Source organism: Triturus cristatus, chromosome 1_1 (assembly GCF_964204655.1).
Source record: "Triturus cristatus chromosome 1_1, aTriCri1.1, whole genome shotgun sequence".
NCBI classification, from domain to species: domain Eukaryota; kingdom Metazoa; phylum Chordata; class Amphibia; order Caudata; family Salamandridae; genus Triturus; species Triturus cristatus.
This window is the reverse complement of record NC_140579.1, coordinates 28,277,641-28,539,055: the sequence shown is the minus strand read 5'-3', so window position 1 is coordinate 28,539,055 and position 261,415 is coordinate 28,277,641. Positions and strand designations below refer to the sequence as shown.

The window sequence follows — 261,415 nt, the reverse complement described above, 5'->3', positions numbered from 1 at the left end:
CAGACCAGACACTTTGTGGTCGGGAATCATGCTCTAGAGTATTAAGCACTGTCGCTAAGTGCTGTCCTTTACTCCTAGAGGAACAGTGACCCCCCTGCAGGTCTCGCTTCTCACAAACACCAGCTGTCCAGTGACTCCCTTTAACCGGATAGCGGATGTGTCCCAGGGTCCCCGCGCCTTCCGTCCAAGGGGTTAGAGGAGGTACAGGTAAGAGGAAGATGAGAGGGGAGTGAGTAACAGCTCATACGGGGGTTACAGGTACAGCATGCTCAACTTGTGCTTGTGTCTTTACAGGTCCCTTTCCCTGCTGTTTCCTCCCTTTCCTTCCCTCGCTCACCTGTCTCCCGAGTCCGTGTGTGTAATACGTATTCCGGGCTGGGGACAGATGAGAGGTGGACCCCTATAGAGCATCAGCGCCATCCTGAGGAGAAGATCCTCGGCCTCCGTGACAAGCTGTGACAGAATCATCGGCCCACGAATTTTTGCTCCTCCTGATAGCGCTGACATAGGGGATGGCCACTTTAGAAGACGTAGTGGCGGCGTTAGCCCAGGTGCAGGTAGAGCTAGCCGCGTCTCGGCAGGAAACGGCCGCATCACACTCCCGAATAGACCGCCTCCAACGAAATCCCTTCGATGCAGGGAGCATAGGTCCCCCTCAATCACCCCAGGTGGTGGTTGAGATACCCACTCACGTCCCCTTGGCCCCTCCAGAAAGGTTTCACGGGGACACGCAGAAAGTACAGGTGTTTATGACCCAGATTATGTTGCATTTCCGTTGTAAACCTAAACTGTTTACCACCAATCAATCACGGGTGGCGTTTCTCATCTCTTACCTAACCGGAGAAGCGGCTCAATGGGCGGTCCCGATTGTCTGAAAAGACGACGCTTTGCTGTACGATTGGGACGCCTTTCGGGCTGAGATCGAGAGGACCTTTGATCGACGCGCCGACTCCTTCTCCGCGGATTGAGATCTCCTAGACCTCAAACAATGTAGCAACGACTTCATCGGATACCTCAACAATTTCCGCAGACTGGTGGCTGAAACGGATTGGCCAGAGTCAAAACAGTCCGCTATCTTCTATCGAGGGTTGACGGATGAACTGAAAGACATCATCGCCCAAATCGACCCTCAACCCCGTTCTTGTGCTGCGATGGTGGAGCTGGCTTCTCGGTTAGAGTACTGACCCTTCTTCACAGGAGCAACCACGATTTCCGGATCATGGATCCATCAAACCCGAACCCATGGAGATTGGAGCTGTGCGGGCGTCACTGACATTGAGCGAACGGGATTACCGCCGAAAACAGGGGCTCTGTCTTTACTGTGGTAAAAAGGGACACTATCTCCGAGAATGCCCCGTACGACCTAAGTATGGTCGACCTCGCGCTGGTCAGGCCGCCGCTGTGGCAAGGGACGGAGAGGCGGGAAACTCCTGTGCTTGAAGGAACAGGAGGGGACACCTTCAAGCTATCACTCCATCCCTTCTATGGAGTCTGACACGGCCAAAGAACCTGACCATTTCTTCCTTACGCTCGAAATAGTCATCAACCATACTACTCAGAGTGTTCGAGCCATGATCGACTCTGGGGCCACTGGCTGCTTTTTGGACAAAGCAGAAGCCCTGAGACTGGGAGTGCAACTCTTACCAAAACATACCCCCGAACTCGTCTACGCAGTTGACGGGAAGGAGTTGGAATCCGGGCCCATAAGGTACGTCACACCCGCCCTCTGGGTGACGATAGGGAGGACTCATGGGGAATGGCTGGCCCTGAACATCATCCAAGCTCCCCGGTGTAAACTCATCTTGGGGTTACCGTGGTTGAGGCAACACGAACCCACCATTGAGTGGTCTACGAACACGATATCCTTTTGTTCCGCTGAGTGCCAACAGCACTGCACAGTTCTCGCTTCTTCTCCGGCCATGCTCCTAGCGTCTCCTCAATACATCGCCATGGCGGAAGAAAAAGATGTGGCTCTTCCTGAGTGGTATTGCTCCTACAAAGACGTATTTGACAAAACAAAAGCCGAGGAACTCCCGCCTCATAGAGACTACGATTGTCGCATCGACTTAGAACCTCATGCCATCATCCCGTGTTGTAGAATCTACGCACTCACGGGTCCTGAAACCTGCCATCTTCGTGAGTACCTGGACACATACCTCGCATTGGGATTCTTACGTCCCTCCCGATCACCAGCAGCGTCCCCGCTCTTTTTCATCCCAAAGGCCAATGGCGAATTACGCTGCTGCATTGACTATCGCACTCTCAATTCCGTGACGATAAAGAACCAATATCCATTGCCATTGATCTCGGTGCTGCTAGATCAGGTGCGGGGAGCAGCACTGTACACCAAACTGGATCTCCGTGGGGCACACCATTTGGTTAGGATGAGAGAGGGGGACGAATGGAAGACGGCCTTCAAGACGCGGTACGGGCTGTTCGAATATTTGGTGATGCCCTTCGGGCTCTGCAACGCCCCGGCTGCGTTCCAATTCTTCCTTAACGAGGTGCTGAGAGACTTCATGGATAAGTTTGTTGTCGTATACAGTGATGACATCCTAATCTTTTCAGCCAACCCGGAAGAACACGTCATCCACGTAAGGCAGGTTTTACAAGCCCTAAGAGAACATCACTTGTACTGTAAGCTCACCAAGTGCGAGTTTCATGTGACGACAGTGGAGTTCCTGGGCGTCCTGCTAACTCCCGCTGGACAGATCATGACAGACCGCAAGGTACAAGCCATTACCAACTGGCCGCCGCCACAAACCGTCAAAGAAGTACAAAGCTTCCTGGGCTTCTCGAACTTCTACAGGCGCTTTATCCACCATTTACCGCAACTTGTAGCCCCGCTAACCAGACTGACACGTAAGGGAGTGCCGTTTTCCTGGCGCCCGGAGGCGCATAGGGCGTTCGAACAGCTCAAAACGGCCTTTACCTCTGCTCCCGTCTTGATACACGCCAATCCCGAACTTCCTTTTGTCGTGGAAGCAGACGCTTCTGATGTCGCCGTGGGAGCTGTCCTGTCACAACGACATCCCGAGACCGGGCAACTCCATCCCGTGGCATACCTATCCAGGAAGCCGAACCCGGCGGAAAGAAATTACACGATCGCCGAAAAGGAGTTGCTAGCCATCCGAGAAGCCTTCCTGGAATGGAGACACTGACTGATGGGCGCTCAACATCAGGTGACGGTCTACACCGACCATCGCAACCTCCAGTTCCTGCGATCGGCGCGACATCTCACTCCCCGACAACGGAGATTGATGCTCTTCTTCGCGGAATACCACTTCCTCGTTACCTTTCGACCAGGAACACTGAATAGGAAAGCCGACGCCTTGTCCCGTCAGAATGCATCCTGTCTCCCTTCGGCGGATCCACAACAACCCATCATATCCCCCGACAAGGTAGTGGGTAGAGTGGAAACGGAGTCGTTCATACACCGAGTGAAACAAGGCATACGAACATTTGCTTGGACATCCTGGCTTCGGAGTCACAGGGAATGGCGAATGCATCAGGGCATCCCCATGTGTGGCTCACGGGTGTTGGTCCCGACTCTCCGCCTCCGGAAAATCGTGTTCAGCTGGTGTCACGATGTTCCAAGTGCAGGCCACATGGGGGGGACAAAAACCCTAGAAAAAGTTCTGAGGCAGTTCTGGTGGCCTTCGGTTCGACCGGACGTTCTGCACTGGGTAAAAACCTGTGCCATATGTGCGCAAATGAAGACTGACCACAGCAAGAAGCAAGGCCTCCTACTTCCGCTAGCGACCCCCATGAATCCATGGGAGAAGATATCGGTCGATTTCATTGTGGGTCTGCCGAAAGATCAAAACTGTACAGCTATAGTGGTGGTCGTCGACTACCTCACGAAGATGGGGCATTTCATCGCCTGCAAACAGGTACCCACTGCGGGTACATTGGCAAAACTCCTGCTACAGAACATAGTGCGTCTACACGGACTTCCCCTTGAGATCGTGTCCGACCGCGGCTCCCAATTCACCGCCCGTTTTTGGAAAGTCTGGTGTACGGAGTTGGCTATCCAATCATCCCTCTCCACGAGTTTTCACCCCCAATCCGATGGGCAAACCGAGCGCCTCAACCAGACCCTAAAGCAGTACCTCCGATGCTACGTGGACAAGGCACACCAGAACCTGGGCTTCTGTGGGAATTCTCCAGGGCATATTATCAAGCCCATTATTGCCACTTTAACGGCAGTTTCCTGCTGCTAAAGAGGCGATAATTTTAACACTGATCTTGATAATATGGCCCAAAATTCGGAACAGCATTGTACTTGTTTTAATATGTAATGGCAACAATTGTATATTTTCCACTTATTATTCATTACAGGAAAGACAGAATTTCTGTATGTTTTAATACAGTCCTGTTTTAAGCTGACATATGAAACTGATCCTAGTATCTTTTGGGGAATATTGCTAACTGCTTTTTGGTTTATTTCACAGTGCAGAATCTGTTTTTATTCTCCATTTCTGTAATAAACATGAAAGAGCATGATGCTAGGGGTCTGATTGACTACATTATTATTTTCTTATTATGATCGTTTATGCGCAGATTTCTCCGTTCCTACTGCAGACTCTGGAGCCAAAAACCTACTATCGACCCATAGTTTGTGAATAGCAAACAATTTGCAAACTTCCAGTAAAATGTATGCTTACCTTAGTGAATCAGGCACAGAAAAAATTTAAGCAGTTTTTGGGAAGGTAATGATTGTAAGGAATAAAATACCCTCTGCTATTTATGAAAAGGATATTGCAAGTCCCCTCGGAGTTCCAGGACCATATATAGAAATCAGCCTTTGGCCTTGTTCCTCTACATGATCATGGAACTCCCCAGTGACTTGCAATATTCTTATAGGCTGCTTTATTTCAATATGTATGAGTCTCCACAAGAACAGTAACATTAACATGAACCCACTGGAGGGTTTCAGCAAGAATGAAGGTGGTATGTTGACAATAAATTGAACAAGCAGCCAGGAGTGGCGTTGTTCATAGTCAGCCCTTCCTCCATTTCCTCCTTATATACTTGTATTAGGCTCCTTAAGAATAGTAATATTAATAATAACAACCAGTAATAATTTAGCAAGCATAATGTTGGTCTGGCCAAAGCAAAATGAAATTTAGAAAAAATGGAAAAGACACATAAAGGGGCAGGGCTAGCACACTCTTTCCAAAACCTACAACCCATTTAAATAAGGAAAATGTATTTACCTTGGGTTTGCGGATCCAGCGCCAGATCTGCGGTTCACGATGAGGCCCCCATTCTATATGAAACCAGGATGGGAACCACAAATTGAGGGCAAGCTTCACAGCCTGCCAGCAAACCTAGGGAAAGCTGCACTGGACATTGTTGGACTATTATTGTATTTATAACTACAATTCAAGAACCGCAGATAGAACAAGGGTCCGTGAAGCCCGCCCTGGTTTTGTGATAGCACGCTGTGAAACTTTTTGCTTGGAATCGTCAATAAAATATTTGATCCATGAACCCTAAAATCAATTTAAAAAAATGAAAGCACGGCCTCGCCATAGCCCATGCCCTGCTAACTACTCCCGGTGTGCATGGAAGTTTGCCACCTGTGGCCGGTCGGCCACCTTTGGTGTGTTGGGCACTGCACCTTGGCCAAGCAAAGGGCCTGTGGCAAACACCCTGCTGCACACAGCCCAAGGAGTGGTGTGTGAGATGTAGTTTGTATAGCTGTTATGCAATCTGCTGATTGTGTTCTTAACCATAATGGTGATAGAAGCTGTATACTTTTGCCGATTATGGTAAAGTGTCTGCTGAAGTTTGATTTGAAGAGGCTTTTTTTTCTTCACTCATAACTTTGGCACCTTTTGACAAATCTGCACAAAATATTTCAATCAACTAGAATTAGGTCCTCATTATGATGTCGGTTGGAAAGCATTCCGACCGACTTCTTGTCAGAATCATTTCCAACCGACTTGTGTTCGGGTAGTCCGACCGACCGATTACGATGGTTCCGAACACCGTTCAGTCAGACTCCAATTGACTTCAATGGGAGCCTGTGTTCCGACCGAAAACACAGGCTCCCATTGAAGAAAAGGGTGGCTGTGGAAAACCTTGCCCCCCGTGACGGGCACCCCATGGCGCCTCCCACACTGTGCATAGTTGCAATGAAGGGTCTCATGGATTTCACCCTGGGCCCCAACTGGAGGCCTCTGGGTGAAGGGGGGGCTGCTACAGGCCCTCAAAGTCGGTTTCTGACTGTCGTTACATGTCAGACAAACCGATTAGGAAAAGTTGTCCAAATCCGATATCATAATACATCGGTCGGAAACGCGGTCCATAGAGCTGTACGATTCGGCTCAGTACGACTAGTAGTCTCTGAATGCTGGTCAAAACCAAGTCGGACAGACTGAACGGTTACCTTCCATCTTAATCGATCGTTGGAAATGTTTCTGAGTCAGTCGGAAACATGGGTTCAGGAAAATCCAAATGCCGTTCTGAACCTTAGGACCTCATCCTAATGAGGCCCTAAGTGTGTTATTTAGATTTTGAGTGAATGCAGTCTTCCACCACAAATTGGCGACTGTCTTGTCTTCCCTATTCACCTATTGAGAGTGTATAGCCAGAAATTCCTCTAAATTGTGCAAACTGGCCATCTGCCAATTTTTGGTGCTTTGTCACACATCTCCCAAACTGTAAATAGCACTTTAAGTTTTGGCATGCCGTTTTTGTGCATATTGTTGTGGGTGGCAAACAATAAAGATCAAAAGAAGGGTGTTTTCCATTTTAACTCAGATAGCAGATTTTCCTTTGTACTGCAACAAAAAAACTGAATAGGATCACAACTATGGGGCATTTAATAAATGTTTACTCAGAGTAGTACCTTCGCTTGTTTAATGCATCTGTTCAGCAGTGTTTGAGAAATTTATATTGAAATAAGGTGCATGGTGGGATTTGAATGGTTAATTTTAGTGCTATCAAGGCCTTTACTTTGCAGAACTTTTCCAGATCAAGAATCTTGAATCCTCTGATGCTGATGACAGTACACTTGAAAAATAAATAAATCAGTATAAAAGAGAGTAATTGTTTTGCTTCATGCAGTGATGCTAGATTTGAGATTCTTTGAGGGTTGAGAATCTGAGTAATCTAATTGACTGTCGGCAACTGCAAATGCTTGTTGGGGCAGCCGTTATGCAATGCCAGACACCAAAAAGCTGCAAAATAAAGTAACAAAGACTGCATAAACCGGTGGCTGGATCATAACCTGACCCTAGGGAGGGGTAGGGCTTTCCGGAGGTGTGCTTCTCCCCCTATCAAAATTATTGCCCCTGGTTTTTTATTTCTGCAGAATATGCAGACCCAATCTTAGGTCTGATGATATGTGGCTTTGCTTGCAGATCAGCAATTAAAAAAAACTAAATATCCCTGTTAGACCTGTCATCCTTAGGGTGCCCTTTCCCCAGACTTTTTAATTTGTAACTCTTGTTTTTGCTGACCTTAGGAGTCTGAGCACTTTAAGACTGCTAACCAGTGCTTAAGTGCATGAGCTTCTCCTACAAATATGATGACATTGGTGTATACCTGATTTACATATTTGTTGTACTGGTAAGTCCCTTGTAAAGTGATATACTATATACCCAGGGCCTGTACTTCAAATGCTAATAGTGGGCTGCAGCACTGGTTGTTCCACCTACACCTTTCAAACCTGTCTCTGGCCTGCCACTGCAGTGCCTGTGTGTGCAGTTTACTGCTACTTCGACTAGGCATTTAAAACTACTTGCCAAGACTCAAACACCCCTGTTATTTCATATGTCAGCCTTAAAATAGTCCCTAAGTTAGCCTAAGGGCAGGGTGCTATGCCAGTAAAAGGTATTACATGTACCTTTATGTTTTGCATGTCCTAATAGTGATAAACAGCTTTTTTTGTTACTATTGTGAGGCATAATTCTCTCCTATGCTAGCATTGGGAATTCCTTAATACACGTTTAAGCTGTAATTCCTGACCAGAAAGGAGTAGTTTTTTCATGTTTCATATGTTTGGAATGGTAACGATTAATCCTCCTTACTGGTGAAGTTGGATTTAACATTAGTTTTAGAAATGCCAGTTTTAGAAAGTAAATAACATAAAAAGGGTTTGGCCATTAATCAGTAAGGTCGGACCAATATACAAGAGAAAACCACAAGGAATGCCAGTACTCATGCTCATTCAGTCGTCCTTTCGTACCAAGATCAAAAGAGACCTAATCAATCTGATCTGCGAATGCTTTTTATTTTGATTCCTTTTAATTAATTTTGGTCTTTTCATCTTATTTTGTTGAAAAAAGATTCTATTTTTGAATTTTCTAACATAAACATTTATAAACATTTTACATACACTGAAGACACAACAACATAAGACATTATATAAAACAAAAATGTTGTCATTAAACAAACAGATCATATCACATTACAAACATACACAGTACATTTTCCGCTCTGGTTCTGCCTAATCTTTCACCATAATTTTATAAACCCACAAATACCTCTGAGAGTTTTCTATAATGATCGTCTTTCAATTAATTTCAGAGGCAAATACCAAATGGTGTCCCTACTCTGCTCACTTCATATTTTTAAAACAGTTAGAAAACAAAGTATTTGGTGAGCATGAGTGGTATCCCATCCACATGAGCACCTATTTGGTCAACAATAAACCAGTCAACGCGTTTCGAACCCACTGAAATAAGTTGTCGGGTTCTCCTCAGGACACAGAACAAAAAGAGCTCAGTCTCTTTAATTCAGGCTTCAATCTCCTTTTTCACCATCCGATGATGCTTGCCTCCAAGGGCAACATTGTGTAATGGAGATGGCGACCTCAGGCTTACCTTATCTTGTTCAAATTTCTCACTGCGTTTCCTTTGAGACTCAAGGAGATCAACGTCTCTACCCCTGCTCCTATACCTGGCTCATTGAAAGGGACCCAGATACTTGCAATGTGGATTCCGATGCATCTCCTTTTCGTGTGTAGCAGAACTAGTGCATTGACCCGATTGGGGAAGTAAAATCGGCCCATTGGGACCAGAGCTTTGCCTCCTTAGGTCGTCGCATTGGACAGTGTATCTCCACTGCTGCAGCTTTGAGAGACCGATGCATTTTCTTTACTGTGTGGCAGAATCTGGTGCATCGCTTGACGCCTCTCAAATCCAGCACCCGCATCGCCTTCACTATATGGAGAAGATCAACTCATCTCGCTGAAAGGTACTTTGCTCACTGGGGCCTGCATGAGTCCTGTAGCTGGTCGCCTCTCCATTGCAGTTGGCTCGAACTTTGATTTTTCCCTGGTTCAGCGCGATCTCTAGTAACCACTTTAGTGCTAACTTGCTCCAGGGCACTTTACTGAATTTATTCCTTTACGATTCAACATCTCAACAATTTACACATTGTCTCTTTAGATAAGCCTGCCTGCTCTGTGCCAAGTTACCAGGGGGTGAGCATAGGTTAGCGTTTAGTGTGTATCTAGCTTACCCTGACTAGAGTGGTGGCTCCTGCCTGGCCTGGGTGCATACCTGAACCAACCAGATTTACCATTTCTAACAATCCCATTTTCTTGTTTTTTGCAATTACTTAAAAAGATTTTAAAAAAAGAAAATAATTCACAATGCGGGTAGGCATGGCAAAGACCATGCACAGTTGTGCCAGAGATGGCTCAAGGCCTGGCCATAGTCCACTCCTCTCTGCCCAGAGCCCATACTGCATTCCCATAGCTGTGCATATCTAGTTCTGTGGCTCAACTGGGTCCACTGTATAGGAGATTCTGAAGGGTCTTGCTTCATGCCAGACTCTGCTCCAAGAGCCCACTCTGTATGCCTGAAGACCATGTGCAGTTTGATTTTTGGACCAGAGGCTGATGCAAAGCCCTGTGCCAGAAAGTCTGGTGCACTGCGGAAGGCCAGCCACAGATGGGTCACACTCATAGGGACTGAGGCAGAACCTCCTCCCAGGGCACACTGCATATGGCAGAGGATAATAACATTAGTTCTGCAGGGCAGCAGGTGCAAGACGTTAGGCGTAGATCCTGTGACCAAAGCCAGATGCAAACAGATTAAGGGCAGGCACAGTAAGGTTGTGCATGCAGGTGATTGGGTGCAGGACGCTGCTGAGTTATTTGCTCTGGGTTCGTCGGGTTCTTGGTGAATGTTAGAAATGGGGGTCTCAAGTTGGCAATGGCTGGCCACTGTCCAAGTAGGGACCCTTCTTCCTAAGTTAGAGTAAGCGGGCTACACCCTTTGATAACCCCTGCTCAACCCTGTGGTAACGTAGCACGAGCAGCTAGGCTTATCTCAGAGCCAGTGTGTGAAGCATTTATGACCATACACAGTAACACAGTGAAGAACACTACAAAGGGACACCACACAAGTAGTTATAAAAAATAACTATCTTTATATATAGACTTAACACAAGACAAATAACAGTAAAAAGCCACAGTACTAGAAAATAGAGTTATTCTTAAAATGCTGCAAAAGAAGTTCAAAGTGTGCAAAGAGGAGTTCAGTTCAAGGCAGTGGTCTCTGCGACACTTTTACTCACAAACTATCTGGATTCTGTAGCAAAGCAACCAAAATGTCGCTAAGGAGTTGTAGCGATGATTTTCCTCACGCGTGACCAGCGATGCGTTGAATCCTTGCCGCAAGGGAGGATGCTGCGCTGATCTGTGTGCAGGACAAAGCGACACACTTCTCCACGCTAAGCCGGCGATGCGTTGAAATCCTTGCCGCGAAGGGAGGATGATGCGCCGAGCTTGTTGCATGTGCGATCTTGTTGCGATGAAAAGAAATGGCGCCCCACGAGGGAGCGGCGATCCTGATGCGATGCGATGTCGTGAAGCGATGAACTCGATGTGATGATCTTTGGTTAGCGAGCACTTGAAGGCCCGCAAACATGTGATGCGATAATCTTCGGGTTAGCGAGCATTTGGCGGCCCGCAAACGTGTGATGCGATGATTTTCCTTACGCTCTTCAGCTGCGGCGGCTCGCTAACGGGTGTTAGCGACGATTTTCAGCACTCTCTTCTCCACAGTAGAACTAGAGGCCCTGGAACTCACAGGAGCCTCACCTGCAGATAGAAATCCTCGCTGGGAGGAAACAGGAGGCTGGTGGTGGAGTCTGATGTACCTGAGACTCCAGCAGGAGGCTAGCTCTCCTCTAGCCATTGGGTGATGCCTGTAGCAAAAATAAAAGTTCCTTCAAAGTCCTTTTCCTCTTCTTCCAAGTCCAGTAGTAACCACTGCAGGCCAGTCCAAGAAACAGCACACAAGCACAAGAACAGTCCTCTCCTGCAGATTCCTTCAGTTACACGGACAGAAGTTCTTCTTGTTGTTCAGGAGCAATACCAATTGTAGGGGTTTCAGCACAGATATTTATACCCCAAAAGTCTTTGTTCTCAGAAGCTACAAGTCACTGAACCCAGCCAGAACCAGTTGTGCCCAGCCCTGGAGCACTTTGTTTACCAGACTGCATCCTTCCTTTCAGAAAGAGGAGCTCTGCCTTCAGACGCACAGTGGGAGGTGGAGCCAGCATTCACCTTGCCAGGCACAGCCCTATTCAGGTCCAGGAGCTACCCCTCCCCATACCCCAATGCAGATCTCTCTATTCAACCCAGGTCTGACTCAGCCTGCCCTGTCCCTCCAAAACCAGACAGCCAATGCACATAACAACAGAGCACACGGGAAGGCTTAGGCAAGAAAATACCTACTTTCTAAAAGTGGTATTTTCAAACACAGAAAATAAAAATAAACTTCACTAAAATATGTATTTTAATATTCTGAGCTCAGGCATACTATATTTGTTTTTCTACCATGTTCTGTGGGTCAGTTAGGACTATAGAATGTAATAGCCAAACCTCCCATTCTGGCCTATGGAGAACAGGTAGCCTTACAGTAGTGAAAAACGAAATTGGGTGTAATTCACTACCAGGACATGCTACACACATCAGAGCATGTCCTACCTTACACATACAATGCACCCTACCATAGGGGTGGCTTACATGATGCCAAGGGAAGGTTCAGGGGCTGGGAAGTGGGTGCACTTCACAGCCAAGATGGCAGTTCTAGACTGCACAAAGACACTGCAGTGGCAGGTCTGAGACACACTTTACAAGCTGCTTCTGTGGGTGGCGCAAACCAGCGCTGCAGGCCCACTAGCAGCATTTGGTTTACCAGCCCTGGGCACACACAGGCCACGCTACTAGGGGCTAACAGGTAAACCAAATAAGCCAATCATTGATATACCATTTCACATGTCATCTTTACACAGGGAGCATTCACGCTGTGGAACTGAATGGCAGTGGCAGAGCTCCCAGAGCATCTATTACCAGCAAAAACAGAGGAGACAACAGCGAAAAATGGAAGGGAGACCCACGCCAATGGTGCTAGGTCTAACAGTGAACCTACAAGTCCTATATATCCTCACAACCAGAAAGTTCCAGCAGATGTAACAGTATATTGCTTTCAAATATCTGGCGTAATTAGAAGAAGTTACAGGTGAAAACGTTGGCACAAATGGCTGTTTTTTTCAACTCATTTCAATTTTTCCTATTTTCAACTGTTAGTTTCTATAAAGAACCCTTGAAGGATCTACATATATGACCCCTTGCTGAATTCAGAAATATGTCTACTTTTCCAAAATCTATAGCTTTCCAGGATCCATTATTGCTTTTATTCACATTTTTACCATTAACTAGAAGAAGGTTGAAGGCACAAAAACTTGAAAAATAGGCTATGTTCCAGTAAAATGCCAAAACTGTGTACAAAATGTTGGTTTTCTGACAAAAGTCTGTCAGTCCCTAAAAGCTGGGGAAATTGTGATTTCAGCCCCACAAAACCTTTGTTGATACCATTTGCAGGGAAAAAAACAGACGCTTTCATTTGCAGCACTTTTCTCCCATTTAAAAAAAAAAACAACCTAAATTTAGCTGTATTTTGGCTAATTTCTGGGTCCCCTCCAGGGGAATACACAAACCCTTTTTTGCTAACATTTGCAGGGAAATATCCAGATTTAGCTGTATTTTGGCTAATTTCTGTGTCCCCTCCAGGGGAATCCACAAACCCAGGGTACCTTTAGAATCCCCATGATGTTGGAAGAAAAGGATGCAAATTTGGCATGGATACCTTATGTCGTCAAAATGTTACAGGGGCCTAAGCTTGAACTACCCCAAATAGCCCAAAAAAGGCTTAGCACAGGGGGTGGGGGGGAGGGGGGGGTTGGGGGGGTAAGGCCTAGCAGCAAACGGGTTCAAACTGTAGGAGACACCATAGCTCCTTGTGATTGCATGTCGATTTTAAATATTAACTGGTGGTATTGACTAGTGTGTTAGAAGAATAATGTGTTAGAAGAATAATGACAATAGTTTGTATATTTGTATGGTTGCTGCGGATGATGAGTAAGGGGTGTGCGAGCCACCGCAGGTAAAGAATTACTCACTATGTAAATATGTGGTCACTGCTGACAGCACAGAACAAAGTGAGGTTGAAAATACTTCAGTTAATCTAGGCAGGTGTGCGAGTCGCTGGTAATTTGACTCGTTGGTAAAGTGGGTGAATCACTGATCCTGAATAGATGGTTCCCAATGAGAGATGCCGATAAAATGTACTGTGGCTGCACCCGAGATTGGGAAATACTTCCAAAATGGCCTCCCACATAATGTTTCTGATGTGATTTCCAAAGGCAGTGGAGCCTGTATTCTTAACGTAGTGCGCTTGAATGAGAGCGCTCTTGCAGCGTAGATTCTCGATGCAATAGGCCTTAAAATTCCAAAGCGACGCACATAAGCCTGGGCGCACGGACTCTTTAAAAATCGCTTGCGCTAATGTGCAGGTCTAGTGACGGTGCTCCTAAGTTGCACTTGCCCCTTCTCTTTGCTTCCTGTTAATTCTGGTTAGCATTTAATGCTCGCAGCAGGATTAGGACTCACCCGGTTCCAGTCGAAATAAGGTCCTACTCGCCTTGCTGTTAGCATGCCTCTGCCTACCATGTAACGATACGGTGGCTCTTTAATCGGGTTCGCAATCATCACTCGTCACAGGGATCAGCTTGCCCAGCTCGTCTGCAAATCTTGCAAGCTGGAAAATGATGTCTCACGGCAAATCAGGTACGTTGAAAGAAGGGTTTATTGATAAGACTTCCCCTGCGACATAGGTGTGACTGTCCCTCGGCCAGCCAATCTTCAACTGAACAATATGGAACACTACTACTTCAAGGGGAATGGGGAACACAAGATCAAGCAGTGTTCCACATCCCTCACAAGGAAAGTAAATGACAAAGTATAAGAATAAGAGAGAGGACTGCTCCAAGAGCTGGTTTGAAATGACCAGAGAGGAGGGATTGCTAATTTCTCTGGCCACACCCTGGGGGGGCACAGGCTCTGCACAGAGGGAAAAGTGTTCTGCAATGCTGAATTTAGGTAGAGAGGGACACTGTGGGATTGTTTGCAAAAGGCACAGAGGAGCTGCTGCAAAAGTGGGTAGGGTTACACCTTGGAACTTTTTCCGTATTGGTTAGACTCGAGTCAGGCATAAATGTGGCACCCTTGGGTACCCTCTTTAGAAAACTCTTATTTTTTGTCCTCATTCACCATCAGATAAACTCAGAGCTGTTCAATTAACTCCTGAGGTCCCCCTCTCAGATGGCGCCAACTGGAGCGCTCTGTGTCTAGATGGATATGCTTTACACAGAGCCTCTCTGCTGACTTGTTCTGTATCACACTAGGCGCCTCACAGAAACCAGAGGGGTGAAGTAAGTCAGTGTAAAGGCATAATCATTGGACTAATTCATGCTAGTAGTCAGAGAGTACCCAACCATTCCTCACATGGAGCCCAGAAATCTTTTATGTTATTTATATCTCTTTCTATTTTAACTCTGTCAAGCTTCATTGTATATTTAATGGAGATCACCCAATCTAAAAATGTTGGAGGTGTGTCCCTAATCCACATTTTGCAGATTTCTCTTTATGCAAGTAAAATCAGATATAAACATAACTTGTTTTCCCACCGAGACATGGACTCATAACCTGGAACCAACCCAAAGAACACCAAGGTTATGCTTACCTGGCTGCTTACACCAAAACCCGCATTGATCTGGCAACATTTTGGACACTTTGGCGCTGGACCTTTCGAAAATTTAGAAAGCTTTAAGGGAGACCAGTACACCCTGTGAATACAAAAGATATGGTTTCTGCTTAAATTTGCAGGTTGAACTGTAGTATACAAAATGTCATGAGATACTTGCAATAAATCTTCAATATGGACGGCAGGCAAGTTCTTTAAATGCCCCCTCAGCCTGGTCCGGCAGTAGCCAATAAAGGATCGCCACCTCATTCTTTTTTGAGATTTTCCTCCTCAGCGTCTTTTCCAATACATTGGACATGCCCACAGCTGTCCCGATGGCTTGATGCCAGCTTTTTATTTGCCAGTACTTAAATTTGGACAGCCCATTATCTGTAAGTGTATTCAGAATATCCCAAGAAAGCAAATAACCTTCCGGTATCAGTTGTTCCCAACGCAAGATTCCAGCCTTTACCAAAGGAGTTACCAAAGAGTCTTTAGTCCACCCTGGTGAGCCTGGAGCATTCCAGATGGCTGCTAATGCGCTGAAGTAACTAATCTTTAAAACTTTCTTAACTTTAAACCATGTACCAGCTAAAACTTTCAATATCTTTAAACAAACTTTCTTAAAGAATCTTGGGTCTCCATATTTATATAAGAAGACCTGATTTCCTCTCTCGAGATCTAACAGCACTTATTTTAATATTACACCAATATCTGAGCTGTCTGGTAGGTCCATCAGCATTTTCCCTGCCCTCAATATAAATACTCTTGTGTACGAAACTAGGTCTGGGAGGCATAGCCCTCCTTTGTTTTTCTTTCTACGCAGTTTCTTCCATGATATTCTGATACCTTTCAAGGCTCAAATAAAAGTATTTATTTTTGTCTGGAGTTTTTTCAGACTTTCTTCATTAAATGCCAGAGGGATGTTTTGTAATAAAAATATTTTTTTAGGTAACACCATCCTTTTTATTAGATTAACTCTACCAATTAGAGTCAAAGGTAAATAAGCCCAGCCTGTTAAAGTGTTATGTATTTCTTTTTTGATTTTCTGAAGATTCGTATTTGCAATATTATCGATATTGTGGGTGATCAGTATACCCAGATACCTCAACACTTTTTTTGTTAGATGGGCACTAGAGTCTAGAGTCTATATTCTATGCCATACATTCAGTCTTTGCTGCATTTATTTCATATCCCGAAACGAGGCCAAAGTTCTGTGCTTCCTTGTACATTATCGGAATTGCAACATTCAAGTCTGATGTAAATACAATTAAGTCATCGGCATATAGCGCCACCTTCCTTTCCCAGTTCTTAAATTTAAAAGGAGGTATACTTGAATGTTGTCTAATCTTTTCAGCTAAAGGCTCAATGTATAAGCTAAAAAGCAGTGGAGATAACGGGCAACCCTGCCTTGTACCTCTCTCAATTTTAACTGGTGCAGATAGGTTCCCATTCAATAGAATTCTAGCAATAGGGGCTTGATGTATCAAGGAAACTGTCCTACAAAATGTATTTCCTTTATTTCCTTTTTTTAATATATACTTTAAGTTGGCCCAGTTTACTCTATCAAAGGCCTTTGTAGCATCTATGGTTATTATGGCTAGGAGTGCTTTACAGAGTGTTGCTATATCAATTGCCCCAATCAGGTTATAAGTGAGATCCCGGATTCCTCTCCCTCGAACAAATCCCTATTGATCCCTGTGGAGTAGGCCCTCTATCTCTCCATTCAACCTCTCTGCCAATATTTTTGCAAAGATCTTATAATCAATATTAAACAGAGAGATAGGCCGGGACGAATCACATGGTAATTTTGAGGGTTTAAGAATCAAGGCTACTGTTGTTTCATTCCAAGAAGATGGTATATCCTTCCCCTCCTCAAAAATGTGAGAAAATAATGTCGTCATGAAAGGGATAAGTAAAAAAAAAGGGTCATTTTTCCCTGCGAAATTTAGGTGTTTCCATGTTGCGATTTGCGCCGTTTCCTGTCGCGGGGACTAGGCCGACCCACACAAGTGAGGTACGATTTTTCTTGGAAGCCTTTGGGGAACGCAGGGTGGGTGGAAATGTGTGGATCCACACAGATTCCACAACTTTCCACCACAGAAATGTGGGGAAAATGTGGTTTTTTGACAATGTTTTAGGTTTGCAAGGGATTCTGGGTAACAGAACCTGGTGGGAGGCAATTAAGTCACCCCATCCTCGATTCCCCTGGTTGTCTAGTTTTTAAAAAAGTATAGGTTTGCTAGGTTTCCCTAGGTGCCGGCAGAGCTATGGTTCACAAACTACAGCTAGGCACTTTGCAAAAAAGGGTCATTATTCACTGCGAAATTGTGGTGTGTCCACGTTGCGTTTTGCGCCGTTTCCTGTTGCGGACACTAGGCTGACCCACACAAGTGAGGTCCCATGTTTCTTGGAAGACTTTGGGGAATGCGGGGTGGGTGGAAATTCGTGAATCCACGCAGATTCCAGAACTTTCCACCACAGAAATGTGGGGAAAATTTGTTTTTTTTTACAATTGTTTAGGTTTGCAAGGGATTCTGGGTAACAGAACCTGGTGGAAGCCAGTCAAGTTACCCCATCCTGGATTTCCCTGGGTGTCTAGTTTTAGAAAATGTATAGGTTTGCTAGATTTCCCTGGGTGCCGGCAGAGCTAGGGTTCAAAATCTACAGCTCGGCACTTTGCAAAAAAAGGGTCAGTTTTCACTGTAAAAATGAAGTGTGTCCACATTGCATTTTGAGCCGTTTCCTGTCGCAGGCACTAGGCCTACTGACACAAGTGAGGTATAATTTTTATCAGGAGACTAAGGGTAACACAGAAGTGTGGAGCAACTGTTATTACCCATTGACTTTCAATGCATTTCTGCCTTCCAAATGAAAGACAATGTGTAAAATATAAGTCACTTTGAAAAATGTTCTATAATTCTCATGCTAGTATGGGTACTAACAATTTTGGAAATGTGCAAATAGCTACTGTTTGTAAACTCTAATTTTTGTTCCAATTTCAGAAATACATAGGTGTCTTTCATCCCGATTTTTCACTATATATATTTTCCAAAATTAATTGCTATATGCCGGGTACATAATAAAAAACCATTGCAAGCCGCTGCTGAGTTATGTGCTCTGGGTTCATCGGGTTCTTGGTGAATGTTAGAAATGGTGGTCTCTAGTTGGCAATGGCTGGCCACTGTCCAAGTAGGGACCCTTCTTCCTAAGTCAGAGTAAGCGGGCTACACCCTTTGATAACCCCTGCTCAACCCTGTGGTAACGTAGCACGAGCAGCTAGGCTTATCTCAGAGCCAGTGTGTGAAGCATTTATGACCATACACAGTAACACAGTGAAGAACACTACAAAGGGACACCACACAAGTAGTTATAAAAAATAACTATCTTTATATATAGACTTAACACAAGACCAATAACAGTAAAAAGCCACAGTACTAGAAAATAGAGTTACTCTTAAAATGCTGCAAAAGAAGTTCAAAGTGTGCAAAGAGGAGTTCAGTTCAAGGCAGTGGTCTCTGCGACCTTTTTACTCACAAACTATCTGGATTCTGTAGCAAAGCAACCAAAATGTCGCTAAGGAGTTGTAGCGATGATTTTCATCACGCGTGACCAGCGATGCGTTGAAACCTTGACGCAAGGGAAAATGTTGCGCTGATCTGTGTGCAGGACAAAGCGACACACTTCTCCACGCTAAGCCGGCGATGCGTTGAAATCCTTGCCGCGAAGAGAGGATGATGCGCCGAGCCTGTTGCATGTGCGATCTTGTTGCGATGAAAAGAAATGGCGACCCATGAGGGAGCGACGATCCTGATGCGATGCGATGTCGTGAAGCGATGAACTCGATGTGATGATCTTTGTTTAGCGAGCACTTGGAGGCCCGCAAACATGTGATGCGATAATCTTCGGGTTAGCGAGCATTTGGCGGCCCGCAAACGTGTGATGCAATGATTTTCCTTACGCTCTTCAGCTGCGGCGGCTCGCTAACGGGTGTTAGCGACGATTTTCAGCACTCTCTTCTCCACAGTAGAACTAGAGGCCCTGGAACTCACAGGAGCCTCACCTGCAGATAGAAATCCTCGCTGGGAGGAAACAGGAGGCTGGTGGTGGAGTCTGATGTACCTGAGACTCCAGCAGGAGGCTAGCTCTCCTCTAGCCATTGGGTGATGGCTGTAGCAAAAATAAAAGTTCCTTCAAATCCTTTTCCTCTTCTTCCAAGTCCAGTAGTAACTGTGGGAAGTTGGCCTGATATATGATGTCACTAGTTCTAGTGTACACCTTGTATCAGTCCAAACAACCCTTATGGTGATTGGTTGTAAAGTCAACCTTATAGACCAGCTATAGTAGTGGTAGCATGGACAAGAGCAGTCTTAGGCTAAACTCTGTAAGGCATGTGAAGCCAGCTGTTATACCATTTGTAATCCCTTGAATACCAAATGAAAGGACACCACAACAGATATATATAAAAATAGAATGTATTTATTCTAGTCAAAATACCCTCAGCACTCTTTATGAGATTCGAGGTAAGTACAACACAGTCTTATTTAAGCATACATAAGTCACACAGGTAAGTAATACAGTTAGGCCCTAGGGGCCACGCAAACCATATACTAAGTAAGTGGTATAAGAACCACTGTCACGAACACAGGATAGGCCTAGGGAATCGCTGGGGCTACACTATACTACCAAAGGTTAGGAAGTGGGAGGCACACGGGATTCAGGTGCAGAGTGGAAACACTCACGCGTAATGCGTAAAAGTCGATAGAATTAATAGTTATTAGAAATTAAGAGTTTTAGGACACTTCTGGAATAGCTAGGAGTTCGAGACTTGGAAACTAGACCCTAGGATAGTCAATACCCTTGTGAGCACCGGAGTACTCAAGTTACCTAGCCCACGGGCTGCGGGTGCATAGGTGTGAACTTGCGTCGGGTTTCGTCGTTGACTCCTATGGATGCCTGAAGGAAAGTTGCTGACAGGCAGTCAGTGAAGAGTGTCCGGTGGATCCCAAGGATGGAATCAAGAAGGAAGGATACCTGCAAGCAGAAGGGACAGAGTCTAGGTCACCAGCCAGGAGCCGGGAAGGAACCAGGAAAGAACCAGGCGATGTCGTGCAGATGCAGGTGAAGAGGTGAAGCTTGTCGCAGTAGCCACGGGTACCAGGAGACGTCGAGGACGACCAGGACCAGAAGGCAAGCTGCCCCACGAAGGCTCCTGCTGTCGGCGGCGTCGATGTCGAGTTAGGACCCAACAAGCCTTGGCAAGCGGAACCCACGCAGAATGGAGGTCTGGGGTGCTTCTCTTTCACAGAGGAGACAGTGCCAGTCTGGAGGAGCCGGACCAGCAAGGTGAAATCAAAGGTTCGTCGTCGCAGAGGTCACTAGCCAACGGGCCAGCAACCGGACAACACGTCGAGCAACTCAGGTGCAGAAGGGCCCCACGCAGAACACGTGAAGTGTGGGGAGCTGATCTTCTTTGCAGATGGTGCTCGGGATGGGGGCTTCTCAATTCCCCAAGCACAGCCTCGAGGAAGCCTCAGAAGTCGCGCTTGTCAGTTATTAGCCACTTTTCCCAAGTCGCCGGTCCAACGTCCCTCGCCGCCTCCACGGGTCTCAGCTTTGCTGTAGATGTGGATCTGGTTCAGAGGTGTCTGGAAGTCTCGGGGCTGGTCAGTCTCTGCAGTCGTCCCACGTAGGATCAGTCGCAAAGCAAGCAGCGGTCGCTGGATGGTGCCTGGTTGCCCAGGGTGGTCAGTCCTTGGCCACAAGGGAGATTCTCAGTCTTCTTCCTGAGGTCGAATGTCGATGGTCCAGAGTTTCTATTCAAGTTGCAGATTCAGGATAATCTAGTCCTGCAGGGCTCAGCTACCTACTGATATACTGGGCTAGTGAGCTGGGCTACCTGCAAGGTTCCTCCTATGGGTGGGACCAGGAAGGGGAATGGTTACACCCCCTTTCCTTTGTCCAGTTTCGCGCCAGAGCTGGGGCTAGAGTGCCCCAGCGCCGGTTTGAACTGGACTATGCATGGGACACCTTGTGTGCCCCAGGCAGTGTCTCATTCCTTTCAGCCCTCCCTGCCCCAATACACTGAAGTCTGTCTGGGGAGGTGCTAGCACCTCCCCCAGCAGGAAACCTATTGTCCAGGCCTCCCTGGCTGGGAGGGCTCCCAGCTGCAGGAGGTCAGACTCGTGTCTGTGGCAGCAGCATCCATTTTGTGATGCTGAGGCTTTGGTCAGAGTTAAACAGCAAAGTAGGATTTTAACATGTCTCTCCCTCTAGAAGGGAGGAATAATATCCTCATCACCAGAAATGGTATGGGAGTATTATTCCAAAGTGTTAGACACCTTACACGACATGTTTTGATAAAGCCAAACCATAGTTACCATAAACGTTTAAGATTATAAGGTACTTTAAGAGTATATGGTAGGCTATATCATAGAACAGCTATAAAGACATGGTTCCGAAAGCTGCAGACAGGCTCAGCTCATGCTAGAGCACCATCTCACATGTTACCAAGCACTCTGCCTCCAGGATTGTTAAGGCCTGGCATAGGAGTGACTGATAGGTACACATGTGTCTATATATAAGGTAGGTATAGGACTACTACACCTAAGCAAGGGGTGATTACACGACCTTGCCCCAGCTGAGAGATCAGCCAGTTGTGTCTGATTGGAAGGCCAGGCCAGGGGTGGCATAATACATGCTGCAGCCCCTGGTAGGCCTAGGGTACACCTTTGCCCTGGATACCTAGGGTACACTGTACAGGGTCCAATAAGGTGATCCTTACCAATTGGGTATGTACCTAGGGTATATGGAGTCCATTTTAAAGAGAGAGCAGACAGCCTGAGACCCTGAATGGCAGGATCTCAGGCCAACTAAGTCGAAAAACCAGCTAGACACTAGGCAAAAAGTTGGGGGTAACCATAGTCAGATATTCACCTTCCTACACAACTCCCTCCCCCCCCAAACGAAAGGAGATAAGGCTGTCCTTGACCAGGTAAGCCTATATTGCCTAAGTGGCCATATAAGGAAGAACCAGCACTGACATATGAATGGGTTGTTTCAGAGTGACGTCTCTGGCAAGCTGACTCTCGCTGATTTGTTGGCCATCTAACTGTCCCATGATCCTTTGCGTTTCCTCCTACTAGGCAGCAGCTAGTAACAATGTGTATGTGATGGCCGTCCTGCGTTTGTAATCAGTGTCCTCCTTTTCGGTTGTCTCTGGCAAGCTGACTCTCGCTGATTTGTTGGCTATCTAACTGTCCCATGATCCTTTGCGTTTCCTCCTACTAGGCAGCAGCTAGTAACAATGTGTATGTGATGGCCGTCCTGCGTTTGTAATCAGTGTCCTCCTTTTCGGTTGTCTCTGGCAAGCTGACTCTCGCTGATTTGTTGGCCATCTAACTGTCCCATGATCCTTTGCGTTTCCTCCTACTAGGCAGCAGCTAGTAACAATGTGTATGTGATGGCCGTCCTGCGTTTGTAATCAGTGTCCTACTTTTCGGTTGGCCGCGTTTTTACACCAGTTAACAGGTAGAAGATAGCCTGGGGGGACGGCCAGACCTTTATTTATTGTGCATTGGTGATATTTATCAGTTTATAAGGTGATGATGGATTCTACTACTGTTCGGAGTCTTACGTGTGATCATGACTAATGTAACTGAAGGAAGGCAAACAGGATTAGTTGTAGGGCCGACACCAGCCTTCCATTGAAAACCAGCTTTGCTCCAACCCCTGCTGATATCAGAGTTCACTTCTTCTCTGACTCGCAGCCCATCAACATTTTCCTGGTTGCTTCTAAGGGGTTATTAAGGAGAGACGAGAAGTGTACCCACATGGTGTACATGGCTCCCGCAGCAACTTATCTGTTTGTGCCACAACATGCATGAACTCTGAGAGCAGTGCCAGGGTTACCCAAAGGCAGGCTAGGGGATGTGGCTGCCTCCTCTGGCCACCCGATAAGAAACTCATGTAAGATTTCACATTGGTGGGCACAGTTTGTCTTAGAAATAATTTGGTGCCTTCTGTGTAAGCTTTTGTTTCTTTGGAAAGGCCTCACAAGCCTTGCTATAAGCATGAATGATGCCTCTGCGCCCAAAAATTCGGACAGATATGATGGTTTTGGTATCTTACACAATGACCTGTCTGTCACACCCAGGGCTCCTCCCACAGACCCAATGTCAACCTTTTACATACTCTCAAATAAAGTCACCCAATCGGGGAGTCCGTTTTCCAGAAATATGTGTAAGTGAGATGCTGGCCCAGCTGTTTGGATGTGTTGGTGCCAGCCGGCTTGTTTACAATCCACGGCAGTGACATCACTCGCAGTAAGCAGGATGTAAGCAAACCACATGGTAAATGCATCTAAACCAGATGTACATAGACTAATTCACAGCCCACTCACATCTCAAGGCAGTCTCACCTCTACTCATCTTACACAAAATAACCTTTCCCCTCGAAATGTGCGGGGTCCACGATATTCCTTTGCCTCAAGATATACGTACCCCTTCATAACTGTACAGCTCTCTGCTCACAAAGAACATATTTTTACACACAGTAACGTCCTGGCCCAGGGCTGAATTTGGAGGCCCTCAGTTGTCATAATGGCGTTCTTTCTGCCATTGTCTGAGGCCCTCAGTTGTATTAGCAGAAGTGCTTGGCCTGCCCCAATTGTACAAGGCCCTCAATTGAACTAAATAGGGGTTTAGCGTGTTGTATTGTACTGCTAGTGGGGCCTTGACCTGTGGTATTTGTCTAAAGCCATCTTTTTTTCTGCCGGTGGGGGATTAGCCTGTTGCCATTATCAGAGGCTCTCAGTTGTGCTTGTTTACTGCCGGTGGGGGATTAGCCTGTTGCCATTATCAGAGGCTCTCAGTTGTGCTTGTTTACTGCTGGTGGGGGATTAGCCTGTTGCCATCATCAGAGCCTCTCAGTTGTGCTTGTTTACTGCCGGTGGGGAATTAGCCTGTTGCCATTATCAGAGGCTCTCAGTTGTGCTTGTTTACTGCCGGTGGGGGATTAGCCTGTTGCCATCGTCAGAGGCTCTCAGTTGTGCTTGTTTACTGCCGGTGGGGGATTAGCCTGTTGCCATCGTCAGAGGCTCTCAGTTGTGCTTGTTTACTGCCGGTGGGGGATTAGCCGTTGCCATCATCAGAGGCTCTCAGTTGTGCGTGTTTACTGCCGGTGGGGGATTAGCCTATTGCCATCATCAGAGGCTCTCAGTTGTGCTTGTTTACTGCCGGTGGGGGATTAGCCTGTTGCCATCATCAGAGGCTCTCAGTTGTGCGTTTTTACTGCCGGTGGGGGATTAGCCTGTTGCCATCATCAGAGGCTCTCAGTTGTGCTTGTTTACTGCCGGTGGGGGATTAGCCTGTTGCCATCATCAGAGGCTCTCAGTTGTGCTTGTTTACTGCCAGTGGGGCCTTGACCTGTGGTATTTGTCTAAAGCCATCTTGTTTACTGCCGGTGGGGGATTAGCCTGTTGCCATCATCAGAGGCTCTCAGTTGTGCTTGTTTACTGCCGGTGGGGGATTAGCCTGTTGCCATTATCAGAGGCTCTCAGTTGTGCTTGTTTACTGCCGGTGGGGGATTAGCCTGTTGCCATCATCAGAGGCTCTCGGTTGTGCTTGTTTACTGCCGGTGGGGGATTAGCCTGTTGCCATTATCAGAGGCTCTCAGTTGTGCTTGTTTACTGCCGGTGGGGGATTAGCCTGTTGCCATCATCAGAGGCTCTCAGTTGTGCTTGTTTACTGCCGGTGGGGGATTAGCCTGTTGCCATCATCAGAGGCTCTCAGTTGTGCTTGTTTACTGCCGGTGGGGGATTAGCCTGTTGCCATCATCAGAGGCTCTCAGTTGTGCTTGTTTACTGCCGGTGGGGGATTAGCCTGTTGCCATCATCAGAGGCTCTCAGTTGTGCTTGTTTACTGCCGGTGGGGGATTAGCCTGTTGCCATTATCAGAGGCTCTCAGTTGTGCTTGTTTACTGCCGGTGGGGGATTAGCCTGTTGCCATTATCATAGGCTCTCAGTTGTGCTTGCAACGAGGTTTCAGCCCGCTGCCAGTGTCGGAGGCCCCTGTGTGATGCCTGAAGGCCTGGGCGCTATTTCTACAAAGCCAAGCACAACGTTTTTCACGATGCACACTTATCCGGATCACAGGCCAACCTATGTATTGTTTAAACATCTGTAAATGCTGCTCTATTAACACAGCCGATGTGGAGCGCCTGGCCTACGCAGCAATACAACACCAGCTTTCTATAGCAGCTTCATTTACTACTCATACTGACTTTGGAAGGATGTAAAGCACAGTTGGCACTGCTAGGATTTGACAATGTGAAATGAGCCCCCGTTGGCAGCAACCATTAAACGCCGCCTTTTGTCTAATATGGTAAGTGCTAAGTTATAAACCTGGGAAAACTCTGCTTCTGCCAAATGAACAAAAACTGCTGACCTATTTTTAGTATGACTGTTTATTGATTTTTTGTTTAAATTGCATCTGGTATGGTAGAATCTTTGATAATAGCCCCATAAATATCTCATATCATTTAATAGCGCTCTTTTTCTGTATCTCGGAAACATGAAAGGCAAAATGAGGCCGTACCCGGGTTCTCTTTCGTACATATCTGCCCTAGGTACAAAACATTATCATTTACAATACCAATAGCTCTAACTCTGATAATTGCGAGACCTATTGCATTGCAAATGCTTGCGTTCCCATGGCACGTGCATGATGCCAGTTCCCTAACTCGCTGATTCCTGACAGGCTCCTACGGAGTCCTTACATTCTCAGCACATGAAATACTATTTTTGCCCTGGACTCTCCTTCTGCTTACTGTTTCAGTTGCTCACTTTGCCACTGGATTCAAGCAAGCCTGGCTGAAGACGGCTGATAGCCAGAAACCGGTCCTAGGAAGCTTGTTTCCAGTCCAGGGAAGACATGGCTTGGCAGTTCGGGCTGGACTGTTCCCATGAGGCACAGGGTCAGACTGATTTGCATATGGCCATGTCTGAACTGGGGTGGCAGAGTGGGCTAAAGAACGGTGATGGATCAAACCCAGATCTGTTGACTGGGTGTGAGTGTTTGATTGGTTCTGATGCTCCGTCCATCACCACCCCCTTTTGTACCGCTACTGTTTCACAATGGCCATCATTTAATGGTTTTGATTTCTTTTTACCTCCAAAATGATTCCAAAATGGCTGTCTGCGTGTACGCATGTGTATGCATGCAATGCAGCCATCTTGGGGTGGTTTTTATGAAGAACTATAACAGAGAAATTAAAAGAGGGCGTCAGTATGTGCATTTGCATGTGTATGCATGTGCGGCCATCTTTCAGTGATTTTTGCAATAAACAATGGCAAAAACAAACAAGTGTTTCAAAAGCCAATATTGATACACCATGTGCTACAGGCTACACCTATTGGCTTAATCAATAATTGTTCAAGTATGCAGATAATTCTAAAATGTTCCATCATCTGGATGGGATGGGTGTTCCTTTCATCCCTGCATGGGGACCATCAGGAAGCAGGTGGGTTCCCAGTGGCTCAACCTGAAATAATAAAACTGGAGGGGAGGATGGAGGGTGATCATAATCTCTAGACATCTGTCTTCTGGCCCTCTGAAATTAATGTCTGTCTTCATTTGTAAATTAACATGTTACGATCAGGTCTTTAAATTGCTAGGTACTGCCCGCTACTGAGTACCTGCGCTTCTTTAATATGAAAGGGAGAGTGCCTGCACTTTTCAGCTCTACTGCAATACATTTAATGGGGGAGTACTTTTACTTCTCAGGAGCAAATAGACACCCTGAACAGAGTACCAGCACATTAGTATTTCTGTTTAAAACACTGGTCATGAGTGATGCAGAATGTGTGGTCAGAAGCAGTGCATGGCAGGGGTGATGGTTATAGTAAGCTTGCTAAAATAGAACTGGCGTACTTCAGTGGTTTTTAGGTCTCGCCTAGACAGCGCGCATGCACTGCTCTAGGATGGCCTTTAGCCGTTGGTCTTCACTTTTTAAGCACTGCACTCGTGCTTGTGGCGGCATCCACCTTGCGGGAGCGAGCAGCGGCGCGCCACAAGCAGGAGTGCAGTGCTTGAAAAGTGAAGACTGCTCTCCCAACTGCGCGTGCACCACTCGTGGGCTCACCTCCTGCTTCCCTCTCTCTCACAACAATTAACTTTCACGGCCGTGAAAAATCACTGACTGCTTTATGACCTATTGTTTGTACATTAGGCCCCAGAAGAGCAGACATTTATGGATATCAATACATTTTGATTCAACAATATGGTGTATAATGAAAACGGAGTACAAAGTATCATTAACGTCATATAGTACATGGTCTTGCATACTTTTAGAAAGCTGGATTTATTATATTTTTAGTTTAGAACGTTTGGTTGCGTTAATGGGAAACAGAGTCAGTAGAATGGTGTGGGCAATCGGCTAATGTCTATGGTAGATAGAAATGTTGCCCGGGCTGGGCTTTGCTTATTATCCCACTTTAACATATCACTCATTCTCTGTAACCTGCCCTAATCAAAGCGTATTTATTCTGTAACATTACCGTTCATTACCTCTGGGACATTCTTACGTACATGACATTTCTGATTATATCCGTATGTTAACAACCCTTCCACACATAATCCAGCGCAACCATGACATACTGCGCACACTGCACAGTGCACGAGGAGGCATTCCAGTCGTAAAGCACTCCAAGACCCTCGTTTTGGGCAGAAAGATGAGTTACCACCATAAAAGCGCCACAAGGCTGTTTACCATACCATATGTAATAATACTGAGCATATTTTCAAGGAAACATTCCACAACGTCATTCTGGCAAAAGTTGGTGCCAGGGCAAAGGCCTGGTATTATTAAACAAGCATTGGCATAGTCAATAGGTCTCGTCTTTGGAACCTTATAAGTGTTTAGCCATGCAACAGTTGATGTTGTTGCACCAAGGATATTGTGCTGCATAACTAAATACTTATAAGGCCCCAAAGGCGAGCCCTATTGGCTATGCCAATGCTTGTTCTTTATTTCTAGCACTCCGTGCTAAGTAACTTCCTGTTTGTTTACTGACCATCAATGTCTGCCCTCTGCCTGTTTGCTCCTGAGGCAGTACTCAATCATCACTGTCTTCTGACAGGCAGCAGAAGCCACACATCAGGGTCAAGGCTTGTTTGTTGGCAGCAGGAAGCCAGGGCCACGTGGCGTGTTGTGCTCTTATAAATATGAGCATGCGCAATGCTGCACACTGATGTCTCTCAGTCACTCAGAGCATGCACAATGAGATGTACTTCCAAGCTTCTTTCATCAGTCTACCTGAAGGTAATCCAGTGGATGCAGGAGTAGCGTAGAGTGGAGTAGCGTAGAGTGGAGTAGCGTGGAGTGGCATAGCGTGGAGTGGCGCAGCTTGGAGTGCCATAGAGTGGAGTGCCATAGAGTGGAGTGCCATAGAGTGGCATAGAGTGGAATTGAGTGGCGTACAGTGGCGTAGTGTAGAGTGGCATAGCGGAGAGTGGCATAAGGTCTAGTGGCATAATGTGGAGTGACAGAGTAGAGTGGCATAAAGGGTAGTGGAGTGGCGTAGAGTGGCATTGTGTGGAGTGAGTGGCATGGAGTGGGGTAAAGTGGCATAGACTGGGATGGAATAGAGTGGCATAAATTACATTGGTGTGGAGTGGCATAGAGCAGAATAGCGTAATGTGGCATCGAGGAGACAGCATAGAGTGTAGTAGAATGTTGTAGAGAAGAGTGGTGTAGAGTAGAGTGGTGTGGTGTACAATGGAGTGGTGTGGTGTACAATGGAGTGGTGTGGTGTAGAGTTTAGTGGTGCAGAGTGAAGTGCCGTAGAGTAGAGTGGCATTGAGTAGAGTGGGCCAGAGTGACGTAGAGTGGAGTAGAGTGGCGTAGAGTGACATTGAGTGAAGTGGACTGGAATGACCTAGAGTAGATTAATGAAGAGTGGAGTGGCGTAGAATAAGGTGGCATAGAAAGTGTGGAGTAGAGCAGAGTGGCATAGTGTGTAGTGGCATCGAACAGAGTGGTGCAGAGTGGAGTGGCATAGAGTGAGGTGAAGTAGCATGGTATGGAGTGACGCAGATATTAGAGTGGCGTAAAGTAGAGTGCCTTAATTTGGGGTGGCATACAGTGGCATAGAGTGGCGTGGAGTAGAGTGGGGTAGAATAAAGAGGAGTGGTCTAGAGTAGAGTGCCGAAGAGTGGCATTGAGTTTAGTGGCATAAAGTAGAGTGGGGCAGCAGTGGGATGGAGTAAAGTGTAGTGGTATAGAGTTGCTCAGAGTAGAGTGTCACAGAGTGGCATGGAGTAGAATGAATTGGCATAGAGTGCTGTAGATTGGCATTGTGTGTTGTGGAGAGGCATACAGTAGAGTGGCATAGAGTATAGTAAGATGGAGCAATGTAGAGTAGAGGGGCATAAAGTAGAGGTGCATAGAGAGAGGGGTGGAGTGGAATAGAGTGGCGTTGAGTAAAGTGGGGTGGAAAAGAGTGGCTTAGAGTGGAGTGGCATAGAGTAAAGTGGAGTGGTATAGAGTAGAGTAGAGTGGCATAGAGGGGCATTGTGTGGAGAGGAGTGGTGCAGAGTGTTGTAGAGTAGCATGGAGTGGTGTAGAGTGGAATGGCATAGAATAGAGTGGAGTGGCATACAGTAGGGTGGAGTGGGATAGAATAGAGCAGAGTTGCCTAGAGTGTTGTAAAGTGGATTGACATACGGTGGCGCAGAGAGGAGTGGCGTCGAGTAGACCATAGTGGTATAGAATAGAGTGGTGTAGAGTAAAGTGGATTGGCGTAGAGTGGAGTGGCATAGAGTAGAATGGCTTAGAGTAGTACAGTTGTGTGTGTAAGTAACTAAAGCATCAATAGAGATGACAGATAGGGTAAAAGCAACATAAATAAGAAGCCATAAGCCAGTGGTAAAGGTAGTAAAGCACACTGCATGTCCAGGAGAAGAATTGAAACACTTATATATAAACAATAGTGTGTTGCAAAAAAACGAGGAAGAACAAAGACAAGGAAGAACACATGTACTTGGTTCATGCTCCAGAAAGGAGCTAACACAAGAAAGGAAGGGACACTTACGGGAGCTAAGTAATTGAAAGATTGCAAATAAGAGTGAAAACAAAAACAACTAGTGGTATGCTGTGGGCAGTTCGTAAGCCCACTGAATAATAAGTCTTGCAGTACACTGGATGCACTGTGTCGGCGAGAACTAAAAAAGGACATGCGTGCGCCTACAGAATGAGGCTACAGGTTGTGTCCTGTTTATCTATACTGCACAACATCGGGTCCTCTTTACCCATATTCCTCTTCATCCATGTTGCGCAGCATCGGGTCCTCTTTAGCCATATTCCTCTTCATCCATGCTGCACAACATCGGGTCCTCTTTACCCATATTCCTCTTCATCCATGCTGCGCAGCATCGGGTCCTCTTTAGCCATATTCCTCTTCATCCATGTTGCGCAGCATCGGGTCCTCTTTAGCCATGCTGCACAGGATCACGGTTTCTGAACAGCATCGCTAAAAACCATTGGCAACGCCCAAAAGGCGAGACCTATTTGCTTTGTCAATGCTTGTTCTTTTCTTGCATTAGAGCCCCAGGCACCTAGGCTACACCACTGATTTAGTTGTCATAAAAATATCCAAATATGTTGTGGCTGAAATAGGTTTCACAGTTTCAAAGAAACAGACTCTCGAAGAAGCAAATAAGCTGGACATGTCGGGGGACTGGTTCATCCGGTTTTTTCTCTTCGTTTCAGTATGATGAGTCTCAGTCCTCTATAAATATTCCCTTTGTGCAGTTAGCGCCTTTTTGTGAGAGATTTCAATATAATTACTAAAGATCATACTGGGACATGTAGGGCAGTGCTTGTACTGTACCCGGCCTTACAGGGCTGTAAGAGGTGAAGCTGCACGTGGGAGAAGCGTCATGGCATTCAGAAAAACTCAAATTTGAACATGGATGCCAGTGAGTGGTGACCAGGGATAGCTACCCCATGCTTGCCCTATTGTACCCATTTCATTTCCCTTGTTACCTCTTGTCTGATGGGCCATGAGGGTGACTGGAGGAAAAGAAAGTGAACTCAGCCCTGAGAGCCCTGTTCTTCACCTGTTGTTTCCACTGCTTGCCATTTGCCTAATACATGTGCAGTAAAGAATAAACTGTTGAGGTGCTAAAGGTGGGACAAGGTGTCAACCTAGTGATGTCATTTCCGCTGCTCCTAGCATCCAATTCCCTTTAGGGTTGTTGCGCATGACAAGGACATCAGTAACATTTTCTAGAATTTCCAAAGAGCAATAAAAATGTATGTACAAAATACAAGAACACCAAAACACATACATTAGCACGCTTATTTTCGATTGATTGGTGGAGCAGATTCCTAATCCAGCAGAATTGTATAGTTAATATCACATCTGGAGACCTAATGTATTAGCTATTTCATCCACAGGCATAAGGAAAGTTGAAGGGCCCCACCGCCTCCCCTTCAAGGTACACAGAGGGGTCTCCACTCCGGATCTAATCCGGAACTCTCAGGCCTGAGACTGAGTACAGCGCTGTGGGGGCCCCCTGCAGCTCAGGCCCCCATGCACCGCGGGGGCTGCGGGGGGCTGTGTTACGCCCTTGCCTGGAGCAGGAATGTTTTTATGCTGAAGCTTAAAAACTATCAGTTTCAATAAATTTCTCTCAAATCAGTGATATAATCTGATATTTTAAGGGGAAACTCTTCTGTTTTCCGGATTTAAGAATTAAAATTAAAGCATTAACCACTAATGTAAAACAGACAGATGACAGAAATAGATTTCCATCTGGCTTCTAAACTCCAAATGTGAAACTATGAAACCTGGGATCAATCCCAGCGTCCCTGCTTGACCGAACTGTGTTATCCAAGGCAAATGTTTTATTTCCCCATGGTCCCTTTTCTTCATTTTTGCATATGGGATTAGTGACAGAATATTGAAAGCACAAATATCGTGTGGAAAGAATATTGTGTCAAAAATATCCATGACAAGAATATTTAGTAGGTAAGTGCCAATAGGTAAGTATAATTTACTATTTTTAACTCCAGATCTACATACCTTGAAGATATTATCAAGGTACATATATGTGGAGTTATATATAGTAAAACTTTACTTACCCATAAAAAATAACCAACACAATATTCTTGTCGTCAATATTTTTGTATGGAATTTTTGCCATGATATTTGTTTCCAATATTTTGTCCTAATACCCACATATGAGAACACCTTCAAATACGTGAATTTCAGATATGCACAGTACAAAAACCTCATGTGTTTGATTTAAGAAGCCCTAATGTAGCCCACCCCTGTAATAATATGGGGCACAAAGGACAACTGACTTGCCTCTTAGACTTCACCAATGGCATTGTTGTGTTGGAGAGGGACGGGAATGCTTTTAAATTGAAGTGTAATCCGTTTTAATAAATGCCTCATAATGCAGTGATATAATCTGACATTACATGAAAAACAGTGGGCAAAGAACTCAGCCGCCGGTGGTAGTGGATCGAGTGCACTGTACGTGTGCAGAAGTGACCTAAGAAGCGGCTTGCAGGCTCTCCGGAGTGCCCAGCTCAATAGACACTATCTAAATTACAGCGATGCGATCAGGCAGGGTGAGGAAGGCACTGGGAGAGAAAGCGGTCACGCAAAAAAAGACTCGCCAAAGGGAAAAAAGGCGACTAACCAGCAAAAGTAAATGGTGGGAGTTCCACATTGAAGAGCCTGTTAATCTCACCTATTGCGTCTATGTTTGAAAAATCAATATTAAACAGAACAACGACGCAAAACTCAAGATTTCACTTCTTAAAGGACCCTGGTTCATCTCTCTGTGCTACACTTGGAGAAACGTCAGGTCTGATGACCCCGTTGGCACCCCAAAAAATAGCACAATGGAAACATCAAGGGGGGAACGTGCTACCTGAAGAACCTACTCTAAAGCGATTAACATCAAACTCAAGTCTAAACTCCATTGAGACACGGGACCCGAGCAAACAGATGGAGAACCTAGAGACCAAGATAAGTAAAGTCTAGTCGGGGTATTTCCATCATATCGTGCCATTTTAACAACAGCAACAGTACATGCTCAAGGAAGCGACATCAGTATCAGTCTGGAACATCAACATCGCAATTTACTACCTGCCTCAAGTAATATCCACGGGGAAGCACGCCACGTAGTTCGGCTACAACGACCAGACGACCTGATTAGATCAAGCAACTATTTCTTACACACTGCTGAGCAAGGACAAGAAGTTACCCGATATGACTGGCAATCAAACATAGATGACCTAGCACACCTTTGGTCAAGTCATGGCCTATCGCTAACTGATGTGGACGACTCAAGGGCGAGTAAACAGGTGGAAGTTACACAGGAGATGAAGGTGGAAGGAAACGAGGATGGAAACGAGAATGAGGAGTTGGTCGCCTCACGGGTGAGCAAACCTGTGGAAGACACAAGAGGCAAATGCGGAGGCCCAAGGAAGGGATGAAGAGAAAAAACAGACGCTCAGTCCAAACCACGCGGGAGGAAGAGACTAAGCATCTGATCTGGGAGCCAAAGTTCATTCAAACCCAACAAATAAATCTGGAGAATTGCCAGAAAAAGGGACAAATAACATCGAAAGCAATAAAAATGGGCAATCAGAACTAATCCCATCAGTACTGCCAGCACTGCAAATGTCGACAGCAACGGTGATAATGCAGTCGGATAAATTGGATATACAGATAAACCTCATAAATATCATCGCATCATATATAGCTGGAATAAATACAAAGCTTGAAGATATAGCACATTTAATAAACAGAGTACAACCAATTTACTCACCACGGGAATCAACTTGCACATGTAGATCAATAATAGACAAACTAGGTTTTTTACCAACAATAATGGAACAGATACTTTGCTTGAATAAGCGCTTGGTTTTGCCGGCTGTTAACTTGGAGACCACTAAAATCAGAGGAAATTATAAATCAGAATCATGCACAGGCACCTTTAAAGATAAATCAAGAGAAAAAGAAAGAATTTCAAATTTCACCTGCTGAGACGGATGTTGTGTTGAGAACTAATCAGAGCATCATAACTGAACAACCTGAAAAGATGAGGTCACAATCTAGAAGGCAAAAGAAGAAGGAAAGGAAAGCAAGAAACAGGTGAGCCCTAAGGAGAATATTGTCCTGAATCAACACAGGATAGTGCCATAAGCAATGAAAACACTCCCAGTGAAGAACTCAAAGGTATAAAAAAGGAAAAAGATGAAGTCCTCAGAAATTACATTGACAATACAATTATAAAGGAAATCGAGGAGTGCTCGCTAGCATCACCCAGGTACCCCAAGAAAACGGAGTCAAAGGGTAAACATGTAGTCGCCATAGTAAAGCAAGAAGAAAGTGATAGAGCATATGAAGAATGAAACACTGCAGTAAATAGCAATAAGCCTGGAAAACATGACCTGTTCTCATCTACACAGCAACATATAAATGAAAATAAGGAGGAAGCAGGAGAAGAAAGGGTCAACTCAGAGGATAATTTAAACACTCCAAAACGACGAGTCGCAATGAAGATAGATACCTTGTCAAGCACTCAAGAACTAAGAACGGATTTAGTGGTAACCAGGGAACCTACTCATACTAATGACTGGAAATCTGCTACTGAGGCAATTACATATGCTGAGAAAGTAAACACAACTTCTTTACCTCGTCATCCAGTAAAAGAAATGGCAGTTCAAGGTACCACAGCATCACCTCAAAGTTCTATAGAAACCAAGCAGCAATGTCCCTCTTACGGTCAACTGAGCATCTGTATTCCCAACCAAGTCAAATCTCAGACTAAGAGTATAGAGGACAAAGACATAAGAAGGGGAATGACAACTAGTGCCCAGGTAACTCACCAGCTAATATGGACCCCAGAATATGAAACGCAAGGAAATTGTGACATCTTAAATAGTGGCACTATCATGAAACTCATGGCAGAAATTCAGGAACTCAAACACACACAATGGTCAGATCTGGTAGCAGTCCAATTTCTCCCAGGAGATAATAATACAACAAAAGAACGAACATTAACTACATGGCAGACACCGGAGTTAGCACAGCTAATACTAAGTAGCTCTGATCAATTTTCCACCTGGGGAATTCAATTAATAGCACCGGTAAGACCTCGTTATCCATTCCCGCTGAAAAAAACTGAAAAGAAGGACACATAAAGGATAACAAATCAAAAGGAAGTTCCCGCACAGGTTTACTCAATTCTACATAATGCAAAGGGCAGGGGTGATACAGCCCAGACCCCAGATGGATCAGTAAAAGGAGCACATGGGGAGACTGAACAAAGCCAAGATCAATGGAACTGGCTACCCAGTATACTAAACAACAAAAGGGGTGTCTGACATAAGAGAGGTATTTCTGAAACAAATGCAATACACATGCTATCTTGGAACATAGCTGGAGGCAGGCGATTACTCGACGAAGGCCTTCCACTTAAGGAGTGGGGAGATTGCGATATAATAGCCCTGTAAGAAACTTGGTCGCAGGAAGAGATTTCAATAGCCGGTTATACCAACCACACAGTAGCTGCAGAAAAATGTAAGCATTATGGTCGGGCAGAAGGAGGATTGATAGTATATGTATCCACAGCCATAAAAATAACAACGGAACAGCTGAAATCACCGTATCCCAGTATACAACTTGTAAAATTCTCAGATCAATACACAGGTACAGGTAAAACGATGCTATTAATTACTACACACAACTGACGGCTCAAATAAAAAAGGAGAAAAACTCCCTTCTAATTAAAACAATATCAAGACTGCGTTGTAGTGAGCCTACTTGGAACCTAATAGTGACAGGAGATTTAAATTCCAATCTGATATGTATGCCGGATGAAGATGATATTTTAACAACAGATAACTCGTTTTTGTGTGTTCCACAGCAACATCTTGCTGGGATTTGTCATGTGGACTGTATTGGTCAGCAATTAGTAACAGATCTTGAGTTCAAGGTATGTGGGTGCTTAATGGAAGAACGGACGAAGATCGCCCACCGGAAAAAACATATCACTATCGAGGGTGCAATCAACGTCAGATTTTCCATTGTTGCCAACATTAGCTTGCTTCTACATAGAGTACACCACCTTGAGTGATCACACAATGCAGCACGTCATCTTTAATCTAAACATACCAAGATTTCATTTCCCTAGAGGGCGAAATTACCTCAATTAATCTAAAACGTCTGAAATGCACAAACACAACCAAAACAGATTTGTTTTTAACTATAAAGGGTCTCATGGCAGAACAAACAACAGCACCCAAGAACAGAATACAAGCTTGGTTGCAATTTCTAAATAAATTAGCAAAAATAATGAAAGCCCCAGAAATAAGGGTTAAAAGATATGATCATATAAAAAAATCTACCTAATGATTTACAAATGCTAAAGAGAGAACTAAGAAAAGCACAAAAGAATTTGCGTTTAGACAAATCCAAGGGGACATGCTGGAAAACATTTCAACAACTGAAAAAACTATTCAAAAAGAGAATATGGGAATTTAAAAAAAGTGAAAGCAGAGAGTTTCTGGTCCAAACTAATTTACAATGTGAGACATTCAAATTCGAATAAATTCTGGCAGACAATAAACAACCTGTCGAGACTTCGAAACGTCTTAACATTGTACATACAAGAGCAGGAATGGGTTAATTTCCTCAGGGATAAATTTAAAGAAAAACAACTCCAAGACGTGGACGCTTGCCAATTGGTGATAGCAACGCGGACCATTGAGAATGATCAGATGTGACAGACAAAGCAATCGACTTACACAACAGAAGAAATAACAAATATAATAAAGAAAGGCAAAAGTGATGGAGCTCCTGGCCCGAATGGCATTCCAGAAGCCACTTTTAGACATGATTCGGAGTACTGGAGCTCGGGCTTAGAGAAACTTTATACTGACATAGAAATTAATCAAGTTCCAGAAAGGTGGCAGGGATCAATCATTACTCCTATTTACAAAGGAGGTGACAGATCCAATCCTAAAAATTATAGGCTAATTGCCTTACAGGACGTTGAAGCCAAGTATTTTGCCTCACTGCGGAAATGGTCAGGTGGGGTAGAGCGGAGGGGGCTGAACTACAAAGAGAAGAATACAGGGGCTTACATAAAACACCGTTATCTACGGATTGGAATGCAATGTTGGAGGAATACGCCGCGATTGACATATTATCTTATTGAGGGACCATGCTGACATCTGCCCGAGCCCCAGTCCATGGGTAGAGATCGCACAGGTCCATAACAGTAGTGGGCTTCTTAATTATACAGGAGTGCAGGGTGCACGCAGGAATACCTGTGGAGGATATGTACCATGTCCTGGGCAAGTGAATATATTGCTATTGGGAAGTTTTGGCTGGGCTTACGGGGAGGAAGAGGGTGGGTAAGTTTGATATGGTAGAATAGTTATAAATTGAGAGGACTGATTTTGTAAACCGAATAATATATATAATGACTGTTTTCTGATGAAGGCGAGTGAGTTGCAAATTTACATATTGCTTTACAGAAATGGACCTTTTTCCACAGTTTTCAAGAACTCTTGCAGTGCAATTTACGAACTTTCTCAGATCCTCAGGGATACGGTTGTGACACGCTGCAGAATTGTTGTAATTGTATATGACAGATGCTGCATACGAGAAATGTTAATGTCTCGCCTTTTACTTACAAGGATGATTGTTGTGAAAAGTCAATAAAAAGATATATAACAAAATAATAATGAGGTAATCTAATCGACTACCAAGCCCTCTACACAATTAAATTAGCATGAAGAACAAACCTTGGCAAAGCTAATATGTATCGCCTTTTGGGCTGCTTGCCAATGCTGTGCAGCAATAGCAACAAAAAAAAAAGGCGTGATGGCATGGCGCAGCCCCTATTGCTGGTCACATCATTCTGTAGGAGCGCCTATACAGGCAACATTTTCTTTTTTGTGTTTTTTATTGACAGATGGAAGATGGTGGACAGTACTTAGATTGGTAAATAAAAAAAGGAAGGAGTTAAAAAAAATATATATATATTTTGCCTCACTAATCCTTAAAGATCTAGCTGACTGGTCAAGAGAATGTAACTTAATACCAAAACATCAAACAGGATTTAGAAAGGACATCGGAACTACCTTGAATATCCTGTCAATTACACTGATTGCTGAAAAATGCAAAAGCAGAAAACAGGATCTTCACCTGTGTTATATAGACTTAAATGCTGCCTTTGACAGCATAGACCGGAAACTTATATGGTCTAAATTAAAATCTTGGAATTTACCTGAGAGAATATTGAGGGGTGAAGCTTGGAAATGGAGCTAGAATATCCAAAAAAGTGCATACCAACACAGGGCTGAAACGGGGGTGCGTGCTGGCCCTGCACCTATTTCATTTATTTATCTCAGACCTATCGAGAAAGCTTGATGGAATTAATTTGCAGTCACCGAAGTTGGGCAAACTACCATTGTTGCATCTTGCCTACGCAAATGATATAGTTCTTTTGAGCTTGACAAAGGTAGGCTTGACAAGACTACTAAATGAACTCTCTGAATTTCTGTCAGTAAATAAACTGGAACTCAACTGTTCCAAAACTAAATCAATGCTTTTTACAAACCGAACAGCCTCGAATCATAACATTAGACTTAAAGGTAATCTGTTAGAGAATGTATCATGCTACAAATATTTTGGATTTTATGTAGACGATAAATTATCATTTCAAAATCAGAAAAAAATATATGACGCAGCGAGCAGGGGCCCTAACATTTGCCCTTAAAGCACTTGCAAAGAAACTGACGGGAGCATCATTAATGCCGTTATTGATGAGTATTTGTGCTAAAGCACTGCCAACACTATCATACGCCAGGGCTGCTATGCATGGGAAGGATTTAGAAACCCTAGACAAACTAATGACGAGTATTTATAAAAAGGTTCTTCAGCTCCCGAAGACTGCCTCACCAGCACAAATGCGCTTAGAGTTCGGGCTACTGAACGAAACGATGGGCCGACTCTACACATACATAAAAGTATGGTATCAGATAAAACAAAATGTTGAAGAAAATAGTCTCAATTAATTATTATGGCAGGAAATGGAACAGGACAAATATTCACCACCCTATACATTTTTGGAACATGTGCTAAAGTTTACCTGCACTACTGATCTCTGGAATAAACATATGCCCTAGGGAATGCTAGTATTACTTTTCAGCTCTGCATTCCAATCAGTCTGGCTGTTGTCTTAGTTCATAATATGTATTCAGCTTTTCACACTTTCTCATTTGTTAAAGGTAGAGATGTTGACGTTAAAAATACCAATGGTTGCTCAGGCCACCCCGCTATGGGATGCGAAACAGCTGGGAGTGCTGCGTACTTCCAAGGGGTTTCAACAATGGGATCTGATTGGAATCTCGAGGGTCGGTGATCTCTGGCAAAAAGGTGACATAGTCACGTTTGCCCACTTGCAAGCAGAATATGACCTGGCAGGTACTGAGAGATTTCGCCATTTGCAAATCAGGCACGCACTCCGGGCGGTGGTCCCGCCTGGGACTCGGTTGGCGGAGTCCTCGCCCCTGGAGGATAGACTCCTCATGGAGCATTTGACTAAGAGGGCTTCGTCTTTGACATATCAGAAGGTGATAATAACCAACCAGATCCATTTCTATCCCTTAAGGCTAAATGGGAGACAGAACTGGGAGCATTTGACGAGACGGTCTGGCAGGCGGCACTTTCCTCCCCGAAGGAGGTGGGGATATCATCCAAACTGAAACTGGTCCAACTAAAAATTCTGCACCGCACATACTATACACGCACACTTCTATATAAACTTAAACGGACGGACTCACCGCTTTGTCTGAGGCAGTGTGGTGCGGATGGCAGTCTCTTCCATACCCTCTGGGACTGCCCCGTCATAGCCCAGTACTGGAGGGCGATCATGCGTACACTCTCCCAGGTGACAAAAGTTGCGACTCTTCCGGAACCAAGGAGGTGCCTCCTCAATGTATGGGAGCCTACAGACCTTCGCCGTGTGGCACAGCTCTGGGTGACACTGGGACTATTATTGGCAAAGCGCAACATAGCCCAAAGATGGGGATCCAGACAGCCCCCTACCCTATCCCAATGGTGTAAGGATATGGATACCACAATGGTCGTTGAAAAAACAGTCTACATACATAGAGGCTGCCCCAAAAAGTGGACCCAGGTGTGGGGAGGATGGAATAAGTACAGAGGGAACATATGCGACCCCCCACGTGAGACCTCAGAGTCGGAGTTGAGTGACTGAGAAAGTACCGTAGATAGATACGTAGATTAAGAACTGCTGTAATACTACATGATGCAACTGGAGGCCAATGCGGTGCCTCGCACCACTGCTATGTTATTGTATGGTGAAGATGCTCTCTGACTGTCTGTACACTTTCTAATGGTCGAAATGCTGATTTATTCAATGCCAATGTACGTTGATTTGTGTTGAAATTTCCAATAAAAATATTTTTTTAAAAAATAAAATACCAATGGCAATGCTGCTTTGCAAATTACTCCACTGCAAAAAAAAAAGTAAAAAACATTGTCCTTTTAAACGTCAACAGCTCTAACTTTTACAAATGCGAGACTTATTGCATTGAAAATGCTTGTGTATGATACTGTACCCCTCTAGGTCTCAACTGGGGTTACGGGTTTCTCCTGTGACTTTTAATACCTTGGGGAATACATGACATGACATGAAAGATGTAATGCTGCGGAGTGTGTGCGCTATGAAAGCTTGCCCTGGTTGCATGTGTGCTTGAGTGAAGTACAATACATGAAGTGCTGTGCAGCGCGCAGATGGTGAGTGGGTGTGTGTTTGGGAGAGTGATCCCCCAGACAGATTGTGTATTGCTGCATTCCTGTGAGATGGGTGGGACACACACTGGAAGGAAAAGGAAGCGACACCCTTCACACTTCAAAAGATGCTCTTTGATTCTGTGAGAGATCAGAAGGAAGGGGCCTGGACACATCTCAGGAAGAGAGTTAGGGCTGAAAGGGGAGTCATAAAGAGGAGGGCTGGGGTCTGGGATTAACCTTTAGATGCACATATCACTGTGGGTGACATCCAGGTGTGAAGTCTGGTCACTCCCATGAGTGGTTTTATGGGACAATCCGCTTCAAAGTCTCGCCTGCTGTGACAGACATGTGTCAGGAGGGAAGAAAAAGAGAGGTGCCCCCTTTAAAAGAAGCCGAACCCCAACATAAACCTTCAAAGACTCAGACTCTAAATCACATTTGGTGTCTGGAAAAGGACTATAAGAAGGGGAGGTTTGAGTCCTCAAATACTGGTCTTCTGCCAAGCAGCCAGACAGGCTGTGTGAGGAGGGGAAGCTCTACAAGACCTATTCCTCGGTGCAAAGGCCTTCTGGGTCCATGCTAGGTGAGGGGTCATCACCCAGGACACCAAGATTACCTCCCCTGGAGCACCATCGTCTGCCTGCTGCCAAGACTAGTGTGCCCTGTGAGGGTGAGGAGAGCGTTGGAGGGAGCGAGGTCCAGTGGGGAGCCCTGCACGTGCATTCCCTGGGTGAGGTGTGAGGCTGTGCACCGATCAGGCATTGGCCCGTATGCAATATCGCCTGTGCAACGCCAGAATGCCAAGAAAGGGGTGCCTTGTTCTGAGCCGTATCGGAAGCACGGTGCACCAGGTCACTCCGCTGCGGAGACATCGTATTCCAGTAGTTGTCACAGGTGAACTGATTTTGGGCCAGGAGTGCCGGACTTGTGACTGCCGAAATCAGCAACTCCTTATGCCAGGAGGGGCCAATGTAGTGAGGGCGATTGCATAAGGAGAGTCTGCGCCTGGATCATGATCAACATGGGGCTGCCGGTATCACTTTGGGCAAGGGTTCAGGCCTAAGCAATACTGCTGTGATCAGTGGGTCTGGCCCACATGATTAGATCTAACCTGACAGATTCCCCGAGGATCATCAAGACACTGCCGAGAACATAATACCCTCTTTGGAGCTACGGTTGGGAGCCAGAGGACCACACCAGCCCCCCCGGCCCCCTCCGCTAGGGGGAAGAGCAGCTTAGCTTTGTGTCTGCAGAGTCGGAGAAGCTCTGATCACTTGAAAGAAGTGGCAGCGCTGCTTGACAGTGAGAGACTGGGCCGCTGGGTGCTGCTGCGTACATCGGGAGCAGCACGTTCTTACCCTACACCATCCGGACTCATGAGAGCCAGAGGAGAGGGCACTCGCTTCACCAATGAACATTGCCTCACGCCAGAGCGGGTAAGACTGGAACTGGGCCTTTGTGGCCCCGGAGGACTTGCTGCTAACGCTGCTACGACACCATGGACGCTTTTGAATAATTCCTCAAATGTCAAAGGGAAAACTGTTGAGTGCGGCCTAATAGTTTGCATTACCTGGATGCAGCCACCACTAAATGTGGAATAACGCCAAACACATTACAAGAAGGCGGGTGGGAACAGAGATCTGCCTGACAACTACTAGAGCCCAGGCTTGAAGGGAGATTGCGTTATTGCTTCCAAATGTCATTTACCTTTGTATTTGTAGTGTTAGAAATAAAATGCTTCTTTTTTCTATAAAAGCGAGTATTGGACTGGAGATTGATTTATTGCTCGTACTGTTTGCACTTTGAGTTATGAGACGTGTTCATTGAACTGTATCTAAATGCCCCCAAGGGAGCCGTGAGTGCTCAACCACAGCTACCCCTGGGAGTCAAGTGCAGAAAGGATACCTGTCCCAGTTGCTCCGGACCCATAGTAGGTAGAGCCCTGGGACATCAGATGTAGAAGGCCTCAACCACCACGGTTGAGCACAGTAGCCCCTACATGCCCCTTGGCCCTCTGAAAGGGTTCTGACAAAAGGCAAGAGAAAAAGGAAAGACAGAATGAGAGAAGAAAAGAAACAGAGAAGGAAAGAAAGAAAGGAAGAAAGAAAGAGAAGGAAAGAAAGAAAGAAGGACATAAAGACAGAAAGAAAGAGAATGTAAGAAAGGAAGATAGAGAGAAGGAAAGATAAAGAAAGACAGAAGGAAGCATTTAAAGAAGAGATGAAGGAAAGCAAGGGTGATAAGGCAAGAGAAAGAAAGAAACATGGAAAGTGAAAGAAAGAAGGAAAGAGAAAGAAAGAGAAAAAGAAAGAAAGAACGAGAGAAAAATGAAGGAAGTACAGAAAAAAGGGAAAAAAGGTGAAAGAAAGTAAAAAGTAATAGAAAGAGCAAAAGAAAGAGAAAGAAAGAAACAGGGAGAAGGAAAGAGAGAAAGATAGAAGGATAGAAGGAAAGAAGATGAAAGAAAGGAGAAAGAAAGGAAGAATGAAAAAAGAGAAAAATAAATAAAGTGACAATAAAATAAATTAATACAGAACAGTTTCAAACTAACTCAACCATGTGAAATAGCAGCTGCCAGAAAAGCAAAACATTTCAAAAGGAATTTACAACAGCAATGGCAAGAGCTGGGATCTGCTAAAGATGTTATGTGCCCTGTGTTCACATCAGAACCCTCTAAACACAAAGGCAAAACTAAAGTAAGAACAAAAAATACTGCCACTGAAGGGAACTGGCTAATGTGTGGATGTGCTCCTTGTGAGTGAGCGAAATGCAGTCACTCAAAGTCACGTTAACCAGTGGCTTGAGTAGGCTGACCCTCTGCCCCATGCTACATGGTGTAGTGGGTGGAGGCAACATGTGAATGACACAACAACAGACCAATGGATGAAAAGGGGTGGCTGGAAGCCGCTATATATTAGTATATTATATATATTTTAGTACAATCAAAAGGTCTTGGTTAACGCCAGACCTAAAAATAGAATACAATAGAAACCTCACATCAGGATATTTTTAATGAATGACTGAAATGTATGGCTAAAAACCTGCATGCATATTTTTACATAATTAAATCATTCATATATGTGTCAGTAAATGTACACACGGGGATTGGCCCATCTTGGTGCAGCCTGTTTGGACAAAGTTTAGACTGGCATAAGAACAGCGGAATATGTATGTACTCTCTGGGGTATAACGTACACATCTGTGGTTATCTGCATAGTATATTAAATAATTACAGATTCTCAGGGGAGCCCTGGTACATGGTAGACGGTGAATTGTTCTGATGACACACAGGAGTGTTGCAAGCTGCAGACATGTTGTGAAGATATTTCACTCTCATGTCTTACACTGACCCTGAAGGACTTTCCATCCTTACACTATTCAAAGAATCCAGGTGAAGCCCCTCTCTCTTCTTTCAGCATCAGCCTGAAACGTCTTAAGCTGTAATAAACCACAAACAGAGGCGCGAGCACGAAGAAGGAAATGAGTGATCAATACACTTTACAGCACCAGGACGTCTGCTAAAGAAACACATACAAACAATTAAAGGTGCACACCTAAAATTCGCAGAAGTGTATATATTTCATGTTTACTTTGGATTTGGAAATAGTTAATAGTGACTACAAACTAAGCAAGACGAGGAGAGTAAAAGGGTCTTTTAATGTTTTATTCACTTTTTCAGTGTCTACCACGAGAAAGAAAACTCAGCTTTTTATTGTAATCACTGGTAGGTTCTGACCTCTGACCTTTAATGAACAGATCCTGTTTGAGTATAGAAGTAACTGATATGAGCAGTGTAAATACTGAACACACGTGAAATTCCAAGGTGTTAAATTAAAATAATGTGTAGTTATAACCAGTAAAATATTTACAAATATTTTCCGAACAAGATAGAAAGCTTGTTTTTGCACAAATGTTTTGTGATCAGAGTCAATGGAAATAATGGATTTTGCACAAGTTGAATTGGGCATGTAATTACGGCTATACCACATGTACCGCATAAAACTGTGTCTGCCTCAAACAGATGAACAATGACTAACAAGCATTTACAATGCAATGGTCTCGGCATTGTTAAAGTTAGAGCTGTTGGCATTGCTCGACATTATTTTTGTTTATGTTTTTGTTTTTAAAACATTTAAAGAAACGGCATTGTTATTTACAATGTCAATAGCTTAATCACTCTCCAATGCGAGACCTATTGCATTTGCACCCACACAGAGAGCCACCCACACAAAGCCACCCACACACAGAGCCACCCACACATAAAGTGCCACTCACATAGAGCAACCCACACAGAAATAGAGCCACCCACAGAGCCACCTACACACACACACACACACAGAGTTACCCACACACAGACAGAGCCACCACGCATAGAGCCACACACACAGAGCCTCCCACACACACACAGAGCCTCCCACAGAAACACAGAGCCTCCCCCACACACACACAGCCACACACACACAGACACACACACAGCCACACACACACACAGCCACACATACATACACAGAGTCACATACACACACAGTAAATAAAAGACTATGCCTTGGTTGAACCACGCTATCGCTGTTGTCTCTCTTTGGGAGTGGTTTCGGGGGAGGGTGGGGGAAGCCACTTGCACGTTGCGAGAGCACTATAAATTGGAAGCAATTAGCACTCTACGAAATTATTTAAAACAGGATACATGCAAACTACTCGTGTAATCAAATTCACAAAGGACTTGAAAAAGACTTGTTTCTGGTGTGAATCACACCCGGCATTAAACCAGCCATCGCTAGCCGAGACCTAAAAAGGTTTCCGGTACGACCCAGGAGTGTTCTTCAGATTTCACTCAGGAGGAAACTGGCCTATCCAGTATGAAAATGTTGGCACGCCTCGGTCCCCAGTGCCGCCCCGTCGCCGACCAGCTCCAGTCCAAGTTACAGGTCATAACGAAGCTAGACAATCATTTCCTGTTTGTGGCTTGTCGTTGCCTCATAGCAGTGGAGGGAAAACGTCTGCTTTAGAGCCAATGTTCGAAGCTGAGAATTCAAGTTAAGGAGGCCATGTGTGAATCCACACATTTTAAAAATTAACATGAGCTTTGCGAACCTCATGACCTTTGCAAAGTTGAAGTTGCGAGAACAAACTTCAGCAAGAGTGGATATTGCGGAAGGATATTGCAGCAAAAGCGCCCATGTAGTAAAAGGTTTCCGACATTTTACAACGCCCCATCAACAAGTGCTAGTTGCGCATTAAAAGAACGGTGCCGGAGCAAAGGTTAACCCGCATTTATTTCCCCTGTGCTCTCTCCGAAGTGTAATCTCACAGTTGTGTGCAGACATTGTCCCGCGCGCCGCGGAGATGCCTGTCCCTGACAGATGACACGCTCGTGTGGGTTTATGATGGTTAAACAATACCCAAGTGTATGTGGTTTCACACGGCGAAGCGCTGCTGTGTGTGCGCACGGCCTTTGCACTGGTCGCCTCATTGTGTCAATGGCCTTTTGCATCGTTACTTTCACGGTGCGCGCAGAATAAAAAGATTTTCTCAATTTGAACATAATTGCTGGGTAGATGCAGCCTTTACTGCAACTCGTGCGGACTGAGCCTTCGTGGAATTCGTCGAAAATACAGAGGTGGCAGAATATGCACTGACCATTGCACAGCAGCGCTGCTTCTGTGAGATCTTCGATAGGGGAGAAGTATCGGAGTCACTCTGCCGCACCGTTTTGACTTCGTGAGTATGTTTTGTCAAATGCTGGGGCACGCTTACCAGGCAGGACTGACACCTTTTCCCAGAAATAAATACCGATCATTTGTACACGGTTTAAGAAAGGCCGGGATATGTAGTTAAAAAAAAATACCTTTTTACAAATCGCAGGAGCACGCCGACTTGGTAACCATGTTTCTCCGAGGTCAGCCAGAAATGCCTCGGAGAAACGCAACGTCGTTTTCGGATTTGGGGGCGTGTTTTGCTGTTGTCTCCTCCCTGAGACTTTTCGCAAAAAACACGCCCCGATCCGAAAAGGACGGGGCATTATTGGAGTGACGGGACCTCTTCTCCAATGGCTGGCCAGCATTTACTAGGCCAGCCAATGGAGAACAGGGGAGAAGAGGGGCGGGTTCAAGCCCCTCTTCACCCAAGTCATTATCTCTCGCGAGCGAGACTGCGCAAGCGCAGCCATCGCTAGCCGAGACCTAAAAAGCGCCACATGTGGCAGCCCCTTTCCAAGGCTCCACTGGTCACCATTTATCTGATGAAAGTTGTAGTGAGGAGTTTAACTGCACTAATGAGGTGAAACCTCTGCTCAGACAATGATTGTGTTGGATAAAATTGCAGGATATTGAAATCATGCGGTCACAGATTGCTGTTAAGCCGCATATTTTGCCTCATCTCGCCGTATAATTTAGTCCACCCTGCGTTATAAACTGCTCCTCCCATTGCGGGTAATGCCAGTGATCCTGATAATGAATTATAAAGTGAGAAAAGCAGTTATGTTTCAGCCTTTCAAACAGCAAATGCATAAAGAAATTGTTTCATAATTATTTTCCAGATGTCATTCCAGTTCTAAAACAAACATTATATCAAACAGACGCAGAATTGCCAGGTTAAAAATAACTCAGAGGATTTTTTCGAAATCCATATTTAGGTGACCGCTCCTGGCACTTACAGAATCGGAGAAGAAAACTAAAATCGCTGGTATTTTACCGAGAAAGAAGGGAAACCTCCAGTCGGAGCACAGGCAGCAGACGATTCAGTTCTCTGCTCTGACTGTAACATGAACCCGGAAGTCCCAGCGCAGCCAGAGAGGGGCAGACGCACAGACACGCCCACTTCACAGAGAGAGAGAAATGAAACTTAACTTTACTTCCTGCATCTCTGAATCATGGCGGCGGCAGCTCAGCTCGGGGACCTAAAGGAAGAGGCCACTTGTTCCATCTGTTTGGAATATTTTAAGGATCCGGTGTTGATCGACTGTGGACACAACTTCTGCCGCGCCTGCATCACTCAGGGCTGGGAGGGAAGAGATAGAAACTTCCCCTGTCCACAGTGCAGGGAAATATCTTCTGGGAAAAGCCTCCGACCCAACAGGCAACTGGGGAACATGGTGGAGATGTTAAAACAGCTTCATCTGCCCCCCGTGAAGCCCCCGGAGGAGAATCTGTGTGAGAAACATGAAGAGAAACTAAGGCTGTTCTGTGCAGAGGATCAGAGGATGATATGCTGGGTCTGCCGGGAGTCCAAGGAGCATAAAACTCACTCAGCAAGTCCTGTAGAGGAGGCTGCAGAGGAGTACAAGGTATGTCTGTGGGCGTTCAGGGATCACAAAATCACTTGGTGAGCCACACCAAGGGGCAGTCAGAGACCACAAGCGAAGTACGCGGTGTTAACAATCACGAGTCACCCTTTTTATAGGGTGGCCAGATTGCTCCATGTCACTGGGACACCACTTTTCCATTCCTGGATTTAGCTTTTACATATCATTTTTATCTGGTGTGTTGAAGCAACAAGGTCAAGTAAAATGAACCAAGACTACAAGTCCCAGAATGACCTGATCTGTTAAATCAAAAGCCCAGAAATGGAAATCTGTCCCGGTGGCATGGAGTCATCTGGTCACCCTACTTGTGTATGCCATTAAGGAAGCTGCATAAGAGAACAGGGTATGTCTGGGGATGTTCAGGGAGTTAAAAGGCACCCGAGAGTCCTTAGAGGAGGCTGCTAAAGAGCTCTAGACGTACATGTGAATGTTTATGGATCATAGTGCACCCGTAGGCCCTTGAGGGAAGTCTGTGCAAGGAGTGAATCTGGGTGTTCGGGATTCACAAATGAAGACACTGTAAGTTACACAGAGAAAAACGCTGCAAGCTGCAGAGGAGCACAAGGTATGTGTGTTGATGTTCAGGATTCACAAGTGAAGACATTCTGTAAGATCAACATAAGGTATGTGTGTAGGTGTCCAAGATTGACAAGTGAAGACACTGTACGTTCTGCAGAGGAAGGAGCTGCAGAGGAGCACAAGGTATGTGTGTTGATGTTCAGGATTCACAAGTGAAGACATTCTGTAAGATCAACATAAGGTATGTGTGTAGGTGTTCAAGATTCACAAGTGAAGACACTGTACGTTCTGCAGAGGAAGGAGCTGCAGAGGAGCACAACGCATGTCTGTGGATGTTCACGATTCACACGTGGATGCACATGTTGCGTCTTTAAGAGGATTCAATGTATATTTTGGGGGTGTTATGTGTCCCTAGAGAAGGCTGCTGAAAATTTAAAGGTATGTCCGTTGGTCTTTAGGGATCGCAAGCGAATACACTCTCTGAGGCTTTATAAGGACCTGCAAAAGAGCACACAGTGTGTCTGTCAGAGCGCTGAGATCATAGGCCGCATACTGTGACGCACAGAGGCGGCTGCACAAGAGCAGATGGGATGTGTGTGGGTGTTCTGGGACTTTGCACTATACTCGACGGATTCAGGGTCGCAGTGCAGTGTGAGCTCTCAGTGTCTGAAGACTTGATGCGACAATGCAGGGTGTAGCACACAGGCTCACAGGGTCATCGGACATACCACAAGAGGTGCACAAACGCACGGTGTGGTATATGCGGTTACATGGTCATTGTACACAACAGAAGAAGTGCAGCAATGCAGGGTGTAGCATACATAATCACATGCTGCTTGGCACAGCAGAAGAGGTGCACCAATGCAGGGTGTGGCACATGGGCCCACTTGGACATCAAGCACAGCAGAAGAGGTGCAGCAATGCAGGATGTGGCACACGGGCTCACATGGGCTCAGACACAGCAGAAGAGGTGCAGTAATGGAGGGTGTAACACCCAGGCTCATATGGTCATCAAACACAGCAGAAGAGGTGCAGTAATGCAGGGTGTGGCACACAGGCTCACGGGCATCTGACACAGCAGAAGAGGTGCAGCAATGCAGGGTGTGGCACATGGGCCCACTTGGACATCAAGCACAGCAGAAGAGGTGCAGTAATGCGGGATGTGGCACACGGGCTAACATGGGCTCAGACACAGTAGAAGAGGTGCAGTAAAGCAGGGTGTGGCACACGGGCTCACATGGGCACAGACCTAGCAGAAGAGGTGCAGTAATGCAAGGTGAGGCACACGGGCTCACATGGGCTCGGACACAGCAGAAGAGGTGCAGTAATGGAGGGTGTAACACCCAGGCTCATATGGTCATCAAACACAGCAGAAGAGGTGCAGTAATGCAGGGTGTGGCACACAGGCTCACGGGCATCGGACACAGCAGAAGAGGTGCAGCAATGCAGGGTGTGGCACATGGGCCCACTTGGACATCAAGCACAGCAGAAGAGGTGCAGTAATGCGGGATGTGGCACACGGGCTCACATGGGCTCAGACACAGTAGAAGAGGTGCAGTAAAGCAGGGTGTGGCACACGGGCTCACATGGGCACAGACATAGCAGAAGACGTGCAGTAATGCAGGGTGTGGCACATGGGCTCACATGGTCACAGACACAGCAGAAGAGGTGCAGTAATGTAGGGTGTGGCACACGGGCTCACATGGGCACAGACACAGCAGAAGAGGTGCGGTAATGCAGGGTGTGGCACATGGGCTCACATGAACATAGCAGAAGAGGTGCAGCAATGCAGGGTGTAGCACACAGGCTCACAGGGTCATCGGACATACCACAAGAGGTGCACAAACGCACGGTGTGGTATATGCTGTTACATGGTCATTGTACACAACAGAAGAAGTGCAGCAATGCAGGGTGTGGCACACGGGCTCACATGGGCTCAGACACAGCAGAAGAGGTGCAGCAATGGAGGGTGTAACACCCAGGCTCATATGGTCATCAAACACAGCAGAAGAGGTGCGGTAATGCAGGGTGTGGCACATGGGCTCACATGGTCACAGACACAGCAGAAGAGGTGCAGTAATGTAGGGTGTGGCACATGGGCTCACATGGGCACAGACACAGCAGAAGAGGTGCAGTAATGCAGGGTGTGGCACATGGGCTCATATGGTCACAGACACAGCAGAAGAGGTGCAGTAATGTAGGGTGTGGCACACGGGCTCACATGGGCTCAGACACAGCAGAAGAGGTGCAGTAATGCAGAGTGTAACACACAGGCTCATATGGTCATCAAACACAGCAGAAGAGGTGCAGCAATGCAGGGTGTAGCACACAGGCTCACAGGGTCATCGGACATACCATAAGAGGTGCACCAACGCACGGTGTGGTATATGCGGTTACATGGTCATTGTACACAACAGAAGAAGTACAGCAATGCAGGGTGTAGCACACATACTCGCATGCTGCTTGGCACAGCAGAAGAGGTGCACCAGTGCAGGGTGTGGCACATGGGCCCACTTGAACATCAAGCACAGCAGAAGAGGTGCAGCAATGCAGGGTTTGGCACACAGGCTCACATGGGCACAGACACAGTAGAAGAGGTGCAGCAATGCAGGGTGTGGCACACAGGCTCACATGAGCACAGACACAGCAGAAGAGGTGCAGCAATGCAGGGTGTGGCACACGGGCTCACATGGGCACAGACACAGTAGAAGAGGTGCAGTAATGCAGGGTGTGGCACATGGGCTCACATGGGCACAGACACAGCAGAAGAGGTGCAGTAATGCAGTGTGTTGCACATGGGCTCACATGGGCACAGACACAGCAGAAGAGGTGCAGTAATGAAGGGTGTGGCACACGGGCTCACATGGGCACAGACACAGCAGAAGAGGTGCAGTAATGCAGGATGTGGCACACGGGCTCACATGGGCACAGACACAGCAGAAGAGGTGCAGTAATGCAGGGTGTGGCATGTGAGAAGTTGTCCTGGTATATGCTTTCCGCTAGTTATACTGGACATCTTTCACCAGTCCAAACGACCCTTATTGATGATTAGGTTAAAGACAACCTTTATTGAAAGCTATCCTAGTGGTAGCTATGGAGAGCAGCCTTCAGGCTAAGTCTCGGAGGAATGTAAAGCAGCTTGGTTTACCAGATTATAACCTCCTGAATGACCAAATGAAAGGAGAACCACACAAGGTATATATAAAATATATGTATTTATTACTTAACACTCTCTACTAACCTCTTTATGAGATTAGAGAACAAAGCACACAATATTAAATCACAAGAACGACAGTAAATAGCACAAATCACAGCGGGCCCCAGGGGGAGACCAAACTATATATTAAGAAAGAGGTATAACAACCCCGACTTGACTAGACACAGTGCCTAGAGTACGTAGAATCGCTGGGACCCCAAAGAACCACCCAAGGAAGTGACACAGGGGACTCACGGAGGACGGGTGCAGTGTGAGAACACAGACGCGAGTTCCGTACAACTATATGAGAAAGTCGCGGTGGAATTTTAAAGATTAAGGACACTTACGAGAGGACTTCAAGCAAACCCTTTCGAACATAGAAGGTTCTAAGGCCAGTACCCTTGAGAGTACCGAGTGTACCCGTGTTACCTATCGCAGAGGAGCCGGGTGCATAGGGGTCAAGTGGTGTCGGAAATGCTAGTTGATTTCAATGGCGTGATGCGAAGAAGTGCTGCTGCAGGGAAGATGAAAAGTGTCCGGTGTGATCCAAGCCTGGATTGGAGCTGTGAAGAACCTGAAAGCAGAGGGGACAGAGTCTGGGTCACTTCACAGTGACCAGAAGCATGATAGACGAATGCCTACCGATGTCGGGTGTTTCAGGTGAGTAGAGGTGAAGCTTGACTCTGCAGCCACGGGGACCAGGAGTCGTCGAAGGTGACCAAAGTCTGAAGGTGAGCTGTCCCACGAAGGATGTCGGGTGCTGGGGGGTCAGTGTCCAGATTGAACACCAACAAACCTTGGCAACTGCAACCCACACGGCCAGAGAAAAGATGCTTCGGTGAGGACCAGCAAGATCCTGGGGACTCGCCAAGCGATGGAGAGTCAGGGCACATCTGGAGCAACCAGGAAAGCCCACTGAAAGTTAGAGTTGCCTTCACAGGGACCCACAGGCCAACGGAGCAGGGATCGCGAAGGGACCTCGAGCTGAATCACAAAATACCAGCCCACGGAACACTCGTGGAGTGTAGGCCAGAAATCTTTGGTGGAATTACTGCCCGGGGTCAGGACTACAAGTAGCCCAAAGCACAGCCTCAGGGATCCCCGACAAGCATATGCTGCTGCAAATGGACACGGTGCCCAGGGGTACAGGTTGCACGGTCCCCACAAGGGATGCGGGTCTCAGGTTTGCTGAGAGAACTAGTCGACCTTGGGGACACTTGAGAACCCACTTCCTGTGTTACAGAAATCTTCGGAGTCCTCAGGAGCTTCGGAGATGCAAACCGTTCAGATGCGTTTAAGCTGCCTGCCTTGCAGGGGAGTAACTTCTTCACTCCAAGGGAGATTCTTCAGTCATTCAACGTAGTGTAGATAGTCGAAGTACTTGGTTTCTGTTGCAGAGTTTCGTCCAGGTCAATCTAAAAACCTGTAGTCAGGGGTTCCTACTTTATACCCAAGGAAAGGGTGGGACAAACTCTGGGGACCCACCTATGGGAGGGTCAGGACAGAGGGGTGGCTACACCCATGTCCTTTGTCCAGTTTTGCGCCAAAGCAGGGGCTGATGGCCCCTGCAACCGGTTTGAGCTGGACTATGCACAGGGACACCAAATGTGCCAGCAGTGCAGACATCAAAGCACTCTGAGTGCACCCACCCAGCTCCAATACACTAAAGCCTGTCTGGGAGGTGGTCACACCTCCCTGTGACCGGAAACCTATTGTCAAGCCTTCCGCTGCCGGAGTTTCATCCAGCAGCAGGAGGGCAGACTCTTGTCTGTGGCTGGCAGAATCCATTTTGTGATGCCAGGGCCAAGAAAGCTGCTACCGGGTGTACCGGTGTTGTCATATTTCTCCCTCTAGGAGGGTGGAATCATACTTCCACACCAGTAACTGGTGTGGAGGTATGATTCCAAGGTGTTTGACACCAAACACAACATGTTTCCATGCAGCCGTTTTAAATTTAGCATTTACCGTGAGGTTATAATGCACTTAAGTATATATGGTTGGCTGCATCACAAACAACCCTGGAATATAGGTTCCGAAGGCTGCAGACGGGCTCTGCTAATGCATGGGCATCCTCTCACTTAATACCCAGCACCCTGCCTTCAGTATTGATAAGGCCTGCCGTAGTGGTGACTGATAGGTTTATATGAGTGGTGATTAGGATAGATATAGTGAACCTATATCTAAGTAAGGGGTGCATGCACCACCTTACACAGGCTGCTGTAGCAGACCTGTGGTGTCAATTCAATTTGTAACTTTAATCGATCTTAAGCTGCAAGATCATAAAAGCACAGCATAATACACATGTTCATAATTAAAAGGATAAATACATCACCAACGAGACGGTTAAAACATCAACAAGTTAATTAATAACTCATAATGTGCTTTGTGCAAATACGCAAGATGCCATATAAAGTGCTAACAGTAACTTTTGTAAACGGTACCAATACATTAGACGCAATATCTCACATTATCCAATATTACATCTAAAACATATTGAGGGCCTAGGATACCTGTCTTCCCGCAGTCAGTTGTTATAAAGTGCTTTTTAGTGCAATGTTCAATAAAAACAATCTAATGCCTCGCTAACCTCCTTTTCGATAATGCCAAGCATAAATACGATGAAACACAATAATTAACATATGGATTAGGGAGCATTTGGAGGAAAAACAAATGTGGTGTCATTTTAAATGGTCTCTGAGGGGTGTCATAATACATGCTGCAGCCCCTGGGAGGCCTCTGGGGTACATATGCCCTGGGTACATAGTATACCATATACTAGGGACTTATAAGGGTCCCCCAGAATCCAATCTGGAGTGTACCTAAAGTATATGCACAACCAATTTAGGGAGAAAGCAGATAAACTGGGGTCCTGATTAGCAGGATCCCAGTCAGACTAGTCAAAAACCAGCAAAACACCAGGAAACAAGCATTGGTAGCCAATAGGTCTCGCTTTTGGGACCATATAAGTATTTAGCTATGCATCACAATATCCTTGGTGCAATAGCGTTACTGTTGCATGGCTAAAAGCGTATAAGGTCCCAAATGTGAGACCTATTGGCTATGCCAATGCTTGTTTTTAGAGGGCTGGCATGCATTTTTAAATGTAGGCTAGTAAGAAAGGTGCCAAGTTGAGGGGCAAGGACTATATAGAAATAAGTTAGTAAGAGAGGTGAGTTATAATGAGATAGCACAAATAGAAAGGTGAAGCACAGAATGACAGGTGTTTTTAACCTAAGTAGCGAGGTAGAGCCGGTGGGATTAAAATTCGAAAGTTATGAGAAGTAGAGAGAAGAGGTGAAGATGAGGTAGAGAGATTAGTGTAATACAGAGGATGGGCGAGGGAGAAGTATAGAATGTAGAATTTGGGAGAGAGAGATAGAGGTAAGTCCGATGTATTAAACGAGTGAGACGTAAGCAGTGATTGAACGGTAATAGTGAATGAGATAGGAAGAGAGATGAAAACAATGGTCGTGATAGATGGAGTGTAAGAGGTAGAGAGAGTATTGTAAAGATAAACTAATAAAATAATGAGCAAGGTGACATTAATAATAACCGAGACCTGGTAGTCCAATTGTTGTGGTAAATTGAGAGGCTAGATAGTGTCTGTGAGGTGGGGAAGATAGAGATGAGGCAGTGAGTTGAGAGGCAGAGAGAGAATTGAAAGTGAATGGTGATTTAGAAAGAGGCATGCAAGAGGTAGTTAAAGGTAATGTACAGATGTTAAAAATGATTGTAATAAATGGTAGAAAGTGTAATAGAAAGAGATGAAATTAAGAGGGAGGTGAAGTAAATGTAAGAGAAATTATGTGGGATGAGATGCAGAGAGAGAGAGGAGAGAGAGGAGAGAGTGGAGAGAGTGGAGAGAGTGGGGAGAGTGGGGAGAGTGGGGAGAGTGGGGAGAGTGGAGAGAGAGGAGAGAGAGAGAGAGGATAGAGGAGAGAGGAGATAGAGGAGAGAGAGGGGAGAGAGGAGAGAGAGGGGAGAGAGAGAGAGAGGGGAGAGAGAGAGAGGAGAGAGAGAGAGGAGAGAGAGGGGAGAGCGAGGAGAGTAAAAAAGAAGAGCGAGGGAAAGAGAGCGAGGGAAAGAGAGCGAGGGAAAGAGCGTGAGGGAAAGAGCGTGAGGGAAAGAGCGTGAGGGAAAGAGGGCGAGGGAGAGTAAAAGAGAGAGTGAATGAGAGAGAGGGAAAGAGGGAGAGATATGCAGAGTAAGAGGGAGAGTGAGAGGGAGATTTGAGGAGAAGATGGGGGCAGAGAGCTGATTGAGAGTTAGAGATCTAGAGTTAGGTTCGCAGTGAGGTTGTAAGTTGAGTTTATGAGAGGTAAGTGCAGTGGTGCACTGAGGTTTATTGAAAGAGAGGTGTGACGTACAGAGATTTTTTAAGGCTAGAGCAATAGTGTGGTAGGTACCTAGTCATGTATAAATATATTTCTAAAATTGGAGTGTTTATGTAAAGGAATGAGATATGGGACATAAAGGTGGATTAGGGTTTTAGAAAGAAATGTATTTGCTTGTATAGAGAAGCGACAGTTATTTTCAGAGTGTTGTATGTTGAGATGTAAGTTAGGTAGAAGTGCAGGGATTTTTTTTGTCTGGTCAGGTATTTTCCCCTTGTGTGTAAATACCAAAGAATTATTTTCCTAAATTAACTCTTAACCCCTTGAGTGCCCGCCCCTTTCCCCGCCCTGTGCCGGCCGTTGCATTAGCGGGCGGGGTCTATGACGAGCTGGACTCGTCATGGGCACAGCGCAACCGCGGCCCATGACGAGTCCAGCTCGTCATGGGCACTCAAGGGGTTAAATCTGCTGTAATCTATAAACTAATGCAAACACTGTACAACGCTGAGATGAGCCTATCATAGTCTCCTTAAAATTAGACCCAGCTAACAATACTGTTTAAGGTAGTTTTGTTTAAAAAGTAAACATTTTTATGGTTCCGGTTAACCCCTTCGCTGCTAGGCCTTTTCCCCTCCTGTGCTAAGCCTTTTTTGGGCTATTTGAGGTAGTGCGCGCTTAGGCCTCTGTAACTTTTTGACCACATTAGGTATCCACGCCAAATTTGCGTCCTTTTCTTCCAACATCTTGGGGATTCTAAAGGTACCCAGGGTTTGTGGATTCTCCTAGAGGGTTCCCAGAAATTAGTCAAAATACAGCAATTTTTTTTTTTTTGTGAAAAATGTGAAAAACGGGCTGCAAATGAAAGCTTCTGGGCTTTTCTCTGCAAATGGTATCAAAAAAGGGTTTGTGTGGCTGAAATCACCATTTCTCCAGCTTTTAGGGAATGACAGAATTTTGTTAGAAAACCAACATTTTTTACACAGTTTTGGCATTTTTCTGGGACATACCCTATTTTTGCTATTTTTTGTGCTTTCAACCTCCTTCCAGTTAACGGTAGAAATGGGTACAAAAACAATAATGGATCCTGGAAAGCTATACATTTTTGAAACGTAGACAAAATTCTGAATTCAGCAAGGGGTCATTTGTGTAGATCCATCAAGGTTTCTTTATAGAAATTTACAGGCAAATATAGGAAAAATTAAAAATTTGTTGAAAAAAGCAGCCTTTTGAGTCAACGTTTTCACCTGTAACTTCTTCGAATTATGACATCTCTTTGAAAGCAATGTACCGTTACATCCGGTAGACCTTCCTGGTTGTGGGGACATATAGGACTTGTAGGTTCACCAAGAGCCCAACGAACCCAGAGTAGAAAACTGAGCAGCATTTTGTAATGTTTTTTTTTTTTGGTCCGGGTATATAGCAATTATTGTGGGAAAATGTATACATGGAAAAATCGGTATGAAAGTCACCTATGTATTTCTGAAATGGGAACAAATTACAGAGTTTAGAAACAGTGCATATTTGCACATTTTCGAAATTGGGAATACTCATATTTGCATGACAATTATTGGTCATTTTTCAAAATGACTTTTTTTTTACACAATGTCTTTCATTTGGAAGGGAGAAATGCATCAAAAATCAATAGGTAATAACAGTTGCTTTACAAATCTGAACTACCCTAAGTCTCCCGATAAAAATGGTACCTCACTTGTGTGGGTAGGCATAGTGCCCACGACAGGAAGTGGCTCAAAACCTAAGGTGAACACACCACATTTTCACACTGAAAATTTACACTTTATTTGCGAAGAGTCTAGCTGTAGTTTTTGAACCCTAGCCCTGCCGGCACCTAGGGAAACCTAGCAAACCTATACATTTTTGAAAACTAGACACCCAGGGGAATCCAGGATGGGGTGACTTGACTGCCTCCCACCATGGTCTGTTACCCAGAATCCCTTGCAAACGTAAAAAATTGACAAAAAAAACACATTTTCCCCACATTTCTGTGATGGAAAGTTCTGGAATCTGCGTGGATCCACAAATTTCCACCCACCCCGCGTTCCCCAAAGTCCTACGAGAAAAATGGTACCTCACTTGTGCGGGTCGGCCTAGTGCCCGCGACAGGAAACGGCGCAAAACGCAACGTGGTTTTGCAGTGAAAAATGACCCTTTTTTTGGCAAAGTGACTAGCTGTAGATTTTGAACCCTAGCCCTGCAAGCACCTAGGGAAAACTAGCAAACCTATACATTTTTGAAAACTAGACACCCAGGGGAATCCAGGATGGGGTGACTTGACTGCCTCCCACCATGGTCTGTTACCCAGAATCCCTTGCAAACGTAAAAAATTGACAAAAAAAACACATTTTCCCCACATTTCTGTGATGGAAAGTTCTGGAATCTGCGTGGATCCACAAATTTCCACCCACCCCGCGTTCCCCAAAGTCCTACGAGAAAAATGGTACCTCACTTGTGCGGGTCGGCATAGTGCCCGCGACAGGAAACGGTGCAAAACGCAACGTGGTTTTGCAGTGAAAAATGACCCTTTTTTTGGCAAAGTGACTAGCTGTAGATTTTGAACCCTAGCCCTGCCGGCACCTAGGGAAACCTAGCAAACCTATACATTTTTGAAAACTAGACACCCAGGGGAATCCAGGATGGGGTGGCTTGACTGCCTCCCACCATGGTCTGTTACCCAGAATCCCTTGCAAACGTAAAAAATTGACAAAAAAAACACATTTTCCCCACATTTCTGTGATGGAAAGTTCTGGAATCTGCGTGGATCCACAAATTTCCACCCACCCCGCGTTCCCCAAAGTCCTACGAGAAAAATGGTACCTCACTTGTGCGGGTCGGCCTAGTGCCCGCGACAGGAAACGGCGCAAAACGCAACGCGGTTTTGAAGTGAAAAATGACCCTTTTTTTGGCAAAGTGACTAGCTGTAGATTTTGAACCCTAGCCCTGCCGGCACCTAGGGAAACCTAGCAAACCTATACATTTTTGAAAACTAGACACCCAGGGGAATCCAGGATGGGGTGACTTGACTGCCTCCCACCATGGTCTGTTACCCAGAATCCCTTGCAAACGTAAAAAATTGACAAAAAAAACACATTTTCCCCACATTTCTGTGATGGAAAGTTCTGGAATCTGCGTGGATCCACAAATTTCCACCCACCCCACGTTCCCCAAAGTCCTACGAGAAAAATGGTACCTCACTTGTGCGGCTCGGCATAGTGCCCGCGACAGGAAATGGCGCAAAACGCAACGTGGTTTTGCAGTGAAAAATGACCCTTTTTTTGGCAAAGTGACTAGCTGTAGATTTTGAACCCTAGTCCTGCAAGCACCTAGGGAAAACTAGCAAACCTATACATTTTTGAAAACTAGACACCCAGGGGAATCCAGGATGGGGTGACTTGACTGCCTCCCACCATGGTCTGTTACCCAGAATCCCTTGCAAACGTAAAAAATTGACAAAAAAAACACATTTTCCCCACATTTCTGTGATGGAAAGTTCTGGAATCTGCGTGGATCCACAAATTTCCACCCACCCCGCGTTCCCCAAAGTCCTACGAGAAAAATGGTACCTCACTTGTGCGGGTCGGCATAGTGCCCGCGACAGGAAACGGTGCAAAACGCAACGTGGTTTTGCAGTGAAAAATGACCCTTTTTTTGGCAAAGTGACTAGCTGTAGATTTTGAACCCTAGCCCTGCCGGCACCTAGGGAAACCTAGCAAACCTATACATTTTTAAAAACTAGACACCCAGGGGAATCCAGGATGGGGTGGCTTGACTGCCTCCCACCATGGTCTGTTACCCAGAATCCCTTGCAAACGTAAAAAATTGACAAAAAAAACACATTTTCCCCACATTTCTGTGATGGAAAGTTCTGGAATCTGCGTGGATCCACAAATTTCCACCCACCCCGCGTTCCCCAAAGTCCTACGAGAAAAATGGTACCTCACTTGTGCGGGTCGGCCTAGTGCCCGCGACAGGAAACGGCGCAAAACGCAACGTGGTTTTGAAGTGAAAAATGACCCTTTTTTTGGCAAAGTGACTAGCTGTAGATTTTGAACCCTAGCCCTGCCGGCACCTAGGGAAACCTAGCAAACCTATACATTTTTGAAAACTAGACACCCAGGGTAATCCAGGATGGGGTGACTTGACTGCCTCCCACCATGGTCTGTTACCCAGAATCCCTTGCAAACGTAAAAAATTGACAAAAAAAACACATTTTCCCCACATTTCTGTGATGGAAAGTTCTGGAATCTGCGTGGATCCACAAATTTCCACCCACCCCGCGTTCCCCAAAGTCCTACGAGAAAAATGGTACCTCACTTGTGCGGGTCGGCCTAGTGCCCGCGACAGGAAACGGCGCAAAACGCAACGTGGTTTTGCAGCGAAAAATGACCCTTTTTTTGGCAAAGTGACTAGCTGTAGATTTTGAACCCTAGCCCTGCCGGCACCTAGGGAAACCTAGCAAACCTATACATTTTTGAAAACTAGACACCCAGGGGAATCCAGGATGGGGTGACTTGACTGCCTCCCACCATGGTCTGTTACCCAGAATCCCTTGCAAACATAAAAAATTGACAAAAAAAACACATTTTCCCCACATATCTGTGATGGAAAGTTCTGGAATCTGCGTGGATCCACAAATTTCCACCCACCCCGCGTTCCCCAAAGTCCTACGAGAAAAATGGTACCTCACTTGTGCGGGTCAGCCTAGTGCCCGCGACAGGAAACGGCGCAAAATGCAACGTGGTTTTGCAGCGAAAAAGGACCCTTTTTTTGGCAAAGTGACTAGCTGTAGATTTTGAACCCTAGCCCTGCCGGCACCTAGGGAAACCTAGCAAACCTATACATTTTTGAAAACTAGACACCCAGGGGAATCCAGGATGGGGTGACTTGACTGCCTCCCACCATGGTCTGTTACCCAGAATCCCTTGCAAACGTAAAAAATTGACAAAAAAAACACATTTTCCCCACATTTCTGTGATGGAAAGTTCTGGAATCTGCGTGGATCCACAAATTTCCACCCACCCCGCGTTCCCCAAAGTCCTACGAGAAAAATGGTACCTCACTTGTGCGGGTCAGCCTAGTGCCCGCGACAGGAAACGGCGCAAAACGCAACGTGGTTTTGCAGCGAAAAAGGACCCTTTTTTTGGCAAAGTGACTAGCTGTAGATTTTGAACCCTAGCCCTGCCGGCACCTAGGGAAACCTAGCAAACCTATACATTTTTGAAAACTAGACACCCAGGGGAATCCAGGATGGGGTGACTTGACTGCCTCCCACCATGGTCTGTTACCCAGAATCCCTTGCAAACATAAAAAATTGACAAAAAAAACACATTTTCCCCACATATCTGTGATGGAAAGTTCTGGAATCTGCGTGGATCCACAAATTTCCACCCACCCCGCGTTCCCCAAAGTCCTACGAGAAAAATGGTACCTCACTTGTGCGGGTCAGCCTAGTGCCCGCGACAGGAAACGGCGCAAAACGCAACGTGGTTTTGCAGCGAAAAAGGACCCTTTTTTTGGCAAAGTGACTAGCTGTAGATTTTGAACCCTAGCCCTGCCGGCACCTAGGGAAACCTAGCAAACCTATACATTTTTGAAAACTAGACACCCAGGGGAATCCAGGATGGGGTGACTTGACTGCCTCCCACCATGGTCTGTTACCCAGAATCCCTTGCAAACGTAAAAAATTGACAAAAAAAACACATTTTCCCCACATTTCTGTGATGGAAAGTTCTGGAATCTGCGTGGATCCACAAATTTCCACCCACCCCGCGTTCCCCAAAGTCCTACGAGAAAAATGGTACCTCACTTGTGCGGGTCGGCATAGTGCCCGCGACAGGAAACGGCGCAAAACGCAACGTGGTTTTGCAGTGAAAAATGACCCTTTTTTTGGCAAAGTGACTAGCTGTAGATTTTGAACCCTAGCCCTGCAAGCACCTAGGGAAAACTAGCAAACCTATACATTTTTGAAAACTAGACACCCAGGGGAATCCAGGATGGGGTGACTTGACTGCCTCCCACCATGGTCTGTTACCCAGAATCCCTTGCAAACGTAAAAAATTGACAAAAAAAACACATTTTCCCCACATTTCTGTGATGGAAAGTTCTGGAATCTGCGTGGATCCACAAATTTCCACCCACCCCGCGTTCCCCAAAGTCCTACGAGAAAAATGGTACCTCACTTGTGCGGGTCGGCATAGTGCCCGCGACAGGAAACGGTGCAAAACGCAACGTGGTTTTGCAGTGAAAAATGACCCTTTTTTTGGCAAAGTGACTAGCTGTAGATTTTGAACCCTAGCCCTGCCGGCACCTAGGGAAACCTAGCAAACCTATACATTTTTGAAAACTAGACACCCAGCGGAATCCAGGATGGGGTGGCTTGACTGCCTCCCACCATGGTCTGTTACCCAGAATCCCTTGCAAACGTAAAAAATTGACAAAAAAAACACATTTTCCCCACATTTCTGTGATGGAAAGTTCTGGAATCTGCGTGGATCCACAAATTTCCACCCACCCCGCGTTCCCCAAAGTCCTACGAGAAAAATGGTACCTCACTTGTGCGGGTCGGCCTAGTGCCCGCGACAGGAAACGGCGCAAAACGCAACGTGGTTTTGCAGCGAAAAAGGACCCTTTTTTTGGCAAAGTGACTAGCTGTAGATTTTGAACCCTAGCCCTGCCGGCACCTAGGGAAACCTAGCAAACCTATACATTTTTGAAAACTAGACACCCAGGGGAATCCAGGATGGGGTGACTTGACTGCCTCCCACCATGGTCTGTTACCCAGAATCCCTTGCAAACGTAAAAAATTGACAAAAAAAACACATTTTCCCCACATTTCTGTGATGGAAAGTTCTGGAATCTGCGTGGATCCACAAATTTCCACCCACCCCGCGTTCCCCAAAGTCCTACGAGAAAAATGGTACCTCACTTGTGCGGGTCGGCATAGTGCCCGCGACAGGAAACGGCGCAAAATGCAACGTGGTTTTGCAGTGAAAAATGACCCTTTTTTTGGCAAAGTGACTAGCTGTAGATTTTGAACCCTAGCCCTGCAAGCACCTAGGGAAAACTAGCAAACCTATACATTTTTGAAAACTAGACACCCAGGGGAATCCAGGATGGGGTGACTTGACTGCCTCCCACCATGGTCTGTTACCCAGAATCCCTTGCAAACGTAAAAAATTGACAAAAAAACACATTTTCCCCACATTTCTGTGATGGAAAGTTCTGGAATCTGCGTGGATCCACAAATTTCCACCCACCCCGCGTTCCCCAAAGTCCTACGAGAAAAATGGTACCTCACTTGTGCGGGTCGGCATAGTGCCCGCGACAGGAAACGGTGCAAAACGCAACGTGGTTTTGCAGTGAAAAATGACCCTTTTTTTGGCAAAGTGACTAGCTGTAGATTTTGAACCCTAGCCCTGCCGGCACCTAGGGAAACCTAGCAAACCTATACATTTTTGAAAACTAGACACCCAGCGGAATCCAGGATGGGGTGGCTTGACTGCCTCCCACCATGGTCTGTTACCCAGAATCCCTTGCAAACGTAAAAAATTGACAAAAAAAACACATTTTCCCCACATTTCTGTGATGGAAAGTTCTGGAATCTGCGTGGATCCACAAATTTCCACCCACCCCGCGTTCCCCAAAGTCCTACGAGAAAAATGGTACCTCACTTGTGCGGGTCGGCCTAGTGCCCGCGACAGGAAACGGCGCAAAACGCAACGTGGTTTTGAAGTGAAAAATAACCCTTTTTTTGGCAAAGTGACTAGCTGTAGATTTTGAACCCTAGCCCTGCCGGCACCTAGGGAAACCTAGCAAACCTATACATTTTTGAAAACTAGACACCCAGGGGAATCCAGGATGGGGTGACTTGACTGCCTCCCACCATGGTCTGTTACCCAGAATCCCTTGCAAACGTAAAAAATTGACAAAAAAAACACATTTTCCCCACATTTCTGTGATGGAAAGTTCTGGAATCTGCGTGGATCCACAAATTTCCACCCACCCCGCGTTCCCCAAAGTCCTACGAGAAAAATGGTACCTCACTTGTGCGGGTCGGCATAGTGCCCGCGACAGGAAACGGTGCAAAACGCAACGTGGTTTTGCAGTGAAAAATGACCCTTTTTTTGGCAAAGTGACTAGCTGTAGATTTTGAACCCTAGCCCTGCCGGCACCTAGGGAAACCTAGCAAACCTATACATTTTTGAAAACTAGACACCCAGGGGAATCCAGGATGGGGTGGCTTGACTGCCTCCCACCATGGTCTGTTACCCAGAATCCCTTGCAAACGTAAAAAATTGACAAAAAAAACACATTTTCCCCACATTTCTGTGATGGAAAGTTCTGGAATCTGCGTGGATCCACAAATTTCCACCCACCCCGCGTTCCCCAAAGTCCTACGAGAAAAATGGTACCTCACTTGTGCGGGTCGGCCTAGTGCCCGCGACAGGAAACGGCGCAAAACGCAACGTGGTTTTGAAGTGAAAAATGACCCTTTTTTTGGCAAAGTGACTAGCTGTAGATTTTGAACCCTAGCCCTGCCGGCACCTAGGGAAACCTAGCAAACCTATACATTTTTGAAAACTAGACACCCAGGGGAATCCAGGATGGGGTGACTTGACTGCCTCCCACCATGGTCTGTTACCCAGAATCCCTTGCAAACGTAAAAAATTGACAAAAAAAACACATTTTCCCCACATTTCTGTGATGGAAAGTTCTGGAATCTGCGTGGATCCACAAATTTCCACCCACCCCACGTTCCCCAAGGTCCTACGAGAAAAATGGTACCTCACTTGTGCGGCTCGGCATAGTGCCCGCGACAGGAAATGGCGCAAAACGCAACGTGGTTTTGCAGTGAAAAATGACCCTTTTTTTGGCAAAGTGACTAGCTGTAGATTTTGAACCCTAGTCCTGCAAGCACCTAGGGAAAACTAGCAAACCTATACATTTTTGAAAACTAGACACCCAGGGGAATCCAGGATGGGGTGACTTGACTGCCTCCCACCATGGTCTGTTACCCAGAATCCCTTGCAAACGTAAAAAATTGACAAAAAAAACACATTTTCCCCACATTTCTGTGATGGAAAGTTCTGGAATCTGCGTGGATCCACAAATTTCCACCCACCCCGCGTTCCCCAAAGTCCTACGAGAAAAATGGTACCTCACTTGTGCGGGTCGGCATAGTGCCCGCGACAGGAAACGGTGCAAAACGCAACGTGGTTTTGCAGTGAAAAATGACCCTTTTTTTGGCAAAGTGACTAGCTGTAGATTTTGAACCCTAGCCCTGCCGGCACCTAGGGAAACCTAGCAAACCTATACATTTTTAAAAACTAGACACCCAGGGGAATCCAGGATGGGGTGGCTTGACTGCCTCCCACCATGGTCTGTTACCCAGAATCCCTTGCAAACGTAAAAAATTGACAAAAAAAACACATTTTCCCCACATTTCTGTGATGGAAAGTTCTGGAATCTGCGTGGATCCACAAATTTCCACCCACCCCGCGTTCCCCAAAGTCCTACGAGAAAAATGGTACCTCACTTGTGCGGGTCGGCCTAGTGCCCGCGACAGGAAACGGCGCAAAACGCAACGTGGTTTTGAAGTGAAAAATGACCCTTTTTTTGGCAAAGTGACTAGCTGTAGATTTTGAACCCTAGCCCTGCCGGCACCTAGGGAAACCTAGCAAACCTATACATTTTTGAAAACTAGACACCCAGGGTAATCCAGGATGGGGTGACTTGACTGCCTCCCACCATGGTCTGTTACCCAGAATCCCTTGCAAACGTAAAAAATTGACAAAAAAAACACATTTTCCCCACATTTCTGTGATGGAAAGTTCTGGAATCTGCGTGGATCCACAAATTTCCACCCACCCCGCGTTCCCCAAAGTCCTACGAGAAAAATGGTACCTCACTTGTACGGGTCGGCCTAGTGCCCGCGACAGGAAACGGCACAAAACGCAACGTGGTTTTGCAGCGAAAAATGACCCTTTTTTTGGCAAAGTGACTAGCTGTAGATTTTGAACCCTAGCCCTGCCGGCACCTAGGGAAACCTAGCAAACCTATATATTTTTGAAAACTAGACACCCAGGGGAATCCAGGATGGGGTGACTTGACTGCCTCCCACCATGGTCTGTTACCCAGAATCCCTTGCAAACGTAAAAAATTGACAAAAAAAAACACATTTTCCCCACATTTCTGTGATGGAAAGTTCTGGAATCTGCGTGGATCCACAAATTTCCACCCACCCCGCGTTCCCCAAAGTCCTACGAGCAAAATGGTACCTCACTTGTGCAGGTCGGCCTAGTGCCCGCGACAGGAAACGGCGCAAAACGCAACGTGGTTTTGCAGCGAAAAAGGACCCTTTTTTTGGCAAAGTGACTAGCTGTAGATTTTGAACCCTAGCCCTGCCGGCACCTAGGGAAACCTAGCAAACCTATACATTTTTGAAAACTAGACACCCAGGGGAATCCAGGATGGGGTGACTTGACTGCCTCCCACCATGGTCTGTTACCCAGAATCCCTTGCAAACGTAAAAAATTGACAAAAAAAACACATTTTCCCCACATTTCTGTGATGGAAAGTTCTGGAATCTGCGTGGATCCACAAATTTCCACCCACCCCGCGTTCCCCAAAGTCCTACGAGAAAAATGGTACCTCACTTGTGCGGGTCGGCATAGTGCCCGCGACAGGAAACGGCGCAAAACGCAACGTGGTTTTGCAGTGAAAAATGACCCTTTTTTTGGCAAAGTGACTAGCTGTAGATTTTGAACCCTAGCCCTGCAAGCACCTAGGGAAAACTAGCAAACCTATACATTTTTGAAAACTAGACACCCAGGGGAATCCAGGATGGGGTGACTTGACTGCCTCCCACCATGGTCTGTTACCCAGAATCCCTTGCAAACGTAAAAAATTGACAAAAAAAACACATTTTCCCCACATTTCTGTGATGGAAAGTTCTGGAATCTGCGTGGATCCACAAATTTCCACCCACCCCGCGTTCCCCAAAGTCCTACGAGAAAAATGGTACCTCACTTGTGCGGGTCGGCATAGTGCCCGCGACAGGAAACGGTGCAAAACGCAACGTGGTTTTGCAGTGAAAAATGACCCTTTTTTTGGCAAAGTGACTAGCTGTAGATTTTGAACCCTAGCCCTGCCGGCACCTAGGGAAACCTAGCAAACCTATACATTTTTGAAAACTAGACACCCAGCGGAATCCAGGATGGGGTGGCTTGACTGCCTCCCACCATGGTCTGTTACCCAGAATCCCTTGCAAACGTAAAAAATTGACAAAAAAAACACATTTTCCCCACATTTCTGTGATGGAAAGTTCTGGAATCTGCGTGGATCCACAAATTTCCACCCACCCCGCGTTCCCCAAAGTCCTACGAGAAAAATGGTACCTCACTTGTGCGGGTCGGCCTAGTGCCCGCGACAGGAAACGGCGCAAAACGCAACGTGGTTTTGCAGCGAAAAAGGACCCTTTTTTTGGCAAAGTGACTAGCTGTAGATTTTGAACCCTAGCCCTGCCGGCACCTAGGGAAACCTAGCAAACCTATACATTTTTGAAAACTAGACACCCAGGGGAATCCAGGATGGGGTGACTTGACTGCCTCCCACCATGGTCTGTTACCCAGAATCCCTTGCAAACGTAAAAAATTGACAAAAAAAACACATTTTCCCCACATTTCTGTGATGGAAAGTTCTGGAATCTGCGTGGATCCACAAATTTCCACCCACCCCGCGTTCCCCAAAGTCCTACGAGAAAAATGGTACCTCACTTGTGCGGGTCGGCATAGTGCCCGCGACAGGAAACGGCGCAAAACGCAACGTGGTTTTGCAGTGAAAAATGACCCTTTTTTTGGCAAAGTGACTAGCTGTAGATTTTGAACCCTAGCCCTGCAAGCACCTAGGGAAAACTAGCAAACCTATACATTTTTGAAAACTAGACACCCAGGGGAATCCAGGATGGGGTGACTTGACTGCCTCCCACCATGGTCTGTTACCCAGAATCCCTTGCAAACGTAAAAAATTGACAAAAAAAACACATTTTCCCCACATTTCTGTGATGGAAAGTTCTGGAATCTGCGTGGATCCACAAATTTCCACCCACCCCGCGTTCCCCAAAGTCCTACGAGAAAAATGGTACCTCACTTGTGCGGGTCGGCATAGTGCCCGCGACAGGAAACGGTGCAAAACGCAACGTGGTTTTGCAGTGAAAAATGACCCTTTTTTTGGCAAAGTGACTAGCTGTAGATTTTGAACCCTAGCCCTGCCGGCACCTAGGGAAACCTAGCAAACCTATACATTTTTGAAAACTAGACACCCAGCGGAATCCAGGATGGGGTGGCTTGACTGCCTCCCACCATGGTCTGTTACCCAGAATCCCTTGCAAACGTAAAAAATTGACAAAAAAAACACATTTTCCCCACATTTCTGTGATGGAAAGTTCTGGAATCTGCGTGGATCCACAAATTTCCACCCACCCCGCGTTCCCCAAAGTCCTACGAGAAAAATGGTACCTCACTTGTGCGGGTCGGCCTAGTGCCCGCGACAGGAAACGGCGCAAAACGCAACGTGGTTTTGAAGTGAAAAATGACCCTTTTTTTGGCAAAGTGACTAGCTGTAGATTTTGAACCCTAGCCCTGCCGGCACCTAGGGAAACCTAGCAAACCTATACATTTTTGAAAACTAGACACCCAGGGGAATCCAGGATGGGGTGACTTGACTGCCTCCCACCATGGTCTGTTACCCAGAATCCCTTGCAAACGTAAAAAATTGACAAAAAAAACACATTTTCCCCACATTTCTGTGATGGAAAGTTCTGGAATCTGCGTGGATCCACAAATTTCCACCCACCCCGCGTTCCCCAAAGTCCTACGAGAAAAATGGTACCTCACTTGTGCGGGTCGGCCTAGTGCCCGCGACAGGAAACGGCGCAAAACGCAACGTGGTTTTGCAGCGAAAAATGACCCTTTTTTTGGCAAAGTGACTAGCTGTAGATTTTGAACCCTAGCCCTGCCGGCACCTAGGGAAACCTAGCAAACCTATACATTTTTGAAAACTAGACACCCAGGGGAATCCAGGATGGGGTGACTTGACTGCCTCCCACCATGGTCTGTTACCCAGAATCCCTTGCAAACGTAAAAAATTGACAAAAAAAACACATTTTCCCCACATTTCTGTGATGGAAAGTTCTGGAATCTGCGTGGATCCACAAATTTCCACCCACCCCGCGTTCCCCAAAGTCCTACGAGAAAAATGGTACCTCACTTGTGCGGGTCGGCATAGTGCCCGCCACAGGAAACGGCGCAAAACGCAACGTGGTTTTGCAGCGAAAAATGACCCTTTTTTTGGCAAAGTGACTAGCTGTAGATTTTGAACCCTAGCCCTGCCGGCACCTAGGGAAACCTAGCAAACCTATACATTTTTGAAAACTAGACACCCAGGGGAATCCAGGATGGGGTGACTTGACTGCCTCCCACCATGGTCTGTTACCCAGAATCCCTTGCAAACGTAAAAAATTGACAAAAAAAACACATTTTCCCCACATTTCTGTGATGGAAAGTTCTGGAATCTGCGTGGATCCACAAATTTCCACCCACCCCGCGTTCCCCAAAGTCCTACGAGAAAAATGGTTCCTCACTTGTGCGGGTCGGCCTAGTGCCCGCGACAGGAAACGGCGCAAAACGCAACGTGGTTTTGCAGTGAAAAATGACCCTTTTTTTGGCAAAGTGACTAGCTGTAGATTTTGAACCCTAGCCCTGCCGGCACCTAGGGAAACCTAGCAAACCTATACATTTTTGAAAACTAGACACCCAGGGGAATCCAGGAGGGGGTGACTTGACTGCCTCCCACCATGGTCTGTTACCCAGAATCCCTTGCAAACGTAAAAAATTGACAAAAAAAACACATTTTCCCCACATTTCTGTGATGGAAAGTTCTGGAAATCTGCGTGGATCCACAAATTTCCACCCACCCCGCGTTCCCCAAAGTCCTACGAGAAAAATGGTACCTCACTTGTGCGGGTCGGCCTAGTGCCCGCGACAGGAAACGGCGCAAAACGCAACGTGGTTTTGCAGCGAAAAATGACCCTTTTTTTGGCAAAGTGACTAGCTGTAGATTTTAAACCCTAGCCCTGCCGGCACCTAGGGAAACCTAGCAAACCTATACATTTTTGAAAACTAGACACCCAGGGGAATCCAGGATGGGGTGACTTGACTGCCTCCCACCATGGTCTGTTACCCAGAATCCCTTGCAAACGTAAAAAATTGACAAAAAAACACATTTTCCCCACATTTCTGTGATGGAAAGTTCTGGAATCTGCGTGGATCCACAAATTTCCACCCACCCTGCGTTCCCCAAAGTCCTACGAGAAAAATGGTACCTCACTTGTGCGGGTCGGCCTAGTGCGCGCGACAGGAAACGGCGCAAAACGCAACGTGGGTTTGCAGTGAAAAATGATCCTTTTTTTGGCAAAGTGACTAGCTGTAGATTTTGTACCCTAGCCCTGCCGGCACCTAGGGAAACCTAGCAAACCTATACATTTTTGAAAACTAGACACCCAGGGGAATCCAGGATGGGGTGACTTGACTGCCTCCCACCATGGTCTGTTACCCAGAATCCCTTGCAAACGTAAAAAATTGACAAAAAAAACACATTTTCCCCACATTTCTGTGATGGAAAGTTCTGGAATCTGCGTGGATCCACAAATTTCCACCCACCCCGCGTTCCCCAAAGTCCTACAAGAAAAATGGTACCTCACTTGTGCGGGTCGGCCTAGTGCCCGCGGCAGGAAACGGCGCAAAACGCAACGTGGTTTTGCAGCGAAAAATGACCCTTTTTTTGGCAAAGTGACTAGCTGTAGATTTTGAACCCTAGCCCTGCCGGCACCTAGGGAAACCTAGCAAACCTATACATTTTTTAAAACTAGACACCCAGGGGAATCCAGGATGGGGTGACTTGACTGCCTCCCACCATGGTCTGTTACCCAGAATCCCTTGCAAACGTAAAAAATTGACAAAAAAAACAAATTTTCCCCACATTTCTGTGATGGAAAGTTCTGGAATCTGCGTGGATCCACAAATTTCCACCCACCCCGCGTTCCCCAAAGTCCTACGAGAAAAATGGTACCTCACTTGTGCGGGTCGGCCTAGTGCCCGCGACAGGAAACGGCGCAAAACGCAACGTGGTTTTGCAGCGAAAAATGACCCTTTTTTTGGCAAAGTGACTAGCTGTAGATTTTGAACCCTAGCCCTGCCGGCACCTAGGGAAACCTAGCAAACCTATACATTTTTGAAAACTAGACACCCGGCGGCTTCCAGGGAGGTATGGCTTGCGTGGATCCCCCAACGTTTCCTTACCCAGAATCCCCTGCAAACCTCAGTTTTTTCTCAAAAAATCACTTTTTTCACACATTTTGGGGTGGGAAAGTAGTGGCATCACCGGGCTCACACAAATTTACCACAGCCCAGCGTTCCCCCAGGTCTCCCGGTAAAAATGGTGCCTCACTTGTGTGGGAGGCCCAAGTACCCGCGGCAGGCAAGGGCCCAAAACGTAGTGATGCGACATCAAAATGGCCTATCGCCAAACCACCTGGTTTTGCAAGGGGGGTCACTTTGATAGTTGGCCCGGTGCGCGGCGGCCATCTAGGGAAACCTACCAAACCCACGCATTTCTGAAAAGTAGACACCCGGCGGCATCCAGGGAGGTATGGCTTGCGTGGATCCCCCAACGTTTCCTTACCCAGAATCCCCTGCAAACCTCATTTTTTGCTCAAAAAATCACTTTTTTCACACATTTTGGGGTGGGAAAGTAGTGGCATCACCGGGCTCACACAAATTTACCACCACCCAGCGTTCCCCCAGGTCTCCCGGTAAAAATGGTGCCTCACTTGTGTGGGAGGCCCAAGTACCCGCGGCAGGCAAGGACAACAAACGTAGTGAGGCGACATCAAAATGGCCTATCGCCAAACCACCTGGTTTTGCAAGGGGGGTCACTTTGGTTTTTGGCCCGGTGCGCGGCGGCCATCTAGGGAAACCTACCAAACCCACGCATTTCTGAAAACTAGACACCCGGCGGCTTCCAGGGAGGTATGGCTTGCGTGGATCCCCCAACGTTTCCTTACCCAGAATCCCCTGCAAACCTCATTTTTTGCTCAAAAAATCACTTTTTTCACACATTTTGGGGTGGGAAAGTAGTGGCATCACCGGGCTCACACAAATTTACCACCACCCAGCGTTCCCCGAGGTCTCCCGGTAAAAATGGTGCCTCACTTGTGTGGGAGGCCCAAGTACCCGCGGCAGGCAAGGGCCCAAAACGTAGTGAGGCGACATCAAAATGGCCTATCGCCAAACCACCTGGTTTTGCAAGGGGGGTCACTTTGGTTTTTGGCCCGGTGCGCGGCGGCCATCTAGGGAAACCTACCAAACCCAGGCATTTTTGAAAACTAGACACCCGGCGGCTTCCAGGGAGGTATGGCTTGCGTGGATCCCCCAACGTTTCCTTACCCAGAATCCCCTGCAAACCTCATTTTTTGCTCAAAAAATCACTTTTTTCACACATTTTGGGGTGGGAAAGTAGTGGCATCACCGGGCTCACACAAATTTACCACCACCCAGCGTTCCCCGAGGTCTCCCGGTAAAAATGGTGCCTCACTTGTGTGGGAGGCCCAAGTACCCGCGGCAGGCAAGGGCCCAAAACGTAGTGAGGCGACATCAAAATGGCCTATCGCCAAACCACCTGGTTTTGCAAGGGGGGTCACTTTGGTTTTTGGCCCGGTGCGCGGCGGCCATCTAGGGAAACCTACCAAACCCAGGCATTTTTGAAAACTAGACACCCGGCGGCTTCCAGGGAGGTATGGCTTGCGTGGATCCCCCAACGTTTCCTTACCCAGAATCCCCTGCAAACCTCATTTTTTGCTCAAAAAATCACTTTTTTCACACATTTTGGGGTGGGAAAGTAGTGGCATCACCGGGCTCACACAAATTTACCACCACCCAGCGTTCCCCCAGGTCTCCCGGTAAAAATGGTGCCTCACTTGTGTGGGAAGGCCAAGTACCCGTGGCAGGCAAGGACAACAAACGTAGTGAGGCGACATCAAAATGGCCTATCGCCAAACCACCTGGTTTTGCAAGGGGGGTCACTTTGGTTTTTGGCCCGGTGTGCGGCGGCCATCTAGGGAAACCTACCAAACCCACGCATTTCTGAAAACTAGACACCCGGCGGCTTCCAGGGAGGTATGGCTTGCGTGGATCCCCCAACGTTTCCTTACCCAGAATCCTCTGCAAACCTCATTTTTTGCTCAAAAAATCACTTTTTTCACACATTTTGGGGTGGGAAAGTAGTGGCATCACCGGGCTCACACAAATTTACCACCACCCAGCGTTCCCCCAGGTCTCCCGGTAAAAATGGTGCCTCACTTGTGTGGGAGGCCCAAGTCCCCTTGGCAGGCAAGGACAACAAACGTAGTGAGGCGACATCAAAATGGCCTATCGCCAAACCACCTGGTTTTGCAAGGGGGGTCACTTTGGTTTTTGGCCCGGTGCGCGGCGGCCATCTAGGGAAACCTAGCAAACCCACGCATTTCTGAAAAGTAGACACCCGGCGGCTTCCAGGGAGGTATGGCTTGCGTGGATCCCCCAACGTTTCCTTACCCAGAATCCCCTGCAAACCTCATTTTTTGCTCAAAAAATCACTTTTTTCACACATTTTGGGGTGGGAAAGTAGTGGCATCACCGGGCTCACACAAATTTACCACCACCCAGCGTTCCCCGAGGTCTCCCGGTAAAAATGGTGCCTCACTTGTGTGGGAGGCCCAAGTACCCGCGGCAGGCAAGGGCCCAAAACGTAGTGAGGCGACATCAAAATGGCCTATCGCCAAACCACCTGGTTTTGCAAGGGGGGTCACTTTGGTTTTTGGCCCGGTGCGCGGCGGCCATCTAGGGAAACCTACCAAACCCAGGCATTTTTGAAAACTAGACACCCGGCGGCTTCCAGGGAGGTATGGCTTGCGTGGATCCCCCAACGTTTCCTTACCCAGAATCCCCTGCAAACCTCATTTTTTGCTCAAAAAATCACTTTTTTCACACATTTTGGGGTGGGAAAGTAGTGGCATCACCGGGCTCACACAAATTTACCACCACCCAGCGTTCCCCCAGGTCTCCCGGTAAAAATGGTGCCTCACTTGTGTGGGAAGGCCAAGTACCCGCGGCAGGCAAGGACAACAAACGTAGTGAGGCGACATCAAAATGGCCTATCGCCAAACCACCTGGTTTTGCAAGGGGGGTCACTTTGGTTTTTGGCCCGGTGTGCGGCGGCCATCTAGGGAAACCTACCAAACCCACGCATTTCTGAAAACTAGACACCCGGCGGCTTCCAGGGAGGTATGGCTTGCGTGGATCCCCCAACGTTTCCTTACCCAGAATCCTCTGCAAACCTCATTTTTTGCTCAAAAAATCACTTTTTTCACACATTTTGGGGTGGGAAAGTAGTGGCATCACCGGGCTCACACAAATTTACCACCACCCAGCGTTCCCCCAGGTCTCCCGGTAAAAATTGTGCCTCACTTTTTGGGAGGCCCAAGTACCCGCGGCAGGCAAGGACAACAAACGTAGTGAGGCGACATCAAAATGGCCTATCGCCAAACCACCTGGTTTTGCAAGGGGGGTCACTTTGGTTTTTGGCCCGGTGCGCGGCGGCCATCTAGGGAAACCTAGCAAACCCACGCATTTCTGAAAACTAGACACCCGGCGGCTTTCAGGGAGGTATGGCTTGCGTGGATCCCCCAACGTTTCCTTACCCAGAATCCCCTGCAAACCTCAATTTTTGCTCAAAAAATCACTTTTTTCACACATTTTGGGGTGGGAAAGTAGTGGCATCACCGGGCTCACACAAATTTACCACCACCCAGCGTTCCCCCAGGTCTCCCGGTAAAAATGGTGCCTCACTTGTGTGGGAGGCCCAAGTCCCCTTGGCAGGCAAGGACAACAAACGTAGTGAGGCGACATCAAAATGGCCTATCGCCAAACCACCTGGTTTTGCAAGGGGGGTCACTTTGGTTTTTGGCCCGGTGCGCGGCGGCCATCTAGGGAAACCTAGCAAACCCACGCATTTCTGAAAAGTAGACACCCGGCGGCTTCCAGGGAGGTATGGCTTGCGTGGATCCCCCAACGTTTCCTTACCCAGAATCCCCTGCAAACCTCATTTTTTGCTCAAAAAATCACTTTTTTCACACATTTTGGGGTGGGAAAGTAGTGGCATCACCGGGCTCACACAAATTTACCACCACCCAGCGTTCCCCCAGGTCTCCCGGTAAAAATGGTGCCTCACTTGTGTGGGAGGCCCAAGTACCCGCGGCAGGCAAGGACAACAAACGTAGTGAGGCAACATCAAAATGGCCTATCGCCAAACCACCTGGTTTTGCAAGGGGGGTCACTTTGGTTTTTGGCCCGGTGCGCGGCGGCCATCTAGGGAAACCTACCAAACCCACGCATTTCTGAAAACTAGACACCCGGCGGCTTCCAGGGAGGTATGGCTTGCGTGGATCCCCCAACGTTTCCTTACCCAGAATCCCCTGCAAACCTCATTTTTTGCTCAAAAAATCACTTTTTTCACACATTTTGGGGTGGGAAAGTAGTGGCATCACCGGGCTCACACAAATTTACCACCACCCAGCGTTCCCCCAGGTCTCCCGGTAAAAATGGTGCCTCACTTGTGTGGGAGGCCCAAGTACCCGCGGCAGGCAAGGACAACAAACGTAGTGAGGCGACATCAAAATGGCCTATCGCCAAACCACCTGGTTTTGCAAGGGGGGTCACTTTGGTTTTTGGCCCGGTGCGCGGCGGCCATCTAGGGAAACCTACCAAACCCACGCATTTCTGAAAAGTAGACACCCGGCGGCTTCCAGGGAGGTATGGCTTGCGTGGATCCCCCAACGTTTCCTTACCCAGAATCCCCTGCAAACCTCATTTTTTGCTCAAAAAATCACTTTTTTCACACATTTTGGGGTGGGAAAGTAGTGGCATCACCGGGCTCACACAAATTTACCACCACCCAGCGTTCCCCCAGGTCTCCTGGTAAAAATGGTGCCTCACTTGTGTGGGAGGCCCAAGTACCCGCGGCAGGCAAGGGCCCAAAACGTAGTGAGGCGACATCAAAATGGCCTATCGCCAAACCACCTGGTTTTGCAAGGGGGGTCACTTTGGTTTTTGGCCCGGTGCGCGGCGGCCATCTAGGGAAACCTACCAAACCCAGGCATTTTTGAAAACTAGACACCCGGCGGCTTCCAGGGAGGTATGGCTTGCGTAGATCTCCCAACGTTTCCTTACCCAGAATCCCCTGCAAACCTCAATTTTTGCTCAAAAAATCACTTTTTTCACACATTTTGGGGTGGGAAAGTAGTGGCATCACCGGGCTCACACAAATTTACCACCACCCAGCGTTCCCCCAGGTCTCCCGGTAAAAATGGTGCCTCACTTGTGTGGGAGGCCCAAGTACCCGCGGCAGGCAAGGACAACAAACGTAGTGAGGCGACATCAAAATGGCCTATCGCCAAACCACCTGGTTTTGCAAGGGGGGTCACTTTGTTTTTGGCCCGGTGCGCGGCGGCCATCTAGGGAAACCTAGCAAACCCACACATTTCTGAAAACTAGACACCCGGCGGCTTTCAGGGAGGTATGGCTTGCGTGGATCCCCCAACGTTTCCTTACCCAGAATCCCCTGCAAACCTCAATTTTTGCTCAAAAAATCACTTTTTTCACACATTTTGGGGTGGGAAAGTAGTGGCATCACCGGGCTCACACAAATTTACCACCACCCAGCGTTCCCCCAGGTCTCCCGGTAAAAATGGTGCCTCACTTGTGTGGGAGGCCCAAGTCCCCTTGGCAGGCAAGGACAACAAACGTAGTGAGGCGACATCAACATGGCCTATCGCCAAACCACCTGGTTTTGCAAGGGGGGTCACTTTGGTTTTTGGCCCGGTGCGCGGCGGCCATCTAGGGAAACCTACCAAACCCACGCATTTCTGAAAACTAGACACCCGGCGACTTGCAGGGAGGTATGGCTTGCGTGGATCCCCCAACGTTTCCTTACCCAGAATCCCCTGCAAACCTCATTTTTTGCTCAAAAAATCACTTTTTTCACACATTTTGGGGTTGGAAAGTAGTGGCATCACCGGGCTCACACAAATTTACCACCACCCAGCGTTCCCCCAGGTCTCCCGGTAAAAATGGTGCCTCACTTGTGTGGGAGGCCCAAGTACCCGCGGCAGGCAAGGACAACAAACGTAGTGAGGCGACATCAAAATGGCCTATCGCCAAACCACCTGGTTTTGCAAGGGGGGTCACTTTGGTTTTTGGCCCGGTGCGCGGCGGCCATCTAGGGAAACCTACCAAACCCACGCATTTCTGAAAACTAGACACCCGGCGGCTTCCAGGGAGGTATGGCTTGCGTGGATCCCCCAACGTTTCCTTACCCAGAATCCCCTGCAAACCTCATTGTTTGCTCAAAAAATCACTTTTTTCACACATTTTGGGGTGGGAAAGTAGTGGCATCACCGGGCTCACACAAATTTACCACCACCCAGCATTCCCCCAGGTCTCCCGGTAAAAATGGTGCCTCACTTGTGTGGGAGGCCCAAGTACCCGCGGCAGGCAAGGGCCCAAAACGTAGTGAGGCGACATCAAAATGGCCTATCGCCAAACCACCTGGTTTTGCAAGGGGGGTCACTTTGGTTTTTGGCCCGGTGCGCGGCGGCCATCTAGGGAAACCTACCAAACCCAGGCATTTTTGAAAACTAGACACCCGGCGGCTTCCAGGGAGGTATGGCTTGCGTGGATCCCCCAACGTTTCCTTACCCAGAATCCCCTGCAAACCTCATTTTTTGCTCAAAAAATCCCTTTTTTCACACATTTTGGGGTGGGAAAGTAGTGGCATCACCGGGCTCACACAAATTTACCACCACCCAGCGTTCCCCCAGGTCTCCCGGTAAAAATGGTGCCTCACTTGTGTGGGAAGGCCAAGTACCCGCGGCAGGCAAGGACAACAAACGTAGTGAGGCGACATCAAAATGGCCTATCGCCAAACCACCTGGTTTTGCAAGGGGGGTCACTTTGGTTTTTGGCCCGGTGTGCGGCGGCCATCTAGGGAAACCTACCAAACCCACGCATTTCTGAAAACTAGACACCCGGCGGCTTCCAGGGAGGTATGGCTTGCGTGGATCCCCCAACGTTTCCTTACCCAGAATCCTCTGCAAACCTCATTTTTTGCTCAAAAAATCACTTTTTTCACACATTTTGGGGTGGGAAAGTAGTGGCATCACCGGGCTCACACAAATTTACCATCACCCAGCGTTCCCCCAGGTCTCCCGGTAAAAATGGTGCCTCACTTGTGTGGGAGGCCCAAGTACCCGCGGCAGGCAAGGACAACAAACGTAGTGAGGCGAAATCAAAATGGCCTATCGCCAAACCACCTGGTTTTGCAAGGGGGGTCACTTTGGTTTTTGGCCCGGTGCGCGGCGGCCATCTAGGGAAACCTACCAAACCCAGGCATTTTTGAAAACTAGACACCCGGCGGCTTCCAGGGAGGTATGGCTTGCGTAGATCCCCCAACGTTTCCTTACCCAGAATCCCCTGCAAACCTCAATTTTTGCTCAAACAATCACTTTTTTCACACATTTTGGGGTGGGAAAGTAGTGGCATCACCGGGCTCACACAAATTTACCACCACCCAGCGTTCCCCCAGGTCTCCCGGTAAAAATGGTGCCTCACTTGTGTGGGAGGCCCAAGTACCCGCGGCAGGCAAGGACAACAAACGTAGTGAGGCGACATCAAAATGGCCTATCGCCAAACCACCTGGTTTTGCAAGGGGGGTCACTTTGGTTTTTGGCCCGGTGCGCGGCGGCCATCTAGGGAAACCTAGCAAACCCACGCATTTCTGAAAACTAGACACTCGGCGGCTTTTAGGGAGGTATGGCTTGCGTGGATCCCCCAACGTTTCCTTACCCAGAATCCCCTGCAAACCTCAATTTTTGCTCAAAAAATCACTTTTTTCACACATTTTGGGGTGGGAAAGTAGTGGCATCACCGGGCTCACACAAATTTACCACCACCCAGCGTTCCCCCAGGTCTCCCGGTAAAAATGGTGCCTCACTTGTGTGGGAGGCCCAAGTACCCGCGGCAGGCAAGGACAACAAACGTAGTGAGGCGACATCAAAATGGCCTATCGCCAAACCACCTGGTTTTGCAAGGGGGGTCACTTTGGTTTTTGGCCCGGTGCGCGGCGGCCATCTAGGGAAACCTACCAAACCCACGCATTTCTGAAAACTAGACACCCGGCGGCTTCCAGGGAGGTATGGCTTGCGTGGATCCCCCAACGTTTCCTTACCCAGAATCCCCTGCAAACCTCATTTTTTGCTCAAAAAATCACTTTTTTCACACATTTTGGGGTGGGAAAGTAGTGGCATCACCGGGCTCACACAAATTTACCACCACCCAGCGTTCCCCCAGGTCTCCCGGTAAAAATGGTGCCTCACTTGTGTGGGAGGCCCAAGTACCCGCGGCAGGCAAGGACAACAAACGTAGTGGGGCGACATCAAAATGGCCTATCGCCAAACCACCTGGTTTTGCAAGGGGGGTCACTTTGGTTTTTGGCCCGGTGCGCGGCGGCCATCTAGGGAAACCTACCAAACCCAGGCATTTTTGAAAACTAGACACCCGGCGGCTTCCAGGGAGGTATGGCTTGCGTAGATCCCCCAACGTTTCCTTACCCAGAATCCCCTGCAAACCTCATTGTTTGCTCAAAAAATCACTTTTTTCACACATTTTGGGGTGGGAAAGTAGTGGCATCACCGGGCTCACACAAATTTACCACCACCCAGCATTCCCCCAGGTCTCCCGGTAAAAATGGTGCCTCACTTGTGTGGGAGGCCCAAGTACCCGCGGCAGGCAAGGGCCCAAAACGTAGTGAGGCGACATCAAAATGGCCTATCGCCAAACCACCTGGTTTTGCAAGGGGGGTCACTTTGGTTTTTGGCCCGGTGCGCGGCGGCCATCTAGGGAAACCTACCAAACCCAGGCATTTTTGAAAACTAGACACCCGGCGGCTTCCAGGGAGGTATGGCTTGCGTGGATCCCCCAACGTTTCCTTACCCAGAATCCCCTGCAAACCTCATTTTTTGCTCAAAAAATCCCTTTTTTCACACATTTTGGGGTGGGAAAGTAGTGGCATCACCGGGCTCACACAAATTTACCACCACCCAGCGTTCCCCCAGGTCTCCCGGTAAAAATGGTGCCTCACTTGTGTGGGAAGGCCAAGTACCCGCGGCAGGCAAGGACAACAAACGTAGTGAGGCGACATCAAAATGGCCTATCGCCAAACCACCTGGTTTTGCAAGGGGGGTCACTTTGGTTTTTGGCCCGGTGTGCGGCGGCCATCTAGGGAAACCTACCAAACCCACGCATTTCTGAAAACTAGACACCCGGCGGCTTCCAGGGAGGTATGGCTTGCGTGGATCCCCCAACGTTTCCTTACCCAGAATCCTCTGCAAACCTCATTTTTTGCTCAAAAAATCACTTTTTTCACACATTTTGGGGTGGGAAAGTAGTGGCATCACCGGGCTCACACAAATTTACCATCACCCAGCGTTCCCCCAGGTCTCCCGGTAAAAATGGTGCCTCACTTGTGTGGGAGGCCCAAGTACCCGCGGCAGGCAAGGACAACAAACGTAGTGAGGCGAAATCAAAATGGCCTATCGCCAAACCACCTGGTTTTGCAAGGGGGGTCACTTTGGTTTTTGGCCCGGTGCGCGGCGGCCATCTAGGGAAACCTACCAAACCCAGGCATTTTTGAAAACTAGACACCCGGCGGCTTCCAGGGAGGTATGGCTTGCGTAGATCCCCCAACGTTTCCTTACCCAGAATCCCCTGCAAACCTCAATTTTTGCTCAAACAATCACTTTTTTCACACATTTTGGGGTGGGAAAGTAGTGGCATCACCGGGCTCACACAAATTTACCACCACCCAACGTTCCCCCAGGTCTCCCGGTAAAAATGGTGCCTCACTTGTGTGGGAGGCCCAAGTACCCGCGGCAGGCAAGGACAACAAACGTAGTGAGGCGACATCAAAATGGCCTATCGCCAAACCACCTGGTTTTGCAAGGGGGGTCACTTTGGTTTTTGGCCCGGTGCGCGGCGGCCATCTAGGGAAACCTAGCAAACCCACGCATTTCTGAAAACTAGACACTCGGCGGCTTTTAGGGAGGTATGGCTTGCGTGGATCCCCCAACGTTTCCTTACCCAGAATCCCCTGCAAACCTCAATTTTTGCTCAAAAAATCACTTTTTTCACACATTTTGGGGTGGGAAAGTAGTGGCATCACCGGGCTCACACAAATTTACCACCACCCAGCGTTCCCCCAGGTCTCCCGGTAAAAATGGTGCCTCACTTGTGTGGGAGGCCCAAGTCCCCTTGGCAGGCAAGGACAACAAACGTAGTGAGGCGACATCAAAATGGCCTATCGCCAAACCACCTGGTTTTGCAAGGGGGGTCACTTTGGTTTTTGGCCCGGTGCGCGGCGGCCATCTAGGGAAACCTAGCAAACCCACGCATTTCTGAAAAGTAGACACCCGGCGGCTTCCAGGGAGGTATGGCTTGCGTGGATCCCCCAACGTTTCCTTACCCAGAATCCCCTGCAAACCTCATTTTTTGCTCAAAAAATCACTTTTTTCACACATTTTGGGGTGGGAAAGTAGTGACATCACCGGGCTCACACAAATTTACCACCACCCAGCGTTCCCCCAGGTCTCCCGGTAAAAATGGTGCCTCACTTGTGTGGGAGGCCCAAGTACCCGCGGCAGGCAAGGACAACAAACGTAGTGAGGCGACATCAAAATGGCCTATCGCCAAACCACCTGGTTTTGCAAGGGGGGTCACTTTGGTTTTTGGCCCGGTGCGCGGCGGCCATCTAGGGAAACCTACCAAACCCACGCATTTCTGAAAAGTAGACACCCGGCGGCTTCCAGGGAGGTATGGCTTGCGTGGATCCCCCAACGTTTCCTTACCCAGAATCCCCTGCAAACCTCATTTTTTGCTCAAAAAATCACTTTTTTCACACATTTTGGGGTGGGAAAGTAGTGGCATCACCGGGCTCACACAAATTTACCACCACCCAGCGTTCCCCCAGGTCTCCCGGTAAAAATGGTGCCTCACTTGTGTGGGAGGCCCAAGTACCCGCGGCAGGCAAGGACAACAAACGTAGTGAGGCGACATCAAAATGGCCTATCGCCAAACCACCTGGTTTTGCAAGGGGGGTCACTTTGGTTTTTGGCCCGGTGCGCGGCGGCCATCTAGGGAAACCTACCAAACCCACGCATTTCTGAAAACTAGACACCCGGCGGCTTCCAGGGAGGTATGGCTTGCGTGGATCCCCCAACGTTTCCTTACCCAGAATCCCCTGCAAACCTCATTTTTTGCTCAAAAAATCACTTTTTTCACACATTTTGGGGTGGGAAAGTAGTGGCATCACCGGGCTCACACAAATTTACCACCACCCAGCGTTCCCCCAGGTCTCCCGGTAAAAATGGTGCCTCACTTGTGTGGGAGGCCCAAGTACCCGCGGCAGGCAAGGACAACAAACGTAGTGGGGCGACATCAAAATGGCCTATCGCCAAACCACCTGGTTTTGCAAGGGGGGTCACTTTGGTTTTTGGCCCGGTGTGCGGCGGCCATCTAGGGAAACCTACCAAACCCACGCATTTCTGAAAACTAGACACCCGGCGGCTTCCAGGGAGGTATGGCTTGCGTGGATCCCCCAACGTTTCCTTACCCAGAATCCTCTGCAAACCTCATTTTTTGCTCAAAAAATCACTTTTTTCACACATTTTGGGGTGGGAAAGTAGTGGCATCACCGGGCTCACACAAATTTACCATCACCCAGCGTTCCCCCAGGTCTCCCGGTAAAAATGGTGCCTCACTTGTGTGGGAGGCCCAAGTACCCGCGGCAGGCAAGGACAACAAACGTAGTGAGGCGAAATCAAAATGGCCTATCGCCAAACCACCTGGTTTTGCAAGGGGGGTCACTTTGGTTTTTGGCCCGGTGCGCGGCGGCCATCTAGGGAAACCTACCAAACCCAGGCATTTTTGAAAACTAGACACCCGGCGGCTTCCAGGGAGGTATGGCTTGCGTAGATCCCCCAACGTTTCCTTACCCAGAATCCCCTGCAAACCTCAATTTTTGCTCAAAAAATCACTTTTTTCACACATTTTGGGGTGGGAAAGTAGTGGCATCACCGGGCTCACACAAATTTACCACCACCCAGCGTTCCCCCAGGTCTCCCGGTAAAAATGGTGCCTCACTTGTGTGGGAGGCCCAAGTACCCGCGGCAGGCAAGGACAACAAACGTAGTGAGGCGACATCAAAATGGCCTATCGCCAAACCACCTGGTTTTGCAAGGGGGGTCACTTTGGTTTTTGGCCCGGTGCGCGGCGGCCATCTAGGGAAACCTAGCAAACCCACGCATTTCTGAAAACTAGACACCCGGCGGCTTTCAGGGAGGTATGGCTTGCGTGGATCCCCCAACGTTTCCTTACCCAGAATCCCCTGCAAACCTCAATTTTTGCTCAAAAAATCACTTTTTTCACACATTTTGGGGTGGGAAAGTAGTGGCATCACCGGGCTCACACAAATTTACCACCACCCAGCGTTCCCCCAGGTCTCCCGGTAAAAATGGTGCCTCACTTGTGTGGGAGGCCCAAGTCCCCTTGGCAGGCAAGGACAACAAACGTAGTGAGGCGACATCAAAATGGCCTATCGCCAAACCACCTGGTTTTGCAAGGGGGGTCACTTTGGTTTTTGGCCCGGTGCGCGGCGGCCATCTAGGGAAACCTACCAAACCCACGCATTTCTGAAAAGTAGACACCCGGCGGCTTCCAGGGAGGTATGGCTTGCGTGGATCCCCCAACGTTTCCTTACCCAGAATCCCCTGCAAACCTCATTTTTTGCTCAAAAAATCACTTTTTTCACACATTTTGGGGTGGGAAAGTAGTGGCATCACCGGGCTCACACAAATTTACCACCACCCAGCGTTCCCCCAGGTCTCCCGGTAAAAATGGTGCCTCACTTGTGTGGGAGGCCCAAGTACCCGCGGCAGGCAAGGACAACAAACGTAGTGAGGCGACATCAAAATGGCCTATCGCCAAACCACCTGGTTTTGCAAGGGGGGTCACTTTGGTTTTTGGCCCGGTGCGCGGCGGCCATCTAGGGAAACCTACCAAACCCACGCATTTCTGAAAAGTAGACACCCGGCGGCTTCCAGGGAGGTATGGCTTGCGTGGATCCCCCAACGTTTCCTTACCCAGAATCCCCTGCAAACCTCATTTTTTGCTCAAAAAATCACTTTTTTCACACATTTTGGGGTGGGAAAGTAGTGGCATCACCGGGCTCACACAAATTTACCACCACCCAGCGTTCCCCCAGGTCTCCTGGTAAAAATGGTGCCTCACTTGTGTGGGAGGCCCAAGTAGCCGCGGCAGGCAAGGGCCCAAAACGTAGTGAGGCGACATCAAAATGGCCTATCGCCAAACCACCTGGTTTTGCAAGGGGGGTCACTTTGGTTTTTGGCCCGGTGCGCGGCGGCCATCTAGGGAAACCTACCAAACCCAGACATTTTTGAAAACTAGACACCCGGCGGCTTCCAGGGAGGTATGGCTTGCGTGGATCCCCCAACGTTTCCTTACCCAGAATCCCCTGCAAACCTCATTTTTTGCTCAAAAAATCACTTTTTTCACACATTTTGGGGTGGGAAAGTAGTGGCATCACCGGGCTCACACAAATTTACCATCACCCAGCGTTCCCCCAGGTCTCCCGGTAAAAATGGTGCCTCACTTGTGTGGGAGGCCCAAGTACCCGCGGCAGGCAAGGACAACAAACGTAGTGAGGCGAAATCAAAATGGCCTATCGCCAAACCACCTGGTTTTGCAAGGGGGGTCACTTTGGTTTTTGGCCCGGTGTGCGGCGGCCATCTAGGGAAACCTACCAAACCCACGCATTTCTGAAAACTAGACACCCGGCGGCTTCCAGGGAGGTATGGCTTGCGTGGATCCCCCAACGTTTCCTTACCCAGAATCCTCTGCAAACCTCATTTTTTGCTCAAAAAATCACTTTTTTCACACATTTTGGGGTGGGAAAGTAGTGGCATCACCGGGCTCACACAAATTTACCATCACCCAGCGTTCCCCCAGGTCTCCCGGTAAAAATGGTGCCTCACTTGTGTGGGAGGCCCAAGTACCCGCGGCAGGCAAGGACAACAAACGTAGTGAGGCGAAATCAAAATGGCCTATCGGCAAACCACCTGGTTTTGCAAGGGGGGTCACTTTGGTTTTTGGCCCGGTGCGCGGCGGCCATCTAGGGAAACCTACCAAACCCAGGCATTTTTTAAAACTAGACACCCGGCGGCTTCCAGGGAGGTATGGCTTGCGTAGATCCCCCAACGTTTCCTTACCCAGAATCCCCTGCAAACCTCAATTTTTGCTCAAAAAATCACTTTTTTCACACATTTTGGGGTGGGAAAGTAGTGGCATCACCGGGCTCACACAAATTTACCACCACCCAGCGTTCCCCCAGGTCTCCCGGTAAAAATGGTGCCTTACTTGTGTGGGAGGCCCAAGTACCCGCGGCAGGCAAGGACAACAAACGTAGTGAGGCGACATCAAAATGGCCTATCGCCAAACCACCTGGTTTTGCAAGGGGGGTCACTTTGGTTTTTGGCCCGGTGCGCGGCGGCCATCTAGGGAAACCTAGCAAACCCACGCATTTCTGAAAACTAGACACCCGGCGGCTTTCAGGGAGGTATGGCTTGCGTGGATCCCCCAACGTTTCCTTACCCAGAATCCCCTGCAAACCTCAATTTTTGCTCAAAAAATCACTTTTTTCACACATTTTGGGGTGGGAAAGTAGTGGCATCACCGGGCTCACACAAATTTACCACCACCCAGCGTTCCCCCAGGTCTCCCGGTAAAAATGGTGCCTCACTTGTGTGGGAGGCCCAAGTCCCCTTGGCAGGCAAGGACAACAAACGTAGTGAGGCGACATCAAAATGGCCTATCGCCAAACCACCTGGTTTTGCAAGGGGGGTCACTTTGGTTTTTGGCCCGGTGCGCGGCGGCCATCTAGGGAAACCTAGCAAACCCACGCATTTCTGAAAAGTAGACACCCGGCGGCTTCCAGGGAGGTATGGCTTGCGTGGATCCCCCAACGTTTCCTTACCCAGAATCCCCTGCAAACCTCATTTTTTGCTCAAAAAATCACTTTTTTCACACATTTTGGGGTGGGAAAGTAGTGGCATCACCGGGCTCACACAAATTTACCACCACCCAGCGTTCCCCCAGGTCTCCTGGTAAAAATGGTGCCTCACTTGTGTGGGAGGCCCAAGTAGCCGCGGCAGGCAAGGGCCCAAAACGTAGTGAGGCGACATCAAAATGGCCTATCGCCAAACCACCTGGTTTTGCAAGGGGGGTCACTTTGGTTTTTGGCCCGGTGCGCGGCGGCCATCTAGGGAAACCTACCAAACCCAGACATTTCTGAAAACTAGACACCCGGCGGCTTCCAGGGAGGTATGGCTTGCGTGGATCCCCCAACGTTTCCTTACCCAGAATCCCCTGCAAACCTCATTTTTTGCTCAAAAAATCACTTTTTTCACACATTTTGGGGTGGGAAAGTAGTGGCATCACCGGGCTCACACAAATTTACCACCACCCAGCGTTCCCCCAGGTCTCCCGGTAAAAATGGTGCCTCACTTGTGTGGGAAGGCCAAGTACCCGCGGCAGGCAAGGACAACAAACGTAGTGAGGCGACATCAAAATGGCCTATCGCCAAACCACCTGGTTTTGCAAGGGGGGTCACTTTGGTTTTTGGCCCGGTGTGCGGCGGCCATCTAGGGAAACCTACCAAACCCACGCATTTCTGAAAACTAGACACCCGGCGGCTTCCAGGGAGGTATGGCTTGCGTGGATCCCCCAACGTTTCCTTACCCAGAATCCTCTGCAAACCTCATTTTTTGCTCAAAAAATCACTTTTTGCACACATTTTGGGGTGGGAAAGTAGTGGCATCACCGGGCTCACACAAATTTACCATCACCCAGCGTTCCCCCAGGTCTCCCGGTAAAAATGGTGCCTCACTTGTGTGGGAGGCCCAAGTACCCGCGGCAGGCAAGGACAACAAACGTAGTGAGGCGAAATCAAAATGGCCTATCGCCAAACCACCTGGTTTTGCAAGGGGGGTCACTTTGGTTTTTGGCCCGGTGCGCGGCGGCCATCTAGGGAAACCTACCAAACCCAGGCATTTTTGAAAACTAGACACCCGGCGGCTTCCAGGGAGGTATGGCTTGCGTAGATCCCCCAACGTTTCCTTACCCAGAATCCCCTGCAAACCTCAGTTTTTGCTCAAAAAATCACTTTTTTCACACATTTTGGGGTGGGAAAGTAGTGGCATCACCGGGCTCACACAAATTTACCACCACCCAGCGTTCCCCCAGGTCTCCCGGTAAAAATGGTGCCTCACTTGTGTGGGAGGCCCAAGTACCCGCGGCAGGCAAGGACAACAAACGTAGTGAGGCGACATCAAAATGGCCTATCGCCAAACCACCTGGTTTTGCAAGGGGGGTCACTTTGGTTTTTGGCCCGGTGCGCGGCGGCCATCTAGGGAAACCTACCAAACCCACGCATTTCTGAAAACTAGACACCCGGCGGCTTCCAGGGAGGTATGGCTTGCGTGGATCCCCCAACGTTTCCTTACCCAGAATCCCCTGCAAACCTCAATGTTTGCTCAAAAAATCACTTTTTTCACACATTTTGGGGTGGGAAAGTAGTGACATCACCGGGCTCACACAAATTTACCACCACCCAGCGTTCCCCCAGGTCTCCCGGTAAAAATGGTGCCTCACTTGTGTGGGAGGCCCAAGTACCCGCGGCAGGCAAGGACAACAAACGTAGTGAGGCGACATTTGGAATAGGCAATGTTGATGTCGCCTCACTACGTTTGTTGTCCTTGCCTGCCGCGGGTACTTGGGCCTCCCACACAAGTGAGGCACCATTTTTACCGGGAGACCTGGGGGAACGCTGGGTGGTGGTAAATTTGTGTGAGCCCGGTGATGCCACTACTTTCCCACCCCAAAATGTGTGAAAAAAGTGATTTTTTTAGCAAAAAATGAGGTTTGCAGGGGATTCTGGGTAAGGAAACTTTTGGGGATCCACGCAAGCCATACCTCCCTGGAAGCCGCCGGGTGTCTAGTTTTCAGAAATGCGTGGGTTTGCTAGGTTTCCCTAGATGGCCGCCGCGCACCGGGCCAAAAACCAAAGTGACCCCCCTTGCAAAACCAGGTGGTTTGGCGATAGGCCATTTTGATGTCACCTCACTACGTTTGTTGTCCTTGCCTGCCGCGGGTACTTGGGCCTCCCACACAAGTGAGGCACCATTTTTACCGGGAGACCTGGGGGAACGCTGGGTGGTGGTAAATTTGTGTGAGCCCGGTGATGCCACTACTTTCCCACCCCAAAATGTGTGAAAAAAGTGATTTTTTGAGCAAAAATTGAGGTTTGCAGGGGATTCTGGGTAAGGAAACGTTGGGGGATCCACGCAAGCCATACCTCCCTGGAAGCCGCCGGGTGTCTAGTTTTCAGAAATGCATGGGTTTGGTAGGTTTCCCTAGATGGCCGCCGCGCACAGGGCCAAAAACCAAAGTGACCCCCCTTGCAAAACCAGGTGGTTTGGCGATAGGCCATTTTGATGTCGCCTCACTACGTTTGTTGTCCTTGCGTGCCGCGGGTACTTGGGCCTCCCACACAAGTGAGGCACCATTTTTACCGGGAGACCTGGGGGAACGCTGGGTGGTGGTAAATTTGTGTGAGCCCGGTGATGCCACTACTTTCCCACCCCAAAATGTGTGAAAAAAGTGATTTTTTGAGCAAAAATTGAGGTTTGCAGGGGATTCTGGGTAAGGAAATGTTGGGGGATCCACGCAAGCCATACCTCCCTGGAAGCCGCCGGGTGTCTAGTTTTCAGAAATGCGTGGGTTTGGTAGGTTTCCCTAGATGGCCGCCGCGCACCGGGCCAAAAACCAAAGTGACCCCCCTTGCAAAACCAGGTGGTTTGGCGATAGGCCATTTTGATGTCGCCTCACTACGTTTGTTGTCCTTGCGTGCCGCGGGTACTTGGGCCTCCCACACAAGTGAGGCACCATTTTTACCGGGAGACCTGGGGGAACGCTGGGTGGTGGTAAATTTGTGTGAGCCCGGTGATGCCACTACTTTCCCACCCCAAAATGTGTGAAAAAAGTGATTTTTTGAGCAAAAAATGAGGTTTGCAGGGGATTCTGGGTAAGGAAACGTTGGGGGATCCACGCAAGCCATACCTCCCTGGAAGCCGCCGGGTGTCTAGTTTTCAGAAATGCGTGGGTTTGCTAGGTTTCCCTAGATGGCCGCCACGCACCGGGCCAAAAACCAAAGTGACCCCCCTTGCAAAACCAGGTGGTTTGGCGATAGGCCATTTTGATGTCGCCTCACTACGTTTGTTGTCCTTGCCTGCCGCGGGTACTTGGGCCTCCCACACAAGTGAGGCACCATTTTTACCGGGAGACCTGGGGGAACGCTGGGTGGTGGTAAATTTGTGTGAGCCCGGTGATGCCACTACTTTCCCACCCCAAAATGTGTGAAAAAAGTGATTTTTTGAGCAAAAAATGAGGTTTGCAGGGGATTCTGGGTAAGGAAACGTTGGGGGATCCACGCAAGCCATACCTCCCTGGAAGCCGCCGGGTGTCTAGTTTTCAGAAATGCGTGGGTTTGCTAGGTTTCCCTAGATGGCCGCCGCGCACCGGGCCAAAAACCAAAGTGACCCCCCTTGCAAAACCAGGTGGTTTGGCGATAGGCCATTTTGATGTCGCCTCACTACGTTTGTTGTCCTTGCCTGCCGCGGGTACTTGGGCCTCCCACACAAGTGAGGCACCATTTTTACCGGGAGACCTGGGGGAACGCTGGGTGGTGGTAAATTTGTGTGAGCCCGGCGATGCCACTACTTTCCCACCCCAAAATGTGTGAAAAAAGTGATTTTTTGAGCAAAAAATGAGGTTTGCAGGGGATTCTGGGTAAGGAAACGTTGGGGGATCCACGCAAGCCATACCTCCCTGGAAGCCGCCGGGTGTCTAGTTTTCGGAAATGCATGGGTTTGCTAGGTTTCCCTAGATGGCCGCCGCGCACCGGGCCAAAAACCAAAGTGACCCCCCTTGCAAAACCAGGTGGTTTGGCGATAGGCCATTTTGATGTCGCCTCACTACGTTTGTTGTCCTTGCCTGCCGCAGGTACTTGGGCCTCCCACACAAGTGAGGCACCATTTTTACCGGGAGACCTGGGGGAACGCTGGGTGGTGGTAAATTTGTGTGAGCCCGGTGATGCCACTACTTTCCCACCCCAAAATGTGTGAAAAAAGTGATTTTTTGAGCAAAAAATGAGGTTTGCAGGGGATTTTGGGTAAGGAAACGTTGGGGGATCCACGCAAGCCATACCTCCCTGGAAGCCGCCGGGTGTCTAGTTTTCAGAAATGCGTGGGTTTGCTAGGTTTCCCTAGTTGGCCGCCGCGCACCGGGCCAAAAACCAAAGTGACCCCCCTTGCAAAACCAGGTGGTTTGGCTATAGGCCATTTTGATGTCGCCTCACTACGTTTTGGGCCCTTGCCTGCCGCGGGTACTTGGGCCTCCCACACAAGTGAGGCACCATTTTTACCGGGAGACCTGGGGGAACGCTGGGTGGTGGTAAATTTGTGTGAGCCCGGTGATGCCACTACTTTCCCACCCCAAAATGTGTGAAAAAAGTGATTTTTTGAGCAAAAAATGAGGTTTGCAGGGGATTCTGGGTAAGGAAACGTTGGGGGATCCACGCAAGCCATACCTCCCTGGAAGCCGCCGGGTGTCTAGTTTTCAGAAATGCGTGGGTTTGGTAGGTTTCCCTTGATGGCCGCCGCGCACCGGGCCAAAAACCAAAGTGACCCCCCTTGCAAAACCAGGTGGTTTGGCGATAGGCCATTTTGATGTCGCCTCACTACGTTTTGGGCCCTTGGCTGCCGCGGGTACTTGGGCCTCCCACACAAGTGAGGCATCATTTTTACCGGGAGACCTGGGGGAACGCTGGGTGGTGGTAAATTTGTGTGAGCCCGGTGATGCCACTACTTTCCCACCCCAAAATGTGTGAAAAAAGTGATTTTTTGAGCAAAAATTGAGGTTTGCAGGGGATTCTGGGTAAGGAAACGTTGGGGGATCCACGCAAGCCATACCTCCCTGGAAGCCGCCGGGTGTCTAGTTTTCAGAAATGCGTGGGTTTGGTAGGTTTCCCTAGATGGCCGCCGCGCACCAGGCCAAAAACCAAAGTGACCCCCCTTGCAAAACCAGGTGGTTTGGCGATAGGCCATCTTGATGTCGCCTCACTACGTTTGTTGTCCTTGCCTGCCGCGGGTACTTGGGCCTCCCACACAAGTGAGGCACCATTTTTACCGGGAGACCTGGGGGAACGCTGGGTGGTGGTAAATTTGTGTGAGCCCGGTGATGCCACTACTTTCCCACCCCAAAATGTGTGAAAAAAGTGATTTTTTGGGCAAAAATTTAGGTTTGCAGGGGATTCTGGGTAAGGAAACGTTGGGGGATCCACGCAAGCCATACCTCCCTGGAAGCCGCCGGGTGTCTAGTTTTCAGAAATGCGTGGGTTTGGAAGGTTTCCCTAGATGGCCGCCGAGCCCTGGGCAAAAAACCAAAGTAACCCCCCTTGCAAAACCAGATTAACTATTGTTACTACAGCGTGAGAATTTAGGAATAATACTGCAAAGAAAATGTGGCAGACAGTTTGAGGTTTACAGGACAATGGGGATAAAAAATATTTTTCAAATCACTAGAGAGACATCACCATGAACTCCCAAGGGTTTTCGACAATATCTACAGTTGGTGGGTTATTCTTACATGGAAAGTGTACCTTGGCAGAGAAACTAAAGAGAAAGATTCCTGCACAACCATCTATTCCTCAAACACACACACATACTGGTTGGATTTGGCACGAGGGCGAGTCATGGTTCAGTGTATTAAATTTTATTAACAAGAGATTTCACAAAAATGAAATGCACTGTCAATAATTAAATTCACAAAAAACCAAACCAATGACTCGCAGCTCGTGAGCTGTAAAGCCACGTCAAGGCACCAACCACTTTACAGGCCATTCACACACCTTTCATACGTGATACAAACAAGACTATTCGCACCACCAGGTACAAAAGCAACACAGTACAAAAATCACCAAAAAGGGACAAGGTACACCCTGCTTCAGAAAGACAAATATTACTGCACAGCCATCTAATCCGCAAGCACACACACATACTGGTTGGATTTGGCACGAGGGTGAGTGATGGTTCAGTAGATAAAATTGTATTAGCAAGTGATTTCACAAAACATGAAATGCACTGGTAATAATTGAAAGGGCGAGAAACTGAACCATTGACTCATAGCTCGTGAGCTGTAAAGCCACGACAAGGCACCAACCTCTTTACAGGCCATTCATACACCTTTCATACGTGTGAGACATACAAAACCATTCACACCGCCAGCCGCGGGCCCATCACATAACAAAACTCACACCAGCACACAGCGCCATTCAAGGGCCCATCACTTTCACACGCCCACAATCCAGACACAGCAACTACACAGGCTGAAGGATTGCGTGGAGTGGCACTCAGCTAGCAGTGTGTGTAGTGACCAGCAGAAAGTCACTACTCACACACAGCCAGCCAAGCACCAGTCGACACACACCGCTAGCCAAACGCCAGTCCACGCACACCGCTAGCCAAGCGCCAGTCCAGGCACACCGCCATCCAATCGCCAGTCCAGGCACATCGGCAGCCAATCGCCAATCCACCTACACCGCCAGCCAAGCTCCAGTCCACGGACACCACCAGCCAAGCACCAGTCAGCACACACCACCAGTCCACGCACACCGCCAGCCAAGTACCAGTCCACGCACACCGCCAGCCAAGCACCATTCCACGCACACCGCCAGCCAAGCACCATTCCACGCACACCGCCAGCCAAGCTCCAGTCCACGCACACCACCAGACAAGCTCCAGTCCACGGACACCACCAGCCAAGCTCCAGTCCACGGACACCACCAGCCAAACACCAGTCCGCACACACCACCAGTCCACACACACCGCCAGCCAAGTACCAGTCCACGCACACCGCCAGCCAAGCACCATTCCACGCACACCGCCAGCCAAGCACCATTCCACGCACACCGCCAGCAAAGCACCATTCCACGCACACCACCAGCCACGCACCAGTCCACGCACACCTCCAGTCCATGCACACCGCCAGTCCACGCACACTGTCAGCCAAGCACCATTCCACGCACACCACCAACCAAGTGCCAGTCCACTCACACCAACAGCCAAGTGCAAGCCTACACACACCGCCATCACATTTTGGATTTTTTTAGAAAAAAAAAAAATTGCAAATAGATACAAATCTTCTAACAGAAAATCAGCAACTAAATACATTGCACTAACACCAACCTTGAAACAGAATCATATTTTCCAAAGAATACAGACCAGGCAGTTCACTTTACCACTCATGAATGCTCCCAAAAATTCTTTCGCGTGTGGTACGCTCTGAAACAAGCAGGGAGACACAGTGCAGGATGAGAGGGACAATCGGGGCAGTACATACGACTCTCCTTCCGCAAACCTCTTCGCCAACAGACTCTACATCTCCTACTGGGAAAATCTTTTGCGGGTGTGGGAGGAATGTGATCTGGAAAGTGGCGTTCTTTCAATCTAGCAACATCCTCCACCAGTCCAACTCTAGGAACACTTGCCTGTTCCACTACAACAAGGCTGCCTATTACAGACTCCTGAAACTTAGCAAAAGTCATCTTTGACTCAGGGCAAGAATCCTGGAACACAACAAAAGCATTAAACATTGCCAAGTGGAAAAGATGGATAGCCAACTTCATGTACCAAATGTAAGCCTTACGAAGAGCAGCGTAAGGTTCCAACCTCTGATCTACTCTGTCAACACCACCCATGTGCCTATTATAGTCTAAAATGCACACAGGTTTGCGCACTTCAGCGACCTGACCCCAAACAGTCACAGGTGCAGTGCTTTCATCATGGATGGAAGTCAGCATGTAGACATCTCTCCTGTCTGTAAACTTCACAGCAAGAAGCTCCTGGCAACGCAACGCACTGCACTGTCCCCGCACAAGCTTTTGACAAACAAGTTCTTTTGGAAAACCTTTACGGTTACAGCGGATTGTGCCACAAGCAAAAGTGTCCACTTTGGCCAATTCCCTGAACAACCGCACACCAGTGTAGAAGTTATCTACATATAAATGGTGGCCTTTGTTAAAAAAATCCCCTACCAAGTTCCCAAACAATTTTCTCAGTCACTCCAAAAGTGGACGGACAACCAGGGAGGTTAAACCTAGATTCCTTACCGGTGTACACCCTGAAATTAGAGACATATCCAGTCCTACTGTCACACAACATATACAGCTTTATTCCATAGCGTGCCCTCTTACTAGGAATGTATTGCCTAAAAACCAAGCGGCCCTTGAACAACACCAAAGACTCATCCACTGCAATTTCTCTACCAGGGGCATAAATCTCAGAAAATCGATCAACAAAGTGATCAAGGACAGGCCTAATCTTAAAAAGACGGTCACAATCAGGGTGATCTCGTGGCAACGCTAAACCATTATCAACAAAGTGCATCATCCGAAGCAGAAGCAAATACCTGTCACGACTCATGACTGCCGGAAAAATAGACGTTGCCATCAAGGGACTGCTAGACCAATATGAAGCCAATGATGGCTTCCTTAGCAAGCCCATCAAAAAAGTTAAACCCAAGAACTTCTTCATCTCTTCAACATTTGTGGGAGTCCACCGGGTAGCTCTAGAGTGTGGCTTAAGACTGGCACTGTTGTCCCTCAAAAACTGTTCGGCATACAAATTAGTCTGCTCAACAATCTCTGCCAAAAACACATCGTCCATAAACAACTGAAAAAAATGTACAGGCAAAAAGTTCTCAGTATTCACTCTAGACCCTGGAACACCAGTAAACTCTGGAAATTCCGGCTGCACCATGCCAGGGGCAACCCAGAGGTCATCACTTTCAACGGGAAGACTTGCAGCCCCAGCCTGCAGCCCAGATGTCTCTTGCCGCACTACACCAACGGGAAGGCTTGCAGCCCCAGCCTGCAGCCCAGATGCCTCTTGCCGCACTACACCAACGGGAAGCCTTGCAGCCCCAGCCTGCAGCCCAGATGTCTCTTGCCGCACTACACCAACGGGAAGCCTTGCAGCCGCAGGCTGCAGCCCAGATGCCTCTTGCCGCACTATCGGCACATCAGTCTCCTCCTCTAACACAGGCACTTCATCCGCACTAAGAGTATCTTCATCATCCGATGACCCCATACGGAGAGAAAACTCACTGCCAGAATCGTCCCCTGCCTCCTCTCCCTCAGAAGCAGAGTCAGTCTCTGACCCAATATCAGAGGAAGACTCAAACAGCAAACCAACAACCTGCTGAGCAGTCATCCTGCGGCTAGCCATTATACTTACTAAGATAGAAGACTGCACAAACAAGTCAACAACAACCAACAATGTGCAAACCAAGTAAGTAAAGAAATGTGTACCTTTTATCACAAAGATCAATGTACTCAAAAACTATACAATCCAATTACAAGAGACAGCTGCACTCACCAGAAACAAACTCTGCAGTGACACAGCAAAGACCAACGATATCAAACTAGAAAGAAGAAAAAAAAACAAATTACTCACAAGACAACAAAATACACATCGAGCACCAATGCAAAAAGTTTTTGACACTCAAAAACCAAACATACTGCTATTATTACACCATTTGCAAAAAAAAACCAGGCAGAGAAATCAAACACATTTGCATTGTCCAAAAAAACAGTCTCTTACCAAACTACACAAACAGCAGAACCACCAGTACCAAAACGTCAACGTGAAAAGAAGAAAAGCCTTCACCTAGAACAAAAAAGTAAACAAAAAAAAACATTACAATTGGAAATCACAAAAAATATAACAATAAACATTATAACATGCCATGTCACTACCCAAATGGCCAATCGGGTTGTGTGCCAGGTGTGGCAGAAAACAGCAGGAAAAAAAAGGCTACTCAGTCCCGGGGCGGGTGAGCCAAATACATATAACAAATTGCACCCTGGAAGCGAGGGGTCACTTCTATTTCTAATTGAACTAATTCCCTGGTGTCTAGTGGGCTTTTCTGCCCCCAATGGGAGCAGAAACGGCAAAAAAATAAAACCGATCTGCCCCCAGAGGGGGCAGAAAAGTCTTCAAAAAATTTAGGGGCCCAAGGAAGCGACCCTTGCCCAAGGGGTCGCTTCCTACAATAATATTTATATCCCTGGTGTCTAGTGGGCTTTTCTGCCCCCCCCCCCCCTAGGAGCAGAAACGGACAGAAAGACGACCAATCTGCCCCCTGGGGGGGCAGAAAAGTCTTCTAAATAATTAGGCCGCAAAGGAAGCGACCGCGACCCTTGCCCAAGGGGTCGCTTCCTACATAAAGAAAAAGACATCCCTGGTGTCTAGTGGGCTTTTCTGCCCCCCCTGGGGGCAGAAACGGGCAGAAAGACGACCGATCTGCCCCCAGGGGGGGCAGAAAAGTCTTCTAATTATTTTGCCACCCTAGGAAGTGACCCTTGCCCAAGGGGTCACTTCCTACATAACATAAAAGACATCCCTGGTGTCTAGTGGGCTTTTCTGCCCCCCCTGGGGGCATAAACGGGCAGAAAGAAGACCGATATGCCCCCAGGGGGGGCAGAAAAGTCTTCGAATTATTTTGCCCCCCAAGGAAGCGACCCTTGCCCAAGGGGTCGCTTCCTACATAACGAAATAGACATCCCTGGTGTCTAGTGGGCTTTTCTGCCCCCCCTGGGGGCAGAAACGGGCAGAAAGAAGACCGATCTGCCCCCAGGGGGGGCAGAAAAGTCTTCGAATTATTGGGCCCCCCAAGGAAGCGACCCTTGCCTAAGGGGTCGCTTCCTACATAGCATAAACGACATCCCTGGTGTCTAGTGGGCTTTTCTGCCCCCCCTGGGGGCAGAAACGCGCAGAAAGCGGACCGATCTGCCCCCAGGGGGGGCAGAAAAGACTTCGAAAAATTTTGCCCCCAAGGAAGCGACCCTTGCCTAAGGGGTCGCTTCCCAAATTCAAAAAAACAAATCCCTGGTGTCTAGTGGGGCATCCCTACTCCACGATCGCGACGCTGTGCGCGATCGTGGAGCAGGAATGCCCTGTATTGAGACATCGGGGGAGAGGAAATACTCTTTCCTCTCCCCCGATGCCTCAATACAAAAGAAATCACCCCCGCGGCCCCCACCAGACAAGGGAACCTACCTGTTGCTGCCTTGGACGCGCTGGAAGAAATGGATTCCAGCGCGTCCAACGCTTCCTGATGACGCCGGCGCGCGCTGTGCGCGCTGACGTCATCAGAAAGCGTGGGGGGGCTCGGGGGTGGCAGCGGAAGCTCTTCCGCTGTCACCCCCGTAAAGGGGGGCAAGATCGATGCGCAAGGGGGGGGAGCGCCAGCGCTTCCCCCAGGGGCTGTCCTCATGACGGAACGGTTCCGTCATGAGCACAGCCCAACCGATGCTCATGACGGAACCGTTCCGTCATGAGCATCGAAGGGGTTAAGGAGGATGTCTCCGCGTGCCTTGTGCTCAGCTGGCGCCGCGGGCATGTTTATTGCGGGAACACATGGGAATGCAAAGCCATTAATCAAGCAGGATGGCTCTGTCTGCCTACACACCCAGTGGCCCTTGTTGTCTGTTTACTGCCAGAATTAAAGAGGAAAAAGACAGAGAAGGAGAGAGACATTCAGCTAGTAGACTGTGTAATGTTTAAAATATGTGACGAATGTACTATAAAAAAACTGCTTTAAAAAGTCATTCCCGTTGTATAAATTAGTAAGCAATATTCCATTGCAGAGGCCTTTTCACATCAAAATGAATGTTTATAGTTTGTTCCTGGGTGCCATCTTTTGGCTGCTCAAGAAAGTAGCATTTCACTGGATATCATGCACTGAAGCGTTTTTTCAATGACAATGTTCTGAGTAATACGGTTATGAGGGTGGCTGGCCACTTTGCAGGTTGGGAGTGATCTGTGGTTGACGAGTTTTATGATTTACAAGGGCTCATTGCGTGTCTGGTCTCAAATGATATGTGTGCGCTGGCTGAATTTAGAATTGTATTGTATGTTGATGCCCATGTCAGGCTACTACCAGAAAACAAGCAGAGCAGCACGAGTCACAGAGGTTTGGAATAAGTGTCTAGTGAGAAGTACAGGCAAAGGAAACTAACGAAAAGGGAGGGGGAGAAGGGAGGGGGGAGATGCGAGCAGAAGTGACAAGAAGGGCTGGGCGAGAAGGGAGGGGGAATGCGAGGAGCCTGAATACAAGTGATGAAAAAAGAGGAGGAGAAGGGAGGAGGGAGATGCGAGCAGAGCATCAAAGGGCTTGGTGAGAAGGGAGGGGGGAATGCAAGGAGCAGAGGAGCAGCTGTGCACGTGAACGTGCACGCCACCGTGCACGCAAGCTCTAGGCCAGCAAAACCATGTGGGTAGCACTTTTGAAAACCTACTTACAAAATGTCTGAAAGAGACAGCTTGCACTGTCTCAGCGAGACCTAAAAATGGGGGTAACCATGCAATCAGATTCCACCTTCCGAAATGGTACAAGGGCCCACATGGACATCAAACACAGAAGAAGAGGTGCAGTAATGCAGGGTTTGGCACACGGGCTCACATGGACATCAAACAGCAGAAGAGGTGCAGTAATGCAGGGTGTGACACATGGGCTCACATGGGCACAGACACAGCAGAAGAGGTGCAGTAATGTAGGGTGTGGCACACAGGCTCACAGCGTCATCAAACACAGAAGAAGAGGTGCAGTAATGCAGGGTGTGGCACATGGGCTCACATGGACATCAAATACAGCAGAAGAGGTGCAGTAATGCAGGGTGTGGCATGTGAGAAGTTGGCCTGGTATATGCTGTCCGCTAGTTATAGTGGACACCTTGCACCAGTCCAAACAACCCTTATTGATGATTTGGTTAAAGGTAACCTTTATTGGAAGCTATCCTAGTGGTAGCTGTGGAGAGCAGCCTTCAGGCTAAGTCTCGAAGAAATGTAAAGCAGCTTGGTTTACCAGATTATAACCTCTTGAATATCCACGCTCCTGGTCTGATGATGTTCCTTGAACGTGTATAGTTAGTTTGCCAGATGAGCAGAGTCTTATTGTTGAGCGCTTTATAAGTGATAAAAATGATCTTGGCCTGGAAGGGGGAGTCAGTGTAGGTCTTTTAATGTCGAGGTGATTTCTTCAAGCCCTTGATGAGCTGCGCTGCTTTGTGTGCTGCCTTTCAGGGGTGCTAGGGTGGTGTTGGAGAGACTGTTGACCAGGGCCTTGTCTCTAGCCCCATGGGCGAGGCCATGTACGTTTGTTCTGAAGTCATCTTCCAGGATAAACAACCTCCTCAAGAGAGGACATTGGAATCAAGCTTTCTTGGCATTCATTGTCGTTCATTCAGTGTGTTGCTTGATTGAGAGGTCTGTGTCGAGGGTGGGAGTAAAGACTGATACGTGTTCGTTGGAGAGCCAGGCTAAAATCTGTGTCTGTTCTGAGCTAGCGGCTTACAGGAAGAGTTCAGTCTTTGCGGCGTTTAAGTTTAATACATTAGTGGACATCCAAGACTGGATGAGATCTGGGCAGAATTTGAGGATGCGGTTGGGTGAGGATATTTAAGGTAGAGTTGCGCATCATCTGCATTCTGATGGATCTTGATGCTACTGTCTCTAAGGATGGATCCGAGAAATTCCTTGTAGAGGTTAAAGATGATGGGAGAAAGAATAGAACCCTGAGGTGCTCCGCTGGAGACAGGGAATTTCTGTGATCTTGTGGAACCTATTCGCATGAACGGATTCCAGTTGGTGATGTAGGATGTGAACTATTTAAAGACAGTGCCTTAAAATCTCACTCATTTTTTCAAGGTATTGATCAGAGCTGGATGATCGTGTGTGTCGAAGGCTACAGAGAGGTCCAGGAACAGGACCATAAGGTTGAGAGTTTTTCTTGTCGTTGACGAGGAGGGTGTTGTCGACTACTTGGAGTGTGGCTGTGTCAGGGCTGCAGCGTGGCATGAAGACAGATTGGTCCTCCTGTAGAAGATTAATCTTGCTGATGTGCTCCTGTAGAGTGTGGCAGCTGCTTTCTTGTTGATCTTCCCTACAAATGAAAGGTAGGTAATAGGTTAGACTTCTGTGAGGTCGGCAAGGCCCAGGGATGGCTTTTTTAGCAGTGGAAAGATCTTAAGAGTGTCTGAGAGTGTTCCTTGGCTGAAGGAGATGCTGACAGTGTGGTACATTTTGATGATAGATGAAGGAAGGGTCTTCTTATGATCAGAGGTTCTCTAGACTAAAGTTTAGGATATTGGGGAGACCTATGTACGAGACTGGATTGAAGAAGATCCATTGACGGGTGTGGCAATGGGGGATGGTTTGAAGTGGAGGGATGGTGGAAGTAGCAACAATGTTAGATATGATATCTTGATCTTGGTGAAAAAGGATTTAGCTGCTATGGTGAAGGATCTGCACGTCGTGTTTTTAGTAGGGTGTTTGACTTCTCCTGTTTTCACACTCCAACATCTCTGGGGGGCTGAAGTGTTCTGGCATGTTTCAGAAGACTGTTGGATGGAGTGGAGGGATATTTTTCTTCTAATTGGATGCAGCTATTAGGAGACGCTGATAGAAAGTGATCTGACGTGTTGCCTTTGTGTTGGGTTGTTGATGAGTTCTGTTATTTCCAGTGTGTTGAGTAGTGTGTAGAAGGATTCCTTCATGCATTTTGTATTGGAGTTGCCAGGGAGGTGGAAGTCTCTGAGGAATGTGAGTGACTGCATTGGATGGAGGCAGAGCTGATGTCTGAAGTTTCTTCTATTAAGTGCTTGCTTGGCCCGGGTCGTCTGTAGATCAGTTAAAAGGATGCTATTTTGGAGATTGATAGAGGGAAGTGGCAGGAGTGGAGCTTGAAAGAGTTTGGTATGGTAGAGTTACTAAGAGTGAGGGTCAGAATGTCCTGTGTGTAGCATTCTCCCCAGGCTGGGCAAATGCCTACGCCACTCACGGAGGGTAGATTTACACGCCTTTATTCATCAGTGTGTAAACGCGAACTCAACGTTCCAAACCTGTCTCCCTTTCCCTGCATTCGAACATTCATGTCTAAGTGTATGGAGTCCATCTGAAGCCAAAAGGGTCCCACCATTTCTAACTCACAAGAAAGCTCTCCCTTTGTTAAAAAACAATCTCTCTGCTCCCCATCTCCCCCTTTGTTAAAAAACAAATTGCCAAGTCTAAATGTTTCCATGCAGTTAGGCTTAAAGTATGCACAGTGGGCCCCGATACACGAAGGTAAACTTAGATGTTTGGTCTAAACTTAGTTATTTTGAACAACAACAGTCCCTCGAGAGTTCAAGATAAGAAGGCGGAATGAATATAGACTCAATCAGTACTATATTGAAGAGACTTGTCCAGCCGGACAGAGGTCAAATATTTACTTATAAGTAGATAAACAGGCATAATACCCGTTGTCCTGATGATGATCCGTGTATTCCCCCAATGGATCGAAACGCCGTCGACACTTTAATAACACCTTATACGTCCTAAATATTTTATTTGAAAGTGTAAAGGTGTTCTACGCGATTTGTTTCCTTGAAATTGTTTACTGTTTCCTCATAACAAACCATGAGCTTTGCCTGAGCCTCGTGTTGCTTTGTTTTGTCTTGCATTCCTTCCAGGTTGGTCGAACAGGACACTGGCTTGCGTCCCACTTTATGTACTAATGTTTAAATGTTTGTTTATCTACTTATAAGTAAATATTTGACCTCTGTCCGGCTGGACAAGTCTCTTCAATATAGTACTGATTGAGTCTATATTCATTCCGCCTTCTTATCTTGAACTCTCGAGGGACCGTTGTTGTTCAAAATAATTAACTTCCAGGGTCCCTGGTCGACCTTTCTTGTGTGCCCTTGTTGTATTATAATATGGTCTAAACTTAGGCCAAACGTCTACGTTTACAACTCTGGGAATTCACAAACAATCCGAGTGCGGGGTAAAAGATGGTACCTGAAAATGCCCTTTGTGAATTCCCAAAGTCATAAACTTAGACGTTTGGTCTAAGTTTGGACCTTAAGTCTAAGTTTACCTTTGTGAATCGAGCCCAGTGTCTTTATCAAGTACAAGTAAGTGCCAGTGATGAAGGTAGTTTGCATGGAACAGGATTTCAGGTCCTTTTAGGCAAGAACAGGTCCAAAGAAGTGACACCGTGGTCTGTGTCCTTGGCTGTGATACTTGGGGCTGGTGCTTACAATCCTGATATGTGCGACTGGTACTTACAATCTTGATATGTTTGGGTGGTACTCACAATATTAATGTATGACTGGCACGTACAGTCTGCGCACATGGGGCAGAAACTCTAGTGACTCTTTTCTGTAAGTAAGACCGCACTCTACAGATCTACACTTATTTCTTGTGCTCTCATCCCTGCAGGTAAAACTTCAAGAGTGGCGGCGTCTTTTGAAGAAAGAGGAAGAATATTTTCAGGAGTCTAAAGTCAAGGAAGAGGAACAATATAAAACCATGAGGGTGAGAGGCTGCAGTGAGTGCTGTGTCTCTGTGTGTCTGTATATGTCTATGCCCATGTCTTTGTAAGGACACACAGAGCCTGATGAGTGACCCTACAGACTGCGACAAGGTTTCCACCTGATAAATCTACTGACCAGAGTCACTGTGCTTGGATATTGGGGCTGAAATCGGCCAAGGGTCCATCCTAAAATAAATAAAAACAAGAATTACTTTCTGACCTTAAGATAGCACCTACATATTTACATAGTGCGTGTTAGTGTATATGTGCACAGGTGTGGCGTTATTTGGCTGTAAATATGTACCGGTGTGTGTGTGCATGTGTGCGTGTGCATGCATGCATGATCATGCTTAGGTGTTCCCGTATGGATGGTCCTGGAGTTATTCATGGGAGTGCATGCATGTCTGCACATCTCTATATTTGTGTGTTTTTGTGGCCATGGATGAGTTTTCTGTGTATGCATGTATATATTGTGAGTCATAGATGCATGTGCTCATATGGGTACATGTGTGTTTGAAGGTTGGGTATGCTTTAGTTTGGATTTATTGGTTGTGGGTTTGTACTTGCATATTTGACTGCCTGTCTAGGGGTTTTCATATTGTAAAGTCTGGTGGTATTTGTGAGTTTGTAAATGCATGTGCATCTGTATGTGTGTGTGCGTCTGTGAGCTTGTGTTTTCATAGGTTGGGAGTTATACATCATTGAGATTATGTAAGCATCTCTGTGTCAGTATGTATATATATGGGTGTGCCAATGTGAGAGTGTGAATTTGCAGGGTTTGTGTATGCACGGTCTGGAGATGTTCATCTGTGTTGTACAACGGTCTATGGATATTTGTGTGAGTGCACACATTTATGTGTGGATCTGTAGGAGTTTGTGCCTCTGTGAGTTTGTGTATGCGTGGGTCTGGAGTTATAAATCTGTGAGATTTTAAATGCATCTGCGTGTAAGTATGTGCACGCATGGGTATATCTGTGAGCCTGTGTATGAATGGAGTGAAGATTTCCCTCTGTGAGTTTGTACAAGCATTTGTATGTGAGTGTGCACCTTAATGTGTGCATCTGTATGAATGTGTACCTCTGATCGTATGTGTATGCATGGATCTGGAGTTATCCATCCACCCATCAAGCAAGCACGGTGTAAGACTCTTCCTAAACCAAGGATTTGGTAATGTAATCGTGCTCCGGTGTTGTTTATACATCATCAGCCACTGACCTTGGACATTCTCTGTTCTGCTCAATCTTCATTGCAAGGTTTTCCTGCAACAGTCTATTTAATCGGTCATATTTTATGCCTGGATCTCCAACCTCAAGACACAGGAATGCAGCCAATGCACTTCCATTGTCTTTGGAAGCTGTATCCACCCTCCATCTAAACCAGAGGGATACAAAATGGATTCCACTGGCCCCAATACTTGGACTCTCACCATACACTGTTTCTATTACCACACGTACACATCCACCGTACGTACAAGCACTGGAAATGCACACGAAAGGTTAGTGCAAGTGTCTCGAACTCTTCTAAAGCAGTACAGGAGACTGAACTCTCTTTGGACACGGAAAGAGGTCTGGACATAACTAATGATCCACAAAACTTGGGATGCTATGACCACCACATTAGGTGGCTAACTTAGGACATGAGAAGTAGTGTTATCTTGGTTATGAGTGCACGCCTGACGTGCTTCTCCAGGTCACCAAACAGGTTCTGAAACTCACATTACCAAAGATAGGCCTAGGATTCTGTGCTCGTGTTATATTAGCAGGATTACTCAGCCGCACAAAAGGCACACAGCCCTCTACCTTCAAACCAGTGACTCTGCACGAGAGCACAAACCTCTACAGGTATACTAGTAGCACATCACAGAAGAACAATCCTTCACAGATATACTAGTGGCACAGCACAGGGACGCAGCCCTCTACCTGTATAGTAGTGACAGCGCAGGAGATCAACCCTCCACCTCTATAGTAGTGACGCAGAAGAGGAGCACAACCCCCTAACTTAGTACTAGTGACACATGCAGGACAGAACCCTGTATCAATATACTAGCGACAGCACAGAAGCACAACACTCTAGCTGTATACTTGTGGCGCACCACAGGAGCGCACCCCTTTAACGGTATACTAGTGACACTGCTCAGGAGCACAACCGTCTACCGTTCTACTGGTGAAACAGCACAGGAGGCCAATCCTCTACCTTTATACCAGTGCCATAGCACAGGGGCACAACCCTCAACCTGTATACTAGTGGCACAGCACAGGAGCAGCACAAGAGCAAAACCCTCTACCTGTATACTAGTGACACTGCACAGGAGCAGCACAAGAGCAAACCCCTCTACCTGTATACTAGTGGCACAGCACAGGGGCACAACCCTCAACCTGTATACTAGTGACACAGCACTGGAGCAGCACAAGAGCAAACCCCTCTACCTGTATACTAGTGGCACAGCACAGGAGCAGCACAAGAGCAAAACCCTCTACCTGTATACTAGTGGCACAGCACAGGAGCAGCACAAGAGCAAACCCCTCTACCTGTATACTAGTGACACAGCACAGGAGCAGCACAAGAGCAAACCCCTCTACCTGTATACTAGTGACACAGCACAGGAGCAGCACAAGAGCAAACCCCTCTACCTGTATACTAGTGGCACAGCACAGGAGCAGCACAAGAGCAAAACCCTCTACCTATATACTAGTGACACTGCACAGGAGCACCACAAGAGTAAAACCCTCTACCTCTATACTAGTGACAAATGCAAAAACAACAGTTGATGGACAGAATGCAGAGCAATGTCATACATTCACCCCAGTACAGAGATCTGGGCCTAAATCCATCATTTGTTTGCTCACCATGCCTTTCCAGTTTGAATCCAGCCATATGCAAATCAGTCTGGACCCTGTGCCTCATGGGAACAGTCCAGCCTGAACTGCCAAGCCAGGTCCTCCCTGGACTGGAAACAAGCATCCTAGGACCGGTTTCAGGGTTTCACCCCACTTCAGCCAGGATAGCTTGATTTCAGTGGCATGGAGAGCACGGGACCCACGTCAGGGCACACCCGTCCCACTCGGCGTGACAAATGCAAAAACAACAGTTGATGGACAGAATACAGAACAATATCATACATTCAGCCCAGTACAGAGATCCGGGCTTAAACCCAGCCATATGCAAATCAGTCTTGACCCTGTGCCTCATGGGAACAGTCCAGCCCGAACTGCCAAGCCAGGTCCTCCCTGGATTGGAAACAAGCATCCTAGGACCAGTTTCAGGGTTTCACTCCTCTTCAGCCAGGATAGCTTGATTCCAGTGACATGGAGAGCACGGGACCCACATCTGGGCATACCCATTCCACTCGGGGTGACAAATGCAAAAACAACAGTTGATGGACAGAATGCAGAACAATGTCATACATTCAGCCCAGTACAGAGATCTGGGCCTATATCCATAGATTTTTTGCTCACCATGCCTTTCCAGTTTGAACCCAGTCATATGCAAATCAGTCTTGACCCTGTGCCTTCATGGGAACAGTCCAGCCTGAACTGCCAAGCCAGGTCCTCCCTGGACTGGAAACAAGCATCCTAGGACCAGTTTCAGGGTCTCACCCCTCTTCAGCCAGGATAGATCTTTTGACTGGGGGAGAATGTTTGCATTGTCAGCATTCCGTCCATTATTTGTTTGCTGTAACACTTTTCGCCCTAAATGGGATGGGTATGCCCAGACGTGGGTCCCTTGCTCACTGTGCCACTGGATTCAAGCTAGCCAGGCTGAAGAAGGGTGACATATGAAACCAGTCCCAGGATGCTTGTTTCTGGTCCAGGGAGGACCTGGCCTGGCAGTTCAGTCTGGACTGTTCCCATGGGGCACAGGGTCAAGACTGATTTGCATATGGCTGGGTCCAAACTGGGGTGGCGTAGTGGGCAAAAGAACAATGGATTTAACCCAGATCTTTTGACTGGGGGAGAATGTTTGCATTGTCAGCATTCCGTCCATCATGTGTTTGCTGTATACTGGTGACAGCACAGAAGCACAAACCTCTACCTATACACTAGTGACACATACAGGAGCACAACAGTCCACCTGTATACTAGTGACACAGCACAAGAGCACATCCCTCTACTCTGTATATGAGTGACACAGCACAGGAGCATAAATGTCTACCTGTATATCAGTGACACAGCACAAGAGCACAATACTATACCTGTATACTAGTGACGTAGCACAGAAGCTCAAACCTCTACCTGTATAGTAGTGAAACATGCAGGAGGAGAACTCGCTACATGTATACGAGTGGCACAGCAGAGGAGCGCGACCCTCTATCTGTATATTAGTGGCACAGCAGAGGAGCGCAACCCTCTACCTGTATATTAGTGACACAGCAGAGGAGCGCAATCCTCTACCCTTATACTAATGACACATCACAGGAGTACAACCCTATACTAGTGACCGCCAGGGAGAACAACCTTCTACCTCTATAATAGTGACACAGCACAGAAGCACAAACGTCTACCTGTAAACTAGTGACTTATACAGGAGCACAACCATCCACCTGTGTACTAGTGACATACACAGGAGCATAACCCTCAACCTGTATGCTAGTAACACAACACAACCCTCTACATGTTTACTAGTGACAGAGAACAGGAGCACAACCCTCTACTTGTATACTAATGACACATACAGGACACAACCCTCTCTCAATATACTAGTGATATGGCACAGAAGCACATCCCTCAACCTGTTTACTAGTGAGACAGCACAGGAGCACAACCTTCCACCTGTATACTAGGGACTTACAAGAGCACAACCCTCTTTCTGTATACTAGTGACAGCACAGAAACACAACACTCTACCTGTATACTAGTGGCACACCACAGAAGCACACCCCTTTAACTGTATACTAGTGGCACTGCCCAGGAGCACAACCACCTACCTTTATACTAGTGAAACAGCACAGGAGCACAACCCTCTGCGTTTATACTAGTGGCACAACACTCTACTTGTATACAAGTGACACAGCACAGGAGCAACAAAAAAAAAACAGCACAGAAGCACAAAGCTCTACCTGTATACTAGTGACACATACAGGAGCTCAACCCTCTACCTGTATATTAGTGACACAGCACAATAGCACACTATTCTTCCTGTATACTAGTGACACAGCACAGTAGCATAAACCTCTTCCTGTGTACTAGTGACACATACAGGGTCAAAACAGTCTACTTGTATATTAGTGACACAGCACAATAGCACTCTATTCTTCCTGTATACTAGTGACACAGCACAGGAGCACACACCTATACCTGTATACTAGTGGCACATACAAGAGCGCAACCCTCTACCTGTATATTAGTGGCAAAGCACAGGAGCACACTCCTCTACCCATATATTAGTGACACAGCAGAGAAGCACAACCCTCTACCTGTATACTAGTGACACATCACAGGAGCACAACCCTCTAACTGTATACTACTGACATCAAGGAAGAACAACTTTCTACCTCTATACTAGTGACACAGCACAGAAGCACAAACCTCTGCCTGTAAAGTAGTGACATATACAGGAACACGACCGTCCACCTGTATACTAGTGACATAACAAGAGTACAACCCTCTCCTGAGGCGGGAGGACATGATGGCCAGAAGCTAACGGCCGTGACGGAGCTCCTCCCTCTGTGTATGGCGTCTGCGGAGAGCTGATACTCAACTCACTGTTTTTCAATGAAGTTGTGTGATTTTGGTTTATGTGCCGGATTTCGGTAATAGTGGCACTAGACATCGTCTGACCGAGGCGGTCTTTGTGCAGCTGAGCAAGTTAGGAGAGGTAAGATAAGCCTTGGCGAGGTGGACACCCTCCCAGGTAAGGGGAGAATTAAGAAAGTGAGAGCTGGTATATCGGGAGGGGCGTCTAGCCTTCCTAAGGTCACACCGTCATTAAAATCGTAATATAAGGTCTTATCCTTTAGTGGTGTAGATCAAGGGAAAAAGATGGCAGCAACCGGCACCGCAAATACCATAAGTGCTGCGACCACTACCAGTACCGTGAGCACTGCAAGTAATACTGTAAGAGGTACCACAAGCAATATGCCTATAAGTACTATAAGTGCTAAAAACACTATGAGTGCTACAACAATGATAGGTAAAGCGGTGAGGGAGAGGGAGAGTTTCACCAGTGCCTGTTTACTTCCTATACTCCCCATTCTCAGTACATCTAATTCAATAGACCTTATAGACCCACTGCCTCACTCTACTTCTTCCCCTGTACAGGACATAGTACATCCAACAATAGTACTGTCGAATAGCTTTTCAGCTCTGGGCATTCAAGACGTGGCTCAAAATGAGGAGGCTGAGCAGGCTCAGCAGGACAGTTGGACAACTGGGGAGGATAATTTAGGTAAAGAAGACTCATCTGTAGCCATAGTAACACCTAAGGAGGACACACCTGTAGTGGCTCATACAGATAATATCCCCATAATTCCAGCTGTAATGCCTGTTCCTGGTACATTAGCGGATTTATTGTTAGGGCTAAAAGAGGACATTGGAAAACGTTTCACTATTTCGGAAGCAAATCAGAATGCGATCCAGGCTTTCTGTGAGACACTTGCCCGGAAGGTGGAGGAGGTTGCATCAAGGACGGATGCATTAGAAGTGGAGTTGCCAAAAATTAAGGAGGCGCTAGGCGCTACTACAGTGGCTTATGATAAACTTGCCCAGCAGAACCGGGAGATGCGGGATGACATTGAGAGATTGGAAAACCACACGAGAAAGAATAACTTAAAATTTCTGAATGTGCCTGAGGACATTGAAGGAACTGACATTAAGACATTTATAATAGCCCTCCTTAAAACGACGGTGCTAAAGGAATCCCCGGAAGTGGATTTGGATTTATCAGCGGATATTCAGCGGGTTCACCGTGATCCATATAGGAGGAAACCAGGCAAAGAACACCCAAGGAAGATATTGGTGAACTTTCTAACTTATGCCATTAAAGAAAAGATTCTATCATTGGCCCTTAAAACAGGTCACATAAAATCATCTTCCTTTACCAGTCCGTTTACATATATGATTCGCTCGGATGTCTCATCTATAACAGCGGCTAAACAATGGGAGTTGGGCAAGAGGGTGGCAATACTTAATTCATTGGGGGCGCGTGCTCAGCTGAAGTTTCCCGCTTCACTCCGTGTGATGTGGATAACCATATGCACATTATACGTCAGGTGGAGGAAGCAGATACCCTGATAGAGAGAATAAGGTCTGGTAGTGAAGAGGGGAAGTAGAGCATTGGTAGCAGCCAGATAGTAGTAAGATACAGGGAGCAGGTTAAGAGCTTCATCGAAACACTCGGTAGGAAACATATTATAGGTCACATATTAGTTATATTTTATTTACTTCTTAGTATGTACTTTATATGTACTGTACATCAAACACACATATCTTGGAGCACAATCACAAATTCCCTCTTTTTTTTCCCCAATCATGCACGAGGGGGGGGGCGCCGTCAAAGGGCGTACGCCCAGGAAGATAGGGAGGGTCCTCCAGGGAAGGAAGGGGGTTGGGGGGGGGGGGTTTGGGGTGTTGTTGGGTGAGGGTGGGGGTGGGGGGGGTTGGGAGGGGCAAAAAATCGAAAATTAAGTCCTCATCATACTCACCACGTTTTACCTTGGCGGAGTTCCCCATTAATCACGTCATTAAGCACGTCTGATAACCAACCTTCCCTCTAGAGTGTCCGCCAGACCTGCCCTCAAGGCCCTGCACTGGCTCCCTGTGCGCCAAAGGGTGCAGTTCAAAGCCATGTGCATGTCACATAAGCTGATCAACGGATCTGGTCCCGCGATCCTCAGCGGCATGATCACTCCCTATAAAGCACCCAGATCCTTACGATCTGAGAATGAGCACCTGGCCAGCGTTCCCAGATGTAAAAAGGCACGTACAGGAGGACGACGCTTCTCTGTCCAAGCAGCCACTGGATGGAACGCCCTACCACGCTCCCTCAGACTTGAACCCAACTATTTGGCATTTCGCAAAAAGTTGAAAACACACCTATTCCCTAATTAATCGTCCCTCCTCCCTTCCTTTCCCTCAACTGGATCATAACCTCTATAGCGCGGGGATGCCCTTGGGTCACCAGGCGCTTTATAAATCGCTATTAAATTAAAATTAAATCATACGGGGCTTTGGGCGTAGGGTAAGGGGAGTATTCAATGATTAGCAACAAAGTCTCTTATATTTCCTGGAACGTTAACGGGCTCCGTTGTCCGAGAAGAAGAAGGCTAGTCTTGAAGTACATAGAACAATCCCAGGCTAAAATAGTTCTTCTTCAAGAAACCCATTTAAGTTTTAGCGAGGGCAATGAGCTCTTTGGTAAACTGAGATGGGTAGAGGCTTTTTGTTGCTCTGGGCAGTCTGCTGTAAGTAAGGGGGTAGCAATCCTGATAAAGACTGGGATAGGCGGTATTATTAGATCAACATTAACGGATCACACAGGAAGATGGGTTATGGTTCAGTTAGATTTTAGCAGAAAACTGCAGACCATTATTTCATATTACGGGCCTAACATAGACGATCCTACCCACCTACTTAAAGTGCAATTCAATTTGGTCGAGGTTAGATCACCCATTATCATGGGGGGGGGGACTTTAATTTCCTCATTGACCCCAGACTGGATCGCTCTAACTATTGCCAGCATGTGACTGCACCACGCTCTAGGCGCGCCATGGTTAACATGATGAACGAGATCGGGCTTATTGACGCTTGGAAGGTTAAAGGACGGTCAGCCCCAGGATATACCTATTTTAGTAAAAAACATGGACACGCATCGAGATTGGATAGGCAATGTTTAGAGATCTTGGAGGATATGAGAGTTCTACCTACTATTATATCGGATCACGCACCCATTATGTTCTCGGTTTTTATTAATGGGGATTTAACCATGGTACCACCAAGATGGACTTTAAAAAGGTCTGCACTACATAGTCAAAATATAGTTACATCTGTTAGAATATCTATTGACCATTATTTTATTGATAATGTTGGCTCTACTCTCCCCGAGTATGTATGGGACGCCTGGAAAGCACACATAAGAGGTCATCTTCATAGTCTAATCTGTTCGGAAAATAGGGAGGAGGCGAGGAAGTTTAAAACTTTAGAGAATAAAATAACCTCGCTAGAGAATGCTCGACTGGGTACTCAACATTCAAATTTAACACAGTTACTAGACGAGTTGGAACTTCTCAGATTAGAATATAGAGGGTTATTAGATCAAAAAATCAAGGCTCAATGGGACGTTCATGCTATGGATAACTATGAGTACGGTGAGAGAGCCGGTGCAGTTTTGGCAAGTAAGATTAGAACGGACCGGGTGCGGAACAATATAGACAGGTTAATGGTTGATGACCAGGGGAATATACTTTACGTGGTTGGAGAGTACAGCCCTTCCTAGCTTGACAGATGAAGGCAGAACCATTCTTAATAGCCCCTTCACCGAGGAAGAGGTCAGGGATCATATTAAAAAATTAAAAAATAACAAAGCAGCGGGGCCTGATGCCCTCCCTGGCGAAATATACAAAATCTTCCAGGAGAGTTTGGTTCCAAGACTATGTGAACTATTTAACTATGAATATATTACAAAGGGTAGGATACCAGCATCCTGGAGGAAGTCTATCATTGTACTCATCTTAAAGCCAGGGAAGGACCCCCTTAGTGCAGACTCATATAGACCCATCTCCCTGCTAAACGCTGACTATAAAATCTTTACTAGTGTTTTGGCAGGGAGATTGGCTAAATTGGTTCCACAACTCATCAGTATGGACCAGAAAGGCTTTGTGCCTGGTAGATATATTCATGAGCTGAATCTACAGTTGATAGGCAGTATAGATCTAGCGGTGACACGGTCAGAGCCCTTGGCGGTGGCCGCATATGATGCGGCGAAGGCCTTCGACCGTGTCAACTGGGGATCCTGTGGAATGTACTGGGGCTAATGGGATTTGGTGAGCCCTTTATCCAAACTATGAGAGGGTGCTATGAGGGTGCCTCGGCGGAAATTTTATTGAACGGTCTTTTAACATCAAGCTTCAATATAGGGAGGGACACTAGGCAGGGGTGCCCCATCTCCCCTCTTCTTTTTGATATCTATATTGAGCCGTTGGCACAAGCACTTAGGACTGACGAGACAATTACACCCTTTAAATATAAGGATTATAGCTGTAAGCTAGCTTTATATGCTGATGATCTTTTGATCTATACTAGCAACCCCGCGGAAGTACTCCCAAGGGTAGAAATGATAATGGCGGATTTCGGCCTCCACTCGGGATATCAAATAAACAATTTGAAAACAGAAATTATGTGTTGGGGGATTGATAATTGGGAAGGTCCATGTAGCAGCCAGTTTAGATATCTGGGGATTATTATCACTCCAGATATTAATAACATAGTTCAAATCAACATAAAGAAATTATGTAAGGATATTGATCAATCTTTTTCCAGATGGCAGAATCTTCCCCTTACAATATATGGCCGAGTCAATTTGGTTAAAATGGTCATTCTGCCTAAGTTGACTTATTTGTTTAACTCAATACCCCTCTTTTTTCCAGATAAAATTTTGGAGAATATTCAGGGAAAGATTGGCAGTTTTATCTGGGCTAACATGGAAAAAGCTAAAAAGAAGACTATTAAAAGGGGGGCTAGCACTCCCAGATATAAATTGGTATGCTCTATCTTTCCAGCTGAAAAATATCAGGTGTCTTCTCTCATGCCCCGATGATTCTAACTGGGGGAGAATTTTGAACATAATGGTAGGTCTAGAGGGAGGTGAGTCCGGATTTTTATATAAATTTGGGGCAGTAAAATTTTACAAAAAAGTACGTTTAAAGGTTTTAAAATCAGCTCTCAGAGTTTGGAACAAAGTCAAAGGAAGATGGGGTATCAAATATTATTCTGAGTGTGCCCCAATCTGGGAATCTCCAGGTCAGCCCCCATGTCTAAGGGATAGCTTGTCCCTTCCCATTAGGAGAGCAGGAATAAACATATGGTCTGATTTGATAACATCAGAGGGGGTCCTTCCGTGGGAGGTACTGAAATCTAGGATAGGGGATTCACTCTCTAGGTTTAAATACATCCAACTCTGCTCCTGGTTTAAGGCCGAGAAAGAGAACATCGGAGGTAACTGGGAAATCGAGTGTGCTCTCCTTTTTTCGGGGCCTAGGAAGAAAGAAGTGGGGCTCTGGTACAGGAAAATGTTGGAAGCAGAGGAAGTGCAGTCCCCTCCACTAAATCGGGTTTGGAATTCTACGAGGCTGGAGGCTGACTCAGTTACTTTATATGATCATTCTCTCAAAATACTTTATAAATATGTTAGGACTGTTTCCCTTAAAAAGAATCATTTTTTCACTATAAACAGGTTATATTACACACCCAAAAAACTAGCGAAGTTCGTAAATCCATCCCCTTTCTGCCCAAGATGTGGGCTCATAGAAGCGGACGATATCCATATTTTCTATGATTGTTCGGCAATCGGCCCCTTCTGGGGTAGAGTGGAGAGGGCTATTGAGAGCATTTTTAAAATAAAGCTATGTTTGAACTTAGCTAGAGTTATGTTTGGTCTGGATGCAGAACTCATTGCTGAATTGAGGGAGACACAAGTCGCATTATTTTTTTGTTTTATTTTGATTGCTCGAAGAGAAATATGTAAGATCTGGAAGGATTCCAGCCCTCCACTATATGAAAACTGGCTCCGAGCTACACTCAGAATTGCACGTTTAGAATCACTTTTAACTCACAATGTAAATAGCACTGTGTGGAAACCCTTTATTGAATGGGGAATAGCAATGAGATTGTAATAACGCAAGGTCCAATGATTAACACCATGCCTTGGTATAAAAAGGCAGGCCGGGCTGGCCCCAGGCGAAAGCAAGAACTCTGTCCCGGGGCGCCCAGGATAAGATCGGGCCATAGGAGATAATTTGCATTAGTTAGTGGTGAGATGAGGATAAAAAAAAAAAAAAAAAGAGTACAACCCTCTACCTGTATGCTAGTGACACAAAGGAGGAGCACAGCCCTCTAATTGTGTACTAGTGCCACAGCACAAAAGCACAACTGTCTACCTGTGTAGTGGCACAGCAGTCCAATCCCCCACCTGAATACTAATGACACCACAGGATCGCAACCCTCCACCTGCATATTAGTGAAACGTTACAGGAACACTTACCTCCACCTGAATACTAGTGAAACATCGCATAAGTGTAAGCCTTCACCTGTGTCCTGGTGAAACACAGGAGTGTAACCCTCCACCTAGGTACTAGTGTCACATACAGGAGAAAAAATCATCCACCTGTATACTCGCGACATAGCATAGGAGCACAAACCTACACCTGTATATTAATGACACAGCACATGAGCGCAACCCTCCATCTGTACACTGGTGGCACATCACAGGAGCTCCACCCTCTACTTGTATACTAGTTGCACAGCACAGGACCAAACACCTCTCCCTCTATTCTAATTGCACATCTCAGGAACACAGCCCTTTACCTGTCTTCTAGTGAAACATCACAGGAGCACAACCTTCTACCTGTATATTAATGACACAGCACATGAGCGCAACCCTCCATCTGTACACTGGTGGCCATCACAGGAGCTCCACCCTCTACTTGTATACTAGTTGCACAGCACGGGACCAAACACCTCTACCTCTATTCTAATTGCACATCTCAGGAACACAGCCCTTTACCTGTCTTCTAGTGAAACATCACAGGAGCACAACCTTCTACCTGTATACTAGTAACACACCACAGGAGTGCAACCCTCCACCTGTAAACTAGTGGCACAACACAGAAGCAGGATCCCCTACCTGTATACTACTGACATCTATAGGAGCTCAAACTTCCACCTATATACTAGTGACATATACAGGAGCACAACCCTCTGCCTGTATTCTAGATGCACACCATAGGAGCACAACCTGTATAGTATTGACACATCACAGGAGCATGACAAAGCACATGAGCATACCTTTCTTATCTGTACACTAGTGGCACACCACAGGAGCAAAACCCGCTGCCTGTATACTAATGACACACCACAGGAGCACAAACCTCTACCTGTATACTAGTGACACAGCACTAGAGTACATCCGTCAACCTTTATAGTAGTGACATATTACAGGAGCACAACCATCTGCCTGTATACTAGTGTCACAGCACAGCAGCGCAACCCTCCACCTGTATACTAGTGACACACCACAAAAGCACAGCCCTCTACCTGCATACAAGTAACACATAGGGGAGCACAACCTTCCACCTGTATACTAGTGACACATTACAGACGTGCAGTCCTCTACCTGTATATTAGTGACACAGCATAGGAGATCTTTCACTAGTATACAGGTGGAGGGTTGTTCTCTTGTACAATGCCGCTAGTATGGAGGTGGAGGGTTGTGCTCCTGTGATCTATCACTAGTATGCAGCTAGAGGGTTGTGATCCTGTGCTGTGTCAATAGTACACTGGTAGTGTGTTGTGTTCCTCTGATATGTCATGAGTATTCAAGTAGAGGGCTGTGCTGCTGTGTCGTGTTACTAGTATACAGGTTTAGGGTTGTGCTGCTGTGCTGCATCAATACTGTACAGATAGGGGGTTGTGCTCCTGTAATGTGCTACAGTGTGACAAACCTCACCTGATAACACACAGGCTCCGGCTCTAAGCCACAGTGTGACGCACCTCACCTGATAACACACAGGCTCCTAGCTACAGTGTGACATACCTCACCTGATAACACACAGGCTCCGGCTCTAAGCCACAGTGTGACGCACCTCACCTGATAACACACAGGCCCCTAGCTACAGTGTGACATACCGCACCTGATAACACACAGGCTCCTGCTCTAGGTCACAGTGTGACGTACCTCACCTGATAACACACAGGCTCCTGCTCTAGGTCACAGTGTGACATACCTCACCTGATAACACACAGGCTCCTGCTCTAAGCTACAGTGTGACAAACCTCACCTGATAACACACAGGCTCCTATCTTGGGATAGGACAAGATTTCTAATCACCCTACTCACCCATCTTCTATAGGAATTGCTGAATTTCCGAAAGAAACTAGTGCAGTAACATTGATTTTATCTGGTAGTTCTCCATTCAATAACAGAATACACATCATTTTTTTATGATTCTGAACGGGAAATAACCACGCCAGTGATTCCCCCTCACTCTGTATGAGAGCCTTAGTAGGACACACCCTGTGCATCTCCTGGGCGAACATTTCCAGTGTCCTGGCAGGACAAGGGCAGCCTGCACACCACCTACATCCTCTCTTTCATCCCAAGGGCTCAAACTTCCTGCCCCCCCTCATTTAAATTCTACTGTGAGTCACATCCACTCACACTTGACTTCAGCCAGTCTCCACTCAGCCTGTCTCTGGGTCTTTGACTGTCTCTGCCTGTGGTGGGTTCGCTTCCTTGCACTTTCTTTATGGATGTAACTTCTCTGCAGCCTCACAAATTCTGACCTCCCCACAATTTGTGAGGTGTCTGAGGACAGGCGGAGGGCAGGAGTGGGAGAAGGATGTAAGACAGTAAAAGTGAAGGTAGTAAGAGGCTGCAGTTCAGAAATTGGGAGAAGCATGCTAGTTTTCTGATTTTTTTAAAGTAGCTATCACCCCTCGACCCTCCCCCTGAACTTTTTAATATCTAACCAGCTTTTGTGTCTTTGCTTATGACAGGACAAGTTAAGAACTGAGAAGAATAAAATTGAATCTGGGTTTGAAAAACTGCGGCAACTCCTGAAAGAACATGAGCAAATACTTTGTGAAAAACTGGAGGAGATGGAGAAGAAAATCACCATGGTAGAAAATGCAAATATCACCAAACTGTCCAATCAAATCACCTCTCTCAACGCCCTGATAACAGTAATAGAAAAGAAGTGTGAGGAGCCAGCGTGGGAACTCCTGAAGGTGAGATATCAATCAATCAATCAATCAATCAATCTACTTGGATTTGTAGAGCACGGCTAATCACCCGTGAGGGTATCCAGGCACTGGGCTCTTGCTGGGATCAGTTGAAAAGCCAGGTCTCGATTCCTTTTCTGAAATCAGGGAGAGAGGATGATGTTTGGAGGTGCAGGGGAGGTCGTTCCAGGACTTTGCAGTGAGGTAGGAGAGGGAACATCCTCCACTGTTGCTTCGGTGGATGTGGAGAGTGTGAGCGAGGGCGGTGAAGGGCAGGTGTCTGGAGGGTTGGTGGAAGTTCAGGCGTCCGTTGATGTATGCTGGCCCTTGGTTGTGGATGGCCTTATAGGCGTCGGTCACCATCTTGAATTGGCATCTTTTCTGGATGGAGAGTCAGTGGAGGTTCCTGAGTTGGGGGTGATATGGTTCCTCCCGGGGAGGTCCAGGATGAGTCTGGCAGTTGAGTTCTGTATCGTCTGGAATCCATTCAGGAGTTGGATGATGAGTCCTGCATAGAACATGTTGCCGTAGTCCAGCCAGCTGGTGACTTGAACTTGAGTGACAGCTTACCTGGTGTTGATGGGGAGCCTTCTGAAGATCTTTTGGAGCATGTGAAGAGTGAGGAATCAGACGGAGGAGACTGCATTGATCTGGTCTTTCATGGTGAGTTTGCTGTCCAGGATGTTCCGAGGTTGCATGTGTGGTCTGTCGGTGTGGGTGTGCGTCTGAGTTAGGAGGGCCATCGGGTGTCGTTCCACAGGGAGGTGTTATTCCCACAATATCAGCACTTCCGTCTTATCCATGTTGAGCTTCAGGCAGTTGGTCGTCATCCAGTTAGTGACGCTCGTCATGCAGCTGTGGGAGTTGGCCCTGGTGGTGGAAGGGTTTTCTGTGAGCGAGAGGATGAGCTGGGTATCGTCTGTGTAGGATATGAAGTTGAGGCTGTGGGTTCTGATGATGTTGGCCAAAGGCGTCATGTACGTGTTGAACAGAGTGGGGCTGATTGAGCAGCCTTGAAGGACGCCGCAGACTATGCTCTTGGGTTTCGAAGCGGAGGGTGGTTGGCAGATCTTTTGGGTTCATCCTGTGAGGAAGGATGTGATCTATTTGAGGGCGTCTCCCTGGATCCGGATGTGATTGATTCTTTTGACGAGGGTGTGGTGAGATACGTGGTTGAACGCTGCTGAGAGGTCGAGAGGGATCACGGCTGCTGTCTCCCCACGGTTGAGAAGGGACCTACTGTCATCGGTGATCAGGGCAGTCTTGGTGCTGTGGTTGGCGTGGAAGCCAGTTTGGGAGGTGTGCAGCAGATTGCTGCTCTCCAGCTGCTCGGTGAGTTGGTGATTGATCACCTTCACAAGGACTTTGGCTGGGAAGGGGAACAGAGAGATGGGGTGGTAGTTCTTGAGTTTGCTGGGGTCGGCGGAGGGTATGTCGAGGAGCGGTCTGACGTCTGCATGTTTCCATTGATCAGTAAAGGTGGCTGTGTTGATGAATGTGTTGAGAATAGAGGTGGTGGGGGCAGGGGTCTGTGGGTGCTCCAGAGTGGATGGAGTTCATGATGGCTGTGGTGCTCTGTGTGGTGAGCAGTTTCCATGTGGTGAGCGGATGGTTGGGTGTGGCATCAGTTGACATGAGGAGGCTGTAGAGGTCGTTGTTAATGCAACATACTAGGCAATTTCAGTGAAACTAATTAACATGTAAATGAAGGAGCAAATTGTAAAAAGTAGCTGAGCCAGCATCTTAGAGAATTTAAAAAAAAAAACAAATTTCTCCTTTTCTAAGAAGTTTGAAAATATTTCTGTTCTAAAGCAGTTACTTTTTTCCTGAGACAGATGGCCACTTACGTTTGCGTTCACCGATCTTTTTTTAGGGTGTACAGCTATATAACTAGGCATTTGGAATAAGTAGTGAAAAGCTCGCTGTTTTTTTTTCGCCCCAGATAAAGATTGCCACAGAAAATGCTTTAGTTTGAAGAAGAGTGACAATTTTATATCACAGGTAACCCTTGGTCATATTTCAGTGTGTGACATGAATGTCTGCAAATTGCTGCCCGGCAGCAAAAGAAATTTGATTTATAACTGGATTCTCATGAAACCGTGAAAAGCAATCAAATTCCTCACCAATTTGGCTCAGGGTGGGATTAGAGGTGTAAACCTCCTCATTGTGGTCATACGCTGTCACTTTTGACAGTGATGCTCTGCTCTAATAGGTTGATTAGTTTACAACCCGGAAGCTTCCTGAGAAATCGCTCCCTGTAAACGGCATTAGATGAGGGTGACAGAGAGCATCCAGAACATCCCACCGAGGGAGACTGAGAGCATCGCCCCCGAGGGTGATAGGGAGCATCCCTTCGAGGGCAACAGGGAGCATCCCTTCAAGGGCAACAGGGAGCATCCCTTCGAGGGCGTTAGGGAGCATCCCTTCAAGGGCAACAGAGAGCATCCCTCCGAGGGCGACAGGGAGCATCCCTCCGAGGGTGACCGAGAGCATCCAGAACATCCCACCGAGGGAGACTGAGAGCATCGCCCCCGAGGGCGTTAGGGAGCATCCCTCCAAGGGCGACAGGGAGCATCCCTCCAAGGGCGACAGGGAGCATCCCTCCGAAGGTGACAGGGAGCATCCCTCCGAAGGTGACAGGGAGCATCCCTCCGAAGGCGACAGGGAGCATCCCTCCGAGGCCGACAGGGAACATCCCTCCGAGGGCGGCAGAGATCATCCCTCTCTGGTTCCACAGCCAGTTCTGAAACAGTCTAAGTTGAAGTAGTTTATAATGACCATGACTTGTCAATGTTGCTATAAACATGTAATTTACCAGTTAATCGAAGCACATGTTCAAATGCCATTTCTGCTTTTAGGAAAATAATAGATAGTAGAGCTATGTTTCCCTGTGTGACCAATTTGGGAATCAAGCCCACCACCAATGTAGATAATGTTTGGCCCATAGTTCTCTGTCCGTGATAAGAAATGAAATGGGTCCAGTAAGACCCACAGTCCAAGGGAGGGTCATCCTTCTCACAAGAGAGGACCACTCTTGCCTCCTGCTAGAATGATGGACCCGGACCCATTGATATGACCTTGCGACTCAGTCTAGGATGCTCTCCTGTGACCTTTGATGTAGCCTCTCTTACAGATACAGGAAGATGACTCCTGACCTCGTGATGAACCTCTTGTGTCAGTCAAGGACGATGGCCCATGACCTGTTGGTGAACTCAAACGGTCCTATATGCTTGGGTTGTCTGATGATAGTGGTCCTGCGCTTGCCACTTCCCTCTAAGTCAGTAATTCTGCTATCTTAGATTTTCAATAGACCATACACAGATGTGGGGAGAAGTGCCCTACAACAGAAGGCTCCTCTATTCCATAGGCAGCCGACAGCTCCTCTATTCTATAGGCAGCCTACAGCTCCTCTATTCTACAGGCAGCCTACAGCTCCTCTATTCTATAGGCAGCCGACAGCTCCTCTATTCTATTGGCAGCCGACAGCTCCTCTATTCTATAGGCAGCCGACAGCTCCTCTATTCTGTAGGCAGCCGACAGCTCCTCTATTCTATGGGCAGCCGACAGCTCCTCTATTCTATAGGCAGCCGACAGCTCCTCTATTCTATAGGCAGCCGACAGCTCCTCTATTCTATAGGCAGCCGACAGCTCCTCTATTCTATAGGCAGCCGACAGCTCCTCTATTCTATAGGCAGCCGACAGCTCCTCTATTCTATAGGCAGCCGACAGCTCCTCTATTCTATAGGCAGCCGACAGCTCCTCTGTTCTATAGGCAGCCGACAGCTCCTCTATTCTATAGGCAGCCTATAGCTCCTCTATTCTATAGGCAGCCTACAGCTCTGATTGCAAGGGTCCTTTCCAGGTTGCCCTCACCTGTAAGGAAGCGGCAGTCAGGCATCCTAGCTCTGGACCTGGTTCAGTGTTTACAACTGTGAACCCCGTGTGCACTGTAGTTGCTATATTGATTCACAACAAATGACTTCACCTCGAGGACCAGCATTTGTGATATAATACTCTGTGACATCACAGCTTTTGGGAAGAGCTGAACATAAGACTTTCATAGTAATACATGACCATCAAAGATGTAAATGGTGTTTTAGGTTCAATATGATTCAGAATGTTTCAAAGAAAAATATCTTTCTTGTAAACATTGACTTTTTTATGCCTAAAAAACATATTGTTCCTTATTTTCATGTTTCTCTAAAATTCGACGCTATTTATCTCCAGCAGTGCTTTGTGGGTCTTGACACTGGTCAAAGAGACTCCTGGCACAGTGACCTGGGTTTCTTACTAGTATTTGTCCTAGTTTCTTTAGATGTCGATGAAAATTCAAGAGCTCGATCTCTGGAGCTGGCTTCAGGGAGTTCTGACATTTTATTAATTAGCACGGACTGGTCGGGCTAAAGTCTTTGTCACTTAATCTTGGCAGGAAGAGAGAGTGGAGCTGGGTGTGCCGTGACTGAGGAATCTGACACAAAGGCTAAGAAGAGAGGCCTTCCCTCCCGGCTGCTGCACAGAACTGCATCAACTCTTCTGGGGATGAAGAATGCAGGAAGTGAACAGCGAATGACCTTCAGAGCATCCTTTGTCTCCCTCATTCCTTTCCGTTCACAGAAGTCTGGTCCACTTCAAAGACCTGAAGAAGGTTTCCACAATCTACCTCCCTATCTGGCAGGCTCCCACCATCCTCCATCATATGTACTATTCACACACAGGGGATCCAAAATGGACTCCTGTCCCCATACATTAAATCACAATAGACACACACCATGCTCATCCAAATGTAGCACGCATGTAACATGCACTCTCTCCGTAGGTGTCTAGGGGCTATAGATTACAGCATGTAGCTAAATTGTAACAAAGATTTTAGTGTTTGAGGCTCCATTAGGACGACTCACATCACTGCAGAGGTCCAAATACCTATATTCAAAGCGCAACAAACAGAGTGTTCATGGGTAGAAACCAACTCTAGCTGTGCTCTCAGTGTGTGTGATTTCATTTGTAGGTCTTGTAAAATGTCTGCTCTACGGGTGGAACTCATTCATGATGTATAATATTATGTGAAGTTCTCCATGTGCTCGGTCATGTGACACAGATTAGAATATAACAGACAATGCAGTGTCATGTGACCCCATTCAAAATATCACACACTATGTCATGTGGCCTCATTCAGTAAATCCTACACTGCACTGCTTCATGTGATAACATTCAGAATATCACAGATTGTGTCATGTGACTTGTTTTAAGCTAGCAGACTGTGTCATGTAAAATTCATTCATATCACCCACTGCTTTGTCATGTGACCAGGGACATTGATTCTAGGAGTGGGCGGCAACTCCGCTTCTTTGGCACAGTTTTGCCACATTCCACATGCTTGGAGCATGGAGTTTGGCAAAACTCTGCCTGCTGCCGGCAGAGCAGAGTTTGACGCCCACCCTACCAACACTGCTCAGACATCAATCTTCTCCCAAGAATGCGAGTGGGAAAACTACCTGCTTACATGGGCATTGTGGGCTTTGTGCATCTCTGAAACGCCCGAAAGCTGTAAGATGCCTGCACACATCCGTGTCCACACTTTCCAGTTAGAGTCTGAATACTTTGCTCTTCAACACCCTTTTACGTCCTTCAACGTCCCCTTTAATTCTGGTGACAAAGCTGAATTCAGAATATAAAACTTCTGCTTCCACCAGTAACACTGAAGACAGTGCGGAAGTTTTTGCTGTTGCTATTGTTACAGAGTGCCATAGCTGTTGGCCCGAGACAGGTTCATCTTCTCTTAATGAATAGGTAAGTGGTCCCCGCTTCCTCCTGATGCAATGCCCCTATAGGCCGCTACTTGCTCACATTGGATACTTTGTATTTTTTGTTATTATCTGCTGGTAAACAATATGTGCAGTTTACACAGCATGTCGCAACTTGGACAATAACATCAGAGCATTGGAATTCTCTATAGGAGGGTGACACAGGCAGCGGACGTGTGCGGAATAGGTGCATGACTTTCCCTCTCGCAAATCCTGCTCGTTCTACAGTGGTAACTTTTTACTGCATGAAACTGTTGGTGCTACCAGTAATCCGTGTATACCAGGGGTCTCCAACCTTTTCTGTAGAGAGACCTACTTCTGATCAGTAAAATCATTGTGAGATACTAAAGGCTGAGCAACTGGTGCATTGCTCCCGGAGTCCCCCCCCCCCCAGTACTCCCCAAAAAGGTACCGCTCGCAAGTGGTCCTTGGGCACAAACCGGAGCCAGGAACCTATTTTAAATTTTTCTCATTATTTTATTACAATTTATAATGCTTCCAGTGAGGGTCATTAGGCGCTGTCCATAGGCCGTAGTCGATAGGAGATTAAGTCATTTGTCCAGAATCACAGGATGTCGAGCCTACGCTGAGACTCGAATCTAGAGAAAGCTTCACATCCACAGACGCTGCACTAGCAATGCAGCTGATGCACTTCTGTTTCCAGAGAAACCACAGGCGCCGCACTAGCAAAGCAGCTGATGCACTTCTGTTTCTAGAGAAAGCTTCACATCCACAGGCGCTGCACTAGCAAAGCAGCTGATGCACTTCTATTTCTAGAGAAAGCTTCATAACCACAGGCGCCGCACTAGCAATGCAACTGATGCACTTCTGTTTCTAGAGAAAGCTTCACATCCACAGGCGCCGCAATAGCAAAGCAGCTGATGCACTTCTGTTTCTAGAGAAAACTTCACACCCACAGGCGCCACACTAGCAAACCGGCTGATGCACTTCTGTTTCTAGAGAAAGCTTCACATCCACAGGCGCCGCACTAGCAAAGCAGCTGATGCACTTCTGTTTCCAGAGAAAGCTTCACATCCACAGGCGGCGCACTAGCAAAGCAGCTGGTGCACTTCTGTTTCTAGAGACAGCTTCACATCCACAGGTGCCGCACTAGCAAAGTAGCGGATGCACTTCTGTTTCTAGAGAAAGCTTCACATCCACAGGCGTCGCACTAGCAAAGCAGCTGATGCACTTCTGTTTCTAGAGAAAGCTTCACATCCACAGGCGCCGCACTAGCAAAGCAGCTGATGCACTTCTGTTTCTAGAGAAAGCTTCACATCCACAGGCGCCGCACTAGCAAAGCAGCTGAGGCACTTCTGTTTCTAGAGAAAGCTTCACATCCACAGGCGCCGTACCAGCAAAACAGCTGATGCACTTCTGTTTCTAGAGAAAGCTTCACATCCACAGGCGCCGCACTAGCAAAGCAGCTGATGCACTTCTGTTTCTAGAGAAAGCTTAACATCCACAGGCGCCGCACTAGCAAGGCAGCTGATGCACTTCTGTTTCTAGAGAAAGCTTCACATCCACAGGCGCCGCACTGGCAAAGCAGCTGATGCACTTCTGTTTCTAGAGAAAGCTTCGCACCCACAGGCGCCGCACTATCAAAGCAGCTGATGCACTTCTGTTTCTAGAGAAAGCTTCACATCCACAGGCGCCGCACTAGCAAAGCAGCTGATGCACTTCTGTTTCTAGAGAAAGCTTCACATCCACAGGCGCCGCACTAGCAAAGCAGCTGATGCACTTCTGTTTCTAGAGAAAGCTTAACATCCACAGGAGCCGCACTAGCAAAGCAGCTGATGCACTTCTGTTTCTAGAGAAAGCTTCACATCCACAGGCGCCGCACTAGCAAAGCAGCTGATGCACTTCTGTTTCTAGAGAAAGCTTCTCATCCACAGGCGCCGCACTAGCAAAGCAGCTGATGCACTTCTGTTTCTAGAGAAAGCTTCACATCCACAGGCGTCGCACTAGCAAAGCGGCTGATGCACTTCTGTTTTTAGAGAAAGCTTCGCATCCACAGGCGCCGCACTAGCAAAGCAGCTGATGCACTTCTGTTTCTAGAGAAAGCTTCACATCCACAGGCGCCGCACTAGCAATGCAGCTGATGCACTTCTGTTTCTAGAGAAAGCTTTTCATCCACAGGCACCACACCAGCAAAGCAGCTGATGCACTTCTGTTTCTAGAGAAAGCTTCACATCCACAGGCGCTGCACTAACAAAGCAGCTGATGCACTTCTGTTTCTAGAGAAAGCTTCTCATCCACAGGTGCCGCACTAGCAAAGCAGCTGATGCACTTCTGTTTCTAGAGAAAGCTTCTCATCCACAGGCTCCGCACTAGCAAAGCAGCTGATGCACTAGCTTAAAATCCACAAGTGCTGCACTAGCAAAGCAGCTGATGCACTTCTGTTTCTAGAGAAAGCTTCACACCCACAGGCGTCACACTAGCATAGCAGCTGATGCACTTCTGTTTCTAGAGAAAGCTTCACATCCACAGGCGCCGCACTAGCAAAGCAGCTGATGCACTTCTGTTTCTAGAGAAAGCTTCACATCCACAGGCGCCGCACTAGCAAAGCAGCTGATGCACTTCTGTTTCTAGAGAAAGCTTAACATCCACAGGCGCCGCACTAGCAAAGCAGCTGATGCACTTCTGTTTCTAGAGAAAGCTTCACATCCACAGGCGCCGCACTAGCAAAGCAGCTGATGCACTTCTGTTTCTAGAGAAAGCTTCTCATCCACAGGTGCCGCACTAGCAAAGCAGCTGATGCACTTCTGTTTCTAGAGAAAGCTTCACATCCACAGGCGTCGCACTAGCAAAGCGGCTGATGCACTTCTGTTTCTAGAGAAAGCTTCACATCCACAGGCGCCGCACTAGCAAAGCAGCTGATGCACTTCTGTTTCTAGAGAAAGCTTCACATCCACAGGCGCCGCACTAGCAATGCAGATGATGCACTTCTGTTTCTAGAGAAAGCTTCTCATCCACAGGCACCACACCAGCAAAGCAGCTGATGCACTTCTGTTTCTAGAGAAAGCTTCACATCCACAGGCGCCGCACTAACAAAGCAGCTGATGCACTTCTGTTTCTAGAGAAAGCTTCTCATCCACAGGTGCCGCACTAGCAAAGCAGCTGATGCACTTCTGTTTCTAGAGAAAGCTTCTCATCCACAGGCGCTGCACTAGCAAAGCAGCTGATGCACTTCTGTTTCTAGAGAAAGCTTAAAATCCACAAGTGCTGCACTAGCAAAGCAGCTGATGCACTTCTGTTTCTAGAGAAATCTTCACACTCACAGGCGCCGCACTAGCAAAGCAGCTGATGCACTTCTGTTTCTAGAGAAAGCTTCACACCCACAGGCGTCACACTAGCATAGCAGCTGATGCACTTCTGTTTCTAGAGACAGCTTCACCTCCACAGGCGCTGCTCTAGCAAAGCAGCTGATGCACTTCTGTTTCTAGAGAAAGCTTCACATCCACAGGTGCCGCACTAGCAAAGCAGCTGATGCACTTCTGTTTCCTGAGAAAGCTTCACATCCACAGGCGCCGCACTGGCAAAGCAGCTGATGCACTTCTGTTTCTAGAGAAAGCTTCGCACCCACAGGCGCCGCACTATCAAAGCAGCTGATGCACTTCTGTTTCTAGAGAAAGCTTCACATCCACAGGCGCCGAACTAGCAAAGCAGCTGATGCACTTCTGTTTCTAGAGAAAGCTTCACATCCACAGGCGCCGCACTAGCAAAGCAGCTGATGCACTTCTGTTTCTAGAGAAAGCTTCACATCCACAGGCGCCGCACTAACAAAGCAGCTGATGCACTTCTGTTTCTAGAGAAAGCTTCTCATCCACAGGTGTCGTACTAGCAAAGCAGCTGATGCACTTCTGTTTGTAGAGAAAGCTTCTCATCCACAGGCGCCGCACTAGCAAAGCAGCTGATGCACTTCTGTTTGTAGAGAAAGCTTAAAATCCACAAGTGCTGCACTAGCAAAGCAGCTGATGCACTTCTGTTTCTAGAGAAAGCTTCACACCCACAGGCGCCGCACTAGCAAAGCAGCTGATGCACTTCTGTTTCTAGAGAAAGCTTCACACCCACAGGCGTCACACTAGCATAGCAGCTGATGCACTCCTGTTTCTAGAGAAAGCTTCACATCCACAAGCACCGCACTAGCAAAGCAGCTGATGCACTTCTGTTTCTAGAGACCGCTTCACCTCCACAGGCGCTGCTTTAGCAAAGCAGCTGGTGCACTTCTGTTTCCCGAGAAAGCTTCTCATCCACAGACGCCGCACTAGCAAAGCAGCTGATGCACTTCTGTTTCTAGAGAAAGCTTCTCATCCACAGGCGCCGCACTAGCAATGCAGCTGATGCACCCCTGTTTCTAGAGAAAGCTTCACATCCACAGGCGCCGCACTAGCAAAGCAGCTGATGCACTTCTGTTTCTAGAGAAAGCTTCTCATCCACAGGCGCCGCACTAGCAAAGCAGCTGATGCACTTCTGTTTCTAGAGAAAGCTTCACATCCACAGGTCCCGCACTAGCAATGCAGCTGATGCACCCCTGTTTCTAGAGAAAGCTTCACATCCACAGGCGCCGCACTAGCAAAGCAGCTGATGCACTTCTGTTTCCTGAGAAAGCTTCTCATCCACAGGTGCCACACTAGCAATGCAGCTGATGCACCCCTGTTTCTAGAGATAGATTCACATCCACAGGCACCGCACTAGCAAAGCAGCTGATGCACTTCTGTTTCCAGAGAAAGCTTCACATCCACAGGCGCCGCACCAGCAAAGCAGCTGATGCACTTCTGTTTCTAGAGAAAGCTTCACACCCACAGGCGTCACACCAGCAAAGCAGCTGATGCACTTCTGTTTCTAGAGAAAGCTTCACATCCACAGGCGCCGCACTAGCAATGCAGCTGATGCACTTCTGTTTCTAGAGAAAGCTTCACACCCACAGGCGCCGCACTAACAAAGCAGCTGACGCACTTCTGTTTCTAGAGAAAGCTTCTCATCCACAGGTGCCGCACTAGCAAAGCAGCTGATGCACTTCTGTTTCCAGAGAAAGCTTCTCATCCACAGGCGCCGCACTAGCAAAGCAGCTGATGCACTGGTGTTTCTAGAGAAAGCTTCAAATCAACTGGCGCCGCACTAGCAAAGCAGCTGATGCACTTCTGTTTCTAGAGAAAGCTTCACACCCACAGGCGTCACACCAGCAAAGCAGCTGATGCACTTCTGTTTCTAGAGAAAGCTTCACATCCACAGGCCCCGCACTAGCAAAGCAGCTGATGCACTTCTGTTTCTTGAGAAAGCTTCTCATCCACAGGCGCCGCACTAGCAAAGCAGCTGATGCACCCCTGTTTCTAGAGAAAGCTTCACACCTACAGGCTTCACACTAGCATAGCAGCTGATGCACTCCTGTTTCTAGAGAAAGCTTCACATCCACAGGCGCCGCACTAGCAAATCAGCTGATGCACTTCTGTTTCTAGAGAAAGCTTCACATCCACAGGCGCCGCTGTTAGAAATGAGGGGGCTCTGGTTGACGCAGGTGTGAACCCACAACAAGCAGGGACCCTTTACTTCTTGTCAGGGCGAAGGATGACTCCCCAGAATAACCCCTGGTCACCCTCTAGGTGCGTGGCGCGAGCAGTCTAGGCTAAGTCTCAGGCGTACACGGTTAAGCAAATGCAATTACACATACAGTAAACCCCTTGCATGCACCACAAACGGACACCAATCAGGAAGTATATAAAAATAAGCTTTTATGTAGTTTCAGCAGAGTTAAATACAAGGCCCAGTAACGTGAACTGATGGGGCCACAATTCTTGGAAATACGGTCAAGTTCTCTTGGTTTTACGGAAAGTTCTTTAGGCGGGCACACGGTAACTGTAGGCCTCAGCGCACTTCGTGCTGAGGCAGCGCCCGGGGAGCACACAGCAGATGACAGGGAAATAAGAACGTTGCGGACCCTGGATCCGATGCGAGCTCGCGGTCGAGTTCGTAAGTACAGTACCTTATTTCTTGACGCAAAGGCGGGTGCGGGATTTCAGCGGCTCTTCGACAGAAGAGCGAGGCGGCGTCCGGGGCTCCCACACTTCACGAGGGTGTCTGATCTTCAGGCTCACGACCAGAGCGGGGTGTTGTAGGTGGCGGGTGAACAAAGCGGGGCAGCCGGGCACGCCGATGCGTCCGGGCCGTCCGAGGCTTGGAGATGCTCACAAACGCCGATTCCGGCGGGAGGGTGAAGGTGCACAGCGAGCCTCCAACGAGCGAGGTGACGGGGCAGCCCAGCACAGCGTAGGGGGAGCGGCTCCGATCGAGCGAGGCTCTTCCCAAGGCGGGGGCGGCTAAGCAGCCCTGGTCACGGCTCAAGGAGGGACTGGGGCACGAGGGTCACAGCTCCGGCGGGGGAAAGGACACCACCGTCCAGCAGCAGGCGAGTGAAGATCAGGTAGAGCCCAATGGTCCTGGGGCTCAGTTCAGGGGGCAAGCTCAGTTCCAAGCCCTTGGAGATCGTTTTGGAAAAGCACAAGTCTTGAAAGTAAAAGTAAAGTAAAAGTTTTCAGCAACAGTTTCTCTTCTCTCCTTTGGCAGCAAGGTCACCACTGCAGGCCAATCCCCCAGGATAGGGACAGTCTTCCTCCTACAGCTTTCCCGGTGCCTCCTCCTCAGGCAGAGATTCTTCTTGGTCAAAAGCGGATCTAGTTTCTTAGGAGCAGGGCTCCTCCATTTATACCACAAATCTTTTGTTCTCCTAGGCCAGGGGGGCCCTTGCCTAGTTCAGTCCGGTTTCTGAGCACTTTGTTTACGTGATGCAGGCTTCTCCTTTCAGAGTGCAGGGCAGAGTCATCAGACGCTCCACAGGGGGTGGAGCCGGCATCGAGGTAGCGGAGCACTGTCCTATTCAGAACCTAGGAGCACTCCTCCCACCCATCTACCTGTCGGTCGTCCTATTCATACCAGGCTACCTAGCCCTGCCCATCTGGGTTCCCCCAGCCCTGTCACTCACACCAGCCAGACATCAGATACACAACACGCAGAGGCGGCTGAAAGGTTTAGGCAAGCAAAGGCCAACTTTCTAAAAGCGGCATTTGCAAACCCGGAATATTAAAATAAACCTTGCGAAAAGGTGTACCTTATTATTCCGAGTTCAGGCATACTAAACTCGATCTCCTACCATGTTCCCTGGGTCGGTTAGGATCATAGGGTGTAATAATCCAGGCCGCCCATACTGGCCTATGAGAACAGGGTAGCCTTGCAGTAGTGAACAACAAGATGGCGGAAATTCACTACTAGGACATGCCACGCATCCCGGCTTGTCCTACCTCAGGCGTACAATGCACCCTGCCCGTGGGCCTACCAGAGGGGTGACTAACATGCAGCTAAGGGAAGGTTTCAGGGACCGGCAAGTGTGGGCACTTGTCGGTCGGCGTGTCAGTACCAGACTGCACGCAGGTTCTGCGATGGCAGACCTTAGACGTATTTTACCGGCCGCATCTATGGGTGGCACAACCCGTGCTGCAAGCCCACCAGCGGTGTTTGCCTTTACATGCCCTGGCGCTCCTGGCGCACGTTACTGGGGTCTGATAGTAAATCAAACAATCCAATCATGGAATCCAACCAACATATACAATTTACATAGGGAGCACTCGCACCGTGACACTGGTTGGCAGTGGCACAGCGCGCTGAGCGGCCAATACCATAAAAACACATGAGGCACAGCGACAAAAAGAGGAAGGGAGACTCACGCCAAGGTGCCAGGTCTAACAGCCGCACTAGCAAAGCAGCTGATGCACTTCTGTTTCTAGAGAAAGCTTCACCTCCACAGGCGCCGCGCTAGCAAAGCAGCTGGTGCACTTCTGTTTCTAGAGAAAGCTTCACATCCACAGGTGCCGCACTAGCAAAGCAGCGGATGCACTTCTGTTTCTAGAGAAAGCTTCACATCCACAGGCGCCGCACCAGCAAAGCAGCTGATGCACTTCTGTTTCTAGAGAAAGCTTCAATATTCACAGGCGCCGCGCTAGCTATGCAGCTGATGCACTTCTGTTTCTAGAGAAAGCTTCAATATTCACAGGCGCCGCACTAGCAAAGCAGCTGATGCACTTCTGTTTCTAGAGAAAGCTTCACATCCACAGGCGCCGCACTAGCAAAGCAGCTGAGGCACTTCTGTTTCTAGAGAAAGCTTCACATCCACAGGCGCCGCACCAGCAAAACAGCTGATGCACTTCTGTTTCTAGAGAAAGCTTCACATCCACAGGCGCCGCACTAGCAAAGCAGCTGATGCACTTCTGTTTCTAGAGAAAGCTTAACATCCACAGGCGCCGCACTAGCAAAGCAGCTGATGCACTTCTGTTTCTAGAGAAAGCTTCACATCCACAGGCGCCGCACTAGCAAAGCAGCTGATGCACTTCTGTTTCTAGAGAAAGCTTAAAATCCACAAGTGCTGCACTAGCAAAGCAGCTGATGCACTTCTGTTTCTAGAGAAAGCTTCACACTCACAGGCGCCGCACTAGCAAAGCAGCTGATGCACTTCTGTTTCTAGAGAAAGCTTCACACCCACAGGCGTCACACTAGCATAGCAGCTGATGCACTTCTGTTTCTAGAGAAAGCTTCACATCCACAGGCGCCGCACTAGCAAAGCAGCTGATGCACTTCTGTTTCTAGAGAAAGCTTAACATCCACAGGCGCCGCACTAGCAATGCAGCTGATGCACCCCTGTTTCTAGAGAAAGCTTCACATCCACAGGCGCCGCACTAGCAAAGCAGCTGATGCACTTCTGTTTCTAGAGAAAGCTTCTCATCCACAGGCGCCGCACTAGCAAAGCAGCTGATGCACTTCTGTTTCTAGAGAAAGATTCACATCCACAGGCACCGCACTAGCAAAGCAGCTGATGCACTTCTGTTTCTAGAGAAAGATTCACATCCACAGGCACCGCACTAGCAAAGCAGCTGATGCGCTTCTGTTTCCAGAGAAAGCTTCACATCCACAGGCGCCGCACCAGCAAAGCAGCTGATGCACTTCTGTTTCTAGAGAAAGCTTAACATCCACAGGCGCCGCACTAGCAATGCAGCTGATGCACCCCTGTTTCTAGAGAAAGCTTCACATCCACAGGCGCCGCACTAGCAAAGCAGCTGATGCACTTCTGTTTCTAGAGAAAGCTTCTCATCCACAGGCGCCGCACTAGCAAAGCAGCTGATGCACGTATGTTTCTAGAGAAAGATTCACATCCACAGGCACCGCACTAGCAAAGCAGCTGATGCACTTCTGTTTCTAGAGAAAGATTCACATCCACAGGCACCGCACTAGCAAAGCAGCTGATGCACTTCTGTTTCCAGAGAAAGCTTCACATCCACAGGCGCCGCACCAGCAAAGCAGCTGATGCACTTCTGTTTCTAGAGAAAGCTTCACACCCACAGGCATCACACCAGCAAAGCAGCTGATGCACTTCTGTTTCTAGAGAAAGCTTCACATCCACAGGCGCCGCAATAGCAATGCAGCTGATGCACTTCTGTTTCTAGAGAAAGCTTCACACCCACAGGCGCCGCACTAACAAAGCAGCTGATGCACTTCTGTTTCTAGAGAAAGCTTCTCATCCACAGGTGCCGCACTAGCAAAGCAGCTGATGCACTTCTGTTTCCAGAGAAAGCTTCTCATCCACAGGCGCCGCACTAGCAAAGCAGCTGATGCACTGCTGTTTCTAGAGAAAGCTTCACATCCACAGGCCCCGCACTAGCAAAGCAGCTGATGCACTTCTGTTTCTTGAGAAAGCTTCTCATCCACAGGCGCCGCACTAGCAAAGCAGCTGATGCACCCCTGTTTCTAGAGAAAGCTTCACACCCACAGGCGTCACACTAGCATAGCAGCTGATGCACTCCTGTTTCTAGAGAAAGCTTCACATCCACAGGCGCCGCACTAGCAAATCAGCTGATGCACTTCTGTTTCTAGAGAAAGCTTCACATCCACAGGCGCCGCCCTAGCAAAGCAGCTGATGCACTTCTGTTTCTAGAGAAAGCTTCTCATCCACAGGCGCCGCACTAGCAAAGCAGCTGATGCACTTCTGTTTCTAGAGAAAGCTTAAAATCCACAAGTGCTGCACTAGCAAAGCAGCTGATGCACTTCTGTTTCTAGAGAAAGCTTCACACTCACAGGCGCCGCACTAGCAAAGCAGCTGATGCACTTCTGTTTCTAGAGAAAGCTTCACACCCACAGGCGTCACACTAGCATAGCAGCTGATGCACTTCTGTTTCTAGAGACAGCTTCACCTCCACAGGCGCTGCTCTAGCAAAGCAGCTGATGCACTTCTGTTTCTAGAGAAAGCTTCACCTCCACAGGCGCCGCGCTAGCAAAGCAGCTGGTGCACTTCTGTTTCTAGAGAAAGCTTCACATCCACAGGTGCCGCACTAGCAAAGCAGCGGATGCACTTCTGTTTCTAGAGAAAGCTTCACATCCACAGGCGCCGCACCAGCAAAGCAGCTGATGCACTTCTGTTTCTAGAGAAAGCTTCAATATTCACAGGCGCCGCGCTAGCTATGCAGCTGATGCACTTCTGTTTCTAGAGAAAGCTTCAATATTCACAAGCGCCGCACTAGCAAAGCAGCTGATGCACTTCTGTTTCTAGAGAAAGCTTCACATCCACAGGCGCCGCACTAGCAAAGCAGCTGAGGCACTTCTGTTTCTAGAGAAAGCTTCACATCCACAGGCGCCGCACCAGCAAAACAGCTGATGCACTTCTGTTTCTAGAGAAAGCTTCACATCCACAGGCGCCGCACTAGCAAAGCAGCTGATGCACTTCTGTTTCTAGAGAAAGCTTAACATCCACAGGCGCCGCACTAGCAAAGCAGCTGATGCACTTCTGTTTCTAGAGAAAGCTTCACATCCACAGGCGCCGCACTAGCAAAGCAGCTGATGCACTTCTGTTTCTAGAGAAAGCTTAAAATCCACAAGTGCTGCACTAGCAAAGCAGCTGATGCACTTCTGTTTCTAGAGAAAGCTTCACACTCACAGGCGCCGCACTAGCAAAGCATCTGATGCACTTCTGTTTCTAGAGAAAGCTTCACACCCACAGGCGTCACACTAGCATAGCAGCTGATGCACTTCTGTTTCTAGAGAAAGCTTCACATCCACAGGCGCCGCACTAGCAAAGCAGCTGATGCACTTCTGTTTCTAGAGAAAGCTTAACATCCACAGGCGCCGCACTAGCAATGCAGCTGATGCACCCCTGTTTCTAGAGAAAGCTTCACATCCACAGGCGCCGCACTAGCAAAGCAGCTGATGCACTTCTGTTTCTAGAGAAAGCTTCTCATCCACAGGCGCCGCACTAGCAAAGCAGCTGATGCACTTCTGTTTCTAGAGAAAGATTCACATCCACAGGCACCGCACTAGCAAAGCAGCTGATGCACTTCTGTTTCTAGAGAAAGATTCACATCCACAGGCACCGCACTAGCAAAGCAGCTGATGCGCTTCTGTTTCCAGAGAAAGCTTCACATCCACAGGCGCCGCACCAGCAAAGCAGCTGATGCACTTCTGTTTCTAGAGAAAGCTTAACATCCACAGGCGCCGCACTAGCAATGCAGCTGATGCACCCCTGTTTCTAGAGAAAGCTTCACATCCACAGGCGCCGCACTAGCAAAGCAGCTGATGCACTTCTGTTTCTAGAGAAAGCTTCTCATCCACAGGCGCCGCACTAGCAAAGCAGCTGATGCACGTATGTTTCTAGAGAAAGATTCACATCCACAGGCACCGCACTAGCAAAGCAGCTGATGCACTTCTGTTTCTAGAGAAAGATTCACATCCACAGGCACCGCACTAGCAAAGCAGCTGATGCACTTCTGTTTCCAGAGAAAGCTTCACATCCACAGGCGCCGCACCAGCAAAGCAGCTGATGCACTTCTGTTTCTAGAGAAAGCTTCACACCCACAGGCATCACACCAGCAAAGCAGCTGATGCACTTCTGTTTCTAGAGAAAGCTTCACATCCACAGGCGCCGCAATAGCAATGCAGCTGATGCACTTCTGTTTCTAGAGAAAGCTTCACACCCACAGGCGCCGCACTAACAAAGCAGCTGATGCACTTCTGTTTCTAGAGAAAGCTTCTCATCCACAGGTGCCGCACTAGCAAAGCAGCTGATGCACTTCTGTTTCCAGAGAAAGCTTCTCATCCACAGGCGCCGCACTAGCAAAGCAGCTGATGCACTGCTGTTTCTAGAGAAAGCTTCACATCCACAGGCCCCGCACTAGCAAAGCAGCTGATGCACTTCTGTTTCTTGAGAAAGCTTCTCATCCACAGGCGCCGCACTAGCAAAGCAGCTGATGCACCCCTGTTTCTAGAGAAAGCTTCACACCCACAGGCGTCACACTAGCATAGCAGCTGATGCACTCCTGTTTCTAGAGAAAGCTTCACATCCACAGGCGCCGCACTAGCAAATCAGCTGATGCACTTCTGTTTCTAGAGAAAGCTTCACATCCACAGGCGCCGCCCTAGCAAAGCAGCTGATGCACTTCTGTTTCTAGAGAAAGCTTCTCATCCACAGGCGCCGCACTAGCAAAGCAGCTGATGCACTTCTGTTTCTAGAGAAAGCTTAAAATCCACAAGTGCTGCACTAGCAAAGCAGCTGATGCACTTCTGTTTCTAGAGAAAGCTTCACACTCACAGGCGCCGCACTAGCAAAGCAGCTGATGCACTTCTGTTTCTAGAGAAAGCTTCACACCCACAGGCGTCACACTAGCATAGCAGCTGATGCACTTCTGTTTCTAGAGACAGCTTCACCTCCACAGGCGCTGCTCTAGCAAAGCAGCTGATGCACTTCTGTTTCTAGAGAAAGCTTCACATCCACAGGCGCCGCACCACCAAAGCAGCTGATGCACTTCTGTTTCTAGAGAAAGCTTCAATATTCACAGGCGCCGCACTAGCTATGCAGCTGATGCACTTCTGTTTCTAGAGAAAGCTTCAATATTCACAGGCGCCGCACTAGCAAAGCAGCTGATGCACTTCTGTTTCTAGAGAAAGCTTCACATCCACAGGCGCCGCACTAGCAAAGCAGCTGAGGCACTTCTGTTTCTAGAGAAAGCTTCACATCCACAGGCGCCGCACCAGCAAAACAGGTCATGCACTTCTGTTTCTAGAGAAAGCTTCACATCCACAGGCGCCGCACTAGCAAAGCAGCTGATGCACTTCTGTTTCTAGAGAAAGCTTAACATCCACAGGCGCCGCACTAGCAAAGCAGCTGATGCACTTCTGTTTCTAGAGAAAGCTTCACATCCACAGGCGCCGCACTGGCAAAGCTGCTGATGCACTTCTGTTTCTAGAGAAAGCTTCGCACCCACAGGCGCCGCACTATCAAAGCAGCTGATGCACTTCTGTTTCTAGAGAAAGCTTCACATCCACAGGCGCCGCACTAGCAAAGCAGCTGATGCACTTCTGTTTCTAGAGAAAGCTTCACATCCACAGGCGCCGCACTAGCAAAGCAGCTGATGCACTTCTGTTTCTAGAGAAAGCTTAACATCCACAGGCGCCGCACTAGCAAAGCAGCTGATGCACTTCTGTTTCTAGAGAAAGCTTCACATCCACAGGCGCCGCACTAGCAAAGCAGCTGATGCACTTCTGTTTCTAGAGAAAGCTTCTCATCCACAGGTGCCGCACTAGCAAAGCAGCTGATGCACTTCTGTTTCTAGAGAAAGCTTCACATCCACAGGCGTCGCACTAGCAAAGCGGCTGATGCACTTCTGTTTCTAGAGAAAGCTTCACATCCACAGACGCTGCACTAGCAAAGCAGCTGATGCACTTCTGTTTCTAGAGAAAGCTTCACATCCACAGGCGCCGCACTAGCAATGCAGCTGATGCACTTCTGTTTCTAGAGAAAGCTTCTCATCCACAGGCACCACACCAGCAAAGCAGCTGATGCACTTCTGTTTCTAGAGAAAGCTTCACATCCACAGGCGCCGCACTAACAAAGCAGCTGATGCACTTCTGTTTCTAGAGAAAGCTTCTCATCCACAGGTGCCGCACTAGCAAAGCAGCTGATGCACTTCTGTTTCTAGAGAAAGCTTCTCATCCACAGGCGCCGCACTAGCAAAGCAGCTGATGCACTTCTGTTTCTAGAGAAAGCTTAAAATCCACAAGTGCTGCACTAGCAAAGCAGCTGATGCACTTCTGTTTCTAGAGAAAGCTTCACATCCACAGGCGCCGCACTAGCAAAGCAGCTGGTGCACTTCTGTTTCTAGAGAAAGCTTCACATCCACAGGCGTCGCACTAGCAAAGCGGCTGATGCACTTCTGTTTCTAGAGAAAGCTTCACATCCACAGGCGCCGCACTAGCAAAGCAGCTGATGCACTTCTGTTTCTAGAGAAAGCTTCACATCCACAGGCGCCGCACTAGCAATGCAGCTGATGCACTTCTGTTTCTAGAGAAAGCTTCTCATCCACAGGCACCACACCAGCAAAGCAGCTGATGCACTTCTGTTTCTAGAGAAAGCTTCACATCCACAGGCGCCGCACTAACAAAGCAGCTGATGCACTTCTGTTTCTAGAGAAAGCTCCTCATCCACAGGTGCCGCACTAGCAAAGCAGCTGATGCACTTCTGTTTCTAGAGAAAGCTTCTCATCCACAGGCGCCGCACTAGCAAAGCAGCTGATGCACTTCTGTTTCTAGAGAAAGGTTAAAATCCACAAGTGCTGCACTAGCAAAGCAGCTGATGCACTTCTGTTTCTAGAGAAAGCTTCACACTCACAGGCGCCGCACTAGCAAAGCAGCTGATGCACTTCTGTTTCTAGAGAAAGCTTCACACCCACAGGCGTCACACTAGCATAGCAGCTGATGCACTCCTGTTTCTAGAGAAAGCTTCACATCCACAAGCACCGCACTAGCAAAGCAGCTGATGCACTTCTGTTTCTAGAGACAGCTTCACCTCCACAGGCGCTGCTCTAGCAAAGCAGCTGATGCACTTCTGTTTCTAGAGAAAGCTTCTCATCCACAGACGCCGCACTAGCTAAGCAGCTGATGCACTTCTGTTTCCTGAGAAAGCTTCACATCCACAGGCGCCGCACTGGCAAAGCAGCTGATGCACTTCTGTTTCTAGAGAAAGCTTCACATCCACAGGCGCCGCACTAGCAAAGCAGCTGATGCACTTCTGTTTCTAGAGAAAGCTTAACATCCACAGGCGCCGCACTAGCAATGCAGCTGATGCACTTCTGTTTCTAGAGAAAGCTTCTCATCCACAGGCACCACACCAGCAAAGCAGCTGATGCACTTCTGTTTCTAGAGAAAGCTTCACATCCACAGGCGCCGCACTAACAAAGCAGCTGATGCACTTCTGTTTCTAGAGAAAGCTTCTCATCCACAGGTGCCGCACTAGCAAAGCAGCTGATGCACTTCTGTTTCTAGAGAAAGCTTCTCATCCACAGGCGCCGCACTAGCAAAGCAGCTGATGCACTTCTGTTTCTAGAGAAAGCTTAAAATCCACAAGTGCTGCACTAGCAAAGCAGCTGATGCACTTCTGTTTCTAGAGAAAGCTTCACATCCACAGGCGCCGCACTAGCAAAGCAGCTGGTGCACTTCTGTTTCTAGAGAAAGCTTCACATCCACAGGCGTCGCACTAGCAAAGCGGCTGATGCACTTCTGTTTCTAGAGAAAGCTTCACATCCACAGGCGCCGCACTAGCAAAGCAGCTGATGCACTTCTGTTTCTAGAGAAAGCTTCACATCCACAGGCGCCGCACTAGCAATGCAGCTGATGCACTTCTGTTTCTAGAGAAAGCTTCTCATCCACAGGCACCACACCAGCAAAGCAGCTGATGCACTTCTGTTTCTAGAGAAAGCTTCACATCCACAGGCGCCGCACTAACAAAGCAGCTGATGCACTTCTGTTTCTAGAGAAAGCTCCTCATCCACAGGTGCCGCACTAGCAAAGCAGCTGATGCACTTCTGTTTCTAGAGAAAGCTTCTCATCCACAGGCGCCGCACTAGCAAAGCAGCTGATGCACTTCTGTTTCTAGAGAAAGGTTAAAATCCACAAGTGCTGCACTAGCAAAGCAGCTGATGCACTTCTGTTTCTAGAGAAAGCTTAAAATCCACAAGTGCTGCACTAGCAAAGCAGCTGATGCACTTCTGTTTCTAGAGAAAGCTTCACATCCACAGGCGCCGCACTAGCAAAGCAGCTGGTGCACTTCTGTTTCTAGAGAAAGCTTCACATCCACAGGCGTCGCACTAGCAAAGCGGCTGATGCACTTCTGTTTCTAGAGAAAGCTTCACATCCACAGGCGCCGCACTAGCAAAGCAGCTGATGCACTTCTGTTTCTAGAGAAAGCTTCACATCCACAGGCGCCGCACTAGCAATGCAGCTGATGCACTTCTGTTTCTAGAGAAAGCTTCTCATCCACAGGCACCACACCAGCAAAGCAGCTGATGCACTTCTGTTTCTAGAGAAAGCTTCACATCCACAGGCGCCGCACTAACAAAGCAGCTGATGCACTTCTGTTTCTAGAGAAAGCTCCTCATCCACAGGTGCCGCACTAGCAAAGCAGCTGATGCACTTCTGTTTCTAGAGAAAGCTTCTCATCCACAGGCGCCGCACTAGCAAAGCAGCTGATGCACTTCTGTTTCTAGAGAAAGGTTAAAATCCACAAGTGCTGCACTAGCAAAGCAGCTGATGCACTTCTGTTTCTAGAGAAAGCTTCACACTCACAGGCGCCGCACTAGCAAAGCAGCTGATGCACTTCTGTTTCTAGAGAAAGCTTCACACCCACAGGCGTCACACTAGCATAGCAGCTGATGCACTCCTGTTTCTAGAGACAGCTTCACCTCCACAGGCGCTGCTCTAGCAAAGCAGCTGATGCACTTCTGTTTCTAGAGAAAGCTTCTCATCCACAGACGCCGCACTAGCTAAGCAGCTGATGCACTTCTGTTTCCTGAGAAAGCTTCACATCCACAGGCGCCGCACTGGCAAAGCAGCTGATGCACTTCTGTTTCTAGAGAAAGCTTCGCACCCACAGGCGCCGCACTATCAAAGCAGCTGATGCACTTCTGTTTCTAGAGAAAGCTTCACATCCACAGGCGCCGCACTAGCAAAGCAGCTGATGCACTTCTGTTTCTAGAGAAAGCTTAACATCCACAGGCGCCGCACTAGCAAAGCAGCTGATGCACTTCTGTTTCTAGAGAAAGCTTCACATCCACAGGCGCCGCACTAGCAAAGCAGCTGGTGCACTTCTGTTTCTAGAGAAAGCTTCTCATCCACAGGTGCTGCACTAGCAAAGCAGCTGATGCACTTCTGTTTCTAGAGAAAGCTTCACATCCACAGGCGTCGCACTAGCAAAGCGGCTGATGCACTTCTGTTTCTAGAGAAAGCTTCACACCCACAGGCATCACACCAGCAAAGCAGCTGATGCACTTCTGTTTCTAGAGAAAGCTTCACATCCACAGGCGCCGCACTAGCAATGCAGCTGATGCACTTCTGTTTCTAGAGAAAGCTTCACACCCACAGGCGCCGCACTAACAAAGCAGCTGATGCACTTCTGTTTCTAGAGAAAGCTTCTCATCCACAGGTGCCGCACTAGCAAAGCAGCTGATGCACTTCTGTTTCCAGAGAAAGCTTCTCATCCACAGGCGCCGCACTAGCAAAGCAGCTGATCCACTGCTGTTTCTAGAGAAAGCTTCAAATCAACTGGCGCCGCACTAGCAAAGCAGCTGATGCACTTCTGTTTCTAGAGAAAGCTTCACACCCACAGGCGTCACACCAGCAAAGCAGCTGATGCACTTCTGTTTCTAGAGAAAGCTTCACATCCACAGGCCCCGCACTAGCAAAGCAGCTGATGCACTTCTGTTTCTTGAGAAAGCTTCTCATCCACAGGCGCCGCACTAGCAAAGCAGCTGATGCACCCCTGTTTCTAGAGAAAGCTTCACACCCACAGGCGTCACACTAGCATAGCAGCTGATGCACTCCTGTTTCTAGAGAAAGCTTCACATCCACAGGCGCCGCACTAGCAAATCAGCTGATGCACTTCTGTTTCTAGAGAAAGCTTCACATCCACAGTCGCCGCCCTAGCAAAGCAGCTGATGCACTTCTGTTTCTAGAGAAAGCTTCTCATCCACAGGCGCCGCACTAGCAAAGCAGCTGATGCACTTCTGTTTCTAGAGAAAGCTTCACATCCACAGGCGCCGCACTAACAAAGCAGCTGATGCACTTCTGTTTCTAGAGAAAGCTTCTCATCCACAGGTGCCGCACTAGCAAAGCAGCTGATGCACTTCTGTTTCTAGAGAAAGCTTCTCATCCACAGGCGCCGCACTAGCAAAGCAGCTGATGCACTTCTGTTTCTAGAGAAAGCTTAAAATCCACAAGTGCTGCACTAGCAAAGCAGCTGATGCACTTCTGTTTCTAGAGAAAGCTTCACATCCACAGGCGCCGCACTAGCAAAGCAGCTGGTGCACTTCTGTTTCTAAAGAAAGCTTCACATCCACAGGCGTCGCACTAGCAAAGCGGCTGATGCACTTCTGTTTCTAGAGACAGCTTCACCTCCACAGGCGCTGCTCTAGCAAAGCAGCTGATGCACTTCTGTTTCTAGAGAAAGCTTCACATCCACAGGCGCCGCACCACCAAAGCAGCTGATGCACTTCTGTTTCTAGAGAAAGCTTCAATATTCACAGGCGCCGCACTAGCTATGCAGCTGATGCACTTCTGTTTCTAGAGAAAGCTTCAATATTCACAGGCGCCGCACTAGCAAAGCAGCTGATGCACTTCTGTTTCTAGAGAAAGCTTCACATCCACAGGCGCCGCACTAGCAAAGCAGCTGAGGCACTTCTGTTTCTAGAGAAAGCTTCACATCCACAGGCGCCGCACCAGCAAAACAGGTCATGCACTTCTGTTTCTAGAGAAAGCTTCACATCCACAGGCGCCGCACTAGCAAAGCAGCTGATGCACTTCTGTTTCTAGAGAAAGCTTAACATCCACAGGCGCCGCACTAGCAAAGCAGCTGATGCACTTCTGTTTCTAGAGAAAGCTTCACATCCACAGGCGCCGCACTGGCAAAGCTGCTGATGCACTTCTGTTTCTAGAGAAAGCTTCGCACCCACAGGCGCCGCACTATCAAAGCAGCTGATGCACTTCTGTTTCTAGAGAAAGCTTCACATCCACAGGCGCCGCACTAGCAAAGCAGCTGATGCACTTCTGTTTCTAGAGAAAGCTTCACATCCACAGGCGCCGCACTAGCAAAGCAGCTGATGCACTTCTGTTTCTAGAGAAAGCTTAACATCCACAGGCGCCGCACTAGCAAAGCAGCTGATGCACTTCTGTTTCTAGAGAAAGCTTCACATCCACAGGCGCCGCACTAGCAAAGCAGCTGATGCACTTCTGTTTCTAGAGAAAGCTTCTCATCCACAGGTGCCGCACTAGCAAAGCAGCTGATGCACTTCTGTTTCTAGAGAAAGCTTCACATCCACAGGCGTCGCACTAGCAAAGCGGCTGATGCACTTCTGTTTCTAGAGAAAGCTTCTCATCCACAGGCACCACACCAGCAAAGCAGCTGATGCACTTCTGTTTCTAGAGAAAGCTTCACATCCACAGGCGCCGCACTAGCAAAGCAGCTGATGCACTTCTGTTTCTAGAGAAAGCTTCACATCCACAGGCGCCGCACTAGCAAAGCAGCTGGTGCACTTCTGTTTCTAGAGAAAGCTTCACATCCACAGGCGTCGCACTAGCAAAGCGGCTGATGCACTTCTGTTTCTAGAGAAAGCTTCACATCCACAGGCGCCGCACTAGCAAAGCAGCTGATGCACTTCTGTTTCTAGAGAAAGCTTCACATCCACAGGCGCCGCACTAGCAATGCAGCTGATGCACTTCTGTTTCTAGAGAAAGCTTCTCATCCACAGGCACCACACCAGCAAAGCAGCTGATGCACTTCTGTTTCTAGAGAAAGCTTCACATCCACAGGCGCCGCACTAACAAAGCAGCTGATGCACTTCTGTTTCTAGAGAAAGCTCCTCATCCACAGGTGCCGCACTAGCAAAGCAGCTGATGCACTTCTGTTTCTAGAGAAAGCTTCTCATCCACAGGCGCCGCACTAGCAAAGCAGCTGATGCACTTCTGTTTCTAGAGAAAGGTTAAAATCCACAAGTGCTGCACTAGCAAAGCAGCTGATGCACTTCTGTTTCTAGAGAAAGCTTCACACCCACAGGCGTCACACTAGCATAGCAGCTGATGCACTCCTGTTTCTAGAGAAAGCTTCACATCCACAAGCACCGCACTAGCAAAGCAGCTGATGCACTTCTGTTTCTAGAGACAGCTTCACCTCCACAGGCGCTGCTCTAGCAAAGCAGCTGATGCACTTCTGTTTCTAGAGAAAGCTTCTCATCCACAGACGCCGCACTAGCTAAGCAGCTGATGCACTTCTGTTTCCTGAGAAAGCTTCACATCCACAGGCGCCGCACTGGCAAAGCAGCTGATGCACTTCTGTTTCTAGAGAAAGCTTCGCACCCACAGGCGCCGCACTATCAAAGCAGCTGATGCACTTCTGTTTCTAGAGAAAGCTTCACATCCACAGGCGCCGCACTAGCAAAGCAGCTGATGCACTTCTGTTTCTAGAGAAAGCTTAACATCCACAGGCGCCGCACTAGCAATGCAGCTGATGCACTTCTGTTTCTAGAGAAAGCTTCTCATCCACAGGCACCACACCAGCAAAGCAGCTGATGCACTTCTGTTTCTAGAGAAAGCTTCACATCCACAGGCGCTGCACTAACAAAGCAGCTGATGCACTTCTGTTTCTAGAGAAAGCTTCTCATCCACAGGTGCCGCACTAGCAAAGCAGCTGATGCACTTCTGTTTCTAGAGAAAGCTTCTCATCCACAGGCGCCGCACTAGCAAAGCAGCTGATGCACTTCTGTTTCTAGAGAAAGCTTAAAATCCACAAGTGCTGCACTAGCAAAGCAGCTGATGCACTTCTGTTTCTAGAGAAAGCTTCACATCCACAGGCGCCGCACTAGCAAAGCAGCTGGTGCACTTCTGTTTCTAGAGAAAGCTTCACATCCACAGGCGTCGCACTAGCAAAGCGGCTGATGCACTTCTGTTTCTAGAGAAAGCTTCACATCCACAGGCGCCGCACTAGCAAAGCAGCTGATGCACTTCTGTTTCTAGAGAAAGCTTCACATCCACAGGCGCCGCACTAGCAATGCAGCTGATGCACTTCTGTTTCTAGAGAAAGCTTCTCATCCACAGGCACCACACCAGCAAAGCAGCTGATGCACTTCTGTTTCTAGAGAAAGCTTCACATCCACAGGCGCCGCACTAACAAAGCAGCTGATGCACTTCTGTTTCTAGAGAAAGCTCCTCATCCACAGGTGCCGCACTAGCAAAGCAGCTGATGCACTTCTGTTTCTAGAGAAAGCTTCTCATCCACAGGCGCCGCACTAGCAAAGCAGCTGATGCACTTCTGTTTCTAGAGAAAGGTTAAAATCCACAAGTGCTGCACTAGCAAAGCAGCTGATGCACTTCTGTTTCTAGAGAAAGCTTCACACTCACAGGCGCCGCACTAGCAAAGCAGCTGATGCACTTCTGTTTCTAGAGAAAGCTTCACACCCACAGGCGTCACACTAGCATAGCAGCTGATGCACTCCTGTTTCTAGAGAAAGCTTCACATCCACAAGCACCGCACTAGCAAAGCAGCTGATGCACTTCTGTTTCTAGAGACAGCTTCACCTCCACAGGCGCTGCTCTAGCAAAGCAGCTGATGCACTTCTGTTTCTAGAGAAAGCTTCTCATCCACAGACGCCGCACTAGCTAAGCAGCTGATGCACTTCTGTTTCCTGAGAAAGCTTCACATCCACAGGCGCCGCACTGGCAAAGCAGCTGATGCACTTCTGTTTCTAGAGAAAGCTTCGCACCCACAGGCGCCGCACTATCAAAGCAGCTGATGCACTTCTGTTTCTAGAGAAAGCTTCACATCCACAGGCGCCGCACTAGCAAAGCAGCTGATGCACTTCTGTTTCTAGAGAAAGCTTAACATCCACAGGCGCCGCACTAGCAAAGCAGCTGATGCACTTCTGTTTCTAGAGAAAGCTTCACATCCACAGGCGCCGCACTAGCAAAGCAGCTGGTGCACTTCTGTTTCTAGAGAAAGCTTCTCATCCACAGGTGCTGCACTAGCAAAGCAGCTGATGCACTTCTGTTTCTAGAGAAAGCTTCACATCCACAGGCGTCGCACTAGCAAAGCGGCTGATGCACTTCTGTTTCTAGAGAAAGCTTCACATCCACAGGCGCCGCACTAGCAAAGCAGCTGATGCACTTCTGTTTCTAGAGAAAGCTTCTCATCCACAGGCACCACACCAGCAAAGCAGCTGATGCACTTCTGTTTCTAGAGAAAGCTTCACATCCACAGGCGCCGCACTAGCAAAGCAGCTGATGCACTTCTGTTTCTAGAGAAAGCTTCACATCCACAGGCGCCGCACTAGCAATGCAGCTGATGCACTTCTGTTTCTAGAGAAAGCTTCTCATCCACAGGCACCACACCAGCAAAGCAGCTGATGCACTTCTGTTTCTAGAGAAAGCTTCACATCCACAGGCGCCGCACTAGCAAAGCAGCTGATGCACTTCTGTTTCTAGAGAAAGCTTCACATTCACAGGCGCCGCACTAGCAATGCAGCTGATGCACTTCTGTTTCTAGAAAAAGCTTCTCATCCACAGGCACCACACCAGCAAAGCAGCTGATGCACTTCTGTTTCTAGAGAAAGCTTCACATCCACAGGCGCCGCACTAACAAAGCAGCTGATGCACTTCTGTTTCTAGAGAAAGCTTCTCATCCACAGGTGCCGCACTAGCAAAGCAGCTGATGCACTTCTGTTTCTAGAGAAAGCTTCTCATCCACAGGCGCCGCACTAGCAAAGCAGCTGATGCACTTCTGTTTCTAGAGAAAGCTTAAAATCCACAAGTGCTGCACTAGCAAAGCAGCTGATGCACTTCTGTTTCTAGAGAAAGCTTCACACTCACAGGCGCCGCACTAGCAAAGCAGCTGATGCACTTCTGTTTCTAGAGAAAGCTTCACACCCACAGGCGTCACACTAGCATAGCAGCTGATGCACTCCTGTTTCTAGAGAAAGCTTCACATCCACAAGCACCGCACTAGCAAAGCAGCTGATGCACTTCTGTTTCTAGAGACAGCTTCACCTCCACAGGCGCTGCTCTAGCAAAGCAGCTGATGCACTTCTGTTGCTAGAGAAAGCTTCTCATCCACAGACGCCGCACTAGCTAAGCAGCTGATGCACTTCTGTTTCCTGAGAAAGCTTCACATCCACAGGCGCCGCACTGGCAAAGCAGCTGATGCACTTCTATTTCTAAAGAAAGCTTCGCACCCACAGGCGCCGCACTATCAAAGCAGCTGATGCACTTCTGTTTCTAGAGAAAGCTTCACATCCACGGGCGCCGCACTAGCAACGCAGCTGATGCACTTCTGTTTCTAGAGAAAGCTTAACATCCACAGGCGCCGCACTAGCAAAGCAGCTGATGCACTTCTGTTTCTAGAGAAAGCTTCACATCCACAGGCGCCGCACTAGCAAAGCAGCTGGTGCACTTCTGTTTCTAGAGAAAGCTTCTCATCCACAGGTGCCGCACTAGCAAAGCAGCTGATGCACTTCTGTTTCTAGAGAAAGCTTCACATCCACAGGCATCGCACTAGCAAAGCGGCTGATGCACTTCTGTTTCTAGAGAAAGCTTCACATCCACAGGCGCCGCACTAGCAAAGCAGCTGATGCACTTCTGTTTCTAGAGAAAGCTTCACATCCACAGGCGCCGCACTAGCAATGCAGCTGATGCACTTCTGTTTCTAGAGAAAGCTTCACATCCACAGGCACCACACCAGCAAAGCAGCTGATGCACTTCTGTTTCTAGAGAAAGCTTCACATCCACAGGCGCCGCACTAACAAAGCAGCTGATGCACTTCTGTTTCTAGAGAAAGCTTCTCATCCACAGGTGCCGCACTAGCAAAGCAGCTGATGCACTTCTGTTTCTAGAGAAAGCTTCTCATCCACAGGCGCCGCACTAGCAAAGCAGCTGATGCACTTCTGTTTCTAGAGAAAGCTTCACACTCACAGGCGCCGCACTAGCAAAGCAGCTGATGCACTTCTGTTTCTAGAGAAAGCTTCACATCCACAGGCATCGCACTAGCAAAGCGGCTGATGCACTTCTGTTTCTAGAGAAAGCTTCACATCCACAGGCGCCGCACTAGCAAAGCAGCTGATGCACTTCTGTTTCTAGAGAAAGCTTCACATCCACAGGCGCCGCACTAGCAATGCAGCTGATGCACTTCTGTTTCTAGAGAAAGCTTCACATCCACAGGCGTCACACTAGCATAGCAGCTGATGCACTCCTGTTTCTAGAGAAAGCTTCACATCCACAAGCACCGCACTAGCAAAGCAGCTGATGCACTTCTGTTTCTAGAGACAGCTTCACCTCCACAGGCGCTGCTCTAGCAAAGCAGCTGGTGCACTTCTGTTTCCTGAGAAAGCTTCTCATCCACAGGCGCCGCACTAGCAAAGCAGCTGATGCACTTCTGTTTCTAGAGAAAGCTTCTCATCCACAGGCGCCGCACTAGCAATGCAGCTGATGCACCCCTGTTTCTAGAGAAAGCTTCACATCCACAGGCGCCGCACTAGCAAAGCAGCTGATGCACTTCTGTTTCTAGAGAAAGCTTCTCATCCCCAGGCGCCGCACTAGCAAAGCAGCTGATGCACTTCTGTTTCTAGAGAAAGCTTCACATCCACAGGTCCCGCACTAGCAATGCAGCTGATGCACCCCTGTTTCTAGAGAAAGCTTCACATCCGCAGGCGCCGCACTAGCAAAGCAGCTGAGGCACTTCTGTTTCTAGAGAAAGCTTCACATCCACAGGCGCCGCACCAGCAAAACAGCTGATGCACTTCTGTTTCTAGAGAAAGCTTCACATCCACAGGCGCCGCACTAGCAAAGCAGCTGATGCACTTCTGTTTCTAGAGAAAGCTTCACATCCACAGGCGTCGCACTAGCAAAGCGGCTGATGCACTTCTGTTTCTAGAGAAAGCTTCACATCCACAGGCGCCGCAGTAGCAAAACAGCTGATGCACTTCTGTTTCTAGAGAAAGCTTCACATCCACAGGCGCCGCACTAGCAATGCAGCTGATGCATTCTGTTTCTAAAGAAAGCTTCTCATCCACAGGCACCACACCAGCAAAGCAGCTGATGCACTTCTGTTTCTAGAGAAAGCTTCACATCCACAGGCGCCGCACTAACAAAGCAGCTGATGCACTTCTGTTTCTAGAGAAAGCTTCTCATCCACAGGTGCCGCACTAGCAAAGCAGCTGATGCACTTCTGTTTCTAGAGAAAGCTTCTCATCCACAGGCGCCGCACTAGCAAAGCAGCTGATGCACTTCTGTTTCTAGAGAGAGCTTAAAATCCACAAGTGCTGCACTAGCAAAGCAGCTGATGCACTTCTATTTCTAGAGAAAGCTTCACACTCACAGGCGCCGCACTAGCAAAGCAGCTGATGCACTTCTGTTTCTAGAGAAAGCTTCACACCCACAGGCGTCACACTAGCATAGCAGCTGATGCACTTCTGTTTCTAGAGAAAGCTTCACATCCACAGGCGCCGCACTAGCAAAGCAGCTGATGCACTTCTGTTTCTAGAGAAAGCTTCACATCCACAGGCGCCGCACTAGCAAAGCAGCTGATGCACTTCTGTTTCTAGAGAAAGCTTCACATCCACAGGCGCCGCACTAACAAAGCAGCTGATGCACTTCTGTTTCTAGAGAAAGCTTCTCATCCACAGGTGCCGCACTAGCAAAGCAGCTGATGCACTTCTGTTTCTAGAGAAAGCTTCTCATCCACAGGCGCCGCACTAGCAAAGCAGCTGATGCACTTCTGTTTCTAGAGAAAGCTTCACATCCACAGGTGCCGCACTAGCAAAGCAGCTGATGCACTTCTGTTTCTAGAGAAAGCTTCACATCCACAGGCGTCGCACTAGCAAAGCGGCTGATGCACTTCTGTTTCTAGAGAAAGCTTCACATCCACAGGCGCCGCACTAGCAAAACAGCTGATGCACTTCTGTTTCTAGAGAAAGCTTCACATCCACAGGCGCCGCACTAGCAATGCAGCTGATACATTCTGTTTCTAAAGAAAGCTTCTCATCCACAGGCACCACACCAGCAAAGCAGCTGATGCACTTCTGTTTCTAGAGAAAGCTTCACATCCACAGGCGCCGCACTAACAAAGCAGCTGATGCACTTCTGTTTCTAGAGAAAGCTTCTCATCCACAGGTGCCGCACTAGCAAAGCAGCTGATGCACTTCTGTTTCTAGAGAAAGCTTCTCATCCACAGGCGCCGCACTAGCAAAGCAGCTGATGCACTTCTGTTTCTAGAGAGAGCTTAAAATCCACAAGTGCTGCACTAGCAAAGCAGCTGATGCACTTCTATTTCTAGAGAAAGCTTCACACTCACAGGCGCCGCACTAGCAAAGCAGCTGATGCACTTCTGTTTCTAGAGAAAGCTTCACACCCACAGGCGTCACACTAGCATAGCAGCTGATGCACTTCTGTTTCTAGAGAAAGCTTCACATCCACAGGCGCCGCACTAGCAAAGCAGCTGATGCACTTCTGTTTCTAGAGAAAGCTTCACATCCACAGGCGCCGCACTAGCAAAGCAGCTGATGCACTTCTGTTTCTAGAGAAAGCTTAACATCCACAGGCGCCGCACTAGCAAAGCAGCTGATGCACTTCTGTTTCTAGAGAAAGCTTCACATCCACAGGCGCCGCACTAGCAAAGCAGCTGATGCACTTCTGTTTCTAGAGAAAGCTTCTCATCCACAGGTGCCGCACTAGCAAAGCAGCTGATGCACTTCTGTTTCTAGAGAAAGCTTCACATCCACAGGCGTCGCACTAGCAAAGCGGCTGATGAACTTCTGTTTCTAGAGAAAGCTTCACATCCACAGGCGCCGCACTAGCAAAGCAGCTGATGCACTTCTGTTTCTAGAGAAAGCTTCACATCCACAGGCGCCGCACCAGCAATGCAGCTGATGCACTTCTGTTTCTAGAGAAAGCTTCTCATCCACAGGCACCACACCAGCAAAGCAGCTGATGCACTTCTGTTTCTAGAGAAAGCTTCACATCCACAGGCGCCGCACTAACAAAGCAGCTGATGCACTTCTGTTTCTAGAGAAAGCTTCTCATCCACAGGTGCCTCACTAGCAAAGCAGCTGATGCACTTCTGTTTCTAGAGAAAGCTTCTCATCCACAGGCACCGCACTAGCAAAGCAGCTGATGCACTTCTGTTTCTAGAGAAAGCTTAAAATCCACAAGTGCTGCACTAGCAAAGCAGCTGATGCACTTCTGTTTCTAGAGAAAGCTTCACACTCACAGGCGCCGCACTAGCAAAGCAGCTGATGCACTTCTGTTTCTAGAGAAAGCTTCACACCCACAGGCGTCACACTAGCATAGCAGCTGATGCACTCCTGTTTCTAGAGAAAGCTTCACATCCACAAGCACCACACTAGCAAAGCAGCTGATGCACTTCTGTTTCTAGAGACAGCTTCACCTCCACAGGCGCTGCTCTAGCAAAGCAGCTGGTGCACTTCTGTTTCCTGAGAAAGCTTCACATCCACAGGCGCCGCACTGGCAAAGCAGCTGATGCACTTCTGTTTCTAGAGAAAGCTTCGCACCCACAGGCGCCGCACTATCAAAGCAGCTGATGCACTTCTGTTTCTAGAGAAAGCTTCACATCCACAGGCGCCGCACTAGCAAAGCAGCTGATGCACTTCTGTTTCTAGAGAAAGCTTAACATCCACAGGCGCCGCACTAGCAAAGCAGCTGATGCACTTCTGTTTCTAGAGAAAGCTTCACATCCACAGGCGCCGCACTAGCAAAGCAGCTGATGCACTTCTGTTTCTAGAGAAAGCTTCTCATCCACAGGTGCCGCACTAGCAAAGCAGCTGATGCACTTCTGTTTCTAGAGAAAGCTTCACATCCACAGGCGTCGCACTAGCAAAGCGGCTGATGCACTTCTGTTTCTAGAGAAAGCTTCACATCCACAGGCGCCGCACTAGCAAAGCAGCTGATGCACTTCTGTTTCTAGAGAAAGCTTCACATCCACAGGCGCCGCACTAGCAATGCAGCTGATGCACTTCTGTTTCTAGAGAAAGCTTCTCATCCACAGGCACCACACCAGCAAAGCAGCTGATGCACTTCTGTTTCTAGAGAAAGCTTCACATCCACAGGCGCCGCACTAACAAAGCAGCTGATGCACTTCTGTTTCTAGAGAAAGCTTCTCATCCACAGGTGCCGCACTAGCAAAGCAGCTGATGCACTTCTGTTTCTAGAGAAAGCTTCTCATCCACAGGCGCCGCACTAGCAAAGCAGCTGATGCACTTCTGTTTCTAGAGAAAGCTTCACATCCACAGGCGCCGCACTAGCAAAGCAGCTGATGCACTTCTGTTTCTAGAGAAAGCTTAAAATCCACAAGTGCTGCACTAGCAAAGCAGCTGATGCATTTCTGTTTCTAGAGAAAGCTTCACACTCACAGGCGCCGCACTAGCAAAGCAGCTGATGCACTTCTGTTTCTAGAGAAAGCTTCACACCCACAGGCGTCACACTAGCATAGCAGCTGATGCACTTCTGTTTCTAGAGAAAGCTTCACATCCACAAGCACCGCACTAGCAAAGCAGCTGATGCACTTCTGTTTCTAGAGACAGCTTCACCTCCACAGGTGCTGCTCTAGCAAAGCAGCTGGTGCACTTCTGTTTCCTGAGAAAGCTTCTCATCCACAGGCGCCGCACTAGCAAAGCAGCTGATGCACTTCTGTTTCTAGAGAAAGCTTCACACTCACAGGCGCCGCACTAGCAAAGCAGCTGATGCACTTCTGTTTCTAGAGAAAGCTTCACACCCACAGGCGTCACACTAGCATAGCAGCTGATGCACTTCTGTTTCTAGAGAAAGCTTCACATCCACAGGCGCCGCACTAGCAAAGCAGCTGATGCACTTCTGTTTCTAGAGAAAGCTTAACATCCACAGGCGCCGCACTAGCAATGCAGCTGATGCACCCCTGTTTCTAGAGAAAGCTTCACATCCACAGGCGCCGCACTAGCAAAGCAGCTGATGCACTTCTGTTTCTAGAGAAAGCTTCTCATCCACAGGCGCCGCACTAGCAAAGCAGCTGATGCACTTCTGTTTCTAGAGAAAGCTTCTCATCCACAGGCGCCGCACTAGCAAAGCAGCTGATGCACTTCTGTTTCTAGAGAAAGATTCACATCCACAGGCACCGCACTAGCAAAGCAGCTGATGCACTTCTGTTTCTAGAGAAAGATTCACATCCACAGGCACCGCACTAGCAAAGCAGCTGATGCGCTTCTGTTTCCAGAGAAAGCTTCACATCCACAGGCGCCGCACCAGCAAAGCAGCTGATGCACTTCTGTTTCTAGAGAAAGCTTAACATCCACAGGCGCCGCACTAGCAATGCAGCTGATGCACCCCTGTTTCTAGAGAAAGCTTCACATCCACAGGCGCCGCACTAGCAAAGCAGCTGATGCACTTCTGTTTCTAGAGAAAGCTTCTCATCCACAGGCGCCGCACTAGCAAAGCAGCTGATGCACGTATGTTTCTAGAGAAAGATTCACATCCACAGGCACCGCACTAGCAAAGCAGCTGATGCACTTCTGTTTCTAGAGAAAGATTCACATCCACAGGCACCGCACTAGCAAAGCAGCTGATGCACTTCTGTTTCCAGAGAAAGCTTCACATCCACAGGCGCCGCACCAGCAAAGCAGCTGATGCACTTCTGTTTCTAGAGAAAGCTTCACACCCACAGGCATCACACCAGCAAAGCAGCTGATGCACTTCTGTTTCTAGAGAAAGCTTCACATCCACAGGCGCCGCACTAGCAATGCAGCTGATGCACTTCTGTTTCTAGAGAAAGCTTCACACCCACAGGCGCCGCACTAACAAAGCAGCTGATGCACTTCTGTTTCTAGAGAAAGCTTCTCATCCACAGGTGCCGCACTAGCAAAGCAGCTGATGCACTTCTGTTTCCAGAGAAAGCTTCTCATCCACAGGCGCCGCACTAGCAAAGCAGCTGATGCACTGCTGTTTCTAGAGAAAGCTTCAAATCAACTGGCGCCGCACTAGCAAAGCAGCTGATGCACTTCTGTTTCTAGAGAAAGCTTCACACCCACAGGCGTCACACCAGCAAAGCAGCTGATGCACTTCTGTTTCTAGAGAAAGCTTCACATCCACAGGCCCCGCACTAGCAAAGCAGCTGATGCACTTCTGTTTCTTGAGAAAGCTTCTCATCCACAGGCGCCGCACTAGCAAAGCAGCTGATGCACCCCTGTTTCTAGAGAAAGCTTCACACCCACAGGCGTCACACTAGCATAGCAGCTGATGCACTCCTGTTTCTAGAGAAAGCTTCACATCCACAGGCGCCGCACTAGCAAATCAGCTGATGCACTTCTGTTTCTAGAGAAAGCTTCACATCCACAGGCGCCGCCCTAGCAAAGCAGCTGATGCACTTCTGTTTCTAGAGAAAGCTTCTCATCCACAGGCGCCGCACTAGCAAAGCAGCTGATGCACTTCTGTTTCTAGAGAAAGCTTAAAATCCACAAGTGCTGCACTAGCAAAGCAGCTGATGCACTTCTGTTTCTAGAGAAAGCTTCACACTCACAGGCGCCGCACTAGCAAAGCAGCTGATGCACTTCTGTTTCTAGAGAAAGCTTCACACCCACAGGCGTCACACTAGCATAGCAGCTGATGCACTTCTGTTTCTAGAGACAGCTTCACCTCCACAGGCGCTGCTCTAGCAAAGCAGCTGATGCACTTCTGTTTCTAGAGAAAGCTTCACATCCACAGGCGCCGCACCACCAAAGCAGCTGATGCACTTCTGTTTCTAGAGAAAGCTTCAATATTCACAGGCGCCGCACTAGCTATGCAGCTGATGCACTTCTGTTTCTAGAGAAAGCTTCAATATTCACAGGCGCCGCACTAGCAAAGCAGCTGATGCACTTCTGTTTCTAGAGAAAGCTTCACATCCACAGGCGCCGCACTAGCAAAGCAGCTGAGGCACTTCTGTTTCTAGAGAAAGCTTCACATCCACAGGCGCCGCACCAGCAAAACAGGTCATGCACTTCTGTTTCTAGAGAAAGCTTCACATCCACAGGCGCCGCACTAGCAAAGCAGCTGATGCACTTCTGTTTCTAGAGAAAGCTTAACATCCACAGGCGCCGCACTAGCAAAGCAGCTGATGCACTTCTGTTTCTAGAGAAAGCTTCACATCCACAGGCGCCGCACTGGCAAAGCTGCTGATGCACTTCTGTTTCTAGAGAAAGCTTCGCACCCACAGGCGCCGCACTATCAAAGCAGCTGATGCACTTCTGTTTCTAGAGAAAGCTTCACATCCTCAGGCGCCGCACTAGCAAAGCAGCTGATGCACTTCTGTTTCTAGAGAAAGCTTCACATCCACAGGCGCCGCACTAGCAAAGCAGCTGATGCACTTCTGTTTCTAGAGAAAGCTTAACATCCACAGGCGCCGCACTAGCAAAGCAGCTGATGCACTTCTGTTTCTAGAGAAAGCTTCACATCCACAGGCGCCGCACTAGCAAAGCAGCTGATGCACTTCTGTTTCTTGAAAAAGCTTCTCATCCACAGGTGCCGCACTAGCAAAGCAGCTGATGCACTTCTGTTTCTAGAGAAAGCTTCACATCCACAGGCGTCGCACTAGCAAAGCGGCTGATGCACTTCTGTTTCTAGAGAAAGCTTCACATCCACAGACGCTGCACTAGCAAAGCAGCTGATGCACTTCTGTTTCTAGAGAAAGCTTCACATCCACAGGCGCCGCACTAGCAATGCAGCTGATGCACTTCTGTTTCTAGAGAAAGCTTCTCATCCACAGGCACCACACCAGCAAAGCAGCTGATGCACTTCTGTTTCTAGAGAAAGCTTCACATCCACAGGCGCCGCACTAACAAAGCAGCTGATGCACTTCTGTTTCTAGAGAAAGCTTCTCATCCACAGGTGCCGCACTAGCAAAGCAGCTGATGCACTTCTGTTTCTAGAGAAAGCTTCTCATCCACAGGCACCGCACTAGCAAAGCAGCTGATGCACTTCTGTTTCTAGAGAAAGCTTAAAATCCACAAGTGCTGCACTAGCAAAGCAGCTGATGCACTTCTGTTTCTAGAGAAAGCTTCTCATCCACAGGCACCACACCAGCAAAGCAGCTGATGCACTTCTGTTTCTAGAGAAAGCTTCACATCCACAGGCGCCGCACTAGCAAAGCAGCTGATGCACTTCTGTTTCTAGAGAAAGCTTCACATCCACAGGCGCCGCACTAGCAATGCAGCTGATGCACTTCTGTTTCTAGAGAAAGCTTCTCATCCACAGGCACCACACCAGCAAAGCAGCTGATGCACTTCTGTTTCTAGAGAAAGCTTCACATCCACAGGCGCCGCACTAGCAAAGCAGCTGATGCACTTCTGTTTCTAGAGAAAGCTTCAAATTCACAGGCGCCGCACTAGCAATGCAGCTGATGCACTTCTGTTTCTAGAGAAAGCTTCTCATCCACAGGCACCACACCAGCAAAGCAGCTGATGCACTTCTGTTTCTAGAGAAAGCTTCACATCCACAGGCGCCGCACTAACAAAGCAGCTGATGCACTTCTGTTTCTAGAGAAAGCTTCTCATCCACAGGTGCCGCACTAGCAAAGCAGCTGATGCACTTCTGTTTCTAGAGAAAGCTTCTCATCCACAGGCGCCGCACTAGCAAAGCAGCTGATGCACTTCTGTTTCTAGAGAAAGCTTAAAATCCACAAGTGCTGCACTAGCAAAGCAGCTGATGCACTTCTGTTTCTAGAGAAAGCTTCACACTCACAGGCGCCGCACTAGCAAAGCAGCTGATGCACTTCTGTTTCTAGAGAAAGCTTCACACCCACAGGCGTCACACTAGCATAGCAGCTGATGCACTCCTGTTTCTAGAGAAAGCTTCACATCCACAAGCACCGCACTAGCAAAGCAGCTGATGCACTTCTGTTTCTAGAGACAGGTTCACCTCCACAGGCGCTGCTCTAGCAAAGCAGCTGATGCACTTCTGTTGCTAGAGAAAGCTTCTCATCCACAGACGCCGCACTAGCTAAGCAGCTGATGCACTTCTGTTTCCTGAGAAAGCTTCACATCCACAGGCGCCGCACTGGCAAAGCAGCTGATGCACTTCTGTTTCTAGAGAAAGCTTCGCACCCACAGGCGCCGCACTATCAAAGCAGCTGATGCACTTCTGTTTCTAGAGAAAGCTTCACATCCACAGGCGCCGCACTAGCAAAGCAGCTGATGCACTTCTGTTTCTAGAGAAAGCTTAACATCCACAGGCGCCGCACTAGCAAAGCAGCTGATGCACTTCTGTTTCTAGAGAAAGCTTCACATCCACAGGCGCCGCACTAGCAAAGCAGCTGGTGCACTTCTGTTTCTAGAGAAAGCTTCTCATCCACAGGTGCTGCACTAGCAAAGCAGCTGATGCACTTCTGTTTCTAGAGAAAGCTTCACATCCACAGGCGTCGCACTAGCAAAGCGGCTGATGCACTTCTGTTTCTAGAGAAAGCTTCACATCCACAGGCGCCGCACTAGCAAAGCAGCTGATGCACTTCTGTTTCTAGAGAAAGCTTCTCATCCACAGGCACCACACCAGCAAAGCAGCTGATGCACTTCTGTTTCTAGAGAAAGCTTCACATCCACAGGCGCCGCACTAGCAAAGCAGCTGATGCACTTCTGTTTCTAGAGAAAGCTTCACATCCACAGGCGCCGCACTAGCAATGCAGCTGATGCACTTCTGTTTCTAGAGAAAGCTTCTCATCCACAGGCACCACACCAGCAAAGCAGCTGATGCACTTCTGTTTCTAGAGAAAGCTTCACATCCACAGGCGCCGCACTAGCAAAGCAGCTGATGCACTTCTGTTTCTAGAGAAAGCTTCACATTCACAGGCGCCGCACTAGCAATGCAGCTGATGCACTTCTGTTTCTAGAGAAAGCTTCTCATCCACAGGCACCACACCAGCAAAGCAGCTGATGCACTTCTGTTTCTAGAGAAAGCTTCACATCCACAGGCGCCGCACTAACAAAGCAGCTGATGCACTTCTGTTTCTAGAGAAAGCTTCTCATCCACAGGTGCCGCACTAGCAAAGCAGCTGATGCACTTCTGTTTCTAGAGAAAGCTTCTCATCCACAGGCGCCGCACTAGCAAAGCAGCTGATGCACTTCTGTTTCTAGAGAAAGCTTAAAATCCACAAGTGCTGCACTAGCAAAGCAGCTGATGCACTTCTGTTTCTAGAGAAAGCTTCACACTCACAGGCGCCGCACTAGCAAAGCAGCTGATGCACTTCTGTTTCTAGAGAAAGCTTCACACCCACAGGCGTCACACTAGCATAGCAGCTGATGCACTCCTGTTTCTAGAGAAAGCTTCACATCCACAAGCACCGCACTAGCAAAGCAGCTGATGCACTTCTGTTTCTAGAGACAGGTTCACCTCCACAGGCGCTGCTCTAGCAAAGCAGCTGATGCACTTCTGTTGCTAGAGAAAGCTTCTCATCCACAGACGCCGCACTAGCTAAGCAGCTGATGCACTTCTGTTTCCTGAGAAAGCTTCACATCCACAGGCGCCGCACTGGCAAAGCAGCTGATGCACTTCTGTTTCTAGAGAAAGCTTCGCACCCACAGGCGCCGCACTATCAAAGCAGCTGATGCACTTCTGTTTCTAGAGAAAGCTTCACATCCACAGGCGCCGCACTAGCAAAGCAGCTGATGCACTTCTGTTTCTAGAGAAAGCTTAACATCCACAGGCGCCGCACTAGCAAAGCAGCTGATGCACTTCTGTTTCTAGAGAAAGCTTCACATCCACAGGCGCCGCACTAGCAAAGCAGCTGGTGCACTTCTGTTTCTAGAGAAAGCTTCTCATCCACAGGTGCCGCACTAGCAAAGCAGCTGATGCACTTCTGTTTCTAGAGAAAGCTTCACATCCACAGGCATCGCACTAGCAAAGCGGCTGATGCACTTCTGTTTCTAGAGAAAGCTTCACATCCACAGGCGCCGCACTAGCAATGCAGCTGATGCACTTCTGTTTCTAGAGAAAGCTTCACATCCACAGGCGCCGCACTAACAAAGCAGCTGATGCACTTCTGTTTCTAGAGAAAGCTTCTCATCCACAGGTGCCGCACTAGCAAAGCAGCTGATGCACTTCTGTTTCTAGAGAAAGCTTCTCATCCACAGGCGCCGCACTAGCAAAGCAGCTGATGCACTTCTGTTTCTAGAGAAAGCTTCACACTCACAGGCGCCGCACTAGCAAAGCAGCTGATGCACTTCTGTTTCTAGAGAAAGCTTCTCATCCACAGGTGCTGCACTAGCAAAGCAGCTGATGCACTTCTGTTTCTAGAGAAAGCTTCACATCCACAGGCGTCGCACTAGCAAAGCGGCTGATGCACTTCTGTTTCTAGAGAAAGCTTCACATCCACAGGCGCCGCACTAGCAAAGCAGCTGATGCACTTCTGTTTCTAGAGAAAGCTTCTCATCCACAGGCACCACACCAGCAAAGCAGCTGATGCACTTCTGTTTCTAGAGAAAGCTTCACATCCACAGGCGCCGCACTAGCAAAGCAGCTGATGCACTTCTGTTTCTAGAGAAAGCTTCACATCCACAGGCGCCGCACTAGCAATGCAGCTGATGCACTTCTGTTTCTAGAGAAAGCTTCTCATCCACAGGCACCACACCAGCAAAGCAGCTGATGCACTTCTGTTTCTAGAGAAAGCTTCACATCCACAGGCGCCGCACTAGCAAAGCAGCTGATGCACTTCTGTTTCTAGAGAAAGCTTCACATTCACAGGCGCCGCACTAGCAATGCAGCTGATGCACTTCTGTTTCTAGAGAAAGCTTCTCATCCACAGGCACCACACCAGCAAAGCAGCTGATGCACTTCTGTTTCTAGAGAAAGCTTCACATCCACAGGCGCCGCACTAACAAAGCAGCTGATGCACTTCTGTTTCTAGAGAAAGCTTCTCATCCACAGGTGCCGCACTAGCAAAGCAGCTGATGCACTTCTGTTTCTAGAGAAAGCTTCTCATCCACAGGCGCCGCACTAGCAAAGCAGCTGATGCACTTCTGTTTCTAGAGAAAGCTTAAAATCCACAAGTGCTGCACTAGCAAAGCAGCTGATGCACTTCTGTTTCTAGAGAAAGCTTCACACTCACAGGCGCCGCACTAGCAAAGCAGCTGATGCACTTCTGTTTCTAGAGAAAGCTTCACACCCACAGGCGTCACACTAGCATAGCAGCTGATGCACTCCTGTTTCTAGAGAAAGCTTCACATCCACAAGCACCGCACTAGCAAAGCAGCTGATGCACTTCTGTTTCTAGAGACAGGTTCACCTCCACAGGCGCTGCTCTAGCAAAGCAGCTGATGCACTTCTGTTGCTAGAGAAAGCTTCTCATCCACAGACGCCGCACTAGCTAAGCAGCTGATGCACTTCTGTTTCCTGAGAAAGCTTCACATCCACAGGCGCCGCACTGGCAAAGCAGCTGATGCACTTCTGTTTCTAGAGAAAGCTTCGCACCCACAGGCGCCGCACTATCAAAGCAGCTGATGCACTTCTGTTTCTAGAGAAAGCTTCACATCCACAGGCGCCGCACTAGCAAAGCAGCTGATGCACTTCTGTTTCTAGAGAAAGCTTAACATCCACAGGCGCCGCACTAGCAAAGCAGCTGATGCACTTCTGTTTCTAGAGAAAGCTTCACATCCACAGGCGCCGCACTAGCAAAGCAGCTGGTGCACTTCTGTTTCTAGAGAAAGCTTCTCATCCACAGGTGCCGCACTAGCAAAGCAGCTGATGCACTTCTGTTTCTAGAGAAAGCTTCACATCCACAGGCATCGCACTAGCAAAGCGGCTGATGCACTTCTGTTTCTAGAGAAAGCTTCACATCCACAGGCGCCGCACTAGCAAAGCAGCTGATGCACTTCTGTTTCTAGAGAAAGCTTCACATCCACAGGCGCCGCACTAGCAATGCAGCTGATGCACTTCTGTTTCTAGAGAAAGCTTCACATCCACAGGCACCACACCAGCAAAGCAGCTGATGCACTTCTGTTTCTAGAGAAAGCTTCACATCCACAGGCGCCGCACTAACAAAGCAGCTGATGCACTTCTGTTTCTAGAGAAAGCTTCTCATCCACAGGTGCCGCACTAGCAAAGCAGCTGATGCACTTCTGTTTCTAGAGAAAGCTTCTCATCCACAGGCGCCGCACTAGCAAAGCAGCTGATGCACTTCTGTTTCTAGAGAAAGCTTCACACTCACAGGCGCCGCACTAGCAAAGCAGCTGATGCACTTCTGTTTCTAGAGAAAGCTTCACATCCACAGGCATCGCACTAGCAAAGCGGCTGATGCACTTCTGTTTCTAGAGAAAGCTTCACATCCACAGGCGCCGCACTAGCAAAGCAGCTGATGCACTTCTGTTTCTAGAGAAAGCTTCACATCCACAGGCGCCGCACTAGCAATGCAGCTGATGCACTTCTGTTTCTAGAGAAAGCTTCACATCCACAGGCGTCACACTAGCATAGCAGCTGATGCACTCCTGTTTCTAGAGAAAGCTTCACATCCACAGGCGTCACACCAGCAAAGCAGCTGATGCACTTCTGTTTCTAGAGAAAGCTTCACATACACAGCCGCCGCACTAGCAAAGCAGCTGATGCACTTCTGTTTCTAGAGAAAGCTTCACATCCACAGGCGCTGCACCAGCAAAGCAGCTGATGCACTTCTGTTTCTATAGAAAGCTTCACATCCACAGGTGCCGCACTAGCAAAGCAGCTGATGCACTTCTGTTTCTAGAGAAAGCTTAACATCCACAGGCGCCACACTGGCAAACCCACATTATTCAAGTGCTGCAGACATAGTCGCAGCATGCGGGATGCTGGCAGAGGCAGTGTACGCACATCTAAGACTGCATATCTGTTGTACTCTTACATGAAGTATACACTGGTAGCCATGATGTAGGTTTTAAAGTCTTCTTTATTAGTTCCAGGTAGCATCAGTCTAGGTTTAGCCATGTACCAGCTCCTACTCCAGCCACTACTTAGGCCCTTGTTACAGCCCATATCACGGCCCCACCAGGAGCAGCCTGCCTAGCTGCTCAGCCCATCTCCAACTGTCATCACTCACCCACACAGGCACCCAGGCATTCCATTCATCACAGTCACACCAACATTCCGTTACCATCTCTCACTCTGGCTGAGCAGCTAGGAAGACCTAGGCTAATTACAATTAAGTAAAACTCAGGATATAACATTATCCCTTTCCTTTTAAAATGAAAACAAAGTTTACATTACTACAACAAAGAACTATACACAAAATAAACCGTAATGTCCATAACTCAAGGATGCAACCAAAAGAAAAACATCACTAAAACAAGAACTAAGTAAATTAAAGAGAAGAAAGGCAAAAACGACATATCATAAAAACATGCATCAACATTACCCATCCTCCCTCATGAAGAGTATTATAACAATTTACAACGCACCTAACACTGCGTAGTTTGGGGAAAACTTAACACTGTCTAACTAGCAGTGACCCCTCCTTCTTTCCCCTGAACATACAAAATACACGTAGTGAAAGGTGAACACACCACGACAAACACCCGAGGCCATAAACAGACATCAAGGGTGAACCGACACTACAAATAAACGTGTACAACAATATGGACCACATAGAGAGTACACACAGTGAGGCGCAGTACGACTTACACACGACCACAACTGAAGCGCAGGGCGACTTACACAGGACAATACGTGATGCACAAGGCGACTTACACACAACAACAACTGAAGTGCAGGGCGACTTACACAGGACAACATGTGACGCGCAGGGCGACTTACACACGACAACTGAAGCGCAGGGCGACTTACACAGGACAACATGTGAGACGCAGGGCGACTTACACACATACAACACGTGAAGCGCAGGATGACTTACACACAACACAAAGAAGTGGGGAAACCACCCACCACGACCAGAACACCAAACATGTAAGGCAGAAACTGTGGCATACCATACAATGTACCCTTGTACATACATTAGGAATAACACCCACTGGTATAAGTAAGATAATCCGTATACCTACTCCCATGTAGATCACTAACTGGGACTAAAACCCAACCGCATCCCTCTACTAAGGGATAAACTGTGATGACCACCCACTAGGAGACTAGAACCTCCCAACCAATAACTGCGTAAAACAACTGTGGCATCACAACATAAAATGAACACTGTAACACATCAGAAAACTATGCCCAACGCCGGTGAGCGACCTCTCACCCGAGTGCTAAACAAGACATAATGTTCTTGTTCCTCAGCTTTGAAATTTTCACTTGTGCTATTTTGACTCTCAAAAGCTAAGACAGATCGCACTAAAAACTAAAGAAGCAGAACACATCAATACTCCCTTGACAAACCGGCCAGTGTTACACCATAACTGCTGGACAGCTTAAGATATCACGTTTCTGCATCAACAAAGTAGCATGCCACTAAAATGTGTCTCCTGCCTTAAAAGTTTACCGGCAAATACAAAGTTCGGTGAAAATTGACAGACCTCCTTGTAGAGTCGACGTGAATTTGACCGTCCTCCAACGAACACCGATGAATCCATCACGAAAATCTCGCGTTGTCCCCAGGCGTCATAAGAAAACTTTATTGATAGTGCTTAAGAGCCACGAAGCAAATGCACTCACGAAGTGGAGCGCGTCTAACCACAAGATGGCGGCACGCTTTTGTTACGTACGCCGGGTGGCTCACAGTGCGTCAATGCACTCCTTTAGTCCAAGGCATAGCTGAACCTGCCAGGCACGTCACAACTGAAGATTCCACAATCGTGATGAAAGGACTTCACCGAAGCAACTGCACGCGAACCCCAAGTTGAAGGTAAGCGTGCTCGCGCGTTCCATTTTAAAATGCGCTGTTGCAGTTGAACTGCCATTGCTGCCTCAAACATAAGGAAACCCATAAAAAACACTAAACATTTAAGTTTAAATGTCGTAAAAAATGTGCTCCAGCCATACTTTAAATTCCAAACGAGGCACAAGAGATCCCCGTGCCTCAGAGTAGGCACGTCATTTCTGGTGATAAAATATCATAAATCAGCATTTGACTCACTTAGATAGATCCGTCCCTCTGCAGGCAACGAGACTCAATTGTATGATGAGTAAAACTTGCAGAGACACGACAGTTTTGGGTTTTTAAACCATAAGGCCACGTTGTGTAACCATTCCTTGCAGAGTAGAAGCAAGACCATTTTGTCACACACAACACCTCGATGCAGCGTAACCGCAGACAACATAGCAAATACCATTAATCTCACCTTGTTTTCTGAAGCTGCTTGTACTCTCGAAGTGCTATAAAAGTACCCATCTTAACCGAACCACACCGCTCCTGTGTGGCACCTGTGAATTTACTTCACTGAGTTGGACCACAACTCACATCTTGAACAGCCACTATTCCTTTTAGCAATAGATACATCCTTACAGCGGATTCACAAGGAAGTGGTAGGGTGACAGGCAGTCATTTCACACCCTAACATACAGACCATACCCGTGGTCAAGTCCATGGAGTAAGATCAGGCAGGACACAGGTTGGGGCCGGCTTGCCTTTTACTCCATACTGTTTCATGTACTTTTCTTTCTTTTTTCTTTGTAATTGCGCTGGTTCTCACGGTTTCTTTGTAGTTGCGCTGGTTCTCACAGTTTCTTTGTAGATCTGATCAGTCCTTGAGTACGCTTGGGTCCAGGTCCGCTCGTCGCCAAAATTATGTTGTACTCTTACATGAAGTATACACTGGTAGCCATGATGTAGGTTTTAAAGTCTTCTTTATTAGTTCCAGTTCCAGGTAGCATCAGTCTAGGTTTAGCCATGTACCAGCTCCTACTCCAGCCACTACTTAGGCCCTTGTTACAGCCCATATCACGGCCCCACCAGGAGCAGCCTGCCTAGCTGCTCAGCCCATCTCCAACTGTCATCACTCACCCACACAGGCACCCAGGCATTCCATTCATCACAGTCACACCAACATTCCGTTACCATCTCTCACTCTGGCTGAGCAGCTAGGAAGACCTAGGCTAATTACAATTAAGTAAAACTCAGGATATAACATTAACATTATTCAAGTGCTGCAGACATAGTCGCAGCACGCGGGATGCTGGCAGAGGCAGTGTACGCACATCTAAGACTGCATATCCCACCTTGTATGTCAACCAATGAGAAGCGGCCAACATGGACTGGAAGCGCACCAGTCACTGATGGTGGGCAGTCTAACACTGCTCATGCAGAACTGATGTTACTCGCTTTGCCCCACCACACCCCAGCGAAGCTCTATAGCCAATGGAAGCAGTTGGTGTGTGCGACAGCGAGCAAGAATGGATAAGAAGTCAAAAAGGCCTAAAAATAAACAAAACTGCAATGACAGAATACAAAAGTGGAGTCAGGCTGCGAGCTACTGACAGGTTGTCGGCGAGCTACCAATAGCTCGCGATCGATCGGTTGCAGACCCCTGCTTTATATGTTTGTTGATTTTCTCCCTCATCATTCTAGATAGTAATTTCATTAAACATTAGCCAACATACCACCACAGGACGCTTGCTTATTATTAAATATTTATCATCCTGAAGTCCTACTGTAATGAACCAGCATACGGCCACGCGACGCTTGCTTATTATTGAATATTTATCATCCTGAAGTCCTACTGTAATGAACCAACATACGGCCATGGGACGCTTGTTTATTACTTTAAAATGTTACCATCCTGAAGTCGTACTTTATTACCGTTTTAGTCCTGCGTGGCCTTGTTAGATCATCTCCGAGGTTTCATGGTTCACTTAAATGATGAAGTCTGCATTTTACCAATCAGAAAATGTATATTTTTGTGCCTCACTCATCTGGCTTCCCGTTGTGATTTTATTTTTCACTCCTCTGTTGTTTATTTCTCGACACCCTTTAATTCCATGGTCCGTTTTCATGATGTTTTAATACCATATTCTGAACATCTTCTCAGGTATCTCTTATGTCTGTTTACCAGGTTAATTTTCTGTCTTGTAAAACATCTTGAAAAAACATTAATCCTGTAAAATAGTTTATTACCATAACTGTTACTTACTCACAGCGCTTCTCGCCCTCGTCTTTGCTACTGCCTGTGCTGGGCATGATGATGAGGCGGTAACAGTAGAGCGACTGAAGGAAAGGCAGCAAGGGATAGAAAATGACCCATCACTTGCCTCCAGTATTCCAGCAGTAGAAGTTTTCTATGGGTCCCTCTATAAGCCACAAAGTACCTTCAGTGTGTAGGGGCCAATGGCAGACTAGCAAGCATTACATCATATTCTCACTCCCATTTACTCAGCCACACTCATTCATTCATTCTCACTTAGTCTACCTCACTCTCACTCGTTCTTACTCTGACTCTAACATACTTACTCATACTCACTTGCTCTAACTCTTTCATTCTCAAACACTCTATCACTCATTCTCTCTCCTTCATTCACACTCAATCCAACTCCTACTAACTCATACTTTTTCACTTGTGCACTCCCTCTTCTTGTCACTCATTCTGACTCTCATGCTCACTGCCACTCATTCTCACTTATTCTCACTCACTACCTTTTAGTGGCTCTCACACACTACCTGTCACTGACACTCACTTTTACTTACAAACACTCATGCTCACACGTACAAACACTCACAAACACACAACCACACTCCGATCCCCAAGCGCGTACCCTACATACATTTAAAAGCATTTATTTATTTAAGACATCTGCTGCAGAAGTTCTCATTCTAGATCCTCGTGCCCCATTTTTTACTACACTAACAGTGAATAGTGATCTATTGTTCACTATTAGTTTAATATAAAATTGGCTGAAAACAAAGGGGGAGAACAACTCCCATAAGGGCGAGCGTCCGCTGTGTTCTCCTTACTCATTTTGCTACTTCTGAAGCCAGAGGTCGCACAAGCAGTGCCAGGGGTCACAAGGGGCAAGCCAGGAGTCACAGCTGCGACCCCTGGCAATCCCTAAATGATGCCCATGCATGTGACCCTGTTGCGAACATCATACAATGTGTCAGGTGACTCCATTCAGAATATCAGAATGTGCTGTGTTTTGTGACTCCATTCAGAAGTACACTGTGCTTTGTCATTACCATTCCAAATATCAGTTTCTGTTATATCATGTGACCTCCTTGAGAATCCCTCATTCTGTGCTTAGTCATGCGATACCCCAGAATGTGCTGTGTCATGTGACCCCAGTCACTGTTTTTTAACCATAGATAGAAGTGTGTCACTCCTAAAAATACCGCCATAACTTTAAGATCTCCTGTGGAAACTGATTTCTCTGTATTTCTTTCTCTATTTTTCAGGATGTCAGAAGCACCCTAAGCAGGTAAGGCTGGTTTATTATCCTCCTGTCAGTGTGTAAGGAGCAGGTCTCACTGCTGCAGTGTGTAAATGCCACTGCTGAGCTCACACAAAGTTTCAGATCCTCATAAAATCACTCCACATTCTGAAAAATACCTTTAAGTCCTCAGACTCTCCTGAAAACGTAATTTCTCAATAAACTCCCCTGCGTCATCAGGAAACTCCTGAAATAATTGCAACAAAAATGAGTTGCTGTCCTCACAAAACCTATTTGCATCTTTAAAGCTTAACTGAAGTCCTAAGAAAAGTAACCTGAACACACAGAAAACGCAAGCACATTCTGGAAAGATCTCTTTACGTTTTACTGAAATCAGAGTTGAGCAAAAACTAAGTCATCATTTCCTAACTACACAAACACAAATGGTGGCTATGCTCACAACAATTGCAGATCCAATTTTCAGCACTATTGTTAGGGATGTTAGATCATACACATATATCTTCATGTGGGGTAGAGGTGCTACCATGGTACTGCGGACACCCTGCCACCTAGAGTGTGCACCTGCTTAGGACAATGTCCTTGGCAAAAATTACAAAAAATAATAAGTACTAGAGCACACATAGAAAGTCCATTTAATAAAGAAAGTAGTCCTAATGTGAAGTCCATCAAATTATTTGCCCTTTTTTGTGAAGTTATTTTATTCCATTTGTAGTTTCCACAATGTTTGGTTTATATACAAGCAGTAACAGCCAATATCTGGTCTATACTAGCAAAAGCAGCCGACACGTGTTTCGTCCATTGGACCATTTCAAGGCTGCAGAAAATATACATACATTGGTATGGAACATCATCTCTCATGAAATCTTTTACGTACAATTCTTACGTGTCAACCTCATATAGCAGTGATGAGGCTTTGGAAAATAGTGACATGAAATTATGTATGCCGGTCACAACGCACTGGGGATATTGTGTAAAAATGCATTGTAGCATCAGCTCACTCAAAGCCATAAAAAGCGGGACCCATGATAGGTGATGTTGACCGAAAGAAGAGAACCCATGGAGGCCACAGGGAATGCCAGTATATATTGTAATTCAAGTGAAAAACTAGACTTTGCATGCATTGTGCTCTCTAAGATACAAAGAAGAACAAATGTTACTTGCCTGTAAACTGTGGTTCTCCAGCATTGGTGTCTTTCATAGATTCACATGCTTGAATATTTCCCGTCGTCGAAGTGGGAGTCCCACGGTACATAAAAAGCAATAAGCCGGGGACGTGGTCTCGCCGGGAATGGAGTAGGATGTAGGTCGCGGCCGCTCCGGACCGCCGCTGATGTAAACTGCCACTTACAGCGGTGTGACGGCGAAGCTTAGACCGGAGACACAGCCGGGGAGAGCGGAGCACTGGGGGCGCCGGTCTGGGCGGTCGGCGGTGGCTGTTGAGGCTGGCAAACACCGCGCAGACGAGGAGCCGGGTGACGGCCGGGCTGGCCGCCATTTTCTCTACACCCGATCTGCGCGCCCGGAGCTGGGCGAGTCCGGAGCTGAGGAGGCGTCGCGCTGGTGACTGCTGCAGGCTCCTTGCTGGAAGGCACCGACAGTAGAGGACCCCTGACCCCGGACGGCGTCGGCGATGAGAGCGACGACTGCGAGGCCCGAGCGGAGGTGGTGATCGCCAGCGTCAGACTCTGGTAGGCCGGGACGCTCCCGGGTGCGTTGGGGGCTCGCTGCGGGCCCGGAGACGGCTGCTGACGGCGCTGGGTGCGCGGAGTGACCCGACCTTGAGGAGGGAGAACGACGGCTTCCCGAGGGGGACGCCTGGCTGGCCGGTGTGACTGGGGACGCAACGTGGTGGCTGCAGAGCACCCGCCGCCATTTTCCCTGCTGCGTGGATGTGGCCTGGTGGTGAGTCTGGCGCTAGAGGCGGCTGGTGTGGCTGGCGGCCGAGGGAAAGCGCTGCCCATGGTGAGCCGGGCCCCGGTGAACTGGTGCTGACTGCCTGCTGGGCCTCTACCCTGGGAGTGTCTGGTGCCCGGCCTCACTGCACCCCGGTTGGCGCCTGCTGAGCTGAGCCCCGGAGACCTGCGACTATTGGTGCTTGGGGGAGCGCTGAGACGAGAGAGCAAGATGTTGGAAGTGGATCGCGGAGCCCCGCGCTGCCGCGCTGTCCCTGGGGGCTGCTCTGGGACCCCCGGCCGGCTCATATTGAGGCCTGATTGCAGACGGAGGGAGTGCGCCTCAGCCTGGGGCGCTGCGGCCTAGACTTGCTTGGAGCCTGCCCGGACTGGCGGGGGCGGGGACAGAGGCTAACCTTCGCGTAAAGGCCCCCCCACGGCTGATGGGCTGATCGGGGCCCCACCGGGTGGACCGGGACTGAAGCGGCGAGCCGTCAGATGCTACGACGCCCCCACTGCACCTCCCCCATTCGGCTGAGCAGGTGGGATCCCCCGTGGGGGGCGGATCGCCTGTCCGGCAGCCAGGCACCACGCGGGGGCTTGAGAACCTGACATTCCCCCTTCCCGACGGCGCAGAGCCTGGAGGGCTGTTTGGAACGGGCTTCACTGCAATTCATGAACTGCGTAGCCCAGTGACCTGCGCTTTACGCTGAGTGCCCATTCTGGAGTGCCGGGGTCCCTGCTCCCCCCTGTTGAGACGCTGCCCCCTGACCCTCTAGCAGCATGACGCGCACTAAGCCAGGGAAGGAGCCGCCCGCGGCCCCCAAAGACGCCTCGGTTAAGGATTTGTGGGGCAAGCCGACTGTACCGTCGACGAGTGCAGCACTATCGGATCCTGGGGCCGCTGCTGCGCCAGTCACGCAGTCCTTCATGGCGTCGTTCATGCAGGAGCTCAAAACGGAAATTGGGTCGCTGCGCACAGAGGTCCAGGCCTGTGTCAAGGAGCTGCGACGAGATGTTGGGGAACTCGGTGGCCGGGTTGATGACTTGGAGAAAACCTTAGACGCACGTACGGAGGACCAGGAACACCTATGGCAGCGGCTCGCCACTCTAGAAGAACAACATGTCGAGCTGCAAATCAAACAAGAAGATTTGGAAAATAGGGGGCGCCGCAACAACATACGCATACGGGGGGTGCCAACTGGAGCGGAAGGAGCAGACATTATGTCATTTGTGGCGGACCTACTCCATGATATTCGAGGTGACGATGACACTTCACCACCCACATTGGACCGTGCGCATAGGGTCTCAGGACCGTCTGGAAGGCCGGGACTCATCCCTGACATCTTGACGCGGGTCCACTTCTTCGTCGAGAAAGAAGCCATTCTCAAAGCGGCTAGAAGCAAACCTGAAATCCTCTGTGGGGGCAAGCCCATCCAGCTATTTCATGACCTGGCCCCTACTACCCTCCGGCGCCGGCGGGACTTCCGGCCCATTACGGACAAGCTGAGGGAACTCAACATTCGATATCAATGGGCCCACCCCTTTGCCCTCATGTTCCAGTGGGAATCTAAGCGACGTGTGCTGCGTTCCTATCGAGATGCGGCCCAGCTGCTTCAGATCCCGGACTCCCCGCCGGCTAGCCCCTCGCGCCGACCTGCTGGTCTCCGCGTCCCTCTGAAGCCTCAGTGGTCCACGGTGCGCCGCCCTAGGCACCCTCCTCCCCGGATGGCAGCAGATCCTCCCGGGACAAGCAAGACATCATCGAGCACATCAAATCCCTGGAGGGAGGTCCGTCACCATCTGGTTCGCAAGCGCTCGCCTCCAAATGAATGTTTCTTGGTGACACCCCCTTTCTGGTAGCAGCTTGGACACTGAGTCGGCTGTGGGCTTGGTCTACTTGTGGCGGCCCTGGCCCTGCCTCTCACGACGCCCGGGGGACCTCCCTGGGGGGCGCACACCTGCCTGGTACCTGGAGTGACACCTGTACGGCTGCGGCGGTGGTCCGGAGCGGACCCTCGACATCATGGATCTACAGATAAGCGATGACTCACCCCCACTCCTATTTCTGGGAGAGTGACATCTCCGGGACAGCCTGTGCCATTGTGCCTGGCTACTCCCTAGACTGGAATAGACCTTGCTGGCCCTGTTGGCCGATTAATTGTTTTGGTTGTTGTTCCTGCCATGTTTCCCTTCTCTCCTCTCCCTCCCTTTCTGTACCCTTTTGGTGGGGGGGACACACGTCTGAGGGGAACAACAGCATGAAAGATGCCTTGCTAGTGGTCCTGCGTCAATGAGTGACTCGCCCTCTTGGAAGATAGTATCCCTCAATGTGAAAGGGCTTAACTCACCCAATAAGTGACGCCAAATATGGCGCTATTTGCTCCTGCAGAGCCCCGACGTCATTTTCCTCCAAGAGACTCACCTTCTCAAATCGGATGTGGTGCGAATGGCGCACCCCCGCTTCCCCCACCAGTTTTGGTCTTCGGCCACCACTAAGTCGGCGGGAGTAGCCATCCTCTGTAGGGCGGGGTTCCTCCGGGGAGACACTAGGGTCAGTAGGGATGCTGAGGGTCGGTTCCTGCGGGTGGAGCTCAGGAGAGGGAATCACCCACTCACCTTGTGTAATATCTACTCCCCCAACCAGGGTCAAGATGCCTTTATACGCGGGATCATTAGGGAGCACCTTGAGCCAGTCGACACCGATCTCATAGTTGGAGGTGACTTCAATTTGGTGTGGGACGCGGAGATGGACCGCTGTGGGGGGGCATTTCACGGGACTGGGGCTATGTCTGCGGCGGTGAAGAGTTCCCTCACTTCCTTAAACTTGGTGGACACCTGGCGGGACTACTCGCCGGGGCTTCGGGACTACACCTTCTACTCCCATGTACACCGCTCATACTCTCACATCGACCTCCTCTTTGCATCGCACTCCCTGCTCAAGGACATCATTTCAGTGTCACACTCCGGCATTTCGATTTCGGATCACGCTCATGTGGAATTGCTCATACGGGAGAGTTCCACTCGCCCGACGCGTTTGAGCCGCTGGAGATTCCCGGATCACGTCCTTCGGGACCCGGTGGATAGAGAGGAGGTCCAGGCGGCCATCCTGGCGTATTTCGCTGATAACGACGTGCCGGGGACCCCCCTCCCTCTTCTCTGGGATGCCTTTCAGGCTACGATACGAGGTACCCTCACGGCAATAGCAGCAGCCAGGGCGCGGGAAGCCAGGCTCTATGAAACCAAAATCGAGCGTGAAGTAAAGACGTTGGAGAAGCTAGACCACGAACGCCCGATGGCGTCGCGTAAGAGACGCTTGGCCGTTCTACGCGGGCAGCTCCGCGCGCACCGTACCAACAAGGCTGAGCGCGCCCTGCTTTCACTCAAGCAGCGGTATTACGAGGGCGGAGATAAGGTAGGTGCTGTTCTGGCGCGGCGCCTGCGAACGCGAGCGGCACGAGCCCATATCGCCAAGCTGCAAAAGACGGACGGGTCATGGGCCATTGCGGAACCGGCAAAGCTCCAAACGTTCCGCGATTACTACGTGGCTCTATATGCGAGCGACCCGCCGGCGGCAGCTCTGATATCGGACACCGTAGACACCTGCGGATGGGAACCGCTGAGCAAGCAGCAATCTGAGACCCTGGAGGACTCTATCACCTGCACGGAAATGGCGGAAGCCCTGAAGGATCTCCCGCTCGGCAAGACGCCAGGCCCAGACGGGCTGCCGGTGTCCTTCTATAGGGCCTTTTTGCCGCAATTGCAACCGTATCTCCTGCGCCTCTTCAACTCGTTCGCGGAATCAGTGGGGCCCTCGCCGGACATGGCAATGGCTGAAATAGCCCTCATACCGAAGCCCGGGAAGGATCACACCCTTTGCTCCTCTTACAGGCCTATTGCACTATTAAACACAGACTTGAAATTATACACCAAAATCCTGGCTAAACGGCTTAGCACTCACCTCCCGAACCTCATCGAGCCCGACCAGGTGGGGTTTATCCACCAACGCCAGAGGGCGGACAATGTGCGCCGCATAGCGCACATAGTGGGGAAGGCCAAACACTGGAGGATCCCAGCATGCTTGCTATCACTCGATGCAGAAAAGGCCTTCGACCGAGTGGACTGGAATTTCCTCAGGGCGGTCCTGCGGAAGGTGGGGTTGGGCCCTAAGATGGTGGCACGTATCATGGCCCCCTATATCTCGCCGATGGCCAGAGTGCGAGTCAACGGCCAACTCACGCAGCCTTTTCCCAATTGCAGAGGTACTCGGCAGGGTTGCCCCTTGTCGCCCCTACTGTTCGCCCTTGTGGTGGAACCTCTGGCCATTAGGATACGCCAGTCGCCAGATATAGGCGGCATATCCCTTCGGGGGGTTGAGCACAAAATCGCTCTCTTTGCAGACGACCTACTCCTTACTCTCTCAGACCCCCCGCGCTCGCTGCCGGCGGTCCACTCGTTACTCCAAACCTTTGAAAGTGCCTCTGGGCTGAAAATCAATCATACGAAGTCCTGGGCCCTTAACCTTACGATTCCGTATGGGGAACTCGCGGCGATCCAGGCCTCTGTTCCGTATCAATGGGCGAGCAAGTCGGTGCGGTACCTGGGCCTTAACATAACTCCGGACCTGGACACTTGGACGCAGGCCAACTGGCAGGAATACAAGCTCTCAGTCATGGCCGACCTCCGAACATGGAAGGCCCTGCCCCTCTCCTGGCTTGGTAGGCTGAACACGGTTAAAATGTCTATCTTGCCGAAGATCTTATACCTTTTCCAAACCTTGCCGACTCCTATTCCGGAACACTGCATTCAGGGGCTGCAGCGTGACCTCACCACATTCATATGGGGGGGAAGAAACCCCGCTTTTCCAACCGGATCCTGAAACTCCCTCGGGATCGGGGAGGGCTGGCCTGCCCCAACCTTTTAGACTACTACTGGGCGTCACATCTCCGCTATATCTTGGAATGGGGGGCGTGGGAGAGTGAAAAAGTGTGGTTCCACATGGATCGGGCAGTCACTTGTCGTCCACTCTGGGACCATGCTTGGCTGCCCCGGGAGGCTCGTCGCCGTAGCGCTTACATGGCGGTTCCCACCAAAACGGTCCTTGACATCTGGGACAAGGTGGCAGTTCGTCGGGGCCTAACCACTTTTCCGTCTCCCCACACCCCGATCGCCCGTAATCCGCAGTTCCCGCCGGCGGATCGCCCCCCCATATTTCGCGAATTGGACGGAAACCGGCTGCAGGACGATTCGTGACCTGTTTATTGGGGACTGTCTCAAAACATTCGCTCAATGTAAGCTGGAGTTTGGGCTTCTGGAGAGGGACAAATTCCAATATATACAACTGCGCCATTGGATACAGGGCTTTGCCTTGGCGCAGGCGGCCACGCGGCCCTACACCCCGTTCGAGCGGTTGGCGCGCACGTTCGGCACCTACAAGGGGCTGATCTCCCGCGTATACAAGGTGCTTCAACACGCACAGCTACCGGATTCCCATCCCTACCAGGAGAGATGGCACAAAGTCACTGGCTCAGGTGTTACCCCTTCCCAATGGTCTCGGCTCTGGAGCGACATTCCCAAGCTTCTACGTAGCATTCCCCAACAGGAATCGGCCTACAAGGTGATGACCCAATGGTATTACACCCCCGCTAGGCTCCAAAAAATGTTCCCTACGACATCCCCCCTCTGCTGGCGCTGCACTCAGGCGACGGGTGATTTCATCCACATTTGGTGGACATGCCCTCTACTGATCACCTTCTGGAAGGAAGTCCTCAGTCGCATAAAAAAGGTTTTGGGGTATCCTCTCCCAGAGGACCCGCTGGTGGTACTCTTGGGCCTTCGGCCGACGACTCTACGGGCCATGACGGGCCGTGACAGACACCTTAGCTTTCACATGCTGGGCGCTGCGAAACAAACAGTGGCTCTCTATTGGAAGAAGCCTGACACACCCTCAATCAATGTATGGTTTACCCGCCTGTGGCATGTGGTGGCGATGGAGTTCCTCACGGCACGCCTTCAACTCCGCGATACCAAGTATCGCCAGCGTTGGAAGCCCTTGATCGACCACCTGGGGAGACTAGAGCATACGAGACTGCAGCCTCCACGGCTCCGAGCCCTTAAACTTTTTGATGATGTAGTAGACCCTACCGATCCAGGGAACTTCTGGAGATAGGCAAACGATTCGGGGTCTCCGACTCTTCCAGACACCCCCGGGTTGGGGGGGAACCTGCCCCTGGAGGACCTTGACATTCGGCCTATGCCCTGTGGTAATGGTGGGACCCATACTCTCCCCCCCCCCCCCCCCCCCTCCATGCTGAACCTCCTCCCCTAGATTCCACACCCCCACCTTCTTCCCTTTCGTTCTGTTTCCCTCCCCATTAGTTGATTGGTCGCCTCTTCTCTATCCATTGGATGCAGGTGCGGTAGTGGATAGCTTTAACGCGAACACAGCACGGGGAGAATGGGCAGGTCCCTAATATGTTGTTACTGTGCCAGGACTTACATGCTGGTTGTTGCCCTATGCCTTACTTGATACGACCCTGTTGGATACTAGCGAGCCTATGCCACACAACGCTTGGCGGTTGCCAGCCCTCTCATGCTATACTCACTGCAGGCCATAAATGGGGACTCATTGAGGGCGAGCTGGAGGGTGTCCCTACACGCTGTCCATTAGACGGGCGGGATATGTAACAATGCACTGCTTGTCGTGACCCACCTGTATAATAGCCAAGGCGGACTGCATGTGTGAGTAGATGTGTTTACAGGGAACTGCATAGCAACGGTGTCAAGTGCAGTCTTTAGAATGACAGGACATTGGCCCCTAAGGATGTGCTTAGTGTTGCTCGACCTGCTTGCCTCCGCCTAGTGACTATTGCAATGTTATACACTCTCTTGTCAGATGGGGGGCTCGTGCAGGGTTTAGGGCTTCTACCGGAGATCCGGGCTAGGAACTGCCTGCTCATAGAACTACCCCCGGGGCATCATTGAGTCTCCCAGGCTTCCCTGACTCTGAAAGTGTATCCTGCTGTGTGTAAGTTGTTCGCTGCCGGCCTATAAGGTTGTAGGCACATAAGCTGTGTATCACCTCTGGCATGACCTGTTAAACGATTAATAAACGTTTGATAACAAAAAAAAAGCAATAAGCCTCATGTATATAGATACATACATAAATATATAAGAATAAAATACATATATAAATAAACATTATATAGTTTAAAATAACATACCAAGTCAAAAGTACCATAGGATAACATTGACACATAGGAAAGCATTGAAAAAGAAATCACTTTACTGACATATCCATGTCGTTTTTATAGTCCAAACTCCAGCCAGTCAGGCGCAAGCACCCTCTAGAACCTTCTCCTCAGAGGCTTAGGCCCTCAGATTTTTGTAGCACAAGAGTGACAAAAGAGTCTAATGAGGAGAAGAGAGCCTCTGAGGGGAGGAGGGTGGGTCGCATGTGAATCTATGAAATACACCAATACTGGAGAACCACAGTTTACAGGTAAGTAACATTTGTTCTTCTCCAGTATTGGGGTGTCTTTCATAGATTCACATGCTTGAATAGACTAGTGAGCAGTACTCTGCAGCCTGAAGAGGCAGTATCAAAGTTGCATGAAATACAATGACATTGTATCATAGAATCACAAAACTGATAACAACCCAAGGAGGAGGGAAGTAACAGAGGATCACCTTATTTGAAGAGATTGCGAAGAACTGCTTGGCCCACTGCTGTATCGGCTTCGTTGATTGCATCCAGGCAGTAGTGCCTCGTGAAAGTGTGCCTGCTGGACCACGTAGCTGCCCAGCAGATATGATGAATGGGCACACCAGCGAATAAGGCCGTGGAGGAGGACATCGCCCTTGTAGAATGCGCCCTCACTCCGGAAGGAAGAGGCTTGCCAGCCTTCTGATGGCAAAAAGATATCGCTGAAGAAATCCAACGTGCAATTGTTGGTTTGGTAACAGTATGTCCCTTACAGGTTCGCCCATAGGCAACGAACAGTTGATCAGATTGGCGAAAGGGTGCCGTTCTGCTGATATAAAACTTGAGGCACCTCTTTAAGTCCAAAGAATGCAGACTCTGTTCCGCTGGAGTTTGCGGATGAGGAAAAAAGGTTTTTAAAATCACAGGTTCATTAAGATGAAAGTCGGACGGCACCTTTGACATGAAAGCTGGGTTAGTTCGAAGGATAACACAGTCCGATTTAAATTGGAGAAAAGGAGGCTGGATTGTGAAGGCGTGAATGTCACTTACTCGATAAGAGGAAGTCAGAGCAAGCAGGAGGGCAACCTTCCAGGTCAAGAATTTAAAACCTGCTGAATGGATTGGCTCAAAGGGCGCCTTCATAAGTTGCGCCAATACGATGTTAAGATGCCATGTGGGCGGAGGACGCCGAATGGGTGGAAACATCCGGAACAATCCCTTAAAGAATTGCTGAATCACTCTAGACGAATAGAGAGAGGAAGAGCCGTCCTGGCGAAAACGAGAAATTGCTGCCAAAAAGACTTTTAGAGTGGAATGAGACAGTCCTGACTGTGCCAACTGCAAAAAGAAGGGCAGAATCTGTGCCGGAGAAGCGTTAGCAGACGAACACCAATGACAGAAGCGTTTCCATTTTAGTTTGTAGGTCTTCACCGTGGAAGGCGCCCGCGCCCTGGCAAGAACCTCTCTGCAGGCAGGCGAAATATTCAAGTGAGCAAATTCAAGGTGCTCAGGTTCCAGGCCGACAATTTGAGCGAACTGGGATTCGGATGGCAGTTCCGACCGTTGTTCATTGTTAGAAGGTACGGCCGGGGGCGAAGAAGGATGGGCTCGCATTGTGAGAGGAGCAGTAACTTCGAGAACAATGCCTGCCGAGGCCACCGGGGAGCAATCAGGAGAATGTGACATGGTTGTCTCCGCATTTTCCACAACACTCGAGGTACCAGAGGGATTGGCGGAAAAGCGTAGGCAAATATCTTGCACCAGTCCATCGAAAGGGCACTCCCGCACGACCCGCTGTGGGGAAGCTACCTTTCGTAAGACTGGCATTTGCTGTTCTGTGGAGTTGCAAAAACATCCAAACCCGGATGACCCCAGAGGCTGAAGACGAAGTCCAGAGTCGGCTGATATAACTCCCACTCGTGGATTGATGACGCAGACCTGCTCAGAGATTCCGCCAGAATGTTGGAGATGCCTGGTAGGTGGACTGCTGTGAGCGTGATCTGATGGAGTATGGCCCAATCCCAGATCTTCTGAGATAGCTGGGAAAGCAGCAGCGATTTGATACCGCCCTGCTTGTTTAGATAGTGCATGCTGGTGGTGTTGTCCGTCTGAATGAGCACTGATTCACCTTGAAGCAGAAGTCTGAACGATTTGAGTGCAAGGAAGATCGCCATCAGTTCTAACCTGTTGATGTGCCAAGAACGTTGTGACAGGTTCCATTTGCCTTTGATGGACAATCCTTGAAGGTGACCGCCCCACCCTTCCAGGGAGGCATCCGTGGTAAGGACGAGTTTTGGAGCCTTTGCCAAGAAAAAAGTGCCGGCTGCGATGTTGCGAGGTTGCGTCCACCAGCGCAGAGCTTGTTCCATGCGAGCGGTTACGAAGATCCGGTTGCTGAATAAACTGGAGACCCGACGCCACTGCTTGTCCAGTTCTTCCTGAATTGGACGACTCTTCAGTCTGCAATGCGGGATCAAAGAAATGCAGGAGGACGCCATCCCCAGAAAGGACTTCAAGATGAGGACTGAAACGGACCGTTTTGATCTGATGTGAGCTGCGAGCTGCAGGATCCAACGCCGTCGACGAAGCCACCGTCGACGAAGCCACCACCATCGACGAAGCCACCACCATCGACGAAGCCACCACCATCGACGAAGCCACCACCATCGACGAAGCCACCACCATCGACGAAGCCACCACCGTCAACGAAGCCACCGTCGATGAAGCCGCCTTCGACGAAGCCTTAGTCACCGACGACGAGGATCTCTTTTTCTTGATCGTCGATGAAGATTTAGACGTCGACGGGACAGCCACAGGTTTCTTCGTCGTCTACGAAGATATCGGAATCGTCGACAAGACAGCTTTCAAGGAGACACAAACCACCGTCGACGAAGATAGCTTCGACGAAGCCGCCGTCGACGGCATAGGGAACCTGCTGGAAACCGTCGTCACTGTTGTCGTAGAAGCAGCAGATTTCGTCGACGGAGTGACCATCGACGGGCTCGTCGACGGTCTGGCACGTTTATGGGTGGAAACATGCGATGGGAGAGCCACAGATGCCTGAGAGTGAGATCTCGGGGGCGTGGGCGTAGCAGCAAAGTGTAGTGGCAGCTTAGTAACCTCCAAAAGGTGAAGCTTTCTCTTTTTAAGAAAGGGGGAGGGCAAGTCCTGCACACTGCTACGCTAAGAAGAGGCTCCAGTGCGTGCAGAAGCCACACTTTCGGCGTCAGAGAGAGGATTATCTGTGACCTTCAACTTCTGTAGCCACAGAAGGAGGCGGCCCTCTCTATCCTTTAGAGTCTTCTGTGAAAAAGTCCTGCAAATTTTACAGTTGCCTACCTGATGGTCTGGGTAGAGGCAGTATATACACTTTTCGTGAGGGTCCTCTGAATAGAGCCTCAACTTCCCACAAGAAGCACAAGGGCGGAAAAGAGACTTCTTACTTGAAGACATCAGGAAAAGTTGAAGAAATCCAGCACCAGAGCAAAAACTGAGCAGAGCTCAGGGAGACTCCCTTCACACGACGTGCGGTAGAAAATCTGAGGACCTGAGCCTCTGAGGAGAAGGTTCTAGAGGGTGCTTGCGCCTGATTGGCTGGAGTTTGGACTATAAAAACGACATGGATATGTCAGTAAAGTGATTCCTTTTTCAATGCTTTCCTATGTGTCAATGTTATCCTATGGTACTTTTGACTTGGTATGTTATTTTAAACTATATAATGTTTATTTATATATGTATTTTATTCTTATATATTTATGTATGTATCTATATACATGAGGCTTATTGCTTTTTATGTACCGTGGGACTCCCACCTCGACGACGGGGAATATTCAAGCATGTGAATCTATGAAAGACACCCCAATACTGGAGAAATATGTGTATTTGGTGTTCCTTTTTGCATGCAAGGAAAGAATATATATTAGTTGTGAGATTTAATAAGAATATAGAATACCTGAGCGCCCTGTAGAAAGGGCAATGTCCAAAAGTAGCCCAATAGATACAGAGAAGATCTTGTTGGAATCTATTTAAAATATATACAAAACTGCATTTATATGCAACCATGCTGAGGAAAATATGATTGTGCAGAAAAGTAAAAATCAGTACACCGTAAGGAGAGCAAAGTCTCCTGAGTAGTAAAAAGGGAAGTGCAAATAACAACATATAAAAGTCGACCAGTTTAGAATGAAAACTGGTCACCCAGGTGAAACGAGGGAAGTGATTCCATGTGTAGCGGAATACAATGAAAAGGGCCAATGTACGAATAGTTGTCCCGTGAATTTCCGGATGGAGTATATAATTCCATTTCTAGGGCCTTGAAAAAGTCACTCTTGTCACTGCTTTAAGCAAGCAGATATTCCGGCCATTCATTAGGTTGTGTATGAGTATGTAGCATCCTGTCACGTCCGCAACTCGGCCACTCAGCTGAAACAAGAGCCCGAGCCACCCATATTGATACCTCTCTGGCATAGGATGAATAAGTCGATGAGTAAAGCGGTCCCCTCCATTTTTTGTGGAGTTTCTGGGCTTCTGTCTCCAACATATGTGTCTCTCGGAGGAGAGCTAAATGAACTCTAATCCTTCTAAGGTAGATGCGTGTTCTATACTGTTTCACGAAGGAGTTTAGACCCCTCACATTCCATGTAGCAAATTTAAAATTTCACCCATCTCGTAACATCCCACCCCCCCTCGCTCTCCTCTTCCGCAGACACACCTCCCCACACCATTCCCAAATCCCCGCCACCCTCAGACACACAACTGATGCTTTAACAACGATAATAATCCCAAACCATATGCGACTCCCATTATACCACCCGGGTAAACACCTTTCAACTTAGCTAGTGTCCTCCCACACATAATGCTACTCCCACCCACCCAAAAACAGTCTCAATTGAACTACAGTGTGTGTACAATCCCTCTATTGGGTATAAACTGGTATTATATCTTAGGGACAGAAAACAGTCAAGTCTCACCCCAAGGGACGGCTCAATCAGCAGTTCCGCTCCCTAATACCCTGAGGTTTCTCACACTGGTAGTCAGGTAATCAGTCACATCACAGAAAAGTAGAAACGGGAGAAGGTATGGGAGAAAAACAAGAAGTAAAGTATAATAGAGCAAGGGAACAAGGGAGGGTTGGCAGCTTGGTGGGTGAAAGACCCGGGCCCTCTATCAGTGCCACCACCTCATCTTATCACACCTCACTTAAAGTGCGTAAAACAATGACCGAGTGTCCCAGGGGGGAGCCTCAACAAACAGACTAATCAGTCCCGTCGTACTACTGGGTGGCATTCCCCCTCCAGCCCTCCTCATACCTGTCACGCCAGGGGCAAGGGCAACATCATTCTACAGCACCTTCAGTGTGGTCCATAAATATGTGTCCATATTCGACCCTCTGCTCGCTTGGGTGTTCGTGAGTCCCCAACAGATCCGATTCTGTGCTTGAAGAAGCAGCAGAAGTAACTGCCTCAACTAAGGCCCTGGCTGCTTCTCACTCCTGTCATTGTTTTGCTAGGTCCAGAGTACCACCAGATTGCACCACCGTTCTCGCAGCAGATCTGGAACGGCGTCTACGTTGGCTTTGTCTCCTTAGAGTAGCCGAGGGGCCTTCTCCCTGCCACAGTGAATCCCGAGCCCGTCCCGTAGATGTCGAAGGCTGACATTCAGCACTATGGACCTCCATAAGGCAACATATACTTCAAGCCCATCATTCTTAGCTTTTGTTTGACACTACCAAAGGACTGCCATTGCAATTGGACAGCTCTTGTATAGTCTGGGAATATTCGTATACTGCTATTTACAAATATCGGGTCTCCATGGCTCCGAACCCCTCATAGTAGTTTATCCTGTTCTCTGTAGTTGAGAAATTTCCCTATTATGCTTCGGAGTCGAGCTCCTGGTTGCGGCGGTGGGACCAATGACTTGTGGGCCCTTTCCACCACAAGAAATAGTGTCACGTTTGTGAGTACCGTCTTGATTCAGTCTTTCATGAAGGTCTCTGGGACGTTACCCTCGGGGAATTCCATAAATCATAGGTTACATCTGCAGGACCAGCCCTCCACATATTCCATCCGTGCCTCCAATCGACTCAAGCAGACCGCCTGGGCGGGCACTGTCACCTTCAATGTGGAGATCTCCCCCCGCACTTCCGTGACCTGTGTCTCCGTTTCCACTGATCGCTCCGCTACCGTGCGAAGGTCAGTGCAGAGGAGGTTCATGTCTATGGCCATGGCTTCGGTTTCGGCCTGAGGCTTCAATTGCTGCCAGAATCTGGGCCCCTGAGGACTCCATTGCAGGTTGTGTCGCCTCTTCAAGAGACTGTGATGTGGTGGTACCCGCTCCCTGTACCGTGAACTGGTCAATCTTTGTCTGCTTGCTGCCCCAGCGCAGTTTGTCTTTACCCATGCCACCTTGAGGACCTGCAACTTTCTCTCCCTCAATATCTCCGGGATTTCTGGTGGAAGCTCTGCAGTTGTGGTCGCTCCGCATACCTTGTGTGTTTAGAATGAATGCCACCAGTGGTGCCAGTCCAATTCTACACAGGTAAGCTGTTTGAGGGACTCCAGGAGTAGCAGCGGGGTGCAGCAGCACAGAGGATACAGAGTTCCCACCTCCTGGTGTCACCTACAGCTCTGATTCAAATCCAGGGTCCGGTGTTCAGATGCCTGTGCAGGGATCGCACCAGGCAGTCATGTGACTGTGGAGGCCATGCTCCTAGTTCAGAGCTAGTTACCAGCGGAAATCCTACAGGAGGAGAATGTCAGGATCAATGGCAGGTTGCAAGTCTCACAGCCCACTCACCAGTCAATGGGACCGGCCACCAAGAGTGTGGGTTCACGTCCAGTCCAGTTCACCTCCACGCTGCCAAGGCTGACTGCTCGTCTCCTCTCGCTCCTCTGCACGACCCTCAATCCTGGGGTGGGGCGAATAAACAACTGCTGGCAGCCTCTCGCTTGTGTGTGCAGCCACATTTATTATACCCTCCAGGCATACCCCTGCACAGCACCTGGAGGAGGGGGGGGGGGGGTCCACAGAAAAGCTCCACCTCAAGCACCATGAGTCCACCAGGGCCATCCCCTTGCATCAACCAGGGCGCACCGTTGTCGCGGCTCATCTCCGCCACGGCGTGTAGGAGTGCCTGCAGTGTCCAGGGGATCAGTCGTCACAGTCTCTCTTGCACTCGGCCTCAGGAGGGGGGTAAATCAATGCAGCCACCATGTTGGGGGGTCTCTCCGTGGCGAGGCAGTCACCAAGAGCGGAGGCGTGCCGGGGCTCCATTACAGGCTGCAGTGTCTGTCAGCAGGCCTGCCCCACCACTATCGGGGTATCAGCCATCCCGCTTTACCACCCACACTCCGTTCCCCACCTTGCGGCAGCTCCCCAGGTCCGCCCCACAACTTCGGCAGGCCACCTGGTCTCCAGCAGAGATAGTGACTTGTAGGCCTCTCCTCGGTTTGTGCATCAGCGCGTTGCAGACAGCTCCGGGGGTGTCACTATTTCCATGCCCCCTGGCGCCGCCCTATCCGGAGATCAGGGGGGTCGAGGGGTCAGCAGGAGGATGGAGTATGCCTGTTTCTGGGCTGGAGCTCTCTTTTAGTGCTGCCGCCCGGCCATCTTGTTGGCCACGCCCCCCAATCTTATCTATCATTAATAAAATGAATGGCCATGCTGATCCTATGAATCCACCATAGGCTAAATGAACAGCTAGATCCTATGGATGCCGGAGACAAAGATGAAAAGAAGAATCCTAAGAAGTAACAGTGCCTAGAGGTTAAAGCGTACAGTGACATGATTTCTCCTCTCTGCAGAGGTAGTATGGGGCACTAATCATCTACTGAGGCCGACTTGCGCTCCAAGTCGAGTCTTCTGACATCTGTTACAGATCTGAGCAATTCTGATACCTTTGGTGGGTCGGGAGTAATCGATTTCTTACAGATTTCCGTTCTTGCTAGCGATATCAGAAAAAATATCAGTGAGGCCTGATCCAAGTTTAACTCGTCCCAGTACGGGCACAAGTCCATCCCAAATCGGATCAGGCAAGGGCTTACCTTAACTTCGCAGCCATTAATTTCTTGAAACGCCTGACTTACATACCACCAGAAGAAGGCAAATAACGGGCAGTCCACGAACATGCGTATATCATCCGCCTCTGTGTCACCGCACTTATAATATTTTAATGGTTCCTATGTGATCTTAGCCAACTTCGTTGGTGACCAATAAGGTCTATGGAGAGTAAACAAATGATTCTTTTTAAGTGGTACTGGTTTGATCAGAGTGTATAACAGATTTAAAGATACTCGCTATAATTGCTCTTTAGCTAGCGCCAGAAGATCCTTTTCCCAGTGCAGGTATGGGACTCCCATTTTCTCATCTGTTGCGGAAATGAATGCCCAATACCACTGGGAAACCCCTTTTTTAGGTTGTTACTTAGCCCTCACCCACTTGAGAAAATTCTCCTGCACCGAACCGCTCACCTCTGACTACGTTTGGGATGACCACTAACAACAAAGCTGCAGGCATTTAAATTTTGAAAGCCCCGCTTCAAAAGTTTAGAGAGCGCTTGTCATGTCACTCCAGGTGGAAAGGTTGCCATGCTGGAGAGGGTAACTAAGTTTATCTTTAAGTCACTTGGGGGTTCCAGGAGCGCCCCAAATTGGTGCCAGGTCCGCATTGTAATCTATCCCGAGAATTTTCCTAAAGGATTCCCACACCCTCAGGATTGTTAAGAGTACCATTAACCTACCTTCACCAAACTTCAACAAAAACCGTTTTCAGGCTTAAATGCTTCAACATAGCTCTACACAATTGACCCATGTGAGAATGATCTAGCTCTCCAGCCAAGAGCTAAGAGTTCCTGAACTGGAAAGAATAATAATAGGCTTGAAAACCCGGAAGAGCGAGCCCCCCTTACTTCAGTCACATCCAGACCTTTTTTCGTGCGATCCTGGCTCCCCTGGATGCCCATATAACGCTGCCAACCCTCCCTTGCTTCAGTCTCCTCATGGGCTTCTTTCATGAGATCCTGGCTCACCTGGATGCCCATATAAAGCTGCTGACCCTCCCTTGCTTCAGTCTCCTCCTTCTTTTATGAGATCCTGGCTCCCCTGGATGCCCAAATAAAGCTGCTTGACCCTCCCTTGCTTCGGTCTCCTCCGGAGCTTCTTTCATGAGATCCTGGCTCCCCTCGATGCCCATATGAAGCTGCTGACCCTCCCTTGCTTCGGTCTCCTCCGGAGCTTCTTTCGTGAGATCCTGGCTCCCCTCGATGCCCATATGAAGCTGCTGACCCTCCCTTGCTTCGGTCTCCTCCGGAGCTTCTTTCATGAGATCCTGGCTCCCCTCGATGCCCATATGAAGCTGCCAACCCTCACTTGCTTCAGTCTCCTCCGGAGCTTCTTTCATGAGATCCTGGCTCCCCTGGATGCCCATATAAGGCTGCTGACCCTCCCTTGCTTCAGACTCCTCCTTGTTTTATGAGATCCTGGCTCCCCTGGATGCCCATATAAAGCAGCGGACCCTCCCTTGCTTCAGTCTCCTCCGGAGCTTCTTTCATGAGATCCTGGCTCCCCTCGATGCCCATATGAAGCTGCTGACCCTCCCTTGCTCCAGTCTCCTCCTTCTTTTATGAGATCCTGGCTCCCCTGGATGCCCATATAAAGCTGCCGACCCTCCCTTGCTTCAGTCTCCTCCTTCTTTCGTGCCACCCAGGCTCCCCTGGATGCTCATATAAAGCTGATGACCATCCCTTGCTTCAGTCTCCTCCGGAGCTTCTTTCATGAGATCCTGGCTCCCCTGGATGCCCATATAAAGCTGCAGACCCTCCCTTGCAATTTCTGCAAAAGCTTTTTGGGGAAAGGAAGTGGTTTAGTGTTAAACAAGACAATCACCTTCGGAAGAACCAGCATCTTAATGGTGTTCACCCTTCCATAGATACCGAGGGGCAGATTTTCCCTCCATCTTGTAAGGCGAGCATCTATATCACGGTGTTGCTTGAACATGAAATACCTTTGAAAAACCTTTGGCAAAACAGGAACAGTTTGTTTAATTAAACATTGCGGCCGGGAGAACAGTTACAGGCACACGGTCTGAGGAATGTCTCAAATTACAATCAATCTGTAGCGTTCTTATATACAATTCATTATAGGCAATAAAATGTTTCTGGAGATCCTTGTAGGGAGAGGAATGTAAGTTGCTCCCTCTAGATTCATAAATTAATTTTAATTGATAATCCAGGTGGGCCTCGACCTTGCAGGACAAAATGCGGCCAGTGGTTAATGTGTCCAGATGTCTGGCACGGGGAGCACGTGATCACTGCGTGTTCTGTGATGTGATTTTCTCTATGTTCCTAACTCATGTAGCATCTGGCTTTATGGTGTTTTTGGAGCGTCCGTACCCCCTCCAGCCATGCTTGCTTTATTGGGGCCAATCTCCCTTAACAATTGTAGTGTCTCTCCACCAATCTGTGGGATTGATCTCGGATTTCCCGTCCATGCATTTGTCTGCCGGCTACGTGCCACCCCACCTGTGGCCTGTCAATCAGTAAACTTGGGCCCAGGTCTCAGTGCTTGCCGGACTACTTATTTGCGAGTCGAGGTTGATGCGGCGTTCACATCGGGTGAATTTGTTAATAAGGATGCGATTTTGTTCACATAAATGAATGTATCATTTGTCATATCAGCATCGATTTTTTCCACATTAACAATGGGATACCTTAATCAAGTTTACAGCCGATATTTCCTCCAAACTCTGAGTTACGATGATCCCAGGATTCCTAATCTGGTTTCTGGTTTGAAGCCCTACCTCCTCTTTAGCCCATGTCATAATCTCTGTCTTCCCCTTATTGATTAGATATCCTGACAGACTCCCAGAATCTCTGGCATGCGTCTCAAGCTGTGGAACAGAGAGCTCTGGTTTCGATGCATACAGAACTATGTCATCAGCATGCAGTGCTAGTCTGGTTGGTAACCCTGCAGCTTCAAAGGGAAGAATGGTCTAATCATCTGGGAAAAGGGCTCAATATGTACACGGAACAGAATTGGCGACACAGGACACCGCTGTCTAGTTCCCCTGGATATCTGAAATGAAGCTGTAAGTTCGCCATCCAAAATCTTAGCTGCCGGCACCTATAGCATTTGCACAACTTCAGTAACATTGCTGCTGTAACCATAATCCTGCAATACCTCCCAAAGATAAACCCAATTAACCCTATCAAATGCTTTAGCAGCATCAATTCTTGCGATTGTCAACAGGAGATTAGAGGCCTCGGACGTATCATTCGCACCAATGTCATTGGGTTAATTCATACAGCTTCCTTCCAGGCGCAAACCACTTTTGATCGAAATGCATCAACTTTTGAAGGACATCTGACAACCTCTTAGCCAAGATTCCTGTAATCATTTTGTAATCACAGTTCAACTAAGATATAGGTCTGTAGGAATCCACTAACCTGGCGTCTTTACCCGGCTTATGGATCATAACTACATTTGCCTCATATTATGAAGGTGGAATTTAACAGCCTTCCAGAGAGATCTCATTAAAATAAGATACCAGTAAGAGAACAAAGAGTTACATTTTTTTATAGAATTCAGTTGGGATCCCGTCTGGGCCTGCTGCTTTCCCCTTACTGAGCCTCCTAACCTGTTCCCTCATCTCTCCCTCTGTGAACCTGCCTGGGCCTGCTCCTTTCCCTTCACCGAGCCTCCTAACCTGTTCCCTAGTCTCTCCCTCTGTGATCCCGCCTGGGCCTGCTGCTTTCCCTTTACTGAGCCTCCTAACCTGTTCCCTTATCTCTCCCTCTGTGATCCCCTCTGGGTCTGCTGCTTTCCCATTACTATCCCTCCTAACCTGTTCCGTTATCTCTCCTTCTGTGATCCCCTCTGGGCCTGCTGCTTTCCCTTTACTGAGCCTCCTCGCCTGTTCCCTCATCTCCCCCTCTGTGATCCCTCCTGGGCCCGCTGCTTTCCCTTTACTGAGCCTCCTAACCTGTTCCCTTATCTCTCCCTCTGTGATCCCGTCTGGCCTGCTGCTTTCCCTTTACTGAGCCTCCTAACCTGTTCCCCTATCTCTCCCTCTCTGATCTCTGATGGGACAATGTTGTGTTGTGGGTGCTGTCAGGAATTCACGTGGACCTCAGGTAGGAAGGTATTTATTAACTATATACACGAGACCCGACCAGGAACAGATGTAACCTGTTACTCAACCGCACCCCTCACTCAGCCAACGGCCGCTCCTAGAAGACCCATGCTGAGGCACTCCATAGCATCACATGAAGCGCGCTGGTCTCACCGAGCTATCTGCCTTAGAACACCCACATCCTGTCATAAGATGTTAAAGGTACTTTTGGATATCGTTAGAGCTTTGACTGTTGTATATGAACAGTAACTCACACTGAGCTTTAGTCCGCAGGCGCTGCTCCATATACTGAATCTTATTTCAAATACAGGTCTTGTGTGATATTCATCCTTTGTTCTTCTAGCTGCCATTGCATTTTAATACAAAGATGATGTTTGTTATTACAGGTGTAATAATGTGAAGATTCAGATCCCAGAGGTGGTGAAGAGTTATAAAGGTAAATATCATTGCGATGATTAGCTCTGAATATTACTGTTCATGAAAATGATATGGCGTGATATGGTGTGGTGTGGTGTGCTATGGTATGGTGTGGTGTGCAATGGTATGGTGTGGTATGGTGGGGTGTGGTGTGGTGTGCTATGGTATGGTATGGTGTGCTATGGTATGGTGTGGTATGGTGGGGTGTGGTGTGGTGTGCTATGGTATGGTGTGCTATGGTATGGTGTGGTATGGTGGGGTGTGGTGTTGTATGGTGTGCTATGGTAAGGTGAGGTGTGCTATGGTATGGTGTGCTATGGTATGGTTTGGTATACTATGGTAAGGTGTGGTGTGCTTTGGTATGGTATGGTGTGCTATGGTATGGTGTGGTGTGGTGTGCTATGGTATGGTATGGTGTGGTGGGCTATGGTATGGTGTGGTGTGGTAGAATGTATGCCATTACAACGCTTACATTTACAACGCATGCCTTTACAACACAGTTTTTACATCGCAACATCTTTTACAACGCATTCTTTTACATTGCATGCCATTACATCGCATTTTCAGAAACTACCTTTACAACGCATAACATTACTTCGCATTATACCTTTACAACGTATACCATTACAATGCATACCATTACATCGCATTTAAGGTAAGCGTTGGATAGTATAGGGGTAATAATTACTCTTCTAACTGCAGTGAGTGCAACAGTAGGGTAAGTGTTGGATAATGTAAGGGTACTATGCGTTGTAATGGTATGTATTGTAATGACTTGCGATGTAATGCCTGCATTGTAGTGACATGCGTTGTAATGATATGCGTTGTAGTGATCACATGCGATGTAATGGCTGCATTGTAATGACATGCGATGTAAAGGATGTTGCAATGTAATGACTGCGTTGTAAAGGATGTTTCCCAGTGTGATTTGGTATACTATGGTATGGTGGGCTTTGGTATGGTATGGTGTGGTGTGCTACGAAATGGAGTGGTATGTATGGTATGTTATGGGATGTTATGGTGGGGTGGGGTTGGATCGGATGGGATGGTATGGACTGGTATGGTATGGTATGGAATGTTATGATGGTATGTATGGTGTGGTGTACTATAGGGTGGGATCATGGTATCATATGGGATGGTTTGGTATGGTGGTGATGGAATGGGATGGCGGTATGGTATGGTATTGTATGGCATTCAGTGGTAACGTACACTCACGTCAGGGTACAGTTACTTGATTTGTCTCTAAATTTTGTCTTTTACAGATTTTTCTAGATTTCTACTTATCTCTATTCTGTATACGTGCTGCCGCATTTCCTTTCTTTAAATCATTCTTCCCCTAGGACATTCATGCTAAGTTTATCGGAAATTCAGATGCGGTAATTTCACACCTCACATTTATTTATTTATTTATGGCTTTTATATAGCGCCTGAATCACCCCCAAAGGGGTATCTCTGCGCTTCGGACCTTGCTGCTGGACAGGCTGACGAGCATTATCAGAACAGAGCAGTCTTAATAAGCTTTCTAAATCGGAGATAGTCAGGACATCGTCTCAGGTAAATGGGGAGCTGGTTCCAATAAAGGGGAGCGAGGTAGGAAAAGGATTTCCCACCTAACCTTGATTTCCTGATCCGTGGGACCAAGAGAAGCGATTTGGTTCCTGACCGGAGGGTCCTAGAAGGGACATAATGATTACGTTTCTCGGCGATGTAGAGGGGCCATTGTTATACAAGGCCTTGTGGACGGTGCAGCAGTATTGAATTTAACCCGCTTGCGCACTGGATGCCAATGAAGCTGTTGAAGGAGAGGAAGGGGGGCAGTTTTCGGGGGGCATTCGAGACAAGGCGCGCTGCGGTGTTCTAAACCACCTGCAATCTGCTCAGTGAGAACTCATTGGCTGAGACCAGAAAAGCGTTGCAGTAGTCTAAGCGGCTTACTACCATTGTCTAAATGAGGGATTTGCGAGTGGAATCTGGGAGGAAAAGAAAAACTTGCCGTAACAACTCCAGCACGTAGAAGCAGGAGCCAGCAGTATAAGCGGCATGCTCCTTCATGGTCAAGGCCCGGTCTAGGCGAATGCTCAGGTTTTTAACAAGGGCCTGAGGGGCAGGGGGGGTGCCAAGAGCTACTGGCCACCAGTCTGGTGTCCACAGCAAAGATGCCTCTCTGCAAAGCATAATCTCCGTCTTCCCTGAACAAAGGGGGTGGATTTATTAAATGAGAAGAGGAGCTGAGTGTCGTCAGCAATGAATATGAAATCGGCACACAGCCACAGGTCCTGAGGAGGTCGGCTAAGGGAGCAACATAGATGTTGACTAAGGTGGTGCTTAAACATGAGCCCGGGGGAACTCCCTTGGTCAGTTCCATCGTCTTTGACCGAAAAGGGCCTAAATTGATGGTCTGAGAACGGGAGGACAGGAAGCTCGTCATCCACTGAAGAGCAGGTCCTGAGTCCAATCTCCTGAGCAAGATCTGGTGGGAGACAGTGTCGAACGATGATACTGTTATGACACTGCTAGGCTTGACAACTGCGAGTAACTCCGTTACTGCAGTATTCTGGGACTGTTGAATGGGAAATTACCTCAGAATTTGGTATTTACCACCTAACACATTAGGGTATATTCTTAAGAACATGTAATAACCATCGCAAATTTAGCTTAACGCAACTTTGCATATTTCAGTCCATCGCGAGAAAACACCGTCTTAGCGTCCAATATCCAACCCAGAGGCACCATGCGATAGCAGCATGATAACGTGCCAAATGACAGCGTAAAAACCAATGCGACAAACAAAAAATACGAAACATGAACGGTCAAAAATTTGTTATGCCACAAAGCGCGATACCAAAATCAGCGAAAACCAGCGACAAGCCTGCCATTCCCATGCGTCATGCGGGAAAATGCACTATAAAAGCAAAAAAAAATAAACACCAAAACCAATTCAAACTGCGTAGAACCATGAATGGATGCACCTGGACCGAGTGCAGAAGGCACGCTGAACTCCACAAGCCCCACGGAGGACCAGCCAGGAACCCTGTGTTCAGGGAAGGGCAAGGAGAAGGAGAAGAGGAAGAGGAAGGCTGGGTTCAGGATCATCCTCAAGGAGGTGATAGAACACCAGCAACAACTGTTCATCACCTCCACTGCAGCACTGGCAACCCAAACGGAAATATGGCAGTCCATCGTCACCAACGTCAATGCAGTGTCGAGGAGGTCAATGGAGGAGGTCAAGAGGCGCTGGCATGAAGTGCACAGCCAAACCAAGGAGAAGCTCACCACCAACAGGAAGGCAGCAACGGCGACTGGAGGTGGGAGTCCTGCGACACAGGAGGAGCTGGGTGAGCTGGACCAAATGGTGGCCACAGTCATCAGTGTGGAGATGGTGCAAAGAATTGGGGGCCTGGACGCAGCTCGACATGACCTGACCCAACAGCAACAGGGTGAGTATCCACCAGGGACTGGGGGAGATGGGCACAATGGCACACATGCACAATTATGTGTAGCACACTGCACATGCACAATGACTGTGGAACATGTCCCTGATACACTTGCAACACTGCAGCACACATACAAACACCAAGTAGGCCCCCATCCACCATGTGCACATATGGGTCCCCTCCAAATCACCAACGACACAACTGAGCCACGCACATGTGATGAATCCAGAAAAGCAGTGGCTGTGTGAGCCACACTGACTATGCAAATGACACCGCATGACAGATAGCATGGCAGCAGCCAAAAAATAAATGGCATGGTGCACGATTCGACATGGAGGAGGCCCAGTGCGGATCACATCCGTAAAGGAGCAGGTCACACTCTGGCATATCCACATACACCCACAACCCATGCCGTCCAATACACGCAGCAGACGAACAATGCACAAGGCCACAAAATCTGTCCAAGAGCACATATGACCCAAGTCGCAAACATTTCAGCCCCCGAAAAGCACACAATTCAAAGGCACACCGCCTCAAAGGGATAAGGGTACACAAAATCAGAGCTGCAGGGGAAACTCCCCCACAATGCAGCACACACACATAGCAATCACAGAACATCAGCAATGACGGCAATGTGGTTTAAAGTGCAACACCTACACCACAGGACAGAGGACACAACAGATTCCGCTTGTGCGTAGAAACTGGCCACTCACATCTGGCATTGCCTGACACTGTGTGATGATAATGTACGGGTTCTTCCACACATCCGTCATGTAGTCGAAAATCCCACTGTCTGCCATCAAATAGCCAGCTCCACCAAAACAGTAACAATTTGCCTTGTCATGCAGTCTGTATATAAACATCAGGAAAGCGTCAACATACATGGAACACACTGTTAACCTGCATCCCCCCATTAACATTGCAGAGAGACAATCAACACTTACTGCAGAGCAGACCACAAATCCCATCATTGATGATGTAGAGGACAACCTGCACATATGTCAAGACACCCTTCAAAGGATAATGGACAGCCTCCGCACCCCACCCCCAGGAGCAGGGCAGGTCAGCTGCCTCGAGGTGACCCCCCCCACCTGCACACACCACACAGCAGGAAAAACACACAACCACGGCTGTCTCCCAGGACCCCCACGAACAATACATGAAATTTCAACGCCGTGTGTTGGGTTGCCAGGTGGAGTTGGCGGATCAGCTGCAGGTGGGTTTCGAGCTTGTAGCAGCCAAACTCGAGGCCATACGTGGGTGTCTGAGTCCCATCAGGGACCATGTACAGTCCCTTACGGACACCCCCTGTCCGCACCATGCTCACCGACAATCCTTGGCTCACCTCGCTGGGGCCATTACTCGGATACAGGAACTGTCCAGTCAGACAGGCACCAGCGAAGATAGCACAGAGTTGGCACAGATGCAGAGGACAATGGAGACCATGGAGCAGATGCAGGCTGGAAGTATGGCTGTCACGTCTGAACACCAGCGAGATGTAGCTGGGATCTTCCATGCCCTGCATTTCATCATCCTGCCATTGCTGCCACTGAGCCAGTCCCAGATAACTGCAGCGGGAACTTTGACACACACATCTCCGACCCCTGATGTGTCAGTGGCACACAGTGATGCAGCCCCATCACCTTCGCAACCTATTGTGTCAGTAGCACCCAGTGATGCAGCTATTACACCGCCACACACACCGGACACAGAAGAAGTATCAGAGGAGTAAGATGTGGATGGTAATTACTGTGTGAGGAAGGAGGTGGTAGCCAGTGCTTAATTTGTAAAATATGAAGTGCAGGTGCTAAAATGTGTGTCGGAGGCCACACCTACTTTTCTCTGGCTCCACCCACTCCCTCCACTGGCTCCACCCACTTACTATATTAGCTCCACCTACATCTTCAACTGGCAATGCTAATAGAGACCCTACTCCTGCCGTCACATTCGGAATGGTTGGCACTTTACCTTCAGGCAATCTCAGGAATGGGCTGGCGAGGTGAGCCGGCCTCCCTCGAAATGGGGAAAACTCACTTACCCAGATAGGAAAAGCAGACCTGTGCTTTGGGTTAAGCAAGGCCTCAAGGGCACTTTTCAGGCAGCATGTAGGGCAGGCCTGTGTTGTTTAATGGTAAGAAGAGTGAAACCACTGCATGCTATCCCGATTCCCGAGCCTATCCCAGAGATGCTGTGCTGGCAGGGATTCTTTTTTGAGCTTCTTGCAACAGCTGTGTGTTGTAGCTACTACTAGGTGTAGTGAGGGATAACTTTACATCTATGTTCGGGCGTGAGCACCTGTGCAGACTTATTTAACACATCAAACTTACACATTTGAAAAATAAACTTCAATGTAATGACATTCGGGAGTAGGAAACCAAGGCCTAATGTATTATAGATAATTTGGACTAGAGTTTTGTTGCAGGCCACACTAGAGAAATATTTTTTCTATGCAGCAAATTAGAGTACATTTTCACCACAATGCTGTTGTCAGTCCTAAAAATTACAAACATCGCTCAAAGTTGTTAAACTATCACAGATGTGTAACGCCCTGTTTGGGAGCATAATAGCAGCCATCTGTATTCTTTCTCTTACTCGCTTCTGTTTTTCTCTCTTACCCGCACCACCCCTGTCTACCTCTAACTCTGATTGTCTTTACGTTCGCTCTACCTGCTATCCCTCCTTCAACACCCTGACTTTCTATATATCTTTCCTTCTCTCCTCACCCATCTCTTGCTCCGTCATCTCTCTCTCTTGGTATCTGACCTCACGGCTCACCCCTCTTTACCTCTGTCTCTCTCTCTCTACTGCCTACCCTTTCCTCACTAACTTCTTAGAAGTTCCCTCGGGAGAGCATATCAGCCGGAAGACAATTCCCTACCGGGAACATGGCTACGTGCAATATGATCAATCACTGTCCTTAGTGGATATGTTTTTGGGAAGAGGTTAGCTTGGAGTCATAGTTATACACTTCAGTGATTACAATTTAGACAGTGCAGCTGTCTAACTGACACTGCTGAAATGATGAAGGTAATTTGTTACAAATGAGACTCACTGCTGGTCTGGCTGAGAAGAGTGTGGAAAGGGACCAGTAAGTATGCGGCCTCGGGCAGAGCGAGAAAGAAATTAAACACAGGAGAAGGTGGTCTTTTGAGGAAATGCATGGACTCGGAGAGTACTTGCACACAGCAACATTATGGTAGAGGAATTCTCTTAGGATAGTGTGCATTTGTCTTTCATGGCAAATAAGCGTATCTGCTGAATTTAAGAGAAAAGGTGGTAAGCATCTAGGGGAAGAACCTGTGGTGCTAGAAGGATCAGTGATGGTGGGTGATTTTATGTTGTGGTGGGGCAGGAAAACACTCAATCGGGGTTTCCCGGTTGTCTAACCATTGTGAAGGTCTAACCAGCCCAGCAGGCGTGAGGGGAGCAAACAAATAAGACACCTTAGAAGGTGCAGGGGCAAGAGATTGAAAGTTATGAAAACTGTGTGTGGCCTGGTATAGGTGGATACATGGATGAAGCGGGAGTAAGGGTGATAGATGGTAGAAGTTGCAGTTGGGGGAGAAGGTTTGCAACACCACGAGTTTCAAGAGTCAATAAGAACATTAATAAGAGCACAATTTGTGTAAGTGAAGTGGGGTATTTTGTTGTTGTATTGGAGTTATTGTGTTACATTGCAAACAGCAGACCTCTACTAATAAGGCAGTCTTTACTCTTTTTGTTATTTATTGATTCTGGTAATATTCTGCTTCTCGCCCGATATACTACTGTCTTACAGTACTATTCAGTTGGGCAACTTGGGTGCCTGGGTGTTCAGTAGGATGTGCCTAAAGAGGAAGTTACCTGTTTGTCAATGACAGGCAGTAGTCTCTCTAACATCACAGCAAGACTTAATCTGTCTTCCAATAACAGACATCTTTCAGCTAGTGTTAAAGGTGTCGCCTTGCAGTAACAGGGGTCTCGTATAATTGCAAGTTGCAATTTGCAACGTGTGGTAACTTGTAACCGCATATATCAAGGGCAGGGCTAGGATTAGTGGGGATTTATCGGGATATCCGCATCGCCAGGCTAAATTCAAGCCGGTAAAACGTGGAGCAGTTTATCGGGGAAGTATGCAAAGAAAATCCCAGGACCTGCGGATTTTGCCTGCGCTAAATACCAAAATCGGAATGTAATGTAGTGCCCCAGTTTATGGGTAAAACTAGGCTATCATTGTTGCGCAAAATAAAATCCAACAACACCTCTGTTTGTAATATATTTGGAGAATTATTGAACAGGACATCGAGGCACACCCAACAATGGGCCTCTCAGTGTTGTGTTATAATAAGTGAAATCTTCAGTGGCACTGCAGTGAGGAGTCTCTCTCAGAAGTGCTCAAGACTGCAGCTGTATCAGGTACACCGACGTGCCCACGTGCCTCTCAAACGGAGTTAAAGACGTCTCGCCTCTAAGCTTTTGGGCCAGTGAGCCCAAACTCCTCTTTAATAAAATTATTTTGGAGCGCATTCCATGTTCTTGAATCAATTATTTCAGTCAAGAATTATTTGTGACGCGGCACGCCTCAGAAATTCGGATGGCCGTCTGTGAGAAGTTGGCCTGGTATATGATGTTCACTAGTTAAAGTGACCACCTTGTACCATGCCAAGCAACCCTTATGGTGTGGTTGTAAGTCAACCTTTTCGGACCAGCTGCCCTAGTGGTAGCGTAGGCTAAGCAGTCTTTGAGGCTAAACTCGTGAAACGTGTTAAGCAAGCTGTTTTACCAAATGCAACCCCCTTTTATACCAATGAAAGGACACCACACAGATATATATTCAAAATATATATGTATTTATTTCTCAAAGTAACCCCTAGTCTCTTTATGAGCACAGGAGCACAAATCGTCAAACAAGATTACAATAGAATACACAGAAGTTGCACGTTATATGGATAGGCCCTGGTGGCCACTCAAACCATATACTAAAATAGTGGTATAAGTACCACGAACAGAAAAGGGAAAAGGCCTAGGGCCTCTAGAATCGCTGGGCCTACAAGGAGCTAACTTCAGTTAGTGACCAGGAGGTCCACGGGTTGCGTGTGCAGAGCAAATAGTCACCCGCGTGCTCCCATAGGTTTCAATGGGTGCGTAAAAAGTACAAAGTTACTGCAAAGAGGATCTTCCGGATGGCCTAGGAACTTAAGATTGGAAACACAGACACTAGAGATGATTCTCTACACTTGGGCACCGGAGTGCCAGCTTTACCTCACCCACAGGAAGCGGGTGCATAGGCGTCGAAGTGCGTCGGGTTTCTTCTATCTGTTCCGTGGGGCCTGTAGATAAAGATGCTGCAGGCGGTCGGTCCGGGAGAGATGCGGTGGATCCAAGAGTGGATCGGAGATGTTGAAGACCTGTAAGCAGAGGGGACAGTGTTCACAGTCACTAGCCAGTGACCAGCGTGGCACCAGGTGGGTACCAGGCGATGTCGGGTGCAAACAGGAAGAAAGGTGTAGCTTGTCTCTGCAGCCACGTGGTCCCTGAAGGTCGACGACGTCCAGGAGTCGGGTCACGAGCTGTCCCACGCAGGCTCTCGCTGTCGGCGACTTGGTTGAAGCAAACAAGCCTTGGCAAAAGCAATTGTTGTGGAAAACGAAATAAGCTGATGGTTCTGACCAGCAAGGTCAGAGGGATTGCTCCTTTGGAGGGGAGCAAGGGCCAGTCTGGAGCAACCAGACCAGCGGTGTGTTTCTTGAAGTTCATCGCCAAGATGGCCACTAGCCAGCGGGCCAGCAACCGGTTAGGCGCGTCGAGTGGCAAAATGCAGAAGGGCCCCACGCAGATCGTGGAGATGCTGGAGGGCTCACCTTTGGTGCAGATGCTGCTCGGGTGTTGGGCTTCTCAGATCCCAAAGCACAACTTGGAGGGAGCCTCGGTTGTTGCGCTTGCAGCTTGTCGTGGTCTTTTCAAGATGGCTGGCTCCACGTGTCTCGGTGCCTCCACGGGTCTCCTCTTTTCAGGGACTGTGGATCGGGCGGTGAGAGGTCTGGAGGTCCAGGTCTTGTCAGTCTCTGGGCTCGGGCTCCGGCGGGAGGCGGCGGCAAAGCAGATGTTGATTCGCTGGATGGTGCTTGCGTTAGCAAGGTGGTCACTCCCTGACCACAGGGGAGATTGGCTTCAGTCCTCTGTGCGGCAGAGCGTCGAAGTTCCCGTCTTCTTCTTAGTTTCAAGTTGATTCCAGGATGTCTGAAGTCTTAGGACACAGCTCCTACCTTTAAGTGGATTCTAGGGGCCGGACTACCTGCTAGGTCCCTCCCTAAGGGTGGGACCAGGAAGGGGGGTGGTTACACCCCCAATCCTTTGTCCAGCTCGCCCCAGGCCCAGGACTGGTGTGCCCCAGGACCGGATTGAACTGGCATATGCACCGAGGCTCCTTGTGAGCCTCAGGCATGTCTGGTTTCTTTCAAGCCCTACCTGACCAATACACAAAATCCTGTCTGGGGTGGTGCACGCACCTCCCCTGGCAGGAAACCCTTTGTCCACACCTCCCAAGCTGGAAGGACTCCCAGCAGCAGGAGGGCAGACTTGTGTCTGTGGTGGCAGCATCCATTTTGTGGAGCTGAGGCTATGTCTGATTTTACCCGGGTTTCAGGTACTGTACATGTCGTGTCCCTCTAGAAGGGTGGAATGCTAACCCCGTCGCCAGAATTGGCGAGGGGTTAGTATTCCAATTCGTATGACACCTTACTCGACATGTTTTGATAAAGCCAAACCAAAGTTAGCATTTAACCGCGAGGTTCATAATGCACTTAAGAGTATATGGTATGACGATATCTGGAAACAGTAGAAGGAAGTGGTTCCGACCACTGCAGACAGGCTCAGCTCATGCCAGAGCACCATCTTACATGGAACCAAGCACTCTGCCTTCAGGATTGTTAAGGCCTGCCATAGGAGTGACTTATAGGTTAACATGTGTCCCATTTAAGGTTAGGTATAGGTATACTACACCTAAGTAAGAGGTGGTTACACCAACTTACCCCAGCTGAGTGATCAGCCAGTTGTGTCAAATTTGTTAGGCCAGGCCAGGGGTGGCATAATACATGCTTCAGCCCCAGGTAGGCCTTAGATACACCAATGCCCTGGGTACCTAGTGTAAACTGGTACAGGGGCTCACAGGGTGATCTAATTCCAATGGGTTATGCACCTAGGGTGCATGGAGTCCATTTTAGAGTGAGAGCAGACAGGCTGAGACCCTGAATGGCAGGATCTCAGGCCTACTAAGTCGAAAAACCAGCTAGACACTAGGCAAAAATTTGGGGGTAACCATAGTCAGATATCCACCTTCCTACACCGTCGGAGTGTTATTTTACAGGACCGACCATCATCATCAGATTATGATTTTAGTAACTCGTAGACGCATACATAACTGTTTTTGTACCGTGCCATCGGGGCACCCGTAACTAAGTACTGTTCAACGAGCGCCTCAGAGAGCTGAGTGTTGTGCTCGTTTACGTATGAACCGCAGTGCAATGTACCCTCAAATGAATTCCACAAAAAGGGAAGTTTTAAATGTTCACTGTTTCTGTATAATAAGAAATATTCACAAAGGTAAATGGTGAGCTACATGGCTGTGCTGGCGGAAAGAAAACACAGCTGGTTAGGTAATTGCCTTTCAATTATTACCCCTGTGCTACTAATTATCATGCTCTGGTAATTTAGCTGCGTCAAAAAAACTGTAAGGCCTTCATTTCCTGAAATCCCTTTTCAGGGAGGATGGTGCTTCCAGCATGGCTGTGAAATATTCACTGTCACAAACCTTTCCTCCAGGAATCTCATATTTCGCGTGCAAGGGTTAATTATAACAGACCAGTCATTAATGGAATGTATGAGACTTCAGCTAACCCTTTGAGTTGGGAGGGGGGAGTGAAACACTTACATGAGAGACTGTCAGAAGTCGAAGTGGGGGAAAAAAAGTAGGGGAACTGTGGGCGGAGAATCAGAAGGCGGGAATAACCTGAGGATTAGATCAGTGGGTGGAGCCGGATATGTGGCCAGAATGCACAAACATCGCAATTTTTTGTATTTGTTTGGCATTTCACTGCCCAGGTTAATCAACCAATGGATACACATGATCATTTAAGGCGTAATATGAGTTATTGACATTAAAATACAATCACAAAGTGGGATATGTTTCCAATCACAGAATATCCCAAATATGCTTTAAAGTGGAATCACAAGCTATTTGTCTCCGAGCAATGGTGTCTCTGTCATCAGCACTTCTTCTCCCTTTTTCCACAAGAGCATTTCAAACATGAATGGCAAAATATCCTAGTTTGCAAATGTTTTCAATATCTTTATGGCTTTGCCATATTTGCCTCATAATGCAAGATCTGCTGCATAATCTGACAATTTTAACTAATAAATTGTTTATAGCGCAAACGTATCAAAAGTTAATAAAAAATGTGACTTGTTTTGCTGCGGAGTGGATGGCTTATTGGAAAGGTTGACTGATCACCTTTCTCACCGTTGCATTTGTATGTTACACTGGTACTAATAAGGCAACATTTTTCCATAGACTGTTAGCACGTGTACACATGTCAAAATAATAAAATATCAGAATATATACTGCATTACTCTGCAGCCTTTTTTTAATGCATAATTTAGTCAACACTGCGGCATAATTTTGTCCTCCTTTGCTTGCTGCATAATTAATTCCAGTTCGATGACCAAAGACTGGGGAGAAAAACACAATGCTCTAATTTATATCTTGCAGTTTGTATGCAGCTCTTAGATGACAGTTAATAGCGCACTGTTCTATGTTAGGATTTTAACTTCTAAACTGCAAGCAACAAAAGGATTTCTCTGACAAAAGCAGTAGCCCACCGACCGATTTACATTATGTGCACTTTGTGATCTGCATGGTCCATGTTCTTTGCAGCAGGCACATTAACCCTCTGTGTTACCTATCCATGAGTCAAAACTTCCACTGGACAAAACTCTGCTCTCTCTCTAGGAAGAACATTAAACACCAGAGTCATCATGACATTTTTATTGTTGCCGAAAATTGCTGGAGGCCAGGAAGGAGGCAGCAAGCACTTTTAAAACCTTAATATACTTGCAAACATAATGCCTCCACCCAAAGTCAGCGCCCACCGCCCAGTCACACCGGTTGCACTGCCCTAGAGCTGGCCCTTCTCAAGGGTCGTGTGACCTCAGGGACAGAGTCACTGTTGTTCTTGGCTGTGCTACTTCATAGGCCTGTCTGCAAGTCTGGAGGAGAACTTTCGTATGGATTGTGGTGGGCAAACCTTGAAGGTTAACCCAGACTTGCCAGTGCTAGGGTCCACCTGCTGGTGCTAAGACACCAGCGCTTCTAAGGTCTTGCGAAGCCTTCTAAGGTCTAGCATGGGATTCTGCTCTCTCAGGAGAGTCGTTTGGTGGACTGGTTATTAAGGCTGAACCTGGTTCCCCAGTTCCAAATTCAGCAGCTCTGGCCATAGTGCCACATCCTCTCCCCCGCTGAACACCATACTGCCCCACTGAGAAAAACTCACACTGCCTTCAACTACAACCCAATTGCTGCCAGCTATAAACACCTGGATGAGGCTCAATTTAAATTACGCAGTAGACAAGAGCAATATACGGCCTACAAAAAAAGTAACAACTCCGGGAAAAAGCAAACACTTGTAGGGAATGCAAAATTTAGCAAACCATGTGAAATGTAAGCAGGAACAACATGGTTACCTTAACGCTTTTACACTCACTATTCAGAAATCAGTGAGTGCTTTTGCCTGAAAAGTTAAGGACATGACTAAAGGGCCCTGAATGGTCCCATTTCAATGTCCATTGCTGATATCCTGACAAAACGTAAGCAGCATGGTAAAAAGACCACATCCCTGGACGTAGAGCCACAGTACACATTTTGTTTTCCAATCCACACATTGCAGTACCTCCAGGATTGGTGCACTAGTTGCAAGCCCAGGGAAAACAAAGACAAGAAAACAAAAATAGCGCTTCACAAGCAAAGTTATGTAAAAGTGGCGCTAATGTGTTTGGGTGTGAATAAAATCAATCTGGCCAGTTAGCTACCACTCTGTCTTACTTTATTTAGTTATTTTTCATATTTTTAACCTTTTATTCCAGATGCTGAACTTTGGAATTAAAATACGACATTTCCAGCAAAAATGATTTTCTTTTTTGGATCCATTTCACAGGGTGTGGTGAGAGTAATGAGGGAGGCGAGACAGAGATGTGATTAACTCTCAGCCTTTTATTGATTAATTCCACAGTTACGGCCCACGAGGAGCAGCGGGAGACACAACCGCCGGCTCGCGTCCTCGCGCTCTTTCTGGTCCCCCGACCCGCCCCCTGACGTCACAGCCATCCTCGACACCGGATTGGCCAGTGACGTCAGGCGGCGTCCAGATGGAAATAGGACTACGGGGTTTGTCCTGGCAGACTAGTACGTTACTTCACGTACAACATCTCCCCTTCTTAACAAAATAGAGAACTATACATAATAATCATCTCATAACAAAATCTTCTAACCTTTTCGGCGCCCTGATATGCCTGGTAGGCCTGCGGGGAGTGACATGCAGGTTGGCCCCCCCGCCGCGGTTGCCCGTACCACCTTGGCTTGCACTCATTACATTATGACTGTCATTCCTCACTGACATGGGGCTGCAGTCACTATGGCCTTCGACATCCCCTAGGCCGTGGCACGTACTCACACCATCCTCAGTGGCCCCGTCATTGTCTTCTTGAACCTGCCACTCGTACATGCTATCATCGCTCTCGGTCTCATGCACCTGGCTGCCTCTCATGATGATTTCCTCTTGACCTGCCTTGAGCCTAACAATGTCGTCCTTGCTACGCCATCCCCCTCCTTCCAAACAGACAGCTCCCTTAGTCACTCCTTGCACACGTGCAGGGGTCTGGAAAACAGACTCTCCCTTCAACACTTTGGTTGGTTTCTTCACCAACACCCAATCCCCCTGCGCTACCTCTTTAACTTTGGCTCTATTCACCCTATCAGCATACCGCTTGTTGCTTTCCTGTTTAGCCACAATTCTGTCTTTGACCCTCAACCTCTCATCGGTCACATCTTCAGGGTCCTCCCTCATGTCATACCACCTATCAAGTTTGGGGGTAAGCTCACTCATACACCTTCTCCCTCTCATCAGGTAGAACGGAGTGTGGCCCGTGACTGCATTGGGCGTGTTGTGAAATGTGTGTACCTTGTCCGCCAGAAATGCTTTCACATCCAAGTTGGAGGCAATTGCCTGTTGCACACCCTCCTTCAGGAACCTATTCATTCGCTCGACCTGCCCATTGCTCTTAGGGCTGTAGAGCGGGGTCTTCTCCTGCTTGATTCCCAATCTGGACAGGAAGTCCTTCATCTGCCTGGAAACCAGCTGTGTGCCGTTGTCGGACATCAAAATCTTCGGCTGACCTTCACTAGCAAAGACCCTCTTCAGCTCCTTGATCACCCGTTCAGTGGTAACCTCCCTGACGAACTTGTAGTGGATCCATTTGGAAAAGTAATCCGTGAGGACAATGAGGTGTCTGCAGTCGTCAGGCAGCAGGGTAAACGGGCCCGCGAAGTCAATAGCGACCTTGATCCATGGGCCGGCAGGAATGTCCACCAGCTGCAGCGTACTTTTCGCCGTCTTCCAGTGCTTGTCGGCCCTCAGGCATGGTCCGCACCGGTCGATAAAACTGCCGACATCGCCGCACATCCCTGGCCACCAGTAGTATTGTTTGAGAAGGTTCCTTGTGGTGGTAGCGCCCGGGTGGCCCTTGTGAGCCAACCTGATTAGTTTCTCTCTCAACCCTTCCGGCGGCACAAACAGCTCATGCCTTTTCACGAAGCCGCCCTCGATGGATAGTTCAGGGCTAACCTGCTGGAAACTCCTGAGCGCGCCGTTCAAGTTCCGGATCAGGGGCCACCGAGCCATTATATGATCCATCACCCTACGCATGGTCACGTCGTTCTCTTGGGCTGCCATCCACTCTTCCTCCGAAATGGATCCGTCGCAAATGGCTGTAGCGTCCACCAGCGCCACTACGCACTCCGTGTCATCCATGGATCCGTCCCCTTCGCCGTTGACCGGCAAGCGCGACAAGCAATCCGCCCTGCAATTGAGGCCGCCCTTGATGTGTCTGATGACGAAATGATACTCCTGCAGCCTGGACATCAGCCGCAGAAGCCTCGAGCTGGCCTTCCCGTTGCCGCGGCCTTCGCCGTCCATCATGTAGATTAAGGGCTTGTGGTCGGTGACCAGTTCGAACTCCATGCCCCACAGATAGTTTCTCAGTTTCTCCACGGCCCATACGCATGCGAGCGTCTCCCTCTCGATGGTGCTGTAATGCTTCTCAGCGTCACTCAGTGACCGGGAAATGAAAGCGACCGTGTTCTCCGTCTTCCCGTGGAACTGGCAAAACACCGCACCGATACCCTTGGCGCTTGCGTCGACTGTGATCACATTCCGGAATGCCCTGTTGTACGGCTGTAGCACAGGAGCCGCCACGATGGCCCGCTTAACGGCATCAAACGCAGCTTGCTGGGCATGCGCCCACGTGAATTTTTCGTTCTTCCTCAGAAGCTTCCTTAGGGGCTCCACCATGGTCGCACATCCCTGCATGAATTTGGAGTAGTATTCGCTGAGCCCCAGGAACGATCGTAGGGCGTCTTTGTCTCCGGGACACGGGGCCTCACGTATGGCCTTCACCAAATCATCTTTAGGCGCAATGCCCTCCGCAGTCAGCACATGCCCCAAGTAGTCGATCCTGCCCTCCATGAACTTGCACTTGTCTTTGGAGACTGTCATCCCTTTGTCTCGCAGTACCCCCAGCACTTCTCCCAGCAGCTCCAGGTGCTCCACTTCACCCGCCGTGTGGACTAGAATGTCATCCTGGAAGGCTTCAACGCCCCTCATATCGCCGAAGAGCAGATCCATCAACCTTTGGAAGACACCGGAAGCTGAGGCGAGGCCGAACGGAAGACGGATGTACCTGTATGCTCCGAACGGGGTAACGAAGGTGGTAAGTGCCTTGGACTCCTCCGTGAGGCATACCTGGTGGTATGCGGACTTCAAGTCTATCAAGGTGAAAAACCGCGACCCAGATGTAGAAGACAGGATCTCCTGGATGTTGGGCAGAGGGTGGCAGTTCACCAGAATGTTCCTGTTCAAAGATCGCAGGTCCACACACAGCCGAATGTCCCCTGTCCTCTTCTTCTTGGACACCACGATTGCGGACACCCACTCTGATGCGCCTGCTTCCTCTATCACTCCCTCTGACTTCAGCCTATCTAGAACAGCCTTTAGCTCCCCCCTGACAGAGAGGGGAACTGATCTGACCTTGTGTTTTACTGGCACTGCATCCTCCTTCAATCTAATGGCGTGCACAAATCCTCTCACACACCCAACTTTGTTTTCAAAAACAGACTCAAATTTGCCGATGACCTCAGCCAACCCCTCAGGCAAGTCATCCGGCTGCACGTAGCCGACCCAATCATCCCTCAAAACTATGGGGTCGTCCGCCCCCGGGACTAGCATCACACCCAGCTTGGCCAGATCCTTTCACCCCACCAGGCTCCTTCCTTTCTCAGCCACATAGATCTTTGTTCTCACTGTTCGCCCCCTGAAGGTGAGAGAGTCCCAGAAGTACCCCATCATCTCTATGTCTTGCTCCCCAAAAGCCTTCGGATTCACATCCGTCTCATGCAATTTCACACCTTGCCACTTCAACTCATACGTGGTGTCAGAAATCAGGGTAATGGGGGAACCCGAATCGGCCGTAAATGGCAGCTCGACTGTACCAATCAGGACAGAGCCAATAGGCCCCTTCACTCTACCATCTTCAGCATCAATGGACAATACAATGTCCGCATCTGTATCAGCATCGCAGTCGCTCACCGAGCTCACTTTCATGCCCCCACCAGGTCTCCTGGCTTTGCATACTGCCGCGAAGTGGCCCACTTTCCTGCACTTAGAACAACTTTTGGACAGAGCCGGGCATGCCTTGTTATCCGCCAGGTGGTCCCTCGACCCACATCTAAAACAAGCGATTGGCTTCCTGCCCCCCCCTTTCTCGCTCGCCACCCTGTCCGGGGCTTTAGATGCACCTCTATGTTTGTCCTGCACCAAGAACACATTAGAAGCCTGACTCGTGCTCGCAAGTTCTTTCGTGGACACCATGGAACGTTCAACGGCCTTCGCAATGGCCACCACATCCTTCAGCGACGGGTTCCTACAAGAAAGTAACCGTTCCTGCACCTTCTTGGAATGGCAGTAGAATACCACCTGGTCTCTGAGGTAAGTATCAGTCATCTCCGCGAATTCACAGTCTTGTGCCAAAACTCGTAGACAGGCAATATACTCCTCGATAGTCTCACCCTCCTCCTGCTTCCGCAAAGCGAATTTATGGCGCCCCACCATGATATTGCCCTCCTCAGAGTATTGCAGTTCGAGCCGCTTAACCGCCTCCTGGTACACGTCCAGAGGGGCAAGGGCCCCCGGAGGATCCGCATAGACGGGCAAGCTGTCAAAAACCTCCTGGCCTGCTTTCCCCAACAGTCCGAATAAAAGCGACTTCTTGCGTGCAGCGCTATACCCCTCGCCATCAATGGAGACGATGTAGTTCTCAAATGTGCGCAGCCACCCCTTCCACTTCATACACGGCTTACCAGGGGAGTCCAGAAAGAGGGGCGGCACACATATGTTGATGGGTTGCGCCATAGCAGACGATCAGGCACACGGGGAACAGCGGCGCAGATCCTGGACAGTCCCCACAAAGCACGGAAGGACACCCCAGTCGCAGGGAGGCAGGTATCAGAAGCAGCAGCGAGCAACGCAGCCTCAGGAGATGGGAGCGTCGAGGACCAGCAGGGACAGCGCTCCCCCCACAGCAGCTCACCAGTGCAGCTCACGTGGTCTACGGGACAGAACAGCACACCAATGCAGCAGGCAGCACCAATCAGTATATCACGGTCCACCAGCAGGGCTCCGCGTGCAGTAGGCAAGGCAGGCAGAAGGAACCACGGTAGGGACCCGGAGCACAGGAACCAGCGAGGAGGGATCAGCGTGTCTTCCCAGCATACCGGGGCATCAGGCAGTAATGGAATCACTCGCGGGCCGTAACGACGTTTTTAACCCTCGTCGCCATTTGTGGTGAGAGTAATGAGGGAGGCGAGACAGAGATGTGATTAACTCTCAGCCTTTTATTGATTAATTCCACAGTAACGGCCCACGAGGAGCAGCGGGAGACACAACCGCCGGCTCGCGTCCTCGCGCTCTTTCTGGTCCCCCGACCCGCCCCCTGACGTCACAGCCATCCTCGACACCGGATTGGCCAGTGACGTCAGGCGGCGTCCAGATGGAAATAGGACTACGGGGTTTGTCCTGGCAGACTAGTACGTTACTTCACGTACAACACAGGGGAACAAATAAAAGAAAGGAGAGGAAAGAGAGTGAGAACCCCATCTTGAAGTCACAGTTTTCAGTAAAAGAACTGCTAGACAGATAGAGAGGGAAGAATGAAAGAGTGGGAGGGGGGGCAGCTGAAGCGGCAGAGCAGAAGTGGACACTATTTTTCTTCTCTGAGCAAGAAGGAAAAGACAGAGTCCTGTTACTTCTCTGCCGCCTGTCCTCGAACGCCAGGAAACGTCGAGCTCTGTTTATAGGCGATGGTGATTTCTTGCGTCCTGGGACGCATTTTGAAAATAAAAAAGTAGGGGAACGGAATCCTTGGACTTTAAGAAGTAGGGGCACGCCGTGCCCTTCCGATCCCGCCCACTTCGACCACTGTGACTGTAGTGTGTTTCACAGAATTTCTCCCTGCGGTGGAGTCTCAGAACTTTTTTCAAAGTGGCTAACTCCAGGCCCTTTTACCTTTGAGGAAATCTTCATCTCCTAAAACCAGACGGGGTGCAGGTCACCACGGGTCATCCTCAACGACGTTGCTGTAGTCAGCCGCCCGATCCGACAGACGACGACGTTAGGCAGCCAGCCTCTGCAGGCATCGCCGCATCGAGTAGTACAGTACTGTGACTATCTGTGAAATAAATCTGCGCATGCGCTGCGCACACAGCCCCTGCCCCCTTCAGAAGAACCAAAATGTAGACCTGCACTGAACTAAGGGCTGCTGCTCGCGGCAACATATATATTAATTTATGAATCTTCGCTTGGGCTCAGGCAGCCTCACTGCCTCAGGGCAGGCTAAGCAGTTTGACTCGCACTCGGAAGACGTGACCACGCTGCGGCTGCACCAAGTACAGTAAGGTACATTTTTAAAGACATCAATGTGTGACAAGCGCAGCAGATGCGTAGTCCCGGCCCTAATAATTAAGTGCCGGTGCTAAGCACCGGAAAGCACCGGCACAAATTAAGCTCTGGTAGTAGCATCCATCACCGCCAGATGGCCTGTTCCTGCCTGGTTCAGCCCTATGCATCATGCCCTGGGACAACACCTCCCACTGTCCCCCGGAATACTCTGCAACATCCACCCGGCTCCGGACATGGACGGCCACATCTACACAGCAATCCTGCTGCGGACTGCACTCTCCCTCTTCCCAATCACTTTTCAATCCCCAAAGGACTCTGGTTGGCCCGCCACTGGGCTTCCATGTTATGTGGGCTTGGATGACCATGTACAGCTCCCGCTCCGTCAATCAACTGAATGTGAATAAAACATTCTAAATCACACAGATGTGTCTTCACTATGTACACACACGCATGGAAGTATGGCTGGATGTAGGGACAATGTTTGCACATGAAGGTACACCCTGGTAACTGACATCTATGCACATGTCTATCCCTGAGACACCTGGCCAATTGGATGACTGTGAGGTGAGTACTAGCTGTGTCCCCATTGCACATTAACAGCAATCTCACAACCCCCCAACGTAGGTACACGTCCATGTGATGAATAGGCCTGTGTTTAGGAATGACCAAATCGGTAGCATTCCAGGAGTGGTGTCCTACATCACATGAGACAACAGAACTTCATGTCGCATACCTACTCACACACATCTGTGTGGACACATTCTGTTATGATTTATGACATTGCTCCACATGGTCAGAGGTTGGACACCATACTCACATTGCTGAAGACACGTAAGTGCACAGGTCTGCCAGCAACTATCCGAAAACAGTGTCTGGCTCACAGAGGAGGAGCTGTCAAAAGGGACCCACCCCCATTATACATGCGTCAGTCAGACTCTCCCTGTGTAGGGACGATGCTCATTGTGGCACACGAGTGGTCAATCTAATCAACACTCATCACAGTTAGACACCAGTGAAATTGCGTAGACTTTATTGGTATGTGCGTGTCAGTATAGACAAAGCAACGGCCACAATAGGCAGGGACATGCTTAAGACACTTGCACGCAGCATGGGAACTGTTAGACCTGGCACCTTGGCGTGAGTCTCCCTTCCACTTTTTTGTCGCTGTGCCTCATGTGTTTTGCTGGTGTTAGCTGCTCAGAGCACTGTGCCACTGCCAACCAGTGCCACAGTGCAAGAGCTCCCTATTTAAAATGTATATGTTGGTTGGATTCCATGATTGGCTTATTTGGTTTACTGTCAGACCCCAGTAAAGTGCACCAGGAGTGCCAGGGCTTGTAAATACAAATGCTGCTGGTGGGCTTGCAGCACTGGTTGTGCCACCCACGGAAGCGGCCTGGTAAAATGTATCTAAGGTCTGCCATTGCAGAGCCTGCGTGCAGTCTGGTACTGTCATGCTGACTGGGTACGTGCACACACTTGCCAGTCCCTAAACTTTCCCTTAACTTCATATCAGTCACCCCTATGGTAGGCCCAAGGGCAGGGTGCATTGTAAGCATAAGGTAGGACAAGCCCTGATGTGTGTGGCATGTCCTAATAGTGAATTACAGCCATTTTCGTTTTTCACTATTGTAAGGCTACCTGTTCCCCATAGGCCAGAATGGGCTGTTAGAATTGTTACATTCTATGATCCTAACAGACCCAGGGAACATGGTAGAAATTCGAGTTTAGTATGCCTGAACTCAGAATAATAAACTACATCTTTTAGTAAAGTTTATTTTAATATTCTGTGTTTGCAAATACCACTTTTAGAAAGTTGGTATTTGCTTGCTTGACCATTTCAGCCCGCCTCTGCTATGATGTGTATCTGCCTGTCTGGTTGTGTGAGTGACGGGGCTGGGGAAACCCAGAGGGGCAGGGCTAGGCAGCCTGGTGGTGAATAGGAAGATTGGCAGTCAGATGGGTGGGAGGAGTACACCTGGACTCTGGAAAGGGCTGCGCTCTGCTACCACAATGCTGGCTCCACCTCCTGCGGAGCGGCTGATGGCTCTGCCCTGCAACCTGAAAGGCAGAGTCATGTCAACAGAGTGCTCAAGAACTGGTTTGGACTGGGCAAAGGCCCCTCAACCCCAGAGGAACAAAGGAATTAGGGGTATAAGTATTGGGACCCTGCTCCAAAGAAATTAGATCCTGCTGAAACAAGAAGAACCTCTGCCAGAGGAGAAGGAACTGGAAAAGCTGTAGGAGGAGTAACTGTCCCTGACCTGGGGGATTGGCCTGCAGTGGTTACCTTGCTGCTGAAGGAGAGGAGAAAGACTACTAAAGACTCTGCTTCAACTTGTGCTTTAAAAAGATCTCCAAGGGCTTGAACTGAGCTTGCCCCCTGAACGAAGTCCCAGGACCAGTGGACTTCACCCCCAGCTCCCCAGAGTCTTTTGGAAGTGCCTGCTGCTGTTGTTGGGCCTTCTGACGGACTGCGTGTCGCAAGGAGCTGGAAGCGCGATGCAAGGAAGAGAAGCGTGCCGCCGTCGGAGCCGCTGTCGTCGCATCTCGCAGAGAGTGTCGCCGCTGCAGCCTCGCATCGAGTGGAAGCGTCTCGCATCATTCCGGAAGTGTCTCGCCACGCCGAAGAAGCGTGTCGCCATCGCAGCCATCGTAGCTGTCGCATTGCACCGCATCGAGGAGGAAGCGTGTCGCCATCGCAGCCATCGTAGTTGTCGCATTGCACCGCAACCAGAAAAGCGCCTCGCATCCACGGAGAAGCGTACCGCCGTCGGAGCCGCTGTCATCGCATCTCGCAGAAGGGGTGTCGCCGCTGCAGCATCGCATCGAGCGGAAGCGTCTCGCAACGTCGGAGAAGAGTGCCGCTGCCAAGGCCGCTGTCGTCGCATCTCGTCAAGGGTGACGCCGCTGTAGCTGACGCATCGAGTCGAGCCTTCTCGCAACATCGGAGAAGCGTAACGCATCTGGAAGATCCCGTCTTTATTTCTTTTGCACCAAGAACTTCACCGCATCTGCATCGCTGCAACACTTTCGTTGCCCTGCGTGTCGCATCTAAGGTACATTGACTTAAAGTGTCGCATTTAAGAACTTAAGAGAAATTAAGCAATCTTCTACCAACTAAGCAACCGTATTGTGTATTTTTAATCGTTTAATGGTCTTGTGATAATCCTATATAAAGAATCCTTATTTTTAATATAACTACCTGTGTGGTGTCCATTTGTAGTGTTGTCACTTGGTTACTGTATGTGTTCACAAATGCTTAACCTATAACGCTCTGAGATAAGCCTTGTCTGCTCGCGCCAAGCTACCTAGAGGGTGAGCAAGGGGTTGTTTTAGTAGTGTAACCCCTCATCCTGACTAGAGGAAAGGTTCCCTTCTTGTCACAAGTACCTACCTGTGCCAACCAGAGAACCCGGATTCTAACAGGAACCATTCGAGGTGCAGGAAATTGGGAGGCAGAGCTGAACACCAATCATTACGGATGGCAATGGTCTCAGCCCACCTTGCCTTGCTGGACGAGTGATGTGTTGTTTGGCGTCTGCCCATTGCCCCGTGTGAGGGGCACGACATACAGCCCATGGGGTCTGCATAGTGCTCTGCCACCGGACTGCGCCGACTGTCTGCTCTGCTGACAGTGATCAGGTGAAAGGGTCTGACAAGGTCACATGTCGTGCTACATTGCCATGTGTGTGCTCTTTCCCCAGCAGTGTGTTCAAATTGGTAACGTTGTCAAACGACGCTGTGCTGCTCCGACCATGGAACTGCATCACCTTGCACAAGGTGTGTGTACACACGCGTAGTTCCACGCACATGCATGAGTCCAGACGAAGGCAGACATGTCCTCTGTTGTGGTGGGATATGTGAGCATTGTCCACGATGCAACAAGGTTTTTGGATCTGTGCTCTGGGTGACAATCCGATGTGGCTGCAGGAACATAGTTACGCGTCCATGAATGCCAGCGCAGCCTCATGTGCAATGTGTTCCAATAGTACGTCGTTGTCGGGTTCAAAGAACACCAGGGTGAGCCAATCCATAAACTGGTCCGGGCAGATGTGCTCAGTCCACGCCGTTTCCTGAATCCGCAACACAGCCCAATAGGGGAGCGCCTCGATGTGGTCACTGCACACGAGGAGTTGTGCAATCTCCCATGCGCAACTGCCAGCACATACGCCAAAGATCAGTGCATCCCATGCATGGCTATCCCGGTGACACTCCTGTTTGTGGGCCAACAGGGTGGCACTGTCAGGTCACAATCCAATTCAGCTACCGTTGCGTTGGATAGGCAGACCTCCATGGGCCACTCGAATGTGCATGATCGACAGTGGAACCAGGGCTGGAGGCAGGTGACGTAGGCAAGACGGAAACTCAGACGGAAACTGATTCGCAACACTGCCATTGGCAGGGATCCCAACAGATGCAGCATTCGTGCATGGTACAGTTCCACGTGACAGGCGTTGTGCATGTGCCCGGGAATGCCTGCCATTGCATTTGTTGGGCTCGTGGCACCGGCACTCCTCAGACCGGTGGCAGTTCGGTAGACGATATGCCACAGCTGTAGGCAATGAGTCGTATGTGTGTGCGACGTTTGGACATATGGGTAGTTTTTAACTTATGTGTTAAGGGCATCCCTTGCAGGTGTGGGTTGTGCAAGGACAAGTGTGTGTAGGGTGTGGGCACGTTGGTGTTTCATTAGCTCAGTTCGTGGTATGGGAGTCGTCGGAGGCTGGCATGGTATCTCACGCAGGGTGTGCCAGCCACATTCAGGACCAAGGTTGGGGGTTTGGTTGGCCTTCAGCCTTGTGTGTTGAGACAAAGGGGCTTTCATTCCTGATATGAATCTGACTACTGCTTGTATTTCTTGAATGTGATGTGGACTTCGCGCTGACTTTGATGCCAGGCCTGTGATTTGGGGTGTACAGATTTTGAGATACACGCAGCTGTTGGCTTGTTTGCATGAGCCAAGGGCCCGATTGGCCTTGCGCTCCTTGTTCAGTCTTTCTCTTTCTCTCTCTTTCTTTCTCTCTCTCTCTCTTTCTCTCTCTCCCTGTCCTTTGATGAGTGCCTGACACACCTTCTTATCTTGGATATTGTCTTGCAGGCTGTGAGTCACAGATTGTCCTGGGATTCCCCGCCATGACTCTTCAAAATAGTGGTTTGGTGACAATTTTGGATGTGACATTTTGTTTGGTCTTTCAATGGTGGATGTATGAATCAGGATTTCAGTGCTCACATGTATGTTGCAAATGTGTGACATCAGGCGGGTGCTTTTGTTCATGTTTTCGTGCCGTTGATGTGCAGTGTACTGGTCAGGGGTAGCTGGGGGGTACCCGGGGTGAGGCCCGGTGGGGGGGGGTGGTCCTGGGATTGGTGGCGGTGGGTGTTGTGGCCCTCTTGGGTGTCCGGCATGCATGTTCCGTGGCTCCATGGCATCTTTGTTCTTCAGGTGTGGCTCTGGGCTGGGCTCTCTTTTCTGGTGCAGGTTGTAGTCCGACTTTGCACCAGATCGGAGCAGGTGTTAGTTTCCTGCTGCTAACGCGTCTTATCGCATGTTTTGTGATCTTATCGCAGATCTGGCTGGTCGTTGAGAATGTTGCGGTGTGGTGGTGTTGCGGCTTTGTGCACGGGAACGCCTACTCTCATTAGCGATAGTTGCCGGGGTCATCTGTGGCGATGTTTTTTGAGGATGCTATCGCCGGAAAACTGGTGATATCGGCTGTTTGCACCAGCTTGTGAATGGGGCCGTAAATTTATCGCGACTTTGGCTGCGATAAAGTGCAGATAACTCGGTGATAGCTCCTTGAGAATATTGTCAAGAATTCCTGTCATGCGAGGGGAGGAAAACGGTAACCAGCGAAAACGGACTACATCTCCCAGGATGCTTAGCGGTTGAGAGGTTATGTAAACAGGAGAGCTGTTACATAACTCAAGGAAAACACGCCCTTATGTAAACAGGAGAGCTGTTACATAACTCAAGGAAAACACGCCCTTATGTAAACAGGAGAGCTGTTACATAACTCAAGGAAAACACGCCCTTATGTAAACAGGAGAGCTGTTACATAACTCAAGGAAAACACGCCCTATAAAGGGAGGAACCGGGAGGTACAACGCTGTCGGATATTGTGTTTACACCGACGTACCTGCTTAGTGAAGAGCAGTGTTCCGGAGTGGTGCTCCAGTAAGGCAAGAACGGAGGTAGGTCGAGTCGTTACTCCCTGGGCCGTGTCTTGCCCCATCGTCACCTGTGAAGGACCCGGAAGCTCTACCGGATAACCATTGAGCTTCGCTTTTTGACTCGGCTGAGTCAAAGCGCAGTGGCGCTTTTGCTGGTTGGAGTCGTAACTCCCAGCCCGACCAGAGATACAGGGACTGCCAGCTGTAACGCACACCAGGAGGTGTTTGCCGCGTTACAGACTCGGAAGTCCACAGGATCGATCGAGCGGCTGCTCTCGGTTCAGTCTTCTTTGCTTGTGATTGGGGTATCGGTGACGCATCACCAGGAGGTGACTCCGCGTCCCGGTGCAGTCTGAGGAAGAGGTTGAGCGGCTGCTCCCTTCAGGTAGAGACCCCGGCTGGGTGTTTCCCTGACTCCTCGATTCTCCCCAACACTCTTCGTGCCCCTCACAGCCTACCGATTGGCATTGTCGGCCATTTCATTTCTGCCCTCTGTTGGCATACGCCGGGATCGGCGTATATGCAGAGGACGGTTAGGACCATCCGTGCTGTGGGCTGGTAACGTACTTAGCCTGGAGGATTCCAGTGACTATAACCTTTGTTTATTCCTTGTATTATTTTTGCCTTCATTAAAATAACTAAACCTTCACAAGTTGTTGCGTTCTCATTATCGTGTCTGTTAAACGATCCTGAGACGTTCAGGGCGTTACAAAATATCCGACCTTAATAACACTAACTGTCTCCCGGTCGATAACAGACATGGCAACACTTGATGATGTGCTGGCTGCTTTAGCGACCGTGCAAATTGAATTGGCTGCCTCCAGGCAAGAAACAGCCGATGTAAAAGCCAGACTGGATGCTATCCAATTGGACCCGCTCACGCCCAGCACCTCCCTCACGAACCAGACCCCTGCGGTAGTAGTGGAAATGCCGGTAGCCGTCCCCTTGGCAACACCAGAGAGGTACAGTGGGGATCCTAACACAGTGCAGGTATTCCTCACACAAGTGGCGCTACATTTATCGTGCAAACCAAGGGCGTTCCCCACGAGTCAGGCTCGTGTGGCTTTCCTTATATCCTATTTGGCTGGAAACCCGGCACAATGGGCCGTACCTCTGGTGAGCAGGGACGACCCCATCTTATGTGATTGGGGTGCTTTTCGCGAGGAATTCCTGAAAGTCTTCGACAGAAGGGCTGACTCGTACACGGCGGACCGTGAAATGCTTGAGTTGAGACAGGGATCCAACGACCTGGTGCAGTATCTCAACGCGTTCCGAAGGCTGGTTGCGGAAACCAAGTGGCCTGTTGCTAAACAGACGGTGCTCTTCCATCACGGGCTGTGCGATGAGCTCAAGGACGCCGTGGCTCATATTGACCCACAACCCAAGACATGTGAGGGCCTTATCAACCTGGTATTACGGCTGGAACATAGGCTAAGTGAAAGAAAGGGGGATCATGGGAGAAAAGGAAACTCCCTTCCATCCTATGTGACAGTGGGAAGTCCTGAAACTTCCACCGCATCCAAGGGAGAACCCATGGACATCGGCGCAATACGAGCGAGCCTCACAGCCACGGAGAAAGAGTCACGCCGTAAACAAGGATTGTGCCTATATTGTGGCAAAAAAGGGCACTACGTACGTGAATGCCCTGCCAAACCGAAGACGTCACGTTATCGGGCCAACCGGTCGGTAACAGCCGTGGTGGACGTACCGGCGGAAAACTAGAGGACTCCCAGACCAAAGAAGGGGCATCTCGGAGTCACTCATCCATCCCTTCACTTTCCAACTCGGTCACTAAGGGACAACGACACCTGTTTCTCACGGTGCACGTGGGAGTGCATGACCAGTGGATACCCGTTGTGGCCATGGTGGATTCAGGGGCCACTGGCATGTTTATGGACCACAACGAGGCATGCAGGCTAGGGCTAGTGCTTCTTCCCAAAGCTGTACCCGAAGACGTCTATGCTGTAGACGGAAGGCGATTGGTGACGGGGCCCATCGGGCAGCACACGGGGGTCCTTCCGATGAGATGTGGGAGGAACCATTTGGAACAAATCGATTTTAACATCATCCGAGCGCCCCAATATGGCGTCATATTGGGATTGCCGTGGCTACAGAAACACAACCCCTCTGTGGATTGGCCAACACATCGCATCGAACTGACGTCACCGTATTGCATCCTGCATTGTGGAATAAGAACGGAATCCCTTGACGCAGATGAGAGCGGGAGTCAGACGGTGGCTACAGCGGCAGAAAAAGATGTGGCTCTCCCCCAGGCTTATCACAGTTTTGAGGATGTATTTGATGAGGTGAAGGCGGAAGTGCTACCACCACATAGACAGTTTGACTGCCAGATCGACCTGGTGCCAGGGGCCAGCGTTCCCAGCGGCAGGCTGTATGCCCTGACGGAGCCTGAAAACGTGCATCTCCGGGGGTACCTGGATAAACTCCTCAAGCTAGGATTCATCCGCCCGTCCAAGTCTCCGGCCGCCTCGCCACTCTTCTTCATCCCGAAGGCTAATGGGGAGCTGAGAGCCTGTGTGGACTTTAGGGCATTGAATGCGATAACCGTAAAGAATCGGTACCCCTTGCCTCTCATCAGTGTACTTCTGGAACAGGTCAAGAAAGCTCGTATCTACACCAAGTTGGATTTGAAAGGGGCATACCATCTGGTGCGCATGAGGGACGGAGATGAGTGGAAGACCGCCTTTAAGACCAGGTTCGGCCTTTTTGAGTACCTCGTCATGCCGTTCGGTCTGTGCAACGCCCCGGCAGCCTTTCAGTACTTTTTGAATGAGGTATTCAGAGAGGAGTTGGATATCTACGTGGTCGTATATATCGACGACATCCTCATCTATTCGTCCAGTGTGGAGGAGCACGTACACCACGTCAAAGCTGTGCTCCAAAAGCTGAGGGAAAACATGCTGTTTTGTAAACTCAGCAAGTGTGACTTCCACGTCACATCCGTGGAATTCCTCGGAGTGATGCTGAGTCCAGAGGGACAGGAGATGGCAGAACGAAAGATCAAGGCGGTGAAAGAATGGCCGGTGCCCCAAAGCGTGAAGGACGTCCAAAGTTTCATTGGCTTCGCCAACTTTTACAGGCGGTTTATAGATGGATTTTCAGGATTGGTGGCCCCAATCACACAGCTACTGAGGAAGTCCAAGGAGTTTGTCTGGTCCCCTGAAGCGAACAAAGCCTTTGAGGCCCTGAAAAGCGCCTTTGGTAAGGCGCCGGTGTTGGCTCACCCCGATCCGGATCTCCCCTACGTGGTGGAAGCGGACGCATCGGATGTGGCGCTGGGGGCTATCTTGTCCCAACGCAACCACGACACAGGGGTGCTTCATCCCGTTGCGTACATGTCCCGCAAACTCAACGACGCCGAACGCAACTACCATATTGCGGAGAAGGAGCTTCTCGCAATCAAGGACGCCTTCACCGAATGGAGGCATTGGTTGATGGGGGCAAGACATGTGGTATCGGTGTACACGGACCATCGGAACCTACAGTTCATGACGGCCACAAGACACCTTTCTCCCAGACAGCTGCGGTGGATGATCTTCTTTGCGGGGTTCAACTTCCGCATCACATATCGGCCGGGGACGGAAAACCGGAAGGCGGACGCCCTGTCCCGTCAATCTGAAGTTAAGGAACCATTGCCTGCGACCGAGCATTCCATCATTTCCCCGAGGATGGTATTGGGGGTTATCCAACCGGATACTTTCCTGAGGGGAATAAAGAGAGGGATCAGGTCATTCGCATGGCGGAGGTGGCTCCTCAGTCACAGAGAATGGCAGCTGAAGGACGGGATACCCCTGAAGGGCAGGTGCCTATTGATACCCACGCCTAGGCTAAGGAAACAAGCATTCATCTGGTGCCATGAGTCTCCATGCGCAGGTCATTTGGGCTTTGAAAAAACGGTGGCTAGCATGGGACGGCATTTCTGGTGGCCAACCATGAGAGTGGATGTCAGGAGGTGGGGACAGGAGTGTCCTACGTGTGCTACCATGAAGGCCGACCATGGCCGAACCCAAGAGCTCTTACATCCACTTCCGACCGCGGATAAACCATGGGATAGCATATCACTGGACTTCGTGGTGGGCCTACCGGTAGACCAGGGGATGACGGCAATACTGGTGGTGGTGGATTACTTGACGAAAATGGGGCACTTCATCCCCTGCAAGAGAGTCCCTACGGCCGGGGAATTGGCGTCACTACTCCTAAAGAATGTGGTACGACTGCATGGATTACCTGGGGTGATCGTGTCGGACCGGGGGTAGCAGTTTACTGCGCAATTCTGGAAGACTTGGTGCACTGCACTGCATGTTAAGACCGCCCTGTCCACCAGCTACCACCCTCAAACGGACGGCCAAACCGAGCGCCTGAACCAAACGCTCAAACAGTATCTGCGATGTTTTGTGGACCAGGGCAGGGAAGAATGGGTCGACTTGCTATGGGTTGCAGAGATAGCCTATAACAACGCCACTCACAGCTCCACACAGTCATCTCCGTTCTATAGCAACTATGGCCAACATCCCAGGTTCTTGCCATTTCTACATCCGTTCAGAGAGGACAGGATTCCCGCCACAGCGGACAGGGTGGCACACATAAAAGACACGTTGATGCGCTCAAGGGCTGTCCTAATAGAGGCCAAGAGAAGATACAAGGCTGCGGCAGACAGGAAGAGAAGGCCCGGGCCACTGTACCGCACTGGAGACTACGTCTGGATATCCACAAGAAACATGAGGTTTCGAAAGAACAGTGTGTTCCATCCCAAGTACATGGGCCCCTATCGAATTACCAAGTGTATGGGTCCCGTGAACGTGAAGGTGTGCTTGCCCCAGTCATTGCGGATACACCCTGTCTTTCATGTATCATTGCTCAAACCAGCACCCTCCAAGCCGTCTGGGACACATAGGCCGGTATGCGTGGAGTCGGAGGTGGAGTATGAAGTGTCGGGCATACGGGCGTCCAAATGGCGCAGGGGGAAGCTGTGGTACCTGGTTGCGTGGAAAGGCTATGGCCCAGAGGAGCAGTCATGGGAACCGGCTGAAGGGGTTCATGCTCCGCGCTTGGTCTCCTTGTTCCATCGGCGTTTTCCTGCCAGCGCTGGACCCGTGGGGAGCCGCTGAGAGGGAGGATGTACTGTCAAGAATTCCTGTCATGCGAGGGGAGGAAAACGGTAACCAGCGAAAACGGACTACATCTCCCAGGATGCTTAGCGGTTGAGAGGTTATGTAAACAGGAGAGCTGTTACATAACTCAAGGAAAACACGCCCTTATGTAAACAGGAGAGCTGTTACATAACTCAAGGAAAACACGCCCTTATGTAAACAGGAGAGCTGTTACATAACTCAAGGAAAACACGCCCTTATGTAAACAGGAGAGCTGTTACATAACTCAAGGAAAACACGCCCTATAAAGGGAGGAACCGGGAGGTACAACGCTGTCGGATATTGTGTTTACACCGACGTACCTGCTTAGTGAAGAGCAGTGTTCCGGAGTGGTGCTCCAGTAAGGCAAGAACGGAGGTAGGTCGAGTCGTTACTCCCTGGGCCGTGTCTTGCCCCATCGTCACCTGTGAAGGACCCGGAAGCTCTACCGGATAACCATTGAGCTTCGCTTTTTGACTCGGCTGAGTCAAAGCGCAGTGGCGCTTTTGCTGGTTGGAGTCGTAACTCCCAGCCCGACCAGAGATACAGGGACTGCCAGCTGTAACGCACACCAGGAGGTGTTTGCCGCGTTACAGACTCGGAAGTCCACAGGATCGATCGAGCGGCTGCTCTCGGTTCAGTCTTCTTTGCTTGTGATTGGGGTATCGGTGACGCATCACCAGGAGGTGACTCCGCGTCCCGGTGCAGTCTGAGGAAGAGGTTGAGCGGCTGCTCCCTTCAGGTAGAGACCCCGGCTGGGTGTTTCCCTGACTCCTCGATTCTCCCCAACACTCTTCGTGCCCCTCGCAGCCTACCGATTGGCATTGTCGGCCATTTCATTTCTGCCCTCTGTTGGCATACGCCGGGATCGGCGTATATGCAGAGGACGGTTAGGACCATCCGTGCTGTGGGCTGGTAACGTACTTAGCCTGGAGGATTCCAGTGACTATAACCTTTGTTTATTCCTTGTATTATTTTTGCCTTCATTAAAATAACTAAACCTTCACAAGTTGTTGCGTTCTCATTATCGTGTCTGTTAAACGATCCTGAGACGTTCAGGGCGTTACAAATATGCACCTCTGTTTTCCTGAATTTTAGCACCAACAGGGACCAAGCGCATGCATCTACACGGACCCAACGCATGCATCTACACTGTGCTAGTGCATACACCTGCACTTACCTAATTCATGCATCTACACTGACCTAGCGCATGCACCTACTCTGGCCTAGTGCATAAACCTATACTGACCTAGTGCATGCACCTGCACTTACCTAGTATATGCACCTACACTGACCTAGCGCACTCACCTACACTGACCCACCGCATGCACCACCTAACACATGTACCTACACTGATGTAACTGATGTGGCAATACTGCATGTGACAACCTTGTATGTGGTAATACTGCACATGGTTATGCTGCACATGGCTGCTCCATGCGGTAATACTGCATGTGGTTATGCTGCACATGGCAATACTGCATGTGGTAATACTGCATGTGCTTAATCCTGTATGTGGTAATGCTGCATGTGATAATGCTGCATGTGGTAATCCTGTGGTAATACTGCATGTGGCTAAACTGCATGTGGCTAAGCTGCATGTGGTTATACTGCATGTGGTAATACTGCATGTGGTTATGCTGTACTGCATGTGGTAATACTGCATGTGGTAATACTGCATGTGGTAATACTGCACGTGGTTATGCTGCATGTGGTTATGCTGCATGTGGTTATGCTGCATGTGGTAATACTGCATGTGGTAATCCTGCACGTGGCTATGTTGGATGTGGCTAAACTGCACGTGGTAATACTGCATGTGGCTAAACTGCATGTGGTTAAACTGCATGTGGTAATCCTGCATGTGGTAATCCTGCATGTGGTAATCCTGCATGTGGAAATACTGCATGTGGAAATACTGCATGTGGTTATGCTGCATGTGGTTTTGCTGCATGTGGTTAAGCTGCATGTGGTTATGCTGCATGTGGTAATGCTGCATGTGGCTATACTGTATGTGGTAATGCTGCATGTGGCTATACTGTATGTGGTAATACTGCATGTGGCTAAACTGCATTTGGTAATACTGTATGTGGTAATCCTGCATGTGGTAATCCTGCATGTGGTAATACTGTATGTGGTAATACTGCATGTGTTAATACTGCATGTGGTAATCCTACAGGGTGGTGGAGTTCAGTAAGATATTCTGGCTCAGCCCCTGTAGTTTTTAGACAGGGCGGTGGAATTCAGTGAGATATTCTGGCTCAGCCCCTGTAGTGTTTCTGACAGGGCGGTGGAGTTCAGTGAGATATTCTGGCTGAGCCCCAGTAGTGTTTCTGACAGGGCGGTGGAGTTCAGTGAGGTATTCAAGTGTTTCTGACAGGGCGGTGGAGTTCAGTGAGATATTCAGGCTCAGCCCCTGTAGTGTTTAGACAGGGCGGTGGAGTTCAGTGAGGTATTCAAGTGTTTCTGACAGGGCGGTGGAGTTCAGTGAGATATTCAGGCTCAGCCCCTGTAGTGTTTCTGACAGGGCGGTGCAGATCAGTGAGATATTCAGACTCAGCCCCTGTAGTGTTTCTGACAGGGCGGTGGATTTCAGTGAGATATTGTGGCTCGGGCCCTGTAGTGTTTCTGACAGGGCGGTGGAGTCCAGTAAGATATTCTGGCTCAGCCCCTGTAGTGTTTCTGACATGGCGGTGGAGTTCAGTGAGATATTCTGGCTCAGCCCCAGTAGTGTTTTTGACAGGGCGGTGGAGTTCAATAAGATATTCAGGCTCAGCCCCTGTAGTGTTTCTGACAGGGCGGTGGATATCAGTGAGATATTCTGGCTCAGCCCCAGTAGTGTTCCTACAGGGCGGTGGAGTCCAGTGAGATATTCTGGCTCAGCCCCTGTAGTGTTTCTACAGGGCGGTGGAGTTCAGTGAGATATTCTGGCTCAGCCCCTGTAGTATTTCTACAGGGCGGTGGAGTTCAGTGAGATATTCTGGCTCAGCCCCTGTAGTGTTTCTACAGGGTGCTGGAGTTCAATAAGATATTCTGGCTCAGCCTCTGTAGTGTTTCTGACAGGGCGGTGGAGTTCAGTGAGATATTCTGGCTCAGCCGCTGTAGTGTTTCTACAGGGTGCTGGAGTTCAATAAGATATTCTGGCTCAGCCCCTGTAGTGTTTCTGACAGGGCGGTGGAGTCCAGTAAGATATTCTGGCTCAGCCCCTGTAGTATTTCTGACAGGGCGGTGGATATCTGTAAGATATTCTGGCTCAGCCCCTGTAGTGTTTCTGACAGGGCGGTGGAGTTCAGTGAGATATTCTGGCTCAGCCCCTGTAGTGTTTCTGACAGGGCGGTGGATATCAGTGAGATATTCTGGCTCAGCCCCAGCAGTGTTCCTACAGGGCGGTGGAGTCCAGTGAGATATTCTGGCTCAGCCCCTGTAGTGTTTCTACAGGGCGGTGGAGTTCAATAAGATATTCTGGCTCAGCCCCTGTAGTGTTTCTGACAGGGCGGTGGAGTTCAGTGAGATATTCTGACTCAGCCCCTGTAGTGTTCCTACAGGGCGGTGGAGTTCAGTGAGATATTCTGGCTCAGCCCCTGTAGTGTTTCTACAGGGAGCTGGAGTCCAGTGAGATATTCTGGCTCAGCCCCTGTAGTGTTTCTGACAGGGCGGTGGAATCCAGTGAGATATTCTGGCTCAGCCCCTGTAGTGTTTCTGACAGGATGTTAGAGTTCAGTGAGATATTCTGGCTCAGCCCCTGTAGTGTTTCTGACAGGGCGGTGGAGTTCAGTGAGATGTTCTGACTCAGCCCCTGTAGTGTTTGTGACAGGGCGGTAGAGTTCAGTGAGATATTCAAGCTCAGCCCCTGTAGTATTTCTACAGGGCGGTGGAGATCAGTGAGATATTCTGGCTCAGCCCCTGTAGTATTTCTACAGGGCGGTGGAGTTCAGTGAGATATTCTGGCTCAGCCCCTGTAGTGTTTCTGACAGGGCGGTGGAGTCCAGTGAGATATTCTGGCTCAGCCCCTGTAGTGTTTTTGACAGGGCGGTGGAGTCCAGTGAGACATTTTGGCTCAGCCCCTGTAGTATTTCTACAGGGCGGTGGAGTTTAGTGAGATATTCTGGCTCAGCCCCTGTAGTGTTTCTGACAGGGCGGTGGAGTCCAGTGAGATATTCTGGCTCAGCCCCTGTAGTATTTCTACAGGGCGGTGGAGTTCAGTGAGATATTCTGGCTCAGCCCCTGTAGTTTTTCTACAGGGCGGTGGAGTTCAGTGAGATATTCTGGCTCAGCCCCTGTAGTGGTTCTGACAGGGTGGTGGAGTCCAGTGAGATGTTCAGGCTCAGCCCCTGTAGTGTTTCTGACAAGGCGGTGGAGTTCAGTGAGATATTCTGGCTCAGCCGCTGTAGTATTTCTAAAGGGCGGTGGAGTTCAGTGAGATATTCTGGCTCAGCCCTTTTAGTGTTTCTGACAGGGCAGTGGAGTTCAATAAGATATTCAGGCTCAGCCCCTGTAGTGTTTCTGACATGGCGGTGGAATTCAGTGAGATATTCTGTCTCAGCCCCAGTAGTGTTTTTGACAGGGCGGTGGAGTTCAATAAGATATTCAGGCTCAGCCCCTGTAGTGTTTCTGACATGGCGGTGGAGTTCAGTGAGATATTCTGGCTCAGCCCCAGTAGTGTTTCTACAGGGTGGTGGAGTTCAGTGAGATATTCTGGCTCAGCCCCTGTGGTGTTTCTACAGGGCGGTGGAGTTCAGTGAGATATTCTGGCTAAGCCCCAGTAGTGTTTCTAACAGGGTGTTGGAGCTCAGTAAGATATTCTGGCTCAGCCCCTGCAGTGTTTCTGACAGGGCGGTGGAGTCCAGTGAGATATTCTGGCTCAGCCGCTGTAGTATTTCTACAGGGTGGTGGAGTTCAGTGAGATATTCTGGCTCAGCCCCTGTAGTGTTTCTGACAGGGCGGTGGAGTTCAGTGAGATGTTCTGGCTCAGCCCCTGTAGTATTTCTACAGGGCGGTGGAGTCCAGTGAGATATTCTGGCTCAGCCCCTGTAGTCTTTCTGATAGGGCGGTGGAGTCCAGTGAGATATTCTGGCTCAGCCCCTGTAGTGTTTCTGACAGGGCGGTGGAGTTCAGTGAGATATTCTGGCTCAACCCCTGTAGTGTTCCTACAGGGCGGTGGAGTCCAGTGAGATATTCTGGCTCAGCCCCTGTAGTGTTCCTACGGGGCGGTGGAGTCCAGTGAGATATTCTGGCTCAGCCCCTGTAGTGTTCCTACAGGGCGGTGGAGTCCAGTGAGATATTCTGGCTCAGCCCCTGTAGTGTTTCTACAGGGCGGTGGAGTTCAGTGAGATATTCAGGCTCAGCCCCTGTAGTGTTTCTGACAGGGTGGTGGAGTTCAGTGAGATATTCTGGCTCAGCCCCTGTAGTGTTCCTACAGGGCGGTGGAGTTCAGTGAGATATTCTGGCTCAGCCCCTGTAAGGTTTTTACAGGGTGCTGGAGTCCAGTGAGATATTCTGGCTCAGCCCCTGTAGTGTTTCGGACAGGGCGGTGGAATCCAGTGAGATATTCTGGCTCAGCCCCTGTAGTGTTTCTGACAGGGCGGTGGAGTTCAGTGAGATATTCTGGCTCAGCCCCTGTAGTGTTTCTGACAGGGCGGTGGAGTTCAGTGAGATATTCTGGCTCAGCCCCTGTAGTATTTCTACAGGGCGGTGGAGATCAGTGAGATATTCTGGCTCAGCCTCTGTAGTGTTTTTGACAGGGCGGTGGAGTCCAGTGAGATATTCTGGCTCAGCCCCTGTAGTTTTTCTACAGGGCGGTGGAGTTCAGTGAGATATTCTGGCTCAGCCCCTGTAGTGGTTCTGACAGGGTGGTGGAGTTCAGTGAGATATTCTGGCTCAGCCCCTCGAGTGTTTCTGACAGGGCGGTGGAGTTCAGTGAGCTATTCTGGCTCAGCCCCTGTAGTATTTCTACAGGGCGGTGGAGTTCAGTGAGATATTCTGGCTCAGCCCTTTTAGTGTTTCTGACAGGGCGGTGGAGTTCAATAAGATATTCAGGCTCAGCCCCTGTAGTGTTTCTGACATGGCGGTGGAGTTCAGTGAGATATTCTGGCTCAGCCCCAGTAGTGTTTTTGACAGGGCGGTGGAGTTCAATAAGATATTCAGGCTCAGCCCCTGTAGTGTTTCTGACATGGCGGTGGAGTTCAGTGAGATATTCTGGCTCAGCCCCAGTAGTGTTTCTACAGGGTGGTGGAGTTCAGTGAGTATTCTGGCTCAGCCCCTGTAGTGTTTCTACAGGGTGGTGGAGTTCAGTGAGATATTCTGGCTCAGCCCCAGTAGTGTTTCTAACAGGGTGTTGGAGCTCAATAAGATATTCTGGCTCAGCCCCTGTAGTATTTCTACAGGGCGGTGGAGTTCAGTGAGATATTCTGGCTCACCCCCTGTAGTGTTTCTGATAGGGCGGTGGAGTTCAGTGAGATATTCTGGCTCAGCCCCTGTAGTATTTCTACAGGACGGTGGAGTTCAGTGAGATATTCTGGCTCAGCCCCTGTAGTGTTTCTGACAGGGCGGTGGAGTTCAGTGAGATGTTCTGGCTCAGCCCCTGTAGTATTTCTACAGGGCGGTGGAGTTCAGTTAGATATTCTGGCTCAGCCCCTGTAGTTTTTCTACAGGGCGGTGGAGTTCAGTGAGATATTCTGGCTCAGCCCCTGTAGTGGTTCTGACAGGGCGGTGGAGTTCAGTGAGATATTCTGACTCAGCCCCTGTAGTGTTCCTACAGGGCGGTGGAGTTCAGTGAGATATTCTGGCTCAGCCCCTGTAGTGTTTCTACAGGGAGCTGGAGTCCAGTGAGATATTCTGGCTCAGCCCCTGTAGTGTTTCTGACAGGGCGGTGGAATCCAGTGAGATATTCTGGCTCAGCCCCTGTAGTGTTTCTGACAGGATGTTAGAGTTCAGTGAGATATTCTGGCTCAGCCCCTGTAGTGTTTCTGACAGGGCGGTGGAGTTCAGTGAGATGTTCTGACTCAGCCCCTGTAGTGTTTGTGACAGGGCGGTAGAGTTCAGTGAGATATTCAAGCTCAGCCCCTGTAGTATTTCTACAGGGCGGTGGAGATCAGTGAGTTATTCTGGCTCAGCCCCTGTAGTATTTCTACAGGGCGGTGGAGTTCAGTGAGATATTCTGGCTCAGCCCCTGTAGTGTTTCTGACAGGGCGGTGGAGTCCAGTGAGATATTCTGGCTCAGCCCCTGTAGTGTTTTTGACAGGGCGGTGGAGTCCAGTGAGACATTTTGGCTCAGCCCCTGTAGTATTTCTACAGGGCGGTGGAGTTTAGTGAGATATTCTGGCTCAGCCCCTGTAGTGTTTCTGACAGGGCGGTGGAGTCCAGTGAGATATTCTGGCTCAGCCCCTGTAGTATTTCTACAGGGCGGTGGAGTTCAGTGAGATATTCTGGCTCAGCCCCTGTAGTTTTTCTACAGGGCGGTGGAGTTCAGTGAGATATTCTGGCTCAGCCCCTGTAGTGGTTCTGACAGGGTGGTGGAGTCCAGTGAGATGTTCAGGCTCAGCCCCTGTAGTGTTTCTGACAAGGCGGTGGAGTTCAGTGAGATATTCTGGCTCAGCCGCTGTAGTATTTCTAAAGGGCGGTGGAGTTCAGTGAGATATTCTGGCTCAGCCCTTTTAGTGTTTCTGACAGGGCAGTGGAGTTCAATAAGATATTCAGGCTCAGCCCCTGTAGTGTTTCTGACATGGCGGTGGAATTCAGTGAGATATTCTGTCTCAGCCCCAGTAGTGTTTTTGACAGGGCGGTGGAGTTCAATAAGATATTCAGGCTCAGCCCCTGTAGTGTTTCTGACATGGCGGTGGAGTTCAGTGAGATATTCTGGCTCAGCCCCAGTAGTGTTTCTACAGGGTGGTGGAGTTCAGTGAGATATTCTGGCTCAGCCCCTGTGGTGTTTCTACAGGGCGGTGGAGTTCAGTGAGATATTCTGGCTAAGCCCCAGTAGTGTTTCTAACAGGGTGTTGGAGCTCAGTAAGATATTCTGGCTCAGCCCCTGCAGTGTTTCTGACAGGGCGGTGGAGTCCAGTGAGATATTCTGGCTCAGCCGCTGTAGTATTTCTACAGGGTGGTGGAGTTCAGTGAGATATTCTGGCTCAGCCCCTGTAGTGTTTCTGACAGGGCGGTGGAGTTCAGTGAGATGTTCTGGCTCAGCCCCTGTAGTATTTCTACAGGGCGGTGGAGTCCAGTGAGATATTCTGGCTCAGCCCCTGTAGTCTTTCTGATAGGGCGGTGGAGTCCAGTGAGATATTCTGGCTCAGCCCCTGTAGTGTTTCTGACAGGGCGGTGGAGTTCAGTGAGATATTCTGGCTCAACCCCTGTAGTGTTCCTACAGGGCGGTGGAGTCCAGTGAGATATTCTGGCTCAGCCCCTGTAGTGTTCCTACGGGGCGGTGGAGTCCAGTGAGATATTCTGGCTCAGCCCCTGTAGTGTTCCTACAGGGCGGTGGAGTCCAGTGAGATATTCTGGCTCAGCCCCTGTAGTGTTTCTACAGGGCGGTGGAGTTCAGTGAGATATTCAGGCTCAGCCCCTGTAGTGTTTCTGACAGGGTGGTGGAGTTCAGTGAGATATTCTGGCTCAGCCCCTGTAGTGTTCCTACAGGGCGGTGGAGTTCAGTGAGATATTCTGGCTCAGCCCCTGTAAGGTTTTTACAGGGTGCTGGAGTCCAGTGAGATATTCTGGCTCAGCCCCTGTAGTGTTTCGGACAGGGCGGTGGAGTTCAGTGAGATATTCTGGCTCAGCCCCAGTAGTGTTTCTAACAGGGTGTTGGAGCTCAATAAGATATTCTGGCTCAGCCCCTGTAGTATTTCTACAGGGCGGTGGAGTTCAGTGAGATATTCTGGCTCACCCCCTGTAGTGTTTCTGATAGGGCGGTGGAGTTCAGTGAGATATTCTGGCTCAGCCCCTGTAGTATTTCTACAGGACGGTGGAGTTCAGTGAGATATTCTGGCTCAGCCCCTGTAGTGTTTCTGACAGGGCGGTGGAGTTCAGTGAGATGTTCTGGCTCAGCCCCTGTAGTATTTCTACAGGGCGGTGGAGTTCAGTGAGATATTCTGGCTCAGCCCCTGTAGTTTTTCTACAGGGCGGTGGAGTTCAGTGAGATATTCTGGCTCAGCCCCTGTAGTGGTTCTGACAGGGCGGTGGAGTTCAGTGAGATATTCTGGCTCAGCCCCTGTAGTGTTTCTGACAGGGCGGTGGAGTTCAGTGAGATATTCTGGCTCAGCCCCTGTAGTGTTCCTACAGGGCGGTGGAGTTCAGTGAGATATTCTGGCTCAGCCCCTGTAGTGTTTCTACAGGGAGCTGGAGTCCAGTGAGATATTCTGGCTCAGCCCCTGTAGTGTTTCTGACAGGGCGGTGGAATCCAGTGAGATATTCTGGCTCAGCCCCTGTAGTGTTTCTGACAGAATGTTAGAGTTCAGTGAGATATTCTGGCTCAGCCCCTGTAGTGTTTCTGACAGGGCGGTGGAGTTCAGTGAGATGTTCTGACTCATCCCCTGTAGTGTTTGTGACAGGGCGGTAGAGTTCAGTGAGATATTCAAGCTCAGCCCCTGTAGTATTTCTACAGGGCGGTGGAGATCAGTGAGATATTCTGGCTCAGCCCCTGTAGTATTTCTACAGGGCGGTGGAGTTCAGTGAGATATTCTGGCTCAGCCCCTGTAGTGTTTCTGACAGGGCGGTGGAGTCCAGTGAGATATTCTGGCTCAGCCCCTGTAGTGTTTTTGACAGGGCGGTGGAGTCCAGTGAGACATTTTGGCTCAGCCCCTGTAGTATTTCTACAGGGCGGTGGAGTTTAGTGAGATATTCTGGCTCAGCCCCTGTAGTGTTTCTGACAGGGCGGTGGAGTCCAGTGAGATATACTGGCTCAGCCCCTGTAGTATTTCTACAGGGCGGTGGAGTTCAGTGAGATATTCTGGCTCAGCCCCTGTAGTTTTTCTACAGGGCGGTGGAGTTCAGTGAGATATTCTGGCTCAGCCCCTGTAGTGGTTCTGACAGGGTGGTGGAGTCCAGTGAGATGTTCAGGCTCAGCCCCTGTAGTGTTTCTGACAAGGCGGTGGAGTTCAGTGAGATATTCTGGCTCAGCCGCTGTAGTATTTCTACAGGGCGGTGGAGTTCAGTGAGATATTCTGGCTCACCCCTTTTAGTGTTTCTGACAGGGCAGTGGAGTTCAATAAGATATTCAGGCTCAGCCCCTGTAGTGTTTCTGACATGGCGGTGGAATTCAGTGAGATATTCTGTCTCAGCCCCAGTAGTGTTTTTGACAGGGCGGTGGAGTTCAATAAGATATTCAGGCTCAGCCCCTGTAGTGTTTCTGACATGGCGGTGGAGTTCAGTGAGATATTCTGGCTCAGCCCCAGTAGTGTTTCTACAGGGTGGTGGAGTTCAGTGAGATATTCTGGCTCAGCCCCTGTAGTGTTTCTACAGGGCGGTGGAGTTCAGTGAGATATTCTGGCTAAGCCCCAGTAGTGTTTCTAACAGGGTGTTAGAGCTCAGTAAGATATTCTGGCTCAGCCCCTGTAGTGTTTCTGACAGGGCGGTGGAGTCCAGTGAGATATTCTGGCTCAGCCCCTGTAGTATTTCTACAGGGCGGTGGAGTTCAGTGAGATATTCTGGCTCAGCCCCTGTAGTGTTTCTGACAGGGCGGTGGAGTTCAGTGAGATGTTCTGGCTCAGCCCCTGTAGTATTTCTACAGGGCGGTGGAGTTCAGTGAGATATTCTGGCTCAGCCCCTGTAGTGTTTCTGACAGGGCGGTGGAGTTCAGTGAGATGTTCTGGCTCAGCCCCTGTAGTATTTCTACAGGGCGGTGGAGTCCAGTGAGATATTCTGGCTCAGCCCCTGTAGTCTTTCTGATAGGGCGGTGGAGTCCAGTGAGATATTCTGGCTCAGCCCCTGTAGTGTTCCTACAGGGCGGTGGAGTCCAGTGAGATATTCTGGCTCAGCCCCTGTAGTGTTCCTACGGGGCGGTGGAGTCCAGTGAGATATTCTGGCTCAGCCCCTGTAGTGTTCCTACAGGGCGGTGGAGTCCAGTGAGATATTCTGGCTCAGCCCCTGTAGTGTTTCTACAGGGCGGTGGAGTTCAGTGAGATATTCAGGCTCAGCCCCTGTAGTGTTTCTGACAGGGTGGTGGAGTTCAGTGAGATATTCTGGCTCAGCCCCTGTAGTGTTCCTACAGGGCGGTGGAGTTCAGTGAGATATTCTGGCTCAGCCCCTGTAGTGTTTCTACAGGGTGCTGGAGTCCAGTGAGATATTCTGGCTCAGCCCCTGTAGTGTTTCGGACAGGGCGGTGGAATCCAGTGAGATATTCTGGCTCAGCCCCTGTAGTGTTTCTGACAGGGCGGTGGAGTTCAGTGAGATATTCTGGCTCAGCCCCTGTAGTATTTCTACAGGGCGGTGGAGATCAGTGAGATATTCTGGCTCAGCCTCTGTAGTGTTTTTGACAGGGCGGTGGAGTCCAGTGAGATATTCTGGCTCAGCCCCTGTAGTTTTTCTACAGGGCGGTGGAGTTCAGTGAGATATTCTGGCTCAGCCCCTGTAGTGGTTCTGACAGGGTGGTGGAGTTCAGTGAGATATTCTGGCTCAGCCCCTGTAGTGTTTCTGACAGGGCGGTGGAGTTCAGTGAGATATTCTGGCTCAACCCCTGTAGTATTTCTACAGGGCGGTGGAGTTCAGTGAGATATTCTGGCTCAGCCCTTTTAGTGTTTCTGACAGGGCGGTGGAGTTCAATAAGATATTCAGGCTCAGCCCCTGTAGTGTTTCTGACATGGCGGTGGAGTTCAGTGAGATATTCTGGCTCAGCCCCAGTAGTGTTTTTGACAGGGCGGTGGAGTTCAATAAGATATTCAGGCTCAGCCCCTGTAGTGTTTCTGACATGGCGGTGGAGTTCAGTGAGATATTCTGGCTCAGCCCCAGTAGTGTTTCTAACAGGGTGGTGGAGTTCAGTGAGATATTCTGGCTCAGCCCCTGTAGTGTTTCTACAGGGTGGTGGAGTTCAGTGAGATATTCTGGCTCAGCCCCAGTAGTGTTTCTAACAGGGTGTTGGAGCTCAGTAAGATATTCTGGCTCAGCCCCTGTAGTATTTCTACAGGGCGGTGGAGTTCAGTGAGATATTCTGGCTCACCCCCTGTAGTGTTTCTGATAGGGCGGTGGAGTTCAGTGAGATATTCTGGCTCATCCCCTGTAGTATTTCTACAGGACGGTGGAGTTCAGTGAGATATTCTGGCTCAGCCCCTGTAGTGTTTCTGACAGGGCGGTGGAGTTCAGTGAGATGTTCTGGCTCAGCCCCTGTAGTATTTCTACAGGGCGGTGGAGTTCAGTGAGATATTCTGGCTCAGCCCCTGTAGTTTTTCTACAGGGCGGTGGAGTTCAGTGAGATATTCTGGCTCAGCCCCTGTAGTGGTTCTGACAGGGCGGTGGAGTTCAGTGAGATATTCTGGCTCAGCCCCTGTAGTATTTCTACAGGGCGGTGGAGTTCAGTGAGATATTCTGTCTCAGCCCCTATAGTGTTTCTACAGGGCGGTGGAGTTCAGTTAGATATTCTGTTTCAGCCCCTGTAGTGTTTCTACAAGATACCTTAGTCTCAAATATGTCTGTAAATAATCAGACACCCAAACTGTAATCTTGCTTTGTTCCCACTGTAACTTTCTAACCCACAAATGATGTGCGGTGGTTTATTTCACTAAATACTGGGATTTTTAAATAAATGTATTGGGAAAAGTGAAAACCCTCCCACACAACCCTGTAGTCTTGACTTCTCTAGAGCTTAGCTCAGGCGTGGGACCGGCCCCTGCTGGAAGAGAATCAGATTAAAATGATTCTCTCTCCGACAGCACTGACCTGCGGTAGAAATGTTTATTCCCTCTCAGGCATTCCTAAGGCAAGACAGGGGCCCTTGGACCATGGACCTGAGATTGGACATCCCAAGAGATGGACCCCGGCTTTCCGGCCTTCATGTCACAACCAAATGTCTTTCGTCCACAACACTTCTGATCAGAACCTTAACTGTGACTCCCAAATCCTGGCTGAGGTCCAGTAGGAATAGGAGGTGGCATCTGTGGACAGCTAAAGCCAAAGGCAGTGTCTGCAAAGTCTGTGGGAATATAAAAGACAAGGGGACCACCAGCAAGATGTGCAGAGTGGTATCTGTGCATAAGTTTACCTGCTGTGGCCTTACACCTGGAATAACAACTGTATCTACACTCATTAATTCTACTAATGCCAACCAATCGAAGCATCTCTAAAGGGTGGTGTCTATCTGGGTCACTAAACTGGTACAGTATACCTTTTAGACGCTCTGTCATTCTGTACCATCTGATACCGTGTGCTCACTAGTACAGTATACCTTCTAGTAGCTCTCCGACTCAGTACTATCTAATTTAGAGTACTGACTAGTACTGTGTCCCTTGGAGTAGCTCTGTCATTCTGTGCCATCTGATGCAGTGTACTCACTAGTACAGCATACTGTGGAGTCGCAAGTACAGTGCCCCACCTGCTGTCCTCTCTATGTACTGCGGTTTGGTGTAGTGTGTGCTGTAGATGAATGCACGCGTTAGTGTAGTGAGCGGTCTAGTGCCGTGCGCTTTAGTGCAGTGAGCGGTCTAGTGCCGTGCGCTCTCTAGCGCCGCGTGCTCCTTCCAGATGTGGTTTAAATTGATCAGATGTAAAACAGAAGCAGTAATTACAGCCTTTCTTTGTGTCATTAAATCTCTAATTGTGAATCTCTTCTTTGCAGTGATGGTGACTCTGGATCCTGACACGGCTCATCCTCGGCTCCTCCTGTCTGAGGGGCAAAGACGTGTGAGAGGGACGGACACTGCACAGCGCCTGCCGGACACTCCCAAGAGATTCACCTACTACACCTGTGTGGTGGGGAGCGAGGGGTTCACCTCCGGCAGACATTACTGGGAGGTGCAGCCGCTGCAAGAGGGGGGAGGGTGGCATGTGGGGGTCGCAGCGGAGTCTGTGGACAGGAAGAGAGAGTTCACATGGTCACCTGACGGGGGAGTCTGGGCTGTGGAGGGTTGGGGGGGTCAGTACTCTGCTCTCACCGACCCTCTCACCCCTCTGACCCCTCATGTGAAGCCCCTGAAGCTGGGGGTGTATCTGGACTACGAGGGGGGGCAGCTGTCCCTGTACAATGCTGACTCCATGGAGCTTCTCTTCTCCTTCCCGCGGGCGCCCTTCACACAGAGGCTCTTCCCCTACTTCTGGCTCTGGAGAGGAGCGGAGCTGAGGCTGGTGTGAGCCCCCTCCCTCCCCCCTCAACTGTCATCCACGGTTCAAACACCAACATTCCAAAGAATCTTCAAACAACAACATTCCAAAGGACCTTCTTCGCAATGACCCTCTGACCTGTTTCCATGACAACCAGAAGCCTCACGTGAAACTATGTATCTCTTTTCCTTGTACATTTTTAAAACAAGGGCAGAAAATGTTTGCAGTGTGAATCATGCACCAAACAGCATGTAACATATGATAAAGTCATTGCAGAATTAAACAAGCATTGGCATAGCTAATTGGTCTCGCCTTTGGGACCGTATAAGTCTTTAGCCAGAGCTATAGGCTTTGGTAATGTTTCTAAGGTATGTTGTAGAGCAGTGTGGCTGCTGTGCTCCATGCTGCAAACTTGGTGTCTAGTGCAGTGATGTGGGGCAGTGGCGTGGTGTGTTGTTATAAGGTGTGTGTTGGTGGAATGCATGTGGGTAGTGTGCTGGGGTGCATGTGGGTGGCATTTGCATCCTTACAACAAAAATCAAACATCACCAATTGTAAATAGATTAATAATGCTTGTCTACGAACTATTTAAACGGCAATAAGGGTAAATTTAATATGCATAGCCCCATGGACCAACCTAACAAGTTACCTTTCCATTTTTATTGTCGCATGACAACATCTGAACACACAAGGACATGTTGTTTGCAGCAGGCATCTTAATCCTCTGCACTACTTTAGCATCACAGAAAACAGCCACTAAATTAAACTCCCATCTCTCTCCAGCATTAACTTAATCGCCAAAGTTACCTTTACATTTTTATTGTCGCCTGAAAACATTGATCTCACAAGGACATTTTCATTGCAGCAGGCATCTTAATCCTCTGCGCTACTTTAGCATGAGTGGAAACAGCCACTAGATAAAATTCTGATCTCTCTCTCCAGCAGGAACGTTAATCGCAAAAGTTACCTTTACATTTTTATTGTCGCCTGAAAACGTCTGAACACACAGGGACATGTTCTTTGCAGCAGCCATCTTAATCATCTGCGCTACTTTAGCATGAGTGGAAACAGCCACTGGATAAAACTCCGATCTGTCTCCTGCAGGAACATTAATTTCCAAAGTTAACTTTACATTTTTATTGTTGCCTCAAAGTCTCAGGACACACAAGAACATGTCCTTTGCAGCAGGCATCTTAATCCTCTGCACAACTTTAGCATGAGTGGAAACAGCCACTAGATAAAACTTCCATCTCTTTGCCGCAGGAACATTAATCGCCAAAGTTACCTTTACATTTTTATTGTTGCCTGAAAACCTCTGAACACACCAGGACATGTTCTTTGCATCAGGCATCTTAATGCTCTACACTACTATAGCATGAGTGGAAACATGAACTAGATAAAACTCCGATCTCTCTCCAGCCGGGACATTAATCGCTAAAGTTACCTTTACATTTTTATTGTTGCCTGAAAACCTCTGAACGAACAAGGACATGTTCTTAGCACAAGGCATCTGAATCCTCTATGGTACTTTAGCATGAGTGGAAACAGCCACTTTTTAATAATCCGATCTCTCTCCAGTAGGAACATTAATCACCAAAGTTACCGTTAGATTTTTATTGTTGCCTGGAAACCTCTGAAGACCCAAGGCCATGTTCTTTGCAGCAAGCATCTTAAACCTCTGCGCAACTTTAGCATGAGTGGAAACAGCCACTAGATAAAACTTCCTTCTCTTTCCCGCAGGAACATTAATCGCCAAAATTACCTTTACATTTTTATTGTTGCCTGAAAACCTCTGAACACACAATGGTATGTTCTTTGCAAAAGGCATCTTAATTCTCAGTGCTTTTTTAGCATGAGTGACAGCAGACATTACATAAAACTCCCATCTCTCTCCAACAGGAACATTAATCGCCAAAGTTACCTTTTCATTTTTATTGTTGCCTGAATACCTTTAAACACACCAGGACATGTTCTTTGCATCAGGCATCTTAATGCTCTACACTACTATAGCATGAGTGGAAACATGAACTAGATAAAACTCCGATTTCTAACATTGGTTGTCAGCGGTGAGGATAGGACTTGCGTTTGCACTTGACTTACAGTGATTGGTGTGCACCATATCGCAGTCCATTACTTACCACATACTAGCCCGTTTTCTTTTTGGCCTATTTTTGTGATCTAGCCAGGTGAATGTTCTACTTCGTCATGCCGGATTCAACAGCATCATCCACTGCAACCCTGGGCATTACCTTTGAGGAGGAGAGGTTGGAGCTCTACACTGTCAGGGAGTTGAAATCCCTTTGCAAAACCCTAAAGGTCCAAGTCAGAGGCCTCACGAGGAAAGACGAGCTACAGAAGGTGCTGAGGGCCTGGGTAGCAGCCAGAGACGCAAGTGGGCAATCTGGTGATCTTAGTGGGAAGGCGGAGGAGCCTAGTCCTAGGAGGGATGTGCTGTTGGGAGGGGGGGAAACCTCCCGGCCAGGCAGCAGTGGTATGTCCACAGAGGAGCTTGGGACAGACGGGAAGCAAGGAAAGTAGCCACAGAACTAGAAAAGATTAGACTAGCCATGGAGGAAAAGAGAATGGTATTGGAAGACGAAGTTAGGATAAAGGAGCTGGATCGAGAGAAAAGAACTAGCTCAGATGGTGGCAGCAACTCGTCAAGGCAGACAGACAGAATCGTGCACATTCCCAGGAATGTAGGCAAGGAGTTCAAGAAGGGGGACGACATACAAAGGTGCTTCTAGGGGTATGAGGCGGCAATCCATATGAATGGGGTCCCTGAAAAAAATTGGGGAGCAGGATTGTGGACCCTCTTCCCTGAAGAAGCGAGGGATGCTTTGATAGCTTTGGGTAAGCAGTATCACCTCACCTATCCAGACATGAAGGATGCCCTCCTTACCAAGTAAGGTCTTACTCCTGAAAAGTACAGGGATCCATTTAGGTCCAGTAAGAAGTCCGATGCCAACACGTGGTTAGAATGTGTGGATGTGTTTTGTCGATCGTTGGATGGCTGGGTAAAGGGCAGTAATGTGACAGATTTCCAGGGGCTATACAATTTGATTGCATGGGAGCACCTGTCTAGTCTATGTTTTGCAGATCTATGCCAGCACCTAGTTGATAGTAAGCTGACTGACCCCAGGAAGCTTGCTATGGAGGTGGACCACTGGGTGAGTACCAGGGTCCACAAGGAAGCGTTTGGGTGAGACTCAGCCAAAGGTGGGCAGAGCCCCCAGCAGAAAAGTGAGGGGGACAAGGGTAAAACACAGGAGTTCTCGAAAGGGCCCCCAAATAACACCCAGGGTAAAGGTTCCCATCCCCCGGGGATAAGAAGCAAGGGGTCTCAACAGGAAAGGCTGCTGAGACCGGCCCCTGCAAAAGTTCTGCATGTGACCAGGTGGGGCACAAGAAGGGGGACCCCAGGTGCTCCAAGGAGGCACAGCCACCCCCCGGTGGGCAGTCCAAGGTGTTGGCTAGCGTAGCGCTTGGGGAGGTAGAGGAGTCTCAACAGGAGGGTGGGGACCCCGCAGAAATGACCCTCGTCTCACCAGGGGACAGTGAGATGGTCCTAGGAGTACAGGTGCCCCCTAACACAAAGAAATACAGCAACTGGGTGGCCATCAATGGGTGAAGGGTAGAGGCTCTCAGGGATACTGGAGCCAGTGTGACCTCAGTTTGGTGTCACCTGGTCTCTGAGAGGCAGGTAGTCCCCAGGGCATTCCACCAAGTAATTGCAGTCGACAATTCAGAGCGCCAGTGTCTGGTGATGCAGATTCACTTCGAGTGGGGGGGGGGGGGTCTCAGGTCCTTTGTCGATTGTCTGTTCGGTAACGACCTGGAGCAGTCCTTCTGGAAGGATGTTGAGCTCAGGTTGCACTTGGAGATGCTTGGGTTACCGGAGTGGGCATGCGTGTCCACTCGGTCAATGGTGGCCAGAGAGGGTGATCAGAAGGACCTGAAGCCTGAAACAGTGGCCCAGGTCCCTGCCAACAGAAATGGCCGGGGGTGCAGGAAGCCGGCCCCCGAAGTTCCCCCAGCCCGGGAGGAGGCGGACCTTGAGAGGTAAGCCCCGGTGGTTACAGAGGAATAGGTGGCTGAACTGGAGGACATCTCTGAGCTGACCCATTGGCAGCAAGAAGGGGGTCCCAACAGGGAGGAGTTCTGCCAAGAGCAGAAAGAGTGCCCTTTTCTGGAGGGTCTGCGGCGGCAGGCCGCAGCCCAGGCGACTGGCGATCAGTCCAGATCACATTGGATATATTGGGAAAATGATCTCCTGTACGATGAGCCTAAGGTCGCGGAACCTAGGTCAGCCCATGTGCTGGTGGTACCCCAGCGCTTCCGGACCTTCCTACTGGGTCTGGCTCACTACGTGCCTTTGGCAGGACATTTGGGGCAGGACAAGACCTTTGACAGGCTTGTCACCCACTTCTTCTGGAGCCAAATGCGGAGGCAGTCGTATGTGCATTGTCGGTCTTGCCAAACTTGCCAGGCAAGTGGCAAGAGTGGGAGGAAGGTGAAAGCTCCTCTCCAACCATTCCCCTTGGTGGGGACACCCTTTGAAATGGTAGGGATGGACATTGTGGGGCCACTGAACCCCAAGACAGCCATGGGCAACAGGTACATCCTGGTCTTGGTAGACCACGCTACTCGGTACCCAGAGGCAATCCCTCTCAGGACAACAACGGTGCCAGTAGTGGTCCGGGCGTTAATGGGGATCTTTTCCTGCGTGGGGTTCCCCAGAGAGGTGGTTTCCAACAGGGGGGCCAATTTAATATCGAAGTACATGACATCCCTGTGGAAGGAGTGTGGTGTTACTTACAAGTTCACCACCCCTTATCACCCCCAAGGTAACGGTCTGGTAGAAAGGTTCAACCAGACCTTAAAGGGCATGATCAAGGGTCTAACAGAACCCATGAGGCGTAAGTGGGACATCCTCTTACCGTGCCTTCTCTACCGGGAGGTACCCCAGAAGTCTCTCGGTTTCAGCCCCTTCGAGCTTCTGTACGGTCACCCGGTGCGGGGACCTCTAAGCTTGGTGAAGGAAGGCTGGGAGGCCGCTCCCAGGAAGACACATCAGGATGTGTTTAGCTACATGCTGGGCTTCCGCAACCAAACTGCCTGCTTCAGGAAACTCGCTCATGCGAACCTAGAGGCCAGCCAGGAAGAAATGAAGAAGTGGTATGACTAGAATGCCACTCTGGTCGAGTTTCAACCTGAACAAAAAGTGTGGGCTATGCCCCTGTGGAACCTTGTGCCTTGCAGGACAAGTGGACTGGGTCCTTTGAGTTGGTGGAGCGCAAATGTAAGGTCAACTACCTGGTGGATTTTCAGGCTCCTCGGAACCCGTTATGGGTTCTACACGTGAACCGCCTCAAGCTCCACTTCGAGAGGTCCGAAGTGAGCATGCTCTTGGTGACGGCGAGGAAGTGGAAAGTGAGCCTCTCCAGGACCTCCAGTCTGCCCAAGAGGGGGATGGGCCGGTGGATGGTGTGATCCTCTCCCCGACCCTGACTGCCAAGCAACAGAGCGATTGTCGCCAGTTGCTGGGGCAGTTTTCCCCGCTGTTTTCCTGGACCCCAGGTGTTACTCACTGGTGTAACCACGATGTGGACACCTGTGACAGCCCCCCTGTGAAACATAAGATTTACAGGTTGGCTGACCGGGTCAAGGCCAGCATTAAAGAGGAGGTCTCGAAGATGTTGGCGTTAGGGGATGTTGAGCCGTCCAGCAGTCCATGGGCCAGTCCCGTGGTCTTGGTCCCGAAGGCAACGGCGCCCAGTGCCGCCCCAGAACTGCGGTTCTGTGTGGACTACCAGGGACTCAATGCCGTCCCATCCCCCAAGCTGATGAGCTCATCGATCGGTTGGGAGCTGCCAAATTCCTTAATAATTTTTTTTTAACGTTGGGGAACTGCCAAATCGCTCTAACCAAGGGGGCCAAGGAAAGGTCTGCTTTCACAACTCCGGAAGGACATTACCAGTTCCGTGTGATTCCCTTTGGGTTGAAGAATGCCCCTGCCACCTTTCAGAGGTTGGTCAATCAGGTGTTGGCCGGGCTGGAGGAATTCAGCGCCGCATACCTGGACGACATTGCGGTGTTCAGTTCCAGTTGGGACGAACACTTGCAACACCTCGGGGATGTGTTGAGGGTGCTGCAGAAGGCAGGCCTCACGATTAAGGCCAGTAAGTGCCAGATCGGGCAGGGTTCTGTGGTGTACTTGGGACACCAGGTAGGGAGCGGCCAGGTGGCGCCCCCACAGCCCAAGATTGACACCATCATGGCTTGGGAGCCCCCCAATACCCAGACAAAGGTAAGGGCCTTCCTAGGACTCACCAGGTACTACAGGAGGTTTGTTAAGGGATACGGCACCATTGTTGCCCCCTTAACTGAACTGACTTCCAAGAAGCAGCCGGGAAAGGTGATCTGGACTGAGTCCTGCCGGAAGGCATTTGATGCCCTGAAGGCTGCCATGTGCATGGCCCCTGTGCTCAAGTCCCCCGACTTCTCCAAGGAATTTGTCGTGCAGACCAACGCTTCAGAGCATGGGGTGGGAGCGGTGCTCTCACAACTGAACGAAGAGGGTCTACACCAGCTGGTAGTCTTCCTTAGCCGGAGACTACTCTCCAGGGAGCAGAGGTGGAGTGCCATACAAAGAGAAGCTGTGGTCCGGGCGCTGAAGAAGCTGAGGCCGTGCCTGTTTGGGACTCACTTCTGGGTTCAGACCGATCACAGGCCCCTCGGATGGCTAATGCAGATGAGGGGGGAGAATCCAAAACTGTTGAGGTGGTCCATCTCCCTACAGGGAATGGACTTTACGGTGGAACACCGTCCTGGCACAGAAAACGCCAATGCAGATGTTCTGTCCAGGTTCTTCCGCCTTAGTGACGAGAACTCCCAGTTCTCCATACTTTCAGCTGGAGGGGACATGTGTTAGACTTGGCATCTTTTGGCGTGTTTGCCCGGAGTTTTGCTGTCTGACCTCCCAGGTGTGACTCTGTGTTTGCTGGTGTAATGTTTCTCACACTTTCCGCACTGCTGATAAGTGGTAAAGTGCAGGTGCTCCTGTGATAAATTATGTCATGAATTGGTGTTTCCATGACTGGATGCTTGATTTACTTGTCAGTTCCCAGTAAAGGGCACTACGGGTGCCGGGGCTGGTGAATCAAATGCTACCCGTGGGCCTGCAGCACGGATTGTGCCACCCACGTATGTAGCCCGTAGAGCAGAGTCTGTGCACAGTTGCGACTGCCATGTTGACGCGGCCGTGCCCACACTGGCCGGTAACAGAACCTTCCCTTTTCTTACATGTAAGGTGCCCCTAAGGTACGCCCAAGGTACCCCTCTGGGCAGGGTGCATTGTATGTGAAAAGCAGGACTTGCCCGGGTGTGTGTGGCGTGTCCTGATAGTGAATACAGTCAAATTCGCTCTTCACTATTGCAAGGTCACCCCTTCCCCATAAGATGGATCAGGCAGTTGGTTTATAACGTCTTCTAAACACAACTGGCCCGGGGAAGAAGTTAAAGAAATTAAGTTTAGTATGCCTGGACTCGTAATCTAAACACACAGCTTTTAGCGAAGGTGCCCTTTTCATTCTGAGGTCATAAATGACACTTTTAGAAAGTGAGTATTAGTTTGCTCGGTCATCCCGTGTGCCTCTGCTGAAAGGTGGATTGCCTGTCTGGGTTGTGGGTGACAGAAGGCTGGGGAGCGGGTGTGGCTCCAGATAGTCTAGGTATGTCAGGAAAGGGCTGAATAGACCTGGGCTGCGATGGTTGAAGAGGGAGGAGATTTCCTTGCACCTCAAAGAGCCTGGTCTGCCTCTGACAAATCCGTCTCCACCTCCTGCCAGGAAATCATGCCAGAGAAGGCCGGACTGGTTCTGGCTGGGCAAAGACACCCTCTGCCTGAAAGATCAAAGGATTTTTGTGTACAATTACTGGCGTCCAGACTGCTGAACTTTAGAACTCATCTGGAATAAGAAGACTGCCAAGAAGAAGAGCCGGAGAAGCTGCGAAAAGGAATGACTGCTTTGCTGGGTGCTTTGCTGGGCTGACCTGCAGTGGCTGCTTCTCTCTTGGGCAGTGAAAGGCCTGGACTGGACTTTCTGCGACCAAACTTGCGAGTCTCTCCATGGGCTTGAGGTAGAGCTTGCCCCCTGTTCACGAAGTCTCAGGAACACCAAAAACTTCAAGTTCTTCGACCCTCAGCACTGGGGGCTGTGTGTTTTGTGCTGCAACCCAAAAAACACCAACTCGACGACGTCTACGATGACCCTACTGACTCTGTGTCCTGAAGGCACCGCAGAGGGCACTTCTGCAATGCCGAACCGCGACCCTGGTCTCACCGACAACGCCTGCTGACGCCATCACCGAGCCGCTGGTCGCAGCGTGACCTGTGGGCACCGCACTCCGCACCGCCTCACTTCATGCCGAAGCTTGGCACCGCCTAGGGCACCACTGCAATGCTGCACCATGACCCTGGTCTCACCGGCGACGCCTGCTGATGCCATCACCGAACCGCTGCTCACACCGCGACCCGTGAGCACCGCACTCTGCACCACCTCGCTACACGACGATGCCGTGGCCTTCCTGATGCTGCCGCTTACCACCGAAATCGACGCCGCTGCTTGCACCGTGGTTCGGGGGCACGGCTCGTAAGTCACATGACGCACCGCCCTCATCCCACACCGCAGACTTGGCTCATCGATGCCGGTGCCATCAACTCCTGCTTGTTAGCCAACCACAGCGCTTCAGCAACGACAACGCGGCTGCTTGCACCGTGACCAGCTAGCACCGTGACGAGCACCGCCTTTATCTCGCACCGCGAACCTGGTCTCACCGACGCCACCATCTGATGCCGTCACCGAGCCACTACTCGCACCGCGACCTGGGGGCACCGCACGCCGCACCAGTGCACTTCACACCGCAGCACCAGACGCCTGTTGGCGCCAGCGCTCCTGATCCCATCAGAAAGGAGCTCGACCTGCAACGCGAGTGACTTCAAGGGCCCCATCGCCCTGTATTTCTGAAAGGTACTGTTTGCGGGTCCTTCCGACACTGCAGCTGGTCCCCGACCTGCGGACCGCCGGAACTCTTTTGGATTTGTTTGTACACGACGCCGTGATAGCACCGGACGGAGCTATCCACATCAAGGAACTTTGTTGGAATCTTATTTTGATAATTAAAGACTTTTCTTTTAAATAGTATTGTGGATTTTTATCGTCTTTGGTCTTGTTTATAAAATTTGTGGTGTCCTTTTGTAGTGCTTACACTGTATTACTGTCGGTTGGGTGCAAAACGCTTTACACACTGCCTCTAAGATAAGCCTGACTGCTCGTGCCAAGCTACCAAAGGGGTTAGCAGGGGTTATTTTCGGAGTGTAACTCCCTTATCCTGACTAGAGTGGAGGTTTCCGCCTGGCTCCCACCCTAGCCCTAGCCCACCGGAAACCCCATTTCTAACAGTTACCTTTAAATTTTCATTGTTGCCTGAAAACCTCTGAATACACAAGTGCATGTTCTTTGCATCAGGCATCTTAATTCTCAGTGCTTCTTTAGCATGAGTGACAACAGACATAAGATAAAACGCCCATCTCTCTCCAACAGGAAGATGGCCGTCCTGTCCCTCTTTTTGCTGTTTCTGTCCATCTATGCTTTTTTCTTTCCCATTTCGGCCTCTGCATGTGGCTTTGCTTTTTCTCTTGCTCTCTTGCATTTTTCTCTATCATTTTTTTTCTGCCCTCTCCCTCGTTGCCGCTGCGATCCCCCGCAGCTCCCCTCCAGTGTCCTTCCCCACTCCCTCGTGTCCTGCCTCCCAGCAGTCCCGCCCTCTTGCAGCACTACTTAATGGCGGCCGCTGTGATCCAGCGGCGCACTAACAACAGATACTCCACTGCTCTATACTCACCTGGCCCATTAAACATACTCCTCATACAACAAGTAGCAAACCGCTGGAGTCAAAGTTTATTTATAATTTATAAACTCTAAGATCAGTTGTTCATTATTCCTAACTAAACTTTCCCTGATCAAAAAGTTCTTTCCTCTGGTCGATGGACCATTAGTTGAACTAATTGATGGTGATGATGCACAGAAGTTTAACTTTATATATATATATATATATATATCTCAAAGTATATAACCACAGACTCGGGAATATTTTAAAGCTTTATCTAAATTAAATGCGCGTGAACCACTTCAAACCCACAATACAGGCACCCTTATTCACAGAAGAGATAAATCGATTAATCAAGCACATCCATTAGCTCACACAATGACTTATACTCAGAAAGGAGAGGATGGAGAGAGAAAAACATCAGCAAATACGCAAAATATATAGTTACCAAGAATGTTGTGAAGACCAACTCTCTGGCCAAAGAGCTGGTAAGGGTCCCCAGGGATAGGTCAGGCGACAAAGGCTTTAGGACAGGAATCAGGACAGGATAGTGGACCTCTCTAGAACCGACAAATTAGTCGCACCCTTCTCTGACACTCTCTTCCTCCTCGAAATTCTTCCGCGATCTTCTTATCTAACCAAATTGCTTGGGATAAAAAGTTCTGCATTCGATTCTTCATCAGCATCTCACAGCTTCTTCAACGACATCAGCATCTCTTGCCACTCCAACAGCACCCTCGTCTCACAGCATCTCAACTCCCGAATAGACTAAGGCTGCCCCAGTTATATCTTTCTGTTTTCATGAACCACCCACTAAAGTTGCAATATCGTAAAAATACGAAAGGTAATTGGACAGGTAAGGGGAGTTAGGTCATCACACCATGCTTACATAGCACTATTTTTTCAAGTTGTCCATTGTTAATAAACCCATCCCCTTAATTCTTTATTCAATCTTTATTTTCCCTCCCACATTCACACCATAATTGCAACATTTGTCCTAAAATTTCATGGCGATCCTTCCAGGCTGAAATCTTAACTTGTCTTCTCTCATGCTAGTGTCCTTGTACTTCATCCAAACTCTTCGTCATTCTTCCGAGTTTACTTCTCAACAGCCATGCGTATAGATCATGTGACTCGGATCATTTCAGACATGCACGAGAGGCCCAAACGCACTCTAATAATAATATCAAGAAAACAAATGTTACTTATAGAAATAAATGGTTTCACTGTATACCACCCAACTCTACTCTATTACCATTATTTATTAGTACTTTCCCCGCATTAGCTTTAGTAAAATAGCTTGTTTTCAAGACAGCTAGGCAGGTGGCATGCATGTGGGTCTTAAAGGCGCCATATTAGTGCTTCCTGCACATACGCAAGAAATTTCCTCCAAGCATTAGACGTCATATTTCGTAGATGCAATCGACACATGCGCAGTAAAGATTTCCCTGTTACAGCCGCGCTTAGTCCTTCCTCCGTATTACTCACATTAGTAAACACATAGGCAAGCTTATATAACCCACATTTTGTTGTGGTGCTTGTTGGTTATTCACGAAACGTAATTAATATCATGTTAGTAAGTAACGAGCGGATTACATACAAACAAGTCTCTTTTTAATGAGTCCTTGCTCCATCAATTCCCTCTTTGATGGCATTTTGTGCCATCATAAAATTACCCATCCCTAACCAGATGCCAACATTCAGTATTCCTCAATTTCATTTTCCTCTTTTGCTATTTCATCTTCCCCTTTGTTCTCTAAATCCTTCATCTTCGTATAAATCCTCCCTTTCATTTCCTCCATGTCAATCTCTTTGTTTTCCCTCTTTCTCTTGTTTTCTTTTATTTCATATTTTCTTCTTTTTCCTTTGTTTCTACAACATTTACACAAAATCATTATTACTAATACTATTATTATTATACCATATATGGGCAAGATTATTTAACCTATAGAACTTTTCCCTATATCAGCAAACCAAGTCCCTATTGAAGTTAGACTTTTTGTTAGTCTTTCCCAGACACTGTCAAACTCCAATGGTTTCAATTTTTCATGAAGTTTTGTAATATTCTTTATATACCCTCCAATTTCCTTGCTTTTATCAGGATGTACGTACAATAATGTTGAACTTTTAACATTCCACAGACTCCACCCTCTTTTGCTAATAAGATATCAAGCGCAAGTCGATTTTGTAAAACCATTGACCTAATCACAACCATCTCCGTGTTAATCATCAAGAACCCTCAAGCAGTATCCGTCGATAGACGATCAACTACTGTCGACAATTTACAATTTCTATTTGATTTCAGAATGACTCTCACTGAAGGTATCAATGCACCAAATATATCACCTACTATTTCTGAAAAACAAGCTCTCTTTCTTCGTGTTAGTCCATTAGGGTTTTCATTGCTTTCAGTGATTCTTTTTTACATGATATATTTTCGGTAATACAATCCCAAAAAAGCAGCTTCCGTAACATCGTGCAGGCACCTTATAATAAGCATTATTACCACAGGAAATGCAGGATCAGTTCACCCTTTTTTCCCCCCAACCTCCTAAAATTAGGAAGTTATGTTCACAGTCACTGGAACCAATGAATACGTTATTATAATCTGTCTTTAATCTATGGAGGCAGGTCTTCCCTTTCTTCACAAAGTCTAGGGACATCGCAGCATGTCTTTCCAGCTGTATAAATTCCCTCACTTTCAGCCCATGATGGTTCATGGGTTTTCATGTTCAGCAGCTTTCTTTTGGAAATCCTGTCTCCTTCCCTCAACTAAATTCAAAAATGATGTTTCTTCTTCATGTAATATACAGGTTAAATTATTCTTGTGTGCTTTAACTAAATACATTGACTTCATTGTTAGGAAAAATTCACCCATAAACTCTGCATTTTGTCCACTAAGTACTTGATTCATGTTTCTTCGAATAGGAAGTTCTGAAAATACTACATCTAAGTTTGAATAATAATACAGAAGTTTTCCTGTTTTATAGAATAGACTTGCTAGTACACTACATGATATACCATATGTTAATGGTAAATTGTGATATGTAACTCCTTCCGATACTGACGCTGGTAATTTCATACAAACACTATTCTCCATTGTATCTACATACTGAAATAACAATTTTGTGAAGACATTTAAAGATGTGTCCTTATCTATTATTGTGTGATGGAATTCTGTCTCATCTGCTGCTTGTAATTCTACTCTATCTCATTTAAATGTACCTGTTTTCTCATTAGTAACTGTATCATTCTTTGTGTTTGTTAACATAAGTAAAGGCACTGCTACTGTTAAGAATAGCCATACTAAAATCACTAATATAATACTACATATGCAAGCTTTACAACATCTTCGTACTAAACTTCGTTTTGGTTGCTCAGGGACTCTATTTCTCGCCATTTTAATCTGAGAAGATAATTTTTCCTCTTACTTTCAGCAGCAGGAATTTCAGACTTTTAGTTTAAGGTGGCTTCACTTATTTTTCATCAATCTGTGGACCAATCAATTTTTCAGATTCCTCTCTTATGTCCAGATCCTCAAATTCTTCTACAATAACATAGGTCCACTCAGGGGCCTGGTATTTATTGTTCAAAATTCTCAATCTTGGACTTCTTTGTATGTTTTTCTCATTTAATTGTCTTGACCAAGTCTGACTTGTAATCTCATTCACTTGCTCTGGTCTTTCTGTTGTTTTTCTCAGGAAATATCTCAATCTTTTCACTCGTCCTGGCCAGTTATCACCTATTCTGGCCCTTTTTATTTGCACTGCACTTTCACCCTCTTTGTCTTGTTCCAAAGTTTTTTTATTTTCAGAGGGTTTTGGCACAATCTGTCCTTTTTCTTTGAATCACTCTTTACCTGTTTCTGTTCAGGTCTTTTTATTGTTATTTCATCCACCTGAACCTGTTCTTCTTCTTCTTCTTCTAGCTGGCCCTGTTTGAGTCTACTTTCAAATTGATTTTCTTATTCTGCCCAAACTTGTTCTTCTTCTCTTATCTGATCCTGTTCAGGTCTTACTACAATTTGCTCTTCTGCTACCTGAACGTGTTCTTCTTCTCCTATCTGTCCCTCCTCAAGGGTGTGTACAGTTTTGTTCACTTTTACCTGAGTAAGTCCTTCTCTCCCTCTTTGTTCCTGCCCAGGTTCTAGAGTTGCTTCGTTCACTTCTTCCTGAGCATGTTGTTCTATACCTATCTGTTCCTCACTACTGTCTTGACTTTCTAATCTTGTTCTGCTTCTGCTTTGGACAACAACTTCAGGTATATCAATAACTGGTATCCATCCCTCCTGAGTTGTGCTTGGTTGTTCAAAGTCTGCTTCTGCGGAATCTATCACTCTAGATTCTTCGACTTTACAACCTTCAGCTACTTCAACTGATTCAGTCAGTTCTTCATCAGAAGGGCGGAACCCTTTTGGTATGGATAGCATGAATCCAATTGGGTAAACCTGCACACTTCACTGCTGTAGTAGTGACCAGTATGACTTGGCGAGGTTCATCCCACCTGGGTGCTAGGCACGACTTTCAGGCGTGTTTCTTCACTCCAGGATTCAAATCATCCGCTTGCATTGGCTGCCTGGCAACTGCGTCTTCTCCAACCTGGTGAGAGACAGAACGCACTAGGTCAGCAAATCCTTTGACAAATCATCATTTATACTCATTAACTTGTGTCCAGGAATAAATGCTTGTCTCATTGCACTTCCCATGATGATCTCATGGGGACTTAATCCGGTTTTCTTGTCAGGAATACTTCAGAGTCCCATCAACACAAGAGGCAATGCATCTGGCCATGTCAGTGATGTGGATGCACATACTTTTGCCAGTCTTGACTTGATTGTGCCATTCAATTGTTCAACCACTCCAGAAGCCTCTGGGCGTTATGCACAATGCAGTTTCTAATCAATTGTGAATGCTTCACAGATTAATCTAATTATTTCATCATTAAAGTGAGGTCCTCTATCTGATTCCAAAGTGACTGGGAAACCGAATCAAGGAATCAACTCCCTTAACAGTAACTTAGCAGCTGTAAGGCTATCATTTCTCCTATTGGGATATGCTTCCACCCATCGGGAAAACAAATACACTATGACAAGGACATACGTCATTCCTCGACTTGGATGCAACTCTGTGAAGTCGAGCTGCAGTCTCACAAATGGTCCTTCTGCCTTTCCAATCTTCCCCCAACTAACTACTCTTTTCCTGCCGGGGTTCTGCTGTTGACAAATTAAGCATCTCTGGCAAAGACTCTCTGCGACTACCCTGAACCTTGGATTGTGCCAATTTTGTCTGAATAGTCTAATCATAGCGTCTTTACCTATATGTACTACTCTGTACTTTCCATTAGGCTTTTTAAGTCCTATTATGGGCGAATTACAAGGACTACTCATTATTTCATTTAAAATGCCTTGTTCAATCATTCACTCAATTTCTAGAGCAACTTATTCTCATCTCCATTTGGGTATGAGGTAGTGGCATTTGCTTGATTATTTTTATCCTTTCCCAGGGTTACTTTTCTAACTCCTCCTTCTAATTTGTGGCCTAAATGTTTTACTCCTTGTTGACAAAACTGCAATTTTTCTGGAGACACTTTGTGTCCTCCTTCTGCCGAATGGTTCAGTAATGCAATTGAGTCAGTGACACAATCTTCATGTGTTTTCGATGCAACTAGTAGGTCATCAATGTACCGAACTAGGACTGAGTTACGGGGCATGACTAATGTTCCTAAACACTGTTTCAGGATCTGATTAAAGATTGAGGGGTTCTCTGTGTACCCTTGAGTAACTCGGCACCATGCCAAGACACAGTCTTCAAACCTAAAGGCGAACAAAAATTGACTGCCTGGATGCAAAGGAATAGAGAAAAAGGCTGTGCTTAAATCAATTACTGTAAACCAGCCTGCATTCCAGGGTATCTGATATAAAATCACTGCAGGATTTGGTACTACTGGACAACAAGGCACTCCAATTTTTTTTTTCTTAAATCCTGTACTACTCTGTATTTTCCATTAGGCTTTTTAAGTCCTATTATGGGCGAATTACAAGGACTACTCATTATTTCATTTAAAATGCCTTGTTCAATCTTTCACTCAATTTCTAGAGCAACTTATGCTTTCACTTCTGAACTCATCTTGTATTGTTGTGTGTTTGGATAGACTGCAACTTCTTTCACTGGATCTACATTTGCCATCAATCCAATTTATTTTTCTGTAAAATGCCACACTTCTGGGTTCACTGTGGTTTTCAACTCTTCTGTTAATTTATTTGGAGTCATCAAGGAAAACATTTAATTTACTTCAGTACATTGCTTGGCAAGCATTACCTTATATATAATAGTTTCATCAGGGGTTTGGAAAGTGACAACATCCGGTGTGCAATAGATTGTGCAATTCATCTTGCACAGTAGGTCCCTACCTAATATCTTTACTGGACTGGAATCGCAAACTACGAATCTATGCATGCCTTTAATATATCCAATATGCACTTCTATTGGCATTGTAAGTGGGGTTTTAATTTGCTGATTTGATACGCCTACAACTTGCATTGTGTCTCCCGAAAGGGGTAGGTTTGGAATGTCTGCTGTTCTCACAGTAGAACGGGTAGCACCAGTATCCAATAGAAAAGTGATGTCATTACCTTCCACTTTCCCATCAACAAATGGACCTGACTGATCTACCGGCAAGGATGTGCCAAGTACGCACTCCTCTTCCTCCCCTCTCAGGCACTGTCATTGCTCATCAAACTCATTGTCATTATCCTGTAAAAGATATTGTGAAATCACAGAATTTTTCTTACCACTTCCTCCTTGAAATCTGGCGTCCGTATTGTGCTTTTGAGGGTTCACAAAGTTTGGCATAGGAGCTGGAGGCACCTGATACTGTGGATTAACAACCTGCTTTGGTGATTCATAACCCCTTCATTCTGCGTCTGTGGGTTTAAATTTTGACTTGGCCCATTATTATTCTGAATACTCTTACACTCATTTTTCCAATGTCCAAGCTTTCCGCATCCATGACAAGGAAATTTCTTTTCCGCGTCCTCTCTATTTATTCGTCCTCTCATTCTACCACCATTCGTCACTTGATCACTCTGGTTCAGCTCTTTCATCTGACTGTCAGTCTGGGCATGTAATTTCAATTCCTGCTGGTCTGCCAATTTCGCTTGTGCCCACATCATTTTCTCTTTCAACTTTCTATGCCTGGCCTCAATGTCGTCCCTGCAATATTTCGCTTACTTTAAAATATCATCTATGCTCTTACTTTGCCAACACAACATGTGTTGTTGAATCATCTAACTAATCTCCGGTTTCAAACCATACACAAACCGATGTACAAAATGTCCCATGTCCTTATCACCAATGTTCTCAAATCCACTGTACTGCTTAAACACCTATAATAACCTCTCATAGTACACAAATGCTCAGACTCATTTGATTCTTGAGTTGTTCTATCTTTCTTCACCCAATCTGTTTCTTTAGGAGGAATCTTTCCTTTCAAGAAGTTGATTACTTGATGGTATTTCTTCATCACCTCATCTGAAGGCCCTCCTGTTTTTGAATCCCTAGCATACGCCTCACTCGGCCAATTAACAGTGATTTTGCACTCTGTCCACAAGTCTGCAGGCACCTCAATGTCAAACAAGCCATCCAGGTCTTTTAACAAATCCTTCGAAACCTTCACAAATCTTTCAACCTGTTTGTACCACTCAACGGGTTTTTCTCTCAACCTCGGGAAGTCATTTGTAAATGACAGAATATCCTGTCTGCTCCACGGGACATGAACATATCCACCACCAGGAACTTCTATCATGGGGCATAACCTCTCTGCCTTTTCTGAGCCTTTTAATACAAAAGCAGATGATGCTTCTTTTGTTGTGCCTCCTCCTTCTTTCTGTCCATCTAGTTCTCCACTTGTCAGTGTCTCCCCATTTCTGCAAAATATTCATTAACTCCTTTACCTGTAGTTTCCTATCAGACACATTCATATTTTCCAAATCCTTGTCAGTAAACTCCACTCGATATGGTTTCTGTAATAATTTAGATCTCCATATTTCTACTCCAATCTATGCAGCCATTTCTGTCAACTTCTCATGATACACCTTTGCACTTCTCGTTATACTTCTACATATAAACAACAATTCTTCTTCACTGTGATCATTCAATCTCCCTATTCCCACGTTTCCAGGTTTCCACCTTTAATTTGTAAATATCTCAAATCTTTGGTACTGAACTTCGCCTTTCTATTCCCTGTGCCCACCTCTCCAAATCTTCTGGAGTGACTGCTGATGTTCTTTTAGTTCCCGAAGGTGCTATTGACACCCTTTCTTTCAAATAGTCTGGTAGGACTCTTTTTGGAGTTTCAATTACCGGCTCCCTTATAGGAAGGCCCATTAATGAAATGACTGAACTGCACTCACTGGCTGATCATCTGTTATTACTACTTCTTTTCTGGGCTCATTCACAGGAATGGCTACAGCTTGAGGTTTTGGGCAATTTGTTTTATCTCCATATAATGGAATAACAGGACCTATAGTCACTGGTACTGGCAGGGCCTCAGCATTCAAATTCAACTGGTTTAACTTCTGGATCAACTCCTCCCTATTTGTATTCAGTGCCTCTCTTTCTTTATCATGGAGTACCCTATTTACTGAGGTATCATGTACAATTTGTGGAACTAAGGGTGTTCCCTTACTGGTGCACTTGGGGTGATTACTTCACTGGGTCCTTCCTGATATGGTGGAGGATTTTTTGTTAAAATGCCCTACAAAAATTCATCATCTGATTCACTATAACCTGTCACGTTTAGGTGTTTCGTTTTCTCCTTACACTTGCTTCAAGGCTGTTCCTCGGCCATTAACACTGGATATAACCCTCCTGAAACCATAGTTTAGAGAAGAGCTCCACTGCTTCATCTGACCATCGCGTGACTTATATAAATATCTAGGAAAAAATCTTCTGTATCTTTTACCACCTCTGCATTTCTCACGCTCAAATGACTTAGTCTCCCATTCTTTCAAAGCCTCATACTGAGTTAACCTAGGTCTTGGTTCTAGATCATCATTCTCATTCTCAAATTCTGAGGAATTCGCCCATTAAACGTACCATTTTCTGGAAAAGCTAGCACTCCATCACCTTTTGTATATTCTATCCAATTGTCCAACCATACACAAGTATGATATCCTCTCTCCATCATCATAAAGGAAGCAGATGTTTTCGGTGGCTGAATAGAAATTCCCTCTACTCAACACAGGCTTATCTTTCTTAAAGAAATTCTTAATTTTCTTCATTAACGAAATTTTTCTCTTCTCTCTATACATTCTGGATGTATTATGTATGAAATTGTAATCCGCAAACCCTCAATAACTTCTATCTGCGCAACTTACTACAACCGTCAAACCAGGATTCCACATACAATTTTCCTTTCGTCCAATCCTAGCGCGGCTTCTACTTTTTCAGCCAATTAGTTTCAGGCTCACGGTCGTGGTCTGACCAATGTCAGCGCGGCCTTTTGCGACGTCAGTATTACTCCTCACTACTGGCCCCTCCTTTACAAGGCTGCTTCTGTCACTCACCCGCTGTTCCAACCAATCCCAGCACGGCTCTTTGCAACGTCAGTAAAATTTCGCCGACTGACCCTCCCTTCACAAGGTAATACGAAAACTTATTTCTCAATACTTTTTATTTAATTCTTCGTTAATAACAACATCAAAACATTCGCTACTCTGTTTGTTCCACTAAAACCAAAGGATAGATTTCACTTTTATTCTTGGAGTCTCAGCTCCTCTTTTACTGCAAGTAAAACCTCTGTATACCCTTCATTCAAGCTCGGAAGAACCTGTTACTCCTTCAGTGTTACCCTTAACACTTAGGAGGTATAAGACCAAAGTTTCACCAGTGAACTCTCTGCTATCATTCATCCTCACTTTTATACGAAATAGTCCCTAATTTAACACTGCCAGCCCTGCGTAGCTTCTCAGTGTTATTCCAACAGACGAGTAACCTCACTGCAGTGTGGCTTCCATTACCACCAGCTATTCCTTTCCCGGGAATTTCCAGACAACATAAAACGAGACGTTAACTTTTTGTTAAAACATAAGCCAACAATCAATAATCAATACTCATCAGCAAACTAGTCTATAATAACCATCCTCTGCCATCAGAAAGCTGGAGTCAAAGTTTATTTATAATTTATAAACTCTAAGATTAGTTGTTCATTATTCCTAACTAACCTTTCACTGATCAAAAAGTTCACTCCTCTGTTCGATGGACCATTAGTTGAACTAATTGATGGTGACGATGCACAGACGTTTACCTTTATATATATATATATATATATATATCTCTCAAAGTAAATAACCACAGACTCGGGAATATTTTAAAGCTTTATCTAAATTAAATGCACGTGAACCACTTCAAACCCACAATACAGGCACCCTTATTCACAAAGGAGATAAATCAATTAATCAAACACATCCATTAGCTCACACAACGGCTTATACTCAGAAAGGAGAGGATGGAGAGAGAAAAACATCAACAAATACGCAAAATCTATAGTTACCAAGAATGGTGTGAAGACCAACTCCCTGGCCAAAGAGCTGGTAAGGGTCCCCTGGGATAGGTCAGGCGACAAAGGTTTCAGGACAGGAATCAGGACAGAATAGTGGACCTCTCTAGAACCAACAAATTCGTCGCACCCCTCTCTGACACTCTCTTCCTCCTCGAGATTCTTCCACGATCTTCTTATCTAACCAAATTGCTTAGGATAGAAAGTTCTGCATTCGATTCTTCATCAGCATCTCACAGATTCTTCCCCGACATCAGCATCTCTTGCCACTCTGACAGCACCCACGTCTCACAGCATCTCACCTCCGGAATGGACTAACTAACTAAGGCTACCTCAGTTATACCTTTCTGTTTTCATATACCACCCACTAAAGTTGCAATATTGTAAAAATACGAAATCTAATTGGACAGCCAAGGGGAGTTAATTATCACACCATGCTTATAAATCACTTTATTCAAGTTGTCTATTGTTAATAAACCCATCCCCTTAATTCTTTATTAAATCTTTATTTCCTTACCCACATTCACACCCTAATTGCAACATTTGTCCTTAAATTTTATGCTGAATCCTTCCAGGCTGAACTCTTGACTTGTATAGGTATTTGGATACATTTGAAGCTTGAAATGAACCGCAAACTTATTCACGATTGCCTAGCTCTTGATCTAGGTAGTAGCATCCCCTGGCTAAGCTATGTGAAAAGGACTGCCCTTTATCTGTGAAGGCCAGAGCTATTTAGCTATTTGGCTCCCCAGAGAAACTCTTAAAGGCGGATTTTCTCTGGGTTAAAAGTACCTACTTGCAGTTATCACAAATGGATAAAGAGGCTAGGGAATTAAGCAAGCCTCTTGTGCGGGCACACCAGTTGTTATCCACCTCACAAGTAATTGAACCATATTTAAATATAGTCACCAACCAGCATCATCGCTTCCTTTTAGTGAGGTTTAGGTTTAATCAATTGCATCTACTTCTTGCTGAACCAATGGGATGGAAAAAGCCTGAGGACCTGAGTGTTTGTACATGTGATCATTTTTCTACTCAGGACTCAATGCATTTTGTCTTATTTTGTGAGCATTTTTTGCACATTCGAAATCGGTTCATTTTACCCATTTTAAAAGGCAAAGGTTTTATACAGGCTAGACCGGCTTTTATATATTTGCAAATGTTGACCAATGTTTTGGAAATTTTTAATATAGCTAGTCTTTTGACTGCAGCGGTCAGAATAAGGAAAAAGGAAAGGACTGCTATTATTTAATATCGTTTTTTAATCAATGCAATTAATTATTCCTGTGTATATTGATGATCTAGACGTTTTTCCATTTGTATCATGTGATGTTTGTGTTAACTTGACATTTTAAATATTTATTGTGTTTTTATGTAGTATGCTTTTATGGTTTTAATTAACCGAATAAAGGTGAATTTGACTGACTGACTTGTCTTCTCTCACACTAGGATACCTTGGTGTCCTTGTACTTCATCTGAACTCTTTGTCATTCTTCCGAGTTCACTTCTCAACAGCCATGTGCATAGACCATGTGTGAGAAGTTGGCCTGGCATATGATGGTCACTAGTTATAGTGGCCACCTTGCACCAGTCCAATTCGACTCTTGGTAGATAGGTTTAAAGACAACCTTTTAAAGAAAGCTATCCTAGTGGTAGCTGTGGAGAGCAGCCTTCAGGCTAAGTCTCTGAGGCATGTAAAGCAGCTTGTTTTACCTTATAATCTCTTGAATTACCAAATGAAAAGACACCACACAGGTATATATATCAAATATATATGTATTTATTTCTAAATATACTCTACTAATCTCTTTATGAGATTAGAGCCAGGTAAACATTCAAAAGATCAACAGTTCTCAATAAATTAAGCACAAATATGGCTGTAGCCCTAGGGGCGTACCAGACCATATACTAAAAAAATGGTGTAACAAACTCGACTTGCAAAATGAAGAGGCCTAGGGCCTTGGCAATCGCTGGGGCTTCACTTCTGCAGTGTTAGCAGGTAAGTAATCAGCCCACAGGAGACGCGTGCAGTGTCTAAACACACACGAGGGTTTTCAATGCGTTTCAATGGCAAATGTCGCGGTTTGTATTTTACAGTTTTAGGGCACTTCGCAAAAGTCAACAAGCAAGCAACTTACAGGGTAAGTATTTCGAGAGCCAACACACACTTGGGCACCGGAGTGCACGAGTTACCTCACCCAGGGAAGCCGAGTGCATAGGTGTCCTTTGGTGTCGGGTCGCGATGCTGTTTTCAATGGAGATCACTGAAGACTTGCTGCTTGTGACGACTGGAGAGGTGTCCGCTGGAATCCGAAGATGGATTGGAGTTGCAGAAGACCTAGAAATTGAGGGGACAGAGTTCAAAGTCACTTGCCAGTGACCGGTGGCCAGCAAGATGAATGACCACAGCTGTCGCATCTCTTCAGGTCGATGATGGTGTTTTGTCTCTTCGCTCACGAGGTCCAGGAGAGTTCGACGATGACCAGCAGCTGGATTTGGAGGTTCCCACAACGTCTGCAGCTAATGACGGTGTCGGCACCCGGATTGGAGCCAACAAGCCTTGGCAACTGCAAGTCTCGTGTGGAGTGAAGATTGGCAATGGTGCAGACCAGCAAGGTCTGATGGATTTACCCAGCGAGGGTAGGTGAGGGCAGGCCCAGAGCAACCAGGCGAGCCCTTGAAGTCGATGTGGAAGTCTTCAGGTGAGTTACTAGCCAACGGGCAAGCAACCACGAAGACGCCTTTGCAGGAAAAGTTTAACAACAGCCCACGGTCACTCGCGACGTGGTAGGCCGCTGATTTTCGGTACTAGACCTGCTAGGGACTTGGACAACAAGTGGTCCAAAGCACAACTTCGTTGGACGTAGATTAGGGCTTGCACTCGAAATCAGTGCACGGTTCCCTGATATTGCTGTTCCTCATCACTCGTGGGGTCCAGATGCCACAGCTTCGCTGGGGACTCAAAATGGCCGTCGAGAGGTCAGGAAATCCGCTTCAGGGGACGCAGGGACTTCGGGCTCCGGCGGGAGCGGTAAAATTTGCAACCGTTGTCGAAGAGTTTTGGTGCCTGCCAAGCAGGGGAGTCACTCCTTGACTCCAAGGGAGATTCTTCAGTCTTCCAGAGATAGTGGAACGTCGAAGGGCCAGGATTCTTCTTTGTAGAGCGTCGTCCAGGTGTAATCTAAGTTGCATTGGCAAGCTTTGGTATCTTATAGTGAAAAGATGGGAGGGACTAGCTCTATGACCACTCCTCTAGGAGGCTCAGGGTAGTGGGTGGTTACACCCACTTCCCTTTGTCCAGTTTCGCGCCAGAGCAGGGGCAGGTAGCCCCTGAACCGGTTTGAGCTGGCATATGCACAGAGGATCCTACTGCTCCCCCAGTGCAGGACTTCAAAGCACTCTAAGAGTGCACCCACCCAGCTCCAATACACTAAATCCTGTCTGGGAGGTGGTGACACCTCCTTGTGACAGGAAACCCTTTGTTGGGCTCCCTCCACTGCGAGTTTCGGTCAGCAGCAGGAGGGCACCCCGGTGTCTGTGCTGGTGGCATCCATTTTGTGATGCCAGGGCTCTGAAAGATTTCTACCGTGTAGTACAGTGGGTACATGTCGTCCCCTCTAGAAGGGTGGGATCCTACTCCCACACCAGTTACTGGTGTGGGGGTAGGATTCCAAGTTGTTTGACACCAAACACGACATGTTTTGATGCAGTCATTCCAAAGTTAGCATTTACCGCGAGGTTATAATGCACTTAAGAGTATATGGTTTAACCGCATCCACAAACAGCAGCAGAGGATAGACTCTGCCAGCTGCAGAGGGGTCCTGCTCAGGCAGACGCACCCCCTCACATAGTAAACCAAGCACCCTGCCCTTGGGATTGATAGGGCCTACCATAGGGGTGACTGATAGGTTTATATGTGTGTGTATGGTGAGATATAGGAACCTATACCTCAGTGAGGAGTGCTAACACTACCTCACACAGGCTGCAGTAGCAGGCCTGTGGTGTCAGATTGTGAATGCTTCCCAGGGGTGGCATAATACATGCTGCAGCCCCTGGTAGGCCTGTGAAGTACCAATGCCCTAGGTACCTAAGGTACCATATACTAGGGGCTCATAAGGTACCACAGTATCCAATCACTAGTGCATCTAATATGCACACCTATCATTTAAGGGAGTAAGCAGATAGGTTGGGGTCCTGGATAGCAGGATCCCAGCCAGACTAGTCAAAACCCATTCAAACACCAGGAAAAAAGTGGGGGCAACCATATAGTCAGATTCCACCTTCCTACACCATGTGACTCGGCTCAGTTCAGACACGTACGAGAGGCCAAAACGCACTCTAATAATAATATCAAATAAACAAATGTTACTTATAGAAATAAATGGTTTCACTGTATACCACCCAACTCTACTCTATTACCTTTTATTTATCAGTACTTTTCCCGCATTAGCTTTAGTGAAATAGCTTGTTTTCTAGACAGCTAGGCAGGTGGCATGCATGTGGGTCTTAAAGACCCCATATTAGTGCTTCCTGCTCATGCACAAGAAATTCCCACCAAGCATTAGACGTCATATTTTGAATATGCAATCAACGCATGCGCAGTAAAGATTTCCCTGTTACAGCCCCGTTTAGTCCTTCCTCCGTGTTAATCACATTAGTAAACACATAGGCAAGCTTATCTAACCTACATTTTGGTGTGGTGCGCATTGGTTATTGTAAGAAACTGGCTCTATATATACTGCACCAAATTGAGGTACAGTGTGTATAGAGTCCAAGAGTCCCCAGAGGTAGGCAGAGGTTAAAGTTAGATAGAACCTTACTCTCTAATAGTGGTAGCTTGGTCGAGCAGTAAGGCAGTATCAGAGGACAGTGTTAAGCATTTGATGTACACACTCAGTCAGCAAATGAATTCACACACTCAAGAACTGAACTCTAGGCCAATTGTTTTGGTATAAAAACTATACTGTTGTTTTATTTAGAACCAAGCAAGCCTGGCACAGGTAAGCATAAAAATACTTTGTAGTAATAAATTACTTGATTGAATACAGTTCGAAAATGCAGTAGGAATTGTTCTCGGTTTGAATTACAGATAACGTAATAGATTGCAACGCTCAGCAAGCATAGTACATTGGGATGATTAGGCTTTTTCAACAGATTGCAGGTAAGTACTTTTTACGATACTCGTTCTAACTCAGTGCTGGATGCCTAGATTCAGCACTGGGACATTTCCTGAAAACAGTTGAGTAAATACGTTTTGGTTATTTGCACGATTTTTGTGGAATATCTTAAATTGTTAAAACTCCACACTTTTTTTCAAAATTATTTTTATTTGCATTTGTAATACAAAAGAAAAACAAAACAATGACATGCAGCAAGACAATCAGTAATTGGCCTACAGGCCATATCGCTACACCCTTCCGTCACGGGCATAGTACCTGTCATACATGATCAACAGCAGTACATTACATTGTTATTATGCTTTGGTCTGTTCAAAATTCGTCCAACTCCACAGTGTTCAGCCAGTCTACCAATGGTCCCCAAAAGTCCCTGGGGTGGGATCTCGCCGGCAGTTGTTCCCAGTATGCCTCCAATTGTGTTTTACAGTATGTGACATTCGCTATCCAGTCTTTCGTAGTTGGCGGCCGGGTTGCTCTCCAATGAATGGCAACTTGGCGTTTTACCATGATTAGCAACATCGCCATTAGCCGCTTGCGTCTGGGCGGGACATCAGTGCTGTCTCCCAGTGACGACGCCAGCGGCGTGCAAGGGAGTTTGTGCCCAGTAATGGCCTGTACACAGTGTAGTGTGTGTAGCCAGAAATTGGCTACTTGTCAGCACTGCCATGCCATGTGTAGGAAATTAGCTTGTGTACTCCCACATCTCCAGCAACAATCATCCGGTCTCAATCCCATTTGGTGCAGTTGTGTCGGTGTCCGATATAGGCGATGGATATACTTAAACTGAATTAGTCTTAGCCTATAGTTGGAGGATAGCAGCCTTAACTGTCTGCAGATCGAATTCCATTGGTCGTCGGAAATACTTGTGTCGATCTCTGCCTCCCACCCTGCTTTGGCCTCAGGGATGATTAGTGGGGACTCGTTCTGCGTTATATTGTATATACGGGTGATCAGCTTGCGGCCATGATCGACCGTCAATACATTTTCCAGTGCATCCAACGTTGGGGGAGATGTGGGAATGTGTCAAAGCTACTTCTACAGGAGGAGCGCAGCTGGTAATAGAGGAGCATGTCGGCAGCAGTCGGCGGAGTCTGACCGCACATCTGTTCTATTGTCAGGAAAGTGTTTGCGTGAAATAAGTCCTTACCTTTGCATATTTTAAGCTGTGTCGCTCTCCCCTTGCCCTGCGATTTCCCAGTGGCGGAATTTGTGGACGATCTGCTACCTGCATCGAAGGAGCATATATTGTGTTTAGCTTAGCTCGTTTGCACAGTCCCGCCCAGGCCCAGCGTAGCGCCTCCACGGTATTGACCTCCTCTCGAGGCCTTTTAAATGCTTGAAATACGGCTGTGGCCAATGGCAGTGGTAATGCTCTATCCTTTTTTATTGCTACGTGTGGTTCAAAGGGTGTAGGGTGTACCCAATAGTGTAGATAGTGTGCCTGCGCGCTGTAAGCATACAAAGCGAAATCCTGGGCAGCTAGTCCTCCTTGGGATTGGGGTAGGGTGAGCACCTCCCATGCTATTCTGGGTTGTTTCCCAGCCCATATTAGCTCAATCATAAGGGAACGTAATGTTTTAAAGAAGTGCGTTGTTAGGGGAATGGGGATGTTAACAAAAAGATAAAGTAGCTTGGGTAGTATAATCATTTTGGCTAGTGCAACGCGTCCTATCAATGAAAGGGGTAAGGTCTTCCAGCGACGTACCCTGTCCGTGATCCAGTTAATTGTCCTGCCATAATTTTCGGACCACAGCTCCGTCAGATCGTTACTGAGCCAAATACCCAGATA

At 48.4% G+C, this 261,415-nt stretch overlaps 1 protein-coding gene across 2 annotated transcripts; it reads left to right on the top strand.

Moving 5' to 3' along the window:
- Positions 1-47,742: 47,742 nt before the first annotated feature.
- LOC146869223 (E3 ubiquitin-protein ligase TRIM39-like) lies at positions 47,743-234,301 on the top strand. Of its 2 annotated transcripts, XM_085644153.1 has the most exons (6): positions 47,743-48,190; positions 102,927-103,022; positions 117,726-117,956; positions 167,115-167,137; positions 188,719-188,768; positions 233,520-234,301. In XM_085644153.1, the coding sequence occupies exons 1-6, from the start codon at positions 47,777-47,779 to the stop codon at positions 234,029-234,031; spliced, it is 1,326 nt and encodes a 441-aa protein (XP_085500279.1). In that variant the 5' UTR covers positions 47,743-47,776; the 3' UTR covers positions 234,032-234,301. The 2 variants fall into 2 exon arrangements, with proteins under 2 accessions (XP_085500279.1, XP_085500361.1); XM_085644235.1 differs by lacking the exon at positions 102,927-103,022 and having other exon boundaries at positions 233,520-234,300.
- The last annotated feature ends 27,114 nt before the right edge of the window (positions 234,302-261,415 follow it).

Excerpts from the sequence above, each read along its gene's own strand:
- LOC146869223 (XM_085644153.1), top strand. The coding sequence starts at position 47,777 with ATGGCGGCGGCAGCTCAGCTCGGGGACCTAAAGGAAGAGGCCACTTGT. Across the intron at positions 167,138-188,718 it reads GTCAGAAGCACCCTAAGCAG|GTGTAATAATGTGAAGATTC; the intron begins GTAAGGCTGGTT and ends TTGTTATTACAG. Across the intron at positions 188,769-233,519 it reads GGTGGTGAAGAGTTATAAAG|TGATGGTGACTCTGGATCCT; the intron begins GTAAATATCATT and ends TCTTCTTTGCAG.